The sequence below is a fragment of the Lynx rufus genome, unplaced genomic scaffold (genome assembly GCF_022079265.1).
Source record: "Lynx rufus isolate CCGP_SWC_20201006 ecotype Redwood Valley unplaced genomic scaffold, mLynRuf1.p SCAF_9, whole genome shotgun sequence".
NCBI classification, from domain to species: Eukaryota; Metazoa; Chordata; class Mammalia; order Carnivora; family Felidae; genus Lynx; species Lynx rufus.
In genome coordinates this window covers 109,445,389-109,709,769 of record NW_025814897.1, presented here as the reverse complement: position 1 = coordinate 109,709,769, position 264,381 = coordinate 109,445,389, and the positions used below count along the sequence as shown (strand labels likewise).

Sequence of the window (264,381 nt, the reverse complement as noted above, 5' to 3'; positions counted from 1 at the left end):
ACAGAGGGAACTTGCTTTCAGCCGGATGCTGCAAGGTGTGACCTCGTGGGCTGATTGTGCTGTGATTTGGGGGCAGTAGTGGGGGGCGGGGGTGGGATTCGTGACGTCTTCCTAACCCAGGAGGGGTCAGCTGTGATTCTAGCAGAGGATTCTGAGGTCTGTGACCTTGTGGGATGCAGACAAGAGGGGCGGAGTCAGGTCGTGGTGCAGTTTTAGGGCATCTGGTGGTGGCCATGCTTTAGCATGGTTTTGGTGAGTTCAGGGATTTAGTTCTTCCTGGGAGTCAGCTAGTAGTGGCTGAGGGCAGTCACCCTGCACCAGACAGCCTTGCTTTGATTCCAGCTTCACTCCGTGAGGGCTGGGGAACCTGAGGCAGGGTCTCTGGTGGCTCGATGTTTGGCTCCTCATTTGGAAAAAGGGGCATTCTAAAGTGTCAACCAGAGCCACAGTAATCTGGCAGAGAGAAAAAGGACTCTTTATGGGGAGCGTCAAGGTTTCCTGCTGGCAGCCAGTGAGCAAGTTCAGGGTGGTTGCACGAACCTGCTACAAGAAGCTCCGTCTGCCTCGGCTCGCACCAGAGAGCCCTGAACACGGGGTCCAGAAACTGATCACAGGAGAGCTGAATCGGCAAACACTGAAGTCCCAAACCCATCAAATTCCCATGGCAGAGGCTCTTAAACTCCCTGGGTCCACGGTATCTGAGTACCTCGGTGAGATTTTCATGGCACCCCGGGCCGAAACAAAAACCAAACCAAAACAACAACAACGACAAAAAAAACAAAAAAACAAAAAAACAAAAAAACAACAACAACAAAAAACCCTCTAACAGGAGCACCTGGCTGGCTCAGTTGTCAGTTGGTGGAGCGTGCGACTCTGGATCTCAGGGTGGTGAGTTCAAGTCCCACGTTGGGTGTGAAGCGTACTTAAAAAAATTTTTTTAAATGCCTAACAGTTTCATTTAATAGTTAAGTCCAAACAATATAAGAGGTACTTGTATTTTAATAACTCAGCAGTCCTTTGAAAAAATAATATGCATACATTGAAAGATACAAGAACTGGGGCGCCTGGATGGCTCGGTTGGTTGAGCGACCAACTTCAGCTCAGGTCATGATCTCGCGGTTCGTGAGTTCAAGCCCCTCGCCGGGCTCTGTGCTGACAGCTCGGAGCCTGGAGCCTGCTTCAGTTTCTGTCTCCCTCTCTCTCTCTCTCTGCCCCTCCCCTGCTCATGCTCTGTCTCTCTCTGTCTGTCTCTCAGAAATAAATAAACATTCAACAAAGTTTCGAAGGATGCAAGAATCTTTTCATTCTTAAGTAATCACAATTGCTGGCTAGTGAAGTATGTGCCTGTTGGACACTGCACAGCTTCTCAAAACTTGGAATCAGATTGGACATCGTCACCTTCATTTCCTGTTACGCATCGACTTTCCCAATAGGACTTAAGCCCAGATTCACAAAGATATTATGTCATCGAAGGAACGCAGGGCGATCCAATGTTGAAACTGTGAACAGCCTCAAGCTAGCGGTTTGCCAGTTGTCTGACAGATGTCTGGTGTCTCTGCGTTTCTTTCAAAGTTTCATAATATTCTGGGGCTTCCTGTGAGTTTGCTGCAGCGTGGCAGGTCCTACATCAAAGGAAGGGCCTTGTTAGACAGCGGGATCCTGATGGAGGTACGCTGGGAGAACTGGGAAGAAGGTTTGGGACTGGGGATGCCTATAACCCTTCCCCTCCCCGCTTTCTCCGCTCCGCTGCCAGATTTGCCCCTGGTGGCTGATGACAGGTGAATAGGGACCCGTGGGTGCCTTGCAGAGTCAGATTGGGGAGGCCATGTCACATCCGGGGTGGCTGATGGGGGCCTATGAGGAACACGCACACCTGGAATTTGGTGGCGGGGGCGGGCGGGGGGCTGGTTCTCAGGGGAAGGTGGACTTTCTTGCTCTAACGCAGACATCTGGCGGTGGCCTTTTCCGGAGGGCTCACTCCAGCCTAGACCTAGCACTGGCCTTCACTGGAAGGGTCAGACTTCCCTTGGAATGCTACAGAGGAGAGAATTACAAGACTTTCGGAGGAAGGAATGGGAAGAGCAGTCCTTCCCACCCATTAGCTGCCCAACCCGCAGACTGACGTTTCCCCAGGCTCCAGTCATTCTCCACTCTCTGTGGCCGCTGAAAATAGGAGATCAAAGAAGTCCCCGAAGGACTGGTTGAAATGTGTCTCCACCTGGATAGCTCACAATAACCCCCTCTCCACTTCAAGGTCCTTAACTTCAGTCCCGTCTGCGAAGCCCCTTTCTCTGTGCAAGATGACATGTTCACAGGTGTCAGAGACTAGAGAGTGGACATATTTACTTGGGGCCACCATTCGGCCCACCACGCTTAGGGACCAGGAAGAGAATTCTAGGTCAGGGTGAGATTCCACTAGCCACAGGGAGCAGGTCCTGTCGTGGAGCATCTGGTAAGTGCGACAGAAGAGAAAAATCTATTTTTTTATCGTTGGTTTGTTTATTCGTGAGAGACCCTGCCGCTTGAAAGTTGCCAGCCACCTTTTTTTAAATGATTTATTTTTGAGAGAGAGAGACAGACAGAGTGTGAGCGAGGCAGGTGCAGAGACAGAGAGGGAGACACAGAATCCGAAGCAGGCTCGAGGCTCTGCGCCGTCAGCCCAGAGCCCGACGCGGGGCTCGAACTCACGGACCACGAGATCGTGACCTGAGCCGAAGTCGGCCGCTTAACCGACTGAGCCACCCAGGCGCCCCAAGCAGGCAACTTTTAAGTGGCAGTGTCTTTCACTAATAAACAAATAATAAAAATTACATAGATTTTATTTTCTGCCCTGGTAGGTGCCCCGCTGCGGGACAGTCTCACAGAGTACTCACCCAGGGCTATTTTCCTGGTTCCTGTGTGTGTGACTTGGGACATTTGGACACAATACAAAGCGCCGTATCCCCGTGGGAATAAAAGCTACCACAGAGGGAAGTGTCAGGCGGATGCCACAGGAACCCCCTGCCCACTAAAATAATAAACCATTCGCTCTTTTTTCCAATATTTATCGAGAGCCCTACTGTGCATCAGAGAGTCTCAAGGGATCAGGGGTACGGAGAAGCCACAAGGGAGAACAGCAAGAATACATATGGCGGACCACTTGGGGCACTGCCCAGGCAGGAGGGGGTGGGATGCGAACCTAGGCAGAGGCAGGGTTGGCACAGGAGGAGAGAGCAAAACTGGGAGGTGGTTGGCGAGCAGCTATGAACAGGACTCCGTGACTGGCTGACTGTGAAGGAGAGGAATGGTGGCTGAAGGGTTTTGGCTCCCGGAAGGTGCTATTCATGGAGGCAGGGACGTAGGAGAAGAAGCCAGGAGCGCCTGGGTGGCTCAGGTGGTAGAACGCCCGACTTGGGCTCAGATCACGATCTGGGTTAAAAGCCCACATCGGGCTCGCCGCCGTCATCGTGGAGCCCGCTTTGGATCCTCTGTCCCCTTCTCTTTCTGCCCCTCCCCCTCCCCCTCCCCTGCTCGCTCTCTCTCTCTCTCTCTCTTAAAAATAAAAAATAGGGGCGCCTGGGTGGCGCAGTCGGTTAAGCGTCCGACTTCAGCCAGGTCACGATCTCGCGGTCCGTGAGTTCGAGCCCCGCGTCGGGCTCTGGGCTGATGGCTCAGAGCCTGGAGCCTGCTTCCGATTCTGTGTCTCCCTCTCTCTCTGCCCCTCCCCCGTTCGTGCTCTGTCTCTCTCTGTCCCAAAAATAAATAAACGTTGAAAAAAAAATAAAAAATCTAAAAAATAAAAAATAAAAAATAAACATTAAAAAAGAACAACAAAATAAGACGAAGCCGGTCTGGGGAGATAAATGACACGGTCAGTTTTGCATCTCCGGGGCTTGGCGGGTCACCTGAGTGGATGCCTCAGGAAGGCAGCTGGGTGCCGGAAGCCAGAACTCAAGACCGAGGTCCAGGCTGAAGAAAGAGATTTGAGTTTCCATCTGCCCCACGGCTGGAGGCCTTACAGAAACTGCCTGGCGAGCACCAGCGCTCACGGCCCGTCGCTTTCCGGGTTCGACTCCGGAAGCAGACTGAGCTAAGCAAGCAGTTCAGGAGGGCAACTCAGACCCTAACTTCATAAATGTCCACACTGCTTGCGTTTTTAAAGGATCCTATATTCACTTTTTAGGTTTTTTGGAGGCTTCTTAAAATATTAGTCTTTACACTGTTGTAGTCTTTCGTAACATATGGTGATTTTATAACACATCCAGTGAAATTCTTCTACTGAAAGAATTCAGTATTTTTATTTTGGTCTCTTTCATTTTACAAGTTTTTTAAATAGCAAAGAGAAGAAAAATACACCTATCTTTTGGAATATACCCATGGGTTACTGAAAACCAGCTGATTTTGGTCTCAGCTGACATTCTGGACAGAAACTCCTCTCTTTTTTTTCCCTCTTTTTTTTTTTATTTTTTTTATTTAAAAAAATTTTTTTTTTCAACGTTTATTTATTTTTGGGACAGAGAGAGACAGAGCATGAACGGGGGAGGGGCAGAGAGAGAGGGAGACACAGAATCGGAAACAGGCTCCAGGCTCCGAGCCATCAGCCCAGAGCCCGACGCGGGGCTCGAACTCCCGGACCGCGAGATCGTGACCTGGCTGAAGTCGGACGCTTAACCGACTGCGCCACCCAGGCGCCCCTCCCTCTTTTTTTTTTAATGCTTATTTATTTTTGAGAGAGCGTGAGCAGGGGAGGGGCAGAGAGAGAGGGGGACAGAAGATCTGAAGCAGGCTCTGCGCGAAGAGCAGGGCTCGAACCCAAGAACCCGAACCGTGAGATCATGATCATGACCTGAGCTGAAGTCAGACGCTCAGGCAGTGAGCTGCCCAGGCGCCCCTGGGTAGAAACTTCTCTTTGGAGTCCTACCGCCTCCGGCCCTTGATGTGCATTTGTGAAGTTGGCCAGCCTGTTTTTCTTTCTGTCTCTTGAATCGGACTCGTAGGAGCTTTTTGCCTTCACCTAGCAGGACAACAGCATTCGCTGCCGGCCCTGACTGAGGGGTGCGGCCAGTTTGGGGCTGGACGCCTGGATGCTCCTTACCCTTTCCAGATACATCCTGGCCACCTCGGCGATGACTTCATACTCGCGAGCCCCGGAGAATAGACGGCAGCGTGGGTGACGTAAGAGAGAAGATGAAACTCGTGAGAAATGCGGGGGCCAGCCACCTGGGGGAAGCTCTGAGGGGCCAGGGGTCCTGGGCCCGCATCAAAGAGACACAAAACTTCGTGGTTTGCTCTGGACAGCGGGGCGGGGACGGGGGTGGGGTGGGGAGCGCAGCCCACGTTTCCCTGGGTGCCCTTCTTGGGCCCGTTCGCCTTCCTGGGATCACAAAGCTCCTTTGGCCTGGGCCACTGGCTAAGGGGTTCCGCTGCTCCATCCTCGGGACACAGGAACCCTGGGATGTTGGAGGTCTCAGTAGGAGCTCAAGAATCACTCACTTAGCCCAAGCTCACTGGACATCTACTGCGTGAGCTGGCAGCTGGCGAAGCGCGTGTCTATGCGATAGGGAGTGTCTGTTGATGATTCATAACAAGAATAGTACTAGTGATGATTGTCGCTAAATTTACTGAGCATTTACTATATTTGAGCCCTCTTTTAAGTGTGGTATCACCCAGGTCGTAGCGGCAGAATTGGCACTTTGTCCAACTCAAAGATCTGCATCTGTGACCATCTGCCTCCCATAGATTTTTTTTTTTCTTCAGGGAGTGGGGGACTCCATTTATTTACTTACTTATGTATTTTGAGAGAGAGCGAGCGAGCCTGAGCAGGGCAGTGATAGAGAGAGAGGGAGAGAGAAGATCCCAAGCAGGCTCCGCGCCGTCAGTGCAGAGCCCAACACGGGGCTCGAACCTATGAACCGTGAGATCATGACCTGCGCCTAAACCAAGACTTGGACGCTCAGCTGACTGAGCCACTCAGGTGCCCCTTGCCCTGCCCCCCACCCCCCCAGAGCCTTAGTTCGCACAGAAGAAACAGATAATGAACTTGCACACAGGGAGCCAAGGCGAAGGATAGCAGTGGGGCTGGCGGGAGGTGGATTTAGACGGTCAGGACTCACACACAGGCTGAGCCCTAAGTGTTGAGCGGAGCGAGGGAAGAACTAGGGGAAGGAACAGTGCTCTAGGAGGGAGAACAGTGTGTGCCAAGACCTCGAGGGAAGAAGGTTGTTCCAGGATCGGGTACAAGGCCACCGTGGCTGAGACTTTGTAAGGAAAGGGGATCGGGCTCCAGGTGAGCTTGGGGCATCTGCCAGAGCCCACAGGGGTCCGAGGGCTGGGGCAGAAGCCTGGGCTATATTTGATGTTTGGTGGGAGGCACCAGTGTATTTTGAGTGAGGTAGAGGTGTGATCTGAGTAACATTCCAAGATGACGCTACATGGGCCGGAAGGGACGAGGTGAAGCGGACGCCTGATAGAGTCTGTGGTAGTCACTGGGGGAGGGCCCCTGGGGGCCCAAAGCAAGGTGGTGGCTTCAGATGGAGACGACCCGGGGGCTGCTTAGAGAGCTGGTGTAGGGAGAGTCCTGGGTGATATCTTTCACGCGGGGAAGTGAGGAGGGCGTCCGTGCATGAAATGCTACAGCCTGTAGATCTTCTTCAAAATAACCCAGTGGGGGTGCGTGTGCGTGGATGGGGTAGGAGCGGTCACGGTAGGGGACGGCCGGAGAGCTGGGCGCTGGGGACAAGGAGCCCACGTGCACCCACGTCTCTACCTTTGCGATGTCTGAGATGTTACATAACGAAAAAGAAGGAGGAGAAGGAGAGGATTGCCACGCAGGTGTCTGGAGTAAGCAACTGGGCGAACGGCGGCAGTGTTTACCGAGATGGAAAAGACAGAGAGGGGCAGGGTTGGGGCGCAGGTTGGAAAGCGGGTGCTCTGTTTTGGCCGTGCTGTGTCAGGTTTCAATCAGAGAGCAAAGGCAGAGAGCTATGAGCTTTTTGGAGCAAGGCTCTGTCCCTTTCCTCAGACATTCTTTTCCTTTTGAGAATTCTCCCGGCTCAGTGTTGGCTCTAACAGCCACCCCTGGCTTCAGAGTCTTCCAGCAGAAGCCCCTTAAGTGTCCCAGAGCAGAGAGAAACCGTACCTGTTTTCTCCGTCTGAATTCTTCACCCACAGAAACCAGGAGCGATAATAGTGATTATTGATGTTTTAAGCCACTAAATTTGGGGGTAACTTGTTATGTAGTAGGAGATAATGAACATAGGATGCCAGTAATAGAAACAAGGGAAAAAACCAGTAGCTGAAACAAACTAGAAGCTTATGTCTCCTTCTGTTGAGACTCTGGAAGCAGGCGACACAAGGAAGCTCCTATGGTGTCACGGGAAGCCCGGGGGCTTTTGTCTTGTTCTACCGTCCTCACCACATGGCTCTAATTCTCAAGGTCACCTCCTGGCCCAACATTGCTGCTGGAGTTCCAACCATCACATCTGCATCCCAGGCGGAATGCGGGAGGAAACAAGGAGATAGAACTAGCCTTCACCAAGACTATTTCTATTTCAAGGAGCATTCTTAAAAATCTTTTCCAACACCTTCTCCTTACGTCTCCAATCCTAAAATTCAGTCACGCAGTCACATTGTATGTGCCAGGGAGGCTGGAAATGTGGCCTTTCAGCTGGGCTCACTGCCACTGGAAGTAAAACTGGGGTTCTGCTGCTGAGGAGGAGAGGAGAGTAGATCACGGCTAGCAGGTAGCTGGTGGCCGTGGACAGAGGACGGTGGAAGACGCAATCTCCACGGGAAGGAGCCGGAGGCAGTAACCACCCACCCCCCTGCCCCCGCCCACACACACACTGCCCATGCGGCTTCCTCAAATGTTTGGGCACCATGGAGTTTCTTCAGGTGGGTTCTGGACAAAGACCTGAACTCACTCCCAAAGAAGCGAGGCAGTGACGATGCCCAGGGAAAGCTTTGGTCTCTACCACCACCCTCCCCCCACCCCCCCCATCCCCCCCTCCCCCCCGGCCAGCAAGCAGCTAGACTTTGCCTAAGATGCTAACATGTGGGCCTGACCTTGTCGCTTACCTGCTCAACCACCTTGGAGGCTCCAGTTGGCTCCAGCTTTCAGATGAGTCCTGGGGTTTGGTACCGAAGGCCCCAGCCAACTGTCCCAGGGCAGTCTGCTTCTGCCCCTCTTCACGCTTCGTGCCCTGCCCCCGTGCCTTTGGGAATGCAGCGCCCATGGCCCGGCACACACCCTGCCCTGTCTCCGCCCAGGGGAATCGCACCCATGCTCGGCCCCCTTCTAGGGCCACCGTGAGTCCTTATGGTGCCTTTGCACAAATCAGAAAAGGGTGCCTTTCTCCAGGTGGACGCAGTCCCACCCGCATTTGCCCCTCGGCCTGGTGCACACCCGGCACAGGCATACGTGCGAAGATGCCACTTCCGGGCGTGAGGGAGGCCCTTGCTTTGACCTTCCTCTTGGCCTTCAGATCCCACGCGCCGACTGGGGGCTGGCTGTCTCCCACCTTGTGTCCTCCAACATCCCGGTGCCCGTCCCCCTGAACCGCTAACGCCGACAGCCATCAGGGGAACTGAATTCGCACCACAGATCGTGGCTCTTCCCCCCCCCCCCCACTTTGGGGAGCAGTCACCAGACCCTTAGTCCCCAGCAGGCCCAGCGGCAGAATGAAGACCCACCCCCACCCCCACCCCCGCCCCGGGCTAGAAGGGGGACCGCTTGGACACCGCCTTAGAAGTGCCCCGGGTGCCGGTCGGTTGGAGTCAGCTGCAGCGACTCAAACCTGAGTCTCAGGCCCTAGGCTGGGCAGGGGGGTTCCCTCTCGGCCTACCTGGCTCCTGGGAACACTGGAGTCCGACCCTGTGTCCCCTTCCACGACCGAGCATGGCATCGCTGACCCGGGGTAGCCCGTTGTGCCGGTAGTGGCCTTGGACCCACCGCTCAGGAACGCACGTGAGAAGACCTTCCATTTCATACCTTTTATTTTATCTGCATCTTCTCTGCTTCCTCGCCCCCCTCCCCCCACCGGCCCCTCAGAGGGGGTGGAAACCCCATTTGGAAGGGAAGGGACTTCTCTCTCCTCCCTGGAGGAGGGACGGTGTCTCCTGGGCCAGGCCCCACTGATGGGAGAGGCAGGCGCCTCCATGGCCGAGCAGGTGCATCGTCCAAGAGGCTGTGGCCAAGGCCGAGGTCCCTCGGATGCCCCGTGGCCCGGGGCCCCGTGGGGCATCAGGAAGGCGAAGAGCAGAGAAGTCGGGGGTGGGGGCAGTGGGAGGGCCAAGCCCGGGGCGTGTGCGCGTGGCTGGCAGAGGCAGATGTGGACTTCGGGAGGGACAGGGGCCGAGACCAGGGGATGTGGGCTTAAGGTAGGGCCCTGAGAAGGAACCCCAGGTCACAGGGGAGCTGGAGGTGGGGGGAGGGTGTACCAGGGAAAAACTGGGGGCTGGGGGGGGGGACGAGGCTGTGCTCTAAGAACCGGGCTCCCAGTAGAGGGGCTGTGCTGCGGAGTGTGATCAGGGACCGGCCCTCAGCGGAGACCAGAGGGCAGGCAGCGAAGGGCTTGTCAGGGCAGGAGGAGGGGGACTTCGGGCCAGTAGTGGGGCCGAGGCTACGGTGCCGCCCCACGGCCAGCTCCTCCGCTTCGTGGAGGCCAGCCCAACTGGGCATGGCCCCAAACCACCAACTTGTGCTTCTGGGTCGCTCGAGGGCTCCCGGGGCGGCCTCAGCCACGTAGGGCGGAGCCCAGAGGCGGCCCTGCGCTGCATGCAACAGCTGTCCCCAGGACTCGTCCCCCATCTCAGGCTCTCTGGAAGCTCGCCCCCCCCTGCCCTGCCCGAGAGGGCCCTAAGCCAGATCACCAGACAGCGCAGGGGTGGAACGTGGCCGTGGGGGGGGGGGTGGGGGGCGGGAGCCAGGCTGGGACAGTTCAGAGACTCAACTTCGGCCGCGGCCGCTTAGGCCCTCCGGTCCTTCAGTCTGTTTAAGGGCCTGGCCCCACCCCCACCCCAAGTGCGCTGGTCTGTTTTCCCTCCCGTCTTGGACGACGACCGCTCGGGCGTCGGAGGCCGCGGTGGGACGGCGGGGAGGAGGCCGCTCCGGGGAGCGCGCGCGGGTCTCAGAGCGCACCCTGCCCGTCCCCCTGGCAGCCGCCGTCGCCGTGGACGATGAGCACCGGGAAGTAAAGGGCGTCCTCGTAACACGGTGGGCTTTCCAGGGGCTCCGTGTCCTCTGCCCGGCGCCCCAGCGGCCCCCCGCTCAGGCTCCGGAAGACCCCCGGGGTGGCCCGGCCCCCGGCTCCCAGGGAGAGCCGGCTGCGGCTGAAAGGCAGGCGGGGCCCGCTGGGCCGGGCGGGGGGCAGCGAGTTGCTGCTGAGGGAGCGACGGCAGCGCCGGCAGCCGCGGAGGTAGGCGCCGGCGCCCATGACCACGGCCTCCGAGTAGCTGGGCACCAGCTGCCGGTTGGAGCAGATGTGCCACTCGAGCTCGGTGAAGTCCACCGTGGCCACGCGGGAGAGCGGGGGCCCGCTGGGCACGGCCCCGGGCGGGGGCGAGCCGGCGCCGAAGAGCTTCTCCACCTGGTAGTGCACGTGGGCCGTGCCGTAGGCCGCCACGACGCGCAGCGGCCAGGACAGCGTGGCCGCGGACACCAGCCAGAAGACCCAGGCGCGGGCGTACCAGGGCGGGCTGCGGGGGTCCGCGAAGACCATGAGGGACTCGCGGAAGTCCACGTCCTTCAGGTGCATGCCCTCGCGGGCCTCCAGGTAGTCGTCCAGGCCCTCGTTGGCGCTGAAGAAGCGGGCCCTCTGGGTGAGGTACGAGGCCTCGGCCTCGGCGCTGCCGAAGCTGAAGCACTTGGTGAAGCGCAGCCGCGTGGCCGCGTGGTCGGCCAGGCCCACGAGCTCCTTGGAGACGTCGCGGACGCCGTGGGCCGAGTAGTCAAACTCGCCGCGGGCCGTGCGGCTGTCCGCCCGCTCGTGGTAGACCTGCGTGGTGGTGTAGGCGTCGCCGTTCCGGTAGCGGGTGATCTGGCGGGTGCGCCGCACGTAGTGGTAGCTGGTGGCCTTCCACCAGACGCAGGGCGGCGCCTGCTGCAGCCGGCGGATCAGGGCGAGCACGGTGTTGGCGTCGGTGCGCGGCGCCTGGCATGACCGCACGTGGCAGTGCCAGCACTCGGCCAGGTAGAGGAGGTAGAGGAGGGACACGAAGGCCAGCGGGATGTACAGGTAGCCGTCAGAGCAAGGGCTGGCCGGGTAGGTGGGCGGCGGGCCCCCGGCCCCGCGGGCCAGAGCCGCCTCGGGCCCCAGGACCAGCCGCGGCACCGTGGCCAGGCGACACCAGGCCACCACGGCGCCGCAGGCATGGATGAGCAGGGTGAGCAGCAGGCACTTCCAGTGCGACTCGCGGCACAGGGAGCTTCCCAGGGACTGTTTCAAGGGCCGCTGCTGCGGGGCGGAGAGAGGAGAGGCGCGGGTCAGGACGGGGCCTCGGCCCGCGCCTGGCCCTCTGCCGAAGCCCCGCGAGGGAGGCGGGGCGACGCTCCCCACTCCACGGAGGAGGGAACCGAGGCTCCGAGGGAGCGAGCCCCCTGCTCCGTGCCTCACCCTGCTGGCTCTAACTTGCCGGGGAGCCGCAGGAGTCCAACTCGGGCCCATCTGCCCCGAGCCTGTCCTCTACTGTGCCCCATCATCTCCGCCAAGGGCACCTAGGGACAAGACAGACCCATCTCTGCCAAGAGAAGAAAGGACGCGACTGGCCACTGAGAAAACTGAGCGCCGGTCCCAGCTCTACCCTCAACTTGCTGTGTGGCCGTGGCCACATTCCTGCCCTCGCTGGGCCCCGGTTCCTGGACCTGTTGGCACGGGAGGCCAGGGCGGCAGGGGTCCTGAGGGGGACGAGCATGCGCTTTAGAGCCCCACCGCTCAGGAGGCAGTGCCCGCTCCACCACCGACCGTATGACTCGGGCAGGTCCCTCTCTGGACCTCGGTCTCCTCATCTGTAAACTGGGGCGTTTGTGAGGATTCCACGAGATCGTCCGCGTGGCGATCTCAGCACAGGGTCTGGCCACGGGAATGAATATTATTACTGTTTCCCTGAGACTCCCTCTGGTCCTTTGGTTCCAACTTGGAGACTCGGGAGAAGCTCTTAAGTGAGAGAGGAAGAGCTGGGAACGGAGGAGGTGTGAGTCTGGGGGGAGCAGATGGAGCGCGTCCCCCGTCCTCCATCCCTCCATTCCCCATCTGCGCCGCCGAGACCGAGGGGGTGGAACACAGCTGCTGGGCAGCAGGGGCCACTCCCGGCCCAGAGGGTTTGGCCTGCCCTCCCAGGCGGGGCTGCCCGCCCAGCCCCCACCTCACCTCCAGGGGGCCTGTGGAGACAGAAGTGGGGAAGGGGTGGGGAAAGGAGGGGAAAAAGAAAGAGAAGGGAGAGGTGGCCTGGCGGAGACAGCAGAGGTGGAGTCAAGGGGCCACGTCTCCAAACTCAGGGGCCCAAGAGGAGAGGAAACGCCCCCCCCACCCCCACCCCCCGCCCCGCCCAGCCCAGGGCGGCCTGTCCTACCCCGCCAGTCACCCACCACAGGTACACATCGCCACCACGACCCGCAGGGCCAGTAGGATGCACGCACCCACACCTCCACACCCCCACCGTGTTTGTCACAGACCCACCAGCCACAGACGTGCGCGCTGCCCGTTCATCCCAGGCACCAGACCCTCCCCAGTGCCCGGGGCACAACCCCTCAAACCGGAACGTGGTGCCCAGGCGCACGCGCTCGCCCACGCACACAGGCACACACCCCACCCAGACCCGCCCACCACAGGACACACACGCAAATACCAATGACACACCGACGGAGGCCCGGCTACACGCCAGACCCTCACCTGACCACAGTGCGCAACCCCCAACCCCACCCCTACTGCCACCTGACACCCACCCTAGACTCCGCAGAAGAAACCCACCCACGACGGAACACATGCACGCATGACCGTATCGCTCAAGCCAAGGCCCCCGCCGTCACCCGACTTTAGCTCACCCGAGGTGTGAGGGGCGCGGACTAACATTCACACGCCCGCAGGCGCACCACAGCCGCCCAAACACACAGAGCCACTCACCACCTATCACCCCAGCACCCCACACGGGGCTCCAGGCCCCTGCGGACCCTCTTCCTGGCTAGGGCTGAGGAGGGGCCACCCTGGGGGTCCCAGCCAGCAGGATGGGCCCTGTGGCCTCAGCACGGGGAGAGGGAAAAGGGGAACCGGAGGCCTCCTCCTTTCCTCTTTCCCCTCCTCCCTCCGCTCCCTCCCCCAAGTCCCGGCCACCGCTGCTGCATTGCAGGCGCCGCCCGGGCACCTCGTGAGCCGCTGGGCTGGGCCGGGGGCCTGACCCCGGGGCCTTGGGGGTGAGGGGCAGCGCTGCGGAAGCAGGGCGCGCAGGAGCCGGGCGCTGACGTCACGGGAGGGCGGGGGGCGGGAAGAAGGGGCGCCCGGGGTTGGAATCGCCCCTTCCTCCCTTTCCAGCAGCCCCACCCCGACCCCCACGCGAGCCCCTAGCCTCGCAGGGCGCCGGCTACCCTAATGACGTCATTGGCAACAGGGGTTTGGGGACTTCCCTCCTCAGCCCCTGTCCTGGGGTTGGCCCCTTCCCTTGTCCCCCTCACCCTGTTCCAGCCCCGGCTCCGGCCCCCCAACACACAGCGGCCGTACCTCCTCCCGCAGCGGCTCGCCGTCCGGGATGAACGCGGGCACCTCCCCGCTGTCTCCTCCGCCGCCCTCGGGCATGGTGTCCTGGCTGCTTGGGCGGCCCGGGCCCGGGCCCCGGGCATGATAGGGGGGAGCGCAGAGGGCTGCGGCGCGGCCCCGAGGGCGTCCGCTCGGCTCGGCGGCCGCACAGGGAGTGCGCGGAGCTCGAGCTCGAGCGCGGTGGCGGCGGCAGCGTTGGCGGCCGCGGTGCCCGGCGCCCCGCCCTCCGCTGACCCCGCCCCCGCGGCACCCGCGGCGCCGCCGGCAGCGCCTGGCACCGGCGGGCGCTGCCTCCGCCCCCGAGAACCCCAGTCTGGCGGACCCAAGCTTGGGTTCCCCTCCCGCCGCGCTGGCGCTTGCGACCTTGGCCGAGTCCTTGCTCTCAGAGCCTGTTTCCCCTGCTGTAAAATGAGGACAGGGAATCTCAAAGATGGGTAATACCCCCCGCGGTCCCGTCTCTGAGGTGTAGGCCCAAGCCTAAGCCCACCTGGACCCCACCCCGGAAGCCTTGCGTGTAGGGGAGAAAGCGGTTACAACCCAGAAAGGTGAGATACGCCTCATTTGCTGGCCCGAGGTGCGGGCTTCACGTAGAGCAGGCAGGTTGCGCAGGCCAGGACACCCAGGGCTCCAAGCTTCGTGACCTTGGGCCTGCACTTTTCACCTCAACCTCCGTTTTCCCATCTGAGAAATGGGAGTAGAAAGGTGCACAAGCATTCATCATGACGTACAGGGGAATGGGATCTGTCTTTCATGGGAGGACACCCTCATTCCACGTGGTGGCCCCAGTGTTGTTCCCTGGCCCTCAGGGGCCTCAGCCCATCTGCCTCTGGGTCTGGACCTAGCCCTCAAGGTAGACAATCAGTTGGTGGGACACAGGGAACTGCAATGCTAGGTTGGGGTGCTTTTCGACTTTTTTTTTTTTTTTTTTGCAAAGGGAACTCAAAGACCATTCAGTTTAATATCCCTACCCATTTGAAGATGAGGTAATTGAAATGGTCGAGAGAGTAAAGGACTGACCCAGGGCTACATTTATTTATTGATTATTTATTTATTGGGCACAGATGTTTATTGGATATCTTCTATATCCAAGTACTGTGCTTGGCACTGTGAAGACAAGGGTAGGAGTGGAGAAAGACACAGGCCCTGTCCTAATGGAATTTACATACAGGGCAAAGTGGTGTTCCCAGAGGGAGCCTAGAACTCCGCCTCCAGGTTCAACCCCCAGCCAGGTCATTCCTCTGTTCCCTTTGTCTCTCTGAGACACAAGTCAAACTGATTCTTAAAGGATAACTAGACTTTCGACAAATGGATATGAGGAGGAAGGGCATCCCAGGTGGAGGGGACTTTTGAGCAAAGACACTGCGATTAGACCACGTGGGTTGTGTTCAGAGAGTAGGAGAGTAACCTGGTGTAACCAGACACTGGCTAGTTAACTAGAGGCAGATCGCAGAGGACCTGATTTTGCTCTCTAGAAAGTAGTGGCTGAAAGTGTGTGAGAGAGGCCCCTGAAGACTGTTGCCGAGGAGGGTGCCAGTGGTCAGAAACTGGGCGGAGAGAAAGGAAACCCCAGCTTCACTTTAAGATGGGCGGCAAGGGCAGCAATGACTCAGGAGTATCAGCTGCAGCTTCAGGAGGTGGATCAGCACACCTCCACCCCCTAAATCGGCTGGACCACGGGAGAGTTGACGGGCCAGGACTGGTGCAGGATCCTGTCCCAACGAACGATACCATCCAATCTCTGGGACTTCAGACCTTCTGGATTTTTCAATATTTGTAATGTACGTGTGTCTCAAGAGCCCAGACCCTCAATCAAGAGCTCAGACCCAATCTCTGGGACTTCAGACCTTCTGGAATTTTCAATATTTGTAGTGTGTACGTGTGTCTCAAGAGCAGCAGGGTCCCGGGGTCTGCAGGATAGCCGTCAGTGGCTGTGGGATATTTCAGCACCGGACAACGGACAGCACCCGCGCGGGAAGGAGGGGTGGGAGCGGGGGGAGGAGCCAGCTTCCGGGGCTCGCTTGGCCGCGCTGTCACTACCCGGCGCGGCCTCCTACTAACACCTCGCGGGTTGCCTGGGCTCCGCTCCAGGGCTGGGGGGAGTATGGAGGACGGGAGAGGAAAGAGAGCATTGAGAGGGAGAGGCAGGAGCCCCGAGGGGTGGGACTTGCTAGAACCCCACCGACCCATCCCCTCCTGGAGTACATCCGGCGAGCGAAACTTGGTTCCCGGACTCCCGCCTCCTCCAGGTCTCCAACCGGTGTAGTCGTGGCAGGGCGAGCGTCAAGTGCCCCACTGCGCAGGCGCGGAAATAATTCTCAACACCCTCTTACTTTAACCCAACTATTGGCTGTTCTGGGCACAAACTAGCAAACGCAACATCCAATCCGAGAGTGCCTTGAATTGCTCCGCCTATCCTCCTCCCGGAAGCTGACTACTGCCGAATCCAATTCAGCGAGGCCGCGCCAGCAGCCAATTGGGAGAAGCGAGGGGCGAGTTGGCGCCGCCGAGGAGCCAATGGCAGGCGACGGAGGATAACGCTGCGGACATGGCGGCTGTGGTCGAAGAGCTCGCGGACGTGTCGGGCTTCTCCATAACCTCAGTCGGTGCCCAGGGTGCGGAGCTGCTGCCTTATTAGTATTCTCACCCACGAGGCGGCGCAGCGGGCCCCTGGGGAGAGCCAGCATCGCGGCCATGGCTTATCACTCGGGATACGGAGCCCACGGTGCGTGGGGCGCGGGGCGGGTGGGACGCGGCCCGACCGGCCGGAGGAGGGTCGGCGGCGCGGCCCTCTCACCCCGAGGGAGAGGGGCAGCCGTGACCGCTCCCCAGGGCGGCGGGTGTCTTTCGGGTTTTCGCCCTGCGCGACTCAGCAACGCGTCCCGGACTTCGCCCTCTCGGCCCAATCCCGAGATCGGGCGGTGACAGCACAGCTGGATTGCCCATGCTAGACCAGCACAAACGGAGTCTGCCTCCAGAACTTTCTTTACCTGTCATGACCCTGGTAGGGGCCCTCACCACTGCCCAGGGCCTTTGGGTACTCAGCTGTCTTCTTTCCCACTCTTGTTTATGCGGGATGCCTTCCCAGTTATCTTCTCCAACTAGTAAACTTCTACTCACTCTCCCAAGGCTCAATTCAGAGATCACTTCCCTTGAGAAGACCCCCAGAAGCCCGCAGGTGGGCAACCACTTCCAGGTGCTGCCTTAGCTCTTTCTTTGCCTACATTTAACACCTCTGGGAAAGGGTCCTTCTTCAAAGTTCTTTCTGGATTACCTATCCCCATCCAGCATGTATTTCACTAACTGATTGCTTGGTGCCCCCAGGACCCATACAGGGCTGCGCAGTCTGGGGAGGGGGTGGTGGTTTGGGCTCATGCTTGGTATTCCTGTCACCTACTCTAGTACCTACAAACCCACAGGCTCCAAGCACAGGGCCCGGGCAGCTCCAGATCCCCCTCCCCTCTTCGATGACACAAGCGGTGGTTACTCCAGCCAGCCAGGGGGATACCCAGCCCCAGGAGCCGACGTGGCCTTCAATGTCAACCACTTGCTTGGGGACCCCATGGCCAACGTGGCTATGGCCTATGGCAGCTCCATCGCATCCCATGGGAAGGACATGGTGCACAAGGAGGTGTGGCCTGCCCCCAGGGCAAGGGTGGCAAGATTTCTGACCAGGGCTGGGGCATCACGGGATCCCACCTAATTGTCACAGCAGCCCTCAGGGAAGGAGCACACCCTGGAGCACCCTGAGGTTTGGTGTGCAGCTTGCCCACAGCCTCCTCTCTCCTCTCCCAGCTGCACCGTTTTGTGTCTGTGAACAAACTCAAGTATTTTTTTGCTGTGGACACAGCCTATGTGGCCAAGAAGTTGGGGCTACTGGTCTTCCCCTACACACACCAGGTGAGCTGCCTACCAGGTGAACTGGTGGGGCCCTGTGTCTCCCTCATCCTTTCCCAGAGTTTGGCCCCCAGACCTCAACGCCCTTTCTTCTCTTCTCATCTTTTACTCCTGACCTGGCCGCCGCCGCTGCCGCCAGAACTGGGAAGTGCAGTACAGTCGCGACATGCCTCTACCACCACGGCAAGATCTCAACGCCCCTGACCTCTATATACCCAGTGAGTCTTCTCTGACCTGGGCTGGGAGTTGTGGGGGGACCTGTGCCTCGAGGCACCAGTGAGAAGAGAGAGGCTCACGCGTTGATTCAGCATCTGCTTTTGGTGCTTTTGTGTGTGGCGGTTGCTAGACGCCAGGTAGGCGAGAGTAGGGGGACCAGTGAGGAATTTCCTGGCTGTGCCTTCAGTGCCCTCAGGGTGTTCCCTTTGGAGACCTTCTTGCCTCTTGACTGGGACCATGTCCCTCTCCAGCCTGGAGCTCTGGGTTTAGACCTGGCCCTGCAACTTCCAGCTATGGGACCTCAGCCTGGCTACTTTTATTCTTCCGGAAACCAGGAATAACAACAGTCTCTACCACAAAGGATTGCGGTGGAGCTTCAGTGAGGTGATGTGTGCTCAGCAGGAAGCACACTTTAAATCATTACTGTCATTGTTGTTACTTACCCCCCAAGTCCTGCTCCAACATTTCCTCCTCTGAGGAAGTGATCACTCCCTTCTGGGCTCCCAAAACCGCCCGTCCACCTGGCACATGGCACGGGGTCAGGCCGCCCACGTTGTCTAGCGGCTGGCAGACTCTGCATTTGACTTCTCTCTGTCCCGGGGCCTGTACAAGGCGAAGCCCGTGGTGGGTACCCTAGAGTAGGGGTGGTGTGCCCGGGTCAGCCCTCAGAGGGGTTGCTAGGGCAGCCAGTGCTAGTGAGGGCAGCCAGTCAGCCCAGTTGCTCTGGGAGGGCCACAGGTTCTTCCATCCTTCATTCCATTTTCTCTCAGAGCCACCTGGTAAGGCAGGAACTGCCATCTCCGTTTTCCATGTTGAAGCCAAGGATCAGAGAGACTCGAATCTCTTTGAAGCCACGTAGCTTATAGGTGATAGAGCTGGCTCCTGACTCCAGACCCTGTGCTCTTTGGTGGGCACATCAGTTCTGGTGCTTCAGGGGGCAGGGAACAGGGCTGAGGAGTTACAGTTGCTGTGAAAGCCCAGCTCCCACTGGCTCTGAGCTTTTGTGCAAACAGCAGAGGTAAACCCGGAGCCCTCTATGTTGGCAGGATGGCCAGAGCCATAGCCAGTGCCAATGGCCAGACGTAACAAGAAGTCATCCTCATGGCCTGGACTCCAGGAACAGCCCGAGTTGTCTTCAAGCCTGTATTTTGGTCCTATAGTCTTGTGTGAGATCAGTTTGGCCCCTGCCAGCTCATCTAGGATTAGCAATGGCCTTGGCCTGTGGTGTAGTTAGAGTCACAGCAGGAAGCTGGTAAATTTCCTAGCCCAGGGATAGGGAAGGAGGCAGCTTGGTGGTCCTGAGAGAAGGGTCAGGTAGCATTTACACAGGGAGAGAGAGCTGAGCAGGCAGGGTATTGGGGAGCTGACTATGGAGGCTGAGCGTGAGGGGATATGCAGGGAAGGAAGTATAGGGAGAAGGTGGGGAGTGTAAATGGCCTCAAATACCTAGTTAGGGGGTTCTGATTGAGGAAAACAGGCTGACGGCATCTCTCTGGCTCTTGGCAGCAATGGCCTTCATCACCTACGTGCTGTTGGCTGGGATGGCACTGGGCATTCAGAAAAGGTCAGTGCCAAGGCCCTCCTCCGTTCCTACCAGCTTTCCCTCCTGACTGCTCTCCTCACCTCCCCAGGGGACCTGTGGCAGGTCCTAAGCCCACCCCATGTCCTCAGGCTCAACCTGCCAAACAGGATGGCTGGTGTCTGAACTCACCCCCACCCCCACCCCTACGTGGCCACAGGTTCTCCCCAGAAGTGCTGGGCCTGTGTGCAAGCACGGCGCTGGTGTGGGTCGTGATGGAGGTGCTAGCCCTGCTCCTGGGCGTCTACCTGGCCACCGTGCGCAGTGACCTGAGCACCTTCCACCTGCTAGCCTACAGCGGCTACAAATATGTGGGGTGAGTACCCCTGCACTCTTTTGCACTCGTCTCGGGAACTGTGTACCGTTGTTAGATCAAGAATGTATGGAGAGCCACTCTGGGAACACAGGGGAGAAGGGCCTTGAGCTGGGGTCGTGAAGGACGTCCCAGATCCAGGTGCTAGGGCTGAGTCCTAGGCCTGCCAGATTCATTTTGAGTCTAGGGCCCTGTGGGGATAGATTGGAGATAAAGGGCCCCAGAGGTGGTGGTCAGGGTCTAGGCTGGGTGGTGGGGCCCGTCTCAGGCCTGGGTCCTTGGAAGGTCTCCAGCATCTTCTTTCTCCTCTCCCCCCACCCCTCCCAACACCCCACACCCCTGCAGGATGATCCTCAGTGTGCTCACAGGGCTGCTTTTCGGCAGCGATGGCTACTACGTGGCACTGGCCTGGACTTCGTCTTCACTCATGTACTTCATCGTGAGTCTGGGGCTGCCCCTCCTGCCTCTTCCCCCGGGGTTGGAGCTGGGGCCGAGCCTCCCCATCCTGGCACAGCTTCAGCTCTCTCCTCTCTTCTAGGTGCGCTCTTTGCGAACAGCAGCCCTGGGCCCCGACACTATGGGGGGCCCAGCTCCCCGGCAGCGTCTCCAGCTCTACCTGACTCTCGGAGCTGCAGCCTTCCAGCCCCTCATCATATACTGGCTGACCTTCCACCTGGTCCGGTGACCTTTGGCTCCCACTGGCACTGATTTTTCCATATATTGAAGATTTGGTTTCCTTGATTGCATTTGACCCTTGTTCCTGGGGCCTGAGGCGGTGGTGGTGGTGGGAGGGGGGGTGGTCTCCATTGCCCAGGGTTTATCAGGCTCTAGGGACCCAGGGGAGGGCTTCCTGGAGTTGGTGGTCTTGATACTGCTTTGAAAGGCAGATGGAAGGGTTTTAGCAGCAATAGCTGTTTGGCTGTGACGAGGAAAGTGAGGACAGAAGGGAGCAGCTGCCAAGGAGACCTCGAAGGCCTCTCTGATCCATCTGAGGGGGTCCCTGGAGGGTTCGATGGGCCAGTAGTTTGAGCCTCTGTCCTGAGGATTTAGCTCAGGGCTGTCCCCTATAAGTCCCTTTGCCCCCATGTCCTCTTCAAGCCTTTTAGGAGCAGAACTGGGGCCCACGTGTTTGCAGTAGTTTATTCATATTTTGTCACAAATGGCCGGGGAGGGGGTGCCGGACTCCTCCAGGCAACATAGAAAATAGGTCCAAGAGACAGGACAGGCTGGGGTTGGGGCAAGTGGGAATGGGGAAGGGGGAGATCTGGAGAGAGAGCCTGGGGGAGGGGAGAGGGCAGACTAGGGGTGGGGCTGCCCCCCTGCTGAGCCTGCTCATTCCCGGTGTGGGTACCCCCCCACCTGCAGGGGGAGCCTCAGGGTGGGGGTGGAGGGGGGTGGCCTAGAACTTCCAGGGTCAAGCCCTGCCCCTTGGCAGGGCCCGTGTCCCCCCCCGCCCCACCGAAGTGGACAAGGCTGGAGGTTCCACCCCTTCCAAGACTGACTGCCATGCCTACAGGCTGGCAGAGGAGCCCCTGCCCCTATTTAGAGCTCTGCCCAGCCCTAGTCCAAGGGGAGGGGGCTCTGAAGGCGGGAGGTCCCCGCAGCAGCAGTTTGGGGGGGGGTCGTGGAGAGGAGGCTGGGGGCACCAGTGCCCCCTCCCTCCCCGGGGCTGAGGCCTCTGCGGCCGAGGGGCAGGGCTGGGGGTGCACAGGCGTCCGGTCCATTCTGGGCTTGCTCCCTGGCCGGCTTCCCCCTTAGAAACTCACCAACGTATAAACCATACTGTGGGGAGATGAGGCAATGAGCCAAGTCCTGAGTAGGCCCAGCTACTGGCCACCCCCCCATCATACCCTGGGTTGCCCCCAGTCCTCAAGGGAAAAAGGCAGAAACTTGGGGCCCAACCACTCCTAGGACTGGAAGCATGGGACCTAGATCATCCCTTCCCTGACTTCTGACTGCCATGAGCAGGGCCTCCTCACCTGTACAGGTAATAGAAGAAGGAGAGCAGGTAGAAGGCGAGTTTGCACCAGGACTCCTTCTGGCAGTAGTTGAGGATGTCAGCATTCATGATGGAGACCGCATCATACATGACCTCGGAGCCATCCGCAGGACGATGGAAGTACCTGGGGTGAAGGGGGGGCCTGAGCGCCCACCATCAAAGCGTCCACCCCCATCTTGCCCCTGCTTCTCCACCTCACTCCCCCACGCCCCAGCAGGACAGTTTCCAGAGGTGGGAGAGGAGGGGGATGTTGAGGTCCTCACCTCCAGAGGTGGTAGAAGAGGAGGGGGATGTTGAGGCCCAGGGTCACCCACTCTGCTGCACACAGAAACATCAGACAGAAGAGGCCGTGGATGGAGTATTCTGGGACCACCAGCTGGGGAGGGAGGATGAGAGGTCAGCTGGCCGGTGCCAGGACAGATCCCAGCTTCAAGGGCACAGAGGGGAGCTGGGATTCGGGAGGTGCCCCCTCCCCCACCGTGACCTCGGGATTAAAGGGGTCTCTAGCCTCCCACTCCCTCCCGGTGGCAGAGCTGATCAAGCAGGTCCCAGAGGGGTAAGGCCCTGGTGAGGGTCACAGGAGAGTAGGGCTGAGCTGGGCTAGAAGCCTCCTGCTACCAGCCCTGACACTGACCTTCCTCAGGAGGCAGCAGATGCGTTCGATGTTTTTTAAACGCTCGCGCTGTAGGGGGAGGAAAAGGCCGCCATGGGGGAGGCGGAGGAGCGGGCAATAGGGGCGCCCCCCACCCCGGGGTGCCCCCCCCCCCACACCGCCGTCCCTACGTCCCCACGTCCCCACGTCCCCGGCCGACCTGCACGTGGCCGCCAGGGGGCGCCAGAGCAGCTTGCGGCAGGGCAGCAGCCGCGCCGTCCCCATGGCAACCGTCGCCATGGAGGGACCTTCACCCGCGTCTCCACGGCAACGGCCCAGAGCCTGGCAACGGCCGCTCCGCCAGGAGGAACCCGAGCCCTGAGCCCGCGCCAGGTGTTTGCTGGGGGCGGGGACAGACAGGAAGGGGCACAGCCGCCGGTTCCCCCCCCCCCCACACCCCCTTCTTCCCGTTCCCCACCCACCCCCCTTCGCCTGCGACAGATGGAAAGACAGACGGACGGACACACCTCAGCACAGCACATGTATCACTTACTGCCCGCGCTGGGTTCCCCTGATCGATGGGGTTCTTGAAGTCGGTCCGCAGCTCGTCAAAGGCTATGATCTGGGAGAGGGGCGTGTGCCCGTCAGGGCGGGGGCAACAGTTTATGAGTCCCTCACCCACCCTTCTGTGGGATAGGAATTCACACATGGGGACTGGACCAGATGGAAGCTTGCTGCACAGGTGGAGAAACTGAGGTTGAGGGAAGGGCAGGGCCTGGCTCAAGGTCACACAACAGTCTGGAACAGAGTCCTAGTGTGCTAATGCCCAAGTCAAGCCATGTTCACGATGCCTCCACCCAAAACATTCCAAGAGATGGTGTCTTAATCTGCCCTGTGCTGACCACTGGGGCCCCAGAAGCCTGGGGCACAGCCCTTGCTTGAGAGGACCTCATATGCTTGGGAGGACTGTGAACTATATTCCAGGGTGATCAGGACTACTGGGGTGCTTGGTCCAGCGTTAGAAGCGATGGGGGGGGGGTGGTCAGGCTGGACTCGGAGTGGGTGTTCGGTGAACAAATGGGGGAAGGGAGTCCAAACATCAGGGACAGCAGGTACAAAGGCAGAAGGTTGAAAGACTAAGGAACATTCAGGAAGCTGCAGATTTCATGGGGCCAGAGTGAAAAGTGGGAAGGAAGATGGGAATGTGAGAGATGGGCTGCAGATGCTGTAAGCTCAGGCCAGATGTTTGGACTTTAATTCTAAAAGTAATGGGAGCCATTGAGGGGTATAAAGCAGCAGAGTAGGGCGGTCAGGCTAATGTTTTAGGATAGATGAAGCAGGAGGTACACATTGGCTAACAGTCCCACCAAGACATACATGATGCTCACTCTATGCCAGCAGCTTCATGTTTACTAGCTCATTTAATGCTTGCAACAACCTGATGACGTAGGTACTGCCATATCCATTCTGCAGATAAAGAAACTGAGACTGGTTAAGTGACTTGTCCAAGGCTACACATAGCTAGTCAGTGGTAAGAATGGATTCTAACCCAGACTCCAGAGTTAAAATTCTTAACTGCTTAGGCCAGGCCAGAGAACTGTTGGGGGTGGGTGGGGGGAGGACTCACGTTGATAGTGATCTGAGTGAGGAGAATGGCAGTGAGGGTGGAGAGGTGTGGACGGATTCCAGAGCTATTTAGAAGCCAGACTCCAGAGGGCTTGAATGGCAGCGGAGTGGAGGCAGAGGGGCCCAAGTTGCCTTTGGGTGTTCGGGCATCTGGTAGATGGCAGTGTCCTCATTGGGATGGGGAACTCCTGGGAGGAACAGGTGTTTGAGGGGATGATGGGACAGACCTGGGTGGGGGGTGGGTGGGTGCAGCTAGCATGGGAAGAGGTCTGGAAGAAAAGCCTTCTGAGATCCCCTCCTCTCAGCACCAGCCCTAGGACGAGGCACGCACAGGGCCCACACCCCCAAGCATCTCAGACCCCAGACGGCTTGGAGGGAGAGAACATGGGCTTCCTGGAGGGAGCTGGGCCATCTGGAGCAGCACCCCTCTCCCCATGAACTCTGGGCAGCCACCTGCCCGCCAGACACAGCAACAGGGTCCAGCAGGGAGCGGAAGGGTGCCGTCTGTCTGCCCCAGAGCTGGCACCACCAGCAGGCAGCGGGTGTCATGCCTCCCACCCCCCAGGCTGCCTGGCGCTGACTCAGCCCCCTGGAACAAACAATCCCCCACGATGACAGCTGACACACGTCAGTCACCATCAGGGATGCCTAGCAACCAGTGGGGACTGGGTCAGGGTCTGGGGTGGGATCTGGGGTCCTGCCCTGGAAGTTCCTAGTTCTTACCAATTTGGATTCAGGACCACACCTCCTATGCCCATCCCCCAACTCCCTTAGTAGGACATGTTCTGGGCACTATGATGTATATACGACAAACCCATTTTGCCCACAAGGAAACAAACAGACTCAGCATGGGTGACTTGCTAAGACCACCCAATTAAATAGTTAAGTGAACACAGTGCTTGACACATAATAGGTGCTCAGTAAATATTTGTTGAGCCCTTTCCCCCAGCCTAGGAGCCCCACAAGGGCAAAGCCTGAGTCTTATTCATCCTTGACTCCCCCACAGCTACCTAGAGCCTGGTTGTCTCAGTGCTTCCTATTGACACAGGTGTGTTGAATGGAGGGCTGCTCCGAGTGGTCCCTAAGGATAGGGACCACCAGAGGGTCTGCGGGAGGCCTCTGGGTGGGCAGGGGTGTGGAAAGGGGCTTCTTGAATTCCAGGAAACTTTCTCCCAGGAGCTGTTTGGCTCTGTGTTCCCAGCCTGCGACCCTCAATTTCTTCCAGTCTACAGGACCCCAGCCCTCCTGTCCCCAGACCACACATAGGATTGTCCACTGCCCTGGAATGAGATAGGAGAGATCGAGATGGAAAGGGGGGGGGGGTGCGGTATGGAGGCAGAGAAAGAGGAAGATAAGAAAAAGCAACTAAGAGACCCATAGAATGAGAGAGAGAGACAGAGAGAGAGAGAGAGGCACAAAGCCAGGCTTAAGGCTGGAGATGGGGGGTGGTGCATGTTGTAAAGTGCCTGTAGGGCCTCACTCCTCACACAGGAAGGGTGCAGAGTCCACGGAGTCCTGATGTCAAGGAGACAGGCAGCTGCAGGGCAAGGGGGATTGTGAAGGGAGAGCTTGGTCAAGGGCCAGGGAGGATCCGGGGCCAGGCAGCAGGTCCCAGGAAAAGAGAGAGGAAGTGGGGAGACCAGGAAGGAAGCAGGTGAGGTGTGAGGAGGAAGCGATAGGAAGGAAAGAAGGGGATACGGGGGGAGAGACTGGAGAGGGTGAGGGAATCCCCCTAGAGAGGATGGAGATCGGGAAGATATGTCCTGGTCATGGGAGCAGAGGATGCCGAGATGGACGGGCCAGCGCTGACCGAGACGAGCAGTCCTCATTGAGGGGATCGGGGTGGGGGCCAAAACCTCCGAGGACTGGAGGAGGGAGGGTGGTCAAGGGCCCCAAACAATGAGCTGGAGACTGAGCGATAGTTCTTGGTGAGAGGAAGGGAGCCAGGCAGAGAGGGCTGCTGAGGAGAGGGCCCCAGACAGAATGAGGGAGAGGGACTCTCTCTAAGGGGAGGTGATTAGGATAAAGGATGAGAAATGGACATTCTGAAAGATCAGGTGTGAAGCCACACCAGAGTGAGAGACAGACCAAAGGGGACACACTAGACAAAGGGGAAAGTGGGCAGGAAGAGGAGGGGAAAAGGAGAAGTGGGGAGGAAACCTGCTGAGAGGAAGCCGGTCTAAAGGAGGGGGCAGGGAAGCCCGAGGGGAGCTGGTGGTGGGGACTAGGTCTCTGGGGCCGCTTAGAGCCAATCGCAGCTGGGTCAGGGAGGTGAGTGAGAGGGAAAGGGTTAACAGGCTCTGCGATCTGTGGGTCCTGTAAACAGATGCAGTTGCCATGGCAACCGGCTCCATCACTCCTGGCTGGAAAAACCCACAAAGGGGGGGCAAGCAGACAGACAAACTGCCCGACAGACAAACGGGGGCGACTGGATTCGGGGGTAGGAGAGAAGGGAGCAAGAATCCCAGAATTCTGCCCCACTCCCCAAGACGGCATGGGGCAGGGGAAGGGGGTCAGAGACCAACTGACATACCCACAGACAGGCGGGGGCGGCGGAGGAAGGGGGCTCCGGGAAGGAAGCCGACGACGGGAGGGGGTGTTCATGGGGGCGAACAGAAGCCGACCAAAGGGGGATAGAGGAGACGAGGCTCCAAGTTTCCCCAGGCCCTGAGCCCATCCTCCCGGACCCTCCCGCTCTGTGCACCCCCGGCCCCCCACCCCGCCCCCAGCCCCAGCCCGGCCTTACGTGCCAGATGACAAAGAAGATGAGGGAGGCGCACAGCACCAGGGTGAGCATGTAGCAGAACGCGGCGAAGGTGAACGCCATGGCCCCCGCGCCGGGCGGCGGCCCGGGGGGCGCCAGCGCGGGGCCCGGGCGCAAGGGGACGCCCCCCGGTCCGCGTTTAGGGCCGGCCGGGCATGGCCCGCAGGCCTCGGGGGACGCGGGCGGCGCGGCCGGGACCGGGGCCGCGGGGCCGTGGGGCGCGCGGGGCGCGGGCCGGTGGGCTCTGGGGGCGCGTCCGCTGCCGGCTGCCCGGGCCCCGATCGCTCATCCTGCGATCCCTCGCCCGCGGCTCCCTCGCTCTCCAGCCCGCGAAGCCGGCGGGGCGGAGCCGGGGGCGGGGCCGCCGTGCTAGCGGCCTCGGGCGGGGCTGGGTCTCCGCGCGCCCCTCCGCTTGCACAGCCCGGCCCGGGAGCCACCTCCCCGCCCCAACCTCAGGGACACGTAGGCACGGACGCACATCTCTGGCAAGTGCCCGCCCCCGCCCCCCGCGTCACACAACGAGCTCGGTCCACTCGGACGAGCACACACACACACCCCTACCCTCACATACGTGTTTTGTACTTTGGCCGGGAGGCCAGGCTAAGAGGTCTTAAGTGGGAGGAACTTGGCACTGTCGGGGGGGGGGGGGGTGGGGGAACACCTGGCTTGAATCCAGGGCAAAGCTGGGAGACGGGCTGAAGGGGATGCGGGCCAGGCATGATGGGGCACATCTGCGGCCCAACCTCACAGCATGGATGGATGTGCGCCTGTGTGGGTGTTGGCGGCGGCTCACCAGGTACTCGCCGATGTCCGCCTGCCTCCCTTGCAGCCGGAACCGTGCTGGGCCCGTAGGGACACACCACAGAAGCAAAAGCAGGCAGCCCTCCTGGCTTTAGGAAGTGGGTCAAGGGCTTTCAATAGCAACCCCAGGACACACAGCCCAAGCCAGGACCCCTGTACTGCCAGCCAAGCCCAGGGCCCCAGCTCCATTTCCCCACCCCAAGACAGCTCCCACCACAGACCACACTCAACCACCACAACTTCCTTGCAAAAACCCTCGGCTCACCGGAGGGCCAGTGGAAATTTATTTATTTTTGTCCTTTCTGTCTTTCCCCAAGTGGCTTTTCCTTGCAAAATGCCTGACATGACACCAGAGGGGAACCTGGGAGTGGGGGGCACCCCAGGGACTTAAATACAAGCTGGAGGGCAGGGCACAGATGGGACAGGCGAGAGACAGCACAAGGGACATGGCTTCTCAGGTAGAGACCAAAGGTTTGTTTTTCTGCAGGAAGAAGCTGTGCCAGAGGGCAGGGGGCTAGGATCCCGGTGGGGGGGGGGGCGGGAATGGGGAGGCCCTCAACCCTGGGTTTGCACCCACATTCCCCAGAGGAGAAGCAGCACCAGGGTATGAGGACCTGCCCTCATAGGTTTCCAAGAACAGAAGGGGGAGAATAAGCCAGATGTGCTGCCTCAGGGACAGGGAGGTGCTGGCAGAGTGAGGGTTAAGGCTGGCGCCCGGCCTCTGGCACGGTGGGCCTTCCGCCTCTGCCTGCCTTGGGGACAAAGGGGCACGGTGGGCAGGCAGCACATGGGCCTGGCTCTGGCAGGGCAGGGGGTGGCAGGAGCAGGCTCCCTCTGGGCTCAAGACACAGGCCCAGCATGGCTGCCCGCCCACCTGCTCTAGATGTGCTCAGACCCCACCGCAGCTGGACGGCTCGAGCTGTGAAGTGTGGAAGGGGCGGGGAGGGGAGGCAGGGAGGAAAGGGTGGGCTGCTGGGCCCCTGTGGCCCCCATGCCCTTCCTGAGGTCCAGCCCAGGGCCCTGGATCCTGGGTCCTGGATCCCCTGGTCCCATTCCTGGCCCTGGGTGCTGACTGCTGACAGGGACTGCAGCGGCCAGGGAGGCTCTCAGCTCTTGGGGAAAGGGGGGTGGGGTGGGGTGGGAAGGAAAAAGGGTAAGGAGAGAAACCCACTGCAGCATACATGGGGGGCAAGGGAGGGGAACAGAGGAGCCCTCATCCCAAAGAAAGGTGTGTGGTGGGGTACCTTTTAAAGTTACCTAGAGGCAGCAGCAGAGCAAGCCCACATCCCCACCCCAGCCAAAGGTCCTGGGTGTCCTCCCTTGGGGGCCTTGACAAAACCGGGGCTCAGGGCAGCAGGCAGATGGGCCAGAGGGAGATGGGGAGCCCAGGACACCCCAAAGCCACAGACTCAAATGCCCCAGGACAGGGAGGCACCTCCTGTCCCCTCCAGGGGCATCATCTGGAGAAGGTGCCCCCTCCTGTCCCACCCCATGTGCCCCTCCTAGCAACAGCCACCACCAGCCGGCTTCACGGGGGTGCTGTCAATCTTGAGGTTGGGCCGCTCACCCCCTGAGGCTGCCCCAGGCCCCATCCGCTTTTTGATCTCAGCAGCCATGGTCATGAATGCCTGCTCGACATTGGTAGCGTTCTTGGCACTCGTCTCCAGGAAGGGGATGCCCAGAGAGTCTGCAAACTCCTGACAAGGGGAGAAGAGAGAAGAGGAGGGGAAGGAGGGTGAGAGGCAGCAGACACCAGCCCATCCTGGGCGGCCTGACCCAGGCCCCGCTCACCTTGGCTGTGGTGTTATCCACCACTTTCTTGGTGGTGAGGTCGCTCTTGTTGCCCACCAGGAGCTTATTGACGTTCTCACTGGCATAGCGGTCAATTTCCTGTAGCCACTGCTTCACATTGGCGTAGGATTCCTAGAGGAGCCAGAATCAGAAGTTATTTTGCTCTCAACTCCCATCCCTACCCAAGGCCAGGAGAACCAGGGCTGTTAAAGGGGGCTTCCCTAGGCTCCTGAGAGAGGCAGGAGCCCTGAGAGCTCAGGGAACCAGACAGAAGAAGCTTTCTCCTCCAGGTTTAGGTGTCCTCTCTGATGCCCTCCGTCTGAGACCCCCAAAGCCAAGCCTGGCACCAGCTATCTGCTAACAGCCCCAGTACATAAAACAGCCCAGGCCTAAGGGCCAGCCAGCTCTGCTTCATGCTGTTGGTCTCTCCCTGAGACACAGAAAAGGTTGAAAACCCGCAGGGAGCAAATGACAAGAGAGAGACCAGAGAGGAGACGGAAATGGAGGGGAACAGGTTAGCAAAGTTCCCAGGGTGGCCTTAAAATCCCTGTAAGGTCTGAAGTCTTACAGCCCAATGGTAGGTGGAGGGTCCTCGCAGAGGAGACCCTGGCCTGTCGAGAGAGACACATACCCGGGAACAAGGCCAGACGTGCATTCTGCTTCTGGCACCAACAGCCTCCTCACTCAGACCAGCCTTCCCAACAGCTGGCCACTCCCTTCCCCCTACCCCTGGCTCACAGACAAAGACAGATCTTTCAGGAACATGCGTGAGCCAGAGCCACTTTCCCCTCTTAGGAATCAGAACGTGGGGGGCTATCCCACTGGATTCGAACTTACACCTCCTGCGTGTCCTAGGCTGGGGCCCTGTGGACAAGGATGGGACACATACCTAGGTCCTACCCTAAGGCACTCAGGAGACAGTGGACGACTAGAGCAGGACACACGCGATGGCAAGACAAGGTGAGGAGCGCTGTAGGGATGGAAGGCAGGAGCCGCTGCAGCCCTAGGACTGCTTCTGCCCAGAGAGACTGCAGCTGACCTACGTCCGAAGGTACAAACTGGCCTTGTGTGGAAGCAAGTGGCGGAATGGGAAAGGTGCGAGGGGAGGAGATGACACACACCAGGTCAAGGAATGGGGTAGGGGGGTGAGGGGGCGCAGCGCCTTTGGAGAGCAGGGTGAAGCTGAAGGTTGCTGGCTACAGGCCCTGGGCACAGAAGGAAGGGGAAAGGAGGCAGGCCAGAAGATGGAAGGTCTTAGCTTGGCTGAATCTAGACAACCAGGAGCCCACGAGAGTTTTCTCAGGAAGGGAGCAGCAGAAGCACACCTGTGTTCTGGGAAGACAGTCCAGGTAGGAGTGTAGAGGCCAGTTCAGCCTGGTGAGAAGATGGAGACCAACTGGGAGGTGGCTGGAATATTCTAGGGAAGAAATGTGCACCCTGAGCCAAGGAGTGAGGCAAGGAAGAGTGCAGGATTCAGAGTCAAGACCATCCTGGGTTAAGTCCCCAGCTCTGCCAAATATTTACTGTGAGACCCTAGATTTGTCACCTGACCTCTCTGAGCTTCAACTTCCTCACTTCTATAAAACAGTATCTCCCGATGGGGCTGTTGTGAACATGAGATAATGAATGCAGGCCTGTCTCATGACAAGTGCTTAATTAGCAGGAGCTGCTATTATCCTCATCACTGCTATTATTACAAGGGAATGGACCTGAGAAAGAAGACAGAGGAGAGAACTGGGGGAAGGAAGAGTTTTCTGGTCAGACCAACAGGAACTCTGTTACAAAGATGGGGTTGTGGGAGATAGCACGGGGAGGGACAGTGAGGGCCGTGCTGGATACACGGAGTTCTGAAGATGATCCGGAGCTGAGAGGTTGGCTAGGGGAAGGGAAGGGTTGGCTTGGAAGCCAAGAACCCTGGTTCAAACACTGGCTTTGCCCTTTCTGGCTATGAGACCATGGGCAAGTCACCTAACACCTCCCTAAGCGTATCTCAGCCAGAAAACAGGGACCCCAGCACTCAGTTCACTGGACAAAGTGCCAGCAAGGTAGAACACAGAAGAAAAGACCCACAGTGATAGCCGTTTGCACAGGACTCACAGAACATAAGACAGGAACCAAACCACAAAGCGGCCAGACCCATGCAGGGAGAGTCAAGAAACACAAGATGAGGATGGGGGCAGGAGGTGGTAGTACAGAGCAAACCTGTAAAAATTCACGCAAAAGAGAATCTAATGCAGCAAAAGGTAGGAGAGCTGGAGATAGTAAACTTTCCAAGGAGAGGGAAGAGAATGAAGGTAAAAGCCATGAAAGGTCAATCAGGGCAAGAACTGAAATGAGGTCATGGGACTTGGCAGCTAGAGGTCCTTGGCGACCTCTGTCTGAGTAGAGCACAGTTCACCCACAGCCTGTTGTCCAAAAGACATCATGAGTTCCCAGTGAGCCCAAGGGCCCAGCTGCCCTTCAGAGCGGGAACTCCTCCAGGCCCAGGGCTGATATAAGCATCTCCATGTGCCCAGGACCAGGCCCCCCACTAAGCAACAAGGTTTAGTTGAAAGAACAAAGGCGGCAGAATCAGGTTTTCTGTCTGTCACTTAATGAACTGCGTGGCCCCAGGCAAGTCTCCTCACCATTCTGACCCGTTTCCTCATCTGTAAAGTGGGAACCTAATGCAGACTCCTTTGGAGCGTCATGAGGCTGTGGCAGGTTCTCTAAAAACTATAAGCTATGGTGGGACTGTTTCAGGTTCTAATGCCACCACTGCTGCCAGTGACACATGACTAATGCTGCCACAGCAGACACTGGGCTTCTACCTTGGCTCACAACGTGCCCCGAGTGCAGGGCTCCCCCACCTCCTTGTCTAAAGCCCTCCGATCGCTTCTCCACAGGATCTTCACACAGGAAGCCATGGGCCCAGCAAGGCGGCTGATCAGCTGACCAAACCCCTACAAAACACAGGTGCCCCGACTCTAGAATAAGGTGGCAAGTTTGGCCAAGAGTTGTGAGGCCTGGTTCTGCAACACCCTGCAGCAGGGCCTCAGGAGGATGCACTTCTGCGGCTGCTTCCCTCCTTGTGAAATGAGTCCGAGTACAGTCTCCTTTCCAGGCAGCATCCGGAAGAGAGGATGGGAAGAGTAAAAAGAAACAAGAACCAAAGACCGGGGCCACCTGACTGGTTCAGTCAGAACATGCGACTGTTGATCTTGGGGTTGTGAATGTGACCCCCAAATTGGGTGTGGAGATTACTTAAAAAAATAAGACCTTTGGGGGAAAAAAAGAAAAAAAAAAGGGAACAAAGATCCAAAACTGAGGAGGCAAAGCCGGGAATGTGGCCCCAGGAGTACCTACCTGGTCGGTGACATCGTACACCACAATGATGCCATGAGCCCCCCGGTAGTAGCTGGAAGTGATGGTCCGGAACCGCTCCTGACCAGCTGTGTCCCACTGAAAGAAAGTAGGAGAGAAGGGAAGGACAGGTCAGCTCTGGGCTACGTGCCGAGAACCCCGTCCCAAGGCGGCTGCCCCTGCACCAGGGACTGGGAAGAGCAACACTCACGATCTGAAGTTTGATGGTTTTGCCATCCAGCTCAATGGTTCGGATCTTGAAGTCCACCCCGATAGTGCTGATGTAGCTCTCTGTGTATGTGTCATCCTGGAAAAGCGGGGACCAGTGAAATGGCCTGGGTGAACAGGGCCAGGGCCCATCTGGAAAACCTCTCTCCAGGTCTCTGCCCCCAGCTGAGCTTGTAACTGCCAAGCCCCACTCTCAGCACCCCAACCTGCCAGCCCTGTGTCTTTCATCCTTGGGGTCTAAGGTCTTGCAACTACTGGGCTCTGGGCTGTCCCCTCTCCCTCCTGCCACCAGCCAGGACCCCAGATGGACGGTATGGGAGGCTTCTTACTCACAGCAAACCGCAGAAGCAGGCACGACTTGCCCACGCCCGAATCACCAATCAGAAGCAGCTTAAACAGGTAGTCACTGGCAAGAAAGGATGGGAAGACGTGAAGGAAGGCAAAGAGCCCACCCGCCCCGCCATCCTGCAGTCACAACTACGACACTCTCCCATGCCGTGAGGCTTGCCTTGGTTTAGAGTATTAAGGTGCTCACAAGATCCTCCCACAAGTCCTGGGCAGGGGAGGGCGGACCACCACCCATATTACAGCTGGCCCAAAGGACTGTCTAAATTCCCACCTTACAGGGAAGGAAACTGAGGCACGGAGAGAAACGTGACTTGCCAAGGATCACAGTCATTAGGGGAAAAAGCTGGACATCCTATCCTGACTCCTGACAGGCTCCATGGTCTCGCGGCCAGTAGGGACCATCTAGGGAACCCCCCACACTTCCCTGGGGCCCACGTGGCTTGGCAGGGGAGGCCCCAGAAGTGGAAGCTAGGGCCCAGCCTAGAACTTAAGTGAACCTCTATGTAAAGAGCCTGGTAAGAAGAGGTGGTCAACAAGTAGCAACGAGAGCAGTTAAACCGCACTGAGTTCCTAAGCGTGCCTGGCCCTGGGCGAAAACACTTCAGACACATCATCTCGTTTAAGCCTCACAACAGCCCTGTGAAGCGGACGGTGTTATTCCCAACTAATGAGGAAACCAGAGGTCAGAAGAGGGAAGTGTGACTTGCCCTAAGTTACACAGCTGTTAACTTTAAGACTGGAAACCAGGTTCAGACTCCAAAGTCTCTGTGAGAGCCTGCTGGTTCCCTTCTGTGTCCCTGATAAGCCAGCTCAGAGCTTCACCCTTCCCCAAGGAAATCTGAGGCCTGGATCTGGAGGAGAAAAAGGAAGTGGCCGAAGAGGAAGAAGGTAACTGACACTTGGGGAAATCTGTCAATGAGAAGTCCGGGACAGAGATGTGGGCCACCTACCCGCAGGGGGAGTGACCAAGAAGTGAGGAGAGTCTGAGGTACAGAGAATCCCACTGGAAGGGAGAAACAAATGCCACATTCATCTAAACTTCACCGGCAGCGTGACGGGGAAGGGAAGGGGTGTGACGATGGCGCTGGGGGCCTGCGCAAAGGTGAGGAGAGGGCGGGAAGGGACTGGCCTCCAGGAGCGGCAGGACAGCTAGACCCAGGCAAGGGGCAAAGCGGCGGTCCCGGAGGGGAGGACCCACGGGAGAGCGACCCAGCGCGGTGCCTCGAGGCTTCCCGCGCCTGACCAGCCCCTGAAACAGGATTCCGGGAGAACGGGAAGAACAGAAAGGCTGACTGTCTGACCTAAAGGGCGCCCGAGTCTGGACCCGCTCCAAAACGCCGGGACAGTCGTCAGCACCCAGACCGCCACTCTCTCAAGCAGCAGGTGGGGAAACTGAGGCCGGGAGAGACCGAGGCTGCAGGGTCACCTGACCGATAAGGCCTGGTAGGGGCCGGTGCTTCGGACTCCAAGTAGTGCCCCTCGGGGTCGCAGCGTCTGGGCGCCGGGTGCAAGAACTCGGGGTGCCGAGCCGGGGTCCGGGGGCCCCCGGGGGGAGGGGCAGGACCCGGATGTGGGGGGGGGGGGTCAGCGGAAGAGGGACCCGGATGTGGGGGCGCCGCGCAGTCCTGACCCAGGCCGGACAACCCCGGTAAGCGTACAGCCCCGTACTCGGGATCGAGGCTGCGCCGGACGGCGCGGGCGGGGCTCACTCACTATTCGGGGTTCATGGCGGCGGCGGCGGCCCGCTCGGTCGCTCCCAGTCAGCTCTGCTCCGCCTCCCGTTCCAAGATGGTGGCCGCTCCGCCCCACAGGCCCCGCCCGCGATGCGCAGGCGCAAACATTCCCGACTTGGGTCTTGCTGCGTTGCTTCTCGGAACTTGTAGTCTCCTTGCTTTTCCCAACTCACCCCCGCTGCGCAGGCGTAAACCCGAGGTTGTGTCTCCTAGCTCACGCCCCATCATCGCCGCGCGATGCCTTCTGGGGCTTGTAGTTCGTTCCCCGTAGCCGTAACTGGGCTTGATGACAGCGCCCAGGAGCCTGACTGTGTCCCCACCAGGAAAGCTCAATTTAGGGCTGGGGTTGACACGTTTCGTGTCTGCCTGGCAGAGGTGGTCATCCCTACCCTCTCAGCTCCCAGAGCTGTTAGCATTAGAAGTTCATTTACTTGGGGTTCTTGGTGTGCTGGTACTGTTAATTCAGATGCAGCCCCGGGAGGGTGTCGTCACCCACATTTTATAGATGGAAAAGTCGACTCTCGGTAATTCGCTCAAGGTGAAACAGCCTTGTAAGGGGAAGAGTTCAAAGACCGCTGTCTCTAGAACCTCAGAGATGAAGGTTGTTAGAAAAAACCCTGAACTTGCGAGGCCCCCTAACAAATCCGGGATAGGAGCAAAATATCTGGGCTTCGGCTGCACGGGACAGGACGTGAGAGACACACACAAACCCTCGCTCGCTCGCAGCCTCTCCCGCCCTCACCCCCAATCTAGAGACGCTAGGAGACCTCGGCCTCCGCTCCAAAACAAGCCCGGCTCAGATTCAAACGGTCTTTATTTCTACAGCAACATTTGAAAATAGAAAGCGACCGCCTCACCCCCAACAGGGACAGCCCCTCCTGCCACAGGGGGTCATCACTGCCCCTCGCGAGAAGCTGCAGGCGTGGGATGAGGCGTGGCAGGATGGCTCGACGGGCGGTGCCCGGGGCGGGGTCAGGCCGTGCCTGGGCGGGGCCGGGCGGGAGGGGCAGTGCATAGGCCGGGATGCTGGGCAGGGCCCGGCGGTGAGAGGACGGGCAAGGGGAGGGCTCTCCGTCCTGGGGCACGGGGCGATGGTGGGGCTCAACGCGCCCCTCAGAGGCGAGGAGGAGCGCGAGAAGGCCCAGGGAACCCTTTGGGGAGGCGCTGCCCCCCAAGATGTAGAGCTTGGAAGATACCACCGCGCGGAATGGGGGTGATTAAGGCCTGGGCGGTACCACTAGAGGAGGACAGGGTGAGGGGAGAACCGGGGAGTACCGTGGACTGAGGGGAGGGGCGCGGCCAATAACTTATTTCTCTATATACAGAAGCAACGGCCGGGGGCGGGGGACAGGGGGGAGGGCAGGAGTGCTGAAGGGACGGCAGGTGCTCAGTGTTCTTGTCTCCGGGGCCTGGGGAGGGCGGGCCGCTGTGTCTCTACCTTGGAGACCCTGGCCAGCCCCTCACGCTGGCCCTGAACCTAAAGAAGAGGGGGCCCTGCTGGATGGAATAAATAAGGGGTAGAGCTGGAGCAGGCAGGCCCTGCCTCCAGGGCTTAGGGCTGAGATGACAAGGGAGGAGGTTACCCTGAGATTGAACAGAAAAGACAGGGGTCCTTGGGAAAGACACGTGGGGCAAGCAGCAGGCCCATGCGAAGGGCTGGGGATGGGGACAGTGCCGGGTGGAGGCTCTGGCAACTGGCTGCCCCTTCAGGATTAGCCCACGAGGGAGCTTCGTCGGGAGAGGTCCATGGAGCTGGAGCTGAGGGTGCGGCTGTCAGAGAAACCTGTGCCTCCAGGCTGTGGGCAGAAGGGGCAGGGGGCTCAGCTTCCTGCTGCTGCCAGTCTGTACTTCCCCGGCAGAAGGGGCCTGATCAGCCATAGGCCCTGAGCTGGGCCCCCGACCATGTCGTGGTGCTCTGACACTCCTGCCCACCTCAGCGGTTACCGTGCTGGCCCTGGCCACGTGCACATCCATCCCAGGCAGGAGCTGGGTTTCCCTCATTTGTCTTCCCTGTGTCCAGCCCAAAGCCGGGCCTGGCACAGAGCTGGAAATGTTGCTAGGTAAGTAGACGTGATTGGCAAGCTTGGCCAGTGCACAGGACATGCAGCCTTTGGGCCCTGGGGCCTGGGCTTCAGCTACCCAGTGCCCAAACACCCACCCAGCCATACCTGGACAGGCTCTTCCACACTCTTGTTGAGGAAGTTGAGAGAACTAGCCCGCTTCATCCTGAGGGGAAAGGAATGCCTGGATTTGCCCAGAGTGAATGGGGTGGGCTGGGGGAGGGGGAGACGTGGGAAGGGGTCAGGTTGGGGCTGGAAAGGGAGGCTCACGGGAAGGGAGCAGATCTGGTGGGTGGCGGGCGGAGCTTGAGAGAGACAAGGGAGTTCATGTGGATCAGAAGCTCCTCTGGGGTTGGTGGGTTATTGGGTGGGTTCCTGAGAGGCTCACTCTGGGTGGGCAGCGGGGGGAGTGGGGGCGATCAGGGGCAGAGGCTCACCTGGGATTAGGAGGCTCCTGCGGGCCACCACCCTGCAGCTTCTTCACCAGCATCTCACTGCTCCGCCTCAGGGCATCTCGGAGCTTCCCAAAGGAGCCACTGCGCCGCAAGGAGCCACTGCCATCCTGTGGGGCAGCCGTTTGTCTCTATGCCACACTGACTACACAGCCTCCTGGCCCACCCAAGACCCTAGACTCACCCCGCTCCATTCGGCCGGAGGCCCTGCCTCCTCGAGTTCAGACTCAGGCCGAGCCCCAGCACCCCCCGTCACGTCCCGGCTGCCACGGCGGTCTCCCCGTCCACCGCTGCTATCTCTCAGCAGTTCCACCACCCTGGTCTGGCTTGCAGGGTCCAGGCCCTGAGGGAGAGGCAGGGCACATCGGATGGAGCCGTGAATCCTGACTGGAACACACAGGGCCACACAGGTCCCTGCCCACACCCCTCGGGCCTGTTGCCTCACCTGCTTGCGGCTTCGGCTGGCGCAGTCCTCCAGTGTGTGTGCAGCTTCTAGCTTGCCCTGGCGCCGGTACAGGGCCCCCAAGCTGCGCAGGGTAGTGTTGACTGTGGGGCTGTGGATGGGAGAGCGGGATAGTCTCAAACTCCGTGTTCCCCAGGAACCAGGCCCATCCAGCCCACATTGGGCCCTGACGAGCCATCCAGCCAACCAGGACCTCTCCCCTCCTGTGTCAAGCCCTGTGCTCGTGCTAGACTCTCCTGGCTCGGCATCACCCCAACCCCGGCCCTACGTGGGATGCTGCCACCAGGACTAAAAGCTGGGAGACCCGAGAGCAAGATAATCGGCCATCCCAACACAGAAAGCCTTTCTGGGACAGGCGGCCCGTGACCCAGGTCGTGAAAGCCTCTTGAAAGCCAAGGTGACAAAGAAGAGGTGTGTGTTCTGGGGGTGAGCAGGATGGAGTCCAGAGCCTGGACTTGGCCCCGCTCAGGATGCTGTTTCCCTGCCAGCTGCTCTATTGCCAACCCTGCCCCACTGTCCTCACCTGTCTACTTTACAGGCCTTGTACCAGCTGCCATATTCCCCATAGGGGGTGCTGTCCCGGCGCTTGTCCTAGGGGGAAGGAATGGTCAGCAGAGGTGGCAGAAGTCCCTCCCCTCTACACATCCCTAGCCTCACCCTCCCTCCCCAGGCCACCCCAGCCCTGCCCATAGAGCTACCTTGCTCTCTTCCCGTTCTTCTGCGTGCATCCAGATGGGCTTGTTGTCCCCTGGGGGGAGAAAGGGGGCTGTCACCAGCCTCCCATATAGGCTTCTCCTGGTTGAAACATAGGACTGGGGTCTGGGGAGGAGGTCAGGGGTACCCAGGAAGGATCAGGGTTGGGCTTTGTTGAATGAATGAATGTATGAATGAATGAATGAATGAATGAATGAATAGGTGAACAAGAAACAGACTGAGAACATTACTGACCCTCTTCTGGAGCAAAGAGATGACAGGGCACAGGCCTATGCTTGTGGGGCTTGCGATTGAGGATTGGGGGCAGCGGATCCTTAAACACCTCAAGCCCACAGCCCGAGACATGTGCTAGGCCTAAATGATAGGCCAGGCTGAGGGATCACACGACAGGAAATGACCAACCATGGGGGGCCAGAAGGTGGCTTCCCCGGGGGGGGGGGGGGGGGGGGGCGGGGAGACATCTGGAGTGGGGCCTCATGAGGGGCAGGAATTGCCCAGCAGGGGAGGGGAAAAGACTTTGGGCCCAGGGCACGGCGTATGCAAAAGCGGCGTGTAGTACCAGCACGACCCAGGAGGCCGTGTGCGTTGGGTGTGTGTGTTCACACGTGCACACAAATGGCTGGGGACCAGCCGGACCCCACGAGGGCCTGTCCAGCTGAGGTATTCACCCTGGATGCTGATGGCTGAGGGGGCCTGTGCTGCGTGAGTGGGGGGTGGGGCACAGGGTGGTCACAGACTCACCATTGACAGAGCCGAACTCCTTCTCATGAGCCCGGGTGAGGATCTCCTTGTACAGGGTCTCTGCGTCCTGGTACTTGCCCTGTTTCAGGTAGCAGGAGGCCTGGAGGGAAGCGGCCAGAGGGTGAGCAGAATGCAGGGAGTCGAGCCTTTTCCTTCCTTCCTCCCACCCCATTCGTGGCCCAGGGTACCAGGTTATTCTTGGTTTTGGCCACGTTGGGGTCATCAGGCCCGAGGCGTGTGGCATAGATCTCCAGCGCCCGCCGGTAGTAGTATTCCACCTCTTCAGCTTTGCCCTGGTTCTGGCACAGCAGGGCCAGGTTGCTCAGCTGCTTGGCCACATCTGGATGAAACTTGCCCAGGACCTGCGATGGGAGTGGGAGCCAGTGGCTGGGCTCAAGGCTGGCCTGGGCCCCCACGTGCCAGCCTTGAGCTGCCCAGCCCTGCCTGCTCTCACCTTCTCCCGGATTTCTAATGCCCGTTTGCACAGTGGCTCGGCCTCTTTGTACTTGCCCCGCTTGCCATACAGAACTGCTAGGTTGTTTAACGTTGCAGCCACCTGGTGGGTGGGAGAGTGGAGGTCAAAGACCCAGGGCGCTGCGTGGGGCAGGGGCGGCTCCCCCACCCCCGCCCTCACTCACAGCCGGGTGGTCCTTGCCCAGTGTCTTTTCACGGATGGCCAGGGCATCGTTGAGCAGGTGGGCAGCCTCTTTGTACTTGTTCTGGTCCCTGGGTGCAGGTGGAAGCATGGTAAGTAAGGGTTGTCCTCCAGCCCAAGGCCCTCCCCCTAGTGGTCTCAGATCTCCATGGTCACTCCTCTTGTATTTACTGGAGAGTGGGCATGATTATGACCCAGAGCTTCGGGAGACCCGTTCAGCCAGCAGATTGGGGCGGGGGACTTTGGACAGTTCACTCACAATTCACCAGGGCATAGAGTGCCAGGGTGTGAGCCAGATTCCCCTAGATCTGCCACCCCACTGCCTCATGCCCAGGGCACCTTGTTGTCTGTTCCTCAGGGCCTTTGCTCATACTCCTCTTTCTGCCAGGGGAAACGTTTCCAACACTCTCATGTTCTGGGCAACTCCTCTTTCACCAAAGATCCTACTTAAGCCTTAATGCCTGGAGAAGCAGTGCTGACTCCCTGGTATCCTTAGGGTCTTCATGTGCTGCCCTGGTCCCTACTTACGCCCAAGTCTTTCTCCTCCAATGGACTAAGCCTTATTCACATCTGTAGCCCAGGTTCACAGGGGCCTAGGCATCCTGTGGACTCCGCACCCTCTGGACACATGCTCCTTCTCTCTGCCCAACTGCCCAGTGGAGCTGAGTCCTGACCGTCACCAGGGCCTAAGGGTTTGTGACCAGGGCTGGAGCTTTCAGAAAGTGTGCAGGCACTCCCATGGACGACTGTGGCCAGAGGAGCCCTCACCGATAGACCAAAGCCAGGATGTTCAGCATGGTGGCAACATCAGGGTGGTCGTGGCCCGATGTCTTCTCCAGGTCCTCGAGCGCCTGCTTGCAGAGTGGCACGGCCACCTCGTAGCGGCCCTGTGAGGCGTACTGAATCACCAGGTTGTGCAGGGTGCGGAGCCGTGCTGGGATTTCATAGCCCCCGTGCTGGGCGGCCACATCCCCTCCTCCAGGGCTGGGGGCTGCAAGGCCAAGGGCAGATAAGATGTACCAACTGGGTTGAGCTGGCACACACCAGCCATGTCTTTGCCCTACCTGACACGTGGCCCTGGGCTAGTCACTTACTGTTCTGCCTTAGTTTCTCCATCTGTAGAGTGGGTAGAATCCGGGCCGCAATGCCTCAAGCTATGTGTTCTAGAGCAAGCCACCTAACCTCCAAGCCTCGGCCTCCCATCTGCAGAAGGGACACTTGACACTGTAAGCGCTGGCCCAGGGCTCAGTACTGTGCACACATCCTCCGTTAACCCTCAGAGGCTTAGAGAGGGAAAGAAGCCTGTGGTCCCAGAACAACTGGCGGTAGAGCAGGACTTAAACCTAGGCTAGGCAGCTCCAAAGCTCTGAACTGTGATAACTGCTCAAGGCTTAGGGGGAGAAAAGCACTTTTAAACTCTAACATGCTGGGGGGCTCAGTGTGTTGAGGGTCCGACTCTTGATTTCAGCTCAGGTTGTGACCTTATGCTTCGTGAGTTTGAGCTGACAGCTCAGAGCCTGGAGTCTGCTTCGGATTCTGCGTCGCCCCTTCTCTCTGCCCCTCCCCCGCTCATGCTCTGTTTCTCTCAAAAAAAAAAAAAATTAAAAACTCTAACATGCTGGGATGTGATGATCAGAAATGAGGCGGGAAAGAACACAGTTGCCTTTTGGTCCCTGTTTCTGGTGACCTCTGGGTCCCAAGGACAAGGAGTTTGCACAGCCCTCCCTCCCCCTGCCCCCAGAACCAGCTGTCCCTCTGCACCTGGGCTCTGCTCCTCCTCGTTGGGGAACAGGTCATCCAGAGAGTCTTTGGGGACGTCCCCCTTCTCCTCCTGGGGAGGAGGACAGAACGAGTGTCAGGGAAGGCGGGGCGCGGTAGCCCAAGTGTCAGTGGCTGGGTCAGAGCCAGCCACGCTGCCCCTCCCCCTCCAGGCCCCCCTGCCCGATGGCCGTAGGGGCTCACACTGGGGGATGTGTCCTCATCCAGCTTGCGGATCTGGCTCATGAACAGCAAATGCTGCTTCTCCTCCTCCAGCTGGGCCACTGCCTGCTCGCTGCGCTGCAGCTTCTGCTGTGTTCCCGCCAGCTCCTCGCGCAGCCACTGGTTCTCCTGCACCAGGCGCCGCACCTGAGCCCGCAGCTTCTGCTTTTCCGACTCCACGGCCCCCAGGTGGCTCGACAGCGCCAGGATCACCTGTGCCGGCCAGCCAGGATGAGGGTTGGAGCCTTGTGCACCCCCAGCCTGGGCCTCCCGGGGTACTGGGGCCCGGCCCTGCCTATGAGGAGGGCTGGTCATCAAGGGAGTGTTCCCGCAAGGCCCCAAACAGACCCTCGCCCAAGACCTAAACCCAGGAGATCTGGAGACCCCCAGTTCCTTCCTTCTGGGGTGGGGAGCCCTGGGCTCCCAGGCCGGCTCTGCTGGACTCTGAGATGGTCCATCCACCTTCCTGGGCCTCCAGCCAGTCCTCTGCATTAAAAACCCAGTTCCCGAGGTGCCTGGGTGGCTCAGTTAAGCGTCCAACTTCGGTTTAGGTCATGAGCTTGAGGCTCGGGGGTTCGAACCCCACGTCGGGCTCTGTACTGATGGTGTGGAGCCTGCCTGGGATCCTTGCTCTCTCCTCTCTCTCTCTCTCTCTCTCTGCCCCTCCCCCACTCGTGCTTTCTCTGTCAAAATAAGTAAATAAACTTCAAAACAAAACAAAACAAGAAACCAGTTCCCATCTCACTGGGTTTATCATGAAGACGGCTTGTTGGGGTGTGGCGTTTTCTCTGAATTAGCCTTTCTCTTCCTTTGTCTCTCCTGGGGCTTGGACTCAAGCCCTGTGGCCACAGCCGCTATAGCACTGCCCCCTGCTCCAGGGCTAGCACTTTCCTAAGAACTCTGATAAATGGCCGAAGGGCCACTGAAAGGCCCCATCCTGACTTCTGCCAAGGTAAGCCCTTGCCCTTTTGCAGTTCCCAGAGAGGAGAGGTGTCCATGTCCCAAGCCTTCAGATGGTCTGGGAACCACAGGGGAAGGGGACCCAGAGGCCTCAGCTTCTGTCCTTACCCCTCTCTCCAACCTCTAGGACTCTTTTCCTGAGCATTTAGGCTCTTCCTGCCTGGGAGCCTTGCATAGGATCTACTCTTTCTCCATCCTTCACAGCCAGGGTCGTTTCTGCAGCCCCAGGAAAGGAAGGCACTTTCCTCTCCCTCCGTGCCACCCCCTTACCCATCTGTGTGGGTGCCTGTGCACACCAGGAGGGGGACCCCTGTGTGTTTATCTCTGTACCTGGCAGCCACCTGGCCAAGGAAGGAATGACCAGCAGGCTGTCCTCCCAGAGGACCAAGCTGTCTGGCACCCTGCACTTTCTATTCACTAGCAAAATGCATAAGTGACAGGTGTGTTCACAACCACTAGCTTTTTGAAAAATTCCCTTCACAGCCTGGAAGTATATACAGCAGATGGCATGATCCTTAAAGACAAGGAAACCGAGATGTTACCACCTGCCCAGGATGCATAGAGCCAGGCGGTATCTCAGCCAAGATTTGAAGGGGCCAAGACTCTTTCCCCCAGAGAAAGCGCGTACTCCTTGTGGACCCCAGTGCCTCGTGAATATCTCCATCTGCACCTCGTCCTGGCAGCCCCAACTTAAGAGGACCAAAACCGAACCCCTGATCACCTAGGCTCTCTCATCACCTTCACTTGCTCAAACCACACATCTGGGAGTTATTCTGCCCTCCTTCCTCTCCCTTACTTCATCCCCAGGTCCTGCTGGACCCACCTCCAGAACATCTAGAACTGGTCCTCTCGCTTCCCTCGTGGCCACCCCTTAGTCCAAGCTACTGTTTCTCATTTGAATTCCAGCAGTGCCTTCCTAACTACCTGCTACCTGCCTCCACCCTTGACTCACCAAAGTTCATTCTCCACACCTCAGCCAAACGGAATTTTTACTCATTTTTTTATTTTTTAAAGATTTTTTAAAAAGTAACCTCTATACCCAACGTGGGACTTGAACCCACAACCCTGAGATCAAGTCGCATGCTCTAATGACCGAGCCAGCCAGGTGCCCCGAAGGGACCTTTCAAAATCTAAGTCAGACTGTGTCTCTTGACTCCTAAAGCCCTCCAAAGGCTTCCTGCTTTCCTGAGAATACAACCCAAACTAATAAGGTGCAGCATGATCTGGTCCCTGCCTTCTCCACAGGCCTCTTCTCTCCCTCTCCTTCCCCATGAAGATCTAGTTAGACAGGTCTTCTCTCAATTCTCCCACTACAAGAGCTTTCCTACCTCAGGACCTTTGCACATGCAACCTCTCGCCTTCCTCCCCTTTCTGGAGGCTGGTTCATTCCTTCCTCCAGGTCGCGGTTTAAATGTCACTTCCTCAGAAGTCTTGCCTGACCAATAAATTACACCTCTTCTTCTTACAAGCTATCCAAGACCTTGTTCTTTTCTTTGGAGAACTTATCACAACATGTAACAAATGTATATGTGTTTCTGACTCTCTCCCCAGTGGACCCGTCTGTCTTGTTGGGGCTGTCTGTCTGGCACATAACAGATTGCCTGGCACATAGTAGGCACTTGGTAACTTACCTGTGAAGGAACAAATAAGAGAATGAATGGGGGCGGGGGCGGTTCTTAAGGATTTCCTTTTTGTTTTCTTATGTCATTCAGTCCCTGCTACCCATCAGAGAAGCCAGGAACAGGGTTCTGTGTCGGGGCTAAAGGATGATCAGACTCTCCTGAGGCAAGGCACAGCTGGGGTCTCCAAAGCCCATTTGTTTGTTCAACAGATATTACTGGAATCTTACCATGGGGCTCCAGAGGCCACATGGTTCCCTGCTCAGATTCTGTTCCTACACTGCCAGGTTTCCTCTGTCAGGCTCCATCCCTCCCTTGACCTCCCACCTCGGCATCCCAGACCAGCCTACCTGGGCCTCCCCCAGACCCAGCTCGATGGCTTCTAGGGAGCGACGCAGGAGAACACAGCGCTCCTGTGAGCCGGGCTCTGCCTCGCCAGCTTCATGTGCTACCAAGGGAGCGAGAAGGGCACGATGCTCCCCGCGCAGGGTCTCCAGGCCTTGGATGACGGCCTTGGTGCCCAGCACGATCTCATCCTGGCTCAGCTTCTCCTCCCGCGGAAGCACCATCGTAGCCATGGCTGTGCCGCCTGTGAAGGCGAGGAGGCGGGCAGGCGGGTGCCGGGCCTGGGGCCACACCGCCGTCCACCCCGGATTAGGTAAACACCTTCAGTCCCCGGACGCCTGGGTCCCCAGGGTGCCCGGGTCCCCCAGCCGAGAGCCCGCACCGTGCCCGCGCTCGGCCTACAGGGGGCGCGCCCAGGTCGTCTCGGCCCGGGAGACGCAATGCGGTGAGGCCGGACCCGGATTCGGTCCAGACCACGGGCTCAGGCCGGTTTAGGCGGCCCAGACTCGGGACTGCCCCGGCGACTCCCTTAGCCAGGACAGGGAGCACCGGAGGACGGTCCTACGGGGATCGTGCAGGCTCACTCCCGTATGGGAGACCCCCGTCCCTCCAGGAGATCCAGTCCCAACCGCCCGGGCGGCCCCTTCCCCAACAGGCAGGCCGATCATGAGGGGGGGACCCTCCCCTTAAAGGAGCTGGAGATCTCGGCTGCTACGTCGTCTCCCCACCCGGGGCCGCGCCCACAATGACCCTTCCCCATAGGTCGGCGCAACGCCCCGAGGACCCCTCCTCCTGGAAAGGTCGAACTCCCGCCCCCGGCCACGCAGGACCGCGCCCCCTCCCAGCAGACCGGCCCTGTTCTCCCACAGGCCGCACCCACGACGCCCCCACCCCTAGGCCAACCCAGAGGCCCCTCTCCCGGCCGGATCGGCCCGCGCAGACCTGCGCCTCCCGCTCCCGCCGGGCTCCGGCTCAGGTTCCGGCTCCCGCCCCGCTTCACCCGGACCGGCAGCCGTGAGCCGGTCCCGCCGCCTCCATCCCGCCGGCCTTCCCAGCAGTCCCTGCGCCGCCTTAAAGGTGAAGCCTCTACCTCGGCCGCGTCGGAGGGGGCGAAACACGCTCTTCTCTTCCCGCAGGCTGCCTTAAAGGAGCGTGCAAGCCGGGCCCGCTCCAGGCTAGGAGGGGGACTGGGGCGGGGCCATCCTGTGTGGAGGGCGGGGCGTGGGCTCCCCCGAGGCACCTGGTTCCAGCTGCCACCACCCACAACCCCGCGGCCTTGGATTCATCGACTGTAAACCTGGCCGAGGCCGCAGGGATGTGGGGAGGCTCGGGAGATCGTGAGCCTGTAGAGCCTGAATGCACGCAGTGCCACAGCCAGAAAGGACGTCGGGAGAAACCGAGGCGCCGGGAGGCTCAGCCTCCTCTGAGTCCAGAGACCCAGAGACTTTTGACATGTATTGACATTTATTGACGGTTATTGAGGCAGTTGCCACTTTCTGAGCGCTTACTGTGTGTCGGGCGCTTTGATGCTTTAAATGCGTTTACTCATTTACTGCTCACAAAGACCCAATGAAGCGAGCACTGCTTTTATCTGCATCTCACGGATATGACCCCAGGCTCATTTGTCTCTAGAGACTGGTTTTGCCCCTCACCCAACTCTTTCAGAACTATGTCCCTGTGGGATTCGCGGTGTCTTGGGGCTGCTTTCTGGGGGAAAGGCTTCTGACACTAAGGGAGAAAAGGATAGCAAAGAGCAGCTGGGCATCTGCTGAAACAGAGACTCATGCCCCTGTGGTTGAACACCACAAGTGCTGTTCGTCAACCGGATGCCCAAGACAAGATGATGTCATTCAGGGCTCAGATTAAATGTCACCTCCTCAGAGAGCCTTCTTTGATTCCCAACCCCCCATAGAGTCCCCTCCATAGAGCCCCCTCCAGTCCATCTCTCTGTAACATTCATCCCTTCTAATTTTTTTCTTGTTGATTTTCTGTCTCCTCCCTAGAATACAGGCCAAGACCTGTCTGTCTTGTTCACTCCCACAGTAGCCCCTGACCAGCCACATAGCTGCACTCAGTAAATGTTGGTTTCTTAAAAAGGGTGGAAGGCTGCACCTATTGGCCTTGCCAAACCCCTTCCAGGCCCAGGTTTTGATCAGATGCTCTGCAGCCCCGGATTGGAAGCTACTCTGGCACTGCCCCAACTGCTTCTAGGTCAGTGTCACTGGTGAGTGACAGCAGGATAACCACCTGAGGGACAAAACCTGCACAACAAGGCCTGGCACTGGTACCCGAGGAACTTGGGTGTTCCTTGAGTCAGGGTGGGCTCAGACTCAGAGTCCACCAGGGTCAGTGTCCTGGTGGATGCAAGAATCCCTTTGGCACCATCTGATGGAGAGATGGTCCTACAGGACTTGACCTCTAGGTCAAGTATGTCCCAGGACAAGGAGCTCACTACATTCTGCTGTGAGACTGCTCTAAAGGCTAGGAAGTTTTTCCTTAGCCCCAAAAGTACCTTCCTGCAGTGTTCATGGACACCAAACTGAAGCTGTCTTCAGGAAGGACAGCTTTTCTCTTTTGCCGATGGAGATACTTGGAGATGACAATGGTGCCCCACCCAATCTTTGCCTTGCCTAGACTGACAAACACTATCTCTTTCCCCACACTTGCCCCAGGTTCCTGACCCTTCTCCATCCTAATTTCTCTTTTCAGGGTGTATTTTAGGTGTCAGTCCATACACTGCTCAGAATGTGGTGCTCAGTCCAGAGCTCAGGGAGCCAGACAGGGAGTGAACTTCACAGATCATAGAGGGATGGTCCCCCCGCTTAATGAGAGTGCCCCCTGTCCACTGTGAAGTCGCAAGTCAGGCTAATTTTGACAGCCACCACACTATCTACTTGGGGTCAGCTGGTCAGCTAAACCTAGATTGTGTACATCCTGGTCATATCCAGCCAGGTTATCCCAGATCCTGTGCCTCTGCCAATTACTTTTTCTCCCTGTGATTTTTAAAGGTAGCTAATATAGTCCTATGATGCAAAATTCAAAAGGCACATACAAGAACTGTACTTCTTTCTCTCTGACCACTGTCCTCGGCCCTTCAGCTCTCCTCCCCAGGATCTCCTACTGTGACCAGTGTCTGGTGCTCATCCTTTAGGCTGTTTGCATTAGTGCAGAGCTGGTTTATCCTGTCGGTTTCATCTGGTCAGTGTTCTTCCAGGGCCCTGCAGGTAGGAGTCTTTTGTGTTTGGGATCTGTCTTCCTTAGTCCTTACTTCAGCCTTTTCTCCGGAGGAGTGCTGGCTAGGGTGTGATAATCCAACCTCCCATGCAGGGAGACTCCATCAGATCATGACTGCATTCGCAACTTGCCAGCAAGTTCCTGGGGAGGAAATGGAATCTGGAGCTCAGGGCCCCTTTGTCATTTTTATTGAGTCTCCGTTTCTGAATCTCTTGTGCAGGGACTTTATTAGAAGGCTCTTTTTTTTTTTTTTTAATAAAAGTTTTTGAGTTTATTTATTTTGAGAGAGAGAGAGTGAGAGAGAAAGTGAGGGAGGGACAAAGAGTAAGGGAGAGACAGAATCCCAAGCTGGCTCTGCACTGTCAGCATTAGAGCCCAACGTGGGGCTCAAACTCCCGAACCCATGAGATCATGACCAGAGCTGAGATCAAGAGTCAGATGCTTAACCGAGCCACCCAGGCGCCCCTAGAAGGCTCTTCTAGAGATTGGGATTCATTGGTGCAAGGGTGGGTCCTGGGCATCTCTTATTATTTCAAAACTTCAGTGGCGCCTGTGCTGTGCGCCCTGGGTTGAAAGCTTCTGCTGAGATGTTTTTACAGGTAAGGAGACTATGGCCCAGAGAGGTGAAGGCAGCTGCACGTGCAGAGAGAGCCTGCTGTTCTTGGGGAGCTCAGGCTCCCAGGGACCACCATGTCTTTCTCTAATCTACAGTCTGGTTATTTTGTCCCCATGTATAAGGCAGACTGACCACATGGGGCACAGGTCAAGAGAACTGAGGTCAGATGGCTGGTTCACACCCATGCAAAAGCACAGTCGTACACGCCCTCAACATGGCCTCAGGCAGGTCCATCCAGAGGCACTGAACAGACACCTGTCTGCCACATGCACACCTCCACGTGCGTGTGTTGATAGGCCCACGTAGGTGCATACCACACATAACCAAGCACAAACACACATCCACAACCTCTGCTTTCTTCTCTTGTGCTTTCTCTCCGTCTAATAAAGGAGCACATTCCTCTTACCACCTTTTTCCAGTCGCCCTTTATGACTTCTCCGGGATCCTTGCTCTGGCTTTCCTGCTCCCTGCAGTCTTTGGTGCTTTCTTTGTGATTCTCTTTAGGCATCTGGCCCTGTTCCTCCCTGTGTACTGAGTGGAGGAAGACAGGGTCTGCCCTGCTGGGTTCTCAGGGCCTTATCTTGCTTTCAGTGCTTAATCTTGAATGTGTCCAACCTTTTTAGCCACTTGGCTTTTTATCTTGTCCCTGAGGATTCTACTGTGCATCTCCCAGGGGAAGAGACTGTTACTTATCCTGCTCTGTTCTGCATTCCCCCCACAGCTGCTGGTCTCATGCCAGGCTGCTGATGGGTGCTCTGTTGATGGAGAAAAAGGGAGGAGTCTGTCCCAGTGGTGATTCAGCTCCTTATGCCATTTTCCGCAGAGCTTATCAGCTTGCCCCCGCCTGTCCCATGCCTGGGCAAGTTGTTCTTGCTACTTTTAATGTTTTCTCTCTTGAAATCACTCCCACTGTTCTGCCCCTTCCCCTTGGATCCTCAGAAGCACGCATCCCATTGAAATCTGTGTTCTTATTCTTTTTTCTTTGGCTAGTTTCACTACTTTTCTTTGAAGTGTTTGGGGGGCACTTTTTTTTTTTAAGTATAATTTATTGTCAAGTTAGCTAACATACGGTGTATACAGTGTGCTCTTGGCTTCGGGAGTAGATTCCCATGATTCATCGCTTACATATAACAACCAGTGCTCATCCCAACAAGAGCCCTCCTCAATCCATACCACTCATTTGCCCCCCTCCCCTGCCCCCTCAGTTTGTTCTCATCAACCCTCGGTTTGTTCTCTGTATTTAAGAGTCTCTTAGGGTCTGTCCCCCTCTCTGTTTGAAACTATTTTTCTCCCCTTCCCTTCTGGGGGGCACTTTTTCCAAGCATACATCTACCCTGAAATGTCAGCAGGTTCACCCTTAAGTGCTCAAGACTGGAGGCTTCTTAAAGGTCATGCCTCCTTCACATGACGAGCGGCTCACCGCTTCCTGAGGGGCCTGTTCCACCGTGAACATCCCTGGTTGTCAGTTCTTTCTGCCACCAGGTCAAGAATCAAAGCTGCTTAGAGCTCCCCTGAGAGGCTCCTGGTTCCTATCCTTGTAGCCACTTGGCAAACCTGCATCCTCTCTACCTTGTGACCTCCCAGCTAGACTAGAAGTGTCATCAAGCCGCTCAGTGAGAGGGCACACAGGCTTTGGGGTCATACTTAGCTAAGTTCAGTGCCATGTTTCTCCGTCTGCCGGCTGTGGGCCTTTAGGCATGCTCTGTAACTTCATCTGTTTCCTCATTTGTAAAATAAAGTTCCTAATACTTACCTCTTTGGGTCCTTGAGAGAACGGAATAAAACAGCAGAGTTAAGATCTTAACATTATGCCTGGTACATAACAGACACAGTCACTAGTAGTTATTTATTAATATTATCACCACCAAGCTTACTATTTGGTAGACCCCGTGCTAGTGAATGGAGGGTGGGGAGAAAGTATATGAAATGTTGGGCAGTCTCTTACGGTGTTGCTGGAGGGAAAACACATTTGGGATGAAGGCGAGCAATAAACAAGGCAGCAAATGGAAAGGCACGTCTGAATACGAGGGCCGAGATGTTTGGTGCTCGTAATAGGTGCCCTACGTGGTCAGGATGGAGGGAGCCCGGCCCAGGCTCCCCAGGGAGAAGGGGTGTTCTCACCTTCTCCCTCCTGGCAGCTCTCCCGCATGTTAAGGAAGCTCCAATCTTCATCCAACCCAGATCATTTCCCTGAGCTCCATCCAGACCTATATATTCAACTCCAATTGGACACTAACCTCTGAACAGCACACACCACCCTTGCCCTAAAAGCACCATCTCCTGCCCAAATCTCCTCCAGGGATGTACCACCAGCTGCCTGTTCACCTAGAGCAGCCAGCCAGTCCCTATCCTTGGCTCTTCTCTTTTGGCCCTAAACCTGTTGATCCTGCCTCTTAAACTGGACTACAGTCTCCATTTTCCTGCACTGCTCCTACCTTCACCATAGTCTACGTCTCTGTCCCATCCTTTCTCAATTGCTGCAACACCCTTCAAACTCTTCTGGTCTTCAGTCTTGTTTCCTCCAATCTGCCGTCACAAGGTGATCTTGCTAAATTCCCTCACCTCACTTTTCTGCCTAAAGCCCTTTACTGGCTTTCCACCGATCCCAGGATAAAGCGCACAGTCCTCGCTCAGGCACAGAGTAATGATAATCACAGCTACAAGGCTCCTCAGTGCCCCAGCCACTTCCTTTCTCTTCCGCCCTATTACTCACCATGCCCGTTGCTTTTCGGCCACGCTAAACCACATGGGGGTCTGAGGAGAAGCCAGATTCTCTCTTATCTCTAGTTTTTGCTATTTCCTGCATCCAGAACATCCATCATGTCAGGCATCTTTAAGATGCCACTCAGGTGTCGTTTCCTGTGTGACATAGTCTTGGATACCCCTTTCCCCAGGCTAGATTAGATGCCCTTCTGGCATGTTCCCATGCAATGTGTCATGCTCTGTGGCAATTGTCTGTCTGTCTTCCCTGCTCACCTCAGAGTTCCCATATAGGGAAGAACCCAGCCCCGTGTTCATCCTTGTACCATCATACCTAGGACAGGAACTGGCCCATGGTAGGAATACATGTAGGATGTATGGATGATGGGAAATCTGGGATCTGAGTGCGGCCTTGAGAGATGGTCTGGAGTCAGATGATCTGAGTTAGAAATCCGGCTCCTTCTCAGCCGATCTGGGTGCACTGGGCAAGTGATTTAATGTCTCACTCAACCCTTTGGCTAGCCTTTTAGTGTCTGCCATACGCCAGAGTGATGGATGCTGGAGATGTAGCCTGAGTCTCTGCCCACCTGGAGCTCCCATTCTAATGGGGTACAAAGACATTTGTTGCAGGTGACGGTGAGTGCCAGGACTGCAGAAAGGGCTCAAGTAAAGGCTAACAACTGGGCTTTGGGAAGGGAGGTTGGGAAAGCCTCTCTGAGGAGGTATCCTAAAGGCAAAGGAGGTAGCTCTGTGGGGTGGGGAGAGCATTTAAGGTGGGAAGAGCCACATGTTTGGGCCTGGTGCAGGGAAGAGGGATGCGATTACTGCAAGATCAGGTGTGGTCAAGGGTGATGAGCGTGGGGGAGAGAGCAGCTGGAAGTGAAGTGAGGGGTAGTGGGGCTGGATGTGCAGGCCCAACAGACCACGGGTTGGGTGGCTATAGATAGCCACTGAAGGGCTCTAGCAAGGGAGTAAGGCACTCTGGCTTATGTTTGGGAACTCTCTGAGAGGCAGAATGGACAGGGGTCGCTGTGGTGACACAGGACAACTAGGCAGCTTCTGGCTTAAGTAACAGGATGGATCCTGTGTTATTACCAAAACTGGGGAGGATAAAGGGAAATCAAGAGCTCTGTTTGGGCCGTGCTAGGTTTGAGATGTCTGTGAGTATTCAAGTCATGTAAATGCTTAAAAATGAGAGTTAGAGTTGGGACAGAGAGGGTAGGGGGAGCTCTCTGACCTTGAGCTTCCTCTTTGGTAACAAGGAAGTATCAGCTGGATTGATTTCCTAGGGCTGCTTGAAGTAGTCCATGAAATAAACCACATGAAGCACTCCGGCAGCAGGCTGACTAAAGAAAAATGCCCTCGGATGATGTTGAGAGGGCTGTCCGTGCCGTCCATCCCTGGACATGGCAGTGGGTGATGAGAAGTAGTTTTAAAACAGGGATCTGAAATCTGCTATCTAGAAGAATTCCAAATACTGGATATCGAGGAAAACCTTTCATTCCTTAAGTGTAGGCTATGCTTAGTGGCTTCCTTCCTAAGAGCACAGTATGGAAGGGGGTGTGACTTTACTAGTCAACACTACCTTGGCTGACAAATCATGTTGATGGCAGGGACCCTTGGCATGAGGTGCTGGCAAATTCCAGTCGAGGGGCATTCTACAAAATACCTGACCGGTATCGTCAAAACTGTCAAGGTTATCAAAATTAGGGAAAGTCTAAGAAAATGTCACAGCCCAAAAGATTACATGTAGCGTGGTATCTTGGATACTGGATATCTTGGATTCTGGAATGCATAAAAGGCTTCAGGAAAAAACTAAGGAATTGGAGTTAAATATGGACTTTAGTTTATAATAATGTGTCGATGTTGGGTCATTAGTTCGGATAAACATACCATGTTAACAACAGGAAAAACTAGGTGAGGGGATACAGAAACTCTTTGTTCCATCCTTGTAACTTTTCTGTAAGTCTAAAACTATTCTAAAATAGAAGTTTGTTTTTAAATTAATAATAAAACCAGCCTAGAGTTGGTTAGACAGAGGTCCTTCCACCTTCTGCACCCAAATGCCATCCTTCGTCTTTAGAGAATGTTTCTGGCAGCCCAGTCCAGCTTTCACCCTTGAGGACTGAGCAAGCCATCTCAATGTGTAGATAGGAGTTGCCTTGTTTTTGGAATTCTGGGAGCCATTCCTACACAACCTTTTTCCTTCTCTTTGGAGTCTGTCTTCTTACTCCAGGGCCTATGAGAAAACTCAGGTATGCTTGGGGCTGAGGCATTAAAGTGTCTGAGTGGTGCATCTGGACTGGGGACTCCATTCTAGCAGCACAGCCCTCTTCATTCACTCTGTCAACAGATATTCATTGTGTACCTATGATGAGCCAAGAAGTATCCTGGGTACCAAGGATATAGCAGGTAAAAAAAAAAAAAAAAAAAAAAATTCCTGTTTTCTTGGAGCTTACTCTCCAGTGGGGAGAGACAAACAAATGAATAATTAAGTGCCAAGGAGTGAGACGTGCTAATAAGGAAAAATAAAGAAGGGTGAGAGAAAAGGGAGGTGCTATTTTAGACAGGTTGAGCAGGGAAGGCTTCTCTGAGGTGACATTTAAGCCAAGACTTCAATGAGGGAGCAAGCTGCATGGACCTAGAGGCAGGTGCAACAGCTTGTGCAAAGACCCTGAGGCAGAACGTGCCCGGTGTGTCCAAGGCATGTAACAGAGGCCAGCGGGAGAAGGGCAGAGTGAGAAGAGAGATCAAGCGAGGACGTCAGATCATATAGGCTTTGTGGGTTATGATGAGGGCTTTGGATTATATTCTTAGTGGGATGGAAAGCCATTGGACAGTTTAACACAGACTGATTAACATTTTAAAAAGCTCTCTCTGGCTGTTGTGTGGAGAACAGACTACAGGAAGAGTAGGTGGAAGCACAGATAGTTAAGAGGCTATTAGAACATCCAGACAAGAGATAACAGCAGCAGTGAGAGGGGAGCTGTTGGGTTCTGGATCTGTCTCAGGAAAGCCTATAGGATTTGCTGGTGGACTGGATGTTGGGTATGAGAGACAAGAGTCAGTGGTGCTTCCAAAGGGTTTAGCCTCAGAATGGAAGAATAAAGGGAGAAGTCTGTGCACAGGGGAGCATTTCATACCACAGGGCTGAGTGTGGGAGAGAGAAGACCAGAGGCCGGAGCCCTGTGTTCCCCAGTGTTCTGAGGCTGGGAAGCTGAAGAGGGTAACTTAAGGGAGGTCAAGAAAGGGCGGGTCAGAGAAGTGGAAGGAGAGCAGAGCGCTGTCCACAGGTCAAGTGGAGAAAGTCATTCTAACAGGCAGTGGGCATGTACAGGACACAGGTCAAGCAAGAAAACAGACCCTTGGATGTGGCCACTCAGGTCACTGGTGACCTTGGTAAGGGAGCTTCTGACGGGGCTGTTGAGGAGAAAAGCTTGCAGGAGTGCAAGTGGAGGCGGGGAGCATGAACAACACTTGGAGAATCTCACTTTAACGGGAGCAGAGCCATGGCGTGGCAGTCAGAGGGGATCTAGAAGCAGAGAAGTTGTTTTTAACCAGGGAGCTGTTCCTGCGTGTTGGTGTGCAGATGTGAAAGATCCGGTAGCGATGACGGCAGGAGAAAGGGGGCAACTGCAAGAGCAAAGCCCTGGAGGTGGGAGGAGGGGAGGCCCAGGATGTGGAGTCAGACGCAGCAGGCTGGGGGTTTATGCCTCTTCCTCACCCTCATCTTTCCCATCATCTGCTCGGTCTCCTCAGTTCTAAGCTGGACCCACACCTCTCCCGCCTGGGACTCCCGTGAGCCCCCAGGTCCCCGCAGCCCCTGCACTGCCTGAGCCCTCTCCCACTGCCTCCCACCCTGGAGGCCTCTCCTGGAGCTTCCACTCTGCCCCGAGGCCACACTCACATCTTCTCTAGCTCACCTTAGACACAATCTGACTTCTGGCATTTCCTCTCACGAACCAAACTTGTTCGGTAACTAACATGCAGACTGCATTTCTGGGACACTTTCATAGACCTCACTGGACTCTTCCCCTTGGGAGGCAGGCATTATTTCCATGTTTCAGGCTCAGAGAGTTTGGTGCAGGGCCACACTGCTGGGTCCCAGAGTCTCCCTCCAATAGGTCATTAGACCACAGGGCTTGGGGAACCAGTGACAGCCCATCCTACCCGGTCATACACTCCTCTGTGGCTGTGTCCTGCAGGGCAAGATGCCAAGTCCCAATCTCTGGGCACTTCACCACGAGAGGAAGGTTGGTGTGCAGGCCTCTCTCCTGGGAGTGTGCAAAGAACCAGGCACCCAGAGAGCAGGGGCTGTGACTGTGTTCCATCTCTAAGTTAAAGGCAGGCAGGAAAGCCAACCTAATGACAGACCCCAGCTCCACCCTCTCCCCCTAGGCCTCAGACTTCACCAGCATCCAAAAACTATGGCAGGACATCAGCCTAGTAGAGGGAAAGAACCCAAGTTCTAATTATCAGTCAGAAGACAGAAACTGCCCTTGACATGTCACTGTCTTGGGAAGTGGGATTTGGGGATGGTGAGTCCCAGAGAAAAAAGGTTATTTTGGTGTGAGAAGAGTGTTATTTCTGTTTCTGACCTCTGCTTGCCTCATACCGGGAAAGACAGCTTCATGCCTGTTTCTATAATTAAGGAAATGAGAATGCGCTTCTTCCAGCCATTTGAGAGGAGTTGATTTTGAGAGGAGTCGGCTGTGTTGTGCAGAGGGGAGAGGGTCGGATAGATCCTGCATCACAGTGAGAGGCATAGAAGCCCAAGCCTTGCTAGTTGGTAAGAAATCACCAGTTTATTGAATGAAAAACCCAACATCCACTCAGTCCCCCAAACCCCACCCCTCTCCGGCCCCAAGAGAGCAGCTCAGCCCAGGAGATGCTCTGGACAGCAGGGCTGAGCAGGGGTATAAGGGCTGGAGGAGTTTGGGGAGGTATGGAGAATGAGAAAAACACTTTTCAAAATGAAGTTCTGTGCAAAAACTTCTAGAAGGGGTGAGGGCAACGGTAAAGCTCTGGAGGTGCTGGGGTGGTGGACAGAGGGCTGCGGCTGGGATGGCGGCCCTGCGTGCTCAGCTTCTCCTGAGAAGGCTGATGGTCGAGGCTGAGGAGTTGGCTCAGACCCCCATGGCAAGAGGGAGGGTTTGGAGCCTGCTGGAGAGAGACCTGGCTGGGAAGGTGGGCTCTCTGTCCAGGTGGGAGGTGGGGAGGAACACACTAGGGAATGGGACACAAATGGACATGGTGGGCACGGGGAGATGTAGGGTCACAGACAATATGCCGGTGGGGGTCTGCCTCCCATCTGTCCCAGTCTGGAGTTGAGGAAGAGGCAGGCTGTGCTGGAGGGCAGGGGGTGGGAGGCAGAGGGAGGAGAGTCATCAACAAGGGGGAGCCACAAGGACAGCGACTGGTGCCCAAGCGAGTCACATGGAACCACCAAGAGACTGGCTGTGCAGAGAACCAAAGAAACACTCAAGGATGCTCGTGACATCTAGGGGGGAGCTGGGGGTCAGTGAGGAAGTCGTGCATGGGGGAGACCAGGAAGGCCCCTCCACCCCAGAAATACATGGCATCACCACAGAAATGCGGTTCTGGGGGTGAGGGAGGGGTGGGGCTGCTCCTGTGATTGTGGAGGGGAGGGGGTCCCTTGGGCTCAGGGTGCCCCTCCTATCCCACACTGGGAGAACCCACCGGAGTGGGAAGTGGCCCTGGGCCCCACTTGAGGGGGGGGCAGGTTGGGCAGCTGGCAGAGGGATGGGGAGGGCTGGATTCCCTGCTGTGGGCCAGGGTTCCAGGTTTCCTATTTCCAGGAAGGAACTGGTGCCATGTGGGGAGACTGGAAGTCGGTGAAGGGAGGCCCAGAGGACTCAATTCCAGGGATGGGTGCCAAAAGGCAAGATCAACACGCCCCGGCCCGGAATGGGAGGGAGAGGACTGAGCAGGAGGGAGGGGAGCAGCAACCCCACTGGCAGTGTCCTTCAGGACTGGGCAAGAGAGATACAGGCCTCAGGGCCAGGAAAGGGGATGCTGGACCCAGGCCTGCTGGCCTCCCCCTGCCCGCAGGCGGTGAGGCTGGTGGCAGTGCCAGGAGGGAGAGTGGCCAGGAGATAGTGCCCTCAGGTGGCCTTGCTGCCACTGAATAGTCCCACTGGAAAGTGCTTGACATGGGTGGGCCACTGGGCCGCCAGCTGGAAGAACTTGATGTCACTCCACTCGACTCCGTCGATGGACACTGGGGTGACAGGGGAAGGAGGGGGTGACCAGGGCTGCTAAGGCCACCTCCCCAGGGTCCCTCGGGGAGGGCCATCGCCTCCCTCCCCGCAGAGTCCCCTGCCCCTCTTCTTCCCGCCCTGCCCAGCACCCCTCCTCCCGTGTCTCCCCGTACCTCTCAGCATGGTCTGCTGCTGCTTGGCAGAGCAGATGAGGCGGCTGATGCCCTCGATGACCTGGCTCTTGGAATCTACCTCCTTCTCTCGAGGTTTCTTGCTCAGGAAGATCGTGGGAACTGGAAAGCAAGCAGAACCACCTCTGTCACAACCCTTGGAAAAGTATTCACCCCCTCCCCTCTCTCAGCGCCACCGGCCCCTCTTCCTGTGTGTGTGTGGTGGGGGAGATGATCTGCTGATGGACATCCTCTCTCCCCAGCTCTGGGTAGGCAGGCGGCACGTACCAGGATCTTTGAGTCCTGCCCCCTCCCAGCATGGCCTCTCCTTGAGCTTCAGTATCATCAACTGTGTAACGAGGACCTGGGGCCAGTTGGGTCTCTGAGGTCCCTTCCAGCTTGGGTGTTCTAGGTAGCCTGTAGGGCAAGGAGCCTGTGCCCTTGGGCTCCTGCCTACTCACTCGCACCCATGTAGGGCCGAGTCTGCTGCGGCTAGGAGGAGGGAGGCCACACCAGAGTGTCCGCACCATCTCTGTTCTAGGGATGTCGGGGCAGCAAGGAGAACACACAGAGCTGTCAGGCCTGCCCTTGTTGCTCTGGCTTTTGGCCTGGCACAGTCCCCCGCTTGCCCTCAAGAGGAACTCTGTGGAACAGAGGCACGAACAGAAAGGGGCCCAGCTGCTTTGGGAATGCTCTGAGGAGGAAGGGTCCAGCGATTAGAGAAAGCCCCTGACAGCTGGGCGATGCGTGGGGCTGGGAGGGCCCATGGGTCACCTGGCGGACTTGAATGCTATGGCAGGTGCACAGCCAAATCAGCAGAACAGACGGCAGCAAGCTCTGCCCTAGCCCTGGCCTGGTTGTGGGGATTCCTGCCTCATACTCTCAGAGCATAGGACCCAGGCCACCCCCAACTCTACCGCTAGTGACTTAAGTGCCCCATCTTATCCAAAATGGGCTGTACTCCTCTTAATTCTTAAACAACAAACATTCTGCTTCATGGGGACACAGTGATGTCCTCCTCTGTCACATGGTCCATCCCTGAGGGTAGTGGCTGGAAAGGCTCCCTACATTATGGCAGCACTAACTGCCTTGGCCCCTAAGGTGCTGTTGTTCAGCAGGTAGGGACCAACTGCTCACTGGGAACATCCATTTCCTTTGTTAAAGAAGGAACGGCCTGGTCTCGCAGGTGATGCAGGTCCCCGGGCTGGACCCCATGATATATGTGCTCTTCACCTTCATCCAAAGATCCCCCAGAAGCAGATTCTGTCCCAGGCCCTGAGAGGAGATGGGGAACCCCGGTGGCCCTGACTGTCCCTGGCCTCAGATGTCACTTACCTTTCTTGTTCTTCTCTTTGGTGACCACAGTCATTGCCATGGTACCGGAAAGCTGGGCCTCCCCACCATGGGGCAGGCGGGAAACCTGCACTGAGCGGAAGACGCTCTTGAGGGTGTTCTTGGAACTGGCGTCCCTCTTGTCACCTTCCCTTCTCCGCTCACCAGGGTGGCCCAGCCAGTAGTCCACCTGGAGGCCAATCACGTCCCCATACGGGCTGTTGGGGCTCCTGAGGAAGGGGAACAGTAATGGAGAGTAGGCTCTGCCTTCAGTTCCCAACTTCATGGCCAGGTTGGAGGGCCCGGGGGAGACTGCCAGGCTCTGGGAGGGGTGAGAGGAGGCGGCAGATTAAACGGCTCTGGGTTCCCTCCAGTCTCATGGAATTGGTTCGTGTGGGAAGGGAGAGACAGGCTGATCGGAGGACAAAGCCAGGAGCAGATAAAGACCTGAGACACTGTGAGGGAGCCAAATACAAAGTCACAGGGCGATAAGGGAAGCAGAGAGGAAAGGAGCTTTAGGAAGAAAGCCTGCACGCATACATACACACACTCATATGCACACACATACACCCCCCCAGCAAGCACGTATGTACACATATAGATACACATGCACATACACACGCGCACATATGTACACACCCAACAAGCAGAGCCCAGGCAAAACCCAGCCAAGGGCTGGAGAGATTAAGTGGGGCAGAGACAGAAACACCTTGGCCAGCTCCACAGCAGCCCCAGGAGGGAGAGCTGATGGTTGCTGACCTGCGGCTTTCTCTTATTTATGGCACTTCTAGCTCAGGGATAATTTTAGCTCCGAGGGGAAAAAGGGCTGATGTTTTCTTGAAAGGAGGCGTCAGACACAATAGGTACACAGGCTACAAAAGTCATCTGACATTTCTTTCTGCCTACTTTCAGTGGTTCCATTAAAAACCAGCTTAAATGGGATAGAAAAGGAGGTCGAAGTTAAGGGCTGGTCCCCAGACCCTCAGGAAGCCTGGAACCATGAGGCATTACCGGCTGTGTGGGACTTCCTCCTTTCCTGCACCGTCCCTTCCATAAACCAGTAGAGACCACATGATGGGAAGTGAAAAGGGGAGGAGAGGGTGAGGGACGATGAGGGTTGGGATCCGAGGTGCAATGCAGGTTTCTCGCCACCTAAGAACATTCATGTTCTTCAGGGACCATGACCCTGTCATTGGTGTTTCTGGGACAACCACGGGCTAGTGCCTTCCCTCTCTGCTGCTGAGGACCATTCCCAGGAGAAACACAAAGAGGTAAGGCAGAAAAAGGGAAACAGGGAGGGAGAAGGTGCAGGAGCCCATTTCTGTTCCTGACTCACACCTGCCCTTTTCTCACCTCCCAGCCTGCTCCCTCAAGCCCCCTGCAGGAGCATTCTGCTCCACACTCCGTCTGTCATCTCCTCCTGTTCTCAGGCCTGGCATGAGAGGTGCCTTCTGAGAGGCCACCCTGACTGCCTGATCTAAACTATGGGTACTCGAGGTCCTAAAGAAATTCCTTCTCCTTTCAGAACCATCCCCCTACTATTTTTTCATAGCACTCACTGCAACCTACACAGTTTGAAAGTTTTTGCTGCTCTGGCATTGCCAGGACCCAGAAGCCTGAGCTCCGGGACTAGGATGAGCCTTTCTTATTTGCTGCTACAGCTCCAGTGCCTCGAACGGGCACTCTGCTGACAGACAGACTGAATGCATGAGAGAAGGCAATAATACCTCCCATGTGCCAGGTACCAAACCATACAGGTTCTTATTTAAGCCTCACAAACTGTGACATGGCTATTTCACTCTACTTACAAAGATGAAAATGAAGCTTAGTAACTTGTCCAAATGACAGATTCTTTGCTCGACCAAACTTTAGAAACTTTAGTCTGGCTCCCAAACTTTTTCCTAGGCTCATTTGTGTACATCTTTGTAAAATCCAGTTAGCAAGAACCCTGCTAAGACAGTTGGCAAGAGCCCCCACCCTCCCTGTCTGATCACCTGGGATACCTGCTCAGGTTCCTCATCCGCCACCACCCCCAGAAGATGTCTGACACCCTGACCCGTCTTCAGCAAGAATCTCCCGACCCCTAATGTTTCTTCTTAGTCATTTTCCATCCACACCTGCTCCCTGGGTAGAAATCCCCACTTGTTTCCGTTGTGTTGGAGTTGAGCCACCGCCCCCACAAAATCCATGGCAGTGCTCCCTACACCTATCTCAATGGTCACACCTTGATGTGGTCTCTCTCACTGAGCCTTAGAAAGTGTCGTTGAGTAGTTAGTTCTTTACCAAAAGCTAATGTAGCGGACCTAACACAGAACCACGACTCGAACCCAGGTGTGCAGGACTCCCATGCCCACACTCTTTCCCCCTCGCTGGACAGTCCCCCAGCAAGACTCCTGTACAGCACTTTACAGGTTACAGAAGGTCTCTCTGTCATTTCTCTCATTCAATTCTTTTACCTGGGAGACAGGGAAGAGAGTATCCTCCATTGTTCAGGGCTGTTCCACTTGCCCGGCTAGTGACCGAAGTCTCTGAATTCGAACTCCAACGTCCTTGCCACTAACCTGCCTTCTACACTCAGTATAACATCACTGTTATACAATGCTGCAGGCGGGGGTGAGGGGGCAGTTAGTACGGTTCCTGGGCCCTGAGGGAGAGGGTCGGTGGGAAGGAGAGGTATGGGCAAGAGCCTTACCCCACAATGGCGAGGGCACTGCTCATGGATGGGGACGAAGGAGGAGTGGCTGTGGTATCTCGGCTCAGGCCTGAGCTGGAAGGCGGTGATGTGGAGGGCACAGTAAGGCTGACCACAGGTGAGTCATCCCCATCACCTGTCAGGGGGACAAGCACAGGGGGACAGCCAAGGGGTCAAGGTACCCCTCTGTCTCAGCTGTAGCTGAGCTTTTAACACCTCCCCACCACCCCCTGCCGCCGCTTCACCCAGGAAGTGAAGGTGGCCACAGTTTTCCTGCTCAAATTCTGACTTAACCTTAGGAGCCCCCAAATCTTCACCTTCTGGCCTGCTGGACTAGAGATGAGCCTAGAAGGCATCACCTCACTTCACAGAAGCAAAAGAATCCCAGCCTCACCTGCAGTAGAGGGAGAATCTTCAACCAGACCCACCTTCACCACCTGAGAGAAAGAAGAGATACCACATTAAGTCCTCTCACTAAAGCTGGACACATTTTGATCCAGTTGGAAGCAGGTGTTTGGACACAACAGCCATTACTATATATTATTTGATCAGAGGCTTTTAAAATCTTTGCAAATCCAGAGCAGCCCAGATCTGTAAGATACGTGTAAAAGCCCAGTTCCAATGATGTGGGGGCACATGAGGCCTTGTGGCTCATCTCTAGGGAGGGCAAAAAGCCACCTTGAAGGCAGGAACCATTTCAGTATTCTGATCTCATTTCTTCTAAGATCACGTGGGTAGGAGGCCATTTTCCCATGTCAGAGAAGTAAAGAACCGCTCTGAGAAAGCTTAGTAAGACTGGGTGTTGCAGGGGAGGAGCTCTCTGAAAGCCTGCCTGTTGCACCAAGCAGGGGAACATGCTGATGTGCTGACACCAGCTTCCTCCTTTCCAGATCTGTTGGAATCTGGAACAATATGGCTAAGGAGGTGATCCCAGGCACCTTCCTGCCCCTTTCCTGCCTCAAGGAAGTGGTATTAATTTCAGCTTCCCAAAGGATTTTAGATTTCTCATAGAGAATTCTGGGAAGGACAGAGGGGGCCCTCCAGCGGCCAGCAAAGGGCACAGCTAGAAACAGACTAAATGTTACAGCTGTGACTTCAAGTGACAGGTGAATTCCTGTGAAGTAGCAGGCCAAGGGCCTAGCACCCGGCAGAGGTGCAGCAGAGCTGAGAGGTCACAGAAGCTGCACCCTGGGGACTGACAGGGAGTGGAGATAACGTGCAAATGGTCCCGTCATGGCTACTTAGAACACAGTGCTGCTATTCACTGAAGCTTGTCCCAAATTCTCTATGCATCCTTATTTTAGGTATCGGAAAGCAACATACCGACACTCTGAACTTCCTGGACACAACTCCCTTGCTCCCCTGGCATTATATGAGGTTGCCAGTTCCTTTGTTGGTTTAAATTTTAAATTTTTAATATTTCTCTCTTGTCTGTGAGGCCAGAGTGTGCAGCAACCCATAGCTCCACAAAGATGTGTATCAAGCCATCAGCTTAGGCTACAGGCTGTGGTCTGGAGCCTCCAACATGGCAATGGAAGTAGCCCCAGTGGCTAACAGGAACTGAGTGGATCATTCAGACAGTAGGCTTTAGCAAGGCGCAAGAAAGGGCAACCGAATTTCTCCAGGCTCAGGGATCTCCCATGATCACTCAAGACATCCAGAGTCTGGGATGAGCAAAGAATAAGCCCTTCATCTGCTTATGTCCCCCTACCCAAAGCTAGGAGAGTATAGGAAAAGATACAAGCTGACTTGGAAGTGAAATTCAATTGTCTCATACATGGAAATCTGAATTTTCAGCCACGCTTTTGTGGAGTGCTTTGGCCCCACAGGGTGTCAGCTCTGTCACCTCTGGGGTCCCTTTCTTGGTTGGTCTCTGCCTTATGGCCGAGCTACTGCCAAATGAAACAAAGGCCAGTGCCACCTGACATCAGGGATATTTGAGACATTTCCCTTTTATTTTCAAAATCAATGAACTCATCTAGAGATTCTCCTTTGACTAAATAGGAAGGGAAAGGAGGGATCCTTCTTTTCAGTGGTACATTTGACCCTGAAGACAGAAATACCTACTTCTTGGACTTCTCTTCAGAATATCATCTATCATTATTTCATTTCTGAGGCAGCCTTCTTTTCCCTGGAGACTGCAGAACCTATGCTCTGGATGTCCCTCCCTAGGCCAAGGCACCAGGTTCTGGGCTTGGTGTAATAAATATGAGGATACTAGTGATGATCTGGGGTAGCCCATGATTCAGGAAAAAAGGATACTGAAAGGAACAGCTCAGTACATGTTCCAGCCCAGGGTTTCTCCACTTTGGCATTATTGACATTGGGGCCAGATTAATCTGTTTGGCGGGGCTGGGGAGCTGTCTGGTGCACTGTAGGAAGTTTAGCGGCATCCCTGGTCTCTACACACTGGATGCCACTAGCACCCCAATTTCCAGCTGTGACAGCCAAAAATGTCTCCGGGCGTGGCCAGATGTCCCCTCGGGGCAGAATCACCTCTGGATGAGAACTACTGTCTAGATGAATCTTTTATTTGTGTATGTGTATGTGGGGAGGCCAGGAGAATGGATGGGGTACAGAGGAGTGGGGAGTCAGTACTCACGCCAATGAAGGGGATAAACTTCTGATAGGAGTCTTCATCAGGGCTGTTGGGAGAGAAAGAAAAGCTTTATAGTTAGTGGGTGATACTGCATGGAGAGCTGGGGATACAAGCTTTTGATATTTAAAAAAAATTTTTTTTTCAACGTTTATTCATTTTTGAGAGACAGAGAGAAACAGAATACAAGCCGGGGAGGGGCAGAGAGAGAGAGAGAGAGAGAGAGAGAGAGAGGGAGGGAAGGAGGGAGGGAGGGAGGAGAATCTGAAGCAGGCTCCAGGCTCCGAGCTCTCAGCACAGAGCCTGATGTGGGGCTCGAACCCACGAACCGTGAAATCCTGACCTGAACCGAAGTCAGATGCTTAACTGACTGAGCCACCCAGGTGCCCCAGCATTTGATATTTTATTGTGGCTTCAAGGGAGTCCAGACACTACATGACACTTTCCATCATGTCTCAGGATGGCAGAGGAGCCAAAGATAGAGGCAAAAGATCTGATTCTGCATACTTCACCACCTGCTCCCACGTGCGGATTTCAGCCCCTAGGATGGGCTTCTCTTATGCTAAGGGGGCATCTATTTGGGTGGGGAGGCCCAGGACAAGGATGGCGGGGCCTGGATGGAAGGCGGTAAAAACATTGCCTCTCATGTTCTCTTGAGTTGCTACAAAGAGAAACAGGTGGGGAGAAGGAAAATACAGAAAAGCAAAGAAAACTCAAGATTTAGCTAGCTCACCCACCCTAGCAGTTTCAAGAAATCCCCCGAAGTGAAACTTACAACTTATGCCTGCAGGTCAGCATGGCTTCAGCTACGGGGAGCTGGTGTGTGACACCTGCCCCACTGACATACTGCATGACCCGCCCGACCACGTCCAGTTGCTCTGCAGAAAAGACAAGAGATAACTGCCGGTTTATTTCAGCAGGCAAACCTGAAAACCTTCTGAGAGATCCCCTTGTTGAGACCCATCAGAAGACCCTCGGAGTTGAGGGAGAGAAAGGGTTCTAAAGATCCTCTGGTTTTGAATATAAGGAACGAAGAACCAAAGCGCTGTTCTCTCCCTTCCGATCTCCGTTTGCAGTTCCTCAAAGCTCCGCTCTCCTCCAGGCTAATCGTGCTCACGCTTCTATTTTGTTCATGCCAATCTCGTAACCTAGAGGGACTCCTCCACTCTACCAATCTGTGCCTATCACTTCCTTCAAGGTCTGGCGACACATTTGCTACTCCTCAGCCTTGCAGAACTCAAGCTCACTCTAAGCGCTGCCACTTTTACTCTGTATTTCAGAGAAAAGACGTGGTCAGCACAGTGTTATTAGCTTATAAACAGATTGCTTAGTAACTCTTCTCTGTTTCTTATGCTTGATTTCTACAACTAGAAATGTCCTCCTCATCACCTCCTCGTGGCCCTCCTTATTTCTAGATGCATAGGAGCACAGCAAACAGCAGAGCTTAAAAATGTCCAGAGTGAAGCGGGACTGCACATAATGGGCCTCCTCCTACTAAATACTTACTGCGAAAATAAACATGCAAAGGGATTGGGAGTGCTAGAACCATAGGAAGGAAAAAAAGTAAGCTCTCTTGGCCCCTCCTTTGGCCAAGACTGGCCCTCCATGAACCGGGTGGCATTTTGCCTCAATCCCTCACAAACGGCCATTACCTGACACTGGGGGCTCCGAGCGACTGAAGAGGTCTCTCCAGCCAGAATCAAGGAAGTTACTGCTGTATCTACTGTCGACTGAGCCCAAGTATTTGGCCACAGGGTGAGAACCTAGGAGATGGAAACCAGAGAAGGTAAAGTGGTTAAGGGACAAAATACGGCCTGGCCTTTGAGCTCCCTAACTGTCCCTTCTTAGGGCCCAGCCCCAACATGCTGCTTCAGGAGTGAAATCTACTCCATTTTTACCAAGGGGAATGATGAGAAAGCGCATGTAGCCAAGCCAGTCGGAGGTCTTGCTGGCCAGCGACTTGACAAAGAACCGGAGGATGGAGCTCAGGTAACTCTGGCCTCCCACTGCTGCCACCTTCACCGGCCTCGGCATGGAGGAGTTGCAGTTGCAGCTGGGGAGCAAGGGAAGAGTCACAACCACATTTAGGGGGTTCACCAGCATCCTACTCGGACAAAGGTCCCAAGCTTTGACTTCACTTGATTCCACAACCCACAGAGGGAAAATAAGCCAATAAACAAAATAATACACAGAGAGGCAATGAACTACAGTGCTTTTGCAATAAGGAGAGAAACCTAGGATCAGAGAGGCAGGTGACTGTCTAGAAGGAAGAAAGAATTAGCTTAGGCTAATGGGAGACAATCTGGCAGTGCTGCCAGGGGTCAGCGGTGGGCATGAGCCCAGATGCCTGGAGGACCTGCGGTTCTCATTCCCATTGGCGGGGACTCTGGGCCCCTCTGGGGAGGTCCTGACTCTGGATGCCAAGTATCGTGGCACAGTTAGAGGGATGAGAGTAAAAGGCCTTTGTAAAACCCTGGTTTTCTCCCTGGTCTTCTTCGTCCTGGGTTTAAGGAGAAGATGTGGCAGGTCAAGAGTACAAGTTGGGAGGCAGGGAGAGCAGGAGAATGACATTTTCACACCCTGACCTCTGGGGCCAGCAGGGACAACAGAGCACCGTGGCCCGCCACTGTAAACCACACGGCGACTGAGGAGTTTTGGGCTGGTGAGGCAGGGCACTCCTGTCACTGCTTAGAAGTCAGGGTGGGAGGATGAAGTCAGAGGGAGCCCCAAAGGGCAGGAGACAAGCAGAGCCCTTACTAGCGCTGAATACGGGTGAGCAAGGCAGACAGCACGGCCTGGACCTCCACGGTGGAGCAGGTACACACGACAGGCTTCCGTTGGTCCTGGAGCAGCTCTGCCACGTACTGGGGGGCAGGGAGGGAAAGGGCAGGGACACAGGTGAGTCCACGCAGCAAGAACGCAGCTCCCCCACAGGTACCAAGGAGCAGGCTAGGCCCAGCTTGAGTGGCAGGGCCCGTCCTCTGTCCTTGAGATCAAAGCCGGGCAAAGGTCAGGTCTCTGGCTGCCAGTGAAGAGAAGGTGGGGCTAGACCCCATATAGACATGCTAACCAGGAAATGTGGGAAGGTTAAGGAATCTTTAGATTCTCATGTTGCCTCTGTAGCGTATGTTCCGGGTGTCAGGGCCACTAGGAAAGAGGGATTCTGGCGCCAGGATCTACCCGGGGGCAGGGGGCAGTGGTGACTGGGGGCCAGAGGGTATTGCTCTGCCTCTTCTGAATTGCCTTCCTGGGAACTAGGGCAACCTCTGGCATTTTATAGCACTTTGTACCTTTCAAGATACCTGTATTCTGTTATGCTGACAGAAAAACCACACACGACCACCCTGGAAGGAAGGCAGGACCAGTAATACTATCACTTTTCTACAGATGAGGAAGCTGAGGTACAAAAAGTTAGTGACGTGAGGTCCCACAGGCCGGAAAATGACAGAACTGGGACAGGAGCCTAGAACTACAGGCTGAGTTCAGTCAGGGAAGAGGGGCCTGAGACATGGGGATCATTTTCCTGTTTCTCCACGTCCTGCCTCTTGCTCCCCAGAACCTCTCCTCCCCAGCCCTGTCATCTTTAGTGCTTTACCTGGCCCTGCCAGTCCGCAGTGTTGACAAGGATGACATTTTCCGGGAGAGCTGCATCTGATACCAGGATCTGATTCAGTTGGTCATATACAACCTTTCTTGGAATCTGCAGGGACAAATGTGCCTGTCAGGTAGTCCCCAGGGAGCGTGAGGGGAGAGCAGGGTGCACTAGGGTAGAGAATCTCTGGGGCAGGGGTATTCAGGGAGAATACAGGGAGACACTGGGAATTTCTGGAGGAGACCCAGTATCCCACTGGCCAGAGCAAAATAGAAAGGACAAGGATAAAGAGTAAGCAGAGAGTCCTCAGAGAACACACTCAGACACCAGGAACAAAGCCCCAGCAGTAGTCCTGACGGAGGAGGGGGAGGGCAGACTAAGCTAGAAACACGATCAGCATGCCCTGAAGGGTAATGATGCAGCCGAAGTACCAGGAGAGGAGGAGGGCGGTAACAGTTACCAGGTGCTCACAGAAACGAAATTGAGGGCAATGGGGAGAGAACCAAGGAGAGCGGCAGTGGGTACTGTGTGGGGAGCCCCACTGTCACAGGGAACAAAAGGTACTTCAGGAACAGTGATTAGCAAGGAGGACGACACCTGACACCTCGCCCCAGGCACAGGCTATTCTGGTCTCCAGTTCATTTTCAGCTATGCAATAGCGGCAAACTCAGGAAGCCACGTTGACACAAACTTTTCTCTTGGTGCTATTTATCAGGTAAGCGAACGGGCTTGCTGTTAGCTCTGGAGGAAGTGTAGTTGTGTGAGGTGCCAGTTTAGAAAGGTTCCTTCCCCAAGCCCCGATACCACTGGCCTTCAGAAAGAGAAAATAATTCCTGAGGTGTGGTTTCTTCTGCTTCTATTCCAGCCTACTCTTGGGTCTTTTAATCAAAATATTTTAATATTGTTGATTTGCCAGCCTGAAATCACATTAACCGGCCCATAGTAGTACGAAGGGTATCTGAGTCCAGGTGGGTGATGTCCAATGAGATACTGACGGTTGCTGTCCTCTAGAATAACTGATTCACCACACAATCTCTAGACTGAGGTCTGATGGAGGCAGAACAAATCAGGTGTGGAACTGCCACTTGGGGGTGATGGCAGGCTGTGACAATGCTGGCATTTCCTGCTCCCTCCTCCGCTCCCTGCAGATCAGCACCGAAGCCAATTCCGCACTAGTAGTAAGTAACACATATGTTAGACTTCTCTGATTTAGATCTGTCTTCAAGACTTTTATTCAGAACATTCCACAGTATTCCCTCTTTTCTCTCTACCTAACTGCCCAAGGAAGATGACAGAACAGAAGCCAAGGTCTAGGGATGCTCAGAGGGCCCTGGCCTTGAGAGGGAGGGGGTACCTGCGTGCTGTGGCCCAAGTCGGGGGACCTCTCACTGTCGGAGCTGTTGGTTCTCTCACTCAGGGGCTTGGAGAGCTGCCGCTCCTTCAGGGGTGTGCTCCGCTTCTGCCGGGGTGTGTGTACCCCATCCACTTTGCTGCCAGAGATGTGGAAAGGAGGTAGTTAAATAGCCCCCGTGACCCCAAAGCCATTATCAGCCACTCTTCCCCCGCCCATGAGCCTATGCTAACTATGGTCACAAGCCTCACACCATCTGCTTGGTTTCCTTAATTCTACCCTCCCTGTTATAGGATTTTCTTCCAATCTCGAGTACCTGGGAGAAGCAGAACCTTGGAGATCTGCTTTGCTGGACTTCATGGGAGTTTTGACCTTCTCTGGCACAACCAGACTTGTGCTCATATCTCCAAACATGTCCTGGTCAGTAATTTCCTGCCAGGGAGGAAAGGAAACAGCGAGGGTTACTTCCCCCTCAGTGACCACCCAGGAGCCTGGAGAGTCTCACAACGAGGGTCAGTCTCTCGCTCTCTTTTCCTAGAAGCACACGGTTCTGCACCTATCTCTCCAATGAGGAAGTTTACTGTTTAATTTAATGCAGTGTACCCACTCTGCTGGGTACTGTCTCTTGCTACTCGATCTGTCCTCTGCATTTATGAACTATTATTTGTCAACACACAAACCTGGGCTGATGATCTGGCTTCTTTAGGTGGGGAGGAGAATTTTAATCGTGACATGACATGATTAGAATTTCTTTTTCTTTCCTTCCTTCCCCTCCTCCTTTCCTCCCTCCCTCTCCCCCTCCCCTCTCTGTTTCTTGGAATTTCATTTTGAAATGACCACTGCAGTATAGACCACAGTCGGGCAAGAGTGGAAGCTGGGTTTTCAGATTACTGGTGAACTATAAAGTGCAAGTGTATAGTAAGCTTTAAATTAACCTTGCATCAAGTCTAATGTTTGGTTATTCACCGGATCTTTGATGTAGCATTATTTACTATAGGAAACAGAAGCCTAAGGTAATTCTTCCCTGGACTCCATCAACTACCAGGTCTCACTGTGAGGCAAATGCATAGGACACCCCCGAGTGATACCTGGTAAAGTTCTCTGCTCCCTCCCACCCACTGTGTCCAGCCTCCGGTCCCACTGGAAGAACTTCAGTCTATTCTGAGAGGCCCAGCTCAGATGTCCCCCTCCAGTCAGAATCACTTGTCCTTCCCTGAGCCTCCACAGAACCTCAGGTGTGCATAGCTTGGCTCTCCTCCTGGAGGGCGGTGCCTTGATGGCAGAGGCCTTGGTGTTCTCACCTTCACATCTTTAAGCTACATGCTTAGCACATGTAGTTACCCAGTAAGTATGTGTGGAGCCAGTGTATAAATTGGGCACTCCAAGCGATACATTCCATTTCTCTAGGGCTTGGCTCGCCCTCCTGGGCAGCTCCAGTCTCTTAGGGGAAGGACTTGACCAGTAACCACTTGGAGATTTAACATGTAGGCTGCCTGCTCACACTAAAAGCAACTCTGGAGGAAGGGATGGCTTTTCAGGGGAAGATACTGGTTGTCATCTCGCAGAAGTAAATAAGGATGACAGATAGTGAGAAATTATCCAAATTAGCATTTAATCAGATCTAATAAAAGAGCAGAATGGGGACATTTCTGGTTTGCTAATTTGGGGAATGACCTGGTCTCCAGGGTAGGTTATATTCCATGGGTAAGGATTCCAGGAGAAAGAGAACACAGAACGTTCACAAGTCCACAGATGCAGGCAAAATTCCCAGGGAGGTCTTGAAGGTCTTTTGGCTTTATTTCTAAAGGCACAAAACCTAAGTTACACGGGAGACTGAGCTGCACATACCAGAGTGTCTGTTTCAGTCAAGCTGTCATCTTGATTTTTAATCCAAGCAGATTTGACTTTTTCTAGAGCAGCCAATTCCATCTGCAAAAATTAGAATAATTAGTCATCACCATCCAAATAACTACCATTCTAACTGGTTCTCTTGGTCCCTCAGAAGCTTAAAATGCTTCCACTTAATTTGAAGATCTCATCAAAATCTTTGGAATTTCCATCTTCTAAGAAGTGTGTTTGGTGAAAACTAAGTGTCAGAAGGATCAGCTATTCTGTCATCATTAGCACATCAGTAGCACAGTGCAACTCAGAGCCCAGCAACTCTGATCTCTCGGACTCTCACAAGATGTCACAGGGAAGAGAAGATCAGCGTTTAGATGACTTTGTATGGGCCCCGCAAGGCCTCTAACTCTGGGGACAGTAAATGCCCTCGGAGGACATCCGGGGCCTCTTCTGCTTCTCAGAAGTTGCTGGGAAGGAAAATCTTACAGTTCAGGTCTTTGACTTTGAGACTAAAGACATCCACGGTAGCCAAATTTATTTTGCTTGGTAGAAACATCTACAGACCCCTCAAGATAAATGAATATACTAAGCAAAACACACCCAATGCTACGCCATTTAGGTGTGAATTAATTCTCCCTCTGTCCCCAACTCTTATTAGCGTTTTTCATACACATTAAAAATTTACTTTGTAAATAACTGACACACAGAACTATATTTTTCGTATTTGCTAACATTGTTTCTGGCTGTGCAGATGTCTACGTAAAAGTCACAAGAGTTTGGGCGTTGTTGTGGGTCTTAGATGTAGGGAAGGTACTGGCCTTAGTGAATGTTTTTGGAAACCAGAGAGTTAGGAAAGATCAAAGATATCCTACCTTCTCCCAATCACTCAAATTCCTTCCTCTGAGTAAATTAAATAGTACTGAGAAACACTGGGCTTATAAATTCAAGGGGGTACTTGGAAAACTAATGAACAACTATAGCAAATGTAGGCCCTGTGTCATATTCTATCTACACCATATGGTTTCTCTACCTCAGCCCTGCTGACATTTTGGCCAGATCCTTCTTTGTTGTGGGGGATGTGTCCTGTGCATAGCAGGATGTTAAACAGCATCCCTGGCCTCTACCCTCTAAGTGCCAGCAGCAGCACCCCCAACCCCTCAAGTTGTGACAATCAAAACTGTCTCTAGTCGTTGCCAGCGCCAAATGTTCCTTGAGAAGGAGGCAAAAACCACCCCTGGTTGGGAGGCACTGCTCTAAACCATCTGCAAGACTAACCAACATACTTTAACTAGACCTTGTGACCCCAAATCTTGAGATGGTTTGGCTCAGAACCAAACATAATAGTTTGCCTCAGATTGCAAGCTAGTTCATTACATTGTCTATATGAAGAACCAATGTTAACAGAGTCCAGAATCATGGGAAAGTCCTGGTTAGATTTAAGACTAAAGATGATTTCACTCAGTTTTGGATTTCAGTATCACAAATGAATTAAACACATTTAAAGAGAATGAACTGGGGCAATAACACCATTCTGCTGAAGGGTTTTAAAGTAGCATGTCAAGCCCTGGGACAAGTACAGAATTGTTTCCATGGTGAAGCTGCAACAACCTTCACTTGGCCTGGGGTTAAAGGGAACCTGCTGGCTATTCACGGACTCTTCTAGATGTTCCAAGCAGTCCCACTAGGAGCAAACTCCCAATTCTCCAAATTTCTGTTTTTGCTCCTATAAATACGAAGGGCTTTTCTCACCCCAGAACCCTGGAACACAGCCGTGCAGCAGCTGTGTCTAATTGGATAGCACTGGAGGCAGATGCTACCAGTCCAAAGTACTGTGCCCATGGGGCAATGCTGGTGCTACAGGGAGGGTACATGCTCCTGTGAGGGGGGCAGAGTGGGGAAGTATTTAGGCTCTCATTTGTATGAAGTACTAGTCTCTAACACCGTTATTTACAGTGCAATGGAAATAGCAACTTTTAGCAGCAGGAAGTCTCGGCTGAAAGGCTGTATCTCTCGACCTCCCTGACTGAAGCACTGTCAGGGTCTATTGTTATTAGCCTGGAAAACCAAATTCTGCTGCTACTGCGTACTCAAGTCCTGGGAAAGCTAACAACTGTAATAATTTGTATCAGCAGAAATTCCTTCTGGTTTTAGTGATACACTGAATCCTCTGAAACTGGGGAACAAAAAAGAATATTAAGAAAAACAAATAACAATGCTAGGAAATCAGAAAGAGAGGATAAAAGTTGGGCAGCATGTGCATACCTGCCTACATATGCGTAATCTCAGTATTTTTTTTCCTACTATATTTGGAGCTTCCCTGTAAAAGCATGGCCTTGCTATGTATTTCCCCAAGTGCCTTTCATACTAAAGGATCCCAGAGCTCTACATCCACATCAAGACATATGGAGCTCTTCAAAACAGAAATATCACAGAGAATCAGCAAAGCAAGTTTGAAATCTGGCCAACGGAGCCAGAGTTTGAAGGACTCACTAAAAAGACATCGACATTCTAACAATTTCAGGAGACCAGAACCGAAATGGTTCTGAGACTATAACAAGAACAGCAACAGCAGCCTCCGTTTACTGCTTTTACTGCATATTTCCCATGTGGTAGGCCAACACATCTATCCAGCGAGCACACGCCAGAGGATTTACCTGCATTCTCTCATGGTATCTTCACACTGCCCCACAAGGCATGTGCCTTTTGCAGGTACTCTGTAGACGAGGAAACCAAGGCCTGGCAACTGCCCCAGATCACACAGTCAGTGGAATGACGGAGTCAAGATTCAAACTCAGAGGTCTGACTCCAGAACACATGCTCTCAACTTCAGTCCCCCCCGCCCCCCCCGCCCAGAGAAAAGTTCTGCTTAGATAAGGGCCCTTAGGCCATCATATCGTGAAGACTGATACTCAGTTGACTTTTGAGCTAATTGAGCTAATTTTGAGCTAATTAGAGTTAGCTATGCTAACTCTAAGGCACCTGAGGCTCAGAGGATCAGTGGTTCTTCTCTCTAAACTGTGTCAGCCATACAACTGGGACTGAAGTAGAACTTACAGACAAGTTCTATCAACCAAGAAACCCCTTCATTAGTATAAAATAATGTATTGATGTGATAACAACAATCCCTACCATTTATTGAGAATTCATTATATGTTAGGTGTTATGCTTAGTGTTTTGGGGGCATTATCTCAGTTAATAATTGCATTTTGTTACAGTATTCCTTGTTCCGCATTCCTAGGACACTATGAAACAGTTCTCCTTTGGCCAGGTGCCGGTTTTCTCTCTAGAAGGGTCATCCCTTGTATTCATATTTGAGATGGAATCTGGCTGTAGTGGCCAATGATCTGTCCATGTGGACACTGACCATTCAGGAGGGCCGTTTAGAAAGCCCATGAGAGAGAGCAGCTACAAGCCACAGAAATAGTAAGGTGAGGCCTCCTCAGCTCCAGATCAGAGTGCAAGGTCTTCAAATGGCATGCCAGAGGCTTCTCTGTGGACGGATTCTCCTTGTGGGCTGCAGTTTTCCACCCCACATGTCTTCAGTAATGCCACCTGCTGCCACTGTTCTAGGGCCAGACAGTGCCGGCTGTGCCTTCACTGGGAAGAGGGATGAGATGGGAGACAGCCCCACCTGGTGGCAGCAAGCAGTAAGGCAGCCCAAGAGCTGACCCATGAGCGGCCACAGGGTCTGCACACACCTGGGACGGATGGCAGCCCTTCCACAGACACAGTACTTTTCAGGGGATGGAGTACCTCACATATCATTTCTTCACAATTAATACCTATTCACAAGGTGAGTTTTGTATGCCCTCTGTTGAAGTGGAGCGAACAGAACTTAAAGGACTCAGTTTCTTAGATCTAAAGAAAAGACACTGGGCTTGCAACAGCACACCGTAAACGACACTAAAATCATGCACAACATCTTCCCTTTAGCTGTAAATGAGAACAGCTTCGTAGGGCCTGAGGTAGATACAGCATCAACCCAGGCTCCAACCCCTGATCCACTGCTAGGGGAACCTTCCCAAGTAGGAACAGAGCATGGTCCAGGGTGATGCTGGCCTCCCGTGGTGCTACAGCAGACAAACTTTTTCCTTTCGGTCATCAGGCAAAATGGAAATCTACCTGCTAAATTCCTAATTCTTTGAGGGCACTGCCCCCCTCTAGGAATAAAGCCTATGTAAGTGGGCTTCCTGCCTCTTTACGTTCTTTACCTAGGCTGGAAAGCAGAACTGCTTAACATTGGCAGGATGCCACACTCCCAGCTACCATGTTACAGATGTCGAGAGAGAAATCTGAGGCGCTGTGTGTTCTGGGAAGGAAGGCTCCAAGTCGTGGTAGGAACTGACCAAAAAAGAACACCCAAACAGCCACGGCAATGCCCACAAAGAACCAAGCTCCCAGCTAGGACTCTGATGAGGACACCCAAGGTCGACACAAGATAAGACTGCTCTTCTAAGGTCACAAAACGAGCCAAGAGCAGAGTGCTCAGAGTGTTAAGCCCCAACACTCCCCTGGTCCCTCTCCCCAACCCCCATATCCGTCGGTCTTGCTCACAGGGCTGGTGGTGTCTTTGCTGAGGCTACCCTTGCTGTTGAGGCTGCCAATCTCCGTCTGTGAGCTGGACTGCGACATCCCCTCAAAGAAGGGCCTGCGGCAAAGAAGCACAGCCAGGGTCAGTGGCCACCGGGGCCCGGAGCAGCAGCCTGTGGAAGGTTGGGCAGCGATGCGGTGTTCAAGAAAGATCAACAACCCGGGCTTGAAGGATGCCCGCTGAGGAAGGACACAGCAGAGTGGACAAGGAGGGCCTGGACCGAAGGACTTCAGGAAAGTCCTATCAGGACTTTTGCCAGCTAGAGGCAAAAACAGTGATCCTTATCCAGACAGCTGGAGGTTCAACAGGGTGAGGAGCCAAACTCCCTGGTAATGGAGGGGAAGTGAGGGAGGGGGCCTAGGAGACTGTGCTGGCTTAGGAAGGAGATATGCAGGGAGACAATTCGATAGAAGAGGTTTGGGCCTCACTTGAGCTTGGGCTTTGGAGTGCTAAGGATGCTCTCCGTCTCTTCCATTTCAGGGCCACTGTCGCTGGGATTGTACATCTCCAGACTATCATACAGTTCATCCAAGTCCTCTTCCACCTCTCGTATCTGCTCTCGGGATACGTGTTCCAGCCCGAAGCCTACCTGTGGGGGACAAAAAGCTTTGAGTTTGGGGTTACCTCTATTAACAACTATGGTAGATGCATAACTCTTTCCTCCTGGAGAGGTACCAACTGGCCTCCTTAACTAGTCGTCCTTAAGGGGCAATGCCATAGCTTCGCATGCATCGGGGTAAACTTAGTGTCCTTTCTGTGATCTAATCCTGAGAGCAGGGATGTGGTGAGGCCACCTTTCCCTCTCAGTGCCTCCCTACCACTCCACACTATGGGCCTGGCATGAGAAGAAAAGTACAAGTGCTAATGTACTTCTGCCAAAGCATGGGCACAAGAAAACCCAGAGGACTGTGACTCTGTGCAGGCCGGTTCTATTTTCCAGGAGCCCACAGAAGGACAAAGACACCTCAAGACAATTTTCTTCCCCATCTCTTTCCAGTCCATTCAGAAGAGAAGCCTGTGAAAACTGGCACCAGGCCGGTCAGAGCCCAGGGAGGACACGGCATCTCTAGTTTTTATTTTAAGTTTATTTATTTATTTTGAGAGAGAGAGTGCAAGCATAAGTGGGGGAGGGGCAGATAGAGAATCCCGAGCAGGCTCCCACACTGACAGTGCAGAGCCCAACGTGGGGCTCAATCCCACAAACTAGAGCTGACCACTGAGGACGCCCCTACCTCACAGGCTGTTGCTCACAATGTTCCCCGTCCAATAGGAGGGAAAATTCAACAACAACAACTAGATTTGTTACTGGCACCCCATAGCAGAGGCGTGGTATTAAACAACAGTTGAGTATAACCATGCTACCCTTGCTTCCAGGTACCGTGAAACTTTGGGTGCTACATGGAAAGCTTTCCTTTCTCTTTTCAAGTAGCTTAAAGCCCTTCTTTAGCTATGTTCTCACTTGGGGGTCCTGCAATCCTGACTCCTAGTGGCAGGAAAGAGCACACCCCAGGAATGACGGTGAAACTCAGGGGATTCTTCTACTCACCATCAACCTCGGGAGTAAGGGGTCGTACCTCATCTGAAACTTTAAACCGCTTCAGGAGGGCCACAAACTTCTGTTTGATGTTAGGTTGCTGTAGGGACAAATTGCACAATAATTCTCAAACAATACCCATTTGTGGACTGATCAAGTGAAGTCAACAGAGTGATCCAGAGCCCGCTTTTGTAAAGAGCTGTGGGAGGACACGAAGACGGGAAGACAGTTTCTCCCCTCTGGCACATAAAACCCACCAGGGAAGCAGGCATGAGCATTTAATGCTGGGGCAGTTCCCAGGGCTGTGGGCATAGATGGAAGGAGGGCTCATCTCTCCCTAGGGCCCTCCACCACCCACACATCTCCAGCTCATCCATTTCTCCAGTCCTTCAGATCCATGGTGCTGCTTGGTGATTTCCACCTGCATATACAGGCACCTCAAACCCAGCATTTCCAAGAATTCATCACCTTCTCCCTGTGTTCCTATCCAGGGTACCATTATCCCCCACTGATTGTAGGAGTCTGAACCTCGAGTCTCTCCCCTCCCCTTTCTCCTCACAGCCGAGTGTTCACTAACTCCTATGTTCTTTTTCATCTGTAATACCACTGCTTTCCTCAAGGCCTTTTTGTCCCCACAACTCTGTGGGATCACCGCAATGGCCTTTGACCGACACTCCCCCAACCCTCACGCTCCCGGCCAGTTTCCAGTCTTGTTCTCTCCAGAGTCCATAGTGATTATCACAAATGCAAATCTAATGTTACTCTGTCTGAAGGCTGCTCTGCCGGTCTCTAACCTCACATCACCAACCAACACCCCACACCACCATTCAAGTGGAAACTGCTTATAGTTCTGTAAGGAATGGCATGCTGCTGTACCCCTCTGGGCCTTTACACACGGTACCTTCTGCCCTGACTAAACATTCTCCCCCAATCCACTTGGCGAATCTCTGTTTATCCTTAGAAACCCATCTCTCTGCATCCGGTCTGTGAAGCTCTCTTGGCACTTCTGCTCAGAGTCGGTCACTTTCCCCTTAGTGCCATCGCTGTCCCTTACACCAAACTCTATCTTCTAGCCCCTACTCTACTATGTCGCAGCCACTTGTTTAGACGTCGTTTGTGTCTAGACACTGTGACCTCCTTGATGGTATGGACGAGCCCTTTCCTATCTCAATGTCTCAAACTCCAGGCACAGTGATGAGCTTGGGGTCTTAAGTACTTCCTGACTGAATGATAGACTTGCCACCTGGGGACGGAAGAGACTAACTTGCAAGTAAGGCTGAGCCAGGCCTTCAAGAAAAAGCAGGGGCTCCAAAGGTAGAAAGGGCATCCACAGCAGAGAAAAAACAAACAAACAGCAAGTCAATTAGTGTGTCTAGAACAAAGTATTCTTGGTAGGGAGAGAAGAATACATGTGTACAAAAGGAGACAGAAACTAAAGAACTGTTACTAAGTCTCTGGTAATCTGACTGGAAAGTGCCTGGAGCTAAAAAAAATAAAAAAAAATAAAAAAATAAAAACAAAGAACAACCTTTGAGGTAGAGGCTATTAATAGGAGCACTGAACTCTGGTCATATAACAGGGTAAAGCTGGTTCATAGGAGACCACAGGGAGAGGGGATTTATAAAGCTCCAGGAGGCATCCTATGGGAAGAAAGTAGGACTTCTCTTTGGTTACAGAGCAGGAAAAAGAAAAACTTAACAGAAGGAGGTACAACACAGAGTGATCCTCCAGTCTCTTCCCATTGTGAGTACAACGATACAAGATGTCTAAGGCTCTGGGGACATGCCTTATCCAGGTCATTTTGGAGTGCCAATCAAGGATTAGATACCTGAGGACAATGAAGCAGTTCTCACACTCTCTAGTCATTATTCAACGGGGGAAATCAAGACCATAGTCTTGAGAATTTACATTTAAGCCCAATGATACCTCAGGAGGCATGGAGATGACAGTGTTGTTTCATGGTGAATGCCAGGTTTAGATACAACACATCTGGAAGGTCTGGCCTACATTTAGTTCATTCCTGAAGGTGATAGGAATCTCTGTTCTTGGGGTCCCTAGGCTAGCTCTGTACTAGAGAATCAGGATGTGTCAGGAAAAATGAAACTGAGTTTCTAGCACTTTGACTCTCCCACACTTTAGCACAGGAACTCCAGAATCAGTCAAAGTTAACTTAGACCAAGAAACAGACTCTTAACTATAGCTATAGAATAAACTGCTGGTTACCAGTGGGAAGGTGGGTGGGGGATGGCTGAAATAGGTGAAGGGGATTAAGAGTACACTTATCATGATGAACTCTGAGTAATTTAGAGAATTGTTGAATTACCATGCTGTACACCTGAAACTAATGTAACAGTATGTTAACTATACTGGAAATTAAATTAAATTAAAAAAAAAAACAACCACCAAGGTTAACCTAGAAATCCAGGTATTAAGTGTCTCAGTCCAGGACTCTTAATTTCACCAAAATAGTGACTCTTGAGGAATCTTATGTAGGAGACACAATTCAAAGGCATTTGGCCTCTAAGGTTATGGATCCATTAAGGATCCAAATATATCCAATGTATATATATCCAGTGTGTGTGTGTGTGTATATGTGTGTGTGTGTGTGTGTGTGTGAGAGAGAGAGAGAGAGAGAGAGAGAGAGAGAGAGAGAGAGAGAGAGAGAGAATACCTGTATATCTATATCTGTATGTCTGTATCTCTCCAACTATATCCAATGGGATTAGACCTTACCAATTGCTTACAGTTCTAAGCACTAGCTTATTATTTCTGGGTTAAAATGATTAAAAATTTGATACCCCTGGAGAAGACTGGGTCTGTCTATGTGGCAGGCAGGACGTAATTTGAAGTAACCTCCTTGAGAGGGAACATGGGGTGTCTGAGGTGTTCTGCTTCTCGATAAAGCATTTTCTGCTCTAAAGTCTAAAACAGGGTTTCTCAACCTATTTTCTATCCTGACATAACCTGAAAAATATAACACACTCCCATAAGTAACACTGCTTCTCTACAACAGTGACTTTTAATTAGGTAGTGGTGGGGGTGGGGTGGGGTGGGGGAGGAGGAGGAGATAGAGGGGTATACCAGAACCTTCAGGGAATGGCCATGTGCAGATTTTTAAAAAGACTCCAGGAGGTTTCAATATACCACTCTCATCCTACCTCCAAATGGAAAATCTCAGGTAAACATTCCCCAGACCTTCGAGGCTCACCCTTGTGATGGCAGAGGTTGAGGTTAGTTTCCTCCGGGTCTTCTTTACTTTCCGTAGATCCTCATCTTCATAAAACAGGTCCTAAGTGGGGAAAGGCATGGAATGAAGTTAGGAAACCCCAGGAGGGTCTGGAATTATTTCTCGAGACACTACATGTGAGGGGCTGTGGAAAGTTACCTGCCCGTGCAATGGATCATCACTGCCTTCCTGTTCTGATGAGAAACTCTCCTCCTCTTCCTCAGAATAATTGTCAATATCAGGAGAACGATCTGGAAAGAGACACCTTAGTAAGACAACCTTGAAGTGTGAAGATCTGGCCTAAGAGAATTTGGTTGGCTGGAATCAGGGCTCTCGTCAGGCGGAAATAGGTCTGGGGGAGAGAGGGCCACAGCCATGGTAAGCCATGTTTTATTTTGAGGGATCTCTAAACTTCTCTTTCACAAGAACATTTTAGGCCCCATCAAGTTCAGCTTTCCCAGGATGGGGAACAGGTGATGGGCTTGTTCTTGACCCACAGGGCCTCCAGATACCACATACATCTTACCAGACAGCTTGGATTTGATTCCTTCATGGTCAATGGGCTGGCTGGACAGAGAGTAGATCTTTATTTCTGCCACAGGCACAGAGACATCCTTCACGTTACTGTGCAGGCCAAGCACCAGAGCGCCTTCATTAGGGTGCTGCATCACCTGAGACCACAGGGCAGTAATGCAAATGCCTTACTAGGGGAGGTGAGTTGTCCATTTTGATAAATCCAAATGGATGTGCAAGCCGATGGGAATGACATTCTGCTAATACATTTTCTTTCTCACTATCTTTCAAATCCAGGCCTACTTTTCTCCCATTGCCTTCAAACTCTTACTTGAAAATTATCTCTAGAAGTGCCAGTCACTGGTCAGGCCTTGTGCTTAAAAGAAAATCGAGGCTCGAGCCTGAAAATGATGGCTAATCTCTGGGACTACATTTTAGTTTTAGTCCTTGACAGAGAACTAGTTCTCCAGGCTGGGGCCGGCCTGCAGATGGTGATCACCTGTGTCTGGCAATGGGAAAAACGATCTATAGTACCTGAGAAAACACAGGTGGGGAAATATGGCATCCATAATACTTCACTCCCCATAGTCCCTCATACTGATTCAAAACCTGAAGAGGAAAGATAGATGGGCTGCCACGATCTCATATATTCTATTTATTAAGGTCACAAAAACTTTCCTATTTAATGTACTAAAGCACAGACATAAGTTTTTGTTTTTTTTTAAGTTTATTTATTTATTTTGAGAGAGAGAAAGAGTGAGTGAGCAGGGGAGGGGCAGAGAGAGAGAGAAAGAATCCCAAGCAGGCTTCATACCATCAGTACAGAGCCTGATGTGGGGCTCGAACTCATGAACTGTGAGATCATGATCTGAGCTGAAACCAAGGGCTGGGCGTTTAACTGACGGAGTCACCCAGATGCCCCCAGACCTAAGTTTTAAAACTGACTGTGGGGGCGCCTGGGTGGCGCAGTCGGTTAAGCGTCCGACTTCAGCCAGGTCACGATCTCGCGGTCCGTGAGTTCGAGCCCCGCGTCGGGCTCTGGGCTGATGGCTCGGAGCCTGGAGCCTGTTTCCGATTCTGTGTCTCCCTCTCTCTCTGCCCCTCCCCCGTTCATGCTCTGTCTCTCTCTGTCCCAAAAATAAATAAACGTTGAAAAAAAAAATTAAAAAAAAAAAAATTAAAAAAAACAAAAACTGACTGTGGGCCAGCTACACAGGAGCTGGGAGCATGGCAGCCGCAGAGCTCTGCACAGGGGGAAGATCCATGCCAGCCATGCAGGGTGTTTCATGAGAATGGAAGAATGGGAGGCCACTAGATCCTGACGTCATGCACGTCGTCAACTATTTCCAAACAGCAGGATTTGAGGAGCAAACTAGTGCTTTCTGGGAACAGGAAATTGATGGAAAATCCCTGCTACTGATGACAAGAAATGATGTACTGATAGGACTTCAGTTTTTAAAAGGGGGGCCTGCTCTCAAAATCTACCAGTATCGGGGTGCCTGGGTGGCTCAGTTGGTTGAGCGTCCGACTTCGGCTCAGGTCATGATCTTGCAGTCCGTGAGTTCGAGCCCCGCGTCGGGCTCTGTGCTGACAGCTCAGAGCCTGGAGCCTGTTTCAGATTCTGTGTCTTCTCTCTCTGACCCTCCCCCATTAATCCTCTGTCTCTCTCTCTCTCTCTCAAAAATAAATAAATGTTAAAAAAAATTAAAAAAAAAATAAACAAGAAAATCTACCAGTATCATGTAAAACCTCTGCTGACAAAGCATTTATTTTTAAAAAAAAAAATTTTTTTTTCAACGTTTATTTATTTTTGGGACAGAGAGAGACAGAGCATGAACGGGGGAGGGGCAGAGAGAGAGGGAGACACAGAATCGGAAATAGGCTCCAGGTTCTGAGCCATCAGCCCAGAGCCTGACGTGGGGCTCGAACTCACGGACCGCGAGATTGTGACCTGGCTGAAGTCGGACGCTCAACCGACTGCGCCACCCAGGCGCCCCACAAAGCATTTAAAGAACAACTCTTCATAGTACAAACTGGGGTCTTAGACCTCAAAAAACATACTGACATAATTTAGTTTCATGTGATAAAACTTAAAAAAAAATATTTGTTTATTTTTTGGATAGAGCGTGAGTGGGGTAGAGCAACAGAGAGAGAGAGAGAGAGAGAGCAAGAATCTCAAACAGGCTCCATGCTCAGTGAGAAGACTGATGCAGACCTTGATCCCACGACCCTGGGATCTGACCTGAGCCGAAATCAAGAGCTGGACGCTCAACTGACTGAGCCACCCAGGCACCCCTCATGTGATGAAACTTTGTAAACAGAATACATACATGTGTAGATGTGAAGAATTTCAGTCAAATGAAATGTCTTGGGCGAACTAGGCAATCCATCAGCTGACCTGAATTCAACCAGGAGGAACAAGGATAACTTGTGGACAGGATGGTTTTCCTTGTGGAGCTTGTCAAAGAGAGTCATCTTGGACATGACTGGACCTCCCTCCCCACTAAAGGGATTTTCTTCACAGACTGCTTTTCCAAAATCTTTGAAAAAGGATTGAATTGAATGATCTTTTGGTTTCAGATGTAGGGAGATTAAAAACAAGAAAACTTGGAAAGGGGAAAAAGAGAGACTGCTGTCTCCCTTGAATTCCTCTTTTTCTTAGAGCTTGTATTATTTGGATGGAATTGTTGACACTACTTTTTATAGAGGCTCCTCCACTTGACCTTATTAAGGTTTTTTTTTTTTTTAAAGTTCTTTTTAACATTTATTTATTTTTGAGAGACAGAGAGAGACAGAGCAGGAGTGGGGGAGGGTCAGAGACAGAGAGGGAGACACAGAATCTGAAACAGGCTCCAGGCTCTGAGCTGTCAGCACAGAGCCCGATGTGGGGCTTGAACTCACGAACCGCGAGATCATGACCTGAGCTGAAGTCGGACGCTCAACCGACAGAGCCACCCAGGCGCCCCAAGGTTTTGCTGGGCTATACTGTGATGTTTGAAATGAACATGCTTCATGGCCCCTACAGGTGGAACCTCTGAAAAGAGAAAATCTGTTGTGTCTTGGAGATATCCATCCATATTCAGCTTTTTTCACCGGGGATAATGGTATTTTCTGTATAGATTTACTCTCAAATTGGCTCTTTGTTTCCACGGAAGAAAACACTTTTTCACTTTATGGTTGGTATCTACACTAATTTTTTTCTGAAGGAATTTGCCAAAAGTTATAGATCCAAAAGCCTTGTTACTAGTATAAATATTTATAAATATATATTCTTCATGATGGTGTATTATTTTTTTGATTGCTCCGATGCTTTGATTTTTGATTTGAGAACCTGTTTTTTAGAACTTGAAAAAGCAGTCTTGCTACATCTCTGTTCAGAGACATTTGTTTGAATCTCCATGTATCAATGCCTTACTGAATTGGTGCTTTATCGTTGCAATAAAGCATTGCTTCAGTTTAAAATAAATAATAAAAAAATAAAATGTGGCCCCCCTTTTTTCCCCTTTGTCAGGGTTAAGAGGATTTATCTGGCACATAAGGGAACTACACAAATGAGCAAACATATTGAAGATAATGGGAGCCTGCTTTCATCCTGCTGGAGGAGGGAATCAGAACAATGGACAGGGGTAAGGCAAGCATAAGCCCAATGGTGTTGGGTTGGAATTGATTGGAATGTGTGAGCTCATGATCAGACAGACAGACAGACAGGGAAACAGGTATGACATGTGTGTGGTGTGTATGTATGTATGTATGTATGTATGAGAGCATAAGCACATATGCAGATACATTTCCTAGCTCTGTCTGTTCAGGGGGAGTAGAAGCAATGACACTCCAGCTAGGAAAATAACTCTTAATAGTCATGGAACCCATTTAGAAACCAATGGTTTCTAAATACTATTCTCCGCCAAAAGGAACCAGGACTCTTTGGAGAATCAGTTCACTCCAAGGCTGGGTCAGGGAAAGTACAAGATGCTATTTTGTACCAGAAAGTAAAGAAGTGTATAAAGAATGATGGCACATATCAAAAAAGATATAGGGACTAGCTTGGAGGGGTTCCCACTGGCCAAATCTGAGATAATTTAAGCATGAAAAAAAAAAAAAGATAGTAACAGATTGAACCCCACTGAAGCAAACAGGAATCCACAGGTCCATAACTAATACATATAAGTGAAATGATCAATAAATGGGGAAGAAGAGAAAGCTCTGCCTTACAATAGAAAGTGAATTAATATATACAGCAGGAATGATGGGATTAGAAATTCACTGGCAAGCACCAAAGTAATAATTGATCCAGGCAAGAATCACTAATAGATGCTAAAACTAGTTGAAGATATGATGAGAAAAAAGGTTTGTTACACTGTCTCAAAACATCTCCCTATAAAATATTGTTTTAAATTGGGAAATACAAAAAAAATGTTAATTTAGGTTGGAAATCCTGGCAGACATCATCTTAACCAAGCAATAAAAGCTAACCTCGCCAGAAATGGAACAAATCGACGTGGAGCATTGCCTGTGTAGCACTTAGAAGAACACGGCATTACTTCTGTGGTAGTTCTGCCAAAAATGCATAAGCTGAATCTAATCTTCAGAAAACATCAGACAAACCCAAACTGAGGAACATTCAACGAGGTAACTAGCCTGTACTCTTTTTTTTTTCCTTCCTTCCTTCCTTCCTTCCTTCCCTTCCCTAAGTTTATTTATTGAGAGGGAGAGAGGATCTGAAGCGGGCTCTGTGCTGATGGCAGAGAGCCTGACGTGAGGCTCAAAGTCACGAGCCGTGAGATCATGACCTGAGCTGAAGTTGGACACCCAACTGACGGAGCCACCCAGGTGCCTCTAGCCTGTACTCTTAAAAAAAGTCAAAGGGGGGCGCCTGGGTGGCTCAGTCGGTTGAGCGTCCGACTTCAGCTCAGGTCACGATCTCGAGGTCCGTGAGTTCGAGCCCCGCGTCAGGCTCTGGGCTGACAGCTCGGAGCCTGGAGCCTGCTTCTGATTCTGTGTCTCCCTCTCTCTCTGCCCCTCCCCCACTCATGCTCTGTCTCTCTCTGTCTCAAAAATAAAAAGACATTAAAAAAAAAAAAAGATTAAAAAAAAAGTCAAAGGAATGAAAGACAAGGAAAATCTGAGGGACTGTTGAAAGTTGAAGGAGACTAAAAAGGCAAGACAATTAGATGAACACCATCCCAGATTAAATCCTGGGCCTGTAATGGATATTATCGAGACACTTGGCACAATCTGAGCGGGGGCCGCGGGCTGGATGATGATCCTATATCCGTGTTGATGTCCTGACCTTTACGGCGGGCATGATGCTGACTACACAGGAGAGTATTCTCAGTTTTAAGAAATGAACATAGTACGGCATTAACGTGTAGTAGGGCATCATGTCTGCAACTTACTCTCAGTGGTTCAGAAAAGAAAATAATATGCATAAATGTTCATATATAGAGAGAAAAATAAGGCAAATGTGGTAATATGTTAGCACTGAAGAATCTGAGTGCAGGGTATATGGGCATTCTTTACACTACTCTTAAAATTTTTCTGTAAGTTTGAATTTTCTTTGAAACTTAAAGAAAAACATTTTGTGAGGGAGAAATTACTTGGGATAAAAACAACAATTACTGGGGCGCCTGGGTGGCTCAGTCGGTTAAGCGTCTGACTTCAGCTCAGGTCACAATCTCACGGTCCGTGAGTTTGAGCCCCTGCTTCGGATTCTGTGTCTCCTTCTCTCTCTGCCTCTCCCCCATTCATGCTCTGTCTCTCTCTGTCTCAAAAATAAAAACGTTAAAAAAAAATTAAAAAAAAAAAAAAAAAGAACAATTACTTGGGATATCCTGAATTTCCAAAAACAGAATTAACTTGTAAAATAAAATGAAACACCCAGCCACTAGGCTGGCAAAATCATTTGCTAGCAGGCTCAACTGGCTGGGCCTGGTGTGCCTCACAAACTCTCGGACTTAAAGACTGGAGACTGTGCCCCCTCACCTCTGCCATGTTGATAAGTCCCACAGCCAGGGTCTTATACCCCAAGATGGTCCGGTTCTTGTAACGCTTTCTCCTTTGCAACATGATCTGTAGCTTGTTGGCATCTCGCTTCAGGAAATGAGGGTACTGCCAAGTACAAAAGAGTCAAGCATCGTTAATGAGCTCCAGGGCCCTTGGGTTCTCGTCCTGTTGGAGGATATGCAATCCTTCCGTGCTTCACTATCTCCTGTCTGTACAAGGGGGCTGCGTGGGGGGAATCAGGGGTGAAGGAGACACCATTAAGTTGCCGCTGAGGCTTCGATTCTCCTTGGTGCCTCATTTCCATTCTGTAGCTCTGTGGTACACACGTGTTCAGAACTTTGCCTCTTTCTTTGCCAAGTGATCAAATGTTTTCTCCATATGCTTCAATTTGGGATCCTGGGATTGTGATGAGAGAGAGAGACATACTAAAGAGGCATAAGGAGAAGGGAAGGAATTGAGATTACAACATGGGGGCAGAATGAGACTGAAGGGGACACACTCAGCTGGAGTGTGTGCTGCAGATTACTAAGGAGAGGTAACGGGGCTGAGCGAGATTGGGTGGGGGACCAACAGCCTTATCCAAGGAAAGGGAAAAAAAAGAACTCGGGTCTCAGCATCCTCACTGTGGCTGGCTGAGTGACTGCTTCAGCCCTCCAGGCTAGCCACAGAAGCTCAATTCATTGGGTAACTTTCATTCATTGGGCTGTGGCTGCTCTGGGATAGAAAAATCTCCAGACTGCAGGACTACCTGGGGACTAGAGATTCAGTAGCTTCTCACCTGAAGGGAGAAGGTTAATTGGAGTTCTGTTTCCACAAGTCCACTAGCTGGAAGGATGATCTCGTTGGAGCGAAGAATCCTTTTTGAACCCTGAAACCAAAAAAAAAAAAAAAAAAAAAAAAAAAAAAAAAAGGTCAAATCTGTGTCATCAAAAATCAGACCAAAAGAAATACTAAGTTTGCAAACAACTTTTAAACTCTACAAACATTCTTACCAAATATTTTATCGGTTTTTATTATCCTCATTAAAATCAAGCCATACCAAAAGTATGATTTTTTTTTTATTTTTTTTTAAATATTTTTTTTTTCAACGTTTTTATTTATTTTTGGGACAGAGAGAGACAGAGCATGAACGGGGGAGGGGCAGAGACAGAGGGAGACACAGAATCGGAAACACGCTCCAGGCTCCGAGCCATCCGTCCAGAGCCCGACGCGGGGCTCGAACTCACGGACCGCGAGATCGTGACCTGGCTGAAGTCGGACGCTCAACCGACTGCGCCACCCAGGCGCCCCCAGAAGTATGATTTTACATGTATTATGTTGTATGTTCATAAAAGATTTTCACATAAAAGTGGTTTATTTCTGGACGTGACTTTTCCAACATTCCCCAGAAGAGTCAGGCAGGTAGCAGCACCATGCTCACCTCAGCCTCCCTTCTTCCTTGCAAATTGACACTTCACTTGCACTGTCTTGCCTTTTCACATGCTTTTTCTTTCTCTTCTTGGATGCTCATTTGTGCTTCTGCACACAGCTAAGGCACTCCCCTTTTAGGTCCCCGCTTAATGTTTTCCCAGGAACCTCTCCTTTCAGCTCCACCTCTTCCAGCCTAAGAATGGGTTAGATACCCCAGCATTTTTAGCTCTAAAGTTGGGCCCAACTATTCCTAAAGTGTAGAAAGAGATCAGCAGGAGGGCCTGAGGAATGCCAATAAATTTGTATAAATTACTTTTTCAAAAAAAAATTGAGATTTAAAAACCGTGAAATGTCTAGATCTTGAACACACAGGATCAATGAGTTGATAAATGCATATACCTACGTAACCCACATCTGCCTCAAGATATGCAACATTTCCGGAGTGCCTGGGCGGCTCAGTCGGTTGAGTGTCTGACTCCTGATTTTGGCTCAGGTCATGATCCCAGGGTTGTGAGACTGAGCCCCATGTTGGGCTCTATGCTGAGCATGGATCCTGCTTGAGATTCTCTCTCGCTCCCTCTCTCTCTCTCCCTCTCTCTCTTTCTCTCCCCCCACTCCCTGGCTCATACTCTCTCTAAAATAAAATTAAAAATTAAAAAGAAAAAAGACGTACATTTCTATCGCTCCAGAAAAACTCTGTGATCCTGCCCAGACAATCCTACACTGCTCTCTCAGAGGCAAGCACTGTTCTGACTTCTTTCACCATAGGTTAGTTTTACCGATTCTAACATTCCGTATAAATGGGGTCATACGGTATGCGCTATTCTGGTTGGGCTTCTTCAAACATCATCTTTGAGGTTCATACAGGGTGTTGCATATATTAGCAGTTCATTCCTTTTTATTGCCGAATAGAATTCTATTCTACTGTTGCTGAACATTCACATTTGTGTTGTTTCTAGTTTTTGGCTACTATGGCCAAAGCTGCCATTCTTGTTAGAAGTCTTTATAGACATATGTGTTACTTTTTCTAGGGCAAACACCTAAGAAAGGAATTGCTGGGTCTTAGGGTAGATGTATGCTTAACTTTATGAGAAACTGCCAGACCAGTTTCCAAAGTGTTGGTACCATTCCCACCCCAGCAGCAGTGTCTAAAAGCCCCAGTTGCTCCTTATCTTCACTAGCAGTTGGTGCGATCAGGTCTTGATTCATGGATTCTAATGGGTACGCACAGTGGAATAGCACTGTGGTTACAATTTGCATTTCCCTGATGACTAATACTATTAAGCACATTTTCATTAGTTTATTGATCATTTGTAAATCTCCATGTAAATCTCTATGAGGTGCCTGGTCAAACATTTTCATCCAGGTTTTTTTATCTTGTTTTTGAGTTGTAAGAGTTTTTTAATTTATACAAGTCACTTGTCAGACATATGTATTGTAAATTATTTTCTTGTCTATTCAGTTTATTAATGGTATCTTTGGATGAAGTATTTAATTTTGACCAAGTCTACTTTATTATTTAATGGTTAATGCATTCTGGCTCCTATCTAAAAGATCTTTGCCTACTCCAAGACTGTGAAGTTACTCTGCCATGTTGGAGCAGATATTCTGCTGCTTCCTTGTAGAAATTTTATAATTTTGGGGCACTGGGTGGCTCAGTTGGTTAAGCCTCTGACTTCGGCTCAGGTCATGATCTCGCGGTCCATGGGTTCGAGCCCTGTGTTGGGCTCTATGCTGACAGCTCAGAGCCCGTAACCTGCTTCAGATTCTGCATCTCCCTCTCTCTCTAACCCTCCTACACTCACACTCTGTCACTCTCTCTCAAAAATAAACATTAAAATTTTTTTAAAAAAAATTTTTATAATTTTAGTTTTTATATTTAGGTTTCTTATCCATTTCTAATTATTTTTAATTAGACTGAGCCACCTAGGCGTCCCTCCGTTTCTAATTTTTAAAAAATATTTTTATTTATTTTTGAGAGAGAGAGAGCGAGAGCGAGAGAGAGAGAGAGCGAGCATATGAGCTGTGCTGACAGCAGAGAGCCCAATGTGGAGCTAGAACTCGTGAACTGTGAGATCATGAGCTGAGCTCAGGTGGGGACACTTAACCAACTGAGCCACCCAAGCACTCCTAACTTTTGCTTTTACAAAATGCAAATTTTGCTTAATGCAGGAAGGAAAATCTAAATACAATATTTCAGAATGTTTTTGTAACTAGAATAGAATTGTAATTAGAATAGTTTTGTAACTAGAATAGAATACCAATTAAAATAACAAAGGAAATTCTGCCTTGTCTGTTAGAAAACACTTTTTGTAGTAACCGCTATTACAAACAAGAATCTTGACAAAGTTTTCACCTGAGTTCATTGATTTTTAAAATCTCTGTAAAATGAATCTCAGAAATGCTGAGAGAATTCAGAATGTGGCTTATATATATATAGTGGTGGTTTCAACAAAAGGTAGGAAACATTTGGTAATATTTAGAGATATTTTTGGTTGTTATAACTGGGGTGGTATCTGTGTGTATGTGAGGTATTTCTAGAGCGTAGAGGTCAAGGTTGTTGCTGACCATCCTATGATGTACAGAGCAGACCCCACAACACAATGATCTGGCCCAAATGTCTAGAGTGCTGCTGCTGAGAAACACTGTTCTAGCTGAAACCTCATCTCCACTGAAGTCATGCTTCTTGGGTAGTTCTCTCAAACGGTGGCTGCTTTTCTCCTATAATGCGCACACTTGGCTTGGAGATGAGGAAGATGTCCTCCTTATTTTCATCACCAGCTCTAGAACATTCTCCCTTCCACCTCGCCAAAAACCCTATTCTGAATTGATACCCTCAGTTCATACCACCCTCTATTCCCTGCTGTGGCTGGGATCTTTAACTGTAGTCATTTCTGCTTATTTCTTGATTTCAGCTCCTCACTCACTGTTCCTTTCCCCGGTACTATCTCAGCCATAAGTCTCTATGGTTTCAATATATGCTCCTTCCAACACCTTGGCTGCCTCAATCTCATAATCCCTCTCTTTCAATGATCTTGTCCTCACACTTGTCTTAGCTACTCACCCACATGATCACATGCTGAATCTTATCATTACCAATAATTACAAGCAATATCTAACCTCAGTTTCATGTACCCCACTCTCTGATTACACCTATCTTTTCAGCTCATTCTCTCTGGTCTGTCAACAATAATTCTTCTGCCAGGGCCTATGATCCAAAGATCCATTGTTTCAATTTTCCTCATGGCCCTGCTGTCCCTCTTTCCTCCTTACCCAGCTTAAATGCCACAGTCAATCTTTATAAATAAACATGTTCTTGCACACACTCTGTTGCTAGTCTGCCATAGTCATTTGGTAAATTACAACTCTGTTGAAGTCCAACTGCACTAGCTGAACATGCCCAGAAGGAATCATATAATCAGGCGGCCTGGTCTGTCTTTAATACATGTCCCCGAATCTGTAGTGGGCTGACAAGACAGTCTGGCAATTACTCTGTATTTTCCCAAGTCTTTCCCCTTTTCTGCTCTGCTTGATGATGCATTTTTCCTCAAACCCCTAACACCTCCTAACCTCTCCTCACTTTAGTTGATAACCTTTATTCCTACTTAGCTGAGAAGATGGAAGCACTAGGAAAAGGGCTCCCACAACTCCCAGCACACTTACCTACTTAGCACATTTGTGCTCATGTCCCCTCCGACCCTCCTGTTACACAGATGGAGGCCCTACTCCCATCTTTTAAAAATTTTTTTTTTTCAACGTTTTTATTTATTTTTGGGACAGAGAGAGACAGAGCATGAACGGGGGAGGGGCAGAGAGAGAGGGAGACACAGCATCGGAAACAGGCTCCAGGCTCCGAGCCATCAGCCCAGAGCCCGACGCAGGGCTCGAACTCACGGACCGCGAGATCGTGACCTGGCTGAAGTCGGACGCTTAACCGACTGCGCCACCCAGGCGCCCCAGGCCCTACTCCCATCTAAAGTCAACCAATGCACTTGGGCACCAGAGCTCATCCCTCCTCACCTGCTCAGATGCTCTTCTACCCAGTCTTTCAGGTCCTACATAATCAACCTGCCTCTTTATTCTGGATCATTTCTATTAGCAAACATGTTGTTATCTCTCTGATCTTAAAACAAAACAACAACCCCAAAAAACCCTCTCTTGTCACCATGTGCCCTGCTGCCTACCAACCCCTATCTCGCCTTCCCTTAGCAAACTCAAGAGCTGTCTATTTTTGCTCTCCTGAAGTCCTCTGCTTTCATTTTTCTTGTAAATGCATTCCAGTCAACCTTCCTATCTCCACCATCCCGCCAAAAATGCTACTGACAAGGTCTCAAATAACCTTCACTTTAAAGAACCTGATGACCCATTCGCATCTCCTTGGGCTTATCTGCGCCTTTTGATAGTCACTCTTGACTTCCAGCAACACTTCCTTCATCTGGCTTCCAGGATCCCATACTCTCTTTGATTTCCTCTTATCCTCTGGCTGCTCTCTCTTGGCTTCCATTTCCGGTCCTTCCTCTCCTCTCTGACTTCCTAATGCTGGAGTGCCTGGGGCCTTAATCCTTAGACTTGTTCTCTTCTCTGCAGTCACTCACTCCACTCCTAATTATCTCATCCAATCTTAAGGTCTTAATTAAATATACTCTCCAAATTATCTCTCTATCCCAGACCTCTCTCCTGGACTCTAAACCCATATATTCAATTATCTATTCAACATCTCCTCCTGCATGTTTAATAGGCATCTCAGACATAACACGATAAGCTGAGTTTTGGATCTTTCCCTTGAACCTGCTTCAGCCAGTCTTCTCCATCTCACTTAATGGCATTTCCACCCGCTAGTTGTTTAGGGAAAAGCTCTGGCAGGGTGTCTGCCTGGCTCATTCTGTAGAGCATGTCGTTCTTGATCTTGGGGTTGTGACTTCAAGCACCATGTTGGGTGCAGAGATTGCTTAAATAAACTTTAAAAAGAAAAGAAAACAATCTGGTGCTACCCTCATCTCTTGCCTCAACCACTGTTATGGCCTATTAACAAACTGGTCTTCCTGATTCCTCTTCCCTACCTACAGTCTCTTCTCTCTACAACAGCCACAGTGATCCCATCACTTCTTTGTTCAAAACCCTCCAATTCACACAGATCGAAAGCCAGAGACTTTGTAATTATCTGCACATATCCTGTTCCTCCCTTACTTCTTTTTTTTTTAATGTTTATTTATTTTTGAGAGAGAGAGAGAGAGAGAGAGAGAGAGAGAGAGAGAGAACACAAGTGGTAGAGGGGAAGAGAAAGAGAGGATCCGACGTGGGCTCCATGCTGATTGCAGAGAGCCCGATGCAGGGCTCGAACTCACGAACCTTGAGATCATGACCTGAGCTGAAGTTGGACGCTTAACTGACTGAGCCACCCAAGCACCCCCACTATGCCTTACTTCTTTGACCTCACCTCCTTCTGCTTTTGTTCCTCTCCAGCCTCACTGGCCACCACTTCCTTCCTCTTGGTTCTGTCAGAAACATTCCTGCCTTAGGGCTTTGCTTTGCCTTTTCCCTCTGCCTAGAATGCTCTTTCTCCAGATATTGCATGGCTCCCTCCTTTCACCTTCAAAGTCTTTGCATAAATGTCATGTCTCAATGAGGCCTACCCTGACCACCCTAACTTCTCTCACCTCTGGCATGCTAGATCCCTTTATCTTATTTATTTCCCCACAGGACATATCTCCTTCCAATAGCAACAGCCCTTATTATTTGAACTCTCACTATCCAAATATGTGCTATAAATACTTGTAAAACTTTCTATCCCAATTGCATTATCTGAATTGCAAACCTGTTAAAACCAATCTGTGTGTGCAGGTAACAGGACATAGAGTACAGGGCAGTCCCGGGATCACAGTGAGCACTGGTGCTTTCAAAACATGGTGCACTACTCTTCTCATCTTTCTCATCCTTCTCCAAAGATTTGCTCTTCATGGGCCACAGTACTTGCTTCTTCCAGGGCCTAGGGCACTACCTACTTGGGTCCAATTTCAGAATTATCTTTCGTACCTTTACATATCATCTTTAAGCTATATAACAGTACATCTTCATTTGCAGTATAGAAGACAATTTATATCTGATACTACAATATCATTACTTATAGTGCATAAAAATACCCATTAATGAGTATTATTACTGCATTAAAAATTAGGTTCCTGTTTTTTTTTATTTTTTATTTGAGAGAGAGTGTGTGTGAGTGGGGGAGAGGGGCAGAGGGAGAGAGAGAAAGAATCTTAAGCAGGCTCCACGCTCAGTGCAGAACCTGATGTGGGGCTCGATACCACAACCCTGGGATCATGACGGGAGCCGAAATCAAGTCGGACACTCAACTAACTGAGCCACCCAGGAACCTGGGTTCCTAGTGTTTTAAATGTTTCCTTTTTAAATGCAAAATTATTCATGAATGGTCACCTAAAATTTTAAGAGTCCTGTAGTAATATTTTGAGAAAATAGGTAGAGGGGCACCTGGGTGGCTCAGTTGGTTAAGTGTCCGACTTCGGCTCAGGTCATGATGTCGCGGTTTATGGGTTCGAGCCCTGCATCGGGCTCTCTGCTGACAGCTCAGAGCCTGAAGCCTGCTTCAGATTCTGTGTCTCCCCCCATCTCTGCTCTTCCCCTGCTCGTGCTCTGTGTCTCTCTCTCAATAATAAATCAACATTAAAAAAAATTTATAGAGTTGGGACCCTTGGTTTCGGCTTAGGTCACGAACTCACGAACCATGAGATCAAGCCCCACACACAAAAATTATACACCCAAGTAGCTTTTGTTTATGTAGGTACAACTATCAGTATTTACCATATTAGGAATTTAAACTGAGACATTTAAAAATATGTATAGGGGTGCTTGGGTGGTTCAGCTGGTTAAGTGTCCGACTCTTGGTTTCAGCTCGGGTATGATCTCTTGGTTCATGAGTTCAAGCCCTGCATCAGGCTCACACTAACAGCGCAGGGGCATGCTTGGATTCTCTCTCTCTCTCCCTCTGCCCCTCCTGCTCGTGCTCTCTTTCTCTCAAATAAATAATAAATTTTAAAAATATAATAAAAATGTTTTAATTCACTTAAAAATAATAAACCTTTCACATGTTTACATAAAAACATTTTTTAATGAAAAAGGTCTTTTCCAAAACAAAAACAATTTAGTAAGAAGATGGCATGTTTTTTTTTAAACAATTTTATTGGGATAGAATTCAAATACTATACAAGTCACCCATTTAAAGTGTACATTTCAATAGCTTTTAGTGTATTCAGAGTTGTGCAAACATTACCACAATAAGTTCTACAGCATTTTCATCACCACAAAAAGAAACCCGATACTCTTTAGCTGTCGCCCTACTAATCTTCTTCCCCTCTACCCCCAACCCCAGGCAACCACTAATTTACTTTCTGACTCTATCAATGTACCTACCTATCATGGACATTTCATATAAATGGAATCATACGACATGTGGTCTTTTGTGACTGGCTTCTTTCATTTATTAGCACAATGTTTTCAAGCTTCATCCATGTTGTAGCATGGATATACCACCTTTCACTTATCCATTCGTCAGTCAATGGACTTGGTTTGTTTCCAATTTCTAGCTATTATGAATAAATGCTGCCAATGAACATTTATGTGCAGTTTTATGTAGACATGTTTTCATTTCCCTTGGGTAATATCTAGGAGTAGAATTGCTGGGCCACCTTATGACTCTATGTCACACCTTTTCAGGAACTGCCAGACTATTTTTAAGGTGGCTGCATGATTTTACATTTCCAACAGCAGTATGAAGGAGATAGCATTCTTTTACATTTCTGCAAATCTCTTAAAAAAATTTTTTTAATGTTTATTTATTTTGGGGACAGAGAGAGACAGAGCATGAATGGGGGAGGGGCAGAGAGAGAGGGAGACACAGAATCGGAAGCAGGCTCCAGGCTCTGAGCCATCAGCCCAGAGCCTGACGCGGGGCTCGAACTCACGGACCGCGAGATCGTGACCTGAGCTGAAGTCGGACACTCAACCGACTGAGCCACCCAGGCGCCCCTCTGCAAATCTCTTTTTTTTTTTAAATTTTTTTTTTTTTTTCAACGTTTATTTATTTTTGGGACAGAGAGAGACAGAGCATGAACGGGCGAGGGGCAGAGAGAGAGGGAGACACAGAATCGGAAACAGGCTCCAGGCTCTGAGCCATCAGCCCAGAGCCCGACGCGGGGCTCGAACTCACAGACCGCAAGATCGTGACCTGGCTGAAGTCGGACGCTTAACCGACTGCGCCACCCAGGCGCCCCTGCAAATCTCTTTAATGTCTGGCTAATAGTTGGATTCTCCTACCTGCTTCTGTATTCAATTTGTTGCAAAATATTGTTTTGGTTGGGTATATGAAAAAATCCACACTCAAAGAGATACAAAGTTAAAAAAAAAGGAGACTTTTATAGCACTGTTACATATTAAAATCCAATTAACAGAAAAAGGACATCAGTGGCAAAACTGAGAAATCTGAATAAAGTCTTTAATTTAGTTAATAGTATTGTACTAATGATAATTTCTTAGTTTTGATAAAGGTACCATGGTTAAGAAAGATGTTAACATTGGGAGAAGGTGGGTGAGGGGAATACAGAAACTCTATATATTATCCCTGCCATCTCTCCTGCAAATTTAAAATTATTTCAAAATAAAATGTTAAAAACAAAACCCAATCCATTGGTCTATTTTGTTCTTTGAACAGATCTTTTACCCAGCATGATTTTGTAACCTCATGCACTGGTCATTTGGAAAACACGGGTTCACTGAATCAGGCAAACCTTTCTACACATTTTACTATACAACTGAGAAAACCACTGCCATTACTATCACCACTGATCTCTTCAGTAAAGTCCTTAAGAACTGGGAAGCTGTCAGGCTTATACTGACACATTTTCCAAAATTCTAATTTTCACATGAAAGATCAAATTTTATTTATCATTGGCCAAAAATATTCTCAGTTGTTTCCCTTTAAGTGATAGGTTGTTCATTTTCAAGAAAATGTCTTCCAAGTAGCCGAGTCTGAATAACCAGTTTGTCTGTAAGCCCTTCTTTCACATAAAAATGCTATTCCATTACAAAAGCAACTATTTTAATTCACAACTCAATTGCAGAAGTGTTTGTTCAAGACAACTGCATACTTCACCACGAGCAGAAGTGCTTTATGCATGTTTCCCATTTCTGTTTTATCCCCTCACTGCTGTATCCCCTGTGCCTAGAGCAATGCTTTGCATATAATAGGTGCTCAGTAAATATGTATTAAATGAATGAATAAATGAATAAACAAGCCACTGGATAAATGATAACATCTGTAATTACTTTCAGCTGCTTGGAAGTAAAGCAATAAAAAATTCAGGATATTTATAGTTTTTGGGTATAATTTTAAATTTTACAGAATGTTAAATATTTAATCAGGAAATAAAGGACATTATTTCTTTTGGCAAAGGCATTTGACTGTGGGGATGGCAAAAGCAGCAGGGAACTTTCAAAACCATACCAACAGTGTTTGTACTGGAAAGCAACAGCTTTTAGCAAAGGCAATGGTTCCTGAAAACTGGAACCCTGCCCATGACCTAGAAATGGGTATAAAATCAGGACAGAAAGAAAAGACGCTGTAAGTCTCCACTTGCACATCGTTGCCGTGTACTTGTTTTTTCAACTCAGGATGCCTGGGAATGTTTCACAGAATTGGGAGGAATTACATGCACAAAGATGAACAGGAAATCAAAATATAAAGTGGGACATGCAGGCATTCATAAAGAGTAATTAAAATACTTTAAGTTTTGAGGACTAAATTAAGATAATGTATTTATCTCAGAAAGCGAGCTGAGGATCTCAGTGTATGGGACACATACTGGGAGTGCCACAGATGTGGATTTTAATGAGGTCACTATTAGAACAATAGACTGCTCATAATAGGTGATCTAGCTAATAAAATGTGCTAGTTAGTAGGAGTTACCATACAGTTCACTACTTTCCAACCAGTAAGAATTCACTAAATACACCATTCTTAAGCTAAAGGATCCAATCATTATTTAATGACTCTAGAATCTCAGTAAACTCTAGGGAGTCATCCTTAGGAAGGACTTACCAGTTAAGGAAGGCCTGGTAGTGGAGTTTAATGACTACATAAATTACCTGCTCTTTAGTTTCTGGTACCACTTCTGCTACCTGGTAATTAGCTGGCAACAGGTAAATTCCTTAACCTTCCTGTAGTTCAGTTTCTCCCTTCTTTCCTGAACTTTGGGAATGCTTAGAGTACGAATGCTTGTGAAATATTTTGGGTCCCTTTAAGATACTGAATAAGTATAAGGAATAAGTGGGTGGATTGCCCAGAAGCTAAAATGTTCAGTAAGTTTTTAATTGCCAAATTTGAAACAATAATCTATAAATTTCTTCTACCCTACAGAAAACCTCGAAACAAACACTGGCCACCACAGCAATTTCTGAATCATTTATCCAACACTTTAGCATCTGTATCACTTGATCTTCATACTAATCCTGTTAGAGATGCAAGGCAGGAAGAACCATTTTAAATCTTCAGACAAAGACACTAAAGTTTAAAGAAACTGAGTGGTTTAACTAAGAGACAGAACTGGGACTCCTTAAGTCTCATGAGCTGAGTCATCTTATACTCCTGCTCCTTGCTTGGCTGAGGGAGGGAGGGAGGGAGGGAGAGAGGGAGAGAGGGAGCAAGGAAGGAAGGAAGGAAGGAAGGAAGGGGAAAAGGAAAAGAAAGGGAAAAGGGAAAAGGGGAAAGGAAAGGAAAGGAGGAAGGGAAGGGGAGGGGAGGGGAGGGGAGGGGAGGGGAGGGGAGGGGAGGAAGGGACAGGCAGACCCTCATCAGTATTTCTCAAGTCCCAACAGCAGGCATAAAGTTATCCAGCTTCCTTGGACCCTGAACAAACAATCCTGCTCAACTTACCTGTAGCTTCACAGCAATGACCACCGAGTTAAGATCTTTGTCCATTTCTTTTAGCATGACGAGTTTCTTCAGGGTCAAGCTGAATAGCCTACAAAAAATTTGAGAAAGACAATCCAGTCAAACGTAAGGAATTTAGGAGAAAAGTGATAGATGATCTGATGGGGAAACCGCTCTACCTAAAGAAAGAATGTTAGAATGCCAAACAGCATCCTCCTTTAGTAAAAAAGCACTCTCCTGTTTAACTTTTATAAACAAGTGTCAAAAGGTGTATTATTCCATGAATCTGTGGATGTCCATTGATCTCAAGCTAAAACTGACACACTTTTTCCCTAATACGTGGGAGAAATTTCTGAGGGGAGACCAAGGACAGGTACAGATGTTTGTTTTGCTTATCCAGTCCCTCTTTTAATTTACATCTAATCACACCTGAAACATTTACAGATGTACATCTGTAGCAACAAGGAGATAATCCGCACAAACAATATAGATACCATTTGCAGAAAATGATTTAAATGGCCACAATTTGGGTTTCAGTTGAATTGTGCTTGAGGTGTGCAGAAAATCTTCAGTGCCACCCAATGAGGAAGTTCCCCCTAACTGAAAGAGACAGGACTGTCCCTTGCTCTGGAGTCAGCAACTGTCATTTGACTTGACCTTGCCTTACCAAAACAGGCCTACCCTGGTCTTCTAGGAAGAGTTGGGAGGGAAACTTTGGATACTGCCTTTCTACTTCTGGTTTAAGTGGTTCAAATCCAGCACGTTCTCTTCCTTGGAGAGGCTCTGACAAATGGGGAGTCACACAAAGGATGCTGCTTACCAGAGTCATAACGAGTTCTCAGACTCCATTTTATGCTTCCTCTCTCTCCCGTGCTGCAGCTATCTTGCCCCTGCTTTCTATCTGTCTTACCTCTCTGCGCTCCTTCCTCATACTCTAAACTCCAGTCATACTGAGTCTCCTTTAGGTCCTTGGGTGACACACACCTCTGGCCTTCTACCAAAGGGCTTGGCAAAGTATAGCTGCTCAGCAAACATCTGTTAGATAAAATGTTATAACTTCCTAATGCCTCCTCATTCACTGACTAGCGCTGGGAGCAAGAGCTACCTCACCTGCGCTCCTAAAACATGCTCAGGTTCATTAAACTGGGATCACCTGGGTTCATGCTCTTTCCTCCAAAATCTCCCCCTCAATGCCTACCCACAGCATTATATGTTTCTCTTTCCCCTTCAGAGCAGAGACATGCTGGCCCAAAAGGAACTCTGGTTCTGCCAACATCAAAGGGATTATTATATTCCACAGAGTTGGCTATTAAGAAACGTATGAACTATGTTGTTCAACTATGTATCTTCAAGCCCTGCTAGAAAGGAAAGGGAACATGACTGGATGAACAAATGGAAGAGACTGGATATGCTGTTTTGTTCCTCATTGAAGGCTGCTATTTATGAACGCTTTCAATGGGTTAAGTTTTTGTTTCTTTCCAAAGCAAACATTTTCTAGCTTCTGACTGATGTATCTATATCCAAGATATAAAGAGTCACAGAACTAAATCTGGGACACATACTTCTTCCCCTCTGCTTGTTATCCTTCTTCACTCTTTTACACATTCCATACATTTAGTGAGCATCTCTTGTACTCTGGGTACCAGGTTAGTCGTTGGAATTGTAGAGGGATGTGGTTCTCAGCCTCATGGAGATTATACACACCAGAGGGGAAGACGAGTAATGACTTACATTACACTCCTTGCCCTCAGCTTTTTCATGTCCCATAAGGCTCTGGACCATCTTTCCTTTTCCATAACATGTAAAAATTGTCGGGTAATACAGCAGAATTTTGTTAGGAAGGAAAAACATATCATAGACCAACAAGTGTTTACTGACTCAATAAACCTTTATGCCACAGCACCTATGTCAACAAGAAAGCCAAGAATGATTTAGTACCTGAGGTAACGAGGCAATAGCAAGACTGGATTTTCTCAGTGTTTGCTTAGAAACTAGATATACCACACTGATTTCCATACTACTGGCAATAGGTTCAATAGATATTTTTTCTTTGTTTTTAATGGTATGACTCAAAGGGATGTGGGGACTTAAATGCATTCTAGTTCTTCAAAGTATAAGAAAATGTGTATGACTCATTAGGCACCCACCATGTAACACGTACTTGTTACATACTGCATTATCTCATGTAAGTCTTATAATAATTCTAACAGGTGGGTAATATATCCACCCGTTTTACAGATAAGGATGCCTGAAGGATTAAGCGACTTGACCGAGATCACACAAAGTGGTCGAGCCAAGATGCAAACTTAGGCCTATCTTAGCCCAGAACCCAATTTAAGTTACTACAAGGCACTTTATTAGAAAGTTAGAAGAAAGTATTTTAATTACAAGTAAATATTTTCAACATACATTTAACATAACAGAAAAACTCTGGAGAAATAAGATACATTTCTGCTTAAACCACACTCACACACAGTTGGCTGCAACAGCCCTAGATAGCTCCAAGGATGACTAAGCCTGACGGAGCCTGGCAAGATGTTCTGACTGGAGGTGCCGCAATGCATAAGAGGCTGAATTAGATTATGATCCTAGATGTTCTTGCTACCATATGTTTTACTGGTTGGGTACTTCTTATGCAGTAAAAATACAGAATCCAAGGCCTAAAAGGAAAGGGTCCTTCCCTGATCATATTCCTGTTTTAATCAGTTTTTCTACAGCAGAAAATAACTTCACACTAAAATTATAAAAACTAATAATTCCAAGTGCTGGTGAAGATGTGGCATAACCGAAGTCCCCTGTGTGGCTGGTGAGAGCGTAAAATTGTACAACTGCATTCAAGAAAAGCACTTGGTAGTTTATCAGTTGACATTAATTATATGACTATTCCTATGCCGAGCTCCCAAGAGAACCCAAGAAAATGAAGGCAGACCCCACAAAAAGACAGGTACAGGAATGTTCAGAGCAGCTCCACTCATAAAAGCCCTAAATCAGAAATAACTAAAATATCTACCAACAGAAGAATGGACAAACAAATGTGCTATGCAAAAAAGAACAAGCTACTGACACATGGGACAACATGAAGGAATTTCAAAAACACTATACTATGTTGGTCTAAAGAAGGCAGACACAAAAGACTACAAACATATGACTCCATCCATATGAAGTTCAAGAATCAATAAGACCAATGCATGGTGATAGGTGACAGCACAGTAACTGAGGCAAGTGGAGGCATTCATTGGGAAGGGACATGAGACAAGGGAACCCTTTAGAGTAACTGATACATCATGGTGGCCACGTGGGTATACACACATGCAAAACCCCACAGAGCTTTAGATCCAAGACCCATGCAGCCCACTGTATACAAACTACACATACTTTTTTTTTTTTTTAAGACCAGAATGAAGGCTTTAGAGCCAGACATAGCCAGGTCTGAATTACAGTTCTGTCACATTACTCTCACTTATCCAATCAGCCTACAATGAGCCAGGCACTGTTCTAGTTATTTGTGACGTTATCAGTAAACAAAACAGACAAAAATTTGTGTCACAACTTTAATTTTTATATTCTAGTGAAAAGAGTCACAAACAATAAACACAGATATTTAAAAAATTTCATAGTATGTTAGATACTAACACATACATAGTATGTGTTAAAACAGAAGTAGGTAAGGGGGATTGTGAGTGTGAAGCAGAGGGCAAGGAGGGTTGTAATTTTAAGTAAGTTGGTCAGGGTAGACCTCACTGAGGAGTTCTACATTAAGGGAAAAAAGTGCAAAGGTCTTAAGGTATAGCACACTGGTCTGTTTGAGACAGAGGAGGCCAGTGGAACTGAAGCAGAGTGAGCAAGGGTAAGAGTGGTGTGGGATAAAGTCAAATACATGTTTGGTGGGTGGGGGGCCTTACCAGCCATGTGGGGCTGTGTAGACCATAATAAGGACTGGCTCTTATTCTGCAAGAAATGGGGAGTCTGGGGGAGCTACTGGCTTTAAGTGAGAGACATGGCTTGTTTTACATTTTAATAGGATTGTTCTAGCTGTTCTATAGGATAGAATGAAGGAGAACAGAGGGGAAGGGGGAAAAGTTGAATCAGAAGGCAACTACCAGAGTGCAAGCAGTAGACTACTTGTAGTTCAGAGGGTAGTGTAGCAGGGTGGCAGCACTGGAGGTGGTAAAAAATGGTTTGAATTCTGAATACACTATTGAAGATGTAGGTCAACTCCTGGGTTTTGGGCCTGAACATCTGGAAATAACCCGGTGCGGTTATCATTAACTGAGATGGGTAAAACTTTGGGTAAAGCAGGTTTGAGGAATTTAGGATCAACTGGACACTTTAAATTTGAGAGGTCTCTTAGATTTCTAAGTAGAGATGATGAGCAGTGAATTAGATATAGAAGTCTGCCTCTGGGCTGAAAACATTAATATGTAACTGTGGCATAAAGGTGGAATATAAAGAAATGAAACTGGATGAGATGATCCATAGACTGAGCACATATACAAAGACAAGAGCACCAGGGTCAAGCCCAAGAATACTTCCACATTAAGGACCAAGAGGTGAAGATGATGAACTAACAAAGCGATCAAGAAGGATCACCAGGGAGGCAGGAGAAACACCAAATAAGTGGGATATTCTAGAAGTCAAGAGAGACTGGTCAGCTGCATCAAATGCTGCTGACGGGTCAAGAGAAAGACTGAGAACGGATGACTCAATTTAGCCACACGGACCTTAACAAGACCAATTTCACAGAATAGTGAAAAGGAAGGCATAACTGGAATGAATTTGAAAGAGAAGGGGAGGAAGGAACTGGAGACAGAAAATATAAAGACACAAATCTGTCTCAGTCCTAGCTCTACCCCCAGCATCCTGAGTAGTAAACTTCTTGTCCAACAGAAATACAGTGCAAGCCACAGGCATAACTTTCCTTTCTGGGAGTCTGTAATTTTGCTATGTGCTAGGAAGAGGGTACCCAACCAACGAGCCCCCAGTGAAGACCTGGGCCCTAAATCTCTAATGAGCTTTCCTGGTAACAGTATTCTCTAGGTGTTGTCACAATTCAGTGCATCTTGTGTGACTCCACTGGGTGAAAACCCTTGAAAGCTTGCACCTGGTTTCCTCCAGACTTTGCCCATGTACCTTTCCTCTTTGCTGACTTTGCTTTCGTATTCCTTTTGCCGAAATAAGTCATAGCTGTGACTACGGCTATGTTCTGAATCCTGTGAGTCCTCTTAGGAATCCTTGAACCTGGTGGTGATCTGGGGGACCCCCAGCCCAGAGTGGGCAGAAAGGGACAATTACAAAAGGGTACTTTTGGGGTGATGGATATGTTCATTACCTTAATTGTGGTGATGATTTCACAAGTATGTATTTATGTAAAAACTTGTCAAATTGAACACTTTAAATATGTGCAGTTTATTGTATGTCAATTACACTTCAAAAAGCTGATTTTTTTTTTTTAAAGGAAGGTTCCACCCACTGTGCTATAGTCTGCTAATTGGCTGCCCAACATCTATTTTCCCCTTTCTACTTAATAACAGAGCACCAATTTTTAGCTAAGCATGTTGCTTCCTAAAATAAAAGACCACACTTCTCAGCTTCTTTTGCAGTTAGGTGAAAACACATGCATAAAATCTGGCCTGTGTATAAGTGGACATATTAGGTATGACGAGTGGGAAGATTTTTTAGAGGGAGTCCACTCACCTAACAGGTTCTTTCTCCTCCTTCTGGTCTGCAATGTAGGCTGATGGCTCTAGCTCCTGCAGCTAACTTGGACCATGAGGGAACCTTGATAATTCAAGCCATGTGTGAGGAATGTGAATTAGATTTCTTTTTTAATGTTTATTTATTTTTGAGAGAGAGAGAGAGAGAGAGAGAGAGAGAGAGCGAGCGAGCGTGGGGAAGAGGCAGAGAGAGAGGGAGACACAGAATCTGAAGTAGGCTCCAGGCTCTGAGGTGTCAGCACAGACCCTGACCCGGGGCTCGAACTCATGAACTGTGAGATCATGACCTGAGCCGAAGTCAGTCGCTTAGTGGACTCAGCCACCCAGGTGCCCTAGGAATGTGAATTAGAAAGAGAGGAGCCAGGATCTTTGATGACACTGTAGGAGCTACTATTATCAACCCTGGATCGTTTATCTCTGGATTTTTAAATTTTATTTGTCATTTAATTTTTTAATTTTTATTTATTTGTTTACTTATTTTTTAATATGAAATTTATTGTCAAATTGGTTTCCATTCAACACCCAGTGCTCCTTCCAACAGGTGCCCTCCTCAATGCCCATCACCCACCCTCCCCTCCCTCCCACTCCCCATCAACCCTCAGTTTATTCTGTTTAGAGCTGCACTTTCAACAATAGCCACATTATGGAAAGAGCCTAAATGTCCATCAACTGATGAATGGATAAAGAAATTGTGGTTTATATACACAGTGGAATACTACTTGGCAATGAGAAAGAATGAAATATGGCCTTTTGCAGCAACGTGGATGGAACTGGAGAGTGTTATGCTAAGTGAAATAAGTAATTTTTTATTTTTAAATAATCTCTACATCCGACGTGGGGCTTGAGCTCACAATTCCGAGATAAGAGCTGATCTCTACCAACTGAGCCAGCCAGGCACCCCTTTTTATTTTTTTATGTGAGGAAGAAATAAACTGGTGTGTGTGTGTGTGTGTGTGTGTGTGTGTGTGTGTGTGTGTGTGTTATATGTAAGTAAACCTATTTTTTTTTTTAATTTTTTTTTTCAACATTTCTTATTTATTTTTGGGACAGAGAGAGACAGAGCATGAACGAGGGAGGGGCAGAGAGAGAGGGAGACACAGAATCGGAAACAGGCTCCAGGCTCTGAGCCATCAGCCCAGAGCCCGACGCGGGGCTCGAACTCACGGACCGCGAGATCGTGACCTGGCTGAAGTCGGACGCTTAACCGACTGCGCCACCCAGGCGCCCCTAAGTAAACCTATTTTTAAGTGATATACCAGGAACAGATTCCCAAAGTGTTAGGACTCAGTCACCAGCTCCCAAATACTTTTAAGAGAACCAGATGAATTATTCCCAAAGTCCATTTTAAAGAGTGATGCCCTATCAAGAAATCCTGACTCTCACCCTTATGAAAGGAAGGGAAGATATCTCAGAAGTTAAAGGAAAAAAGGTTCTTTCCACGATCCTTAGAAGAACCAAATTCCTAGACTTCTGCATTCCAGAGAGCTCACTAGGAACCTCTGTGGTACCATGGGTTGGAAGCCAGTCTCATGGTACAACTTGGGAACATGAGAGCTGGCTAAAGACTCCTCTGTACTTCCCTTCCAACTTGTCTCCTCATCTGGTGATGAGACAAGAGTGAAGTTCTAGCTAAAAGTTTTTAACCAAAGGTTTCAAATGGAATGTAAGGCTGGGATTCCCCAGCTAGTCCACCTCTGAAATGTCGGTCAAAGGCCAGATAGAGAAACATGCACCTCTATGTGCCAGAACTCAAAGAAATCAACCACCTGCCTTTAAAGTAAAACAGAATATCACAAAGATGGCTGAAATCCAAAGGACTTATAAAGGAGGATTCCAGGTTAATCAGCTCAAAAATAATCTTCCCTTCTACAAAGGCATTTTGAACTTATACTGATAATAGGACTTGTTTATTGTCATTTTTTAAGACTCCATTTGTAAATGCTAGTGAAGTCCAGCATTAATAAAACAATGAAATGTCAAATCAAAGTCCCCTGATTACTCAAAGTGCTTCTTCCTTCTGCATTTTGGTCTCTTCCTGATCCCACTCCTTTCTTTCCTTGTTGGGTAACCTTTGGTGACCTCTGTGCCTCAATTTTTCCACATAAAATGAAGACAACAACAGTACCCCACTTAATAACATTGTAATATGGTTTAATTGAGGGAATGGAAGGCAAAACAAGGCCCGGCACGTGGTAAGATGCTATAACTGCTACACTTGGAATTGTCATCAGCAATCACCATTATTTATTTGTTCACTGTTTACGGCTGTATTTGATCTCCTTTGGGGATGTGGGGGATCGACTTCCTTCCAAAAAGAGCAGTGAGGCAACGGCCATTCTTTTTTAAAAATTTTTTTTTCAACGTTTATTTATTTTTGGGACAGAGAGAGACAGAGCATGAACGGGGGAGGCGCAGAGAGAGAGGGAGACACAGAATCGGAAACAGGCTCCAGGTTCCGAGCCATCAGCCCAGAGCCCGACGCGGGGCTCGAACTCATGGACCGCGAGATCATGACCTGGCTGAAGTCGGAGGCTTAACCGACTGCGCCACCCAGGCGCCCCAAGCAACGGCCATTCTAAACAGGGAGGGAGCTCCTGGCCTCTACTCTCATCCCCTGTGCCCAAGTTATTTCCCTTCTACTTTGCAGGCACTGGAGCCCTTGAAGAGAACACCCTCACTGCCACCACCCACAGGAAGGATAGTCAGAGTAACACTGATGGAGTCTAGAACTGGGTTAAAGATTTTCTTTTTGCCCAGCAAGATTTCCATCAACCATTTACTGTATAGATCTTCACTGTACTTAGCTCTATACTAGAAGCTATAAGGTACATAGAAAAATAAGGCATAATCTCTGTTTTGGGGCACTTTATAACCTAGTTGAGAAGACAGGATTTAAGTATATCAAACAATTATCTAACAACTGTAACTGCATACAAAATTAAGTACTAAATTACATACAAGAAGATTATGAGTGATTGTGCTACAGCTTCAGGGAGGACATATCACTTGAGCCCAGATAAATTCTCTCAAGAAATTATTTTCTTTGATTCCATTAGACTGAATCTGAAAGAATAAAGCTGTCTCCTTGATAAGTGGATAGAGAATGATACAATAATATAATAACAAGAATCTTTTGAACCTTCTAAATTATTCTATTTTGTGCTTCACTGTAAGATAAAGGAGAAACAGCCTTAAATGTTTTCTACAAATGGTCCCCAACCTGTATTTCACAGCTGTTTCAAACTTAACTCCATGTAAATCAGAACTAGAGAGGCTCACCAAAAGACAGTCCTATTCTACCCCCATTCCCCAAATCTATTCTGTACTAGGGTATCAATGAACAGTGAAATGGCCACATTTTGCACAGAAAAGGGGGAAGAAAGGAGAAACAAAGATCTGGATGGAATCAAAAACTGCATAGTGAGTCTCTGAATCACACTGATGGTCCTTTTGGGACCAGAAGACTGGTGACCTGGATGATTTTTGGCCCTACCAAGAAATGACTATGTTATATGAGCAAGTCAATTTTTTCTCCCTTTCAGTTCTTTAATCGCAAGATGGGGAGAAAAAAAAAAAAAAGCTCTACCTTCTCCCTGCAATAGCATTTATCAGGACAAAGAGCAAATTAGTAGAAAAATTTACGGAAAAAATGTTCCTTTATGAGAGTAATTTTCATTTCTACAATTGCTTCAATTTTAACAGGGCACCTGTAGATGTCTGGATGAGCTTCAATCACAATAACACAAAAGGTAAATTTCTGAGCAGTGTACTTAAAAAAATTTTTTTTAACATTTATTTATTTATTTTTTTTAATTTTTTTTTTCAACGTTTATTTATTTTTGGGACAGAGAGAGACAGAGCATGAACGGAGGAGGGGCAGAGAGAGAGGGAGACACAGAATCGGAAACAGGCTCCAGGCTCTGAGCAGTCAGCACAGAGCCCGACGCGGGGCTCGAACTCACGGACAGCGAGATCGTGACCTGGCTGAAGTCGGACGCTTAACCGACTGCGCCACCCAGGCGCCCCTAACATTTATTTATTTTTAAGAGAGAGACAAAGCACGAGAGCGGGGAGGGGCACAGAGAGAGGGAGACAAAATCCAAAGCAGGCTCCAGGCTTTGAGCTGTCAGCACAGAGCCTGACACGGGACTTCCACCCATGAACTGTGAGATCAAGACCTGAGCCAAAGTCAGACGCTTAACCGACTGAGCTACCCAGGTGCCCCCTCCCTCCGCAGTAGTGTACTTTTACTGCTTAAGAAGTTACTTGAACATGTGGACACTAAAGTTATAATTTTATATAAGCATAGACTGAGAAACAATGAATTAAAGCAGTAATATTTTAAAATTAATAACTCTAAAGCAGATTTTTAACGTTTTTATTTTTTTTATTTTTGGGACAGAGAGAGACAGAGCATGAACGGGGGAGGGGCAGAGAGAGAGGGAGACACAGAATCGGAAACAGGCTCCAGGTTCCGAGCCATCAGCCCAGAGCCTGACGCGGGGCTCGAACTCACGGACCGCGAGATCATGACCTGGCTGAAGTCGGAGGCTTAACCGACTGTGCCACCCAGGCGCCCCTAAAGCAGATTTTTAAAAAGCAAACCAACTCAGTTGTCATCCCGAAAGGCACAACTTGGGAGAGATGGCTTGAATGAGATAGAGAGAAATGGACTTTACAATGAATGGGTTAAGAGGAAAAAAGACTTCTTGCTTGTTATTGTATCACAAAGAAATCAGATGGAACTAGGCAATGTTCACATGGTAAAACACCACAGAATGAGAAAAAACTCAGACCCAAACAGAAAACATTACCCAAGAATAGGCTCTGGCATGTTTTATTCTGTAGCCATAGGATGTGACTTTCTGTGAAGCAAAGGAACATAAGGTTAAGTAAACCCCTAATTTTCAGCCACTTAGCATATGTTTATTTTGGGGGCATAAATGCCAATTTCTTGCACATGCCAACAGGATTTATAACATTACCACCCCCCCCCCTTTCTACAATCTCCTTGATGATAATCTAAATGGAAAGAGCCTCAAATATGGGGGGGGAGGGGAGAGGAGGGGTCTTGCTATTAAAACTACACATGAGGGGCGCCTGGGTGGCGCAGTCGGTTAAGCGTCCGACTTCAGCCAGGTCACGATCTCGCGGTCCGTGAGTTCGAGCCCCGCGTCAGGCTCTGGGCTGATGGCTCAGAGCCTGGAGCCCGTTTCCGATTCTGTGTCTCCCTCTCTCTGCCCCTCTCCCGTTCATGCTCTGTCTCTCTCTGTCCCAAAAATAAATAAACGTTGAAAAAAAAATTAAAAAAAAAAAAACTACACATGAAAATCCTCAAGTCTGTAGTTCCTTCAGTAATACAGAACAGTTTTATCACCTATAAAATAGAACTGCTGTGTGAACTAAGAAGTATGAGAAGTACCAAAGCATAGAGCCTGGCATATCAGAAGTGCTCAAAAAGGTTAAGTGCCTTCCTTCCTTAACCTTTCTTTGCTCAAAGGAAGTCTACATACCATCAGCATCTGCCAAGTCCTAGTCACTTAAATCACACTCCTTCATTATGACAATCCCTTAATCCAAGTGTTTCAGTGACAGAGGCAGAAGACGTGTATGGGAAGAACAAAACAAACAAAAAACCCTCTGAATTTTGGTCCAGCCAAAAATAAGTGATCTTGATGTGAGAAACAAAGGCAAGCTGAGTGCAAAGCACAAGCTAACCCCCTCCTTAACTGACAGAGATCCTAGTCAGGACATGAGTCTCCATCAGTTTGCAACTGTCTTAATGATTTACAAGAAAAAAGGCAATCTCCAGAAACCTACAGACTCAATTTCCTGGAGCCCTAACATCACTGTTCCCTCCATAGGATAGAAAATCTTAATCAGTCACTCCAAGTGCAGCTCTTTTTGCCCATGGGTCCTGACCCCGTGCTTTAATAAAATCACTTTTTTGTATTGAAGAGGTCTCAAGAATGCTTTCTTGGCCATCAGCTCTGAACCCCAACACTTCAAACCATATCCATCTGAGTCAGAGGCAAGAAACAATAAAGTGCATTAAAACAAAAAGATAAACATATCTGAGAGAGACTCCCAAGGCAAGCATGGTTGAATATTAGGGACTTATTAATACACCTTATCACATTAATAGGTTTGAAAGAAAAAAATGCAATTACTTTATTAGATGCTAAAAAGGCATTTGATAAAATTCAACATACATTACTAATTTTAAAAAAGACCCTTAAGAGGTACCTGGCTGGCTCAGTCTGTACAGCCTGCAACTCTTGATCTTGGGTTGAGTTGGAGCCTCATACTGAGTATAGAGAGAACTTAGAAAAAATAAAAAATAAATAGGGGCGTGACTGAGTGGCACAGTCAGTTAAGCATCTGACTTCAGCTCAGGTCGTGATCTTGTAGTTTGTGAGTTTAAGCAAAGGACTGTCCATAATTTCTTTGAAGTGACAAAAAATACACTAGTGCCAGTTGTGGGCACCTTCCAACATTCTGAAAAATCACTGATTTCTGCCAAACACCGTGGCCTGAGACTGAGCATAGAAGACAATCACCCACAATCCTGCAGCGAGAGAGAGAGAGAGAGAGAGAGAGAGAGAGAAGAACCATTGGCTCAGTTGTGATCATGTGATGTTCGGCATCCTATACTGCTTGTTGCAAGACATCACTTGTTTATCAACTTAAAATTTATTAGAAATGGTTTGCTTGTCTTGCGGAACACTTGCAGAACAAGTTACAATCCAAGGTTTTACTGTAAATGATACCAAAGCTGAAAACAATTTCCAGTTGCACATATATGACTGTGTACTAGAACTCAAGAGAATCAACCAAAAAGCTAGGAGAATCATAACGAAAATATCAAAATAAATATATAAAAACACAAAATGTCCTTAATGCAAACGATAATAATTAACTATAATTAGAAAGTAGAGATGCACATAGTAGGATGCACACAGCAGTATTCAAGGGGGAATTATTTTGTAATTAACTTCACAATACTTTAGAAAAGAATTTTAATAATTGTTCAATCTAGGAGATGAATATTCATGGAGGTTCATTAAACCCTTTACTTTTCTGTAGGTTTAAAAAATTTCATAGTAACAAGAAAGAAAAGAAAAGAAAAGAAAAGAAAAGAAAGAAAGAAAGAAAGAGAAAGAAAGAAAGAAAGAAAGAAAGAAGGAAAGAAAGAAAGGCCAATATTCCTGAAACCAATACTATACTATATGTTAATTAACTTGAATTTAAGTAAAATCTTGGAAAGGGAAGGGAAGGAAGGGAGAGGAGGGGAGGGGAGGAAAGAAAAGGAATCCAGCCAAGAAACTTTTGGGGAAAAAAGAGTAAAGAAGAAGGCTTTATCCAACAGGATATTAACATGGATTCTAAAGCCAAAGTAATTAAAACGTCTTGGTATTGGGAAAAGAATAAACAAAGAGATCAATGGAAGGGAACAGAGTCCAAAATTAGACCTAAGTATAAACAAAAATTTACTCTATGAAAGAAATAGTTGAGTTACTCAATTAATAAATAGTATCGTAAAACTGGCTAGTTATTTGAATAAAAACAGTGATGGCTATCTCACCCCTTACAGTACTGCATACACAGATACAGTATATTTAGAAACGAGGGTTAGTTAAAACATTTTCAGGTAAACAAAAAGTTGCTATCAAGATGTTAGTCAGGGTTCAGGTGTCTGGGTGGCTTCGTTGATTAAGCATCCGACTTCAGCTCCGGTTATGATCTCGCGGTTCAAGCGAGTGGGTTCAAGTGGGTTCAAGCCCCATGTTGGGCTGTGCTGACAGCTTAGAGTCTGGAGCCTGCTTCAGATTCTGTGTCTCTTCTTTCCCTGCCTCTCCCCTGCTCACACTTTGTCTCTCTCTCTTTCAAAAATAAATAAACATTAAAAAAAAAAAAAAAAGATGTTAGGGCTGCAATCATCTTGCCCAGGGCTGCAGCATCCCCTTCCCAGGTGGCTCACTTACAAGTACTGGCAATTGACAGGTGGCCACAGTCCCTTTTCCAGGGCTGACTGACAACCTCATGACATGGCAGCTGGCTTCCCCATAGAGTGAATGTTCCAAGAAAGAGCAAGGTAAAAGGAGAAATGTATCTTATGACCCAGCCTCAGAAGTCACACTCCATCATTTCCTGAATGTTCCTTACACTGTGTAACCACTAGGACAGTGTAACCAATGCCCTTTCAGGTTAGAATGGTCGGCCCTATAGAGTGGGAGGGAACTACTTAAGAGTATGAATTCTAGAAGGTGAATCACTGTAGGTGCCTTGGACAGTGGCTTGAACATTAATGCTACTTCTTAAGGATTATTGTAAAAATAAGAAAATGGTCCTAAAATATCAGGATAGGAAAAGAAATGGTGGACAAATAAAATCGCAAAAATGTAGGTAAATTTAAACAAACATGGCTAATATGAAATAATGTTTGATTCACACATTGTAAATATTACAGCATGCACGAGACAGGAAATGACCCAATCACAGAATGTTTTAAAGGTCCCTGAATTGTTTCAGAGGGAAAAAACGGGAAACTAACATTAAACTCTTATGTAGTCAACACTCAAAGTTTGAGAGTAATCATGAAGAAACTAAAAGTTGAATACCTATCTTTCAAACTCATAGTTTAAACGGTATGTGAGAAAAACCCTCCACCAATTCAAAAGGAAACAAAGAAAAAGGGTTAAAAAAATAATTACCCAGAAACACAGGAAAAAGAAGAAATGAGAAAATACTCAGAACCCAACATTAATGAAACATTATGTATCAAAACTAAAGAGGTTCTTGGAGGAGATTTTATTTCATTATTATTTTTTCAGGAAACAACAGTCTTAAGTGGTTATGTTAGATAAGAAGGAATGCTGAAACTAATGAGCTAAGCAGCCATTAAGACATTTAAAGAAAATAAATAAACCCAAACACCTAAAAGTAAGAAAATGGTAAGGACAAAACTAATTTTATAAAATAGACAATAAGATACATGTCTTAGTAATAAAATTTAGAAACCTGAAATTGTTATTTTTTTCATTTTTAAAAATGTTTATTTGAGAGAGAAAGAGAATGGGGGGAGGGAGGGAGAGAGAGAGAGGAAGACAGAAGATCTGAAGCAGGTTCTGTGCTGACAGCAGAGAGCCTGATGTGGGGCTTAAATTCATGAACTGCAATATCATGACCTGAGCCGAAGTCAGCCACCTAACCGACTGAGCCACCCAGGCGTCCCTGGAATTGTTTTTGAAAGGACATACTCCAGATAAAGCAGAGACTTACAAGACCATGCCACAAACCACTTATGCAAATTAAGTTGGAAATTTAGATGAAAAAGGCAGATTCCTAAAAAATACAACATAAGAGAAATGACCAGGGAAGATGGAGAAAACCTGAGTGGTCCTATAACCACTGAAGACACTGGGCAATAATTTTGAACTCTTCTAAGAAAGAAAACATCAGGTCCAGATAATTTTTAAAGACAAATTCTATCAAACATTCAAGGAAGAGATAATTTTAACCTTATACACATTTTCCAGAGGATAAAAAAAGGGAATACTTTCCAATTCATTTCATAAAATTATCATGGATCCTAATCCACAAAAGAGAAAAATTAAAAGCCAATCTCATTTATAAGCATAAACATAAACTTTCAAAACAAAATATTAGCAAATAAAACCTAGTAATGTATTCTAAAAAATACACCATGACCCATTTGGGTTAACTGCACAAATGTAAGGTGGTTAGAAAACCTAATGTAATTTTCTTCATCAACAGATTAAAGACTAAAATATGCAATCATATCATATCAATATGATCAAATCATATTAAACACTTGGTAAAAGTAAACATCCTTTCATGTAAATGCTCTTAGCAAACTTAGAATAGAAAAACATTCCTTGACATAAAGGATACACACCAAAGACCTTAACGATAAAGTATTAGAACATTCCCTTTAAAAGCAAGACTATGACAAGGTATCCATTTCCACTTCTATTCAAGGGTATACTGTCATACGCTAGTCAGCCCAGTAAGAGAATAAAGCACAAAAACAAAAACACATAAAAATATAAGGATTAAAATAGAAGAAACAAAAGTCATTAGCTTATTTGGGAAATCTGGAAGAATTCTCATTATCAGACTGATGAGAGTTTAACCAGGTTGCTAGATTTCCAAAAATCAACTTCATTTCTAAACATCAGCAACAAAGAAATAAAATGTAATTAAAAAAAGATACTATTCACAAAGCAACCAAAATTAAGACACCTGGAATAAAACAATAATAGCAAGAGGTAACAATTACTAAGCATTTATTATGTATCCCTATGAAAAAGAGACTCTTGTTAACTGTTCTGCAGATGAGGAAACTGAGGCACAGAGAGGCTGATTTACCTAGGATCGCAGTTAGTAAGCAGCTAAGTGAGGATTTAAACCCAGGCAGTCTGGTTCTAGACTTTGCTCTTAATCACTACTCTAAACTGCCTTCCTTTGCAAGATGTGGAAGGCCTCCATGGAGTTGCAGGATATTTTGTACATGTATAAATATTGTTCTGAGACATTAAAGAGGTAAAAGAAATGCCAGGCTCATGCATAAGGGAAATTCTAGCATCAAGATCTTCATACTCCCCCAAATTGATACACAAAATTAATACAACACTGATCAAAATTCCAACAGGATTTTCCATAGATGTTAATTCTAAAATTTATAAGGAAAAAGGCAAAGAAAAACCAAGATACTCTTCAAGAAGAGAGACAGGTGGGTAAGTCAGCCTATCAGATACCAGATTTATTACAAGGGAATATTAGTTGAGACAGTATGGATTAGTACAGTAACAGAGAGCTCAACATAACAGACCGGAGTGCCTAGAAACAATCCTACAATTAATTTTTTTAATGTTTACTTTATTTATTTTGAGATAGAGAGAGAGAGAAAGTGTGAGCAGGGGAGGGGCAGAGAGACAGAGGTAGAAAGAGAGGATCTGAAGCAGACTCTGCACAGACAGCGCAGAGTCCGACACAGGGCTCGAGCTCACAAACTGTGAGATCACGACCCGAGCCAAAATCAAGAGTCGGATGCTTGACCAACTGAGCCACCCAGGCGCCCCCAATCCTACAATTATACCAAAACTCTGTAAGAATAAAGTAGTATTTCAACAACTGAGAAAAGAATAACTATGAAATAGGCGAAAAACTGAATCCATATCTTAGACTATATATAAAAAATAATCTCCAGGGGGAATAAATGTGAAATGCAAAATTATAGGAGAAATATGGGATATTATCTTTCATTACTCTGAGGTAACGATGGATTTCTTCAGCAAGATACTGAAAACACTGAGAAATTCAACCCCATATTAAAAAGTTCTCATGAACTTGGAGGAGACATGTGAAATTCATAATACTGAGAAAGGGTCTAGAATATAAAGAACTACAATTCCATAAGAAAAGACTCACAAATCAATAGAATTGTGGGCAGAAGATATGAACAGATGTTTCATATTTCCAGAAGAGGAAACACTAATAGCTAATAAATACACAAAAATATGCTAAACCTCATTATGAATCAGGGAAGTGCAAATTAAAATCAAAATATCATTCACACCCACAAAATTGGCAAAGCTAAATGTGGGTGAAGACGCAGTGCAATGGGAACTCATATGCTGCTAGTGGGAGTATCGACTAGTACAATCACTGAGAAAACTATTAGGTATCATCTTATCAAGCTGAACATGTGTAGAATCCATGATCCAGAACTTCCTCTCTTAGGGAAACTCTTACCCTTGTGTACCAGGAGACACGTGCAAAAGTATTCACAGCACTCATGACCCCTATAACCTTGGGTAAACTACTTCATCTTCCCACACCTCTATTTCCTCATCTGTAAAATGAGGACTGTCATGCCAACCTCATTATTGTGACGATTCATACATACAAAAGCACTGAGAACAGTGCCTGGCTCATGTTATATCCTCTACAAATTAGGTATTATTTGTATTATGCTCGTTAGAACCCATACGTACACTGTTGAAGAGCAGGAAGATAAACTGGGGTATATTTATACAATCAAGTGCTATCCAGCAGTGAAAATGTATGAACTAATAAGCTTACACTTCACCATACATTGATCTCAAAACATAACTTTGAGTTGCAGAAGACTACATATAGTATGTTACAATATCAAATCCAAAACCAAGCAAAAATAAACTATTAATTGTTTAGGGACATACATGAAAGTAAAACTATAAAGAGCACGTGGCTGAAATAGAAAAGGAAGCTGGGGTATGTGAAGGAAACACAGAAGGCACAGGGAGTGAGGAGAGCAGGAAGATGTGGGGTTAGAAAGGCAAATGGAGGCTGGGCCATACAGCAGAGACCTTTACTTGATCGTGGGAAGCCAATGAAGTATTATAAACCAGTGGATGATATAAAATAATTTGTGCAAGATCACCCTACTGTTATGTGAATAACTGTCCACAGAAAAGGGAGGGTGGAAACAGGAAGACCAGTTAGGAGGCTGTTGTAGTGGTCCAGGTAACACAGGAAGAAGATTTGATCTGGAGTAGTAGTAGTAGGGATGGATAGAAGGGTAGAATTCAGGAACACTCTGGTAGAACTGATAGATCTTGCTAATGGATTAAATGCAGGAGATGGAGCAAAGAAAGCTCAAAGATGTTTATAGGGTTTTGTTTTGTTTTGTTTTGTTTTTTTTGAGTAACTGAGTGTATGCAATGGCATTACAGTTTACTGAGACGAGGGAGATGGGGAAGTTTTGGAAAAGTCAGGAGATTACTAAGTTTGAGACATCCTGAATATCCGAGTGGAAAAATTAGACAACTGGCTATACGAGTCTTGAGCTCAAGGGAAAGGTCAGGCTAGAGCTAGAGATTTGGGGGTCATGGCATAAAGATGGTATTTAGAAGAATGGGAATGGCTGAGATCTTCCAGAGCAAAGTCAAATAAAAAGAGAAAAGGCTGGCATGCCTGGGTGGCTCATTGGTTAAGTGACTCACTCTTGATCTTGGCTCAGGCCATGATCTCATCATGGTCTGTAAGATTGTCGGCTGTGCTGACAGCTTAGCGCCTGCTTGGGATTCTCTCTCTTCCTCTCTCTCTCTGCCCCTCTCCTCCTTGGTGACACACACACGCACTCTCTCTCTCTCACTCTCAAAATAAATAAACATTTAACAACAACAAAAAAGGCCAAGGATGGAACCCTGGGCATTCCAATGTATACATACAAGTATGGCAGCAGAAGAGAAAGCTTCCAGTGAGGTAGGAAAAGGATGTGCCTTCATGAACCTAGAGAAGAAAGTGCTTAAGATGATGCATCAAACACTGCTGGGAAATAGAATAAACTGAGGACAGAAAATGGAGAATACTAGTGACCACAATACTAGGCATTTCAATGTAGTAAAAACAAAAGCTTGGTTGAGGGACTTTTTCTCCATAAAAATACAAGCAGTTGCAGGGCACCTGGGTGGCTCAGTCAATTGAGCAGAGGACTCTCGATTTCAGCTCAGGTCATGATCCCAGGGTTGTGGGATCGAGCTCTGTGTCGGGCTCTGTGCTGAGCATGGAGCCTGCTTAAGATTCTCTCTGTCTCTCTCTCTGTCTCTCTGTCTCTCTCTCTCTCCCCTCCCTGCCCCTCTCCCCTGCTTGCGTGCTCTTTCTCTCTGAAAGAAAGATAGAAAGGGAGGGAGGGAGAGTGGAAGGAAGGAAGGAAGGAAGAAAAGAAGGAAGGAAGAAAGGTGAAAAGCAGTTGCAGATGAAGAGGAGAACAGGGAACAAGATTTCAAGCTGGAAAAAAGAGCAATGTGGTACAGAAGAAAGAACTTGGTCTCCATACTAACTAGCAAGTGAATGTAACAATTACCACTGTCTAACATTCAGCTTCTTCTTAAGATGTTGGGACCAAATGGTCTTGTCTAAAGTCCTTGTGGTTCTCAGAATTCCCCTGGAAAGAGGGAGGTTTATCTGAGAATATAGGGAAGAGAAGTGACTGGGGACCTGAACAGAATAAGTCAACAAAATAGAAAAGATTTTTTAAAAGCAGTTCTGGTATGACTCTAGAATTATACACAGAAAAATGATATAGCATAAAAGTACCCAGAATGTTTCAATTATGTGCTACCATATCATTATCCCAGGACCACTGTACTATTTTTGAAATCACAAAGGTGAGGAGTTGATCTTTCTTTCCTTTGTAATGAGATTTGACAGACAAACTGAACAACACATGAGGAAGAAATCTTTAACTCTGTGAAGTTCAGAAGCATAACGAAAGCAAAACGCTAAAAACAAAGATCTCTGTCTCCTCTTGTCCCAATTATAGAGGTAACTCAGCCATCCAAATCCTGCCGCTCCACACACACTAAAGAGCCAGAAAGGAAACCCCAAACTGTTACCTCCATTCTGTTTCCCTTTCTTGTTTGCCTTCTCTTTCCTTTATTCTCTCCCAACATTCAGCCGCTGGCAGATTCTTACAATGTTTAAAATAACAAAACAGGAAAACTGTAATTTGGGTTCAAGATGTCTTTCTCTACAAAGACAATTAACATTTTTAAAAGTAGGGCACGCTGGGTCTGAAACAGCTTGCCATTTTACCTTTAAATGATACATTTTGAAGTACCGTATAACCAGCTGTTTCTTTCTTTCTTTCTTTTTTTTTTTTCCAGAGATAGTTCCATCTTCCTCTGATCTCCCCATCCATCCTACCTCAAGGCAGGAGCCACATTTTGTTCCAGAAACAAACAGCTGCTGGCAGCGGGAGGTAACAGGATAATCCTTAGGCATTCTTGTTAAAGGCCTTCACAGAGAGGAACTACCATTATCTTACTGTTTGAAATCATAGGGCTTCAAATAAGAATATGTGACACATCACAGCTATCTATTCAGAGATCTTCCACCTTGAAAAGAATGCGGGGATGTGAATGAGCATCTTTAAAGTCCACTATCGGGGCTGTAATACCTGGAGTACAAATTCAGATTAAGATCTGAATAATCATTTACTTTTTTTTAGATCTGTAATGTTAGAAGCAACAAACTAAAAAATGAAACGAAACGAAACGAAACAAAATGAAACGAAACGAAACGAAACGAAACGAAACGAAACGAAACGAAACGAAACGAAACGAAATGAAATAAAGCCTGGTCCCAAAGTAATTATAAATGTTAGGTGAGATTAAGATACTGGGATAAGAAGAGTATCAGGTCAGGCTCTACCAAAACCTATTTTCAATCTTTTTTTTATATCAAAATAAATTTTTTTTAACATTTATTCATTTTTGAGAGACAGAGACAGAGCATGAGCGGGGGAGGGGCAGAGAGAGACAAGGAGACACAGAATCTGAAGCAGGCTCCGGGCTCTGAGCTGTCAGCACAGAGCCCAACGTGGGGCTCGAAATCACGAACCGTGAGATCATGACCTGAGCCGAAGTCGGATGCTCAACCAACTGAGCCACCGAGGCGCCCCTATATTAAAATAAAATAAAATTTACTTGTATGGTTTTTAGTATTGTTTTAGTTATTCTCTAATGGCAAATTTAATGGACACATTTATAAGTCTGCCTGATGCACAGACACACAGACATACACTCTCCCTCTCTTTCTTCATCTTTCCTAAGGGCTCCAAATAAAAAGGGTTGTTTTATTATGCTTTTCAGGATTATTTATATCTAAAATGTTATTTTTTACTTTTTCCACCCCAAATTTATTGTCTATAATATTTTGAGATTTCTTACTTGGCTTTAGTCTACAAATGCAAGATTTTAAGAAAATATTTTTGTGTGTCTGCATAAAATAGTTGTCCCATTGACAACTTCAAATATGCCTTATTTTCACCTTTCACTGTATTAGTTTCCTAGGGCCGTCATAACACGTTACCACAAACTTGTTGACTTAAAACAAAAGCACCTATGGGTGCCTGGGTGCCTCAGTCGTGTAAGCGTCCGACTTCAGCTCAGGTCATGATCTCGCGGTTTATGGGTTTGAGCCAGGTGCTGGGCTCTGTGCTGACAGCTTGGAGCCTGAAGCCTACTTCGGATTCTGTGTCTCCCTCTGTCTGTCCCTCCCCCACTCTCTCTCTCACTCAAAAAAAAAAAAAAAAAAAAAAAAAAAATTGAAAAAATTAAAAAAATAAAATAAAATACATATACTCTTCAGGCCAGCAGTCCTTAAAAAACATAAATACAAAACCAAAAAACACCAGAAATCTATACTCTCATAGCTCTACTGGCCGGAAGTCCAAAATTAAGGTGTCGGCAGGGCTGTATTCATTCCCTCTAAAGTCTCTGAGGGAGAGTCCTTCCTTGCCTCTTAGTTTCTGGTGGCTGCTGGCAGTCCCTGGCATTCCTTGGCTTGCAGACATATCACTCCAATGTCTATCACTGTCTTTACCATAAACTTCTCCCTGTGTTTATCCTGTTTCTGTATGTCTCAAATCTCTCTCTCTCTGTTCCTGTATAAGAACACCAGTCATTGGATTTAGGGTCCACCCTAAATTCTGGAGGATCTTCTCTTAAGATCCTTAATTACATCTGCAAAGACCCTATTTCCAAATAAGGTCACATTCAAAGGTACCAGGGGTTAGGAAATAGGCATATCTTTTAGGGTCCAGGGTTCAACCCACTACATAGATTAGCATCTACCTGGCTGGGATCCTAAAATAAAATATGTCTGCCTCTCATGGCACTTGTCATGTTCTTCCTAGAATCCAGCTTGACTTGAGAAAAGGTATTATTTATAGGAAGTCAATAATGAATCCCTTAGGAATGCTCACTTCCTAATTTAGCTAACTTTGAATTGAAATAAGAGTTTTTTTCTATAGGAAAAAAACATAGCCAATTGAATCTCTACTTTATCTGGCTGAGATTTCAAGTGAGAATTTACTCATTGTCCCAATGGAATTTTATTATTACTATTGCCCATAATATATACATTCTAATTTTCTACTTGAGTTTAAAACCATGGATTTATTCCTTTTTCCCCCAAATCCAGGAAGAAATTATTTTCCATTAGGGAGAACTAAGGTTCCATTTAATCCAGTAACCCCCTCTTGGTAATCTGTAACTACTTTTAGTTCCCTTTCTCTCCCACAGTGTCATCCTTTACGCTAAGTCATGCAAATCATGCGCATGTGCACGCGTGTGGGCACGTGCACACGTTTATTCCCTGTAGGACTCCTTGACAGCCTTTCCACTCATCAGTCCTACTTATTTATATTTTCTTTTCTTCAAGTTTGTTTATTTAAATAATCTCTATACCCAATGTGGGGCTTAAACTCACAACCCTAAGATCAAGAGTTGCACACTCTTCCGACTGAGCCAGACAGGCGCCCCTATTTGTATTTTCTATTTCAGAGGCTAATGGGAGTTCTTTAAGTCTTGGCCATACACACACAGAAACAACAGCAGCAGTACAGCCCTTAGAAAAATAGCCTTCCACTATTCTAAATGCTTTATGTATATTAACTTAATCCTCATTCTATGAACAGTATCATCATCTGTGTTATACAAATGAACAAACTGAGAGATTAAATGGTGAGACCAGAATATGAACCCAAGCAGGTGGGCTCCATGTTCTTAAATGCAAGACTGCCTCTGATGTAATGTGCCAAAATGTTCCATAGTGGTGAGGTTACAGGTGAATTTTTAAAACTGCTTCTCTATATATCCCATATTTCCTACAATAATTATATAGATTAATTCTGTGACCCAAAAATATTCATTTAAGTAGAAGGAAAAAAAGTATCCATTTGTGAGGGTACAACATAAGAGTAAGCATAGAACACTATGAGCCAGGCACTGTTTGCAATATGTGATTTATATACATTAACTTAATCCTCAAAACAATATGATCTTCAATTATAGATGAGAAAATAGAGGCACAGAGAAGTTAAATAGCTTGCCCAAGGTCATACTGCTAGCATGTGGCAGCCAGGATTGTCTAGCTTGAGTCTGTGATCTTAACTAGGTTACGTTGCCTAAAATGAGATATAAAAGTGTGGTGCTAAACTCCAGTCTGACTCTGCTAGAGTGTACGAATGTCAAGAAAAGATGTGTTTCACATCCTGTCACCCAAACCAGATAAAAGACTATTCGAAAACGTTCCTTTGCCACTAAATCTCTGTATCTATCGCTACTCATTAGCACGGCCACCCTAAGTACCATCTCTCTCCTGATTTCCCACCACTGAGGGGGCTTTTGCCCTTCCCATAGGTCACACTGCTTCCACCTCTTACAGCACTCACCATGTGCTTCCTGGAATCACAGTCATCCCATACTAAATGTGTCTGAAGGACAAGGACTCTGTTCTTACTCTGACGTGAATCCCTCTAACTCCTAGCACAGTGGTTTAGAAGAAAACAGATGTCCAGTTTGTTTAGTTAAACTGTAATCTCTACCATTCGATGTAAATATATTTAAAAGGAAGATTTTTAAGGGAAAAAAATGTGCTTCACCACACTAAGTATAAAAAACCTGAGTGTTTTCATTCTAATAGACTTCTTAATTGGACAATTTTAGCCCAGATTAGAGGGCATTTATTTTTTTTTTAATATGAAATTTATTGCCAAATTGGTTTCCATACAAAACCCAGTGCTCATTCCAACAGGTGCCTAGAGGGCATTTAAATTACCCCTTTCTAAACAGTGTCACAAATGCAGAATACTTTTTCCCTTTGTCATTGGATAAATTGGGCATTTTGCCAAATCTTTTTCTAAGTAGGTCCTGTGGTTAATTTCTTAATCTGTCAGCATCTCCTTGCATCTTGTTAAAAGTCAAGACAGTTGGACTTTTTCCATTGTTTTTGTGAAAGTGAGGTAATCTTCCTATGGCAGCCTCACAGGAATAGACTCATCACTAAATAGCTGCCATCCTTCACCTATCAGGTGAGCAAATACCACCAGCACCAGCACCACCACCTAAAACAAACAAAAGCCCTATAGCACTGTGGGCAAGGTTGTGGGAAAACGGGCATTCATACACTGCTTGTAGGAACCTACTTTGGCACACCTTTACAGAGGACAATTTCTACCCAACTTGCAAATGCATATAATGTTTGACTCAGGCTTTCTACTCCAAGAATTGATTCTATAGATATACATTGTAAATCTCATGACGATAGCTGTATAGCAGGCTCATACACTAATAATCCAGATGAGGAGAAAAAGGCCTCTAAGAAATAAATTTTTGGGTAAAAGGGGAACTCCATGCAACGATAGTATAAATGACATATCAGGGGTGCCTGAATGGCTCTGTAGGTTAAGTGTCTGACTCTTGATTTCGGCTCAGATCATGATCTTACAGTTCGTGGGACTGAGCCTTGTGACAAGCTCTGTGCTGATAGTGTGGAGGCTGCTTGGGATTCTCTCTCTCCCTCTCTCTGCCCCTCCCCTGCTCTTTCATGTACTCTCTCTCTCTCTCAAAATAAATAAATAAAAATAAAAAAAAAGAGGTATCATAAAAACTTGAGGATATAATAAAAGCATGTTAAATCTGCCAACAAGAAAAAAGAAAAGCAATGGTAAATCCTAGGAATAAAACCTGGAAAGTCATAAAAGAAATGACCCAAAATGAGGCAAGGTAAAATATGACATAATCTTTTTTAAGTTTATTTATTTTGAGAGAGAGATAGAGGGAGGGAGGGGCAGACAGAGAATCCTAAGCAAGCTCTGCACTGAGTGCAGAGCCTGACACGGGGCTCGAACTCACCAACGCATGAGATCGTGACCTGAGCCAAAATCAAGAGCTGGATATTCAACCTACTGAGCAACCCAGGTGCCCCAAAATACAATTTTAAGTAAAATTTATGAAAAAAGAAGTCATGTGATCTTATCCTGGGAACTCTCCTTTGAATATAGAAAATATAATCTTGGTACTGCAAATACTTAGATTTGTAGGACTACAGTCACAATAATTATACAGTGATAATTATTTATTATGTTATTTATTATGTCTTTCAATTTTAAAGTAGGAGAATAATATCTAACTAAAGGTAATGGCATTAATGGAAGCAGAAACAGAAGTACAACTAAAACATGTAGGTCACAAAGTTAACAACAACAACTACAACAACAATAAATTTGAAGATAGTTTCCAAACACAGGTAGGAGGAAGAAGAAAGAAAATAAAGGGCTACACATTAAATTCTCATTTTTCACAATAGAAAGTCAATAAATCTTTTATAATTCAACAAAGAGAGGCAAAAAAAAAAAGTGCAGTTATGTCCCATGGGAGGGGCTCTCCCTAGTTAAAGGGGTGATTCTTGGTTGGTCTAATCCAAAGATGCTAGTATGTATATATTTATAAGAGAGAAAGAAAGAAAGTGTAAGTGAGGGGCAGAGAGAGAGGAGACAGAGTGGAGCCCAAAGTGGGGCTCGAGCTCACCTGAAGCGGGGTCTGAGCTCACTCACTGTGGGGCTCGAGAGCATGAACTGTGACATCATGACCTGATCTGAAGTTAGATGCTTAACCGACTGAGCCACCCAGGTGGCCCCAAAGATGCTAGTCTTATTCTAAGAACAAAAAGAACTGCAAAGACATCTTAACTTGTATCAAGTAACCATACTAGTAACAACATGGTATTATTTAAAAACTATTATATATAGTGTAGGATAAAAGACATAAGTAATTATGATAATGTTGAGATTTTTAGCATAAAAGAAATGCAAGTTAAAAGAAAAAAGTTTAAAACCCTGAAATCAAGATTTTAAAAAAAAATTTTAATGTTTTTATTTTTGAGAGAGAGTGAGAGCATGAGTGGGGGAGGGGCAGAGAGAGAGAGAGAGAGAGAGAGAGAGAGAGAGAGAGAGAGAGAGGGAGACGCAGAATCTGAAGCAGGCTTCAGGCTCTAAGCTGTCAGCACAGAGCCTGACGCGGGGCTCAAACCCATGAGCCGTGAGATCATGACCTGAGCCGAGGTCAGAGGCTTAACCAACTGAGCCACCCAGTCGCCCCAAATCAAGGTTTGTTTGTTTTTTTTAAAGAAGAGAATTCTTTAGTTCTGACCACTTGAAAAGGCTTAGAAGCAGTGATCATCTCAGTTGCATTAAGTATCCCTATTACCCCAATTGTGGTCTCTAAATACTATTTCCCATTAAAAGGAAAGTAATGGATTGTAAACCTGGGGCAGGAAGTGTATAAGCCTAGAAAAATCTTATCATACCAGAAAGCAAGGAAGACCTCAAAGACTACTAGGATTGTATCAAAATGCCATGGAAGCCACCTTGACAGAAATCTCAACGGCCAAAGATGGGACAATTTGAACATCCAAAATAATGATGGCAATAGATTGAAAATCACCAAATATATAAAAATCCACGAGTTCATAACACACACACACACGCACACACACCCCAACTTTGAAGGTAGCCAGGGAATGAACTCATCATTCTGAAAATAGGGAAATAAATAAAAAGAGTCAAACCCTCATTTACATAGCATGTTACCTCACTCTACTCACGCTTAAACAATGACAGCTGGAACTCCCATCACTACGTCCTTAACATCTGTCATGCATCAACATCCAGAGGCAGAAAATAAGAACTCACTTTCTTAGGTCTCATTTTCTTTTTAAAGTTTATTTACGTATTTTGAGAGACAGCACATGAGAGCAGGGGAGGGGAAGAGAGGGGGGGAGAGAGACAGAGAGAATCCCAAAGCAGGCTCTGCACTGCCAGTACAGAGCCTGACGTGGGGCTTGAACTCACAAACCATGAGATCATGACCTGAGCCAAAACCAAGAACTGGACAGTACCCGCGTGCCCCAGCTTAAACTTTTTTAAACTTAATTTTTATTTGTATCAAAATAACAAGTATACACTATTTAAAAGAGCAAATCATACTACAAGGCTTAATCGGCAAAAGTTTCCTTCATCCCTTCTTACTTCTTAGTTGGCAGGAATAGGAAGGAAGTAGTAACCTGAAAGGGTGAGGTGCTAACTGGGTACTAACTCTTCCATACTTCAGACTTTCAACTAATATTCCTATTTTCAGGCTCAATGTATATCCCACGTTCACAGATACCTAAAACGTATCCCAGAACATCGCCTACTTACAGCTGAAAATGGGTTTGCTTCTCATTAGCTTCCACCGTAAGTTGGAAGTTTGCTTCTCATTAGTTCCATTATAAGCTTCCATCTGTATTTCATATAGTCCCTGTGCCTGCTTTTGTTTTTCTTTCTCTCAGGTAAGTATCTAGGAATGGATTACTGGGTCCTATGGTAAGTATATGTTTAATATTAAAAGAAACTGCCACCTGTTTCCAAACAAGCCATACCACTTTACATTCTCGGCTGAACACTAAGAAAGTTCCACTTGTTCCACATTTGTCCATTTTAGCTATGCTAGTAGATGTACAGTGGTAGTTCACTATGGTTTTAAACTGTTTTTCCCTGACGACTAATACTGGAAGTATCTTTTCATGTAACTTCTGGCCATTAGTATAGCTTACTTGTGAAGTAGTCACATCTTTGGCCCATTTTGAAAAGTGGGGTTACCAGCTTATTGTTGGATTACAACTTCTTTACAGTCCTTGTCAGACACATATATTGCACACACGTTGCATATATTTTATCCCACACTATGGTGTGCTTTTTCCTTTTCTTAATAGTGTTTTCAAAGACCAGCATTTTACTTAATTTTAAATGTTGATTTATTTCAAAGAGAGAGTGTGCGAGCGAGGAGAGGGGCAGAGAGCGAGGAGAGAGAATCCCAAGAGGTCTCCACACCATCAGTGTGGAACCCAACATGGGGCTTGAGATCATGACCTGAGCTGAAATTAAACAGTTGGCTGCTCAACCGACTGAGCCACCCAGGCGTCCCAAAGACCAACATTTAAAATTTTTATAAAGTCCAATTTAGCATTCATTTATTTTATGGTTTGTGCTTGTTGTGTCCTATTTAGGAAATCTTTTCTTACCCAAAGGTCATAAATATTTTCTCTTATGTTTTCTTCCAGAAGCTTTATGTTTTAAACCTTACTTTTAGGCCTTTGATCCATTTTGACTTATTTTCTGTGTAGGATATACAGTAAGGGCTAATGTTGATTTGCTTTCATATAAAAATTCAGTTGGCCCTGCATCATTTGTGGAAAAGACTTTCCCTTTCCCTACTGAATCATTTTGACACTGCTGCAGAAAACTTCTTGTCTACGTATGTGTGGATCTATGTATGTAGGACTACTCTTTTTTTTTTTTTAAGTTTATTTGTTTATTTTGAGAGAGAGAGCAAGCAGGGGAGGAGCAGAGAAAGAGAATCCCAAGCAGGCTCCATGCTGTCAGCACAGACCCCAATGCGGGGCTCGCTTCCACAAACTGAGATCATGATGTGAGCCAAGGTCAAGAGTCGGATGCTTGGGGCGCCTGGGTCTCTCAGTGGGTTGGGTGTCCGACTTCGGCTCAGGTCATGATCTCATGGTTCGCGGGTTCGAGCCCCGCATCGAGCTCTGTGCTGACAGCTCAGAGCCTGGAGCCTGCTTCAGATTCTGTCTCCCTCTCTCTGCCCCTCCCCCACTTGCACTCTGTCTCTGTTTCTCAAAGATAAATAAATGTCAAAAAATTTCTTAAAAAAAAAGTCAGATGCTTAACCAATTGAGGCACCCACACGCCCCTATGTAGGTCAACTTCTGAACTCTATTCTGTCTTGTTTTATCTATATATCTGTTCTTTTGCTAGAACCATAACTTAATGGTACTACACGTAAGTCCTTCCACTTTGCGCTTGTAAAAACTGGATTTGCCTATTCTAGGTCTCCTGCATTTCTATATGCATTTTAGAGCTGGTGTGTCAATTTCTACAACAAAAATAAAACATAATTTTGAGACTGTATTATATCTATAGATTTGTAGAAAATTAGTATCTTTATGATATTGAGATTTTCAATCCATGGGCCCATTTAGGTCTTTTTTTATTTCTCTCAGAAATGTTCAGTAGTTTTCAGTATACAGGCTCCACACACATTTTGTTAAATTTACCTCTAAGTATCTCATGTATCTGGATAATAAGGCAAATGGAACTACACTCCCCCACCCCCAATTATTTGCTGCTAGTGTATAAACAATGATTTGGTTTTGGGTAAACTCACCTTGTATCCTACAACTTTGTTAAACTAACTTATTAGTCATAGATGCTTTTTTTTTGTAATCTCTTAATGAATTTTTATATACATGATCATTTCATCTGCAAATAGCAACCATTTTATTTATCTTTTACAAATGTTAGCCTTTTTCATCTTTTTCTTGCCTTATTGCACCGACTACAACTTCCAGTACAATGCTGAATAGATGCATTTAGAGTAACATCTGGGGATGCCTGGGTAGCTCAGTCGGTTAAGCAGCCGACTTCAGCTCAGGTCATGATTTCACAGTTTGTGAGTTCAAGCCCTGCATTGGGTTCACAGCTATCAGTGAGAGCCCGCTTCAGATCCTCTGTCCTTCTCTCTTTCTGCCCTCCCTGACTCAAGCGTGCTCTCTCTCTCTCAAAAATAAACATTTAAAAATAATAAAGTAGACATCTGTGCTTTGCTACCAATCCTCCAAATAAGTTATTGAGTTATATAGCTTTTTTCTCTTCATTCTGTTAATATGATAATTTACATGATTGATTTTCAGGTATCTAATCAACCTTGCATTAATGAGATGAACCCTACTTGGTCACAATGTATTATACTTTTGTATATATTTTTAGATTTTATTTGCTAATATTTTGTCATGTATTTTTACAGCCACGTTCATGAAAGGTATTGGTCTGTGGTTTTCTTTTTTGTACTGTTTTTGCTTGGTTTTGGTACCAAAGTAATACCAGCCTCACAAAATTAGTTATGAAGTATGTGCAATAGGTATTACATTCAACAGAATAAAACAGTGAATCCATCTGGACCTGAAGTTTGCTTTGTGACATAGTTTTTAATTAAAAATTCAATTTATTTGGTAAATATAGGGCTATTCATTATTCAAGTTTCTTGTTTCTTCTTGTGTCAGCTTCGGTCATTTGTGATTTTCAAGAAATTTGTTCCGGGGCACCTGGCTGGCTGAGTGAGTGAAGCATCCAACTCTGGATCTTGGGGTCATGAGTTCAAGCCCCGTGTTGGGTGTAGATTACTATTATTTATTCAATTTTTTAAAGTTTTCAAATTTATTTTGAGAGAGAGCAAGCAGGGGAGGGGCAGAGAGAAAGAAGGGGAGAGAGAGAAACTCAGCAGGCTCCATACTGTCAGCACAGAGCCCGACACGGGGCTTGGACTCACGAACCACAAGATCATGACCTGAGCTGAAACCAAGAATCAGACACTTGACCAACTGAGCAACCCAGGTGCTCCAGGTATAGAATACTTTTTAAAAAATTAAAAATTAACTTGTTCATTTTAATTGCTAATTTATTGGCATAAAATTGTTCATAACAGTTCCTTATTATCCTTCTAATGTCTAGTGGATCTGTAGTGGTGCCCCTATTTCATCCCTAATGCTTATAACCTGTGTCTTCCCTTTTTCTTGGTCACCATAATTAGAGGTTTATTGATTTTATTTATCTTTTCTAATAATCAACTCTTGGTTCAACTGATTTTTTTTCTATATTTATATTCTCTCTCTCAATGATTTCTGCTCAAATCTTTTAATCCTTTTCTACTCAAGGTTTAAGTAAAAAGTCTACTTTTTCAAGCATTCCAAGTTACAGCTTATATAATTAACTTTAGATCTTTCTTCTTTTCTAATTTTAGTATATATGCTATGGAAGCAACAGTAATCTTTCTTTTCTAATAAGTACTTAAACCTGTAAATTTCTCTGAGCAGTGCTTTTGCTGCATCCCACAAATTTTGATGTTATATTTTCATTATTATTCAGTTCAAAATATTTTCTAACTTTCCTTGTGATTTCTTCTTTGATCCCCAGGTTGCTGAAAAATCAATTTCTATATATTTGGAGCTTTTCTACATGTCTCTATAATTCATGATTTCTCATTTAATTCTTTTGGAGTCAGAGAATATACCCTATATCACTTTTTCAAGATTTTATTTTAAGTAATCTCTACACACAATGTGGTGCTTGAACTCACATCTCCAAGATCAAGAGTTGCATGCTCTCCTGTCTGAGCCAGCCAGGTACCCCAGATATCAATCTTTTAATTCTATGGAGATTTGTTTATGGCCCAGCACATGGTTAAATCTTGGTTACTGTTTCATATGCATGTAAAAATGGAATGTATTCTGTATATTACTCTGTAACAATTATGTTACGCCGGTTGCAGTGTCACTCAGATCTTGTCTTTACTGATTTTTGTTTCATTTTTCAATCAGTTACTAAGAAAAGAATGTTAACATCTCTAATAATGATTATGGATTTGTCTATATCTCCCTTTAATTGCATCAGTTTTTGCTTAAATATTTTGAGGATCTATTATGGGCATACACATCTCCTTTTATATCTCCTTAATGTACTCTTTTTTTTTAATGTTTATTTCTTTATTTTGAGGGGGAGAGGGGCAGAGAGAGAGAGAAAGAATCCCAAGCAGGCTGCATGCTGTCAGCACAGAGCCTGATGTGGGGCTCCATCTCATGAACCACAAGATCATGTGAGGCAAAATTAAGAGTTGGCTGCTTAACCGACTGAGCCACACAGGCACCCCTGTACGGATTCCTTTATCCTATAGTGTCTTTCTTTATCTCTAGTAATATTCCTTGTCTTGAAGTCTATTTTGTTTGATGTTAACATAGCTACTTCAACTTTCTTATGCTATTTACATAGTATATCTTCTTTCATCCTTTTACTTTCTATTTTTTATAAGGTTTTTAAAAAATGTTTATTTATTTTGGGGCACCTGGATAGCTCAGTTGGTTAAGCATCTGACTTTGGCTCAGGTCATAATCTCATGGCTAGTGAGTTTGAGCCCCACATCGGGATCTTCTGTCCCCCTTTCTCTCTGTCCCTCCCCTGTTGGGCTCTAGCAGAGAGAGAGGGAGAGAGAGAGCCCCAAGCAGGCTCCACACTCAGCACAGACCCCGGCGCAGGACTCAATCTCACGACTGTGAGATCATGACTGGAGCCAAAACCAAGAGTCAGACACTTAACCAACTAAGCCACCCTATTGCCCCATCCTTTTACTTTCAACCTGTGTGTCTGTATTTAAAATTTATCTTGTCACAAAAAGGTAAAATAGAAGAACATTACAAGAGTAAATTTCCATTTACCCCATACCATCTTGGTGCTACTGTTATCATGCTACAGCTCTACACATTATAAACCCAACAACACGGTATTATAATGTCTCGTTTAACATCGTATTTTGGAGCAATTCAAGAAAAAAAATAGTCTTTTACTTTTACCATTTCACAGATTTACCATTTCTAGTGCTCTTCATCTCTTTCTGTAGATCTGAGCTACCAGGTGGTGTCATTTCCCTTCATTCCAAAAACTTCCTTTAGTGTAAGTAGTGTAAGTCTGCTGATAATGAATTTTCTGTTTTTGTTTATCAGGAAATGTCTTTATCCTTCATTTCTGAAAGACAGTTTCTCTGGATGTTGGATTCTTGGTTAGTAGGTTTTTTTCTTTCAGTATTTGAATGTCTGGTCTCCACTGTCTCCGATAAGTTAGCCATATTTGTAACACTGATGTTCTATATGTAATGTGTCATTTTTCTCTATCTGCTTTCAAGATTTTCTTTTACCTGTGGTTTTAGCAGTTTGACAATGATGTGCTTACAACTGCCTTTCTTGTGTTTGTTCTCCTCAGAGTATACTGAATTTCTTGGATCTGCAAATTAATATTTGGGGAGTTTGGGGCCACTGGTTTCTTCAAATAGTGTTTTTGGCCCATTTTTTCCTTCTCCTTTTGGAACTTCAATTTCAGCTACATCAAACTACTTCATATTGTCCTACAAGTCTCTGAGGTTCTGTTCACTTTTCTTCAATATTTTTCGTTTCTCTCTTCTTTAAACTGGGTAATTTTTTTTATTTTTCGAAATATTTTATTTTTGAGAGAGAGAGCGAGCGAGCGAGCACAAGCGGGGAAGGCCGAGAGAGAATGGGGGACAGAGGATCTGAAGCTGGCTCTGCGCTGATAGCAGTGAGCCTGATATGGGGCCCAAACTCATGAACTGTGAGATTATGACCTGAGCTGAAGTTGGACGCTCAACTGACTGAGCCACCCAGGTGCTCCTAACAGAGTAATTTCTATTGTTCTGTTTTCAAAGGCAGATTATTTTGTCTATTATTTTTGAAAGTAATCAATTACCTATTTATTTACTTACTTATTTTCTTTTTACATAATCTCTATGCCCAATGTGGGCACAACCTTGAGATCAAGAGTCACATGCTCTACCAACTGAGCCACCCAGACATCCCTTGTCTATTATTTCAAAACCGCTCTGCTGTTGAGAACATCTAGTGAGTTCTTATTTCAGTTACTATTTTATTTAATTCCTAAAATTTCCAATTTTTCAGTTTCCATTTCTTTGTTGTAATTTATCTCTTCAATCACTTTCTTCTTTAATTCTCTGATAGTTTCCTATACTTGGTATCTGTAATAGTTCAAGTCTTTGCCTGCAAAATCCAACATCTGTACCTACTTAGACACTCAAGTTGATTTCTACTGATTGCCTTTCTTCCTATGAGTTACACTTTTCTGTTTCTTTATATGTCTAGTAATTGCAGGTTGAAAACTAGACACTATAGATAAGATGTTGCAGCAATTCTAGATTCTGCTATGTCCTTTTGAGGACTGTTGCTTTTTAATTCTACTAGGCAGTTAACTTGACTAGATTCAAACTACAAATATGTCTCTCCTGTGGTATACCACAGCTGATAAATCTGTTCAGTTCTTACAGCTTCTAGCTACTCCTTTTTTGCCTGGCTCCCTAGGGCCTCCTCTGCATAATTTGGCAAGTAGCCAAAGATTTGGGCCACTTATACTCAGATTTGAGGGCTCATGCTCTCTGTGATTTTGTTTTCTGTGATTTCCCCCTCATTTTCTAAATGCTCTGCCAGTCTCAGGGTCTGTTTTCTGACACCACAAGCCAGTACTTCAGCTTTCTACTGCCTGAGTTATGCACAGTTTAGGAATGTATTCAGTTAAATTAAAAAAAAAAAAAAAACAAACTTAGAGAGTTCAGCTAGTGTAAGTCTGTCTTTCAAGGGCTGATTCTTCTCTTGCCTCTGCCTGTTTGTTTGGTTTGGTTGGTTTTTATTTTTGTTTTGTTTTGTTTTGCTGGGTCCCTCGGGGTCTCCCCTACACATCTGGAGTTTAACAACTGTGATGGTTAATTTTACATATCAACTTGACTAGGTTAGCTGTTTTACCAGAGAGCTGGTAAAACATTATTTCTGAGTGTGTCTGTAAGGGTGTTTCTAAAAGACGTTAGCATTTAAATTTTTTTTAAGCATTTTTCATTTTTGAGAGACAGAGTGTGAATGGGGGAGGGGCAGAGAGAGACAGAGACACAGAATCTGAAGCAGGCTCCAGGCTCTGAGCTGTCAGCACATAGCCCGATGTAGAGCCTGTGGAGGGCCGTGAAATCATGATTTGAGCCACCCAGGCACCCCAAAAGATGTTAGCATTTAAATTGGTGACCAAGTAAGGCAGAGAGTCCTCACTGAGGGTGGGTGTGTGTCATCTAATCCACTGAGGGCCTAAATAGAACAAAAAGGGTAGTGGTGGGGGGGTATCCTTGGCTGGCTCAGTCAGTAGAGCAAGTGACTCTTAATCTCAGGGTTGTAAGTTTGAGCCTCATGTTGGGTGTAGCGGTTACTTAAAAATTGGGGCGCTTGGGTGGCTCAGTCAGTTAAGTGTCCGACTTCGGCTCAGGTCATAATTTCACAGTCCATGGGTTTGAGCCCCATGTCAGGCTCTGTACTAACAGCTCAGAGGCCTAGAGCCTACTTCAGATTCTGCATCTTGCTCTCTGCTCCTCCCCTGCTTTCATTCTGTCTCCTTCTCTTTCAAAAATAAATAAATGTCAAAAAAATAAAATAAAATAAAATAAAATAAAATAAAATAAAATAAAATAAAATAAAATAAAATAATAACATCTTAGGGGTGCCTGGGTGGCGCAGTGGGTTAAGTGTCTGACTTAGGTCACTGATGAAGTCATGATCTCACAGTTTGTGAGTTTGAGCCCCACCATGGGCTTCCTGCTGTCAGCACAGAGCCTGCTTTGTTCCCCTCTCTTTCTGCCTCTACCCTGCTCACACTCTCACACTCTCCCACAAAAATAAAAACATATTTTAAAAATTAAATGAAAAATAAATCTTTTAAAAAATCTTAAGAAAACAAAAAAGAACAAGAAGGTAGAGGAAAGGTAAATTTGCTCTCTCTCTGCTTGAGCTGAAGCATCCATCTTCTCCTGCCCTTGGCCATCAGCACTGCTGGTTCTTGGGGTCTCGGGCTTAGACTGGGACTTTCACCGTCAGCCCTCTAATTCTCAGGCCTTTGGACCTGGACTGAATTACACCACCAGCTTTCCTGGTCCTCCAACTTCCAGACTCCAGACCATGGGACTTCTTGGCCTCCATAATTAAGTGAATCAATTCCTACAGTAAATCTCCTCACATGTATCTAAACACATCCTATTGATTTTGTCTTTCTGGAGAACACTAACAGAACAGTCAACCAGGGATTTGGCAGCAGTTTTACTCAGATATTGAACCTCATCCTTTCTGTGATTCTCTCTTGCTTTCAGAATTTCCCCTTGAATTTCCAGCCGCTCTTCCATCCCCAGTCTTTCTTCTCTGTCACCTCTCACCTGTAGGCTAGTTTTCCACTGTCCTTGCATTCTGCTGTAGCCGCCACGGGGACTAGAATATGCCTTTGAGCAAAAAAAAAAAAAAAAAAAAAAAAAAAAAGCCACCAATTTGCAAAGTCTTGCTCCTTACCTTACAAATTTTAGGCATCAATTCTCCTCCAGTTTCTATCTGCTCTTGGAAGTTTTTAGTGTTTTCTTATATTTTGTTCAGATTTTCTATTATTATTCTAATAGAATAGAAGCTTTGAGCAACCACTTCATTCCATCTCCTTTACTGGAAATCTCCCCTAATCCAACGGAGAAGAATTTACAATCAAATATAACTTTATTTTCTTTATAATACCCTACCTTTAAAGGCATAGTGTTATATACAAAAAATTTATAAGTAATAAAATTTTTAAAACAAGGAACAATAACATCTCAATGGTAAAGTCCTGATTGTCTTCAGAAATTCATTGAGTCAAACAGTCCATGGGCCACATGTAACAAAGGTAGAAAAGGCTTGGGACTGTTTTTTTCTATTTTAATGAAAAGGAAACAACATAAAATGAAAGAAAAATAGCCCATGCCCCAAATTAAAGAAGCTAGCTAGAAACTGGAATTCTGAACCTAGAAAATGAGTCTTCTTCCTGCCTAGGACTCGCCACAACTCAGTCTGTTCTACATTTAGTAACTGGAGGACATGGGGAAAATAGAACTCTTCTTTGTTTTAGTTTTGTTTCGCTTTGTTTTGATAGTCTCAATGGGTATTTTTGCGGTGAGGAGAAAAAAAACATGGATTGAATAGCTGTATTACTGATTACAGTACTGGATTCCAATTACTGTATGGAAGAATTGCTGTATTATATGTCTCTAATAAAGTATAAATATTTGCAGGTGATCTGCTATGTGCAATGCGCTACATAAAACAGGAACAGAGAAATGGGATGAGGGAGAAGCAAACAAATATGAGTAAGATCAGTTTGCCCCAAAGATTTTTTTGGTAAACCTCCCAATTCCAAATCTCAGTTAGTATTATGCTGCCAGTTGCTCTTTAAAAAAGTCTGTGTGTGTGTGTGTGTGTGTTTATAAAGTATTACTGGTACATTGTAGAAAAAATATCTAATTTATTTTGGAAATATATAAGAGAGTGAAAGAAATATCCCATATGCCTCTAAAGAGGATTATTGTGAAAAGTCTAAGGAAAAAAATGTGTGAATGTGTGCCCATCAACCTTTCAGCATATGCTTTTTGTACTTCTCTCTCCCTCTTTCTAACAAAATGGATATTATTCATATCTTGCAACTTATATTAATTAAGTGGGTGTCTTTCCATGTTAGTAATCTTCCTGGACTAAACCTGCAGAATTTCTCTCCCCTAAGATAAAGGTGGCTCAGTGGGTTAAGCGTCTGACTTAGGTCGCTGATCAAGTCATGATCTCACAGTTCATGAGTTTGAGCCCCACAATGGGGTTCCTGCTGTCAGCACAGAGCCTGCTTTGTCCCCCTCTCTCTCTGCCTCTACCCTGTTCACACTCTCGTACTCTCTCTCACAAAAATAAAAACATATTTTAAAAATTAAATAAAAAATAAAATCTTTTTAAAAATCTTAAAAAACCAAAAAGAACAAGAAGGTGGACAAAAGGTAAATTTGCTCTCTGCTTGAGCTGAAGCATCCATCTTCTCCTGCCCTTGGCCATCAGCACTGCTGGTTCTTGGGGTCTATGGTGTGCAGCCAGGATGTCTCCACTTAACTGCCCTTTTTTTTTTTAACTCTTGTTTTTATTTTTTTTTATAAATTATTTAAAAAAATTTTTTTAAATGTTTGTTTATTTTTGAGAGAGAGACACACACAGTGCGAGTGGAGGAGGGGCAGAAAGAGAGGGAGACACAGAATCTGAAGCAGGCTCCAGGCTCTGAGCTGTCAGCACAGAGCCTGATGCGGGGCTTGAACCCACGAACCGTGATATCATGACCTGAGCTGAAGTTGGACACTAAACTGACTGAGTCACCCAGGCGCCCCAGTTCTTGTTTTTATTTTTAAACCTGACTTCCTAGGGCTTGCTGTGTCTATACAGTTTAACAATCAGCCAACGATTGGCTAAAGGCTGTGCTTTCGTATCTAGGCTTCCAGCCTCTGCCCAAGGATCTATGGAGGGATTACAGAACACAAAGTGTAGGTGTGCCCCAACTATTACTTTCTGCTGGACCCTCTTGCATCTCCATCTATATTCATTCAGCTTCTCAGCCCAGCAGGGACATGTGGATAGCTTGGGACCTCTTTAGTCTTACCTACAAGTGTGCATAGGTTCCAGGCAGGACTGCGTAGAGAGCTTTTCAAGCCTTTCTACAGCTGTGTCATTTCCAGATTCTCCATTAAGTTTTTGGCTAGTCCACCAGTCTATTGCTTGACCCAACTGGGATGATTATTTAGGCTACCAGAACGGCCTTGTTCGCCTGCCACTGAGATCACAACTTTCACGGACAATACCGATGGGCATGGGCGTTTTATCTTCTGTTCCAAATCAAGTGGGCCTCCTCTGGCAGCCAAGTTGCTAGTTTCCATGGTCTGCTCCACCCTTAGAGAACTACTACACTAGGGAGACAGGCAGTCCCAGGCAGGACATCAAAAACTCCCACTGTTATTACCCTCAAATCAGTAGTTTCCCACGGACAAATACTTCTCAGTCTGTTGTTTGCATTTGTTCTATTTCCAGAGCCCTGAAATGTTTTGGGGTTTTTTGACAATTTTGCCCAGTTTATTGTTGGTTTTGAGAAGGGATTTGCCAGCTTCCTCATTCCACCTATCAAAGTCCTGCCTCCGTCCTCACCTACTTTTCTTTTTTTTAATGTTTGTTTATTTCTAAGAGACAGAGAGGGAGGAGAGTGGGGAGGGGCAGAGACAGAGGGGGACAGAGGATCAAGCAGGCTGCTCAACTGACTGAGCCACCCAGGTACCCATCGGTTGTTTTTGAATCTTCTTTCATCTTCAAGTGTACCACTCAGTCTCATGACATAAAACTACATTATAAGTCAAATATGACAACATAAAGAAAAATGAACATTCCTCACATCCCATTGTCTTCCTATGCTATTCTACCACATACCTCTAGGTGTTGAAAGAACAAAAGATAACTTTTTTTTAGTTTTTAAAAAACATCTATTTACTTTGAGAGAAAAGAAAAAGAGTGAGTGGGGGAGGGACAGAGAAAGGGAGAGAGATAATCCCAAGCAGGCTCTGTGCTGACAGCACAGAGCCCTACATGGGGCTCGATCCCATGAACTGTGAGATCATGACCTGAGCCAAAATCAATGGTCGGATGCTTAACCAACTGAGCTACCCAGGCACCCCCAAAATATAACTTTTTAAAAGATGGCTATATAACTCTACCTGGTCTAAAAATAAACCAAGCCCTTGTGTTTCAAGTCTTACCATAAACAGGTTTCACCTTGACCCTTTCATGAAAGAAAGCTGCTTGGCTATTTCTTGTTCTCCTTTCCTGTCAGCTATGTGTTCTCTCTATTGGCTGGCATCTGAAATCACCCATCAGCTACCGAAAGCTGGTTGCCCACTATCTAGTGAAGACAGACTACCCTGATAGCCTTTTATGTTTCTTTGTACAAATAACAAACCCAGAACTTCTTTTCCCTTGTCTAATAAACTTTGTTCTCTTCCTCAACATGATCCCGTTTCTTTTTGTAATATAAACGGCTCATACTGCTGTACCTTACCCTATTAAAACTGCAAAATATCACATGGTTTGCTCTGGTCATTCAGCAAACAGGTATTATTATTAACTTTTGTTAGTCTTCCTATTCTTTGATAAGAACCCAACTCAAGAAAAAACTAAATATAGTTAGTTATCAGTAAGAGGCAAAGGGGATCAAAGTTCAAGAATCTCTAACTCAGTTCTACGATTATGCAATCCCTCCCCCCCCAAATTTCAATATTGTTGCTATGCTGATACTGGCTGAGTTTGTGAAAAAACATTTATTATTCCAAATCACTTTGGAATTTCTTAAAATGCTTTTTCCTCACAAAATTCTCCAATAGCAAGTGGCTTCCCAAACTGAATATTATAAACTAAATCAGGGCAAACACTATGGCAATCTAATTTCTCATCCATTTCTTCCCTTAGGTTGGTGGTACAACATGACAGACGCACACAAAAGAGCAACAACCAGCATAAAGGACTCTGAGGCAACCACAGCCAATGTAGCTGAGTACACACAGTGAGGGCATCAGCCGCAAAACATCCCCAAGCCAGACATCCACTATTCTTTATGCTCAGAGGCTGCTCCCAAACGCTTTCCCAGCATATTAGCGTCACAAGTGAGTAAGAAATAAGCCACCTGAGGAATGAAGAAGGTGGAAATGCCTCAGATAGCATCTCTTCCAGACAGCAAGATGCTTTAAATAATCCACACAAAGACTCTCGAAGCCAGTAGTCCATTACAAGTAGAGTTAACTGATAAGGTAGGATTGATTACAAGAAGGTAATTCAATTGCAAGACTCTTGACAACACCATAATCTAATACTGCTTGGGAGGGAAATCACTCTTTTTGTTTGGCATATTCATTAACAGAACCACCTGACTGCAGTTTTAAAAATTCCATCAGGAGGGGCACCTGGGTGGCTCAGTCGGTTGAGCGACCAACTTCGACTCAGGTCACGATCTCACAGTTTGTGAGTTCAAGCCCTGCGTCAGGCTCTGTGCTGACAGCTCAGAGCCTGGAGCCTGCTTGGGATTCTGTGTCTCCCTCTCTCTCTGCCCCTCCCCTACTCATGCTCTGTCTCCTCTGTCTCAGAAATAAATAAACATTAAAAAAATTTTTTTTAATTCCATCAGGAATAAAAAAACCTCTTATCGTCTTTAGTCATTAGATTGACCTGACTTATCTATAAATAAAAACAATTTCTGGCCGGGGCACCTGGGTGGCTCAGTGGGTTAAGCTACTGATTTTGGCTTGTATCATGATCTCCCGGTTCGTGAGTTCGAGTCCCACATTAGGCTCTGTGCTGACAGCTGGAAGCCTGGAGCCTGCTTCGGATTCTGTGTCTCCCTCTCTCTCTCTCTGCCCCTCCCCCAGTTACACTTTCTTTCTCTCTCTCTCTCAAAAATAAATAAACATTAAAAGAAATTTAAAACAATTTCTGGTTGGGGTGCCTGGGCAGCCGACTTCAATTCAGGTCATGATCTCACAGTTCATGGGCTCAGGACTGGCGTGAGGCTCTGTGCTGACAGTTCAGAGCCTGGAGTCTGCTTCGGATTCTGTATCTCTCTCTCTCTCCCCACTCATGCTCTGTCTCTGTCTCTCAAAAATAAATAAATGTTAAAAAAAAAAACAAAACAAAAACAATTTCTCGTCAAACCACACAGCCGGAGTCAAAGTAGGCTAAACTTTGGTTTGTTGAGTCATTTTATTTTCTCAGTGATGGCATACCAGATACAAATATCATTCATGGATTTGGAGCTTTCCCAGTGAAGGTGTCCACATGAAGTGAATAGAATGTAAAAACCCTGGACATCATTCAGATCAATGCAATGTCTCAGGGCTGTGCTAATGGTGTAAGTAGTGTTAAATGGCAGCCTGCCTGAACCCTTCTCTGCTCTTTTCAAGACTTCCATTCCCATTTGGCTTTAACGAACAGCTCTGAATTATAGAATGCATCAGGTTTATATCTGACAAAAATTATTTACTTCCTCTTTTTTTATAAGCTGCTGGTTCATAAGAGATAAAACATTCTACCTGGACTATAGAAAAAGAATATATTTGTCTCTCTCCATATAATCTCACAAATCTTTTCAATGTTAATAATATTCGGGATGAGAAAACACCTTCCAAATCCACCAAGAGAGAATTTAAAGATATAAAAATAATAACATTGCATTAAATATATTAAAAGTTCAAGGTAAATAAATTTTAAGACTTTATAAAATAGAATAATACTGCAGCATAACAGACAACAAAATGTATAATGTACACAAAATATATGAATGCGATGAATTTATTCTCTGCAGCATTGTTTGCAATAGTAAGAAATTTGAAACAATTTATGCATCTTTCCTTTTTTCCTAAATAAAATCCATGAAGTCTCTAAACATTCCCCTCATACTGGAGGGAAAAGTTCTTAACTAAAGGTCAGTCAAAAATCTTGTTTTTGCAGGGCCTCTGGGTGGCTCAGTCAGTTAAGCGCCCAACTCTTGGTTTTGGCTCAAGTCATGATCTCACGGTTAGTGAGTTCAAACCCCGCATCGGGCTCCACGCTGATGATGCGGAGCCTGCCTGGGACCTCTCTCTCCCTCTCTCTCTGCCCCTCCCCTGCTCATGCTTGTGCTCCCTCTGTCTCCTCCTTAAAAATAAACTTTAAAAACTAAAATAAATAATTTTTTAAAAATCTTGTTTTTGTGTTCTAGATGAGAAGCTTCAGTATCACTTCAGAAACTTGTGAAAAATGCAGAATCCCAGGCCCTACCCCAAACCTACTGAATCAGAATCTGCATGTCAATAGATCCTGGTTATTACTATGTACATTAAAGTTGGGGAAACAATGAATATAAACAATGCCCAAATAAGTCTTACAACTGACACTAAAATCCTAATCTCTTTCTAATATATGATGTTGCATCTCTTGATATAGGAGTGAGTGGTGGCCCTCTATCTACTAATGTCCACAGGACAGCCTGATACTGGCCAACATTTTTGTCACTCTTTCTCATCAAAGGCTTGGATAACGACATGAAAGAGATGCTTAATTTGCAGGTGGCACAAAGCAAGAGGCTGCTAATGCAAGAAGTAACAGAGTCAAACCACCTTGACAGGCTGAACATTTAACTATGGTAAGTATATAAAGAGTTTTACATTTAGGCTAAAAATTTCAATAATGAATGTGTAAGATGTGTGATGGTATTCTTGGCAGCAAAACATAGGAAAATCCTCGGAATATATCCACAAGTATGTCATGAATTTAACATAATGGGATTTCAAATCAGCAGGAGAAAATGAATAATAAATAGTACTGGAGGGTCGCCTGGTGGCTCAGTCAGTTAAGCATCTAACTCTTGATTTTGACCGAGGTCATGATCTCACAGTTCATGGGTTCAAGCTCCACATCGGGATTTTCTCTCTTTCTTTCTCTCTTTGCCTATTCCCTGCGCATGTGCGCATGTGCTCCCTCTCGAAAGAAAGAAAGAAAGAAAGAAAGAAAGAAAGAAAGAAAGACCAACAGGCCAAGAGAAAGCTTAACCTGGAGAGACTGAGGCTGAGAGCTGACCTCCAATAGCTGAAGCGCATTCTTGTGAATTAAAAAATTGAGTCATTTCTTGCTATAAATGGTTGAATCAGGATTGGGGGTGGAAATTCCCATGAGTTAAATGTCAGCTGAACATATAAAAGAACTTTCTAAGAATTAGCAGAGTCCATAAATGGATTCAGGCCAAGACTAAACAGCCAACTTCCAGGAAAATTTTGGAAGGAAGGACCACATTAGAAGGGAAGCTAAGCTGTGTGATCATTGAGGTTCTGTCAAACTCTAAAATTATGTAAGTCCATCCCAAAGATCACACTGGCTCTGGAAAATTAAGAGCATGAAATCAAATAATGACAGGCTCTCACAACTCCACAAACACTGAACACAAGAACACTTGTGGATATATTCCGATATGCTCATCACTCATAACTCTTTATCATAAGTACAGCAGTCTCTGGGGGAGGGGGAGAGGATATGAATGATTTGCTGAATCATGATTTCCTGTACTCAGGAGTATGATGAGCTTTTTTGTGGTAGTGGGGTTGAGCAATCCTGTTTCACTCACTCTCCTCTCCTAGGCTCCTCCATTATTGAAAATGAAAGCAGTTTTTTTTAATGAATATAATTTATTGTCAAGTTGGCTTACATACAACACTCAGTGCTCATCCCAACAAGTGTCCTCCTCAATGCCCATCACCCATTGTCCCCTCTCCCCCACCCCCATCCACCCTCAGTTTGTTCTCTGTATTTAACAGTCTCTTGTGGTTTGCCTGCCTCCCTCCCCCTCTATTTGTAATTTTTCCCCCTTCCCTTCCCCTATGGTCTTCCGTTAAGTTTCTCAAGATCCACATGAGTGAAAACATATGATATCTGTCCTTCTCTGACTGATTTATTTCACTCAGCATAATACCTTCCAGTTCCATCCACGTGACTGCAAATGGCATGTTTTCATTAAAAGCAGAGTTTTGAAAGAGAGTGAATTAGTGTTGGAGGGTTAAGTATGAAGTCTCCGTAGTATGGTTCTTTGTTGCATAAAACCCATAACCCATAACCCATGGGAGCTACCTAGGTATCAATGTCACTTTCACTACAGTCTTATTATGAGCTAAAGAGCACAAACAAATAAATGATACAAGAATTCAACTTACAAACGGGTTGTATTCCAGAAGCTGGTTTGCAAGTCAGTTGGATAGAATTTGCAACAGCACTAAGAATGTGGAGAGCAGGAGAGAAGGAAAGCCAAGAGGAGGGTGGGTCCCTCAGCTAGCCTATATCAGTGCACACTCAATCCACAACGTATCTGAGATACTGAGCACCAGCATTTTTCCCAAATAGAAATACCACTGGAATATTAGTAGTTTATAAAGTGAAGTAAAGTTGAAGAACTGTTTTATTTACCTGGAATTCTAATGCTTAAGACAAAAGCTGAGAAGGTTAACAAAAATCTGTAAAGATTCTGAAAAGAATGTCTTATGTTATCTCAAAAGCTCTACAAGTCAGCAACAGTGAGTCTTTCTTGAGGTATCTAATTTCACTCCAAAATTAAATGCTTCCTTTTACCTTAATAAGGACATTCTGCTAAATGCTTTTTAGCTGTGATTGGGCAAAGTTTTTAGTTCAAAACTGTAATGAAGAAAATGAGTGGGAAGAAGAAAGAAGATACTTTTGAGGTAAGAGAACAAATAAGAAGATCCCAAAGAGGAGATAAGAAGGATTATCTCAAGTAAAATTACCCAAAATGCAAGACAGAATAAAAGTACATAAAGGATGGGGTAGGGAGAGAATTCTCCAGGAAAGGGAAAGAAGATGACACTGACCAAATTTCTGTCCAGGCCATCAGGGGGCACCATGATTCCAGGACAACTCAGCTATTACCAGGGTGTAGGGAGAAGAATCTAACTGGACTTTCATATTTATAAGACATTCCAAAATGGGAATACGATACTAAATTGTAAACCATGAGAAATGCTTTCACAGACAGGTTAATGGAGGGAAAAAAACATTAAAAAAACAAACAAACAAAACTAGTTATCTGCCATTTGTTTCTATATTAGCTTATCCAAATCAGAAAGGACAGTGATAAGCAGTACCATTTGGTATCCAGAAGGAAGGAAGGTCAGGGAAAGCTGAAGAAATTTCTTCATGGAGCTCTGCTGCTCTGAACTTAGGAAGGAGTCAGGATGGTCAAGGCAGCAGAGAGTATGACTGGGGCCCCTCAGACCCAGGTTGTGGTGTAGGGGGATTAAGTCAATGGGGATTTCAGATGAGGGCAGAGGTAAGAGAAGAGAGCAATGACAATTTATATTCACCATAGGAATAAATATGTTTTATAGATATGTTAAAGCTAGCTTTTCATATCTCTGAGAAATGAGAATAAACATGGGGTAGATGTCACCGGCATCTGAAAAAGAAGGAGGTCAAATGTCTTGCTCAGTATCACACTTAATCAGGACAAGTATTACTGGTATAATGGTTTCACTTGTCTGGTTCTTTCCACTAGACATAGATAGATTCATGATTTAAAAAAAGCAAAAAGCATTGTTTTAAGGTACATTTAACAAAAAAAAGTCTGCTAAATATCCTGGCCTGGACAATACATACAAGCAAATCTGTTTCTTCAGAAGCTACTCTGTGTGGTCCTCCTACCTCAGACCTCCTGGCAGGCAAAATCTAAGACATCTCTTCACCTATATCACCTCATGAACCATTAGCCTTACTAGCTGTTCTGACAACCCGTACCAGGGTTAGCAACATCCTTAGTCTTAAGTGTCAATCAACAGCGAGGCTTCCAGCAGTCACTAGAGAAGCCAAAGAGGAGACCCAGAGGAGTGACAGCCAAAGGAAACACAAAGAGGAGAGAAGCATAAGTATAAAAACAGAGAAGAAACTGGTATAGTAGTTTACTTTACAGAGTGCCACTCAAATTGTCATTCAGTGAGATCTCTCTTGCTAGTTGCTTTCATCTGTCCCTGCAGTGGAATAAGAATGGTTATTCATCTGTGCAATTTTAATAATATTGGCTTAAAATTTATGTAACATAACCAGAAATGTTAGAAATGCTGTTTTTACATCAACACTTGGTGTTTAGGAGTTCTCCCAGAGGAGGTAATGAGCTTTCAGAATTGTGGGGGCAGCTTTGTTCTGAGACAGGATGGGCACACACTGCCAGGGTGTCTGCTAGGCATTTTCATAAGTTATTTCATTTAATCTTCAAAAATATCAATAAGGAATGGGTCATTATCTCCACTCTATAAACAACAAAGCACATACAGAAAAGATAAATGACTCACCTAAAGTTTTAAAACCAGTGACTGGCAGAGCCAGATTCAAACTGGAGGCTGAAATGACAGCTGCCTTCCTCTCCCTGAGAAACAAAAAAGCAATTCCTCCCACCAGCAGTATATGGGCCACTTAGGACTGTCTGCACTGCAAGAGATACTGCCTCCAAAGTCCATTCATTCATTCAAAATAGATTTACTAACTGCCACCATGTGCTAGAGCACTGTTGCGAACACAGATACAACCATGAATGAGCCAGATTCAGTGCCCTACTCTCATAAACCTAGCTGTGAAGCTGTGGGGGGAGGGAGGGAGTGATGCAGTGAATAAATATAATAAGCAACATAAATAATATCGGAGAGTAACAATGACTACCAAAGAGTGAGAAACAGAGGGGAATGGGGCAAGGGTCCTAATTCAGACTGAGTAGTCAGGGAAGGCTACTTTGAGGGAGCAACATAAAGCCGAGAATGGAAGGCAAGAACCAGCTGTGCAGATAACTAGGGGCAGAATATTTGAGGTAAGGGAACTTCAAGTAAATTCCCTGAGGAAGAAAGAGGGTTGGTATGAAACAAAAAATAGACCTATTTGGCTGGAGCAGAATAGGGGAGAGAATAAGAGGTGAAGTTAGACGAATACACAGAGATAGGTCATATTGGTCTTGAGGCAAAGCTAAAGTGCTTGCATTTTATTCCATGATTGGAAATGAACAGAGATTTTTTTTTTTTAAGCATGGAAGTGACATGTTCTGACCAGTGTTTATAAGAGGTTACTCTGTCTCCTAATGAACTGGAAGAAGGCCATTGCTGGAGTCCATAGGACAGATGATAGGTTTATAGTAGTAGCAGGTGGCATTGAAAAGACTGGGACAGGGGTACCTGGGTGGCTCAGTCAGTTGAGCATCTGACTCTTGATTTCAGCTCAGGTCATGATCCCAGGGTTGTGGGATTGAGCCCTGCGTCGGGCTCCATGCTAAACATGGAGTCTTCTTAAGATTCTCCTCTCTCTCTCCCTCCCTCTGCCTCTCTCCCCCACTCACTCATGCTCTCTCTCTCTCTCTCTAAAAAAAATTTCATTAAAAAAAGGAAAAGACAGGGATATATTTAAGATATATTTTGGAGCTAGAATGTATAGCACTTGCTGACAGACTAGATGTGAAGAACATGAAAAAGGAAAGAAGCAACGACTTTTAGGCTGTTGGCTTAAGCAATGGGGTGGAGGGTGGTGCCCATTTCCTTTGATGAATAAAGACTGGGAGAGATTTTTTGTTTTTAATAGGGAAAGGATAAAATAAAGAGGTCTGTTCTAGCAATGCTAAGTTTGAGATATCAGAGACTCGGAGCTATCAGGCAGGCAGTGGGTAAACTGATTCAGAGATCGATGAAAAAATCAAACTGGAGATATAAATTTAAGAGACACCTAAAAACCTAATGTGTTTCTTCTAAGTAGAAGAAACTTTAGGGTAATTTCTTAATGACCTGAAGATAGGAAAAGATTTCTTTAAAAAGTTATCAAAAAGCACAAATCTTGGGGCGCCTGGGTGGCTCAGTCGGCATCCAACTTCGGCTCAGGTCATGATCTCACGGTTTGGGAGTTAGAGCCCCGCATCAGGCTCTCTGCTATCAGCACAGATCCCACTTCAGATCCTCTGTCCCCTCTCTGCCCCTCCCCTGCTCACACTTTCTCTCTCTCAAAAATAGACATTAAAAAAAAAAGCACAAATCTTTATACTTAGAAACACTGAAGGAAATGACTATATCAAAATGAAGGACTTCTGTTGAATAAAAGGCATTATGCACAAAGTTAACAGATGAGGGAAGGCCAGGAGAAGACGTCGACAACATTTGTAACTGACCTAGGATTAATATCTAGAACATACAAGAAACTTCACTGGAAAAATGAGAAAAATGACATGACCAGGTCATTCATTAAAAGAGATATCCAAAGACAAATATATACAGAGACCTCGTCCTCACTAGTAATCATAGAAATATAAATTAAAACAAGATAATACATTACATCCACCAAATTGACAAAAGTTCAAAAGACAGATAGCAAGTGCTGCACTTTGTAGTGGGAATTTAAAGGGAGCAATCATGTAATAATCAGTGAAACTGAGTATTCTCTGTGACCTAACAATTACACTTGTTGGTATTTAGCTAGAGAAACTCTTGTACAAGTCCTTAAATAGATACATACATGAGGGCTTTCATCAGATCATTGTTTGCGGTGCAGAGAATAGGAGAACAAATTAGGTGTCCATCGCTAAAGGAACAAATAAATAAAAGGTGGTGGATGCTAGTGATAAAACACAATGAAACAGCTAAATGCAACATGTAAACACAATCACATGGACAGAACTTAAAAAACAGAGTTAAATAAAAAAGGATCAGGGGCGCCTGGGTGGCGCAGGTGGTTGAGCGTCCGACTTCAGCCAGGTCACGATCTCGCGGTCCGTGAGTTCGAGCCCCGCGTCAGGCTCTGGGCTGATGGCTCAGAGGCTGGAGCCTGTTTCCGATTCTGTGTCTCCCTCTCTCTCTGCCCCTCCCCCGTTCATGCTCTGTCTCTCTCTGTCCCAAAAATAAATAAAAAACGTTGAAAAAAAAATTAAAAAAAAAGGATCAGAATGAGAATCATGACATAATACTATCTATATAAATTTATAAAAAATACCATATAGGGATACAAACATATTCAAGGAAAAATACTAAACACATGAGAAAAGATGCCAATGGGGACAGAAGTGGGAGAAAAGACAGAAAATGACAATAATGAGAAATAATAAAACAAGGAAGCAGTTTTGTAGTATCAATATAAAGTTCTATGAACTGAGTTGTATAATAAACTCTGCATTTGAGAACTAAAAAAAATAACAAACTTGCAGGGCAACGGAATGTTCCTTCTGTTCCAACTATCTTTCTCAAAGTGCCTGTCATTCCGGCAGTTGATTCATTAGATAAGGAAGGGAGCCAGAAGGGAGAAAGGAGGGCACCATGTCATAGTATAGATGTGGCCACACTGTAACATGCACCCACCTTTACCACGGCATTTATCAGAGTGCTGAGAGTGTGTATATGTGTGTGTGTGTGTGTGTGTGTGTATACACACAATTATCTTCACACCCTGAGAGTTAGATCCTTAAGGGTAGAACTCATCTTCATAAACCCAGAACTCAGCACAGTGGATGCGACAAAAAACATAGTATAAATGCTGACTGGGTGACCAGTTTTGTTGCTTGGTAGACTGGATGAAAAATCAAAATTAGAACCCAACTTAACTGTTTTCAACTCAGGTGTACATTTAGTACAGCTATTATAATTCTTGACTCTTATAATGTAGCCAAATGCATGTTCAATAAGTTATCACTGGAGATGGCTAGGTCATCTAGATGCTAGATGTCCCTAGGTTGCTAGCATTATTTCTTCTAGCATTAAAACACATGCCCATTTGGATGACAGATACATGAATAAACATATCACAAAAGTAACCTCTACAGCTTCAAGGAAACATCAGAGACGCTACAGCAAACTCAGAAGTGTGAATGATAAAAAAATTTTAAGTAGGGGGAAAAATAGAAATATAGTACAAGTCAGATGATTCCTACTACCTGGCAGTGCTAGGTAGCATTAAACCACTGAAATTACTATTTGACACTGTATGTACAACATGTGAAAGCCCTCTGTGCTAACTTTTAATCAATTTTTTTTTAATTAAAATTTTCTTTTTTATTTGAGAGAAAGAGAGCATATGTGCAAGCAGGGAAGAGGGGCAGAGGGAGACAGAATCCCAAGCAGTTTCCATGCCCAGTGCAGAGCCTAACCAGGGCTTGATCCCACAACCCTGGGATCATGACCTGAGCCAAAACCAAGAGTCAGAGCTCAACCAACTGAGCCATCCAGTATAAAAATTTAATCAATTTTAATTAATTAAAAATTAATCCATCTTTTAGGGGCGCCTGGGTGGCGCAGTCGGTTAAGCGTCCAACTTCAGCCAGGTCACGATCTCGCGGTCCGTGAGTTCGAGCCCCGCGTCGGGCTCTGGGCTGATGGCTCAGAGCCTGGAGCCTGTTTCCGATTCTGTGTCTCCCTCTCTCTCTGCCCCTCCCCCGTTCATGCTCTGTCTCTCTCTGTCCCAAAAATAAATAAACGTTGAAAAAAAAATTAAAAAAAAAATAAAAATAAAAATTAATCCATCTTTTAAAGTTTTTATTTATTTATTTTGAGAGAGACAGAGACAGTGTGAATAGGGGAGGGACAGAGAGGGAGAGGGAGAGAGTGAGAGAGAGAGAGAGACAGAGAGAGAGAGAATGAATCCCAAGCAGACTCTGCACCGTCAGCTCACAGCCCAATGTGGGGCTTGGACCCACAAAACTGCGAGATCATGACCTGAGCTGAAACTGAGAGTTGGACGCTCAACTGACTAAGCCACTCAGGTGCCCCCAAAATTCATCAAATTTTAAATCAACTTAATTACAGTATAACTTGTATACAATAAAAGGTACCCATTTTAAATGAACAGTTTAGTAAGTTTAAATGTATGCACCCGTGTAACCACCACCATGGGCAAAATATAGACCACTTCTATCACCCCAAAAGTTTCTTCATGTCCCTCTGTAGATAGTCCACTCCTCTGTCCCTGGCTCCAGGTGAACGCTGATTACCTTAGGTCAAGATAGCCATTTTTATATACTTAACATAAAACAGGTTTAATTTTATATTGGGAAAATTTCAAACACACAGTAGAAGGGTATAATGAACCTGATATAACTAACACTCAGCTTCAACAATTTTTAATGCATGACCAATCCTGTTATCACCCATACTCTTGCCCACACCCCTACGTGCATTGTTCTTAAGCAAATCCTAGACACCATTTCTCTTCTCTATTTTTTTTTTTTTATATTGAGAGAGAGAGAGAAAGAGAAAGGGCATACGGACACAAGCAGGGGAGCAGCAGAGGGAGAGGGAGAATCCCAAGCAGGCTCCATGCTCAGTACAGAGCCCCATGCCGGTTCAATCCCACATCCCACAACTATAAGAGCATGACCTGAGCTGAAATCAAGAGTTGGATGCTTAACCACTGAGCCACCCAGGCACCTCATATGTAAATATTTTAATACGTAGCTCTAAAAGATATTCTTTCAAAACATATCCATAATACCATTGTCATTTAAAAAAACTGACTAGGGGCGCCTGGGTGGCGCAGTCGGTTAAGCGTCCGACTTCAGCCAGGTCACGATCTCTCGGTCCGTGAGTTCGAGCTCCGCGTCAGGCTCTGGGCTGATGGCTCAGAGCCTGGAGCCTGTTTCCGATTCTGTGTCTCCCTCTCTCTCTCTGCCCCTCCCCCGTTCATGCTCTGTCTCTCTCTGTCCCAAAAATAAATAAATGTTGAAAAAAAAAATTAAAAAAAAAAATAAATAAAAAAACTGACCATAAGTTTCTCCAGACTATCAAATAATCGGTCAATATTCACACATTTCTCAGGTTGCCTCACATTTTTTCCTTCATTTTGTTTTCTAAATCAGAGCCCTATATTACCATTGGCTCATTTATCTCTTAAGTCTGTTTTCATCTAGAAGTACCCCTTCTATCCTTTCCCCCCTTATAATTTATTTGTTAAAGAAACTAGTTTATTTGTCCTATAAAATCCTTATAGTTTGGAATATACTGACTGCATCCGTAAAAAACATTTACCATGTTCTCTGTTCCCTTGCATTCCCTACAAATTTGTAGTAAGATCTAGAGGTTTTAACAAGCTCAGGTTGGCAAGGCTGCTTTACTATCAGGAGATATATATATATATATATATAGTCTAATATTCTCTTTTGTCTCACTTTTGGAAAAACATAGTCTTTTCCTCAACTAATTGAAAATAAAAGCAATTATTATAGGGTATAAGACTCCTTTAATCGAGACAAATGCAAGACATCAATCCCCATTAAACAGACTGCTTCTGGACTAGAGTCATTCCTACAAAGAAGAGTACTCCCTGAGTCATTTGAAATTTTAGATGGTTCTAACCACTGTATCCACATGTCACTTATTTGAAGTTCTACGTAACATAAACTTCCATGTTCAAATCTTGTGTATGTCATAGCTCCTCCTGTTATATTTTTAGCTCCTGAGAGAAAGACAGTCTTACACCTCTACTCAGTTCCTAACACAGACAGCCCTGCACACAGACGAGAATGATAACCATGCGGTTCTCAGCTGAGGAAAGGCCCTTCTCTATCCTTGGTGCAGTCCAGCTTCTTTTATTAATTCTTCACAACTTTCCTCCAGAGTCTGCACCATCCACATTTTATCAACCAGAAAGCAGAGGCACATAGAAATATGAACAGTGAATCAATGGAAGCTTACAATAACTCAAAATCACTGGTCGTTCAGGAAAACCTGCTGAGTTAAGTAGTGTTTCTACTTTAATGACTCCTCCTTCCCTTCAGGGAAATATGTGAGTCTACACAATATGAGTCTTTGAGAGAAAAAGCTGTGGATATTGCGTAGACAAAGAACCAGAGGGCCGGTAATGGGACCTTCCTGCTCTCTTTGGCAGGACAAGTCCCTGCTTGACAAGAACCAAGTTATCACAAATGGGAGTAAGAATCAGTTTAATTAAAGAGACAGGCCATAAGGAGTGCCTGGCTGGCTCAGTCGGTGGAACATGTGATTCTTGATCTCAAAATTGTGAGTTTGAGGCCCATGTTAGGTGTAGAGATTACTTAAAAATAAAATCTTTAAAAAAAAGGTGGGGGGGGAGATAAGTCATGAAATTTGGGATGGGGAAGAAGAGTTTAGATTCTCACCTCACCAAAGTCCAGTGGTGAAGCATGTTATTACGGCACTATGCAGAGGAAGTTAAGAGTCATTGGCAGAACACTGGGGCCTCTCCTTCCCATTTTGATAAAACCCTCTGCCACCTGCAGCAAAGCGTTGCACTAATAGCTACTGGGCCCTCCGTTGCCAGTCACCTCCCACTCATCTCTGTGCTTGGCTGGTTCTTTACTGCCTCCAGAAATAAAAGTTAGAACATTAGACTTGCTATGCCAGCAATCACTACCTGGTAACATAAAATCCAGAAGCACAGGCCTATACTTACTAACAGCATAACCTCCAACAAAAGGATAGAGCTCTCACTCATCCCTGCCCCCACCCCTGGACAAGCACAGATTAAATTAAGAATTCTCAAAATTCCCAATGGTGTCAAAAGCATTTAAAGTTGCCAGGTCAAAGATTCATTTTTTCAGCAGACAACCACAAAGGATTTCAGTGCTACATACAGTGGAAATGATTGTAAGAAATTCTAAATATGGACAGATCAGTAATTTAAACTCTTTTTCTAATGGCTGATACCTTCTTTTCAGTTCAATATCTGATTCTAAGTCAGACTCCAATTAAGGAAAGCAAGACCCAGTTTTCTGGTTCCACTGGGATTTACTCATTCAGGGATTACCTGTCTGCCAGTTGTGAATCTCTTTCCAGTCAATACTCTACTGAAAACTGTCGTGACTAACCAATGTGTTTCAGAACAAGGAAACACCCTGGTTACTAGGAGTCAAGGGCAAAGTAAAGCCCACAACAAGGAACTCTCACTCCTGGTCTGGTGCTTTCCCCAGCAGGCCACTGCCATTGTCTTGAACCAACTGTGTAAAGTCTGAAAATCAACCTACCTAGGTTCTTGATTTCCTCTTCAGAAAAGTGAGACCAGCTGATCTTTAAAAGCTATCTCTATCCCAAGATTCTACAATTCTTTTGACAAATATGTGCAAATCATATGCTAAGCATAGTAGTGTGCACAAAAAATCAGAAGTAAACTTGGAAGAGCCGCCAACAGGAGACATGTACAAAAAATAAAATGCAAAGAAGAGAAAGTCCATGACAGGGGTGCCTGGGTGGCTCAGTCAGTTGAGCCTGAGTGTCCAACTCTTGATTTCAGCTCAGGTCATGATCTCACGATTCATGAGATCAAGCCCCATGTCAGGCTCCACACTGACAGCACAGAGCCTGCTTGGCATTCTCTCTCCCCCTCTCTCTCTCTGCCCCTCCTCCACTTGACACGCGCTCTCTCTCTCTCTAAATAAATAAATAAATAAACATTAAAAAAAGAAAGAAAGTCCATGACAGAATAGTAGTACATAACAAGGGCTTAAATTAACACAAGATATAGTGTTCAGTGAACAAAGAAAGTCACAGAAGAGAAAGTACAATACAAAATTATTTCTGTGAGGGAAAATATATGTGCATATGTATGGTTATATATGTATCCTTCATGAAGTATGGAGGGAAATTAGTATAGCTAACTATCAACAATGGTTATCCCAGGGAAGGACTCCAAGAAACCTCCAATTTCTACTTAATTTTTTTTCCAATTTCTACTTTAGAAATTACTACTAACCTTTTTTCCTAGTATGTTTTACTTTTGCAATCAGAAAAACAAATTTTTTTAAGGAAAAAAGCAGGGGCACCTGGCTGGCTCAGTTGGTAGAGCATGTGATTCTTGATCTCAGGGTTGTGAGTTCAAGCCCCATGTTGAGCATGGAGCCTACAGGGGAAAAAAAAGAAAAGGAAAAAAGCAAAAGAAGAAATTCAAAGCTAGCAATTTGCCAGGCCAATAACATCAATAATCCTATATCATACTCTCTCCCCTCTATTCAGATGGAAAGTTAACTGTCCTTTATTATCTCCTTATATATGGCAGAGGTAGCTGTATTCAACTGTGAAACCACTGTTGATAGAAATCAGAAAATAGAGGGGTGCCTGGGTGGCTTAGTCCATTAAGTGTCTGACTCTTGATTTTAGTTCGGGTCATGGTTGCACAGTTTGTGAAATCTAGTCCCTCCTTGCGCTCTACGTTGGCAACATGGAGCCTGCTTGGGATTCTCTCTCTCTCCCTCTCTCTCTGCCCTTCCCCCACTCGAGTTCTTTCTCTCTATCAAAATAAACAAACATTAAAAAATAAAAAAAAAAAAAAGAAATCAGGAAATAGCGCGTGAGAAACAGAACCCCACTGGTCAATCTGACTGAACACTAACACATAAGTGGCAAATATCTGAAATGCAAGCACTAAAGCTGACAAGATATTTCAAGCAAAAATGAATAGTTTTCTTCTTAAATTACTTTGACACTTAAACTATCCCAGTGCTCCATTTTGTTTTCCTTACATAGGCATAATTAGATTTTAGTTAGAATAAGACCACAGACAAATTATACACTGGTAACTCTACTCATAAGAGTGACTAATGCATACTCTCATTCACTTTCAATTACTTAATGTGACTTAGCCCTTTGACCCTAAAAATCACTCTGAATCTACTCTCAAAATAGATGATGGAATACAATTATTTCTAAGATCACTTTCAGTTATTTGGTTCATATTTTTTTTAAATTTTTTTTTTCAACGTTTATTTATTTTTGGGACAGAGAGAGACAGAGCATGAACGGGGGAGGGGCAGAGAGAGAGGGAGACACAGAATCGGAAACAGGCTCCAGGCTCTGAGCCATCAGCCCAGAGCCTGATGCGGGGCTCGAACTCACGGACCGCGAGATCGTGACCTGGCTGAAGTCGGACGCTTAACCGGCTGCGCCACCCAGGCGCCCCTGTTCATATTTTTTTTAATATGGGATCAAATTCCATCGAGCATCAAGGTACTATCTCAAGGGGCGCCTGGGTGGCTCAGTCGGTTAAGCATCCGACTTCAGCTCAGGTCACGATCTCGCGATCTCGCGGTCTGCGAGTTCGAGCCCCGCGTTGGGCTCTGGGCTGATGGCTCAGAGCCTGGAGCCTGCTTCCGATTCTGTGTCTCCCTCTCTCTCTGCCCCTCCCCAGTTCATGCTCTGTTTCTCTGTCCCAAAAATAAATAAACGTTAAAAAAAAAAAAAAAGGTACTATCTCAAAATATTTCAAATACTGAAATTTCATTATATCAAATGATGCCAAAAATAGAAATTTACTTGCAACAAGATTTGGTCTATGTATTAATGAAATGATGCTGCATTTTAAACAGAATTTACTGTACATTGAAGTTCATAGCAGCAGTACTCACAATGGCCAAAAGGTGGAAACAACCCAAATGTCGATCGAGAAAGAGAGACGTGGAAAGGAACAGTCCCTCTTCGTCCCCTGGATAGTCTTATGTCTATCTGTGTCACCTGAAATCACAACAGACTACCTGAGACCATGGGGAGCCACCCACGACAAGTGAATGCACTGAAGATGGCAGGGCAGGAAGATGGAATGAACAGCAATGTCTTTGCTGAGTTGCTAAATTAACCAGTATTGGAGTCACCCTGTCTCCAGACTCCTTGTTATCTGAAATAGTGTCTGTGTGTTTAAGTCATTGAGTTGGTGTTTCTGTTCCTTGAAGAAGGACTGATAGCATTTATTGACCTAAAAAGCTTTGCGCTCTGTGAGACTTATACAACAATGGAAGGTAGTATGATCTCTAAAATAAAAACAAAAAAAAAAAAACCTTGTTCTTGTCATTAAAACATGAGAAAGGCAAGGAGCACCTGGGTAGTTCAGTCAGTTGAGCATCCAACTCTTGATTTCGGCTCAAGTCATGATCTCACAAACCCAGTGAGATTGAGCCCTACGGCAGGCTCAAGTGCTGTCAATGTGGAGCCTGCTTGGAGATTCTCTCTCTCTATCTCTCTCTCTCTAAAATGAATAATTTTTTTTTAATAAGAAAGGCTTAGAACAAGTAAAGAACAAGGTTATTAGGAAAAGCAAAGTGGATCTACACATTTAACAATCTGATGATAAAATACAGGCTCAGATGGGAACGCAAGTTGGTACAGCCACTCTGGAAAACAGTATGGAGGTTCCTCAAAAAACTAAAAATAGAACTACCCTAAGACCCAGCAATTGCATTACTAGGTATTTATCCAAGGGATACAAGTGTGCTGTTTCAAAGGGACACATGCACCCCAATGTTTATAGCAGCACTATCAACGACAGCCAAAGTATGGAAAGAGCCTAAATGTCCATCAATGGATGAATGGATAATAAGATACACACACACACACACACACACACACACACACACACACACACACACACACACTGGAGTATTACTCGGCAATCAAAAAGAATGAAATCTTGCCATTTGCAACTATGTGGATGGAACTGGAGGGTATTATGCTAAGTGAAATTAGTCAGAGAAAGACAAATATCATATGACTTCACTCATATGAGGACTTTAAGGGACAAAACAGACGAACATAAGGGAAGGGAAACAAAAATAATATAAAAACAGGGAGGGGGACAAAACAGAAGACACTCATAAATATGGAGAACAAACAGAGGGTTGCTAGAGGAGGTGTGGGGGGGAAGGGGCTAAATGGGTGAGGGGCATTAAGGAATCTACTCCTGAAATCATTGTTGCACTATATGCTAACTAATTTGGATGTAAATTTTAAAAAATAATAAAATTTAAAACAAAAAGAAAGAAAGAAAACATGGGCTCAAAACTAGCCTGAAGGGGTGATTGTGCTTCATTTCAGAAATACTAATTGGAAGATAAGGACTGAAAATAGCCTTTATGTTTACAACAACCCTATGAGGTAGTGATATTATCCTCATTTTACAAATGAGGAAACTGAAGCACTTGTCCAAAGTCACCTCATCCATGCAGCTTCTCCTCCAGGAACTCTTCTCTCTTTTGACTTAGCTAACTCCTACACATCTGTCAGTTTCAATTTAAGCAAATATCACTTCCTTAGGACAAAAAGGCTTCTTTGATGTGTCCAGATAAGGTCCAAAGCCCCTGTTACACACTCCACTGCATTCTGTGCTCTACTGCAGCACAGTGTACACTCATGATTATTTAAATATCTGTCTTCCCCACTAGGGTGCACATACCCTGAGAATAGTTCTGTCTTGTCCGCCACCATAGGGTATTTCCAAAGCTGTGTAGAAAGCCTCGCCCGTAAGGGGCTCACAGTCTGATAGAGCGGTAGCAAGTAAATAGTTCCTTACAATGTAACGTGGGAGGCAGAAAGCCATGCATAAGACTCCATGGAAACACAAGACTGGGAGTGAAGAAGGCTTCATGGAGAAGATGTCCCTTGAACTGAGTTCTGAAGGATAGCAATGCAAGAAAAAGCAGAAAAAGGAGAAAGGTGTTCTAAGCAGACAGAGCTTAAGGAGATGTAGAGAAAAGAAAGAGGCTATGAAACTTTAGGGAAACTACCACTAACTCACTATGGCTACAGCTTGATGCTAGGTAGCAAAAAAATGAAACCTGAGAGATAGGGAAGTTTCAGTTCCATATTTAAAGATAGCAAAACATTGCAGAGACCTCTAAAATAATCTAACGACAATAGATATGATGGAGGCACTCACTGTACATCAGGCACCATGCTAAGCACTTCACATGTATAATTTTGTTTCATCTTCACAACCACCCTGAGTATTACTATTCCCATAAGGAAGTCAGACCACACACAGCTAATAAGTAAATGGCAAGCCAGGCCTTGAACCACAGCCATAATACAGGACTCCAAAGCCTGTGCTCTTAACTACAGTCTAATAGTTGCCTAGCTTACTATACATTGATATGATCTTACATAGTTACATGTAATTCAAATAATTATCTTGATTCTACCAGGAGAGTTGGCTATTTAGTGGAACCCCATATCTTTTTTTCATTAAGCATATACAAATCATAAACACAAATATTTTATACATTGGTTTTATTTAAAGTATATAATTAGTATTCAATAGACTTTTATAGATGAAGATCAAAAGAAAGTTATTCAAAGATATAAAATGCAGTGTCCTGACTGATAATCCAGGGCTACCATTGTTGTTGTTTAAGTAATCTCTATGCCTAACATGGGGCTCAAACTCACGACCCCAAGATCAAGAGTTGCATGTTTTCCCGACTGGGCCAGCTAGGTGCCCCCTGACTGATAATTCAATAAGGTCTCTAGAACTATGTTACCTTTACACCACCAAAAATTACATTTAGCAAACATTAGAACTTCTCGGTCTGTCTTCTCTCTCATCAAAACTAACCTTCCTAAGGGGAATTAAAATTATTCATTAAACAACTCAATCAATTATTGAGAACAAGTGGAAAGGGAAAAAGTAGTTCCTACAGAGGAAAGATGGCATGACACACAAAATCTCTTTTCCCTACTATCATCTGTCTCGAGCATGGGAAATGACAATGTGATTGAATGTACGAAGACAGACACTCTATATGCCAGTTCAAGTTAAAACAGAGCTAGAAAATGTATCACTCAGGGAAAGTCTTAGTTCAAAAAACTTAGTATTTTTGGAAACCAGTTACCAGCAAAACTGCAAATGTATTAAGTCACAGTTGATGGGCTTTTAATAAATCATTAAAACAAACTACTGGGAAATCTTTGCTTTTTAAAATGTCTCCTAATATATAATAGGAGTCCACAGACTGATAATAATCATTAAACACTTATTGGTGCCAGGAGTTTTAAGAACACAATCTCATTTAATTCTTACAAGGTCATTCTTTTTTTTTTAATTTTTTAAATGTTTATTTTCCAGAGACAGAGAAAGAGCGAGAGCGGGGGAGGGGCAGAGAGAGAGAAGGAGACACAGAACCTGAAGCAGGCACGAACTCAGGAACCACGAGATCATGACCTGAGCCGAAGTTGGACACTTAATCTCTGAACAACCCAGGTGCCCTACAGGGTCATTCTTTTAAAAAAAAAAATTTTTTTTTGTTAATGTTTATTTATTTTTGACAGAGAGAGAGAGAGACAGAGCATGAGTGGGGGAGGGGCAGAGAGAGAGAGAGAGAGAGAGAGAGAGAGAGAGAGAGAGAGAGAGAGAGACACACACACAGAATCCAAAGCAGGCTCCAGGCTCTGAGCTGTCAGCACAGAGCCCAACTCGGGGCTCGAACTCACAGACCGCGAGGTCATGACCTGAGCTGAAGTCAGACGCTCAACCGACTGAGCCACCCAGGTGCCCCCCTCCTTTAAAAAAAAATTTTTTTTTAATGTTTATTTATTTTTGACAGAGAGAGAGACAGGGCATGAGAGGGGGAGGGGCAGAGAGAGAGACACACAGAATCTGAAGCAGGCTCCAGGCTCTGAGCTGTCCGCACAGAGCCCGCCTCCAGGGTCATTCTTATAACCACATTTTTAGATGAGAGAACTAAGGCACACACAGTTTAGGTAAGTTGCTCAAGGGCATATTAGTAGCAAGTGACAGAGCCAGGATTCACATAAATCTGTCTGACACCAAAGTGCATGCTCCTTCCACAATGCAGCAATGTCTTTAATGAGCTGAAAGATGCCTAGTGACTAATTTACTCACCAATCAACCCTATCATTTAGAGACTTGTAGGCAGGTTAAAGGACTTTCCTAATGTCCCCTGGTTAGTTTACAACACAACCGAAAGTGAACCCCATATTTCCTACTCCTCAAACAAGCACATTCTGTATTCATTTTGACTCACACTAAATCTTTTTGAAAAACATTAAAAATTCCCCCATAAACAAATTCAAAATAGACAAAACAAGAATGATGTAAACGCCTGTTACTGTGCACTGAGGTGTGTATGCATTATGTTTTAGTGGCAGATAGGAAAAGTCTCAGTTTCTATACATGCTAGTTGCAACTAGCAGCTAACAGAAGATAACAGGATTTTATGCATTCCTTTGACTACTATCAAGTTTTCAGCCTCCTGCTTTTCAGTAGGGCATTGACAGCATTAAAGCAGGAGTTGGCAAAACCTTTTCTATAAAGGGCCTAAATATTTGAGGCCTTGTGGATTGTGCCATTTCTGTTGCAAATACTCTATAGTTTTAAGGAGAAAAAAAGTAGCCACAGACAATACAGATGAGCGCGGTTGTTGTGTTCCAACAAAGTTTAATTTATGGATATGTAAACTTGAATTTCACATAATTTTCACGTCACAAAATATTATCATTCTTGTGATTTCTTTGAACTCCTTAAAAAGATATGGCTTGTGGGCTACAGAAAAAGGCAGTGTACCAGATGGCATCTCCCCATTCTGCATTAAAATAAAGAAGTACTGGGGCGCCTGGGTGGCTCAGTCGGTTGAGCCTTCGACTTCGGCTCAGGTCATGAGCTCACGGTCCGTGAGTTCGAGCCCCGCATTGGGCTCTGTGCTGACAGCTCGGAGCCTGGAGCCTGCTTCTGCTTCTGTGTCTCCCTCTCTCTCTGACCCTCCCCCATTCATGCTCTGTCTCTGTTTCCAAAATAAATAAACATTAAAAAATTAAAAAAAAAATAAAGAAGTACTTTAGGCGTGCCTGGGTGGCTCAGTCAGTTAAGCATCTGACTTCAGCTCAGGTCACGATCTCACGGTCTGTGAGTTCGAGCTCTGCGTTGGGCTCTGTGCTGACAGCTCAGAGCCTGGAGCCTGCTTTGGATTCTATGTCTCCCTCTCTCTCTGACCCTCCCCTGTTCATGCTCTGTCTCTCTCTATCTCAAAAATAAACATTAAACTAAAGAAGTACCTTCCCTCAGAAGAGAGCAAAGGAAAAGCATCCAGCAACATAGCAAGGCTATGGTCTTTTTCTCATCTCAGTTCTGATGCCAACGATGCAGGAAGCCTTCGGGACCATCCCTCAGTCCCACTTGGGGGAGGTGTCACACTTTTGTGTTCTCACTCAAACTTGGGCCTATCTCTATCTATTCTAGCACTTATCACAACATACTATGATTGATTATTCAATTGTCTGTACTTCCCCAAGCATGAGGGCAAGCAATGTTTTCATTTGTTTTTTAATTTGTATTCTGACATGGATGCTCAAAAAAAGTGGGAAAGATAAAAGAGGAACAAGCTCAGAAATTTTTTAAAAATTTTACGTCTACTTATTTTTGAGAGAGAGAGAGCATGCGAGCATGTGCGATCAGGGGAGGGGCAAAGAGGGGGACAGAGGATCCAAAGCCCACTCCATGCTGACAGCAGACCGCCGGATGCGGATGCGGTGCTCAAACCCATGAATCGTGAGATCATGACCTGAGCTAAAGTCAGACATTCAACTGACTAAGCCACCCAGGCGCCCCCAAGTTCAGAAATTCTTACCTTTATACAGTATACCTTTATACAAGCCTCTGTGTCACACAGATTTGATGGCACACACCTGAGGTATAAATCAGTGGCGCACATACTTTTTGCATATGTTGTTTACGTCCCATAAATATGCACAAACACTTCAATCTGTTCTGTACTGTTATACCTGCTCAAGGCCAGGCCTCTGATTAACTTGTTTAGACTAATCTAGATAAGAAGGATCTAGGCATAAATTTAAAATGACCCCAGGGTCAGGGCACCTGGGTGGCTCAGTTGGTTGAGCGCCGACTTGGGCTCACTCAGGTCATGATCTTGCAGTTCATGAGTTTGATCCCTGCATTGGGCTCTGTCTGAGGGACAGCTCAGAGCCTGGAGCCTGTTTCAGATTCTGTGTGTGTGTGTGTGTGTGTGTGTGTGTGTGTGTGTGTGTGTGTCTGCTCCTCCTCTGCTCACACTCTGTCTTTCTCTCTCCCCAAGAATGAATAAACATTAAAAAAAAAAAATGACCCCAGGGTCTCCAGAAAAACTTCAGGGTATTCTGGGGTTCTACAGAGCACAAATGGAAAAATCCCTGTCCTACAAACTAGCCTCAAAAAAGAAATGACGTCTTCAAATCATTTAAAGAAAACATGAAAAGCCACATTACCCAATACAATATGAAAATCAGGGTGTGTGGGTGGCTCAGTTGGTTAAGCATCCAATTCTTGATTTCAGCTCAGGTCATGATTTCACGGTTTGTGAGAGTGAGATCGAGCCCTGTATCTGGCTCCACGCTGACATGGTGCTTGGGATTCTCTCTCTCTCTCTGCCCCTTACTTGTGCACATACATACGTGTGGGCTCTGGCTCAAAATAAACTTTAAAAATTAAAAAAAAAGAAAATCAACATGGAAAAGTCTACCTCATCACTATCACAGGGATAAACATCTTTTAATCACACAAAGTCAGATGGCTGACCCTCTACTGCAGGGTTCTTAACCTTTCCTTGGTCATGAGTCCCTCTGGTAGAATGCAGCTACTATTTAGTAGCTGTCTCCACAGCTAGAACCTAATTTTCATGAGGGCAGAGAAGTTTATCTATTTTGTTCATCCCTCTATTCCCAAAACCTACAAAATGCCTGACATATAGTAATACCTAATGTATATTTGTTGAATTATTAAAATTCCTGTCTCCTGGGGCGCCTGGGTGGCTCAGTCAGCTAAATGTCTGACTTTGGCTCAAGGTCATGATCTCACCGTTTGTGAGTTAGAGCCTCGCGTCGGGCTCTGTGCTGACAGCTCAGAGCCTGGAGCCTCCTTCCGGACTCTGTGTCTCCCTCTCTCTCTGCCCCTCCCCTGCTCACATTCTGTCTCTCTCTCTCTCTCTCTCTTGAAAATAAACATTAAAAACAAAAATTAAATTCCTGTCTCCTAAGAGCTATACTCTAAGGACAAATCAAAGCCAGTTCTACTAGAAATCTGTCATCCTTAAGAAAGATAATATATAATTCTTCATATTTACAAACACCTTCTTGGTAGACACTGGAACCCTCTTATAAGCACAATCTCATTCATTCACAGTAAACTTAATATCTAATGATGAAAGGCAAAGAAATGACATAAGGTAGATAAGGCAAATGCTTCGTCAGGGAACAAAATCCATGGGCCAGGTCTGCTTTTTAACTCTGTTCCTTCACTTTACCCGTTGCCTTCTGAAGCTTTTGCTGCATTACCCTAAAGTATAGAATTGTTCCCGCTAAAGGTATCTATCTAGTTATACACTACCAATAAGAGACACTTCCATGGGATCTGGCTTTCATAGGATCCAAGAAGACTCGTTCGTAACAAATAGTTAAACGCTCCTTTGCAACCAAGTTCTAGAATTTCCAACTTCTTCCAATGGCAATTCTTAAATAGAGGAAATTTCTTTTAAAATTAATCTTTGTTTTAATGTTCATTTTTTTTAATGTTTATTTACTTTTGAGAGACAGAGAGTCAAAGCACAAGTGGGGAAGGGGCAGAGAGAGAGAGGGTGACGCAGAAACTGAAGCAGGCTCCAGGCTCCAAGCTGTCAGCACAGGGCCCGAGTGGGGCTCAAATTCATGAACCATGAGATCATGACCTGAGCCAAATTCAGACGCCCAACCGAAAGAGCCACCCAGGCGCCTCTCTTTTAAAATTCATCTTAATCACAATAAAGTAAAAGGAATGAAAACTCTCAGACATGATGGGCTACCTATACTGTTTGTTTCATAAAATCCTAAGAGAAAGCAAGCTCAAAGCCAAGACAACTAAACCCACAGAGAAATGTAATGATTTCTACCAACTGCAGTACCTTCACTCTATAGCGTGATAACAAATTAGAATGACAAATCAGAAACCGAAAAAAGGAAGAGGGGGAGGAAAGATGAGGTTAACAACGAGGTCAGTTAATATGAAAGAAAACAGCGTCCTCCGACTGTTTCATAACTAAGTAAGCCGTCAAAACCTAACATGAAGGCAGTTTGGGCTAACCTCCTTGGGTGGTTAAAACAAACGTCAGCCTGCTCTCCACCCCTCTATTTGCCCAAAAGTAGAGCTGAGAAAACACACTTATATCATGGGGATTTTGAGATACTCAAACACATCTGCTTAAAATGCAACTTTCTAATTCTGCTTCAATATCAGAACTTTTCATATTTGTACATCTGCCTACATCCTGGAAAAGAAAATGTGAAGAAGCAGCCTTTTGGTGTGTGTTTGCTAATAAACTAGCAACAGCTGGTCATCAACAGAGGCTGACTGAAACTTCCACAGCGATGATGTGCACTGACAGGATATCAAATTAAAACACATACACACACACACACCAATGGAGAGAGAAAACATTTTTCACATATGCTTGACTCCAGCTCAACGAGAAAATATTAACCTAGAGCAACCATTACCACCAACAGCTGATTTCTTATATCAATCTAGTTCTAATCCTTAGCCATGTATGCTTCTTTTGAACTAACTAGGTAATTAAAAACTGTAAGATAATTTTGCAACTACTTATAGTGCTGTTGCTTTATAATCACACCTAAAAAGAAAGCCCTGAAGACATAAGGCTAATTAAGACCTACGGTCACACAGAACTTACATTTAACCTATTCTTCCAAAGCAAAGATTTCAAATAGTGTCCCAACATTAAAACATCAGTGAAGTACGCCATACCTCAATAAGCTTAAAATTAAAAAAAAAAAAAAAAAGGTAGTATAGCTGGTGGGAATGCAAACTGGTGTAGCCACTCTGGAAAAGAGTACAGAGGTTCCTCAAAAAATTAAAAACAGAACTACCCTACGACCCATCCAAAGGATACAGGAGTGCTGTTTTGAAGGGGTACATGCACCCCAATGTTTATAGCAGCGGAGCTATCGACAATAGCCAAAGTATGGAAAGAGTCCAAATGTCCATCAAAAGATGAAGATGTGGTGTGTGTGCATGTGTGTGTGTGTGTGTGTGTGTGTGTGTGTGTATGTGTTTTAATATATATATACACACACACACCCACACACATATATATGTATAATGGAATATTACTCAGCAATCAAAAAGAATGAAATCTTGCCATTTCCAATAACATAATCTTGCCATTTCCAATAATGTAGATGAAACTAGAGTGTATTATGCTAAGCGAAATTAGTCACAGAAAGACAAATACCATGACTTCACTCATATGTAGAATTTAAAAGATAAAACAGAGGAACATAAGGGAAGGAAAGCAAAAATAATATAAAAATAGGGAGGGGGACAAACCATAAGAGACAATTAAATATAGCAAACAAACTGAGGGTTGCTGGAGGGGCTGTGGGAGGGGGGATGAGCTAAATGGACAAGGGGCATTAAAGAATTTACTCCTGAAATCATTGTTGCACTATATGCTAACTAACTTGGATGTAAATTAGAAAAAAAATAATAAATGAAAAAAAAAGAAATAGAGGCACCTGGGTGGCTCAGTTGGTTGAGTGCCTGACTCTTGGTTTCGGCTCAGGTCATGATCTCACAGTTCATGAGTTCCACACCCACATCAGGCTCCACACTGACAGTGCAGAGCCTGCTTGTCCTCACTCCCTCTCTCTCTCAAAATGAATAAACTTAAAGTAGTATAATTATACAAATGAACAAAAAATGAAAAACGCTACAACCACAAATTTATTTACATTAATCTAAAATAAACTAAGTATTTAGGGTATTAGTTAAATAAACTGTGTTTGGTCCATTCTGTGGAATACTACATAGCCATTAAAAAGAATGAAAGAAGGGCACCTGGCTGGTTCAATCATTGGAGAGTGCAACTCTTGATCTCGGGATTCTGAGTTCCAGCCCCATGCTGTGTGTGGAGATTACTTAAAAATAAAATCTTAAAAAAAAGAGAGAGAAAAAGAATGAGAGAGACCTTTAAGTACTAAAAAATGGAAAAATCTCCAAGATACCTTGTTCAGGAAGAGTAAGCTGATCAATTCATACTGATTCTACTTCTGTAAAATATTTATGTGAATCTGTGTATATATATTGTATGTGAATGCTTGGGAAAAGATCTAGAAGAATACATGCCAAATTCTTAATAGTGATTTTGTCTGAGGAGCAGGGAGAAGTGAGAGAGTTTTGCCAGGATTTTCACATTATATTCTGTGTATGGCCTAAATATTTTATAAGGCTGTAGTCATATTTCACTTGTGTATAAAAAGTCTTTTTTTTTTTTTGAAAAGGGGGCACAACTGAGTGAGGGACAGAGAGAGACTGAGAATCTCACAAGGGGCAGAGAGAGAAAGAGAAGCAGGGCTTGTGTTTTTTACCCAATGCAGGGCTTGAGCTCACCTGAAGTAGGGCTCGAATTCACCAAGGGCTCGAATTCACCCAATGTGGGACTCAAACTCACGAACTGTTAGATCATGACCTGACCCAAAGTCAGATGCTTAACGACTGAGCCACCCAGGTGCCCCTCAAAAAGTCTTAATAAAGGAAGAAAGGACTAGATGATTCTATGAACTAAAGGAAAGAAAAACAAGATGAAAATATGTTTGATAACAAATAAAGTATAATGTCAGAGCAAGAGTTTGACTATTAGACAGTCTTCTAGCTACCATATCTCAATGCAAATAGCTTTTAGTTCACCCATTATGTTGACAGTAAAGGATGAATCATAAAGAATAAGATTTCTGAAGTGGTAAGTCTACTATGATCAAAATGATGATAGATATGGAAACCAATTTGACAATAAATTTCATATATTAAAAAAATGATGATAGATGTTAAACTAGATTTACTGTGGTAACCATTTTTGCAACATATACAAATATCAAATGTTCATGTTGTATACTTGAAACTAGTATGTCAATTATACCTCATTAAAAATATATACAAGTCATATCTAAAAGAACTGAGAGTTTATTTAAAAAAATTTTTTTATGTTTATTTTTGAGAGACAGAAAGAGCGCAAGCGAGCAGGGGAGGGGCAGAGAAAGAGGGAGACACAGAATCTGAAACAGGCTCCAGGATCTGAGCTGTCAGCACAGAACCTGATGTGGGGCTCGAACCCACAAACTACAAGATCATGACCTGAGCCAAAGTGGGATCTTAACCAACTGAGCCACCCAGGCACCCCAGAACTGAAGAGTTTAAAATGTACACTTCTTATGTCTTCCTATCAAGCCAAATGAACTACAAATATTTTCTTGTTTATTGTAAAACAGCCATATTTCCATTGAAAGAACTTGTTCTTTGGAATTGAAATCCAACTAGCCTTGATGGCAAGTTCCATCTGAAAATTACCAATAGCACTGAAATTAAAAAGATGCTCTGCCAACTAAAGTTAGAGGACAGGAGACCCAAAGAATGTTGGTACTGATTCAGAAACAAGAATGCTTGCATGTCTAGGATGAGTCAGCAGACAGCTAGGAGATCTTGAAATTTAAAGTTATTGGCTCAAAAAGTAGAAAAGTAAGACAAAAGAAATCCAAAATGCACTTAGATGCAGAGACCAGAAGTTTTTTAACTTTACTGAGGTATAGTTTATATGCAATAAAATGGACCCGTTTTAACTGTACATTTTGATGCTTTGACAAATGTACACACTTGTGCAATCACCACCATATTCAAGACACAGAACATTTCCCAAACCCCAGAAGGTTTTTTGTGTCTCATCCGAGTCAAACTATTCCCATGTCTGGCCCCAGTTAAACATTTTTGTCACTATAAATTTTTTTTTTTTACATTTATTCATTTTTGAGAGACAGAGAGAGACAGAGCACAAGCGAGGGAGGGGCAGAGAGAGAGGGAGACACAGAATGGGAAGCAGGCTCCAGGCTCTGAGATGTCAGCACAGAGCCCAACGTGGGGCTTGAACTCACGAGCTGTGAGATCATGACCTGAGCCGAAGTTGGACGCCTAACCAACTGAGCCACCCAGACGCCCCACATTTTTGTCACTATAGACTAGATTTGTCTTTTCTAAAATTTCATATAAATGGCTCTTTTGTGTAAGGCTTCCTTTTACTCAGCATAATGTTTTCAAGGTTCATTCATGTTACATCATTCTTTTTTTTATAAAAAGTTTTTATTTATTTAAGTAATATCTATATCCAAAGTGGACCTCAAACTCATAACCCCAAGATCAAGAGTCGTATGCTCTTCAGATTCTGTGTCTCCCTCTCTTTCTGCCCCTCCCCTGCTCTCTCTCTCTCTCTCTAACAATAAACGTTAAAAAAAAAAAAAAGTTGCATGTTCATCCAACTGAGCCAGTCAGGCACTCCAGCGCTTCATTCCTTTTAATGGCCAAATAATAGTCTATTGTATGGAGCCCAATTTGTTTATCTGTTCATCTATCAATGGACATTTGGGTTGTTTCCAGTTTGGGATTATAATGATTCAGTCTGCTATGAATATACGAACACCAGCAACTCTGATGGCTTTCAGTTTCTAACTCAGTACGGTCCATACACTCTCAGTTCACCACAGCTCCAACACATACACTGGCTCTATAACCATGAGAAAAGGAATCAGCCATTCAACAAATAGATATTAAGAACCTACTGTATGCCAGGAACTATTCAGGCACTTGGGATACAGTAATAATTAAGACCGTACAATCCCTCTTCTGTACAACTTACAATCTTTTGGGGGAGACAAAAATAAACAGGATAATTTCAGATAGGATACGTAACAAATGTTAAAATAATATATTAACAGTGTGCCAAATTCAAGTCCAGCAGCCAGGGAAGGCCTATCTGAGCTGAGATCTGAAGACACAAAGGAGATAGCCATGTAACATCTGAGATTAAAGCACTCTAGGCAAAGAGAACTCCAAGTGCAAAGGTCCTAAGGACAGAATGAACTTCTCTCCAAAAAGTAGAGAAAATGCCAGGGTGACAGAAATGTAATGAACCAGATTAGGTGAAGGGCTAAGAGATGAAACTGAAGAGGTAGGCAAAGGCCTATAGGCCATAATAATAAGTTTGGGTTTTACTGGAGGGTATTAAGCAGGAAAGTAAAATAATCAGATTTGCATTTCAAAAAAGACCACACTGGCTGTGTACACAATTGTAAAGGGAAAGAGTGGAAGCAGATCAGGTAGGTGGCTACTGCACAATGCAGGTGGTGTTGACTTGGACTACAGGGAAAGCAAAGGAAACATGAGAGATCAGGATGGTTTTAAGACATCCTAGAAGTAGAATCAACAGATCTTGCTAATATGTTAGATATGGTTAGTATAAAAAAGAAGAATCTATGACAATTCCTGTGTTAGACTTGGGCAACTGGGTGGATGACAGTGTCATTTGCTGAAACGGGGAAAACTAGAGGAAAAATAAGTTTGGAGTTGTAGGGAGAATCAAGAGTTCTTTGCTAGTTAGGCTAAATTTATGATGCCAACTGAACATCCACAGGCAGATGTCAAATAGGCACTTGGATACATGAATTTGTGGTTAAGAGGAAAAGTCAGTGCTGGATACATAGTATTAGGGAATAGTATCTGAAACCAAGAAGCAGATTATACAATTTTGCTTCTGAAAGTAATATACATATACCTTGGTGCACCACCATCACACCAGATAAATAGGACTCCAAAAACAATTTCACTTGGAATCAGAGGTAAGGGGGATAGGAAGGGATGAATTTTATATCTGAACACACACACAAAATGCTGAATTTAAACAATTTTTCAAGACTAAACATAAGGGATACCTGGGTGGCTCAGTTAAGCATCTGGCTCTTGATTTAGGCTCAGGTCACGATCTCATGGTTTGTCAGATCAGGCCCCACATTGCCTCCACACTGATGGCGCAGAGCCTGCTTGGGATTCTCTCCCTCCTTCTCTCTCAAAATAAGTAAATATTAAAAAAAAAGATTAAGCATAAGATTTCAAAGAAATGTTGTGGTTGTAGCAGGCAGTCTTTGGACTGTAAAAGACCCCTAGAAATACATTTTCATCTCTCTCTGAGTATTTCAGGGAAAAAGCTAGAGAAGCATCAGAATATGCAACAATTAACAACTATCTATACAGACTGCACCACTGTGTCTGTAGCTGTGGGGATTACAAAAAGATAGAGTAGTACAATTGTTAAGGACATGGACTTGCATACAGTCTTTAGAGCCAAACAGATCTAGGTTCGACTCGTACCCTTGCTACCTATTATCTGCGGAAACAATAACTCTCATAAGGTTACCGTAGGGTTAAATGATGGAATACTTACAATGCACTTAACCATAGCCTCTGATTAAACATTAACCCCTAATACTGTCTCTCTCCAGGGTCTCACTGTCTAATGAAATCTACAAAGTACAAATTTCTAAAAGAACAATAATATAAACTACATACGAAAAGTGCTAAACATGGTTGGTAGGGTGGTCAGGAAGCATTGAAATTTGGGCTAAAGAAGATTATTACAGAGAAAAAGGAAGGCTTTTAGCTTTTATTTACTTTTATTTTTATTTGAGGGGGAATAATTTAAAAAAAGAAAGAAGTGAAAAAATGTGGACAAGATGAGAACTACCATTTACTGAGAACTTACTGAGAATTCTTGCTTATCAGTTCTTTTAAAAAAAAACTTCTTTAAGATATAATTCACATGCTATACAATTCATTCACTTAAATTTTATAATTCAATTTTTGTTAGTGTATTTACAGAGTTGTGGAACCATCACCACAATCCATTTTAGAAGGCTTTATTCAACCCAAAAAGAAACCCCATACCCATCAGCTAGCAGTCACTCCCCATTTCCCCTCAACTCTACAAGCCCTTGGCAAACACTAATCTGTTTTCTAACTCTACAGATTTTCCTATTCTGGTAACTTCATATAAATAGAATCATATAATATGTGACTGGCTCCTTTCACTAAGCATAATGTTTCCAGAGCTCATCTATGTTGTACCTTAATCTTTACTTCATTTTTTTTGGCAAATAAATTCTACTGTATAGATAGACATTTTATTTATCTATCCATCAGTTGATGGACACGTGGGTTATTTCCACTTTTTAACTATTATGAGTAATGCTGCTATGAACTCTCACATATACGTTTTATATGGACACGTTTTCATTTTTCTTAAGTACACACAGGACTCCCCCCCTTCCCCCCCACTTACCCATGGTTATGCTTTCTACGATTTCAGTTAACTGCAGTGAACCATGGTCCAAAAGTGGATGATCTTCCTCTGGTGTACTGTCAGAAAGTCAATAGTTAGTTACCTAACACCACATCATAATAACCATGTCATTCATCTCACTTCATCTCATCATGTAGACATTTTATCATCTCACATCATCACAAGAAGGGGGGAGTACAGTACAATAAGATATTTTGAGAGAGGCGTGCTGCTCCAACTCTTGTTTTCAGCTCAAATCATGATCTTACGGAGATCAGGGAGCCCCAAGTCGGGCTGCACATTGACAGCATGGAGCCTGCTTGGGATTCTGGCCCCCTCTCTCTCTGCTCCCCTCTGCCCCAAAAAAAGATATTTTGAGAGAGACCACATTCACATAACTTTTATTACAGTATATTATTATAGTTGTCTATTTTATTATTAGTTATTGTTGTTACTGTGCCTCATGTATAAATTAAACTTTATCACAAGTATATATGTATAGGAAAAACAGTATACATAAGGTTCAGTACACTCCATGGTTTCAGGTATCCACTGGGGTCCTGGAAAGTATCCCCTTGGATAACAGGAGACTGCTGTACCTAGGAGTGGAATTGCTGAGTTTTACAGTTAAACTGCTTTGTCTTTTGAAGAATTGCCCAAACTGTTAAAGGAAACACGGTCAGCTCCAAATATTAAAATGACAGTAACTAATTACCTAACATTTCTGGGCAACTGAAGTTACTATCACTTTTCATACTTTCAAATTGTTTATATGGTTTTTAATTTTGTTGTAAAAAGTCTGTAGGGAAAGGTAAGCATGCAGAAAATAAAGAGCAGATCAACAGGCCAGTAAAAGAGAACACTATACCTTTACATCCTCCTTGAAAAAACTGAACACTTCCTGGGACAAACTGGATACAAAAGCCAACATTATAGTCATTTGTGAGAAATGAGAAAAAGAGGTGCTTAGTATCAATTAAGTGCACCCATGTATATAGGATAGGTGTACGAATGGGAAAGCTACACGACCAAGTGAAATGTTTTGCCAACTCTTCTATCCTCTCAAAAGACTATCGACTGCATTTTATGTTCTCTTTTATGGTCCAAGGTCAAAGAAACAGTGGAAATTTCTTTTATACTGATCAATTAATTTCACCAGTTTATTTTTCCCTTTGTTGTGTGGCTATTAGAAAATTTAAAGTACATATATCTGTAAATATTCTAAAAGCCAACAGATTGGGGCACCTGGGTGGCTCAGCTGGTTAAGCATCTGACTTCAACTCAGGTCATGATCTCACGGTTCGTGGGTTTGAGCCTGGAGTCGGACTCTGTGCTGACAGCTCGGAGCCTGGAGCCTGGAGCCTGCGTCAGATTCTGTGTTTCGCGCTCTCTCCACCCCTCTCCCACTCCTCTTCTGTCTGTCTCTCTCAAAAATAAACAAATATTTTTAAAAAGTCAATGGATTATATACTTTGAATGAGTGAATTCCATGGTATATGAGTCAGATCTCAATAAAATTGTTTTGGGTTTGTTTTTTGCTTTTTTTTTTTTTTAATTTTTTTTTTCAACGTTTATTTATTTCTGGGACAGAGAGAGACAGAGCATGAACGGGGGAGGGGCAGAGAGAGAGGGAGACACAGAATCGGAAACAGGCTCCAGGTTCTGAGCCATCAGCCCAGAGCCTGACGCGGGGCTCGAACTCACGGACCGCGAGATCGTGACCTGGCTGAAGTCGGACGCTTAACCGACTGCGCCACCCAGGCGCCCCGGGTTTGTTTTTTTTAAAGTACATGTGTGGCTGGTATTGTATTTCTATTTCACAGTGAGTTTCTCCATTTCTGAAGTTACCATGAGTCAGTTAGTTATAATGAGAAAAGAAGAAAAAAGGTGAAAAATCACATTTATTTCCTGTTCATATCATAGCCTTTGTGATGGGCCTGTTTGAATTTTTTAGCGTTTATTTATTTTTGAGAGAAAAAGAGTGTGAGTGGGAGAAACACAGAATTGGAAGCAGGCTCCAGGCTCTGAGCTGTCAGCACAGAGCCCGATGTGGGGCTCAAACTCACGTGCAGTGAGATTATGACCTGAGCTGAAGTTGGACGCCTAACCAACCGACTGAGCCACCCAGGCACCCCTGTGATGGACCTATTTAAAAAGCAATATAAAATTATACAGCTAATAAAAAAGAGAACCATCTACAGAAGAAATTAACTTTAATAATTACAACGGACAGTTATCAGAGTATTAGGGAATATTCCACATGAGGATAGAAAAAAATGGAATAAAGAAACCAAAAATATATAAGGCCAGCACTACAATCAAGAAGACCAAGAAAGTCCCACAACAACCAACACCTAGTAAATGTTCAATACATGTTAGATGGAAGGACAGAAGAGATGGGTGAATGAACAAGCACATTTGGAATAGAAAGATAAAAGGAAGGATAATAGAAAACAAAAAAGATATTTAATAACTTCTTAAAAGCCTCTACTACAAAATTATAGAAGTAATTGAAAATTAGCTCAGTTTACATGTCAGCAGGTCACCTGTCTGGGGAAGTTTACAACCCAAGGACCAGAAACATCAGAGACAAAGAGCTGGGCACAGAAGCATCCAAAAAGAGAAGGATCACAGAGAGTGAGTATTTTGTGGAGTGTGCTAAGAAGTAAAGACATGGTGCCTCAGTTGGTTGAGCACCCAACTCTTGATTTTGGCTCAGGTCATGATCCTGGGATTGTGAGATCAAGCCCCATCTCAGGCTCTGAGTTGAGTGTGGAGCCTGCTTGAGTGTTGGGGTTTTTTTCCTCTCTCTTTCTCTCCTTCTGCCCCTCTCTCCCACTCATGTGCATGAGTGCATGTTCTCTCTCTAAAATATTAAAAGAAAAAAAGAAGTAAAGACATGCCATTAAAATCAGGAGGCATTTGGTAAGAGCTTTAGTACTTTATCAAAAGATCATGAAGCAATAAGGCATGCAATAAGTGCTTTTTGATTATTTCAAGACCATGAATCATCAGTGAGACCAGTGTAGGAAAAGCTACTCCCTCTAACTCCATGCTGTTAGAGAAATCAATTATACTCTCATAAACGTGTCTGAGCACAGGCAGGAAAACCAGCTCAGTTTAAAGTGTATGGCAACCAAGACCAACTTAATTTAATGTTATATGTATCCCCCTGAGAGGAGAAAATGTTGGCTGATTATGTAAGGAATTCTCTGGAGTCATAACGTATCAAACCACTTATGCCATTTATATAGTAAGAACTTCACAAAATGCTGCATCAGTAATTGCAGTTTCATAAACAGAGTATTACTGTTGTCTGACAACCTCCTTTATCATTTATTAATGGCAAACAGTAGGCTCTGACAGGGATAGTTTTCACTTAACACCAGGAATTGCCTTTGGAGAAAGCTAAGAGATAAGGAAAGAGAACCAAAGGTTCAACTCAACTTGAAGAAAACAAGTAAGAAAAAAAAAAGTCAGTAATTTTCAATAGAGTATGAAAAGGAAAATCATTGGTTGTTAAATTAACACAGTTAAATGTCTGAGGGGCGCCTGGGTGGCGCAGTCGGTTAAGCGTCCAACTTCAGCCAGGTCACGATCTCGCGGTCCGTGAGTTCGAGCCCCGCGTCAGGCTCTGGGCTGATGGCTCAGAGCCTGGAGCCTGCTTTCGATTCTGTGTCTCCCTCTCTCTCTGCCCCTCCCCCGTTCATGCTCTGTCTCTCTCTGTCCCAGAAATAAATAAACGTTGAAAAAAAAAAAATTAAATGTCTGAGAAGTAGAGGTTGAGAAGAGGGGCTGGAGTAACCATAGCTGAAAGGACTAAAGCCAGGCGAAGACAAAGAGGGTTTGCCCTAGAGTTCGAAGGAACTGCCTTCTTGTCACTGTATGCGTGATTTCCTCATATTACTATATTTTATGCTATTATGCACAAACCATGGATATATTTATTTAAAGACGTGCAAGAATATACACGACCATCCCAAAGAAGCTTTCCTTGACACATGTATACACCCCTACAGTACTTATCACCCTTCTCTGTCTCCTGTATAAACTGAGCTTCATGAGGACAAGGTACAGGCTATCCCCTGAATCTAACATGGGTTTGGCATCTCATCTGAAGCATAATGTTATTTGTTCCAGTAAAAGAAATGACACTTGCTATGGACTGAATTGTGTATCTCCCTCCTCAAATTTATATGTTGATGGCCTAACCTCCAATGTGACTATATTTGGAGACAGGGCCTTTAGGGAGGTAAAGTTAAATGAAGTCATAAGAATGAGACCCTAATCCGGTAGGATTAATGTCCTTATAAGAAGAGACACCAAAGATCCATCTCTTTCCCTCTCTCTCTGTGTGCACAGAGGAAAGGCCATGTGATGACACAGTGAGAAGGTGGCTGCCTCCAAGTCAGGAAGAAAGGTCTTAATAGAAACCAGCCCTTACAGCACCTTGATCTTGGATTTCCAGTCTCCATAACTATGAGAAAATGAATGTTTGTTGTTTTGTCATGGCAGCCCACAATGACTAATACAACACTCAAACTAGAATACAGATGTTCTCTTGGTCTCATTGTAAGTTGTAAGAAAGCAGCTCCTTAGTAGGAGACTATGAGATGGTATCATGTGCAGGACATCAAGGACATCAATACTTGTCCTTCAAAGCTAGAATTAGAGGGGTAGCTGCATGGCTCAGTCGGTTGAGTGTCCAACTCTTGATTTTGGCTCTGGTCACAATCCCAGGGTCATGAGATCAAGCCTCGTGTCAGGCTCTGTGCTGAGCATGGAGCCTACTTGGGATTGTCTCTCTTTGTCTCTCTCCCTCTGCTCCTTTCCCCCAGTTGTTCTCTCTTTCTAAATATATATATATATTTTTTTTTTTTTAATGCTAGAATTAGATTTTTTTTTTTAATTTTTTTTTTCAACGTTTATTTATTTTTCGGACAGAGAGAGACAGAGCATGAACGGGGGAGGGGCAGAGAGAGAGGGAGACACAGAATCGGAAACAGGCTCCAGGGTCTGAGCCATCAGCCCAGAGCCTGACGCGGGGCTCGAACTCACGGACCGCGAGATCGTGACCTGGCTGAAGTCGGACGCTTAACCGGCTGCGCCACCCAGGCGCCCCTAGAATTAGATTTTTTATAAGTGGGTAGACTAGGATAGGTCCTGCAAGCTAGTTATGCAGATTCAAGAGCCATATACCATAAGCCAGACTGTTGCACTTCTGACATTTTCTGTACTCATTTCCCTATTGGTCTTGGTACTAAAACATTTCCTGGAGATCTCTAGCCAATCTCAGTTATGCCAAAGCAGGACCAAGAGAAGGTGTTTTCCTTTTTGCTTATTAAAGGGAAAAACAGGGGCACCTGGGTGGCTCAGTGAGTTGAGCATTCAACTTTAGCACAGGTCATGATCTCATGGTTCATGAGTTTGAGCCCTGCATCTGAGCTGACAGCTCAGAGCCTGAAGCCTGCTTCGGATTCTGTGTCCTCTCACATTGCCTCGCTCTCTCTCTCCCGAAAATTATATAAACATTAAAAATTTTTTTTTAAAAAGGGAACAACAGTATCCCTGGGGTCAAGGTAGTGTGGTGTAACAGTCATATAAGTAAGAAGATTCCAAGTAGAAGGTGAAACTCAGTGTCCCAGCCACTTCACTCATTCAACAAATATTTACTAAGCGCTTACCATACAACTGACCCATATCTAACCACTAGGGATCCAACAGCAAAACCCCTTGCCCTCACAGAGTAGCTTTCATTCTAGTTGGGAGAGTGGAGGAGATAGTAAACAATAAGTATATTGTATAAAGAAATATAAAATATATAAAAAATATATAAAATATATATAGAAAATATATAAAAAGTGTGTTAGAAGTTGACAAGTGCTATGTACAAAAAGAGGTAGGAATGATATGGGGGCAGGGGGCTCAGGGCAGACCTAACTGGGAAGGTGACCCTTAGGCAAACACTTAGAGGAAGAGCAAGAATGAACTGTGTATCTACCCAGCAGAGGCAGGACAAAGAAGCAGGTCATGTCTGACATTTTCCAGGAAGGGCAAGATTTCTGTTGACAGAATGGAGGCACCTATGAGGAAGCAGTAGGTGATCAAATTAGTAAGAGAGGCAGGGAGTCATTTTAGGTAGGCTCTTGTAGACTACTTAGAAGGATGTTGACTTTCACTTTGAATTAAATGCGAAAAGGTACTTCATCATCTTCCCATTGGTTAAACTTGGGAGGTAAGATTGTGGAATCCCTCTGTATTTTGTTTTGTACTGCAGAATTCCAGCTCCTAACAAGACACTCAGATGAAGCCTCGAGGCAATGGCTGGAATGCTATATATAACCTAGAAATGTAGTTTGGTAGAACAAACACAAACACCTATTGGAAACTCATCATATTCTTGGGAGATACAGAGAGAACAATTTTGCACATGGAAAAACTGAGATACAAAGAAAAGACCTATCCATGTTTTCAAAGGCAGTCTGAAAGTGAAATGGGAAGAAAACCAAATGAACTCCAAATGAGTGCAGCCAAAAGGAAATACTGCCTTTCTAAGGCACAGAGGAAAAGCTAGCCAGAATGTGCATCTCAGAGCAAGAGGAAAGAAGGGACATGCTCTCAGAAACACACTCTTACCCAACCACTCCTTTCCACCTTGCCTATTCATGTTCTATTTTAAATAAGAGGAGTTTTGTCTAAATGTAAGCCTCAAATCAGGCTCTAACCAAGGATGCTTACAGGCATACTTCCTGCTGGGAAGAATACTGTAACAATTTATGACGGGATAAAGTGAAACAAACACCTATCCATAATACCCATCAACCTTTCCAATGCTGAGATTCAATATGAGCCCCTATTTCTGATTACTGCATTATTTGTGATCTACACTAAAGGTTATATATCTGGACATGGTACAGAGGTAGGGGCAGGCAAAGAAACATGGAAAAATTATTTATTTTAAAATCATTATTGAAAACATGAGGAAACAATAGTATTAAAGAAAATTTTGGAGAGAAAAAAAACACCCCAAAACCCACTGTCTGAAAACAATGATTTCATGTTGGTATTATCTTGCAGTCTTTGTCTATATCCACATATAATTTAGACAGGCAGTGTGCATGTAAGATTTTGACCCATCTAAACATGGTTCCACATTTCTAGCGTCTTCGTAGTTACTAGTTTTAATTGCTGCTTACTACTCGATTGTATCAATGAAGCAGTTTTCTAAACTTTGTTGGGAAAAAAGTATAACACATTTACGTTAACAGCATCATTGCCACCTACAGACATATCATTCTTATTCTCTCAAAAGGCTCTAAATGTGTCTAGTGCAGAAGAGAAGCAAAAAGACTAAGGCAATAATTATTTATTCAGTAATTATTTACTGAGTGCCTACTAAGTATCCAGCATTGATCCAGGCCCTGGGAATAGAGAAGTGAACAAAAAAACCACAAGATCTCTAATTTCATGGAGTTTAAGTTCTAGTTGGGGGCAGGGGTGGGAGGAAAAAGACAATAAACAAGGTAACAAACGGAAAAAGGAATTCTTAGAGAAACTTACTTTCTCAAGCTATGGAGTGAATGATAAAGACAGAGCAAAACAAATTCCAAAGCTTCTGATTCATAACTATGGCTGTTCCTAATCTATACATTCAACACAGTCTTCTGAGGGTACTAAACCCAGAAACCAGTTTCTTCTAGATCAGGGCTGAGCAAACTTTTCCTATAAAAGCCAGACAGTAAATATTCTGGGGCTTGGAAGGCCATAGGGTCTCTGTTGCAACTACCCAACTGTCATTATAGGGTGAAAGCTCTCATAGATAATGTGAAAATGAACGGATGTAGCTGTTGGCCAATAAAATTTTATTTAACAAACACTAGCTGAGAATAACACTTGGCCCGCAAGTTCTATATGGCTCATAAGATCCACTCAAACATTGTTAACCAGAAATAGAGAGAAGATACATATGCAATCCTCAGCTGGAAAATTCCATTGAGTTTTCCTCTGCAATGACTCATTTTGTCATTTCCTTTCCACTTCCATTGCCACATCCCCAAATCAGATTTTTATTACCTTTCACTTTATTACCTTTCACTTTCACTTATGTACATCCCCCTGCTTTTGCATATGCTATTCCTTTAACCCACATTCCCTTTCTTCCATTCACCACCTATTAAAATCTTCTCTGTAAAGTCCAGTTCAACTAACTATAAATTAGATAATATCGAGGACTTACTGTTAAGTATTTCAGGAAGGATAATAACATTGAGGTTGTGTATTTTTCATAAGTGTTCCTATCTGAGGCACCTGGCTAGCTGAGTCACTGGAGTGTGCAACTCTTGATCTCAGGATTGTGTGTTTGAGGCCCATGCTGGGTGTAGAAATTACTTACAGATTAAAACTTTAAAAAAAATAAAAATAAGTGGTGCTTGGGTGGCTCAGTCAGTTGAGCGTCTGACTTTGGCTCAGGTCATGATCTCCTGGTTCATGAGTCCAAGCCCCACATCGGGCTCTATACTGACAACTCAGAGCCTTGAGTCCACCTCAGATTCTGTCTCCCTCTCTCTCTCTACCCCTCCCCCACTCTCTCCCTCCCCCACCTCTGTCTCAAAAATAAACAAAAACATTTTAAATAAACAAACAAACAAATAAATAAATGTGTCCCTGTCTTGGGACACCTGGGTGGCTCTGTCAGTTAAGCATCCACTTAGGCTCAGGACACAATCTCTCGGTTAGGGAGTTCAAGCCCCACGTCAGGCTCTCTGTTGTCAGCACAGAACCTGTTTTGGACCCTCTGTCCCCGCTCTCTCTCTCTCAAAACTAAATAAACATTTTTAGGAAAAAAAAAAAAAGTGTTGTTGCCTTTTAGAGATATATATAAAAATTGTTATAGAAGAAATGCTGTGATATCTGAGATTTGCTCCAAAATAATGGGGGGTGGGGCGCCAGGGTGGCTCAGTCAGTTAAGCCTCCAACTTCTGCTCAGGTCATGATCTTGCCCTTTGTGAGTTCAAGCCCTGCATTGGGCTCTGTGCTGACAGCTCAGAGCCTGGAGCCTGCTTTGGATTCTGTGTCTTTCTCTCTCTCTCCGCCCCTCCCCAACTTGCTCACAGGCACTGTGTGCACACGCATGCTCTCTTTCTCTCAAAAATAAACATTAAAAAAATTCAAAATAATCTAGGGGTGAATCTGGGGGAAGGGAGTGGGGATACAGATGAAACAACCTTGAGCTGTTAATGAAGCTGAGTATTGAGTTCATAGGGATTCACTGCACATTTTCTCTATTTTTCTCTATTTTTAAAATTTTCCATGAAAGAAAGTTGAAAAAATTCCAGTTCAAATGCCAGATTCTACAGAGGAAGTAATGTCTTTTTTCCTGTACTACATGAGCATGTACCTCCATTTACTACTTCTTTCAATCTGCTTTGTACTCCTATTTGCTGTTTATACCAAGACAGTGAGTTCTTTAAGGACAGGTTCATATCACATTCATCTTTGTAACTTTCCCAACATGTTTTACATATAATTGAGATCTTTTATTGTCTGCTGAAGTTTATCTGAAAAAAGACCAAAATCAAAGAGACCAGAAAGAAAAACAATAGCAGGAGCACCTTACACTCCGGATCAAAATTCAATCTGAAAAACTTTTATCATATCTACTGAATCATTTACGTAGAGCTCTTGGGCTATCCATAGCTTTGAACTTTAGTCATCCAAACTACAAGTAGAAAATTGCAATCATTCCCTTCAACATTCCTGGAGCCTGGGGAGAGGGCAGGGAGGGAACGATTTTTGTTCCTAAAAAGGAGATGGCATTATTATTCTCTACTACTGACTTCAACACCGCTAGTATTTTCTTTTTTTTAATTAAAAAAAATTTTTTTAATATTTCTTTATTTTTGAGAGACAGAGTATGAGTGGGGGAGGGGCAGAGAGAGAGAGAGAAAGACACAGAATCTGAAGAGGCTCCAGGCTCTGAGCTGTCAGCACAGACCCCGACGGGGGGCTTGAACTCACAAGCCATGAGATCATGACCTGAGCCAAAGTCAGATGTTTAACCGACTGAGCCACCCAGGCACCTCAACACCACTAGTATTTTCAATCATCATCATCATCATCATCATCATCATCATCATCATCATCCCAATGAAATCAGAGTGGTTATCAGGTCAAGAGTTTCAGTGGAATCATGTGTCTGTCCTATTCATTATTCATCCATTACTTAGCTACACTGCAAATCCTCTCTCTAACATAAAAGAGAAAAAAATCTTCCTTCAGCCATTCAATGATGCTAATTATCACAAAGAACCTAGGTTGGTTTGATGTGAAAGAGATTAAAGAAGTTCCAATCAGGTAGCTCTGGCTTCAGATTTTAAATGTCCTAAGTGCCTCTGAAAGACTAGCAAATACACACTGCTATATTTAGCAAAAGGTTCTCTCAACCCACATTATATAAAATGAAAATAAAAACTCTGCTTCTGAAAGATGGCCAGCTTTAAAAAAAAACTTAATGGATAAAATGTGAATACCCAGGATCCTGGCCTGGAATGAAGAAATCTCATTTGCTGGGTCTACCACAAATAGCAAACAATGAGCAAGACACCACACTCTTTCAAGTGATCATCTATCCCATAGCTTTGCCTATAAGTTCCAATCCTGCCCATGGACTCATGTGCCTACCATGTCTCCAAGTGTCTCCAATTTCCTGATAGGCAATTTTACTATATGCAAAAACAGTTATTTCCAAAAAAAAAAAAAAAAAAAGCCATCAATGCACCTTCCCATTACCATTTTTCCCCTCCTTGTCTCCTCTGATGCCACATCTGCTTTAAGACTCCAGGAATATTAGGGCGCCTGGGTGGCTCAGCCGGTGAAGCGGCCGACTTCGGCTCAGGTCATGATCTCGCAGTTCGTGAGTTTGAGCCCTGTGTCGGGCTCTGTGCTGACAGCTCAGAGCCTGGAACCTGCTTCCGATTCTGTGTCTCCCTCTCTCTCTGCCCCTCCCCTGCTCATGCTCTGTCTCTGTCTCAAAAATAAATAAAAACATTAAAAAAAAATTAAGACTCCAGGAATATTGAGTACTCCTCTCTCTTCCTCATTCCTGACCACTTTTTCTTTAAAACTTGTCCCTCTCCATTCCTATTCTTGTTCCTATTCTCTGAGTCTAATCTTTATCCCTTCATAATTAAATAACCAAATCAGAAAACAGAATATGTGCACAGCTATTAAAAAGAAGAGTAGAACAAAATCTCTTGACTTACAGGCATTTTTACAAGGTGTTCAGTAAGAAAAGCAAGATGCAAAAATCAATTTTAATATAATTCTATTTTTTTAATGTTTATTTATTTTTGACAGAGAGAGCAAGAGCGAGCATGTGCGAGGCGGAGGAGAGGCAGAGAGAGGGAGATGGAGAATCCGAAGCAGACTCTGTGCTGACAGCAGAGAGCTGACGCAGGGCTTGAACCCACGAACCATGACATCATGACCTGAGCTGAAGACAGGTGCTTAACCGACTGAGCCATCCAGGTGCCCCTATGATTCTATTTTTTAATGTTTATTTTTGAGAGCAAGCGCATGCGCATGCACACGCACCCCAGTGGGGGGAGGGGCAGAGAGAGAGGAGGACAGAGGATCCAAACCGGGCTCTGTGCTGACAACAAGCGAGCCCAATGGGGCTCAAACTTACGAACCATAAGATCGTGACCTAAGCCAAAGTCGGACACTTAACTGACTGAGCCACCCAGGCTCCCCAATATGATGCTATTTTTAAAACAATATCCCCAATCCACTATATGATGTGTATATACATTTTTATATTATACAAGAAAAAAATATATAGAAGGATGAAGATATGAGTTACATGGTAGGGAGATAATTCAAAATGAGAAAATAAAGAGAAGGGAGAAATGAGGCAAGCAAAAGAGAAAACAACAGACTTCACTAAACAATATATATAGAAAATATGATCCCTTTTATGTATCTGTGTAAAAATATATATATTTATTTTTTAAAGTTTTAAACAAAATGAAAAGTATTAAACAAATTCAAATGTACAAATGAAAGGACCTTCTATTCATTCAGAAAAATATATGATGCTGATTTTAAAACATGTCTACAGGGCACCTGGCTGGCTTAGTCAGTAGAGCATGCAACTCCTGATCTCAGAGTTGTGAGTTCAAGCCCCATGTTGAATGTAGAGATTACTTAAAATTACAAAAATCTTAAAAAAAAAAAAAAGTCTACAAATTATTTGACAGTCCTCTCATGAAAAGGTAGAAACAGGGGCACCTGGGTGGCTCAGTCATTAAACATCTGACTTGGGCTCAGGTCATGATCTCACAGTTTGTGAGTTCGGATCTCACATCAGGTGAACTCAAGCCTTGAGTCAGATAAGCCCCACTTCTCTCTCTCTCCACTCTCTCTCTCTACCCCTCCTGGGATTCTCTCTCTGCTCCTCGCTCACTTGAGCCCTCTCTCTCTCTCTCTCAAAAAAAATTTTTTTTATTAAAAGAAAGAAAGAAAAAGTAGAAATAAATTCCTCTCCCCTTAAATATGGGGCTGGGCTTAGGCACTTACTTCTAAGGAACAGAATGCAGTGAAAATGATACTGTGTGACTTCATAGGCTAAGTAAGAAAAGGCAACAAGGCTTCCACCTGGCTCTCTTTTGTAATGTGTGCCCTTGGAACCCAGCCACTATGATGTAAGAAGAAAAAAGCCACATGGAAGGCCACCTATAGATGTTCTAGCCACAGCCCTGGCTGAGGTCCCAGCCAACAAGCTAGCATTAGCCACCAGACATGGCAGTGAAAGAGCCCACATATGATTCCAGCTCCCACCCAGCCTTTGAGCCATTCTGTTCCTTGAATGGAGCAGAGAATTCTTGCCAAGCTCTGCCTAAACTGCAGATTTGTGTGCAAAATAACACTGTCCATATTTCAAGTGACTAAGTTTTGGAGTGGCTTTTTTACATAACAATAGATAACAGGAACAAATACTATTTAAGATTTTACAGAGTATGGGGCGCCTGGGTGGCGCAGTCGGTTAAGCGTCCGACTTCAGCCAGGTCACGATCTCGCGGTCCGTGAGTTCGAGCCCCGCGTCGGGCTCTGGGCTGATGGCTCAGAGCCTGGAGCCTGTTTCTGATTCTGTGTCTCCCTCTCTCTCTGCCCCTTCCCCGTTCATGCTCTGTCTCTCTCTGTCCCAAAAATAAATAAACGTTGAAAAAAAAATAAAAAAATAAAAAAAAAGATTTTACAGAGTAAACTAGGTTGCTTCTCACTTTCCACCTCTTTGTCCTAGGAGTCATGTTCAGAAGTTTACCATTTCTCTGTTTTCCTGCTTCTGTCTGCTAGTGTTCAAGGACACAAGGTACTCAAGTGGGGTACATACATGGCAAATGGAGAGGGCCAGGGTGGTTGGGAGGTCAATTACAATAAGCAAATAAGTTAATGAATTGAGCAAATAAATAAATATTCTGAGACTAATGAAAGCCAGATTTCTCATTCTTGAAAAAAGGTACTTACAAACATGAAAAGTGGTAAGGCTAGAGAGAAACCCAAGGTATTATATTGAAATTAAAGATATGAGCTTGACAGGCATCTGGTGGCTCAGTCAGTTGAGCATCCAACTCTTGATTTCGGCTCAGGTTGTGATCCCAGGGTCGTGGGATTGAGCCCCACATTGGGCTCCATGTTGAGTGGGGAGCCTGCTTAAGATTCTCTTTCTCTCTCCCTCTCCCCCCTTTCCCCCTCTGCACATGCTCTCTCTCTAATTAAACAAACAAGCAAATAAGATATTAGTTTGAATGCACGGCTTTTAAAGATATATACAGAAATAGATAAAGAAAGAAATGAGAGAGAAAGAGAAAGAGAGAGAGAGAGAGCGAGCGAGCGAGCTGTACATACATACCTATATTTCTGGGCTCTGTCTGCAAAGAGCACCTAAAAGCAATCACATCCTAAAGCACTGAGCACAACAAACCCTCAAATGTTGGTTTCTAAATACCATCCTCCATGAAAAGAACCTGGACTCCTTAGAGAAATGGCTGATTCCAGGGATAGGGCAGGGAAAATACAAGATGACCCTGGAACATCCTGTTGTTCTAGAAATCTAGAAGTGCTCAAAGAATGATAAGGACATATAAAAGGGAAACAGCTTGAAAGAGCTCCGGCTGACCAAAACTGGAGTAATCTGAGCATCAAAATAAATAATAATACTAACAAATTACAACTCAATGAATAAATCATAAATCTGAGTCCATACTGAAAGAAAGGTGGGGAGGGAAGGAATGAGAAAGCTCATCTTTACAGCAGAAGGCCAATTTATAAATGCAGAAGGCGTAATGGAAACAAACAAAAATCATCACTTGGCAAACATATCATGGCTGCTGATTCAGGGAGGAGAGTAATGCTGGTAGCTTGAATCTGATGAGGAATAATATACTGGCATAATCTCAAACTGTCTACACATAAAATACTTGTCAGTTATAAAAAGAAAAACAATGACTTTACAGTGAAGAAAAGCAGAGATAACTGGCAGCCACCAACATGACCAGATGATCAAGGTTAACATCACTGGTAATGGGATTGCTTAATATCGTGTGTCCCTTGATATGAAGTACTGAGAATATTACACATCATTTCTATGATATTTTTGCCAAGAAATCATGACCTGAGTCTGGTCATGAGGAAATATTAATGGATTCAGCTTGCAGATCATCCTCCTGAATATAGGACTGTTGAGGACAAAAATGACAGTAAAAGACTAAGGGGTTACTGCAGGCTGAAGGACATGGAGTACATGACAATGAAGTCCACTGCATGTTCTGCATTGGGATCCTGGACCAAAATGGAAAAGGAAACATTGTTGGGGCAGCTGGCAAAATGCGAACAGGGCCTGTTGCTAAAGGAGTAGGTTTTTATCGATGTTAATTATCTGGCTTAGATATGTAGTAGTTAATTAGGAGTGCCCTTGACTGGGGAAAATACACACAGAAATAGTATGGAATCACAGGACAACAGATACGAAACTTGGCTTCAACACAGGAATACACACAGAAAATACACACAGAAATAGTATGGAATCACAGGACAACACATACGAAACTTCAAATGGCTCAGAAAAACCAATTTAGAGAAAGATAGTCTAATAGAGTAAATATGGTAAAATATTAACAGTTTGGGAATCTGGCTGAAGTGAGAGGAATGTGGAAGTTCCTCCCAATCACAGACTGGAAGAAAATAGTACAAGTATATTTCATTTTACTGCGCTTCACAGATAAAATATTTTTTACGAATGTAAGGTCTGTAACAACCCAGTGTCAACCAAGTCTGTCCATACCATTTTCCAAATGTACTTGCTCACTTTCTGTCTCTGTCACATTTTGGTAAGTCTCTCAATATTTCAAGCTCTTTTGTTATTATTATATTTGTTATGGTGATCTGTAATCAGTGATTATGACTTGCTAAAAGCTCAGGTAATGGTTAGCATTTTTTTAGCAATAAAGTATTTTTTTTAATGTTTATTTATTTTGAGACAGAGAAGGAGTGCACGTGCACGCGCGCTCTTGAGCAGGGGAGGGGCAGAGAGAGAGGTAAAGAGAATCCCAAGCAGGCTCTTCACTGTCAGCACAGAGCCCAACACATTCTCACAAACTGTGAGATCACGACCTGAGCCAAAATCTAAAGTCAGACACATAACCTGACTGAGCCACTCAAGGCGCCCAGCAATAAAGTATTTCTAAATCGAGGTATTTACGTTGTTTTTTAGACATAATGGTATTGCACACTTAATAGACTATGAACACAACTTTAACATCTATTGGGAAACCAAAAAATTCATTTGACTCCCTTTCTTGCAATATTTGTATCAGTGGGTGGTCTGGAACTAAATCCACAATATCTCTGAGATATGCCTGTGTATATCAGATGCACACACATGCATGCACACACACTCACATATACACACACGTATCTGAAAGGACCTGATCTGTAAGATATAAATAACTGCTACAAATAAATTATTAGAAGACAAACATGCCAATTTATAAAACAGGGAAGATTTAAACAGATTTTTCACAGAAAAGGTATCTATCCAAATGGCCAGTCAGTAGGTACTCACTGTCATATTAAAGAAAGGCAAATTAGGGGTGCCTGGGTGGCTCAGTCGGTTAAGAATCCAACTCTTGGTTTTGGTTCAGCTCATGATCTCGCAGTTTGGGAGTTCAAGCCCTGTATTAGGTTCCATGATGACAGTGCAGAGCCTGCTTGGGATTCTCTCTCTCTCTCTCCCTCTCTCTCTGCCCCTTCCCTGCTCATGCATGTGTTCTCTCTCTAAAAACAAAAAACTTAAAAATAAAAAAAAGAAATGCAAATTAAATGAGAGGGAGTTACCATTTCGCACCCATGACCATGGCTAATTAAAAAGACTGACAAAACTTGGGGTGCCCGGGTGGCTCAGTCATTGAGCACCGACTTGGGCTCAGGTCATGATCTCACGGTTCGTGAGTTCGAGCCCCACGTCAGGTTCTGTGCTGACAGCTCAGAGTCTGGAGGCTGCTTCTGATTCTGTGTCTCCGTCTCTCTCTGCCCCTCCCGTGCTCGTGTTCTGTCTCTCAAAAATAAATAAACATTAAAAAAAAATTTTTTTAAAGACTGACGAACTAAATGCTAGTAGGGATGTGGAGCAATGGGAGCTTTCATACATTACTAGTCTTAGTTATCTACTGCTGTGTAATAACAGTGCCACGAACTTAGCAGTTTAAAACAACAGGCATTTATTATCTCACAGTTTCAATGGGTTAGAAGTCCAAGCATAGGTTAAGTGGGTCCTCAATAAGATTTCAACCAAGCTGTTGGCTGGGGCTATGGTCTCAAGAGAGGCTTAAGTTTCCAAGCTCACATGGATATTGGCAGCATTCAGTTCTTTGTGGGCTACTGGACTGAGGACCATGCGTTTTTGCTGACTGTGAACTTGAAGCTACCCTCAGCTCCCTGCCATACGGCCCTCTCCATAGGTAGCTCACAACATGGCAACTTGCTTCTTCAAAGCTGGCAAGGAGAGAGTGTCCTCACAATATAGCCATTACAATCTGATGTAACATCATCACATACACATAACGATGTATATCTTGTCACTCTTGTCATAGCCTATTAGAAAGGAACAAGTCCCACCCATATTCAAGGGGAGGGAATTACATTAGGCATAAATGCCAAGAGACGGGGCATGGGGGCCACCTTAGAATCCGTCTGCCACACCAAGTAGGAATGTAAACTAACACAATCACTTTTGGTAAAATGGCAGTTTCTTATAAAGTTAAACAAATAGCTACACTGAGACCTACCATTTTACTCCTACATATCTACCCACAAAGAAATGAAAATATATGCCCATATAAAGACTTGTACAAGAAAACTCATAGCAGTTTTATTCATAAAAGCCAAAAACTGTAAACAACCTCTGTGTCCATCAACAGAAAAACATATAAACAAATTGTAGTCTCTTTTTCAATGAAATACTACTTGGCAACAAAAAAGAATGAACTACTAACACACACGGCATGGATGAATCTGACAAAAGAAGGTCAGCACAAGAACACATCCTACTGTATGTGATTCCATTTATATGAGGTTCAAGAACATACCAATTAATCTCTGGTGATATAAACCAGAACAGTTACTGCCTATGAGAGGTGGGGACTGACTGCAAGTAATCAGTATGTTCTATATATTGATTCAAGTATTGATTACATAAATGTATATATTTGTCAAAACTCACCAAGCTATAAACTCAAGATCTGTGCATTTTACTGCACTTAAATTTACTTCTAAAAAAGAAATACTCATGTACATATTAATAGAAAAGAGAGTTTAGCATGGTAATTAAAAGAACAGATTCTGAGGCTGCACTGCCAAGGTTTAGACTCTGGCTCTGTTACTTTCTTGGGCAAGTTACCTAACCTCTCTACCTATTTGATAATTAAATGAGTTAACACACACACTGCAATTAGAACAGCACCTAGTATATATCAGGCACTCAATGTTAGCTATTATCAAACAAAACTAAAAAAAAACAATTATTAATGTTAGGAAAAATTAAAAGTTGGCCAGGAAAGGAAAATCACAGTTTACTACATGACTGAACAGTGACTTGCCTTTCTATTGTCATAATAATAAAAACCAAAATTACACTTTTATTGGGAGAATGTGGTGATGGTGGCAATCTTCCACATATGGAATTCACCATAAAAAAAGACTGTCTCAGAAACAAGCCTTGTAGAACTACCTGACTCTCCAAAATATATGTATAACACTGATTAAAAATAAATACAACAAGGAAAAAAAAACTATTAGGGGGAAGTGGACTATTAAAATATAAAACCAGGCTGGGGTGCCTGGATGGCTCACTCAGTTAAGCATCTGACTCTTGATTTCAGCTTAGGTCTTGATCTCACAGCTGACATCATGGAGCCTCCTTGGAATTCTGTCTCTCCCTCTCTTCCTGCCCCTCTCACATACACGCATGTGTGCGCACACATTCTCTCTCTCTCTCTCTCTCTCTCTCTCTCAAAATAAATAAACTTAAAAAAATTAATAAAACCAGGTAGGAAGGGGTATCTGGGTGGCTCTATCGGTTAGGCATCCAACTCTTGGCTTCAGCTGAGGTCATGATGTTGTGGTTTCGCGAGTTCAAACCCCACCACATCAGGCTCTGCATCGGCAGCATGAAGCCTGCTTGGGATCCTCACTCTCCCTCTCTCTCTGTCTCTCCACCACTTGATCTGTGTCTGTCTCTCTCAAAATATATAAACTAAACTAAAATAAAATAAAATAAAATATAACAAAACAGGAAAATAATCAAGTACTGACACTCAAATGAAACCAAAACACAACTAAAAGAAGCATCTAACTGTATAAGAAGTCTAGGGGCACCTGGGTGGCTCAGTCTGTTAAGTGTCCGACTTTGGCACAGGTCATGATCTCAACAATTTGTGGGTTCGAGCTCCACATGCTGACAGCACAGAGCCTGGAGCCTGCTTCAGATTGTCTCCCTCTCTCTGCCCCTCCCTGCCCACCCCCTCACCCCCGGCACTCTTTCTCTCTCTCAAAAATAAATAAACATTTAAAAGAAGAAGAAGAAGAAGAAGAAGAAGCAGCAGCAGCAGCAGCAGCAGCAGCGGCAGCAGCAGCAGCAGCTGCAGTCTAGAGAGAATACTAACCATGGGGGAAACATACTGAAATTCAGTATCATTTGAGTATTATGTATATTCCACATTAAAATCGCAGAGATAGTATCCTTCCTCTCTCACAACTACATTTCAAGGTCTTATCACCTTTTTATTCAGTAGTAGGCCAGGCATTTCTCAATCCACTGGCTAGAAAACCATATAGTGAATTAATATGAATAAGGATTTAATTATAATAACGTATCACCTATATTCACATGGAAACTTTCACTGAGGAACATAAAACTTGCGTTGATTTCACCATAATCTTCAAAGCATTTCTAAGCAGTAAGATCATGAAGGAAATGGAAAGTGAGTGGTTTGCCTACTTTCATTCTGAAAACCAAAATTAAGATATAGGAATCACAACAGAGTAGTGATCTTTTTACCTTCCTATAAACACACAAGCTTTTAGAAAACAGACACCACTTTCCACCAACTTATTGCTATAGTGACCATGCGAGAAGAACCCCAGTGGAGCAGATCCAGCCTATTTAAGAGGCTTCACCTTGGTGACTGTGCTAACTGTCCCAAACTCACAAATCAACATCAATGGCATTTCTATTGTACTCTAAGACAAACTGTCTCATCTGTTCTTCCCAACAATCTTGAATAGTCAGCCAGGCAGTTATTTTATTTCTTTCCATTCTAATGAGAAGATTGAAGATTAAAAGGTAACTTAATCCCAAATCACAGAGTTTTCATTAAAGGAAGACTTAATTCTTCTGGCTCCACAGCCAGTGTTCAATCCACTCTACCAGTATATTTATGCAAACAGAAGTTTGTGAAGATGAATCATTTGCTAATTTTTAAAGTCTAGATTATAGATGGCAACATTTGAAACTACTGGCTTGGGGCACCTGGATGGCTCAGCCAGTTAAATATCTGACCTGGGCTCAAGTCATGATCTCACAGTTCCTGAGTTCAAGCCCCGCGTTGGTCTCTGTGCTGACAGCCTGTCAGCATAGAGCCCACTTTGGATCCTCTTTCCCCCTCTCTTTGCCCCTCCCCTACTTGTACTGTCTCCAAAATAAATAAATATTTAAAAAAAGAAAAGAAACTGTTCGCTTAGGTCTCTTCCTAAACAAACAAAAGGTCAACATATTTGAGGACATTCAAGCACACTTACATTTATGGGCTATGATAACTGTAATAAACACAAAATGTTTTAATAAGTGAGTCTTGAGATGCCCGGGTGGGTCAGTAGGTTAAGCATCTGACTTAGGCTCAGGTCATGATCTCATGGTTTAGGAGTCTGAGCCCCACGTCAGGCTCTGTGCAGACAGCTTAGAGCCTGGAGCCTACTTCGGATTCTGTATCTCCCTTTCTCCCTGCCCTCGTCCACTTGCACTCTGACTCTCTCAAAAGTAAATAAACATCAAAAAAAATTTTTTAAGTGAGTCTTAATATAGTCATGATGGTAGTAATGCCTCTAAGGTGCTTTCCGGATTGTCACAATGATTGGGAACTTTACTGACATTTAATGGTGGAAAAACCAAGAACGCCAGACATCCTACAACCCATAATCCCTGTGAGTCTTGCACAACTAAGATATGACTACCTTCTACATGTTTCCAACATTCATGTAAGTGAAAGCATTCCACCTAAAGGGAGAACCAGGTTTCAGAGTGCCTAAAGCTGATTTCATTTGAAGGGTCCTGTATAAGAAAAAGCATACAAGTTCACAATTACAAAATTAAGTCTAGAATTTTAAAATACCAAATATGTAGAACTACATCTAAAGAAAGATGTACGATATTTCTACACAAATAAGTGCAGAATCAATTAAAGACGATCTAAGTAAATGGAGGGACATATATCCATTAATTGAAAGACTCAATATTTTAAGGATTTCAACTCTCTCCAAATTAATCCACAGATTCAGAGCAATCCTAATACAATTCTCAAAAACAAAGGAAATTGAAAAGCTGGGTCTAAAATTTCTAAGGAAATGCAACAGAGCAAAGACTAGTCAAGGCAATCATGAACACACAGCTGGAAAACTTATACCACCAGGTAACAGGCCTATTATAAAGATATAGTAATAGAGACATGGAACATTAGTGTAAGCATGGACAGACTCACCAATATACAAAACAGAAAGTCTAAAATAGACCCACATGTAAAACATCATGTGATTTACGATGCAGAGCAGTGGAAAAAAGATAATCTTTTTAAATAAATGATGCAGGGAGGGTGGGGGTGCCTGGGTGGCTCATTCAGTTAAGCATGCAACTCTTGATTTCAATGTAGGTGATGATCTCACGGTTCGTGAGCTTGAGCCCTGCATTGGGCTCCATACTGACAGTGCGGAGCCTACTTGGGATTCCCTGTCTCCCTCTCTCTCTGCCCTTCCCCTGCTCGGTCTTTACTTATCTCTTTCTCAAAATAAATAAACATTTTTTAAAAAGCCATAAAAAAATAAATGATTCAGGGGCGCCTGGGTGGCTCAGTCAGTTGAACGTTTGACTTCGGCTCAGGTCATGGTCTCACAGTTCATGAGTTCGAGTTCCGCTCTGGGCTCTGTGCTGACAACTCAGGGCCTGGAGCCTGCTTCAGATTCTGTGTCCCCTCTCTCTGCCCCTCCTACATTCACGCTCTGTCTCTGGTCTCTCTCAAATAAACATTTAAAAAAAATTTTTTTAAATAAATGTTGCAGGGTTAACTGAATATCCATGTGGAGGAAAATATGTCTTAGGCCTTACTCACACCACACACAAATATCATTTCCATATGGACTGTAAATTTAACTGTAAAAAGTAAAACAATACAGCTTTTAAAAGAAAGCATCAGTGAACACCTTCATGATACTGAGGTAGGCTAAGATTTCTTAAAGAGGACATAAAAGGCACTAAATGTAACTGAGAAAATTGATAAACTGGACTAAATTAAGATTAATAATTTCTGTTCATCAAAAGACACCACTGGGGTGCCTGGGTGGCTCAGTCAGTTAAGCATCCAACTCTTGATTTCAGCTCAGGTCTTGATCTCAGGGTCGTGAGTTCAAGCCATGCATTGGGTTCCACACCGGGTGTGGCACCTACTTAAAAAAAATGAAGTGAAAGTGCGTCTGGGTGGCCCAGTTGGTTAAGTGTCTACCTTGATTTTGGCTCAGAACACGGTCTCACAGTTTGTGAGATCAAACCCCACATCAGGCTCTGTACTGACAGCATGGAGCCTGCTTGGGATTCTCTCTCCATCTCTCTCTGCCCCTCCCCTGTTCATGCTCTCCTTCTCTCTCTCCCTCCCTCTCCCTCCCTCTCTCTCTCTCTCTCTCTCAAAATAAATAAACATTAAAAAAAAATGAAGTGGAAAAAAAATTAAGTGAAAGACACCATTAAAAGAGTAAAAAGGCTAAATAAATAAATAGGCAATCCATGGGGGTATAAGCAGATATTTGTAAGAAAAAGAACCGTAAGTCAATAAGATACAGAGACAACCCAATAGCAAAATGGGCAAACAACCTGAATAGACAATTCATAAAAGAGAATATCCAGATAGCTAATAAGCTTATGAAAAAGTATTCAACATCTTGAGGGAAATGCAAATTAAAAACACTGGAGAAACCATTTTACCCCTAACCAGAAGGATTAAAACAAAAAAGACAAAGAATACCACCTTTTGGTGGAGATGTGGTACAACTGGAACTCTCATATTGCTAAGCTGAGCATACACATACCCCATGATCTGGCAATTCCACTCCTGCTTATATACTCAAAGGAAAGGAAATGAAATATATGAGAGTGCTTATATCAACCAATAAACATGTACAAGCATGTTCACAGCAGCACTATCCATACATCATCACCTCAAACTGGAAATTTTCCATGACCATTACCGCAGAATGGTTAAATAACCTGTGATATATTCACACAGGGAACACTACACAACAAGAATACATGAACTGCAACTACATGCAACAATGTGGATGAATCACACAAACATCATGTTGAACAAAGTCAGATACAAGAGTGTACACATATGAAGTACAAAGGCAGGCAAAACTTGCCTTACACTGCTATAAGCTAGGATACTTGTCATTTTTGGTAGGGGGAGAGGTAGTGATTAGAAGCGGGCAAGGCAATGTTTTGGGTTGTTGGCAATGTTCTGTTTCCCGATGTGGATGCTAATTATGTGGGTATGTCCAGTGTGTAAAAATTCATTAACTATACTTATTATGTATACTTTTCTAAGTATAGATTATACTTCAATAAAAGGTTGTATTTTTTTGTAATTTGGTATAGGGCCATGAGGTAACCTGTGCACACGAAAAGCCTTAAAGCTTAAGCTTCATTAGATTCATAATAAATTTGCCTCTGGTCCCACCAGACATATATGTATATATATGTAAATAATTATCTTATAATGACCTAAGTCTGTATCTAAATAGATTTTGCACAGAAATTTCAGTTTTTTCATCATTTAATATATAAGGAACTTTCCAGGAATGTAACTACTATGTGTATACAGGAAGGGCTGTATATTGTTCTGTTCAGAACTTTATGAAGATTTATTCAGAATTCTAGAAAATCATATCACCAATGGCATTGCCACATATTATCTGAGTCACCCACACAATATACCTGTATCAGTCTCTATTTATAGGTGTCATATTTACAGAGGAAAAACTATGTGTACCTGCAAGCACCTGACAGCTATGGTTTCTGACGTGCCATGCCATTTACAAATGTCTTCTGAGAATTCACATATAGAAATACAGATTGTATTACAAAGAGCCTTCCTTTTATCTTTCCTTCATATTGCAGTTAAGATATCGTAGACATGTTGGTAAGCTTTATTATCCGGGAATTTCATTTCAGGATAGAAAAAGGGCCATAAGTTCTAATTCCTGAGTTTAATATCTGCTCTTGTACGTGACTCACATTATCCAAATCACAAGTTAAGTAATATACTTACCTAAAACGTCAAAAAAAAAAAAAAAAGGGTGCCCAGGTGCCACTCCAAAAGCAGTTACCTAAATATATCTATCATAAATTTGATCTAGACATGGTAAACAGAATAAAAGGGAAATAAGAGTTCAAACTACAAGATCTAACTAAGCTTCTTTCCTTTTAAATCAGTAAGATCCAGTTTGGCATTCACAAGCAAAGGACTCCATTATTTTCCTGTTCTCTTTTAAAAATAGCTCCACCTTCAAGATTATACAAATTAGATCATTCTGCAGCAGGATTCCTCCTTACAGAGCAGCTCCCAGGAAGCACAGACAGGCTGTCTGCTGTTGAACATTACTCATTAAAAAAAACAAAAAACAAAAAACAAAAACATATTTTTGACTTTTCAGTTTCACTGGGTTAGTGACAAAGAACATGTGCTATAGGTATCAATAGCTTCTGCAACAGATCTCCCTCATTAAAACCCATCAAATAAATAAGGATCACAGAGGAGATACCAGACCAAGCAAGCATGACAGCAGAAAAATCAGGGATGTTGAGACTCAGCTGCTCCATCATAGCTTCATGATGGCCTAAGCACTAAAAGAAATTAATCTAACTTATTAACACAATCAGTTGCCAGTCTATCGATTATTCCATCTCCCAGTAAATTCCCAAGGAAATTTATTCCCAATTAATTGCAAATGGCAAAAGTAGAAACAGGGGCGCCTGGGTGACTCGGCCGGTTGAGCGTCCGACTTTGTCTCGGGTCATGATCTCACCGCTTGTGGGTTTGAGCCCCACATTGGGCTCTGCTGATAGCTCAGAGACTGGAGCCTGCTTCGGATTCTGCGTCCTGCTCTCTCCCTGTCCCTCCCTCACTCATGCTCTGTCTCTCGCTCTCTCTCAAGAATAAATAAAACATTAAAAAAATAATTAAAAAAAAAGTAGAAACAAACTCCCTCAAGAACCTTGACGAGTTCAGTTATACAGATCTCAGTCTTATATAATCTCACTTAAGCAAGATAAAGTGGTGATAATAATAGTAAATTTTTTTATAAAAATCAGAAAACCAACACAAGGAAGTTAATGAAATTTTCAAGTCATCTTTGAATCCTTTTGCTCCATCATACCCCAAATCCAACCCATAAACAAATCCTTTAGGCTTGAAAATATACCTAGAATCTGATGAATTCTCTTTTCCTCCACCTCTACCAACCTGTTCCAAGCCAATATTAGCTCCCACGACATCATCACAACACCTCTACCTAGACTCCCTGCTTTCACCCTACCCTTCTTTATAGGCTATTCTATACACAGTGGTCAGTGGGTATTTTAATATGAAAGTCATTATCATGCCTCTTCTGTGGCTCAAAACCTCTAATGGCTTCCCATCTCACTCAAAGTCAAAGCTAAGTCTTACAATGGTCTATAAGATCTGGGTCCCCTTTGCTTACTCACTCCTCATTCATTTGGCTCAAGTGCACTGGCCTCTTGGATGTTTCTGGAACCTACCAGTTCTTGCTGTCCCCTCTACTGGCTTGCTTAAATGTGTGCTCCACAAGGACTGTTCCCCCTCTCTGAGATCTTGTAGAACACCTTATTTAAAACTATCTCTCTCTCTGCCCCATTTAACCCCCTTTCCTACCTTACTTTTCCCCACCAGACATACCCTATCATTTGCTCATTCATCTGCTTATGGTCTGTTGCCCACCTAGAAGGTAACCCCCACAAGAGCTGAGATTGTGTCTCTTTTATTAACTGTTCTCTCCTCAGTGTCTGAAATAGTGACCAGCATATGATGTATACTCGACAGTTATTTGCTGACTAAATGACTATTAGGTAGAGGAAGAGTTAAAGAGACTTATCCAAATCCACATGATGAAGTAAAGCCAAATAAGAAACCAAATTCTAAAGTCAAAACATTTTTGGCATATGGTTTTAAACAGATTATAGCAATTTGCTGACTTTCCTACAGTGATAAGAAAAGGAGGAAATACCTGAATGAGCATCAAACAAAACAAAGCAAAGCAAAACAAAACAAAACCCAAAGAGAGCCATCATTCCAAACATTTTTCTAAAAATGTTATCTTAAATGGGCTCAAATAAGATGAAGCCTCACCAACTGAGACATGCATTCATTCATCAGTGAGGCTGCCTGAGAACGAGGCCCTTGCTGAACTTAAGTAAACATATCACTTGGCCTAAGTCCAAAGCATGCCAAACTAATTTTATGACAAATCTTAGTTTAGGAGATCATGTCCCATTTCAAGCCCAAATTCACCTCCACAATGAAATGATAATTTCCTTTTTCTCCATGGAGAGAAAAAGCTCACCAAAAAGATTAATGGGTAATATTTAATAGTATTATAGCTATCCTTTTTTTATACGTTTTTTTAAAGGAAAGATAGAGGGGATTATCTACAAGTAATAAAAACAAAGCGATAATGATAATTACATACAGTTAATGAACACTTCTCCCCATTAAAGACAAGGGCATAAACAATTTATTGCACATTTTGGTGACAGAGAGGAAATACAATTAAATCCATTAATAGCTACAAGAGTTTTTATGTTCCCAAAGGACCTTGGTTTCCAGAGTTGCTTATTCATTTTCATCCACAGCAAAAATGGTGTATGGCAGAGACGACAAATTCTGTAGACTACTTTCCACATACTTAAGTTTTGAGGAGACAATTTTATTAAACAATAAAACAAAACAAACAAAAACCTACTTGTGGGGCATCTGGGTGGCTCACTCAGTTAAGCATCCAACTCTTGACTTCAGCTTAGGTCATGATTTCATGGTTCAGGAGTTCAAGGCCTGTGTCAGGCTGTGCTGACAGCACGAGGGCCTTCTCTCTCTCTCTCTCAATAACGAATTAAATAAATAAATAAACACACTTTAAAAAAACCTACTTGTAGGGGTGCCTGGGTGGCTCAGTCGGTTAAGCGTCTGACTTCGGCTCAGGTCATGATCTCACAGTCGGTGAGTTCGAGCCCCACGTTGGGCTCAGTGCTGACATCTCAGAGCCTGGAGCCTGTTTCAGATTCTGTGTCTCCCTCTCTCTCTGACCCCCCCTCCGTTCATGCTCTGTCTCTCAAATAAATAAATGTTAAAAAAAAAATTTTTTTTAATAAAAATAAAAAAATAAAAAAACCTACTTGTGAAGACAATGTAAAAGATGACTAATGTATCTATCACAGTCTATCACAGGTCAACAAATATTATACCATCAAATTCACAGTTTCACTGACATTACCCAAAGATGGCATGATTTCTATGAATATAAATGCTCAAACATTTTACAAACATTTTGTTTCTCTTCATAACAAATCAGCAAGGCAAAAAAAAAAAAAAAAAAAAGGTGTATTCACTTTTAAAAAACGAGAAAAAAAGTGACTTGCCTAGATGTAATCAAAACAAATTTAACCAAGCAATAGATATAGGGCTTTACTTACCAATTCATAATTCTCCAACCAAACGCAAAATTTGACTTGTATCTCGAACTGCATCTTCAAAAGGGTTTTTGACTCCTTAAGACTTTAGAAGATTAACCCTCTACCCTAACTCACCAGCAATCCCATCCTTGGAGTACAACCCAGATGAAGAAGTAGGTAAAATGTTTCTTTCTAGCCCTAAAACACTCCGGCTGTGAATCTCCCGTATTCAAATGATACTGTCCATTCCTCTTAGCCTTCATAACACAGAGCCATTCACTCCTAACATATTTGATTGTCTGGTTTTTAGCCCATGGTCTAATCAAAGCAGTAAAGCAGAAAGAAGGCATATTGAAGCAATGGGGGAAATAAAACAAAAACAAAAAGCAAACACATTAGTTTAAAAATATGCAACACATACCAGTCTACACTCTTCAGCTCAAGCCCTGTTGTTAACCATGAGGATCTCATTCATCATGATGATCCACATTTGAAAAGAAGTTAATCTGTGTTTTACATACTCTTAAGGAAGAACAGAAACATGTTAATATACTTGTAGATTTCCAACTAAAATGAGACAGTAGAGTCTTGGTACTTATTAAAGGAGAGAATTAACACACACACACACACACACACACACACACACATCCAAATGTTTCATGACAGGCCTTAAATGTATTATCAGGTTTCTCCTGTAAGAGTAGAATAGAATTTTTCTATAGTTTGAGACATAAAAAAGAAAGCTTAAAGAGACAAGAGAAAAAATATCAACCCCATTTAAATCCTCATTTTCTTAGGAGTCACTTAGCTTTTATTGGTAATAAATGACTAGCTGTAAACCGGTTTAGTTGCTCTTCTGGCTGCCAAACCAGAGCTCAAGAAGTCAGCAGGTAGAATAGGGAAGCTGTCAAGTCAAATTGGCTCAAAACAAAGTTGTGGTTTGCAGGCGGGGCCTGCACCATCTCTTCCGTTCATATAAGCTGGCAGGATGTAGAAACAGGATCCTGATCCAGCCACTGCTTCAGAGAACCAAAATATTTTGTTTTGACTTTCTAGACTATTAAGCTTGGGGTTTGGCAGGATCTGTGTCTAAAGTGAATCCAACACCTTATGATAGTCCCACTGAGGAAATCGTAATATCAACAAAGTTGCCCCGGCTGCAGAAAGAAAGCAGACTTTGGAGGGGTACTGGGGAGAGACCAGAGAAGCTGGACTGGCAATAAAGACAGCAATAGTAATAGTAGTAACAGCTATTATTTTTAAGTGTTTTCTATGTGCTACGTAAGCATTTACTTGTATTAATATCATTTAATCCTCATAATTAATGAGGGGTAGGGACATTAGGCCTATTTTGCAAATGAGAAAATTAAAGCATTAGAGAGGTTAAATAATTTGCCCAAATCACTAAATGGTAAAGGATAGAATCGGGATTAAAATCCTGGCTAACTGGCTCCAGAACTGGCACTTACAGCCACTGTGGTATTAAATTTCTTACTATGATTTGGTAATAGAGCAGCATTCTGTAATTCTAATATGACAAAATATAAACATTAAATATTATTTGTCAACTATGAGAACCAGCCAGGGCTCGGGGAACACCAAGTTTAAACAGAGAAATCGTTCTGGTGTCAGATAATCATAAATCATGAGACAAATCCCAGCTCCACCTACCTCTAAACTGTGTAGCCTTACAAAATGCCTTTACCTCACTGGGCCTTGATTTTCCTTTCTGGGAAAGGGATCTCAGTACCTGCCTCTGATGGTTATTGTGACACACAGTAAATGCTCAATTAGTTAGGTTTATTTCATTCAGGCATCAGCTAAAACATGGCTTCCCCAGAGGCCTTCTCTGACCGCCCTATCCAAAAGTGCCCTTCTGCCAACATTCTCAATTCCCTCACTATGCTTTATTTTTCATCGTGGTACTCACTCATTACCTATTTATTATAAATATATTTGTTTATCATCTTTCTCCCTCCACCACAATGTATACTCTAGGAGAGAGTTAATTTTGTCAACTTGTTTGCTACTGCTTCCTCAGCACCTATAGCAGTGCTTGGCACATAGAAATATTCAGTAAGTATTTGCTGAATGAAAGAACTGTGTATAACAGATTTTCATTCAATAAACATTATAAATAAAAAGGTACTGTTTATGTGACAAATGTACTTATTGAGCACCTATAAAGTAACTAATAAATGAACAAGATTATTTCAGATGAGGGTAACTAGTTGTGAAGATTTATAAACTCCCAGAATGACTAGGCACGTTATGAGAGCTTTCCAAGGTGGTGGATTAACTGAGATCTGAATGATACCCAGGAGCCAGCCATATGATGATGTGGGACAAGGCATCCCAGGTATAAGTGCAAAAGCCCAAAGGCGGAGATGACCTTGTCTAAGGCCCAGCTTCCCCAGAGCCAAGTGAGCATGGTGGAGAATGACAGAAGAGAAGGTCAAAGACACAGGAAGAGGTCACATCCTAAAGTCTTTCCTAAGGCATGAAAAGGGGTTTTATTCTAAGTATGATGAACAGTTATTTGATAGTGTCACTAATCTTCACCCACTAGAATGTATATTTTATGAAATCAAGGATTCTGTTTGTGACACACACCAGCTGGTCTATAAGCATTTGCTAAATGAATGAACTGGGAAGATTATGAAGAAGGGAGTGGCATAAGCTGATTTTCCTTTGAAACATCACCCTGAACTAGTACTAGTGGTTACATTCTGGAGGAAACTAAGGTGGCAAAAGATGGGTGGAATTACAAACAGCAGAGTGCAGCGTGGTTTGAGAGGTATGGTAATACAAAGAAACGGAAGAATAAAGCAGCTCTGTAAACCTTGAAGCCATTTGTTGTTTTTAAACAGGAGACAGGAAAAGGTCAGTGAGGAGGGAAGAAGTAAATGACAATTGATGTCCTAAGCCTTTTGTGTTTTCTGTAGTGAAAGAAAGAAAGAAAGAAAGAAAGAAAGAAAGAAAAGAAAGAGAAAGAAAGAAACAAAGAAACTGCAACAAAGAATCTCTATCTCACCTATGAAAAGAGGAACGAAAGGAAACTCAAGACACACACAAAATATTTTGGAGAACAACTGTAAAGAAAAAACACCTTTTTATGTCTAAGCACAATAAGCAGTCTAAATTTCCTCAGGGACAAGTCATAAGCTAATTATACCCACAATGTGACCTAGGGGAAATCTTGCTCACAGTAAGGTTTTGAGAGGCAAGCTGTCATTTGGAAGAGTTAGTCCACAAAAAGAGGAACAGGTATTCCTCTGGTAGGAATCAAGTTTGAAAACATCACTCCCTTGGTATCTACCTTTATCTGTATCAGGCCACTAAAAAATACATACAAGGTAAATTACAGTGTAACTACTAAGATCCACATCACAGTTCTAAAAATTTTTTGGCCAAAACATTCTATGGATATTACCTAGTGTCATGTTCACAGAACTTAGAAGCACAACGAGGGCTGAAAGGGTGAATGAAGAGTGGGTTTATCTGGACCATTGCTCCCAAAAAGAAAAAGGGAAAAACAGTATTCAGGACCAGAAAATGTGTGAAGCTGCACCTAAACTCAGAGATTCTCACCTTGAGTATATCTTAAAACACTTTACTATCTAAAAGAATCTACATAAATATTTAACAAATAAATAAATTGGGGCGCCTGGGTGGCTCAGTCGGTTAAGCGTCCGACTTCAGCTCAGGTCATGATCTCACAGTTCGTAAGTTTGAGCCCCGCGTCGGGCTCTGTGCTGACAGCTCAGAGCCTGGAGCCTGCTTCGGATTCTGTGTCTCCCTCTCTCTGTGCCCCTCCCCTGTTCATGTTCTGTCTCTCTCTGTCTCGAAAATAAATAAAACATTAAAAAAAATTGTTTTTAAACAAATAAATAAATGTGTCATTTTCAATACTACTTTGTCAGCTATGCTTCATCATCCACTCACCATGAGTGTCTAGAACATTCCCCATTCACCACATTTGCTATCAGTAAAAAGAAATACGCAACTCTAGAACCAAGAAAGGTAATGTGTAGAGCAAAACTTTAGTCCCCCATGTCTTCATCCATTAAAAAACAAAGCTGTTTGGTTGGGAGGGAGGGGGGGTGGTTGATGGGTATTGAGGAGGGCACCTTTTGGGATGAGCACTGGGTGTTGTATGGAAACCAATTTGTCAATAAATTTCATATAAAAAAAAAAATAAAAAAAAATAAAAAATAAAAAATAAATAAATAAAAAATAAAAAACAAAGCTGTTCTTTTTTTACAGCTTTATTACAATATAAAATTTGTAAGGTTCACTCCTTTAAGGTATACAATTGAGTAGAGTTGATATGTATTTTTAAATATATATTTTTTAAAACAATATTCACTGGTCTTTTCTGTAACACGTTTATTACATAGTTTACAAATCACACAAAAAAAAAATAAGGCCAAAAATTATTATCATACATAATCCAATCATCTAAAGTCATTTTAGAATTAATGACTCCAGGGGCACCTGGGTGGCTCAGTCAGTTAAACATCTGACTCTTGATTTTGGCTCAGCTCATGATCTCACAGTTCATGGGAAAAAGCGCAGAGCCCACTTGGGATTCTCTCTCTCCCCCTCCCCCATGCATGCACTCATTCTCTCTCCCTCTCTCAAAATAAATAAATATTTTTTTAAAAAATTAAAATTAAAAAAATAATAATGAAGTCTGTAAAATTAATGTCTCCAGTTAGTTTTCTCAATAGGTATTGACTAATACCTAAAATTGTGGGAAACAAATGGCAGGAAGGCATCAGGAAGCAATTCCCTACAGGAAGAAGTGAGCAGATTAAAAGGTAAAAATCTTTAAAGGAGAACAACTAACAGAAGAAAACTAACAGGCCCTTGAAATAGTGAAGATAAGGGGCATATTAAAATAATTTGGAAGAGGACAAAAGAATTCAGTTTAATTAAATGAATAAGGAGAAACCACACAGATATTAATACTAGAAATACCACAGGCAATTTTCTCTTTAAAATAGTGTTAGCTGGGGCACCTGGGTGGCTCCGTCGGTTAAGCGTCTGACTTGGGCTCAGGTCATGATCTCACAGTTTGTGAGTTCGAGCCCCACACTGGGCTCTGTGCTGACAGCTTAGAGACTGGAGCCTGCTTCAAATTCTGTGTGTCCCTCTCTCTCTGCTCCTCTCCTGCTCATGCTCTGTCTCTCTCTCCTTCAAAAATAAATAAAAACATTAAAAAAATAAAAAAAATTTTAGTGTTAGCTAATAGAACTTTCTATGGTGCTGAAAATGTTCTATATCTGCCTTGTCTAATACAAAAGCCGCTAATCACATGTGACTAGTGTGACAAGAAATGTGGCTAATAAAACTAAGAAAGGGAGTTTAAAATTTTATTCAATTTTAATTAATTTTAACTTCAATAGCCACATGCAACTAGTGGTTACTGTACTGAACAGCACAGCTTTAAAGAGAAAACAGCTTATGATGTTAAGATGTAATTGGATGTCAAATGGAATGCTTTCAGAAACTGTTTTCTAGAAGATACACAAGCTAAGAAACCATTTATCATCATTTACTGGCCTTCTCTACTGCTCTTCTACTCTACTTCTCTACCCAAGGTAGGGGCCAGGTTTAGGTCAGCCTAAGCGGCAACCTGAGCTATGACTACAGCTATTCTCTGGTTTGTAAAAAGGAAAAAGAGAGTACGGGTCCAGCAGGGTTTCTAACCAGACAACTGCCCTATGAATGGCAGGAAAAGGAAAATACTCTATGGAGTTGGTGCCTAGGCATAAACATCATGATTCCCTAAAACCATCAGAAGCTATGCTGGTTGCTCTTCCAACTAGGCCTAGGGAAGGCCTAGGGAATGGAGGATTCTATCAGTGCTTGCCAATCTAGAAACAAACCACCTCACTCAATCCAGCCCAAGGGGCTTCTGAAAGACATTCTAAGACCAACTTCAAACTCTCTTTTCTCAAGAGACCTAATACCACTCTGAATCCATAATGGAAAAAGACCAGTTCTTGTGAGCATTCCCACAGCTACTCTAGATGTCTAAAGTACCCGCAGCATGTGACACCACAGATGCAAGCAAAGCCAACTCCAAATTTCAGAGGACCCACTGAACCTTCAAGTCCAGGCCAAAACAAGACAAGCCTCCTAGGTTGAAGCAGTGAAAAGACACAGCCCATATTCTTACTTGCACCTCCCTCATGCACACTGAGGCAAACACTCCCAGTAACAGCTTATTGGCTCAGCTAAGAAATTGGAAAACTAGTTTAAAAAGAAATCACATAACCACTAATGTGCTCAAAAGATCTGTAAATCAATACTTGTAAAGCGGACTTGTGAAAGTCATTCTCTTTCTGACAAGGAATCTGAGCTTCCACAGGGACAATGGATAATATTACCACGATAGAGAAGATATTCTATTACAACACTCACAATGTGAAACTCAAATCTAAGATACAAAGATGCTTTTAAGACTTTTAATGCTAAGGCAATAATAGAAATTTCACCAGGTCTCTCTCATTTGACCAATTTCATTTACTTCATATCTATCATTTAAGAAGTACCTTTGCTTACAATCTATAGGTCCTATTATATATTTATTTCACCCACATTTTAGAATGAATGGCAAGTAAAAGTGTTCCCAATTAATGGATAAAAAAACTAAAGTGTGGAAGAGTTTGCCTTGGCATCCAGTAAGAATACAAGAGTAATATGTCCTGGCTTGCCTAGTGCTTTTGTGGTTAGAGGGGCAACTGCCCCTAAGTGTCCTGATGAAAATAACACTTCTACTGTATACTAGTCATGCCAACTTAGCCATGACCACCTCCTTTGGTTCTAACAGTTTTGTCCAAGCAGGCTTAACTTCAGTACCCCCTTTAAAAAAAAAAAAAAATGTGGTCTAAGGAGAAATGTGACTCATAACTCCTGAACTCTTTCCCTAAGTGTACATACAGATAAGGATATGCAAATGTGCTTTGTACTCAAAGACAAATGTGATACAGTTTGTGAGTGATACAGCAGAGCACATTTTATCTCCTAATAATTGGTTTTACAAAATCCACTGAGGACATTTTGTATACCTGTGAAATTTAATGATTTTTCTGCCTCTCCTACTGAAGTATCTCAAATAGAGAAAAGAACACCAGGGGAAACTTCACCATATACCACACAAGAACCAAAGAGAAGAGATCAACAATGAGACTCTAAAACTCTTCCCTTGGGGCACCTGGGTGGCTCAGTTGGTTAAGCATCAGATTCTTGATTTCAGCTCAGGTCATGATCTCACAGTTTGTGAGTTTGAGCCCAACATCAGGCTCTGTGCTGACAAAGCACAGATTGGGATTCTCTCTCTCCCGCTTTCTCTCTGTCCCTCCACCACTCTCACAAGCGAGCTCACTCTCTCTCAAAAATAAACAAACATTAAAAAAAAGATCACATCAAACAACATGCCACCTGGCCAAATGTCACCATACCACTAGCCAAAACATGGGCCATAGGAGAGGAAGCACTACTTAGTACAGAGGGAAAACAATGCCAACATCTAAAGCTGTGAATTTTAAAAAGGAGCTAGAATAGATCCACCTGCTTGTAACAGAATCTTAAAAGCCAACTGTATTTCCTAGTGATCACCTGTGGAAAGCAAAAACAGAGACAAGACTAGGGCTTTTTCCTTCATAATTCCCATCTTTCTGTACTGCTTGAATGTCTAATCATGGACATGTATCAATATTTTAATTTTAAAAATGTTGATAAAAATGTCAATGAATAAGGGCATCTGAGTGGCTCAGTCAGTTAAGCTTCTCACTGTTGATCTGAGCTCAGGTCTTGATCTCGGGGCCATGAATTCAAGCCCCAAGTTGGGCTCCATGCCCAGCATAGAGCCTACTTATAAAAAAAAAAAAAGTGGGGCACCTGGGTGGCTCAGTCAGTTAAGAGTCCGACTTCAGCTCAGGTCATGATCTCATCATTCGTGAGTTCCAGCCCTGCATCGGGCTCTGTGCTGACAGCTTGGAGCCTGGAGCCTGCTTCGGATTCTATGTCTCTCTCTCTCTGCCCCTCCCCTGCTCATACTCTTTCTCTCTCTCAAAAATAAACATTAAAAAAAATTTTTTTTGGGGCGCCTGGGTGGCGCAGTCGGTTAAGCGTCCGACTTCAGCCAGGTCACGATCTCGTGGTCCGTGAGTTCGAGCCCCGCGTCAGGCTCTGGGCTGATGGCTCAGAGGCTGGAGCCTGTTTCCAGTTCTGTGTCTCCCTCTCTCTCTGCCCCTCCCCCATTCATGCTCTGTCTCTCTCTGTCCCAAAAATAAATAAACGTTGAAAAAAAAAAATTAAAAAAAAAAAATTTTTTTAAGTCAATGAATAAAACAATTTAGTGGGTTGTTTTTTTCTGTTGTTTTTTTGTTTTGAGAGAGGGAGACAGAGGACACACACACACACACACACATACACACACACACACGGCAGAGGGAGAGAGAAAGAGAATCCCAAGCAGCTCGGAGCCTGATTCCACGATCCTGGGAGCGCAACCTGAGCCAAAATCAAGAGTTCGACACTCAACTGACTGAGCCACCCAGGTGCCCCCAATTTAGTTACTTTAAAGCCAACTATCAGTATTCTCTCCAACCATAAAACGTTTTTAAAAAATACTACAGATTCTGAAGGAATTTAGTAGATGTTAAATAAGAGCAGAGTACATACTTGAGAAACAACTAGTACAATGTTCATCTTTATTTAAATATCTAATAAAGGGAAAAGGTTTTTTCTCCCCGAAAAGCAAATTATATTTCTACTGGGATCAAGAAAAGGAAAGTGACCTTCCTAACACACAACTTGCAACTCTCTCTTCTCTGTACTAGGTAGAGGAACACATTTGCTAAAACTGAGTCCCACAGCATATATATACACATATATATAGCCTTAGATCCACAATCATGTTCACATTTCTTAAGTGCACGTTTCACACGCTTCTCACTTGAGTTACATGAGACAAGAACATTAATCTTAGACTATCTACAGAGTGCTGTACACAGGTTGCACATTGCCAATATATTTTAAACAACATGAACAAGTAAACAAGGAGACCTCAAATTAACCAGATGACTCTAGTAATTGGAAGGGCCAATAGCGGACATTTTCTCCCCACAGGGTGTTATTTTCCATCCTGCAGATAAAACAGCATGCTCCAAAGAGCACAAGTGTTCCACAAGGAGCTGGGAGGCACAGGGTGATAGCTGAAAAACAAAGTCAGAGCAGGACAGCTGACAATCTCAAAGACTCGTTAGTAGACATGACAACTGCATGCTCTCAGCAGGGGCAAACAACAAGCCAACCAAGCCTCTCACACCAAGTTAGCATAGTAATTACCGATTTACTCAGGAAGATGGGCAGTTTCTTTGGCTAATAATTTATTACATAAGACTTCTCAGTGACCAACAGGTGCAGAAAACAAAAATCAAAGATTTTATTTATCAGTGATTTTATTTATCTCCCTCTGTTGCACAGCAGCTTCTTCCCAGTTGGCTCAATGCCTTTTCAATCTAACAAGCTAGAGAAGGCAATTGTCCAGATATCACCTGTCAAACATAGCGATAGATGTAAACGAAGAATGGGCAAGCATGTATTACTAACACTGGACCAACGTGGGAAGGGGCACAGTGCTTTTACGTTTGAAAGTAGATTAGAATACTTCAGCTACAGACGGACCTACCTAGAAAGAGGCCTGCTAAGGACCATTACACACTAAACTCCCACTTGAGTTTGGTGTTGTGCTAGGGCACTGGCCAAAACAAACTAAACTAACATGGCTTCTGATTACCCTAAAAGAAGGGCAAAGAAAAAAAAGAAAGTGTAAGTCAGTGAGGTAAATGCTGAAACACAAAGGACATGAAGAGTGAGGGAGGAGGAGCACGAACAGGGCACAATTTAGCATTATCTAAAAAAGTTTCAGATGTATACCCTGCAAATAGCAATTCCACCCCTACATATAAAAACAGAAAGAAACTTTTGCAAGGATCACTAGGAGTCCTGGGCAAAACTATTTACAGCATTACTGCTTCCATTAACTAACAAGAAACAACCCAAAATATTCACCGAAAAGAGAAGTATGATATAGTCATAAAATGAAATTATATCCGTTAGTGAAAATATTTAAGCTACAGCTACCATACCCCACTGACAAGTCCCACAAACTTAATGTTGAATTAAAACACACACATGCACTAAGTCACAGAGCACATACAGTATGATAGCACTTATATAAACTTCAAAAACACCCTAAACCATATTGTTTACAGATGCATGTATGCAGCAAAACTATTTTTAAAAGACAAGGGAAATAATAAACACACAATAGTGTTTACCTTTGTGGGGGGGGGGAGTAGGGCATGTGGTCAGGAAGGGGCATCCTGAGGGCCTCATTCAACATAATTTATAATGTTCTGTTTCTTAAACTGAGTCAAGTATAGAAATGTACTTTTCATCATTTTGTAAAATGCCTTAACCAGGAGATATATTTGTGTGTGTGTGTATAATTTTGTATGCAGGAAATGATTCAAAATAAAGAGAGAGGGAAAGAAATAGAGTTGAGGCTGGAACCAGACAATGCTTCTTAACCCCTACTGACACATCCACCTACCCAAGGCTGGGCTAAAAGAATAAGGAGTGGGTCCAAAACTCCAAGACAACAGAATCAACTCAGTTTAGAGGTGACAAAAAGATCACCTCCAGGCACTTTTCTGGGCTTCCTAGGCAAAACCAGCTCCACAGTGTCTGCTCAAGGGCTAAACTGTAAGACACTGCACACTGTCCCCAAAGAGTTGGAGAAAGACTGCTTTGCCAATACAGAAACAGAAAACATCACAAACTCAGGCATATTTTACCAATGAAAGGAAAGTCCCCAGATGGTTCCAACAGGCAGAGGAATGGATTGAATTTAGGAACAAGGCAGTAATTTTATGCAGCCCTGCAAGGCTAAGAGAATTTGTGACTAGCTACTGGGGAGGAGGAAGGGGATGAAAAATACAATTAAAGACACACTAAATAGGGCTTTTACAAGCGCACAGAGGCCGGGGCAGAATGTGTGTAATCTGAAGCACAAATGAACGTGTGTGTGTACTGAAGACCAACTAGAAGCCTCCAGGGTTACTATATGGGCTTTACCTGGCAGAAGGTGACAACCGACTTTGGCACACGCTGAGTATATTGGGAAATAATAATATCAAAGGACATCTATGTAACATATGTACAGCCCACGGGCGCCAACGAGGCAGGGAAAAGAGTCAGTGACATTCGCAGGGAAACTGACCGTCAGGAAGGCCGGATTCGGTCAGATCAACGAGAGAAGGCCCAGGGCTGAGAGTCCAGGAGGCCCCAATCGGGGGAGAGGAAGAGGGTGGTCCCGGCCCGAGGCAGAAGGTGGGGCTGCCAGGAGAGGGCGGGGTCCCCGCAAGAGGAGTCCCGGGAGGCCCGCCTAGAAACAGGCCGGGCAGCCAGGGGGAATCCAGGGAGGGGGGCGCTCCCTTGGGCGCTGGGACGGAGAGGAATGAGAAGGCGGGGGCCTGTCACAGACCTGGCCCTGCGGCCCCGAGGGCCCGGTCCCCCCGCCCGCCGCTCACCTGGGCACGCAGCTGGACGAGCTCCGGTCCACCTCCCAGGTGGCGTACAGGTTCATCTGCACGGGGGCGGGGGTGCGGCCTGGCCCCGGGCCGCCGGGAGGCGCGGACCCGGAGGCCACCGCGACGGCCATGGAGGTGGAGGTGGACGAGGACGAGGAGGAGGCGGCCGCCGCCGAGGTGGACGAAGACGACGAGGTGGCCTGGGCCAGCTTGGGGGGCGTCGGCTGCTGAGGCGGCGGCTGCTGCGGCGGCTGCTGCTGTTGCGGGGACTGGGCGACCCCAGAGCCCCGCTGGCCGCTGCCGCCCCCGGCGCCTCCAGGACCACCGCCCGCCCCTCCGCGTTCCGCCATGGCCCGGCCGGGGGTGGGGGGCGCGGGGATAACGGGGATCGGGGCGACGCAGAGAGGACGCCCAGGCTTCTCCCACGGTGGCGGCGAGGGCTCGACTCGTCTCCTCAGCCCGCCCGCCCGAGCGCGCGAGCGAGCGAGCGAGAGGCTGCACGCACGCGCGGGGCCTCTCGGCGCGCGGTCCTCGCGCTCGCCCGCCGCTGCCTGTTGCGGCTCGCGCCGCCGAGACACTGGGTGGGCGTGTCCGGGGGGGCGGGGAGCTCTGGCTCGCGCCGGCCCCACCCAGCGCCAAGGGGCGGGGTTCGCGCTCGCGCTCGCGCCCCAGGCGAGCCTGTGGGCGCGCTCTTCTAGCTTCCCTGGAGAGGAGGCCTCGACCCCGGCTGGCTCAGCCAGACCCTCCCCTCAAATCCGCAGTGCGAGCGGCAGCCAGCCGGCCCGGTCCTCCCCTCCCCCGTCGTGCTCTCTGCAGCAACAGCCAGGCCAGCGGAAACTCCGCTTTTCCGGGGCGCGGCCCCGGCTGGGGTTGGCGGGGGGGGGGGGGGGGGGGGTGGCCTGACGCGGGAGCGCGCCTCGGGCCCCTTCGGTCCCCGGAGCCTACAGAGAGGCCGAAGCCCGCATCGCGGCATCCTGCTTGGACCCTGCTCTGCGGCCCCGGGGTTTCTTCACAACCTACAAGGGGAGCGGGTGGCGACTCCACCGTCGGTCCGATGCGTCTGTGGGCCGTGAAGTTTCCGTCCCTGCTCTCCATGGAAGGCAGGGGGCTCAGGGACCTGGAGTCCAAAAGGCCCTGGCAAGGGTGAATTACGAACCTAAGCCCTGGCCCACCTGGAGCCACCCTTCCCCCCATGAAACATTATAGAGTCCCAGGCCCCCCATCCCTGCCCTCAATTGTTTCCACCTGTAACGTTTTCTCTGCTTCACCGTTTAATTTCTAAAATCCTACTCCCCCAAGGCCTACCCCGATTGCCACGTCCAACATGGGATCTCCCACACTACCACCCACATCCATCACCTCCAGAAACCATCTTGAAGTCTCCTGACATCGACATCTCAGTTGCTGCACTTCCAGCAAAGCAACACCAGTAGCACCACAGCAGAACTTCTCTCCCAGCACCCGGCAAATGCCCGTTGGGCCCCTTAAGTCCAACCTAGTCTAGCCTGTTGGGAAGACTTCTGAAGATCAGAAGACTAGAACCTGGAGAAAGCAAGCTCCCCCTCCCTCCCCCTACCAAACTTAGAGGCTGAGTGCTGAAACCACCCAGGGATTCATCGGGACTCCAGACAATCTAGATTTGGGGTTGTGTTCCCTCCCAGGTAAGGACTTGGGACTCTTTTGGCCACAGGTCTATTAGGAAGGCCTGACCTGGCCTACTTCCCAAGCCCACTGCACTTCCTCAGCCCAGCCAGGGTGCTAAGCTGGCTATTTTTAGTCCCCAAGGACAAAGTAGTAAGGTCAAACCAGACCTAGAGATACTTGCCCCAGAGCCTTCCTACAAAGGCAGGTAGTGGTGAAACAATTTCAGCATGGCTTTGGAGTTATCACCAGTCTCAACTGCAACATCTGATCCAGGTGCACGCCCCTGGCACTGGGGCAGCCCCGAGGTTGCAGAAAAAGCCAATGTTTTAGTCCTTTTGCCCCCATTTTTTAGTCCTTTTGCCCGAGGGGATTAAAAGACACCTGGGTGGCTCAGTCAGTTAAGCATCTGACTCTTGATTTCAGCTCAGGTCGTGACCTCACCGTTCAAGCCCCATGTCAGGCTCCGAGCTGACAGTGCAGAGCCTGCCTGAGAGTTTCTCTCTCTGCCCCTCCCTCTCTCTTGTTCTCAAAATAAATAAATAAACTTAAAAAAAAACACATAAAAAAAAACGAAGGAGGATCAGAAGTGTTACATATGCATCTCTTTCCTTGGGAAACAGCTTTATTTACAAAACAGATCTAAAATAAGAACATGAAATGACAAGCCCTTGGGAACTGTGGGAGAGCTGGCTCTCGGGGACCATGTGTGAAGCCCAAGCATCCAGACAAAGAGCTGAAAGGAGGGCCAGGTATGCGAGGGGGACCTAAAATTTGAACTCCTTGTATTTCTTGCTGCCCCCGCGGCTGTCCTGGGGCTGAGCTTTCCGTTTCTTTTGCTGGAGGAGAGAAAGAGAAACAGGTTACAACAAGTGAAACAACCCACTGATCCCCAAGACAAGGGTGGGCAGCCTGACTCAGCCACACAGATCTGTGGAAAAAAGTGCTAAAACTGGATTCTCAGACTTGGATGAGCTCCCCTCCCTGTGCCTTAGTTTCATCATCCTTAAAGAGGGCAGCCCACCAGAGGATTTCTAAGGTTTCCAGCACCAGGGAAGCTCAGGGCAGCAGAGAGGACACCACTCCACTGAAAAAGGAGTCCCTGGTACCTAGTTCCTGGCTCACACCCAGCTGGGTTCCCCTGTGACCTCCTACCTTCTGTTTGGCAGCATGCTCAGCCACCATGTCACTGAAGTCTTCCTTCTCCACCTGTGCCTGCTGCTCCCGCACATGCTCCTCATACTTCTGGGTCATGGCCATGGGATCCAGCTCCAACTCTTCAGGTGCTAGGGCCACTTCCACACCTTGCAGCTCAGGAGCTGGGCCCTTCCGGCTCATAACCTAGAAAAGGGATCAGAGTCTTGTCACCTACAGAAAGGCTTAGAAGACTTAGTTTCCGCCCCCTTTTCCAGCCCCCAAAAGAATACTCACTGTGGACATGTCATAGATATGGGTTGATCCCATCATGGCTCCCCCAACAGTGGCCGTTCTCTTCTCTGGTAACACAGTGAACAGCTGAGGTGTCTCACTTCTACAGAGGACAATGGGATCAGGCCGAAAAAGGAAGGGATAAAAGGGTTTCCAGAAGAGGAAGCAAAAAGAACATGAGCAGCACCTCCACCCAGCTCCCAGAAGAGATTCCAAGACACCCAGAGGAAAAACAATGCCTAGGCCGCCTCTGCAGGTCATGGAGACCCACAAGAAGAAAGGATTGTGTCAGTGGGGAGAGGGGTGGGATGGCACTGATTCTAGGAAATACAGCCTGGAAGGAAAACAGAGACTGAGTTAAGGGATCCCCTGAACCAAGTTTAGAGATCAGAGTCCAAGATTCCCACACGTGAAGAAGGGCTAAGGGTCAGGCTTAAAGTTTCTGAAACAACTCTGGTACACAGAAGATGGCAGGAGAGAAGACACTACAAGAGCTCCTGCCCAAAGTTGTACCTGGGGTTCTAACACAGAGAACTTAAACTTCCAGTACTTCCTAGGGTGCAAGAACCATCCAAGCCAGTCTTACCTAATCCTTGTTCCCTATACTCCAACCATAGTACCCTTCTTTCTTTTCTTCCTTGAATATGCAAAGCCTGAGACTTCTGCTTCTGGAGAAGGAGTAACAGGGACCAGATTTACCCTCCCACCTGAAACAACCAAAAAATGGGCAGAACACAAGAAACAAAGGACATGGGGTAACAAAGGGGAGCGACTCAGGAGAGACAGGAAACAAATGAGGTGCGTCCTTCAGTTGCCCTGTCTACTGCAGTGAGAGAGTCTGCAGGCCATGAAACGAGGAGGGGGAACCCATGTAGAGCCCAGAGGACTTCATGAGTTGAAGGGATGAACCCCAAAGTCCACAAAGGCCTAGGCAGCTAGAGATCACAGGACAGAGTCTTAGGGAAGAGACAGCAGCACAGAGACTTGAGAACTCAAGAGACCTAAAGAGGGCCCTCCTCAAGTACTCAAGGGAGTACTCTGTGTGAGGAAAGTACCAGAGCCAGGGAAAGAACCACCCACCTGAAAAGCAAGACTTGAGATAATCAAACTGTTTCCAAGTACCCTGACGGTGTTCCTGAACAAAGCTGAAGATTTGTAGAAATACAAAAGAGGGGCGCCTGGGTGGCTGAGTCAGTTAAGCGTCCGATTTCAGCTCAGGTCATGATCTCACCATTCATGAGTTCGAGCCCCACCTGAGGCTCTATGCTGACAGCTCAGAGCCTGGAGCCTGCTTAGGATTCTGTATCTCCCCCTTTCTCTGCCCCCCCCCAAAACATTAAAAAAAATTTTTTTAAGTAAAAAAAAAAAAAAAAAAAAGATACAAAAGAACCCTGGGCCCAACAAGGTAAATTTCACCAAGTCTGGCCTTCAAACAAAAGTAAACAAGCATGAGCAGCAGCAGAAAACACAATCCTTAATGAGGAAAATAATTAATCAATTTAAATCAACCCAGAACCAGCATGTTATTATAACTGCCTGCCATCTGGTTCAAAAATAGACACCCAGAACATATGAAAAGATCCAAATCATACAGCTAGAGATGAAAACGACACTGGATGGGATTACTGTCAGATTAGAACCCACGGAAAAAAACTTGAAGAAACAGGAATAGAAATTTTCTAAAATGAAATACAAAGAGAAAAGGGGTATTTTGAAATGAGCAGAGCATTCATGAGCAGGAGGGCAACTTCAAACAGACCTAATACACGTATAATTGGACTTGCCAAAGGGGAGGAGAAAGCAAAGGGAACAGAAAATATATTTGTAGAAATAATCAGATTTTTTCCAAAATTCATAAAAATGATTAACTCACAAACGCAAGATACTTACCTAACCCCGCACAAAGAAACATGAAGAAACTACACCATACCACACAGAATTAAATTGTTCAAAATGGGGAAAGAGAAAATCTTAAAAGCTGCCAGAGATAAAAGGACACATTATATACAGAATAAAGGAAGGAATGGGAATGCGAGCTGGTGCAGCCACTCTGGAAAACAGTGTGGAGGTTCCTCAAAAAACTAAAAATAGAACTACCCTACGACCCAGCAATTGCACTACGAGGCATTTATCCACGGGACACAGGGGTGCTGTTTCGAAGGGATACATGCACCCCCATGTTTATAGCAGCACTACCAACAATAGGCAAAGTATGGAAAGAGCCCAAATGCCCATCGATGGATGAATGGATAAAGAAGATGTGGGATATATAGACGATGGAGTATTGCTCGGCAATCAAAAAGAATGACATCTTGCCATTTGTAACCACGTGGATGGAACTGGAGGGTATTATGCTAAGTGAAATTAGTCAGAGAAAGACAAAAATCATATGACTTCACTCATATGAGGACTTCATTGTTTCACTATATGCCAAGTAATTTGGATGTAAATTTTAAAAAATTAAAATTAAAAAAAAATCTTAAAAAAAAAGAAGGAAGGAAAACAGACTTCTCATCAGAAACAATGCAAGAAAGTCACCACAGCAACATCTTTAAAATACTGAAAGAAACAAAAAATTTAATAAAACGCTGTCAACCTAGAATCCTATACCTGGCCAAAACCTTCCAAAAATCTTTGAGGAGTACCTGGGTGGCTCAGTCAGTTAAGCCTCTGACTTAGGCTCAGGTCATTATTTCACAGTTCATGGATATGAGCCCCCACAAAGGGCTCTGTGCTGACAGCTCAGAGCCTGGAGCCTGCTTCAGAATCTGCATCTCCCTTTCTCTGCCCCTCCCCCTGCTCGCCCTCTGTTCTGTCTCTCTCAAAAATAAACATTAAAAAAAAAAATTCTGGGGCGCCTGGGTGGCTCAGTCAGTTAAGCATCCGACTTCAGCTCAAGTCATGATCTCACAGTTCGTGAGTTCAAGCCCCATATCGGGCTCTGTGTTGACAGCACAGAGCCTGGAGCCTGCTTTGGATTCTGTGTCTCCCTCACTCTCTGCCCCTCCTCCACTCAGGCTCTATCTGTCTCTCTCTCAAAAATAAACACTTAAAAAAAAAAAAATCTTTCAAAAGGACAAGTGAAGAAGTTTTGAGACTGCCAACACTTGAAAGAATTCATGACCAGCAGCCACACAAGAAATGCTGAAGGAAGCCTTTGTACACAAAGAAATGAAAGATCACTGAAAATGGCAATTACATAGCTTAATATATGACTAATTATGTAAATCTCTCTAAAAGATAACTTAAAAAAAAAGATAACTGACCTTTTAAACGAAAATAACCACAGTGTAGGATTTATACCATGTAACAGTAAAAAGCGTGACAACAGTACAAAGGTTGGGAAGAGAGAAATAGAAGTGTGCTGTTGTTAGGTGCTTGCTACTCTCCAGAAGTGGCATATCACTTGAAGGCAGACTGTGATAAGGATGGATATTATAAACCCTACAGCAACCGCTAAAAATAACAAAACAGAGCTTTACAGTTAGTAAGTCAACAAAAGAGATAAAATGGAGTCATAAAAAATGTTCTATTGAGGCGCCAGGGTGGCTCAGTCGGTTAAGCATCCAACTTCAGCTCATGTCATGATCTCGCAGTTCACGAGTTCAAGCCCCATGTCAGGCTCTGTGCTGACAGCTCAGAGCCTGGAGTCTGCTTAAATTCTGTGTCTCCCTCTCCATTCCCTCTCTCTTGCTCTCAAAAATAAATAAACATTAAAAAAAAATGTTTTTAATATTCTATCAATCTAAAACATAGGAAAATGGGAAGATGGAACAAAGAACTGTACGGGCAGAAAAGAAGATTATCTCATGGAAAAGGGGCCAACTCACCAAGAAGACTGGACAATCCTACACATTTATGTCCCTAATAAGAAAAGTTCCATGGCAGGACCATGTGAAACCCATGCCTGTCTTAGGCACTTCTGGTTCCTCCTGCCCCAGATCACCCTGTGGCTGGCTCTTTCCTAACATTCAGCTCTCAGCTCAAATACCTCACCAAGGCTTTCCCAAAGACCTCCCCACCCCCCAAATCTCTCTACATCCCATTACCTAGCTTACTTTGCTACACCATCCTATCTCCACCTGAAATTACCTTGTTCTCTAATGAACTGCTTACCAAGCGTTTTTCACTGCCTAGAGCAGTGCCTGGTGTTCAATAACTGATTCACAAGGGAAGGAAAGCGGGGGAAAGTCAGCTGGCCAACCCAGAGGCTGAAGGGAAAAGTCCTTCCCTCTCAGCCCTGCCTGGCTCCCTCACCCGTCCATCGCTTCCTCAATCTTCTTCTTCCTCAGCTCGATGAGCTCAGGGGTCTCCATGCCAGCCGGCACTGACGAGAACCCTCCAGGAGTGATGAGGCCACTGTGAAGACAGAAACAAGCTCTGAAGTAAGGAGAAGGCCCGCAATGCCGGACTACTTTAGAGACAGACCCTGCTCTCCCCACCTGTCTGCAGGGGTAATAAAGCCTGTCTCATCTGGTTTATCTTCATCACTTTCTTCCTCTTCCTCTTCTTCCGAAGACTCCTCATCGGATGGCTCCAGCTCCCCCCAAGGGGTCCTATCAATCTCTTCCTCCTCGGTCTTGGTCTGAAAGAGATCATTCGTTCATTCAGCAAATGTTTACTATAAGCCTATCATGTGTCAAGCTGTTGCAAACTCAAAGAATATAAAAGTAAACAGACAGACAATAGCCTCCGCCTAAGGAGAGCTCATAGTCTAGTGGAGAGCCTGCAACACATCTCAGGAAATGTATACCCTTTTTCAGACTTTGAAACTTCAGAACACCCAGCTCCTCCCTGATAATGAATCTATAAACCAACTGTCTCTAAACTTCATGACCTCAAGTAAGACAGTCATGGTCTATACCTGAAATTCGGCAGCATTGGTTCCGAACACATCACCGTAGAGTGGTTTCCCAGTCTCGTCTACTGGGGGTTTGCCCCAGCCACCAGCGTGGTACCCAAAGGAACAGCTCTGCGAGACAGGAAATGCAAGTCAGTTCTGCTCCTAAGCTCCAAAACCCTGGAGCTCTGAAGCCCTGGAGAAAAGTCACACTACAAAGAATAGAAACTAGCACTCGGTAACTCTGGAAACTATGATTTCAGAGAAGAATTAAACATCATAAAGCATTATAAAGCAAAAGTAATAAGCAACAAAAATCCAGAGGCAATAGGATGGGAAGATGGGAAGCAGAAAGTAGACTAATAACCTCAGCCTTCAGGGTAGAGCCCATGCTGTCTCAAACTAAAAAAAGTACTTTAAAAAACAGAACTCTAACTTCTTCCTGATTTTTTCCTAACTTTGAAAATTCTCTCTCCCTTTTCCCCTCTCCTGGGCTCTCACGTGCTCTCCCTCTTTCTCTCTAAAGATAGATAAACAGAAATTTCTTTAAATGTTCGTTTATTTTTGAGAGAGAAACAGAGCACAAGCAGGGAGGACAGAGACAGATGGAGACACAGAATCTGAAGCAGGCTCCAGGCTCTCAGCTGTCAGCACAGAGCTCAAGGCTCGAGCTGCGACGCTCGAGCTCACGAACCGTGAGATCATAACCTGAGCTGAAGTCGGATGCTTAACCGACTGAGCCGAGGCAGAAGTTTTTATCTGAAGTTTAACAATTCCTTGTTTTCACTTTAATGAGTTTGCTATCTATTAAAATTTTTACGTTTATTTATTTTTGAGAGACAGAGAGAAACAAAGCACGAGCGGGGGAGGGGCAGACACAGAGAGGGAGACACAGAATGCAAAGCAGGCTCCAGGCTCTGAGCTGTCAGCACACAGCCCAATGCAGGGCTCGAACCCACAAACCGTGAGATCATGACCTGAGCCGAACTCGGTGCTTAACCAACTGAGCCACCCAGGCACCCCATTAAAATTGTTTTAATTTAACGCTTCATGTTTAAAAATGAAAACTTAATGCCATTCTTGAGATAAAATTATTTCTATCAATGTATGTATCAGAAACACATTTGCCAAATTTTAAATCTTGACTATTTCCGAGTGATGAAATTATGGGTGATTTATTTTCATCTTTGAACTTGTTAAATCTAATTAACTATTTTATGACGAGCATGTCAGATTTTTTGAAAAACAAAAACTATTACCCTTTTTGGGGGAAGAAAAAAGAGAAAGAGAGACATGGTGGGATGAGAGAAGGAAAACTACATCATCCTCTAGTTAACAAGCAGGGGCAGCTAAAAATGAAAGAAAGGACAGTATTCACCTCGGGGATGGGGGAGTTCAGCCCAGGAATTTTCAGGTTGGGGTACGACGGGGGTGGTCCATATCGCTGCATGGCAATCAGCCACGGGGGAGGGACCTTGTGGGCATTCTGCAGGAAAAAGAGAACAGGATATCATCTGCCCAACCCTGTCCTTTGTCTCCCTTCTGCCCTAATTCCCACCCTCTTCTTGGCTTCCCCAGTCAAGGTTAACTGGCACTCACTGGTCCTACTGGCATCCCCAAGGAAATCCTCAGCTCATCAGACAGATCTCCTGGCTTCTTCTCCTTCAGTCGTGTTTCAAACTCCTTCCCCTGAGAAAAAAAGCAGAGCACGCTGTATTATCAATGCCAGACACACACCGGGAGTTCAATGGCAAGAGGACAAGAGAACAAAGATGAGAAGTCCCAATCCACACCAGATACAAAATCCCACTGAGGGCTGCTTAGTGCCTGTCGATTCTCAGCACTCCTTTCCCTGGCTAACGTAGGAAAAAGAAAGGCCAGGAAGGAGGGGGAGAATCAAGATTTCCAGTGCTGACATTAACCCACTAGAAAAACATGGCCAGATTTAGGGCCTGCTTTCTCCTCTGTAAAATGAGGGCACTCGACAAGATCATCTCCAAGATCCTTCCACCTCGAAAATTCCCTAATATCACGGTGACTACTATTTCAAGGATCAGGAAAAAAATAAAAACTTTTCTCCCACCCTCAGTCCTAACTGTTTTATACAAGCATCCACCACTTGGCCCCTCTGTCCCTAACCAATTACCACTTTTTAAAGACATGGTCTGGATCTCTCCTCCCAAAAAACCACCTCATTTTAAGATTTCAAATTCTACTCCATCCAAGGGGAGTTAATGAACAATTCTAAGGCTGAGAGTAGGAGCCACTGCACCAGCTTAGAAAGCCTTCCCAACCAAGAGTCACACAGCCATGACCAACGGCCCAGCCTTTGCTCCCCAGCCCCCACACCCGAACCTCATAGTATAGGTCCCCGTGGATGGTCAGTTTGGGCTTGGTCTGCCACTTGAAGAAAGCATCGTGCAGTTTCTGGTAGTCAATGTCAATCTTCCCCATCTTGGGCCGAACCTTCTCTCTCATTTTGGACTTCATGGTCTTCTGTTCTTCCTGCGGAGAGTGGCAGAAGATAGGTCATGAAAGGTATTCACCAAGTTTGACACTTCCAAAGAAATAAAGAAAAACCTCATTTGTGTCATTCCACAAGTCACCAAAATCCTTCCCGTTCAAACCTCTCAAACTTACATAATCCATATTGCGCAAAACCGATGTATCATATAAAATCATCCTTGGCTACGAATGTCAATAAATATTCTTTTAAGCCATCTGATCAAGAGACTGACCTCATTAGCTGCCTCCGGAGAGAACTAGGTGACCGCAGTCTAACTGGGAGGCAGTTTTCATCGCGTACTTCTGTACCTCCTGAATTTTTTGCAGTACACATAAGTATTAGCTACTCAAGGTAGATAATTTAATTTAATTTAAAAACTTGGATCTAAGAAGTTACACAGCTGCCATGGATCTCTAGCCACAAAACATATCAGGCTCACATTGGTAACAGAAAACGGTGGACACAGCCAAAGGCAGCCTGCAGGAAAAGGAGTCACTGTGTGCAGACAGCTCAAAGAGCTGGTAGTGCAGGCAGGGGACGAACGAGGAGACAAGACGGACACCTAGCTCGGAACCCTGAGGCAAGCTCTGTCTACCCTTCACGAATTGATGTCTTTCCCTCTCATCCTGTGTCATATGCAGCGCTGACTTCTGGAGAACGGATAATTAGACAGTTAAGAAGTAGATGGGTTTGGGGAACAAGATTCCTGATTTTCAAACAGGCTGATATTAAGGATGTGGATCCTGCAGGGCAAATCTGAGCCCTGCCCCGTCCCTTACCTTCTCCTGCAAGGCCTCCCGCATCTCCTGGATGCCTGTGCGTTTGATGAAGTCTGGCAGCTCGAAGGGAGGCTTCTCAATGCCTCGTTTGCCTTGTAGGTACTTGCGCTTAAAACACCAGTGGCGTGGCACAGGCACAGAATTCCTGGTGGCCTTGAGGTGAACCAAGAGCTTGGGGTCCTGTGCGGTGACATCATGCATCTCCACAACGTCAGGCCGAGCCACGAGCTGGAAACCATAGCAACGTGCCGCTAGAAAGCCCCAACCTCTCAAATCGAAAACTTTCTAACTTTCTCTTCTTCAAAGGACACATACCTAAGTCAGCCAGGCCTCCTTCAAAACCCTCCTCCCTATCCCCCAAAGAAAACCCCTGTGGATTTCTAGGAGCTCCTCACGGGGTCTCCCGGCCAGGCTCCGGGCTCTGCTGGATCATCTAGGGTCTCACCTGCTTGAGTTCAGCCACAGTGAAGCGATTCATTCGGCGCAACTTTTTCTTGGACAACTTGGGGGCCTCGGGCTTCTTCTCCTAGAACAAAACCATCACTTCTTTTGAGCAGGACTACTAGGAGCGAATCACACTGCCCAGCTCACCCCAGAGGGATTCTCCTTTCCAAGAGTTCACCATGGTCCCTCACGGGTTGCATCTCAGCCATCTCAAGTCCCTATCTCCCCGACAGCGGAGGGGGCCTCACCTGTTCATCATCACTGCTATCGTCGTCACTGTCCTTGTGCTCCTCCTCAAAGCCCTTCTTCTTAGGGGCTGCAGAGTTCTCCAGTTTGTCAAGTTTCTCTGGCTCCTTCTCTTTCTCCTTCTTCACATCATCAGTGAGCTGAGGAGACAGACACCACGGAAACCCCAGCTGTGTCTCTCCCTAGTTCTTGAACCCAGCGCTGTAAAGATGCCCTCCTTACCGTCTTTCCCCATCCCTGCCCCTTCCCCGCTCAGCTTTGCCCCTTCAGAGTATGCTGCTCCTTGTACCTTGAAAGCCTCAAAAATCCTCTTGAAGAAGATGAAGTTGGGCTCATAAATCTCAGGTTCTTCGGTCACGTACTCAATTTCAACATCAGCTGCCGGGGAGTCAGAGCCACGGGACCGGGTTGATTCTTTCTCTCGGTCCCCAGAGCTCTCAGAGGACGCCCCCCGAACCCGCTGGGGCTTTTTCTTCTTCTTTCGGTTCCGACGTTTCCGATTTTTCTGCCAAAATAAGGAAAACCAACTGGGTCAGAGAATCCAAGTACCATGCCTGCTGCCTAATTTCCTCATCCAATTTCCCCAAAGAGCTAAGAAAAGAGGCCTTGAAGTCAGGCTCCAAAGTTCTGCCCCTCTCAAGCTGTGTGCCTTTCAGTAAATTGCTGCACCTCTCAGAACCTCAGTTTTTGCAGCTATAAAACAAAGGCATGCACAGTACTCTGCACTCCAAAGATTTACGGCAATTAAATGAAAAAAAAAAAATCCCTAAAATGTGTAGGACAGAAACTGGCACAAAATAGCAGCTACTACACATTGATCACTTAGAACTGGTGTTACTTTAGTGCCCAAATACTGTCTCCTGACGTTCCTTCCAGACTCAGCTCCATCCCATACCTCTTTCTTGGATACAGACACTGTGTCCTCCTCAGTCTCTGACGCTGACTGGCCCAGGGACGAGCGAGTGTCCGTTTCCATTTCCTCTTCCTCTGTAAGGGAGGAAGGTGGCTATCAGACTCCCCACACTGGTACCCTGCCACTCGCCCGCAGTAACTCCTCTTTACCGAGAGCCAGTTTCTCTCTCAAACCCTCCTTGGAGAAGGGATGGAAGAATGCAGACTCGGCCGCAGCCTCTCTGTCCCTGCAGTCCGTGGGACAAAACACACTCACCCTGCTGAGAGTTCATCTCTTCCTGGCGGCTCTCCTTCAGCTGCAGGATCTTTTCCAAAGCCTGGGGGATCTTGGGTCCCACAGAGGGGTCATCCATCTGCAACAGACAACCCAGGCAGAGGGGATGATCCCAGGATTTCCGCCTCTTGTACCAGAAAGGCTGCCAGCCAGGGGATGTCAACAGCAGACAGCAACACTGACTGCGTCAAATCATCCCTCAGCTCCCCTCAGAGTGAACCTCTGCCCCAGAAATGTCTCCCGGCCCTATTTCCTGCCATATCTTGATATGCTTTAACGAAGCATGGCTTCCTCCTTCACCCTCCCGCTCCAGAAGTCCTCCCATCTCCCAGAATTCTCCTAAACCACCCTCTCCTGTCCCTAGAAAGAAATCACCAATCTCACCTCTCTATTCTCATCTCCAGGGGGTGGCGGGGGACCACGAGGCCGGGGAACTGGGGCCCCCATGGGCAAAACAGTGGGAGTGGGGCCCACCGGAGCAGCAACTGTGAGAAGAAAGAAATGCAAGGTCAAAAGAGACAAAACACCCATTTTAAAAATTACCTTCTTTGGGGCCACCCGAGCAGTTCAGTTGGTTAAGCATCCAACTTTTGATTCGGCTCAGGTCATGATCTCATGGTTCATGAGTTCGGGCCCCACATCGCGCTCTGTGCTGACAGCACAGAGCCTGCTTAGGATTCTCTCTGCCCCTCTCCCACTCATTCAAGTGTGAGCTCTCTCTCTCTCAAAAATAAACATTAAAAAAATTATCTTCTTTGCTAAAGGTGTGATAGCCACCCTTAGGGGGGAGGGGCTGACAGGGAGCCAGTGAGAGCTTTTGGGGTGCTAGTAATATTTTGGTTCTTGGTCCAGCCAGGTGCCGGTTGCATGAGCGGTCAGTTTTAAACAATTCACTGGACTGTACACTTACAATATATGCACTTTACGGGGTACGTACTTACGTGCAAGAGTTTTCGATTGTGTTCCTTTCCCTTCCCTTCCATTTCCAAGGTCTTACCTCGAGGACCCAGAGGAGTGCGAACACCAATCTGACCCATGTCTTGTGGGGGCCGAGGGACTGGGGTGCCCATCTTTGCAATCTCCTGCTGCCGTTCTTGCTCCAGGAGCACAGCTGCCTGCCAGAGACATGGGAGTGAAGACACAGCTTGGAAATCCATCGAACAGACAGCCTCTGGCAAGTGGATTCTTTAAGTCAAGTAACAGGCCCATGGAGAATAATCAGGTACATCTGAGTTTGGACATCCTCACCACCTGCACCTTTCTAGACTACTGATCCCAATGGAGGAGGCCTCCCCTCCCGTCAGAAAAGGAAACCCCTGGAAATAAAAAAACAAAAACAAACAAACAAACAAAAAAACAGCCCAGGAAACTCCTGGTTCCTAAAAGAGAACTTAACACTTAGCTTAACACTTAACACTTCTCCTAAGAGAACTTAGATAGCTGCACACTATCTTCTACTTTCTAACAATGGTTTTTTCCCCCAAGAAGTTATTCTTTTTTATTTTGAGAAGGAAAGAGAAAGAGCACACACGAGCACGCGCAAGAGTACTAGTGGGGGAGGAGCAGAGAGAGGAGGACAGAGAAGCCCAAGCAGACTCCTTGCTGTCAGTGCACAGCTTAACTCGGGGTTCAACCTCCCAAACTGTGAGATCATGACCTGAGCTGAAACCAAGAGGTGGACAGTTAACCAACTGAGCCACGCATGTGCCCTAAGGCATTAAGTTATCTTTAAGGAACAATAAATATTTTTCTTATACCTGCTCCTCAAGATCTAGCACAATCTAGGGAAAAAGAGCACTTTGTAAACAATTCCACATTCACTCCTATTAATGCTTACTTTCTAATACTCGCAGTAACCCACTGGGAACAACTGATAAAATCCATCTCTGGGACTGAATGTCTTATGTATCATTCCCTAACTTACACCTACCACAGTCTAAATACGAATAAATGGCAAAATTAACCCAAAGTCCTCCCCAAGGTACCAAAAACGACATCACATAGAACTAATAGAGATTAGCAAACTTTTTTCTGTAATAGGCTAGATAGTAAATATCTTAGGCTATAAGGACTGTTGAAAAGACTACAGTATATTCCTGATTTGTTTCCTTTTTTTTTAAAATAATCCTTTAAAGATACATAAGCTGGGGCACCTGGGTGGTTCAGTCAGTTGAGCACTCACCTTCAGCTCAGGTCACGATCTTACATTTCAAGAGTTCGAGCCCCACATCGGGCTCACTGCTGTCAGCACAGAGCCCCCTGTGGATCCTCCATCCCCCTCTCTGCCCCTGCCCCATTGGCACTCTCAAAAATAAACAAACATAAAAAAAAAAAATTAAAGACAGATAAGCCATTCTTGGTGGGTGGCTCAGTCGGTTGAGAGTCCAACTCTTGATTTCGGCTCAGGTCATAGTCTCACAGTTTGTGGGATCGAGCCCCATGTTGGGCTCCGCACTGGCAGCATGGAGCCTGCTTGATATTTTCTCTCTCTCTCTCTCTCTCTCTCTCTGTCTCTGCACCTCCCCACCCACATGCACATGCTCTCTTTCCCTCAAAGTAAATAAACTTTAAAAAAAAAAAAAAGAGGGGCAAGTGGGTGGCTCTCTCTCTCTCTCTCTCTCTCTGTCTCTGCACCTCCCCACCCACATGCACATGCTCTCTTTCCCTCAAAGTAAATAAACTTTAAAAAAAAAAAAAAAGAGGGGCAAGTGGGTGGCTTAGTCAGTTTGGCCACTGACTCTTGATTTCGGCTCAAGTCATGATCTCAAGTTTCATGAGTTCAAGCCCTGTGTCGGGCTCTGTGCTGACTGAGCAGAGACTGCTTGGGATTCTCTGTCTTTCTCTGTCCCTCCATTAGTCTCTCTCTCTCTCAAAATAAATAAACTTAAAAAAAAAATTTTTTTAATAATAAGTAAATAAATAAGTAAATAAAAAGAAAGAAGATAAAAACCACTCTTAACTCCCAAGCCCTACAAAAACAGATCACAGTCTGTAGTTGATCAACTCCTGGGCTCCAGAAAAGATGGGATTATCTGGGAGATACTAGAACTTAAGGATGAGATGACCTCCACGGAAAATCTGAATGGTGCATCATGTTCTGGACACTAAGCACTAAAGTGACAGCCAGTGGACTGGACCATGGGGCCAAAGGTTGGGGGGCATTACCCGCTTCTGCTGCTCCAACAGCTCATGTTCCTTCAGCGAATGATCTCCCTGCTTAAAAAACAGAACAAGGTTACATCGGCACCACCACCCCACGGGCCACACTGCCACAGCTCTGCTTCCTGGGGTTCTTCCAGGCTAGGGTCTACGTTCTAGTCTTTGGTCCAGACCTGCCCCGAGGAGTTGGCCCCAGGATCCAACTCTCTCTGAGGCTCCATTTCCCCTTTAGGACCCTGAGGAGACCCAGGCCCAAGCTGACCCCTGTCCCACCTGCTTGGCACGCTCCTCTTGCTGCATCAGCAATGCCGCCTGCTGCTGCGCCAGCTTTAGCCGCTCCTCCTCTGACAGAGCCACGGGCTCACCCACCCGGAGAGGAGGCGGGGGTCCCAAGTTTGGTGGGCGAGGTCCAACTGCCATAGGAAAGCCAAGGCCAAGGCCTGGCGGAGGTGGTGGGGGTGGCGGAGGAGGTTGCAGAGGGGGGAGTCCCATGGGTGGCGGCGGCATGGGAATCCCAGAGAGCTGTGGGAAAAAATGTGAACATCAACTAGGAAACATTTCTCTACTGCAGATATTTGCCGGGGATCCACTGTGAGCCAGGTGCTGGGATTCAAAGTCAAATAACAAACAGTTCTTGTGCTCAAAAAGAGAATACCCTATAGCAGTATCGGCAAAACAAGATGCTAACTTTGGGACACCAACCAACGAAAGCTATAGACTCTCTCCCCAGAAAAACATGAACACAAATTTTGCACACAATTTCAGGAGATTCAAGAACACCTCTGAAGTCCACCTGGGAACTCCTCATCCCACACACAAAAGTCAACAAAACCCGTCAGAGCCACTGTCCTAGAGAAAAAGTCACATCCTGGCTCAGAAAGGACATGGAAGTTGAGAAGACTTAACACAGGAGCCAGTGTGTCCCAATGACTCACTGAATGTAAAGGATATGAAACCAAATCAGGGAGTGAGCCGTAATGTCTCGTTAAATAAAACAAGAACTGTGTCCTGGAAAGGCAAAAAAGAGTTATTTCCAGTAGAAGGAGGATCAAGTCTGGCTTCCAGACTATTTAAGCTGGGATCTTAAAAGACAGACAGACTTTGGAGAAACAGACATTGATTAAGGAAGGAGGCGAGGATCATGACCAACGGAAAACTAAAGAGCTCCCAACTGTCTTTGCATTACCTCTCTGCCCAATCTGTTAGTTGCGTCCGCAATACACTTAATGTGAGAGGGGCTACCTGAACAGAAGGCATCTTATAAAGCAGAACAACCTCCTTACCTGTGCCGACATGGGAGGAGGAGCTGCTTTGTCCCCATCTTCACCTCTCAGAACCGGCCGATTCAGCACGATGCCAGTCTGCAAAAGAGAAAGAACTCCAGGTCAGTCCAAGAAGAGCTGTTCCATAAAACGACATTCACTCCCATTCATTCGACAAAATTTAACCAGCGCCTGTCTGACAGAGCTTGGGCTAGGTACTGAAGAGAACTAATATATATACAGAAACGATTACAACTCGTCAGATAATGACAAGAACAGGCAAAAACAGAGAGCCCTTGCTTACTGTGTTTTGGTACGTAAGAAACTAAGACCGAGTCATGACGGATCGCGAAGGCCTCCAGAAACGGCCTAACCCCACGTCCCGCCGCCAACACTTACCTGGCGAGTGTAGGTCTGCAGCCGCTCCACCAGCTCCTCGCGACTCCCTGCTGGGCAAAGCAAAGGATCAATGGGGTAGGTCAGGCCGAGCAGGCCCGCCTGACCCAGTCGAGCCCCAGCGGTCCGCCTCCGCCCCTCCCCACCGCCTCCGGGTCTCCGGGGTAACCAAGCTCCGCTTCTCCCTAGGCCTACGCTGCCCCGTCTTTTGACCTCCCGATCTCCTTACCCTGGATCGGAGCTCCGATCTCTGCCAGTTTGGCCTGAAGCTCCTGGGCAGCCCAAGCGCCATAATGCCCAGGAGGTGGCGGCGGCGGCAGCTGCAACTCTCCTTTGGGAGGCTCGGGATGCTCGGCCGCCATCTTAGCCGCAGGAAGGCGCGCGACCAACCCGGAAGTTCGGGCCAGACCTGGTGCCCACTTCCCGGAAATTCCGGCAGCGTCTTACGTCACGTCCGGGGGAGGGTTGGCAGGCCCCTTCGGATCCCCAGGTCCCCAGGCGGCCTGGCCGCGAAGTCTTCTGGGAGTCGTAGTACTCGGGTCCCGTTTTCTGAGGGTCCGACTCCGGGAGGATGGATCAGAGCTGAAGCACGGAGAACACTGGAGCTGGAGCGAGGGCGGGGCTATGGACGAAGATGACCCCGCCCAAAGGCGTGCTATCTGCGTCTGACCCGCCCAAGCGCAGATCAGCCTTCCGGCCCGACTCCGAGCTCAGGCGCGAGAGGCCCGGACGCTTAAGTTCCTTAGGGAGTCCTAAAGGACTCATTCCCTGGCGGCCGCCGGGTTGCGGGCGCCAAGCGGGAGGTTGCAGCCGATGCCTGTGATAAAACAGTATCTGATTGTCTGCCCGCCCACCCCCGGCCCACGGAGGGATGAATGGGCTGAAAGAGGATCGGAGCCGGGAAAGAAGCGGGCTGAGCTCCAGCTGCCGACCTGGGGGAAGGGCCACAGTAAAGCCCCTTTTTCCACCTATCAGTTCCGCTCAAATGTCTCCGTTAAGCTTTCTCCAGTTCCGCTCAAATGTCTCCGTTAAGCTTTCTCCCGCTTTCCTTTCCTTCCTTGGAGCTCCCACAACATGTACAAACATCTACCATTTGTTTTAAAGCCTCGCCCCCTTTTCTCCACCTCCTCCGCAAGAACGCGATCAGGGACTTCGTCCTTTTGCTATCTCGCAACATCTGGCGTTCAAGAGCTGCATCGTAATGATTGATGGGGGGGGGGGGGGACCGAAACGGTCTTTTGGGCAACAGGATTTGCGTAATTTTTAGTCCCGAAAATGAACTGAGGACTTTGTCCCCTCATCCCCACCGGCCTACCAGAGGAGTCGACGCTGCCTCACTTACCCACCCTGCCACCACCAGTGGCCTGTGCGTCTGAGGGAGGAATGTGCAGATGCCCCCTGCCTGTCCAGCTCCCACCTTCCCTTATCCTAATCTGTCAGTCAATTCAGTTTCTGTCCTCACCTCCACCACTAGCTCTGAAGGTCCCCTTCCCATTTTAGCCCTGCCCTCTCACTGACAGGCTCACTGCCTGTGTGAGTGTGTGGTGTTGGGCGAGTGAGCTGGAAAACTCAAATAAAATGGTCTCATTTTCCCCCCACACCCACACCCTCCATATCTTCTTTCTAGCATGCTCCATGTCATTGACCGACCCCCCCCCAAGAGAAGTAGCTGAGGGCGAGGAAAAAAATAATGGGGTGCCAAGTCTAGGGAAGGTGGGTTCAAGAGAAACAGAAAAGGACTGAGCCAGGAAGGTTGCTCACATCCTAGCCCTGGATAGGAAATTCTCTTTCCTCCTGTCCAAGCCTTGATCCTTCCTCTTAAAATCACCATCACCACCCCAGTCTCCTGACACTCCCAAAGGAAAAGCCAAACCCAGAAAGGGCAGAAGAAGTACCAGTGGTATTCTCCCCTCCAGCATGTCAGCCCACTCAGGTAGAGCCATTCTGACCCAAAGGAAGCATCTTTCTGCTTCCCGTAACTGGAGAGCTGCTCGCAGGTCACCTGAGGCCGAAGGGCCCTAGACATGTTTATGTGCTGGGGACGGTGATAGAGGTCTCTGAGACAAGATAAACTGAAGTCTGGTAAGTGAGGAGGTAATGTAGCTATGGCCAGAAAGGGACAAGTGGGACCTCATTATAACAGCTCTGGGACCCAGGCAGGACAGAACCTCCCATTGTGCAGAGGCGGTCACTGAGGGGCAGAGAGAAGTTGACATTCCCAACAGGCCAAACTGGGACCACAAGCAGTTCTCCTGATTCCGAGAGTCCCCATTCCCTTCACTCTCTTAACAAGGATCCTCGCACAATAGCTACCTGTGTGGGGCTAGAATGGAATCCAATTCCTTCCAGTCCCAGTTTGGCTGGCTGTCCCAGCTCCAGGCTCTTGCCCTAACAGGTCAAGAGGGTAGGAGAAAGCCGAAGTCCATGAGAACCAATGAACTAAATGTAGGGCTGTTGGTATCTGCCATGACTTTGAGAGGTGCTGCTGCCCAGCTCCAAGTGGTAGGAGTTAGGGTCTAAGAAGGGAGTAGAAAATTCAGGACCACCCCCTCCCGCACCCGGGTACGCCCACACACAGACACACAGGAGTTTACACAGAGCCTTCACACATATCACCTCTGCAGTCTCCGAGCAGCTCCAAGAACAGCTCTCTATCCTAGAGCTGAAAGTATCCAGGCCCACGGAGTTGGCTCTTGACTCTGGGTCTTAAGTTCAACAAGGGTTGAACTTGGGTTCTCAGATTCCCAGTACAAAGTGCTAAGGCTCTGGTCAGGAACAAGTGAGTCTGGAGTCCTGCTATAGGGTAGGAGTGGGTCAGCAGCAAGGGGATTGCCTCAGGGGCTGGAAGGAAAGGGTCTTCAGGGGTGGGAGGGCAAATGGGACCAGCCCCCAGGCTGAAGCTGTGCTTCTCTGCTGGAGGTGGACAGAGGAGGGAGGGAGTATGTGGATGCTGGTAAAGGTACCCGTGTCTCTAACTCCCCTAGGACCCACCAGGCCAAGGTCGCCCAATAGAGCCCAGGAATGCCCAGCAATGCCAGAGTATCCAGATACCTTCCAGGCCTCAGTTTCCCCTTCTGTAGAGTGAGGGCAAGACGCTGGCCACATTGCTGAACCTCTCTGCAAGGCTGCCGGGCGATGCCCGCATCCGAAGACGCCACCCGGAGATTGTTCCTGGGCAGCCCTCAAGTCAGAGCCGCCCCCTCCTCTTCCCGCTCCCCTTCCCCTCCCCCTCCCCTGCACGCTGCCGGCCCCCGCCCCCGCCCCGCCTCCGGTGTGCGATGGGGGGGCGGACGGCGGGCAGAGCTGAGAGGAGAGCGGAGTCGCCACCTGATCCCATCCAGGCTCGGAGAGGAGAGCGAACCGGCGCTCGGCGCTCAGGGTCCCCGGCGCCCTGCGATCCGCATTGGATCTCGGGACAAGGGTTTAGAGATAGCGGCGACCACCCCAAACCCGGGCCGGAGGCAGAGCCCGCGGCGTAAGTACTGCAGTGGCCGGCGTGGGGCAGGGGGACTGGGGTGGACCGGGCCGGGACAGGGGACGAGGGGTGGGCAGGAGAGTGTCGCGGGGGCCTGGTGCCTGGAGAGCATGGGGGCGGGGGGCGCTCTACCCCCCTGGGGAACGAGAGAAGCCGGGGTGAGAGGGCGAGTCTGGCCTATCCCCTGTGGTGACCAGATCCTAGTGACCGGATCCCTGGGGTAGGTGGGGATGAAATTGAGGGAATGGGGGCTGAAGGGGCGGTAGTGATGGAGAGAGAAGGATGAAGGGAATTTGGAGGCAGGGATGACGTGGGGGTGGATGGCAAGGAGAGGGGGCTGGGGAGGACCTGGCAGCAGGCTGGGAGGAAAAAGGCAGGAAAAGAGAGAGGTGGAAAGATATTTGATCTCCTGAGCCACTAATCGGCAACCCCCTCAGCCCTCACTCAGCCCCTTCCTCTCTAGTGCCCTGGGCAGTTTCCCTGCTCACCGGGCTGTGCCGTGCTCTAGTAAGGACGGAGTCTCCAGGTCACCCGATGGTCAGGGCTGGTGGTCCAAGCTGGGACACCCTCCCCCTCTAAGAGCACCCATATTGGCCCTAGAGCTGGAGGGGAGAGAGAAAAGGGCTCATTTGGGAGTGGGTGGGTGTCCAAGCCCGTTTTCAAAGCTCTGCCTAGCTATACCATTTTTTCCTTTGGTTCCCTGGAGAAAGGAAAGCAATTTGCAAAACCAGGCAGCAGCCTGAGGTAAATTGTTCTGACTAAAATTAGCACTGATATTCTGATGAGGCTGGGCATCCTGACCTGTCTGGGACGGCTGAGGGAAACTCTCTCCATGGAGAAGACACAGGGGAGGCAGAGGAGTTTGAAGAATACAAGGGGCAGGAGCCAGGGCCCCAGGAGACCACCACCCACCCCACACCAGCCTGGAGATTACAGAGGTTAGATCCAGCCCTGGCCAGCCCCCTCCCCGGGTGCCAGTGCCCTGACTCCATCTCCAGAGGAGGCATCATGGAGAGAACCTGGCAAGGGAAGGGAGGCCGCTTCCAGTGTCCAAGCAGCACCCTCTCTGAGGACCTGGAATGTTTAGCCTGGCCGAGTGCCCACCCAGAGGAGACAAGGTTACTGCTTTCAAATACCTGAAGGTCTGTCATGGAGAAAAATGATCCATGTGGTCTAGGACAGCAACACTAGCAATCATATAGATGGAAGGTGGAAGGGGACAGGCTGAGCAGGGCACTCATAGTGGCAGGCTGATCCTAGCTGTCCCAGAAACAACTTTTGAACAGCTGAGGCTGCTCAGAAACGGACCGGGCTGTATCTGAAGGTAGTGAGCGTCCCGACACTGGTGGTGGCCAAGCAGAAACCGGTGCCCACCTTAGAGGTGGTGTCCATGAAGTTCTTGCGCTAACGATGCCCTATTTCAAGGGGACCTTAGACGAGGGTCTGGCTGGCTGGGTCCCCAGGGCTAAGACATGGAGGGGAGTGGGACGGAGGAGACCACCAAGCACCCTGTTGTCCTTCTCTGTGTGGCCTGCTTGAAGCACTTCCCAGGGAAAGTCCCCGCAGCGCTCTCTCTGGGCTTGACCTCCTTGGCTGACCCAGAGTCCTCTGAAAATAGAATAGTTTTAGCGACTTTAGCAGTGATGTGAATAGGTTGACTTCCCACTTTGCCCCCTTGGGAAACTCCCATCTTGTCACCAAATCCTCTAGGCAAGACGAGTGGCAGAGGCCACAGGCTCTGACTTCCCTTGTAGGCTTCCTCACCCTCGCATAGCCAGCCCTTCTCTGCCCTTAACAATCCTTGAAAAGACAGCAGGGCCTTAGGCTTTCTCTGCTATGCCCTTGGCTGCCCTCTGTGGTGGACCCTTCACCCCCCTCGGCTCCAGGCAGATTAAGTCTGTCTGCAGGCTGGTGGAGGAAACCAGGTGATGCAGCCTGGAGAGAAAGGAAAGGCCTAACCATCACATCATTCCACCCGAGCAGGTTTAAATGTAATCCAGGATTAATGAGAGGAGAGGGGAAGGTAGTGGTAAAGAAGAGGAACTAGAAACCAAGCTCTACGCCCCAGCAGGAAGTGATGGTCAAAAGTTTTTACGTTACCTCATCCCTCCTGGGACCCAGGTGTCCTAGTTCCACATACGTGCAAATGCCCATAGGGTTCCAGGCTCCCTCTCCCCTTTCGAGAGGTGTGAATGTGAGGCTGACGCTGAACCCAGACCTGGAGACTAAGGCCCCTGAGACACAGACACCACCCTAGTGGGGAGACAGACATTGCTGCTGAAGCTGTCTTTCCACCAGGACTGCCAAAGGCCAGGCTGCCCTTGAGCCAAGGCATTTGTGCAGAGACAGGTGACTGGCTGGAAAACAGGCCCTCCCTGCTTCTGCCTCTCACTCCTGCCACTCACCTGGGATGGAGGCCCATCTTCTTCTGGAGAATCTCAGCGGGGAAACAAGCAGGAGCCCCTCTGTATTCCCCACACCCCCCCCCTTTCCCCTCTCCCTGGCTGCCATGTCATGGCCTTGGCCAGGCACCTCTCACTGCAGAGTCAGCTGACAAAGTGGCCAAGGTTTCAGGTGTCTAGGGATGGAATCCAGATAGGGTTCTGGGATTTCAAGTCCTTCCTTTCTTTCTCTCATGGATTTATTGGTCTTGGGCCCTCAGGGCAGGAGCCCAGCTAGGAAGGCTCGGGGCTGAGAAACACGTAGAACTACCAGAGTCCAGAGCAGGGATGGAGAAATCCGTGTTCTGTGGAAGCAGCACACATTGCATCTAGAAGGATGGGCTTTGGAACCAGAAAGAACAGGTCTGAATCCTGATTCTGCCAACAACTGTGTGACCAGGGACAAGTAGCACCATGTCATAGAGCCTCAGTTTCCTTGTCTATAAAATGGGGAATAATGCCTGTGTTAGGGTGTGGTGGGGATTAAACGGCATTAAGTATGTACTAGTGTGGTACATATAGTAAGCCTGCAGTATCGATGCCTTACGGATGTCAAGAGACTCGAGAAGATATAGGTCCAGTCAGTGGTTTCTGAGGAGCTCGGTCTCTGGGGAGTCAAGACCAACTCTTGGCTGAAGCAGTCAGGCAAGGAATCCTGGAGGAGGGAAACCTTGAATTGAGACTTCTGTGCTTTAAGCCAAGCACTGGTGCTAAGGCAAGTCTACTGGGGGCGGGCAGACAGAAACAAATAACCACAAGACAAAGACGAATTAGGGCCAGGCCGAGAAGCTGAGACAGGGCTCCAGGGAGGAGTGGCTACCGCTTGAAGGGCTGGCCACACCCCAGAGCCTGTAATTCCACCCAAGACTAAGTTATCTAGAGGGTGCGGAGATAGGGTCTTGGAAACGGGAGGTAGGAATCCGATCTTCTCTGGCTTCTCTGCGCACCCCACCCTTTGGAGCTCTCCTTTGCACCAGTCTTGCTGGGGCCCACAGTCCATCTCCTCTGCCCGCCGCAAACCTGTTTGCCTCCTTCTCCTGCCAGGCCTCTCAGGAATACTGGCCCTGCTACCAGAGCCCCAGGAGCCCCCATGAGTGCTGGCGAAGGGAGTCCTGGATAGCGAGGTCCCGGCTGGTCCAGGGGTGGGTACCCCATCATGCCACCCATCCTCCAGCACCTGCAGCAGGCCTCCAAGATGATGAGCCGCAGAAAAATCCTGCTGCTGGTGCTAGGGTGCAGCACCTTAAGCCTCCTCATCCACCAGGGGGCACAGCTCAGCTGGTAAGGGGGCAGGGCCTCACTGCATGGGCGGGACCCAGGGGAGCTGCATTCTTGCCTGGTGGGCAACGGAATTGGGAACTCTCCTTCCTACTCCTTCTATCTGCCGGAAGGGTCTGTCTTCTGCTGGGCTTTGTTCCTTCCATTTTTCTAAACTTATTTTTTTTTAATGGGCTCTATGCCCAACATGAGGCTTGAACTCACGACCCCAAAGACGAGTGTCGCATGCTCCACTGACTGAGCCAGCCAGGCGCCCCTCCTTCCCTCTATTCTAGTTGTGCTTTCTATATATTCTCTTTAGATCCACACAACCTGCTTGGGCAGGCACTGGTCTTCACTGAAAGGTTGCTTGAAGTCCTAGAGTTAGTGACTTAAACTGGGATTCTAATCCCGTCCAAATGCTTCCCGTGGCATCACATTCTGAGCGCCTCCCCAGAGGACTGCAAACAACTTCTCATTACTTCTGCTGTGCTGGGCAAATCCCCTCACTTTTCTGAGCCTGTTCCCTCATCTACAAAATGGGGATGATGCTACGGGTGACCCAGTTAGTCACCGTGATACAGGATACGTGATGACTAGCAGTAGCCCTTACCCTGCTCCATGATTCACTGTGTGAACCCACCAAGTCCCTGCACCCTTCAGGGCCTCATTCCCATTTTCTACATGGTCTGCCCAGAAGAATGGTGTGAATAGGCCCAGTTTTTGTTGGATGATTTAATGGTCTTTTGGTAGGGCATCTGTGTAGATATTATCCTGAGCCCAAATGGGCCACAGATAGGAAATCTCAGTGGTGTTCTCAGAGCTGCTTAGGGTTCTCCTCATTACATGATGCTTAGGATAGAAAAGAAACAATAGTAACTCAATATGCAGGGAATTTACAGGTCACCTGTCATCCCAAACACCCTTGTTTCAGGAATAAGGAAACAAATGAAAGCTTCATGAAGGCTAGGATTGTTGTCTGGTTTTTATACTACTAGCATATTTCTTGAACCTAGAACAGTGCCTGGCATATAGTAGATGCTCAAAAAAAAAAAAAAACTTATTGAATGAATGAGGCTCCAGAGAATCTAACAGAATCACAAATCAAATAGATTGCCTCAAAGCCCGTGCCACTCACCTACAAGATGAGAAGCCAAAGAGTAAAAATGAGAAAAAAGCTAGAGAACAAGAGAATATGGTGACTTGATTTAGTTGCCAGACAATGTAAATGAGTTTTCTCCTTCTGGTCCTCAGTTTGTACATGTGTAGAGGAGACTTTCTCAAAGATCTCCAAGGGCCTCTGTCCTTATATTAGTTGTTTCTGTGTAACCCAATTACCTCAAAACTTAGCACCTGAAAACCTCAAACACTTATTATCTTGGGGCATCTGGGTGGCTCAGTCAGTTAAGCGTTGGACTCTTGATTTCAGCTCAGGTCATGATCTCACGGGTTCATGGGTTCAAGCCCTGCATCAGGCTCTGTGCTCAAAGTGCAGAGCCTGCTTGGGATTCTCTCTTTCTACCTCTCTCTGCCTCTCCCCCACTCATGTTCTCTCAGTCTCTCTCAAAATAAATGAATAAAACTTTAAAAATAATTTTAAAAAACACTTATTATCTTGCTTCTGTGGGCCAGGAATCCAGGTGTGGATTACCTGGGTTCCTCTGGCTCAAGGTCACATGGCATTGCAATCAAGCTGGCTGCTAGGGATGCAGTCTCATCTGAAGGTCTGATTGGAAATGCTCCCCTTCCAAGCTCGTTCATGTGGTTGCTGGCAATATTCAGTTCTTCAAGCAGGCTGAAAGAATGAGGCCCGGTTCCTCAGGGACTGTTGTCGCCTGGTGCCTCCCCATACAGCTGCTTACAGTATGGCAGTTTGCTTCTCCTTGCGTGAGTCATCCCAGAGAGAGGCAGAGAGACCAAGATAGAAGCCATTGTCTTTTTATAATGTAATCTCAGGAGTGGCATCCCATCATTTCTGCCCTCTTCTATTCCCGAGCAGCATCAAGTCCCGCTCATACTCATGGGGAGGGAAATACACAAGGGCGTGAATACCCAGAGGCCAGCAGGGATCACTGGGGTGACGTCATACTAAAGGCCGCCTGGCATATCCCTCTACTGGTTCATGGGTATAGTCCGGGTTGGACCATTCTGTGGCCCGTCTCACCATCCTTGGGGAGGGGCAGGGGTCGAGAAGCATCCCTCTCACACCCTCCACCCCCGCCCCCCCTCCCCCGCACACCTCCCGAACTCTGCAGGTACCCCAAGCTGTTTCCTCTGAGCTGCCCGCCTCTGCGGGACTCACCGCCCCGCCCCAAGCACATGACTGTGGCCTTCCTGAAGACGCACAAGACTGCGGGCACGACTGTCCAGAACATCCTGTTCCGATTCGCCGAGCGCCACAACCTGACGGTGGCCCTGCCGCACCCGAGCTGCGAGCACCAGTTCTGCTACCCGCGCAACTTCTCGGCACACTTCGTGCACCCAGCCACGCGGCCACCGCACGTGCTAGCCAGCCACCTGCGCTTCGACCGCGCCGAGCTCGAGCGCCTCATGCCGCCCGGCACCGTCTACGTCACCATCCTGCGCGAGCCGGCCGCCATGTTCGAGTCGCTCTTCAGCTACTACAACCAGTACTGCCCGGCCTTCCGGCGCGTGCCCAACGCGTCGCTCGAGGCCTTCCTGCGCGCGCCCGAGGCCTACTACCGCGCGGGCGAGCACTTCGCCATGTTCGCGCACAACACGCTGGCCTACGACCTGGGCGGCGACAACGAGCGCAGCCCGCGCGATGACGCCGCCTACCTGGCCGGCCTCATCCGCCAGGTGGAGGAGGTCTTCTCGCTCGTCATGATCGCCGAGTACTTCGACGAGTCGCTGGTCCTGCTGCGGCGCCTGCTGGCCTGGGACCTGGACGACGTGCTCTACGCCAAGCTGAACGCGCGCGCCGCCAGCTCGCGCCTCGCCGCCATCCCCGCGGCGCTCGCGCGGGCCGCGCGCACCTGGAACGCGCTCGACGCGGGCCTCTACGACCACTTCAACGCCACGTTCTGGCGCCGCGTGGCCAGCGCCGGCCGCGCGTGCGTGGAGCGCGAGGCGCGCGAGCTGCGCGAGGCCCGCGAACGCCTGCTGCGGCGCTGCTTCGGCGCGGAGCCCGTGCTGCGGCCCGCCGCGCAGATCCGCACCAAGCAGCTGCAGCCGTGGCAGCCCAGCCGCAAGGTGGACATCATGGGCTACGACCTGCCCAGCGGCGGCGCCGGTCCAGCCACCGAGACCTGCCTCAAGCTGGCCATGCCCGAGGTGCAGTACTCGAGCTACCTGCTGCGCAAGCAAAAGCGCCGGGGCGGCGTGCGGGCCCGGCCGGAACCGGTCCTGGACAATCCCCCGCCGCGGCCCATCCGGGCGCTGCCCCGCGGCCTCCAGGGCCACTGAGCTCTCAAGAGTCTGGATCTTACCCTGCCCGTCCGGAGTCCTGCCTGGGACTGCCCCCGGGCCATCCGCCTCATCGGGGCCTCTTCTGCTCAGTACAGGGGCCTTGTCTCCCAACCTGAGCCTGCCTCCCTAGGGTGGGTTGAACCCCATCTTCGTGGTGGGTGCTGATAGGCCCGATCGAGCCCCGGGCCACCCTCTTCTCCTCCCTAACTGGTTGGTAACTTTGACAAGAGGTCTGAGGCCTGACCAGAACTGCCCACCCTGCCGCCTTCTGTGGGTTGAGCCCCACCTGTCTTTTTTCAAGTGGGTGAGCCCAGGCCTCAGAGGGAGACTGAGCCCCGGGAAAGGCTGCTTTGTCAGCTTCCCGGGCTGCTCTTCCTCTCAGGGGTCAGAGACCCCCCCACACACCATCTGTCTTCCAGGTTCCACCCTCCCCAAAGACCTAAGCTGCTCCCAGACTCCCAGAACCAAGAGTTCTTGGGTTGGGTTTTTTGTTTGGTTGGGTTTTCTTTCTCTTTTTTTCTTTCCTTCCTTCTTTCTTTCTTTCTTTTTTTTTTTTTTTTAATAAAATACTTTCAAAAGGTACAGGTTGGTTGTCAGTCATTGAAAGCCAGATTTCCCACGTTTGAGGATGAGGCAGATGCCCAAGAATAGCAGCTGTGACTGTCCCCATGAGGAAGGGGCCCAGGCTCAATCAAGCTCCTCCACCGCCCTTCCCAGAGGCTTACAATTCTCAACAACCTCTTGACTGGGCTCACTGGTGCAGACTGGCCACCTCAGCTCGACTTATTTTTCCTTTGAGAAAATCCAAATCATTCTTTTCCATTCAATTCAGCCCCACGTACTGAACGTCGTCTCTAATTTGGGGACATAGGTGGGCAAGGCAGATAGGGTTCATGGGCCTCATAGGGCTCATGGGGAGACATTGGAACTGGAGTGGGACATGTAAACTGAAGGAGGGACTGGAGCTGGGTAGAGGGGAACACTTCAGGCTGAGCGGGGGCTAGATGGAGGATCACACTAGCAAGGAGGTACTCAACTCCCCCTTTTGAGTCACCAACTTCACTACGGGTCCTCCCCACAAGGAGAAGACACCCTGTCTCGGATAAAGTCCATTCCCCGCCCCTGGTGTTCTTCAGCACAGCAAGACATCCAGCACTTCAATGTTTATTTATTTTTGAGGGGAGAGGGGGGATGGAGGACCCGAAGCAGGCTCTGTGCTGACAGCAGTGAGACTGATGCGGGGCTCGAACTCACAAACGGTGAGATCATGACCTGAGCTGAAGCTGGATGCTCAACTGACTGAGCCACCCAGATGCCCCCTCCAGCACTTTAAAATGAAACTCCAGGAGCACCTGGGTGGTTCAGTTGGTTAAGGTCCAACTCCTGATTTAGGATCAGGTCGTGATCTCACAGTTCGTAAGATTGAGGCCTACGTGGGCTTGCTCTGACAGCGTAGAGCCTACTTGGGACTCTCTCTCAGGAGAGAGAGAGAGGGAGAGAGAGAATGAACAGGCGAGGGACGGAGACAGAGGGAGACACAGAATCCAAAGCAAGCTCCAGGTTCTGCGCTGTCAGCACAGAGTCCGACACGGGGCTCAAACTCACGAACTGTGAGATCATGACCTGAGCGGAAGTTGGATGCTTAGTTAGCTGAGCCACCCAGGCACCCCTAAACTCAAAAAATTTTTTTAAATAAAATGGAACTCAAGACGAGCAGAGAATCAACTTTTTCTGTTACTTTCTTTAGAGCTATGTTGACCTATCTGGACAAGTAATAAAAAATAATAGCTAACACGGTGTGCTGTGTGCCCGCCACTAAAGTTTACAGACTTTAACATACACTAACTTACGAAATGGGTACCGTCTATGGGTGATGGAACTGAGGCTTAGAGAGGTTAAGTAACACTCGGGGTCATACAGCTAAGCCTTGGACGGTGTAGCTTCAGAATCTATGCTCCCTAAGTGCTATCACACTGCCATTTGAAAAAAGAAGTTCCTGTACCCTAGCCTAGGCTGACTTCCAGGACCTTCCCCCAAAAGAACGTAAGGTGAAGGAACCAAGACATTGCTATCAGTTCCTCTTTATTTTATTTTTCACAGAGACCATTGTTGACCTGTTTGGATAATAGAGATTGCAATGGTTAGTTGACAGTTTGGATGACAGTCTCCGGGCTTGAAAAGTGGCTGCTTTTATCGCACCCCACTTTTAACCAGTAGAGCTCTGGAAAAGGCAAAAGAACACAGACACGCAAAGCCATAATTAGGTTTCGGGCATTAAGCAGCAGTAAAGAATTGTACTCGACTCAAAGTCATCTATCCAAAGAAAAGCATGGACTGACCCCCAGGCCAAGAAGGTGCCTGTCTGCTACCTCCGGCCCTTCTGTCTGTCCACCTCCGGCCCTAGCCTCTGATCATGACTTTCCCAAGAACATCCTTCACCTTGTCTTGTGCCCTCCTGGAAAATTCAGACTTGCCTGTAAGATCTGTCTTGATAGACCTCTCCTGCCTTCCCAGACCGTCAGGCTGGTGGGCCTTTTTTTTTTTTTTTTTTTTTTTTCTAATCAGCGTTGCCCCGCTTCAGCAGAGAGCACAATTCAGGATTCAAGAACTAACTGGAAGCATCTGGAATCATCAGGTCCTGGGAGAGGGTTTCTCTGTAGAAGCAAAGGCAGACCCTAAGTAGGCACCAAAGCAAATATTAGCCTTCAGTGACTAAGCAGGGGTGGGGTGGGGTGGGGAGGGGCCCTCTGGGACTCCTTGATCCAAACGTCTCCAGCTTCAGCTACAGGGAACAGCCCCTGGGTCCCAATGCCTTGCAAAGAGGCTTCTTCCATCAACACGCATGTGGTACTACCCACTCTGTGCCCACTCTACACGTTTCCAGGGCTGGGCAGTGGGTGAAATGTGGTCGCCGCCTCAAGGAGCTCACAATAAGGTCTGGGACAGGTGTGGAAGCAGCTACCTGCAGAGAACCACACACATGCACTGGGTATAAGAAAGCTGGGGCCTTTGTGAGCCAGGGAGTGCTGGGCTCCCCGGTGGGAAAGGCACACCAGCACCAACTTACGAAAGGCCCTGAATGTCCTGCTTAGAAGTTTGGATTGTCCCATGTGGGACTCTGGAGTGAATGGAATGGCTGAGATGAGCTTCAGGGGAGGCCGGACTGTCCCCAGAGCAGAGGGGTCATGATCTCTCGCCATCTGCAGTCCCTTCCTGGCTGGCACAGCAGCACACAGGTGGGGACCTCTGTTGTAGATGGAGAGGAGTCACTGAAACAGACAGGAGAAGGGTCTCCAGTTGCAAATGCTACTGGGAAGAGGGACATGGCTAAGAACAGGGACACCAACTAACTTTCCTGAGCACTTACAATGGGCTGGGTGCTCTTCTCTGTGCCTATGTGTTTTCACTCATTTGATCCTTCCACCAACCCTGGGAAAGAGGTGTTATTCTTATCCCCCTTTCACAGAAGGGGAAACTGAGGTACAAAAAGGTGTGGTGTCCAGGCTCACTGGACCGGGAGAGGCTGAACCAGGACAGAACCCAGAGGGCTTGAACTCCCAAGCACCACCCTGTCACTGGAATCCATTGTCCCACGCCATCAAACACACACTCAGGAGTCCCAGCTAGCTCTATTCAAGAGCCTCCTTGTAGAAGCCTCCTGAGAGCAGGCTTGAGTGGGAGACAGACGTAGAGGGCCCAAGCGCTTTGGGTGCCTGAGGTGAAGGTGGCAACCTGCCAACATGATTGGGCAGCTTCTCAGGCTGTGCCAGAGAAGCAGAGAGGGACTACAGGGCTGTGCACCTGAGGAGAGGGACAGCCCCCGGGGGGCACCCAGATGAGAGGAAGGATGGGAGAAGGAGAGGCCTTGCGGGGGAGGGAGGTGAGCATGACATTTCCATTCTCAATCTCAGAGACCTGATATTTGCTCCTCCGACCCAGAACGGCTACAGAAATCTGAGGGCCCAGGCTGGCCATTCCTCTCCTCTCCAAAAGATCCCCCTGCACCTTCAGGTGGGCAAAGAACAGGATGAGACCAGCCTCCTCCATCCCCACTTTCCACTGCCATACAAATCTCATAGGATTTTCCCAACACTCAAGCAACAGGGGAGCAGGAGTCCGAGCCTAATACCCCATTACAAATGGAAAGACTCAGTCGTTTGAGCATCCAACTCTTGATTTTGGCTCAGGTCATGATTTCAGGTCATGGGACTGAGCCCTGCATCAGTCACCACACTGAGTGTGGACCTGCTTAAGATTTTCTCTCTCCCTCCCTCTGCCCTCTCCACTGCTTGCTCTCTCTCTCTCTCTCTCTCTCTCTCTCTCTCTCAAATTAAAAAAAAAAGGGAAGACTGAGTCCCAGAGTGGACATGTGGCTTCCAGAGGTGGCCTAGAGCCAGGGCAGAGATAGAGTGGGGACTGTCCCATGAGCTGGAGCCACAAGAGGCAGGATCCTGGGTCTTCTATCCCAACTTTGAGTCCAGCCTAGAACTCCCCTCCTCAGTGTTCCCCAGATTCATCAAATGCATTATGTTCAAAACCAGACATCTCACCTTCTGCTCAAACCAGCATCTCCAGTGCTCTCAGTTTCAGGGACTGGAGGTCCATTCAAGCACATGCTCAAGTCTCAGTCCTTGGGGTCTCCTTAGCGTCTCCCTCCCACTTTCCCCCATACCACCTGTCACCACATCCTACAGATTCTGACTCCTGTATAGCTAGCATCTACCCACATCTCCTTCCCCACAACACCTGCCTTGGTCCAAGCCATCAGTTTCTCTATGGTTATGTCAATGGCCTCCTAAGTGACCTACTTGCCTCAGGCTTCTCACAGCAAACACAGTCTCCTCTCTCTATCCAGAGTGATCCTTCTTAAAGCAACCTGATCTTATCACCTCCCATCTGAAACACTGCCTTCCTTACCAGCCCACAGGGCCCAGCCTAGTCTGATCCCCCTACCCAAAAACCTTTCAGCTATATCTCCCATTGCTCCTCTACCCCCATCATGTTCCAGCCACATCGGATTATACACCATTCTCTGAATGCAATGGTATGCCAAGTCTGACTCTTACTGGCTCTTGAAAGCTGAATTTTGTCAGCCAGCTGTTGAACACAATAAAATTACATTAAAGACTAAAATTAAATTATTAGGGGTGCCTGGCTGGCTCAGTCAGTAGAGCCTATGACTATTGACCTTGGGGTTGTGGGTTGTGAGCTCGAGCCCCACATTGGGCATAGAGATTACTTTAAAAAAGTAATCTGCTGAGATCAACAGGGCTTGATCTTACAATGGTGAGGTCATGACCTGAGCCTAAATCAAGAGTAGGGCACTTAACCAACTGAGCCACCCAGGTGTCCCTCCAAAATAAAATATTTAAATTAAATTATTAAATTCTATAGACTTATCATCAAATTGGGTTTTTTAAGAGCAAAATTAATAAATACTGACAACCCACTACTTTCTAGTTAGTTTGCTATATTTTACTATTGCTTATGTTTTTAAGGTTATCTATGTCTAGCTTATCAGCCTGGTGGTAGAATGATGTGTTACTTACTGCACATTTCTTCCAAATGTTATATTGGCAGTGTAAAATCAGCCATGGTAGGAATAATTACGCTACAAGTCAACAAACACTACAAATCAAGTTGATTTATTGTTTTGTTGGTCACCTAGACCAGAGTTCAGGAAACTACAAGCTGAATCTGGCCCATCACCTATTTTTGTTTTTTTTTTAAATTTTTTTTTCCAAGGTTTTTTATTTATTTTTGGGACAGAGAGAGAAAGAGCACGAACGGGGGAGGGGCAGAGAGAGAGGGAGACACAGAATCGGAAACAGGCTCCAGGCTCTGAGCCATCAGCCCAGAGCCTGACGCGGGGCTCGAACTCACGGACCGCGATATCGTGACCTGGCTGAAGTCGGACGCTTAACCGACTGCGCCACCCAGGCGCCCCCATCACCTATTTTTGTAAATAAAGTTTTATTGAAACACAACTACACTCATTCATGTACCTATTATTCTGTGGTTGTTTTGTACAACAATAGCAGAGCTGTGTAGTGGCTATAGGGCCTCTCTGACCCCCAAAGTCTAAGATGTTTACTATTTTGTCTTCCGTGGAAAAAGTTTGTTTCTCATTAACAACAACAAAAATATCAACCAATATTCACATCAGAACTGAACATGGAGAGATGGTGTTAAACATTTACCACCACACCACTGCCTAAAATCTGATGGGCCTATTCCTACCTCCATTCTTTGCACATGATCTCCCCTTTGACCACAATGCTTTTTCTCTTTTGATCCACCTGGAGAGTTCCTACCCATTCTTTTAACATGTCCCTTTTCCCACGCTCCTATATCAGTTAGCAATGTGCTGTGTAACAAACCACTCCAAAACATAAAGGTTTTAAAAGACTTATTATTCATTACATTATTGTTCATCTGGGTGGTACTGCTGATCTGGGCTGGGCTTGATTGACCTCAACTGTGCTCACTCACAGTCCATGGCCAGCTGGCATGGTTGCTGAGATCTGTAGAATGGCCTCAACCAAGATGATTCAGCTGTGCTCTATATGGTCTCTCTTATCTTTAGCAGATGAGCCTGGACATGTTCTCATTGTCCAAGTGTGGGTTCAAGAAAGCAAGAGAAAAACAAAACTGTCCTGAGGCTTGTAAGAGACACTCTATCACTTCTGCCATATTTGATTGGCCAAAGTAAGTCACAAGACCAGTCCAGATTTAAGGGGTGGGGAAATACATGGTGTAGAGTCCCATTTCAAGGGGCCTTATGGATAGAAGGAGGGGGCGATTTTTACATTCAATCTATCACACTACCTTCCCCTCTTTCTTCAAGCAAAGGAGCTGTTCCTGATTCTGTGTTCATGCAGCACTGCTAAGAAGCAAACCAAAACAAAACCTGTCCAAAGTGCTTTGTTAAAATAAGAAATCTACAGAGACATTGATTTACTTACCTTTGTTTACAAAGGGACAAGAGACGTGGACTGAACTTAAAGTTTCTTCTAACAAAGAAAATGGCAGTTTGTGTATCTTTTTTTAAAAATGCTTATTTATTTGTTTTGAGAAACAAAGCAAGCAAGCAGGGGAGGTGCAGAGAGGGAGGGAGAGAGAGAGAATCCCAAGCAGGTTCCACGCTGTCAGTGCAGAGCCCGATGCAGGACTCGAACCCACCAATGGCAAGATCATGACCTGAGCCAAAACCAAGAGTCAGACGCCTAGCCGACTGAGCCACCCAGGTCCCCAGTTTGTGTTTCTTTTAAAATGACTTTTTCAAAATTACTTTTAAAAGGGATACTTTCTATCAGCCAGGATTTTATCAGAGAAACAGAATTACTGGGAGTGATTATATACAATGAAGATGTCTTAGAAGGATGAGACCCTACATAATTGTGAGAGCTGATTACATAAGACTGGTGTCTTTTTATCTGGAACTGGAGCCAAAAGACGGTAGGCAGGCAGTTGAGATGAATGTAAGGTGGGGGCAGTAAGAACAAACTGGCACTTGTGAGGCTGAGCTAGACCCACAGGATAGACCAGAACCCACATCAGTTCCTCTCTGCGTGTAAGCTTCCAACTTTGACGATTCAGGTGACCTACAGGAGAAGATGGCACTCTGTCAGGAAGCCATAGTTGCACCAGAACAGAAGTGACAGAAGATGGGGCACCTGGGTGGCTCGGTCGGTTAAGCATCCAACTTTAGCTCCGGTCATGATCCCGCGGTTCATGAGTTCGAACCCCGCGTAGGGCTCTGTGCTGACAGCTCAGAGCCTGGAGCCTGCTTCAGATTCTGTGTCTCCCTCTCTCTCTCTCTGTCCCTCCCCTACTCATGCTCTGTCTCTCTCTCTCTCAAAAAGAAACATGAATTTTTTTTTAAGTGACAGAAGTTGAAGGAGGATCTGGCATAAGCCAGAGGAGCTGTAGACCACGCTGCCCCACGTCAACAAGGTGACCCCCTAAATGATAAGGGTCATTGCGGATGAGTTGCAAATTATGTCTGGCACCCCCACACCAACCTTCCTAGTGGAAAAAGGATATAGCTCCTGTTTCACTTCCACTTTCCAAATCTTGCATCAAATGTCACTTGTGGCCCACACTAAGTCAGGACTATGCAAGGAAGAGAAGTCTGGGAAACATAGTTCCAGATTCACTACAATGGCACTGTACAAATTCACTGTAGTTTCAGATGTTAATTCAAATATTATTACCCATGGAGACCAATTAGCACTGGAGGCCTTTAGAGGTTAAAGGCCACATTCCTAAGGCCCTCAGATTTGTGCTGTAGTTATTTCCCCCATCCCAGAATTTGTTGTGATATTAATGCTCAGTAGCTGGCAGAATCTTTCAATGGTTTCCTGCTGCTCTAGTGTGAGCTATTATAGTAAAAAAAAAAAAAAAAAAAAAAAAGTGGGGGCGGGGCAAAAGGAAACCCCCGGAATTGTTTTCCCAGCCCTGAGAAGTTATAAACCAAAAACAGTACCAAAGCTGGAGAAAGTGCAGAGATCAGGGCCACTATTAGTGACTTGAGACAGGCAAGTAACTTACCTATTTGACAGGAGAAAAGCAAACTTAATGATGTGGCAATGTTAATCACAGCTGCAATCCTACATTTGACAGCTTTAAAAATTTTTTTAATGTTTATTTATTTTTGAGAGAGAGAGAGGCAGAGCACAAGCGGGGAAGGGGCAGAGAGAGAGGGAGGCACAGAGTCTGAAGCAGACTCTAGGCTCCGAGCTGTCAGCACAGAGCCCAACGTGGGGCTCAAATCCACGAACCGCGAGATCACGACCTGAGCCGAAGTCGGACGCTCAACCGACTGAGCCACCCAGGCGCCCCTATATTTGATATTTTTATTGCAGAAAATCAATATAAACGCCAACAACTGGTATATGAAAGCAAATATATAAGAAAGGAAATGCTTTCTTTTAGATTCCCGTGAGTATGGAAAATGAGTTTGCGTGTCCATAGCAGGGATAACAGTATCTGCCACATCAGTGTCTGTTATAACAGTATCTTACTGTCTTGACCCTGGTGGCTTAGGCCATCCTCCCACAAACCGCAAGGTCCAGAGGGACTCTGACGGTCTTGAGAACACCATGCTGATAAACTCAGTTGACACATATGTTAACTGGATGCTGAGAGTAGGAAAGAGTAAGGTACACCTTGTGTGCCTTAGACATATGTGTGCCAGAGATAAACCCTGTGGAAATTCGAGGACCTGGCACATCAGGAAAGTTCCTAAGGGTCCAGAGGTCTGGAGCATGTTGCCTATGTCTTTAAGAGAGACCCCAGTTGCTGCCCTTTCCACTATGCATCATGAAGACAGAGGAGCAAGGAGCAATGCATGATGTGCGCCTTCTGGGTTTTGGAGCCCGCACGTATCATATTTGGGCATGCTGCTCTGACTCATTTAGTAGGTAACCTGCACATCTGACAATGTTTGGTTTGGATCGAAGAAAGGCTCTTCAAAAGTCCGGGCTGTGATGCAAGCTGCCCAACTTAGATGTCGGCCGTAGATGCCACGCGGAGACCCACACGAAGCCCCAAATGGGAGCATCGCAGCTAAGACCTTTGGAATGTTGGCCATGCTATCCTCCACTAATGACTATTCTACATTCTAAAAGGCAGCTTCTGGCTTGCTACTGGGACTCGGTAAAGACTGAATGCCTGATCTGGAACCCAAATGTTCTGTGGGTGTCATCTGGCCCACAGACTCATGAAATTGGATTTTCACAGTTGCATCCCACTAGAAGTTGAAGCGGTGTATATGATCCTGGGCCCGAGCAGATCCAGAAGGCACAAATGAACCACATGAGCAGGTGGTTCAGACTCCCATGGCACCTCCTTCTACTGTTTCCCTTCCTTTCCCTTGGTTTATACTCAAAGGCTTCAAGGGGATGAAGGAAAAGTACAAGCCTGCTTTACAGAAGGCTCTGCACAGTAGGCTAGTGACAGCCGGAAGTGGTCAGCTGTTTCACCACAACCCCATTCACGGGCGGCCCTGAAAAGTGGTGGGCAGAATGTCTGCCTCCCAGTGGGCAGAACGTTGGGCAATGCAGATGCTATCCACTTTGTGTGGGAAGGAAAGAGGGCCCGAGGTGCAGACTTATAGGCACTCATGAGCAGTGTATGATGGGCTGGCCATTTGCAGAGACTTGTAAAAAACACAACTGAGAACTTGATAACTTGATGGTCTGGGAGACAGGTGTATGGATGGCTTCTTAAAATGCTCACAGAATGGGAAGACATTTGTGTCCCATGTAAATTCCTATTAGAAGGCAATCTAATTGGAGGAGTCCTCACCAATTGGATAAGATAACCCATCTTGTAGATTCATTCAGCAGCTTTCCCCAACCAAATGAGTGCTTTCCTGATGGACCCATGTACAAAGTGTGAAGCCACCAGATTTCTACATGTGACGGGAGATTTTCTGTGCTCTTTTTCCCAGAATTTACAGGGGTTTTTTTGTTTTTAATTTTTAAAATTAAAAAAAAATGTTACCATGGTAAAATACGTGTAACAAAATTTACCAGTGAAACGTGTTTAAGTGCACAATTTAGGGGTGTTGAGTACGCTCACAATGTTGTGTAACCATCATCACTCTTCATCCCCACTTTTCATCTTCCCAAAGGGAAAGTAGCCTTTTTAATAATAATTCCCCTTTATCCCCTCCCTCTAGCCCCTGATAACCACTCTTCAACTTTCTGCCTCTGAATTTGCCTATTCCGGGTACCTCGTTCAAGTGGAAGGGTACAATATTTGTCCTTTTGTGTCTGGTTTATTTCACTTAGCTTACCATCTTCTGGGTTCATCAGTGTTATAGCAGGTGTCCACAGTTCCTTCCTCTTTAAGGTTGAGTACCATTCCATTACATGTGCATACCACATTTTGTTTATCCACCCATCTGTCCATGGACATTTCTGTTGTTTCCGCCTTTGGCTACTGTGCGTAACGCTGCTGTGAACATGGGTTTTCAGGTACAGGTTCAAGTCCCTGCTTTCGATTCTTTGGTACATACACAGAAGTAGAATTCTGGATCATATCACACAGTTTTTTTAAACACTCTCAAGTAAAACGGTCTTTGTTTAATACAGTGAACCATTTTGCAGCACCACTGATTTTCCTTCCAAGAGTTTTTTACACCAGCGCCTCTCAGTGAAGAAAGCAATAGGTATGACAACACCAAGCCTTTATTTGTTGGGTTTGGGTTGTGTTTTGTTTTAACAAGAGCAGTGAAAAGTCTTATGGAGCAAATCCTTGATGGGAATACCATCAGTTCAAACACTAAGACAGTTTCTCTAAGACAGACCATTTGAGTCCATATATGAAGAAAATGCTAAATATAGCTTGGCTGTTTATTTCTTTGTTTGTCAAAGCTGTTGGCAGCACAGCAAATTCTCTTGATTATCGCCATCCCTTACGAATCTTACATGTACTATATAGCATAGCATTTATAGGTGAAATCATGGACTCATCAGCCTAGACAAATACCTGGGTTTTTTTTCAGTTTGTTTGTTTGTTAAATGTTTATTTATTTTGAGAGAGAAAGCAGGGAGGGACAGAGAGAGAGGGAGAGAGAGAGAAAATCCCAAGCAGGCTTCACGCTCAGCACAGAGCCTGACACAGGGCTTGATCCCATGACCCTGGGACCATGACCTAAGCTGAAATCAAGAGTCAGATGCTCGACTGACTGAGCCACCCAGGTGCACCCAACATGGGGCTCCAACTCGCAACCCAGAGATCAAGAGTCGCATGCTCTTCTGACTGGGCCAGCCAGGCACCCTTATTTTTCAATTTATTAACAAACAAACAAACAAACAAACAGCTTTTCAGCATCATGTGACATCATCGGTACATCAACTTTCATTTGGTATCATGTGCTAGTATTTCACTGACTAATTTCATGTGCTGGCATTAAGTTCTCTTTTCTAGGCAGTAAGTTCTGCTACCAAATAACTTGCTCTTTGAGCCTTTTTACTGTATGTGACCTTTAAAATAAAAGCCTTGGGGCGCCTGGGTGGCGCAGTCGGTTAAGCGTCCGACTTCAGCCAGGTCACGATCTCGCGGTCCGGGAGTTCGAGCCCCGCATCAGGCTCTGGGCTGATGGCTCAGAGCCTGGAGCCTGTCTCCCTCTGTGTCTCCCTCTCTCTCTCTGCCCCTCCCCCGTTCATGCTCTGTCTCTCTCTGTCCCAAAAATAAATAAACGTTGAAAAAAAAAAAAATAAATAAAATAAAATAAAAGCCTTTACTGTTTGCTTTGAGATACTAATTGATAACAATGAGCTCATTTACTTGTCAAATGGCTGTAATTTGTGGTTAAGTTCTTCTCAATATTGCTGAAGCCATTGCTGCCTTTGTACCTCGTAATTCTTTACTACTAACACTACCAGATTTGTCCATAGTCCTAAACTTCTCCTCTTTCATTTCATACCTCATGATAAAAAAATCACCACACTGGACCATTAGACATATTTGTAAAACACAAATGCTAATAAGATACACAATAGTAGGGCATAATAAGTCACTAAACAAGAAACTTGCAAAAATGTGAAATCAAGCTAAAATTCACTTCTAACCGCATAATTCACGTTTTATAGTGCGTATGTCAACAGCATAGTGGCAGGGAAGCAACTGAGTCAGAGTGTGTAAAAATTATTTATTTAGAAGGAAGATGTCCTCTGATTTTCTTTTAATGTTTATTTATTTTTGAGACAGAGAGACACAGAGCATGAACGGGGGACGGTCAGAGAGAGAGGGAAACACAGAATCCGAAGCAGGCTCCAGGCTCTGAGCTTTCAGCACAGAGCCCGACGCAGGGCTCGAACTCATTGACGGTGAGATCATGACCTGAGCCAAAGTCGGTCACTTAACCGACTGAGCCACCCAGGCGCCCCTCCTCTGATTTTCTATCACACCAAAAAGCTTATCTGCTCCTGTAAGTCAGTCATCTGTGCATAAGGGGAGGTTGGGAGCAGTAATTCAGGAGGGCCAGGGCTAATGGCATCAGTCTTCACCTCTTCCTGCCCAGGCAACCCAGTGTTCACAAATGATCAACATTTCCTGAGCTCACCTTGAAAACTCAGGCAACATTCCTGGATGAACACAGTTCCACTGTGCGTTGCCAGATGGGGCTGAACGACCTCTAGTGGTTTCTCAGGCTGCTTAGAGACTGTCCATCACAGGGCACATGAAGTTCAAAAATAATGCTGCTTTTTTTTTTTTTTTTTTTTTTTTTTTTTTTTATACACAACCCCTAGCTTAGAAACATCTCAGGGGCAGTTCTGTGGTTCTGCAAAACCCTAGTTGAAAACTTTGCCCTAAAAGGAAGGAAGGAAGGAAGGAAGGAAGGAAGGAAGGAAGGAAGGAAGGAAGGAGAAAGAGAAAGAAAGAAAGAAAGAAAGAAAGAAAGAAAGAAAGAGAAAGAAAGAAAAGAAAGAAAGAAAGAAAGAAAGAAAGAAAGAAAGAAAGAAAGAAAGAAAGAAAGAAAAAGAAAAAAGAAAACTTTGCCCTAGAGTGTTGATCCTATCTGCTTTTTATATCCACACTCTAGTCCTTGGGAAGGGGGAAAATGGAGGTTTACATACCCAGCACAGGGCTGGATCCCACGATGACCTGGGATCGTGACCTGAGCCGAAACCGACTAACTACTCAGGTGCCCCTGCCCAACACTTTAAATCCAAGACTGGGAAGTTCTCACATTGTCTCTGCTCTCTTTAGCCACACCTAGATGCAAAGCTCACTGGGAAATGTACTGTCTAGTTGGGAGGCCATGTTCCCAGGAAGAAGAGGAGAATGGATTTGTGCTACAACTAGCAGTCCTACCACAAACTCTTTCCTTGTCTGCTGTTAGCAATAGATACTGAGCTCCTTGAGGCCAGGGACCATGTCTCTTTCATTACCGGGAACGCGGTGCATTACCCAATGCTGCTGTGCACCTGGCTGTGCCCAAGCACTCAGGAAGCAGCTGTAGTCAAGAGTGATCCATGAGCTTCCAGAAGAGCTGCACCAGGCAGAATGAATTCAGTGTGTGTGAGAAGTAAGGGAGATGATTCATTTTCGGAAGTACCAACTAAAAGCTGTACTGTCTAATTAACAATAGGCTTACAACCTATTGGAAATATGTACGACCTCCCACCACCACCACAATGGAGTGAGTCCCAAACGCTTAGGCACTTCATTTCCTGGTTCTTCCTCTCTCCGTTTTGCGAGCTTGTTTTGGGGGGCTTTGCAATGAGCATGCACCAAAGAACAGCGGGAGGAGGACTGAAAGTCTCTGCACCATCTCAGGGAATGTTTATTTGTTCCGATCAGATTACTCTTTGCCTTACATGGACATAGGTGCCCTCTGGGTAAGGCTGGAACCCCTGTAGTACTCAGCCAATGAGGAACCAGGGGAGGGACTTACATGCTAGGAGATAAATGGTCTGCTGTGGCTGCCCCCAATGTGCCTGTCCATCAGACATCCCCTCTTGCAAGAACGTTGATTAAAGCCTCACCTCATTGTGCTCCAAGTCTCCATGTCCCTCCTTTAATTGGGTCAGTGGGCTTGTTTCTCAGTGTACAGGAAAAGGTTTGCAGTGAATTTCATCAGGAAGACAGGACAGCATGGTGGTTAAGGGGAAAGACTTTGGAGTTAGCACTGACTTGAAATTCGTATTCACTGGGAACTCATATATACTGAGCCACAGCACCTTCCTCTGTAAAATGGAGAAAAAAAAATATCCATCATGTGGGATTATTGTGAAGATTAAATTAAAGTACATGAAGTAGGTGCTCAATAAATAATGGCTGATAGTTTTATTTTAGTAATAATGTAAGAGGGACATTTCCATCACTGTTAAGGATGGAGAGAATAGTAATACCAATTAACATTTATTGTGCTTTAGTAACTTAACTTTTTGATCCTATGAAATAGGTTTTATTATCTCCATTTTACAGAAGAAGAAACTGAGGCATAGGAATATTAAGCAATTAGCCCAAGGTCACATACCCATTTACACTGGAGCTAAGCAGTTTGAACCCAGAGCCAACTGGTATCTAGGTAGGACTACGAGCCACATGGCCTCTTAAAGTTCTTTCCACCAACAAGGCTAAAGCAACTGTTGGGGCGTATAGTGTCACCCCGGACTTCTTGGTCCAGCTTTGCCTTTGACCCAATGGGTCCCCTTAGGCCAATCCCTTCCCTTCCCTTTTCTTTCTCTTTTTCTTTTTTTTTTAAAGTTTATTTCTTTATTTTGAGAGAGACAGTGTGCATGCATGCAAGTGAGGGAGGGGCGGGGGGAGGGGGAGAAAAAAATCCCAAGCAGGTTCCGTTCTGATAGTGTGGAGCCCAATGCAGGGCTCAAACTCACAAACTGTGAGATCATGATCCAAACCGAAATCAAGAGTCAGATGCTTAACCCACTGAACCACCCGAAGCCCCCCTTTTCTTTTTATTAATTTAATTTTTACAATCATGATAAGTATATTCTTTAATCTCTGTCATCTATTTAATTCATCACCCTACCCACCTCCCCTCTTGTAATCATCAGTTTTGTCCTCTATAGTTAAGAGTCTATTTCTTGGTTTGTCTCTCTCTCTCTTTTTTTCCTTTACTTGTTTGCTTTGTTTCTTAAATTCCACATATGAGTGAGATTATATATTTGTCTTTCTCTGAATGACTTGTTTTGTTTAGCACTCTCTTCTCTAGCTCTATCCATATTGTTGTGAAATAGCAAGACTTCATTCTTTTTTATATCTTTTTTTATATAGTATCCCATTATATTTATACCACATATCCTTGTCCATTCACCTGTCAATGGACACTGGGTTGCTTCCATAGTTTGACTATTGTAAATAATGCTGCAATAAATACAGGGATGTAGGAATCCTTTTTAATTAATGCTTTTGTATTTTGGGGGTGAATACCCAGTACTGCAATTACTGGGTCATAGGGTAGTTCTATTTTTAATTTTTTGAGGAACTTCTTCCCATACTGCTTTCCATAGTGACTGTACCAGTGTGCATGCCCACCAAGAGTGCATGAGGGCTTCTTTTTCTCCACATCCTAACCAACACTGCTGGAAGCCGAGCTATCCCAGCCTGAGTGGCAAGGCCTGGGCTGTGGGCCGATTGGTGACTGCAGGGTGGCGCTCCGACAATGAAGCTTCTTGTACTCCTGCTTTTAGGTAATTCGGCCTTAAGACTACCTGGGGTACTGTCTATTGGGGAATTGCCCCCGGCAGGCCCCCTGGGAAAAGAACCATTAGGGAAGAAAGTAAGGTTCTGCAAGAAATTGTGCGGCCTTACATTTAGCCCTTGCCATCCCCTATGGAGACTCCTCTGCTTACAGGAAGGATAGCCTCATACCTTTGCCAGCAAAGAGGGCCTGTAGAGAAGAGACATATGGATTTGAAAGCCCCACTCTGGCAACTAAGGAGTGTATCTCTGGGCACAGGTGACTTCAACCCCTAGGCCCACCTAGCCCCCCGGAGGCATTCCAGATGGTGACTGAACCTAGTCGGTTCATTGGCTCCTAGGTGCATTGTCTCTCTGAGAATGTATGAGGCATGGGTTTCTAAGGCTTTTTCAGCCCCTTTCTGGCACCTCGGACGGAGGCAAACACATTGTTCTTCTGGCCTCATGTGCTTAGGAGGTCATGTCCCTGTAACTCTTCCACTTGAGGTGTTGAGAAATGGAGGGCCTTTCACGAGAACAGCAAAGCAAATACTTTGTAGATGATAGATAAACGCAGATGCATAATGGAATAATGTAAGAAATTAATCTATAATCAAAGGGTATGCGGGAAAGTTAGGAGAAAATCACCATGTTATTTCTTAAATGTTGTTTACACATAGGAACATTTTCAAAATTAGGTAATGTTAGAAAAACATAGATGACATATGCTCCAAGGAAATCACTAGCATATCTAATCCCACGTTTACTGCAATAAATCAGCCAGTTCAACACACTGCTGTTGTCTGTGTCCATTTTTATCTTAGTTTTAGTTTTTTATTTTAGTTTTGTTTTATTTTCACCGACGCTGTTCTTCCTTCGGGAACCCCTGGACCTGCTGGTGCTGGACTCCGGCACAACACGTGTTTCTTATTTTAGCCATTCTGACAGGTGTGAGGTGATATCTTATTCTAATAGGTATGAGGTTTTGACTTGCATTTCTCTGATGATAAGTGATGTTGAGCATCTTTTCATGTGTCTGTTGGCCATCTGTGTGTCTTCTCTGAAGCAATGTCTGTTCATGTCTTCTGCCCATTTTTTAATTGATTGCTTGTTTTTTTGGGTGTTGAGCTGTCTCAGTTATTTCTATATTTTGGATACTAACCCTTTATTAGGTCTGTCATTTGCAAATATCTTCTCCCATTCGGTGGGTTGTCTTTTAGTTTTGTTGATTGTTTCCTCCGCTATGCAGAAATTTTTTATTCTGATGTATTCCCAATAGTTTATTTTTACTTTTATTTCCTTTGCCTCAGGAGACACATCTAGAAAAATGTTGCTATGGTTGAGGTCAAAGAAATTACTGCCTGTGCTCTCTTCAAGGATTTTTATGGTTTCAGTCCTCACATTTAGGTATTTAATTCATTTTGACTTTATTTTTGTGTATGTAGTTTCATTCTTTCACATGTTGCTGTGCCGAGGTCCAGCCCCAACACCATTGGTTGAAAAGACTGTATTTTCCCCATCATGTATTCATTCCTCATTGGTTGAAGATTAATTGACCTATAATTGTGGGTTTCTTTCTGAGTTTTCTATTCTATTCCATTTATTACGTGTCTAATTACATTTTAGAGTATTATGTGTTAACCATGCCAACATGAATGATCTAAAATGCATTTGAAGGGGCGCCTGGGTGGCGCAGTCGGTTAAGCGTCCGACTTCAGCCAGGTCACGATCTCGCGGTCCGTGAGTTCGAGCCCCGCGTCGGGCTCTGTGCTGACTGCTCAGAGCCTGGAGCCTGTTTCCGATTCTGTGTCTCCCTCTCTCTCAGCCCCTCCCCCGTTCATGCTCTGTCTCTCTCTGTCCCAAAAATAAATAAACGTTGAAAAAAAAAATTTAAAATGCATTTGAAGATTATACCTTTGTGTGGATTTCGTTTTCAACTTAATTATTTGTTTACTAAGAAATTAATCTTTGTTGGGAGCAGTTATAAAGTATGTATTTTTTAGCCAAAAATATGAGGCTTGATCATAAATGAAGTTTAGATAAGACGTATAATTAGCAAACTCTTTAGTGTACTCTGTAAAGTTACTCTTTACTGGTAAAGAGAGGAAGGGAGGGAGGGAGAGAGAATTATGTGCTATTTGAAAAAACAGAAGTACAAATATAGAAAATTGTACTTGATTTTACCCCTGGCACAGATTTTCCTCTTTCCAGCCCCTCTATTGCTGTCTTAACAGTGAAATAGTAGCTAGAATGCAGGGTTTAAAAAAAATTTTTTTTTAATGTTTACTTATTTTTGACAGAGAGAGAGAGAGACAGAACATGAGCAGGGGAGAGGCAGAGAGAGAGGGAGATGCAGAATCCGAAGAAGGCTCCAGGCTCTGAGCTGTCAGCACAGAGCCCGGCATGGGACTCGAACTCATAACTGTGAGATCATGACCTGAGCTGAATTCAGACATTTAACCGACTGAGCCACCCAGGCGCCCCTGCAGGTTTTTATCATGAATGGAAGTTGTACTTTGCCAAATGCTTTTTCTGTATCTATTGAAATGATCATATGGTGTTTAATCCTTTCTCTTATTGATGTGACATATCACGTTGTTTTGTAAATATTGAATCACCCTTGCATCCTGGGAATAAACCCCACTTGATTGTTGTGTACACTTTTTAAAAATATGTTGTTTGTCGGGTGCCTGGGTGGTTCAGTCGAGCATCTGACTTCGGTTCAGGTCATGATCTCACAGTTCATGACTTCGAGCCCTGAGATGGACTCTATGTTGACATCTAAGAGTCTAGAAACTCCTTCGGATTCTGTGTCTCCCTCTCTCTCTGCCTCTCCTCCACTAGCATTCTGTCTTCCTGTCTCTCTCAAAAAAAATAAATAAACATTTAGGGGCGCCTGGGTGGCGCAGTCGGTTGAGCGTCCGACTTCAGCCAGGTCACGATCTCGCGGTCCGTGAGTTCGAGCCCCGCGTCAGGCTCTGGGCTGATGGCTCAGAGCCCGGAGCCTGTTTCCAATTCTGTGTCTCCCTCTCTCTGCCCCTCCCCCGTTCATGCTCTGTTTCTCTCTGTCCCCAAAAGAAATAAACGTTGAAAAAAAAATTTAAAAAATAAATAAATAAATAAATAAACATTTAAAAAATATATTGTTGGATTTGGTTTGCTAATACTGTGTTGAAGATATTTGCATCTATACTCATCAGAGATATTGGCATCCTGTAGCTCTCTTTTGTGTGTGTGTGTGTGTGTGTGTGTGTGTGTGTGCTGTGTCTTTATCTGACTTTGATGTCAGAATACCTCATGGAATGAATTCAGAAGTGTTCCTTCCTCTTCTATTTTTTGGAATAATTTGAGAAGAATAGGTATTAACTCTTCTTTAAATGTTTGGTAAAATTTGTCTGTGAAGCTGTCTGCTCCTGGACTTTTGTTTTGGGGGAGTTTTTATTATTATTATTATTATTATTATTATTCTGCTTCAATTTCATTGCTGGTAATTGATGTGTTCAAATTTTCTATTTCTTCCTGCTTTAGTTTAGGTAGGTTAACGTTTCTCGGAATTTATCCATTTCTTTTAAGTTGTCCAATTTGTTGACATGTAGGTTTCCATAATATTCTGTTACAATTGTTTGTATTTTTGTGGTGTTGGTTGTTATTTCTCCTTTTTCATTAATGATTTTGTTTATTTGGGTCCCCTCTTTTTCCCTTTCTCTCTCTCTATCTCTCTTTCTCTCTCTAGCTAGAAGTTTATCAATTGTGTTGATCTTTTCAAAGAACCAGTTCCTGGTTTCATTGATGTTCTATTGTTTTGTTTTGTTTTTAGTTTCTATATCATGTATTATTTCCTTCCTTTTGCTGGGTTTGGATTTTGTTTGTCCTTCTCTCCTAGCTCCTTTAGGTGTAAGGTTTGGTTACTTGAGATTTTTCTTGCTTCTTGAGGTAGACCTGTAGTGCTACCCTCTACACCCTCTTAGAAACACTTTCCCACTTAGAAACACTTTTGCTGCATCCCAAAGATTTTGGACCATTGTGTTTTCATTTCCATTTGTTTCCATGTATTATTTTTTAGTTTCTTTCTTTCTTTTTAGTAATCTCTACACCTAACATGGGGCTCAAACTCACAACTCTGAGATCAAGAGTCATACGCTCTTTTGATTGAGCCAGCTAGGTGCCCCTGTATGTATTTTTGTTTCTTTTTTTTATGTTTATTTATTTTGAAAGAAAGAGAGAATGAGCAGGGAAGGGGCAGAGAGACAGAGAGAGAATCTCACGCAGACTGCACTGTCAGTGTAGAGACCAACCTGGGGCTCAAACTCATAAACCGTGAAATCATGATGTGAGCTGAAATCCAGAGTCAGACGCTCAACCAGCTGAGCCACCCAGGTGTCCCTTTTATTTATTTTTTGATTTCTTGGCTGATACATTCATTGTTTATTAGCATGCTATTTATCTCTAGGTTATTTGTGGTCTTTCTAGATTTTTTTTTCCTGTAGTTGATTTCTAGTTTCACAGTTTGTGGTCAGAAAAGATACATGATATGACTTCAATTTTTTTTTGCATTTGTTGACACTTGTTTTGTGGCCTAATATGTGATCTATTCTCAAGGATGTTCCATGTGCACTTGAAAATAATGTCTATTCTGCTGTTTTATGATGGAATGTCCTAAATATGTCTGTAAAATTCATCTGATCTAGTGTGTCATTCAAAGCCATTGTTTCCTTGTTGATTTTCTGTTTGGATGATCTGTCCATCAATATAAGTGAAGTGTTAGGGAACCTGGATGGCTCAGTCAGTTAAGTGTCCAACTTCAGCTCAGGTCATGATCTCGTGGTTTGTGGGTTTGAACCCCACATCGGGCTCTGTGCTGACTCCTCAGGGCCTGGAGTCTGCTTTGGATTCTGTGTCTCCATCTCTCTGCCTCTCCCCCACTCACACTCTGTATCTCTCTGTCTCTCTCTCTCTCTCTCAAAAGTAAATAAAACATTAAAAAGAATTTAAATATAAGTGGAGTGTTAAAGTGTCCTACTATTATTGTATTACTGTCAGTTATTTCCTTTGTGTTTGTCATTAACTGTTTCTTTTCTTTATTTTTTAATGTTTATTTATCTTAGAGAGAAAGAGAGACAGACTGTGAGCAGGGGAGGGGCAGAGAGAGAGGGAGACACAGAAACCAAAACAGGTTCCAGGCCCTGAGCTGTCAAGCACTGAGCCTGACACAGGATTCAAACCCACCAGCCATGAGATCATGGCCTGAGCCAAAGTCAGAGGCTTAACCAACTGAGCCACCCAGGCGTCCCTGTTATTAACTGTTTTATGTATTTAGGTGCTTCCACTGGGTGCATAAATATTTACAGTTTTATATCCTTTTGTTGGATTGTCCTCTTTATTATTATATAGTGTTCTTCTTTGTCTCTTGTCACAGTCTTTGTTTTAAAATCTCTTTGGTCCAATGCAAGTATTATTACTCCAACTTTCTTTTGATATCCATTTGCATGATAAATGTTTCTCCATCCCTTCACTTCCTTTCTTTCTTTTTTTTAAAAGCTTCTATTTTTAAGTAATCTTTATACCCCATGTGGGGCTCAAATCCACAACTTCAAGATCAAGAGGTGCATCTTCAAGATCAAGCTCTTCCAACTGAGCTGCCCCTCCATCCCTTGCCTTCAATCTGCAAGCGTCTTTTGGGTGAAATGAGTCTCTTATAGGCAGCACATAGATAGGTTTTGTTTTTTTACCCACTGTCATCCTATGTCTTTTTTTATAAATCACCCTATGTCTTTTGTTTGGAGCATTTAGTCCATTTACATTCCAAGTAATTATTGATAGATACGTATTTATTGCCATTTTGTTACTTGTTTTATGGTTGTTTCTATAGATTTTTTCTGATCCTTCCTGCTCTCTTTCATGGTTTGTTGACTTTCTTTAGTGATATACTTGGATTCCTTTCTCTTCATTCTTTGTATAATGACTACTGGTTTTTTGATTTGTGGTTACCTTTTGGTATATATCTTCTGCATATACCAGTCCATATTCAGTTGATTGTCACTTAAGTTTGAACCCATCCTTTACTCCTCTCCCCACCACATTTTAGGTATATAGTATCATATTTTACATCCCCCCCTCATTTTTTTATGGATCCCTTGACTGATTTTTACAGAAATACTTATTTTCACTGCTTTTATGTTTGTTTGTGTTTTTTTGTAGGGCTGGTTTAGTGGTCATGAATTCCTTTAGTTTTCGTTTGTCTGAGAAACCCTTTATCTCTCCTTCTGTTCTAATTGATAGCTTTTCTGGATAGAGTATTCTTGGCTGAAGATTTTTCCCTTTCAGTACTTTGAATATATCATGCCACTCCCTTCTGGCCTGCAAAGTTTCTGCTGAAAAGTCTACTGCTAGCCTGATGGGGTTTCCCTAGTGTGTAACTGTCTTCATGTCTTTTACTGCTTAAAAAATTTTTTTTCTTTATCACTACTTTCACCATTTTAATTACCATGTGTCTTGGTGTGGACCTCCTTGGTTGAATTTTGGGGTGATATCTGTGCCTCCTGGATCTGGCTATCTGTTTCCTTCCCCAGATTAGGGAAATTTTCAGCTATTTCTGCCCCCTTTTCTCTCTTCTTCTTATGAGATCCCTATAATGCAAATGTCATTACCCTTGATACCCTTGATGGAGTCACTGAGTTCCCTAAGACTATTCTCAATTTGCATAATTTTCCTTCCTCTCCTTTGCTCAGCTTGGCTACTTTCCTTGACTCTGCCATCCAGGTCACCAATTCATTCCTCTGCTTCATCTAGTCTGCTATTTATTCCATCAAGTGTATTTTTAATTTCATTTATTGTGTTCTTGATCTCTGATTGCTTCTTTTTTATCTCTGTGTTAAGGGTCTTACTGATGTCCTCCACTCTTTTCTCAAGTGCAGTAAGTATCTTTATGGTCATTACTTTAAATTCTCTATCAGGTATATTACTTATATCCTTTTTGTTTAGGTCTCTAGCTGTGATTTGGTCCTGTTCTTTCATTTGGAACACATTTCTCTGTGTCCTTGTTTTGTATAACTCTCTGTGTCTGTTTCTGTGTGTAAGGAAACTCTGCTACTTCTCTTGCCTTTAACAGTAATAGCCTTCTGAAGAAAAGGTCTGTAGTGCCCTGCAAGTGGAGTGTCCCATTCCCTAGGGCTTGGAGCTTCAGGGAGTAGGATCTCCTATGTGTGTTGTGTGTGCTCTGCTTATTGAGTCCTGGCCTCTTTTTCCCTCAGTTCAGTTGTCTGCACAGGTTCTCTTTGCCTGTTATTGGTAGTGTTTGGTCTCCAGCAGGAGTGGGGCACGTTTTAACAAGGTGTGAAGTGGTCTGCTTGCAAAATGAAAAGTTCCCCTGCTGTGACTGGACCCAAGGTCCAAAAAAATGTGCAGGTAGGGAGATGAGGTATTGGTGGGGTTTGCACTGGTCTCCTGGGGGATGGGGCACACATCAGGAGCATTAAGGTCAGTGTATCTGGGAAGGGCAGATTCACCAAAGTGTGAGGGGGTGGGGCTTGGTATAAGCAATGTAGGTAGTGAGTGTTGGCTGCGCTGGTTCCCACAGGTGTCTGTTGTTTATGCCGAGGAGTTGGGAGAGGGAAATTACACCTGCCAGCCCCTTTGTTCCTGGAGGGGTCTCCCTGTGATCCCTGTGTCTCTGGGTCATGCTCTGAAGTGAGCAAATCACTCTCCCTCCCATCTGCCCCCCAACCACTGGTACTTTTTCAAGCTTCTGTATCTGCATGGACTGTTTGTCGTGCTGTCTCTTTAAGGGCAGGGACTCCACTTCCTAATGCCCTCCAGGTTCTCCCAGAGCAGAGCCTGCTGATTTTTAAAATTCCAGATTTGGGGTGTTTGGATGGCTCAGTTGGTTGAGCTTCTGATTCTTGATTTTGGCTCAGGTCATGATCCCAGGGTCATGGGACTGAGCCCTGCATCAGGCTCTGTACTGAGAGTGGAACCTACTTAGGATTCTCTCTCTCTCTCTCTCTCTCTCTCTCTCTCTCCTCCCTTCTGTGGCCATGCACTGAAGAAGAAGTTCTCAGACACCAGATTGAGCAGATGTGCAGGACTGCCTCTGTGAGAGAGCAGCAGCAGCTGGGGTCTGGGGTCTACGCATAGCCTTTATTTCATGTTTTCATTAGATATAAGTATCAAAGCATATCAAAGCATGGAAAGAGAACACAAAGGATCTTTAGACATAAACCAGACATGCACCTGCTGACTACATGAAGACATTCAGGGAGTGGGTGTAGTTTCAAGGAGTGTCAGGGAGTTACAATGGGTTTTGTATCTTAACTGTCCTCTGGAGGGATCAAGGGGCTCTGTATCTCATAATGTTATCACATTTGACAGCCTTGAGACATTGCGGATGTTTCAGTTATTGCCCCATTCACCCTCTAGGACTTACAATACATTCTAGAAATAACTCCACACTCTCCCTCTGCCCCTCTCCCCCACTGGTGTTCTCTCTCTCCCTC

At 46.3% G+C, this 264,381-nt stretch overlaps 8 protein-coding genes across 14 annotated transcripts; 2 read left to right on the top strand and 6 right to left on the bottom strand.

Moving 5' to 3' along the window:
- Positions 1 to 8,963: 8,963 nt before the first annotated feature.
- TMEM151A (transmembrane protein 151A) lies at positions 8,964 to 13,916 on the bottom strand. Its single transcript, XM_047071084.1, has 2 exons — positions 13,689 to 13,916; positions 8,964 to 11,432 (listed from the first exon to the last, which is right to left on the bottom strand). The coding sequence occupies exons 1-2, from the start codon at positions 13,761 to 13,763 to the stop codon at positions 10,107 to 10,109; spliced, it is 1,401 nt and encodes a 466-aa protein (XP_046927040.1). The 5' UTR covers positions 13,764 to 13,916; the 3' UTR covers positions 8,964 to 10,106.
- A 2,341-nt stretch (positions 13,917 to 16,257) lies between these two features.
- On the top strand, positions 16,258 to 20,467 carry YIF1A (Yip1 interacting factor homolog A, membrane trafficking protein). The gene is made up of 8 exons (XM_047070805.1): positions 16,258 to 16,446; positions 17,141 to 17,352; positions 17,517 to 17,621; positions 17,758 to 17,836; positions 19,341 to 19,398; positions 19,574 to 19,729; positions 20,072 to 20,165; positions 20,265 to 20,467. Exons 1-8 carry the CDS (start codon positions 16,416 to 16,418, stop codon positions 20,409 to 20,411), a joined length of 882 nt encoding a protein of 293 aa, XP_046926761.1. The 5' UTR covers positions 16,258 to 16,415; the 3' UTR covers positions 20,412 to 20,467.
- Positions 20,468 to 20,855: 388 nt separating this feature from the next.
- On the bottom strand, positions 20,856 to 23,426 carry CNIH2 (cornichon family AMPA receptor auxiliary protein 2). Its single transcript, XM_047071532.1, has 5 exons — positions 22,871 to 23,426; positions 22,360 to 22,407; positions 21,989 to 22,101; positions 21,706 to 21,849; positions 20,856 to 21,508 (listed from the first exon to the last, which is right to left on the bottom strand). The coding sequence occupies exons 1-5, from the start codon at positions 23,024 to 23,026 to the stop codon at positions 21,481 to 21,483; spliced, it is 489 nt and encodes a 162-aa protein (XP_046927488.1). The 5' UTR covers positions 23,027 to 23,426; the 3' UTR covers positions 20,856 to 21,480.
- A 4,322-nt stretch (positions 23,427 to 27,748) lies between these two features.
- Positions 27,749 to 35,031, bottom strand: RAB1B (RAB1B, member RAS oncogene family). 2 transcript variants are annotated; one of them, XM_047070698.1, is made up of 6 exons: positions 34,931 to 35,031; positions 33,203 to 33,275; positions 32,853 to 32,948; positions 32,645 to 32,740; positions 29,300 to 29,431; positions 27,749 to 29,205 (listed from the first exon to the last, which is right to left on the bottom strand). In XM_047070698.1, exons 1-6 carry the CDS (start codon positions 34,942 to 34,944, stop codon positions 29,011 to 29,013), a joined length of 606 nt encoding a protein of 201 aa, XP_046926654.1. In that variant the 5' UTR covers positions 34,945 to 35,031; the 3' UTR covers positions 27,749 to 29,010. The 2 variants fall into 2 exon arrangements, with proteins under 2 accessions (XP_046926654.1, XP_046926653.1); XM_047070697.1 differs by lacking the exon at positions 34,931 to 35,031 and adding an exon at positions 34,168 to 34,265.
- A 660-nt stretch (positions 35,032 to 35,691) lies between these two features.
- On the bottom strand, positions 35,692 to 45,996 carry KLC2 (kinesin light chain 2). Of its 2 annotated transcripts, none has more exons than XM_047070696.1 (16): positions 45,882 to 45,996; positions 44,945 to 45,183; positions 41,998 to 42,228; positions 41,797 to 41,866; positions 40,804 to 41,026; positions 40,019 to 40,106; positions 39,835 to 39,936; positions 39,569 to 39,742; positions 39,381 to 39,480; positions 38,624 to 38,673; positions 38,449 to 38,516; positions 37,908 to 38,016; positions 37,647 to 37,805; positions 37,448 to 37,572; positions 37,119 to 37,176; positions 35,692 to 36,746 (listed from the first exon to the last, which is right to left on the bottom strand). In XM_047070696.1, the coding sequence occupies exons 2-16, from the start codon at positions 45,170 to 45,172 to the stop codon at positions 36,663 to 36,665; spliced, it is 1,869 nt and encodes a 622-aa protein (XP_046926652.1). In that variant the 5' UTR covers positions 45,173 to 45,183; positions 45,882 to 45,996; the 3' UTR covers positions 35,692 to 36,662. The 2 variants fall into 2 exon arrangements, with proteins under 2 accessions (XP_046926652.1, XP_046926651.1); XM_047070695.1 differs by having other exon boundaries at positions 44,945 to 45,220; positions 45,882 to 45,979.
- Positions 45,997 to 56,272: 10,276 nt separating this feature from the next.
- Positions 56,273 to 211,998, bottom strand: PACS1 (phosphofurin acidic cluster sorting protein 1). Of its 4 annotated transcripts, none has more exons than XM_047071021.1 (24): positions 211,237 to 211,995; positions 99,508 to 99,595; positions 87,931 to 88,020; positions 87,132 to 87,257; positions 81,163 to 81,307; positions 80,796 to 80,887; positions 80,619 to 80,699; positions 77,451 to 77,510; positions 76,305 to 76,465; positions 75,840 to 75,933; positions 71,292 to 71,372; positions 69,760 to 69,875; positions 69,447 to 69,582; positions 68,096 to 68,200; positions 67,258 to 67,364; positions 66,399 to 66,553; positions 66,153 to 66,263; positions 65,276 to 65,378; positions 64,507 to 64,549; positions 62,299 to 62,341; positions 61,905 to 62,040; positions 59,216 to 59,442; positions 57,884 to 58,003; positions 56,273 to 57,730 (listed from the first exon to the last, which is right to left on the bottom strand). In XM_047071021.1, exons 1-24 carry the CDS (start codon positions 211,584 to 211,586, stop codon positions 57,615 to 57,617), a joined length of 2,886 nt encoding a protein of 961 aa, XP_046926977.1. In that variant the 5' UTR covers positions 211,587 to 211,995; the 3' UTR covers positions 56,273 to 57,614. The 4 variants fall into 4 exon arrangements, with proteins under 4 accessions (XP_046926977.1, XP_046926978.1, XP_046926979.1 ...); XM_047071022.1 differs by lacking the exon at positions 211,237 to 211,995 and adding an exon at positions 200,046 to 200,497; XM_047071023.1 differs by lacking the exon at positions 211,237 to 211,995 and adding an exon at positions 199,646 to 200,496.
- Positions 211,999 to 213,469: 1,471 nt separating this feature from the next.
- Positions 213,470 to 229,500, bottom strand: SF3B2 (splicing factor 3b subunit 2). Of its 2 annotated transcripts, none has more exons than XM_047070747.1 (22): positions 229,353 to 229,500; positions 229,127 to 229,173; positions 228,749 to 228,826; positions 227,739 to 227,987; positions 227,472 to 227,522; positions 225,304 to 225,421; positions 224,691 to 224,791; positions 224,289 to 224,385; positions 224,016 to 224,107; positions 223,410 to 223,625; positions 223,123 to 223,260; positions 222,876 to 222,956; positions 222,431 to 222,658; positions 221,501 to 221,650; positions 220,745 to 220,834; positions 220,524 to 220,631; positions 219,170 to 219,277; positions 218,748 to 218,890; positions 218,563 to 218,664; positions 214,309 to 214,408; positions 214,033 to 214,218; positions 213,470 to 213,716 (listed from the first exon to the last, which is right to left on the bottom strand). In XM_047070747.1, exons 1-22 carry the CDS (start codon positions 229,483 to 229,485, stop codon positions 213,645 to 213,647), a joined length of 2,688 nt encoding a protein of 895 aa, XP_046926703.1. In that variant the 5' UTR covers positions 229,486 to 229,500; the 3' UTR covers positions 213,470 to 213,644. The 2 variants fall into 2 exon arrangements, with proteins under 2 accessions (XP_046926703.1, XP_046926704.1); XM_047070748.1 differs by having other exon boundaries at positions 227,472 to 227,519.
- Positions 229,501 to 236,195: 6,695 nt separating this feature from the next.
- Positions 236,196 to 239,722, top strand: GAL3ST3 (galactose-3-O-sulfotransferase 3). The gene is made up of 2 exons (XM_047070326.1): positions 236,196 to 236,320; positions 238,552 to 239,722. Exons 1-2 carry the CDS (start codon positions 236,196 to 236,198, stop codon positions 239,720 to 239,722), a joined length of 1,296 nt encoding a protein of 431 aa, XP_046926282.1.
- The last annotated feature ends 24,659 nt before the right edge of the window (positions 239,723 to 264,381 follow it).

Bases quoted from the DNA above. Each gene is read 5' to 3' on its own strand.
- TMEM151A (XM_047071084.1), bottom strand. From the start codon at position 13,763: ATGCCCGAGGGCGGCGGAGGAGACAGCGGGGAGGTGCCCGCGTTCATC. The intron at 11,433-13,688 runs GTACGGCCGCTG...TCCGCCCCGCAG, and splicing joins GCGAGCCGCTGCGGGAGGAG to CAGCGGCCCTTGAAACAGTC.
- YIF1A (XM_047070805.1), top strand. From the start codon at position 16,416: ATGGCTTATCACTCGGGATACGGAGCCCACG. The intron at 16,447-17,140 runs GTGCGTGGGGCG...ACAAACCCACAG, and splicing joins CTCGGGATACGGAGCCCACG to GCTCCAAGCACAGGGCCCGG. The intron at 17,622-17,757 runs GTGAGCTGCCTA...CGCTGCCGCCAG, and splicing joins TCTTCCCCTACACACACCAG to AACTGGGAAGTGCAGTACAG.
- CNIH2 (XM_047071532.1), bottom strand. From the start codon at position 23,026: ATGTGTGAATTCCTATCCCACAGAAGGGTGGGTGAGGGACTCATAAAC. The intron at 21,850-21,988 runs GTGAGGACCTCA...CCTTCACCCCAG, and splicing joins CTCTTCTACCACCTCTGGAG to GTACTTCCATCGTCCTGCGG. The intron at 21,509-21,705 runs GTGAGGAGGCCC...ATCTCCCCACAG, and splicing joins TTCTTCTATTACCTGTACAG to TATGGTTTATACGTTGGTGA.
- RAB1B (XM_047070697.1), bottom strand. From the start codon at position 34,250: ATGAATGTGGCATTTGTTTCTCCCTTCCAGTGGGATTCTCTGTACCTC. The intron at 33,276-34,167 runs GTAGGTGGCCCA...CTTTCTTGCCAG, and splicing joins CTTGGTCACTCCCCCTGCGG to TGACTACCTGTTTAAGCTGC. The intron at 32,741-32,852 runs GTGAGTGTTGCT...ACTTTCTTTCAG, and splicing joins AAACCATCAAACTTCAGATC to TGGGACACAGCTGGTCAGGA.
- KLC2 (XM_047070696.1), bottom strand. From the start codon at position 45,172: ATGGCTACGATGGTGCTTCCGCGGGAGGAGAAGCTGAGCCAGGATGAG. The intron at 40,107-40,803 runs GTGAGGGCTCCT...ACCTGCACCCAG, and splicing joins ATCCTGGCTTTGGTCTATCG to GGACCAGAACAAGTACAAAG. The intron at 39,481-39,568 runs GTACCCTGGGCC...GCTTCCCTCCAG, and splicing joins CCAAAACCAAGAATAACCTG to GCCTCCTGCTACCTGAAACA.
- PACS1 (XM_047071021.1), bottom strand. From the start codon at position 211,586: ATGGCGGAACGCGGAGGGGCGGGCGGTGGTCCTGGAGGCGCCGGGGGC. The intron at 80,700-80,795 runs GTAACTTTCCAC...TTCCCCACTTAG, and splicing joins ATGATCCATTGCACGGGCAG to GACCTGTTTTATGAAGATGA. The intron at 75,934-76,304 runs GTGAGGCCCAAA...TCTTTGCCGCAG, and splicing joins ACTCCAAAGCCCAAGCTCAA to GCCCTTCTTTGAGGGGATGT.
- SF3B2 (XM_047070747.1), bottom strand. From the start codon at position 229,485: ATGGCGGCCGAGCATCCCGAGCCTCCCAAAGGAGAGTTGCAGCTGCCG. The intron at 227,988-228,748 runs GTAAGGAGGTTG...TTTTTCCCACAG, and splicing joins CTCCTCCCATGTCGGCACAG to CTCTCTGGGATTCCCATGCC. The intron at 213,717-214,032 runs GTAGGAGGTCAC...TCTCTCCTCCAG, and splicing joins AGCATGCTGCCAAACAGAAG to CAAAAGAAACGGAAAGCTCA.
- GAL3ST3 (XM_047070326.1), top strand. From the start codon at position 236,196: ATGCCACCCATCCTCCAGCACCTGCAGCAGGCCTCCAAGATGATGAGC. The intron at 236,321-238,551 runs GTAAGGGGGCAG...CGAACTCTGCAG, and splicing joins CAGGGGGCACAGCTCAGCTG to GTACCCCAAGCTGTTTCCTC.